The 243,793-nt window shown below is 39.6% G+C and overlaps 1 long non-coding RNA gene and 1 other non-coding gene across 4 annotated transcripts; one reads left to right on the top strand and one right to left on the bottom strand.

Moving 5' to 3' along the window:
• Positions 1–78,058: 78,058 nt before the first annotated feature.
• Positions 78,059–243,098, bottom strand: LOC129060359 (uncharacterized). Of its 3 annotated transcripts, XR_008526984.2 has the most exons (7): positions 242,940–243,098; positions 242,479–242,545; positions 214,113–214,228; positions 197,483–197,556; positions 188,451–188,513; positions 79,321–79,353; positions 78,059–78,463 (listed from the first exon to the last, which is right to left on the bottom strand). It is a non-coding gene; the product is annotated as an uncharacterized LOC129060359 (long non-coding RNA). The 3 variants fall into 3 exon arrangements; XR_008526985.1 differs by lacking the exon at positions 188,451–188,513; XR_008526986.1 differs by lacking the exons at positions 188,451–188,513; positions 197,483–197,556; positions 214,113–214,228; positions 242,479–242,545; positions 242,940–243,098 and adding an exon at positions 89,451–89,582.
• LOC112134518 (small nucleolar RNA U13) lies at positions 212,135–212,241 on the top strand. Its single transcript, XR_002915933.1, has one exon. It is a non-coding gene; the product is annotated as a small nucleolar RNA U13 (small nucleolar RNA).
• Positions 243,099–243,793: the final 695 nt, after the last annotated feature.

Raw genomic sequence — 243,793 nt, forward strand, 5'->3', positions numbered from 1 at the left:
TTTGGACAAGCTGACTCTGGTACACCCATTGAACACCCAAGGAGAGATGATGTCTAGTGGGCACACTGGCAGCTAGAGAGACACTGTCTTACTCACCTTTGAGATCTCAGCATCTAGCCTCTTAGAAGATTTTTAATAAGTGTGTGTTCAATGGTTGCAATTTGGAAGTCATCAACAGAAGCTACAAGAGTAGATGTGATCATGCAGGGAAAGAGAGTAATGTAAGAAGAGAAGTCAGTCAATGATGGAGTCTTAGAACCAACATATAAAGAGTAGGCAGAGGAAGATCAGCCACAGAGGTGCTAAGTCAACACATGTTAAGTCCTCCATGTAGGCAATACTTCTCCCTTTTTATGACATGGTTCTGAGGTGGGAAGGGTGACGGACTGCAAAATAGAAAACTATAAACATTGATCAAAGTTAGCAATACCTAGTTATAATATGTATCTAACCTGTTATGAGAAAATGCTCAGCAAGACCTCTAAATAAAAGGATAACATGGACGATAAGGAACGTGGATGAGAAAGAAGGAAACGGTCTGGCTGGCCAATGTAAGCCCCGACCAGGTACTGCTTACCAGACTAGCATAGCTTTCACCTCACTCTTGGCAATGGACAATGTTGATATTCATACCAGAACTTGTATTGTTCTAAGACATTTACAAAAATATCCATGTGTCTTTCCACCTCTCCATGAGTTCTGTCAGCAATAACTACTGATTATCTTATTTTACTAACGAGGCAAAAAGCCAACCCCTACATCATGGAAAGATACTGGTGTTGGAACCTAGTCACATAGCTCCGTTTGGTGATGAGCTGTTTTGCTGTTTATGAAACCCTCAAGGCTTTCTGTGCCAACTTGTACATCTTCACTGAACATAAAAAGATAAATTGAAAAAAGCCTGGCATTTATCCCCTTGTTGGGTGGAGGTATCAGGTGCTAATTAGTTCCTAATGCTTTGAATAGGGAAATGTTTAAAATGACTTTTCTCCTCCATTTTTTTATTTCATATGGTTTCCTCTATTGCCTGTCCTTAAAATTTTTACCAGATCTGTGAAGCCAACTCTAATTCTCAAATATTTTCCAGGATGGTCCCATTGCCTCAGTTCTTATTGGCTAATAAAACAATTCATCCTTACACCTGCTGTTGACCATTTGCCAACACTATGTGTACATTACTGTTAGAATTAAACCTAAGTATGATTGTAACTTTTCATTCATATAATATGAACATTTTGTAATGCACATAGGACAGAAAATTCAAATATGCAAGGTACAGAACAGACTCCTAACACTTTAAAGAAAAAAACAAAAATACATCATTTTATAAAAAATGTAAAAGAGAATAAATGTTTATTGACATTTAAGTTCAGTTTTCTAAGCTCAGACAACAGTTAGGTTGATAACTTTGATATAGATGAAAGAAGAGAACATGTTTTCTCTTCTCCCTGGAGAGGAAAATGCATTATCTTCTCTTCACAGCTTTCATGCACCTGACAGCTAAACTTAGCCTTGGGCCAGTGAACAACTCACTTGTTCAGTTAATGCCACAGCAATGAAGGAATCTTTTGCCATATCAGTTGCAAGTTTTTGTCAAGACATCAGACATTAGACAAGGATCCCAGTTTAGAAATGTGGACATTTCTAAACCGTGGACAATGTCCCTCTCAGGAACACAGCTCCGAGTCCTGGGGCTCTGTAGTGGCTCTCACGTGCCCTCTCAGAGAGCATGCGAAGGAGCCAGAGTGAGGCTCCAGGATCCAAAGTTCCTGGGCCAGGCTGGGAAGAGCTCCCCCTGGAAGTAGCTATGGCTCCCCAGAACATTCATGCAAGTGGGAGGGGCTGTGGCATGACCAGAACTGGGGAGACCAGGGTATAAAATCTTACTTAGGCATCAACTTTATTAATTACACAGCTTCAATCACATCACTCAGCCTTTCTGAGCCTCCCTTCTTTACCCTCAAGTGGAAATGAGGATTCTGAACCACCACCTCTCAGCTGTTTTGAGGAGTAAGTAACATCAACAAAGAATGTTCAGGAGGACATGAAATGACAGCTGAGATCACCACCCATTTGAACTTTTCAGCCCTGCTTTCCCCTGCCATCCTGGTCCTAAGGCCACTTTGCATCCAGAGCACAGCTTGCTCTAGAAGACTTTTCTCCCAGAAAAATTTCTGGGAACACACTGAGGTCAGGTAAAAGAAGAAGTGAGACATTTAGAATATATATTGATATATGCTAATGTAGATACATAGATATAGGTTTTTGTTTTGCCTTCTTTTCTTACTTCTTGCTTTTATTTTTGTTTCTTACTGATATGATCTTGAGTAGGTGATTTTTCACCCTTTTTGGTTTCTGATTCTATATTTGTAACATAAGGAATGTCCATCTGAATGCCTAATGGGATTCTCAAGCTTAATTGTCTGGAACCAAGTTCCCCAATCCAGCTTCTACCAATGTCAATAGCAATTCCATTCCCTTGTGGCTTAGCCAGTCACTTGGAGTCACCCTTGACTCGGCTCTCTTACATTTTACACCCAATCCATTAGCAAATTCTGTTGGCTGTACCTCCAAAATGCCTCCAATCCAACCATACCCTGCAGTCTCACAGCCTTCTCTAGGCTAAGCGGCTATCAGCCCTCCCTGGTGAACTGAATCAGGGCTAATTGTTCTTTCTGCTTCCTTCTTGCTCTTCGCCCCCATCCCCAGTCTATTATCTGTCCAGCAGCCAGAGAGATTCTCCTAAAGCCTGTGCATGTCTGCCTAGGGTCCCTGAGAGCAAAGTCCTCGTGTCTGCCTAGGGCCCATGAGACAAAGGCTTCTGTATGCACATTTTATTTGACATTGTGGTCGCAGGGAGCAGGAATGAGGGGCAGGCATTGAAACATGAAAGAGGTGGGGTCAATACAAGAAAGTGTAACTTAAGCAAGTGTTGCTTTGTCCCCAAGGGACCTCTTGATGAACATTATTAATATGTCTCAGAGACATGCACCTAAGGGAAGAGAAGGGGAGCATTAGCTTCTATCCCCCAGTGATCAAGGATTGCTTCAAGAGCCTGTTGTACCTGTGTGAGTCTAAGGAGATGTCTCTTACTACATACAGGTTCAGAGGAGCTTCCAGGACAAGAGACTAGGCCAGTGGCACAGGCCTACAGTGAAGCACTTGTGAAATTCAAGGTGGAAATGGTTGCAGCAATTGTGGCTGGAAAAAGAGGTAGGGCCAAGGCTAAGAGGATTATTCCATACCCCTACTCTGCTCTCAACCACCTCACAGCTTCCCATCTCCCCCATGATAAAATCCAAAGCCTTCACCACTACCCACACCAGCCTCCTCACTGTGCCTTGAAGACCCACCAAACATACCCCATCTCAAGGTTTCTGCTGTCACTCCCTTCTTGCCCCCACTTAAAATGTTCTGTTCAGATGCCACCTTATCAGTGAGGCCTTCCCTGACATAATCTTGTATAGAAAATCCTGAGGAATCTATTCAAAAACTATTAAACAAGTTCAGTTTATTCATAAATCATTTGTATTTCTATACACTAGCAATGCAACATTAAAAACTAAATTTAAAAAAATCTCATCTACAATAACATCAAAACCAGTAACATATTTAAGAATAAGTTCAACAAAAGAAATGCAAGATCTCTACACTGAAAACTACGAATCATTGAAAAAAATGACAAAATGCTGAAATAAATGGAAAGCTAGCCAATATTTATGGATTGGAAGACTTTATATGGTTAATTGATCTAAAGATTTAAGAAAATTTTATCAAAATCCCAGTTGCTTTATTGTTTTGCAAACACTGACAAGTTGATCCTAATATTCACATGGAACTGCAAGGGATGCAGAATAACCAAAATAATCTTAGAAAAAAATGAACAAAATTGGAATATCTGTAATTCCTGATTTCAAAACTTACTACAAGGCTATAGTAATCAAGACAGTGTGGTACTAGCATTAGGATAGAGATACAGCTAATTAAATAGAATTGAGAACCAAAACCAAACTCACTGTATCTATGATCAATTGATTTTTTTACAAGATTGCCAAGAAAATTCAATGAGGAAAGAACAGTCTTTGCAACAAATGGTGCTGGAACAACTAGATATCCACATTTAAAAAAAAATGAAATTGGGCCCCTACATCACACCATACCTTAAAAATTAACTCAAAATGTAACAGCAAAACTTCTGAAACCTTTATAAGAAAACATAGGAATAAATCTTTATGACGTAGGATTAAGCAACGGTTTCTTAGACAGTACCAAAAGCACTGGCAAAAGAAGAAAAAATCGGTAAATCTGAGTTTATGAAAATTAAAAACTTTAGTGCTTCCAAGTACACTATCAATAAAATGAAAAAAGAGCTGATAGAATGGGAGACGATATTTGCAAATAATATATCTGATAAGGAACTTGTATTCTGAGTATATAAATAACACTTATAAATCAACAATAGAAAGACACATAACCCAATTTTTAAATGTGCCAAAGATTTAAATTGACATTTCTCCAAGAAGATAGATAAATGAGCAAAAAGCACATGAAAAACTGTTCAACATCATTAGTCATTAGAGTAGTCAAATAAAACCACAGTGAGATATCACTTCACACCCACTAGGATAGCTATAATTTTTTAAAAACAGACAACAACAAATGTTGGCAAGGGCACAGAGAAACTGAAACCTTCATGCATTGCTGGGAGAAATGTAGAAATGATACAGGACTTTGGAAGAGTTTAAAAGTCCCTCAAAATGCTAACCATAGAGGTGCCATATGACCCATCAATTCCACTCCTAGGTATACACCAAAGAGTCATGAAAACACATCCACACAAAAATTTGTGCACACATGTTCTTAAAACTTGTACACAAATGTTTTTGGCATTATTCATAATTACCAAAAGTGGAAACAACCCAAGTATCCATCATCAGATGAACTGATAAACAAAATGTGGTATAAACACACAATAGAGTGTTATTCAGATTTAAAGAGGAATGAAGTACTGACACAGGCTATGGATGAACCTTGAAAATATCATGCTAAGTGAAAGAAGCCAGACGAAAAGGCTGTATTGTATAATTCCGTTTATAGAAAATATTCAGACTAGAAACATCCATAGGAACAGAAAGATTAGTGGTTGCCCTGGGCTGGGAGGGGGGATAAGGGATGGAAAATGACTGCTAATGGGTAAAGGTCATTTTTATTTTTTTGGAAGTGATGAAACGTCTAATATTAAATAGCAGTAATGCTTGCACGACTCTGTGAATGTACTAAAAACCACTGTACACTTTAAAAGGGTGAATTTTACACTGCATAAATTGTATTTCAATAAAGCTGTTTTTTTTTTAAATGACAATAGCAAATACTTGCAAGGATACACAGAAACTGGGTCTCTCCTATATTGCTGATGGGAATGTAAAACGCTACAGCTACCCTGAAAAAAAAAATGGGTAGTTTCTTTGAAAAATAAACATACTCTTATTATGCCATCCGACAATCACCCACCTAAGCATTTATACCACAGAATGAAAACATATGCCCATACACAGACCCATACATGATTGTTCACAGTAGCTTTATTTGTAATAACCATAAATTGGAAACAGCGAAAATGTCCTATAAGGGATGAACAGTTAAACTGTGGTATACACATACCACGAAGTACTACTGAACAATAAAAAGGAATGAATTATTGATACACACAACAATTTGCATGAATCTTAATGGCATTATACTGAGTGAAAGAAAAGAAGCAGTTTCCAAAGGTCATATACTGAATATCCCAATTACCTTGATGTGATTGTTATACATTGTATGCAAGCATCAAAACATCATATGCACCCCAAAAATGCACCACTTTTTTTTTTTTTTTCAAGACAGAGCCTTGCTCTGTCGCCCAGGCTGGAGTGCAGTGGCACGATCTCAGCTCACTGCAAGCTCCGCCTCCTGGGTTCACACCATTCTCCTGCCTCAGCCTCCCAAGTAGCTGGGACTACAGGTGCCCACCACCACGCCTGGCAAATTTTTTGTATTTTTAGTAGAGATTGGGTTTCACTGTGTTAGCCAGGATGGTCTCGATCTTCTGACCTCGTGATTCACCCACCTGGGCCTCCCAAAGTGCTGGGATTACAGGCGTGAGCCACTGCGCCCAGCCAAAAATGCACCACTATTTTATAATTTTTAAATGTAAAAAACTTTATATACTATATAATACCAATTCTAGTGCATTCCTTTAAAGAAAATTACTGTTATATGTTTAGGGAGTGCAAGTGCAGATTTCTTAAGTGCATATATTGTACAGTGGCGAAGTCTGGGTATACAGCACATTCTTGAGATGACAAAATGGTAGAGACAGAGAACAAATTAGTGGTAGCCAGTGGTTATGGATGGGGGCTGTGGGGGCATTTAAGGAGATGGGTGTGGCAATAAAGGGGTAGCAACAGGAAGAGCTTTGTGGTGATGAAATAGTTCTGTATCTTGAATAAGGTGGTTACATAAATCTACACGTGTGATAAATTGACACAGAATTTTATGCACATCATACAAACATCAATTTTCTGGTTATGATATTGTACTAAAGTTATAAAAGAAGTAACCATTGGGGGAAACCAGGTCAACCATGGGAACTCTGTACTAGCATTATAACTTCTTGTGAATCTATAATTATTTCAAAATAAAAGCTTAAAATAATAACGAAAATTTACAAAACACTGTTCTGTAGAATCTTTGTAAAGTCCTTTCAAGCTCTATAATCGTTTTGGTGAAAAGAAAACCGATGTCCCATAACATGAGAAATGGATAAATAGGACTTCAACAAAGTTAAAATCTTTGTCTCCACAAAAGATCCTGCTAAGAGATACAGACTGGGAGATAATATTTGCAAACCACGTACCCAACAAAGGATTAATATCTACCATATGTAAAAAACTATCAAAATTCAGTAAAGAAACAATCCAATTAGAAAATGGGCAAAAGATATGCAGGAAAAAATCATCAAAGAGGATATACACATGGCAAATAAGCACATGAAAAGATAGTCAACATCATTAGCCATCAGAGAAATGCAAATTAAAACTACAATGACATATCGCTACACACCTATAGGATAACTAAAATAAAAAGTAGTGATAACACCAAATACTCGCAAGATGTGGAAAAACTGTATTACTCAAACATTGCTGGTGGAAACGTAAAATAGTAAAGCCAGGCTGAAAAACAGTTTGGCAATTTCCTTTCAAAACTAAAAATAGACTTACTATGCAAATCAGAAATTATACTCTTTAGTATATCTCCCAGCAAAATCAAAACTTATTTTTTACACAGAAACTCACACATGAACCTTCACAGGAGCTTTATTCATAATATCCAAAACATGGAAACTGTTCAATGTCTTTCAATGCATGAGTGATTAAGTACACTGTGGTACATACATACCATGTAAAACAATTCAGCAATAAAAAGGAACAAACTATTGACAACATGCAGCAATTTGAAAGAAAGTCAAGAAAATTATGAGTGAAAAAAGTCCATCTCAAAAGGATACAAAGTGCATGATTACATTTATATAACACTCATGAAATAACATAATTATAGTGAAGGCGTACAGGTGAGTGGTTACCGGGATTAGCGTTTCAGGAGGGAGGGTGTGAAGGTAGCTACCCAAGGAGATCACAAGTGAGTCTTTTCTTTTTTTTTTTTGAGATAGAGTCTCGCTCTGTCACCCATGCTGGAGTGCAGTGGTGCGATCTTGGCTCACTGCAAGCTCCGCATCCTGGGTTCACGCCATTCTCCTGCCTCGGCCTACTGAGCAGCTGGGACTACAGGCGCCCACCACCATGCCCAGCTATTTGTTTTGTATTTTTAGTAAAGACGGGGTTTCACCATGTTAGCCAGGATGGTCTCCATCTCCTGACCTTGTGATCTGCCCGCCTCGGCCTCCCAAAGTGGCTGTGAGCCACTGCACCCAGCCACAAGTGATGAGACAGTCAATAATCTTGAGTGTGTGGTCAGGAAGATGGCCAACTAGATTACCTAGTGCTTGTCCCTCCCACAAAAAGGGACCTATATTTCAACTAAGAGTGACCGAAGAAGTAAAGGGCACCAGCGGAATGGCAAAAACTCTGTGGAGCACTGAAACCCAGGACAGCACCATAGAGAGGGGAGTGAGGCATCCTCCCTCTGCCACACTCTCTTTTCCTTCAGGATCAGCTTGGATCCAGGGGGAACTTCTTCCTATGAGGAAAAGGTAAGTTAGAGAACCCCAGAAGTCCCCACTGCTACCACAAATGCCAGCAATCCTTGCTATAAGAGATCACCTCAGTCTTCACAGATCCTCAATTTAGCATGGAGAGTAGCTAGGAGTCCATGCAGCTATATTGCCTCATAGTAACAGCACACCTTGGCCCACCCCCATGGCCAAAGCTGCTACTGCTCAGTGCCATCTTGAAACTGGACCTACTACTAGAATGCATCTTGCCCTGGGGGCCAGAAGCAACTGACTCTCTCCATCTCTGAACGCTTGCCATCATTCCACCACTCTCACACAAGTGCCTGTAGCACTACAACCCCAACTGCTTGGAGCCTAGACCAGACAGAATGACTGAGAACTTAATATTTGAATCCACACAGCAACCATCCCCTTGGTATGGGGAGCAGACCTGCACAGCAGGGAAGCTACCAAACATCCTGTTGGCTGCCTGAGCCTGCAAGCACTTACACTTGGCCTAACAGCTGGTCCTGCTGTGTCCCTACCCTTAGGACAGGCTGCTTCCTGCCTAGCCCTACCATGCCTACATGCACCTGTGTGTAGCCTGACACCCAGTCCTGCAGTGTCCCCAGTTGTACCTCCATGGAGTCACCCAAGGCCACTGCACCCATAAAAGCCCATGCACAGACTGACAGCAAGTCCTGTGGCAACCCTGTCTCCTTAGACTGGCCTCTACAGAGCTGCCCAGCTTCATCATACCCACTAGCAAATGTACCCAGCCTCTGAAAGCTAGCCTGGCAGAAATTTCCTGCAAAGCCTGTCAGACACCTTGTCAGCCCTCTATGGCTGCTCTTGATTAGTCCAACATCCAACCTGGCACCCCCACTCCCAGCAAAAACACACCACTGCCATTAAAAATACCCAAAGCCTAGACCACTGAGGTAATCAACACAGCATTGACAAGGATTACAGCTGAAGAAACTACATAAAGACCAGACCACTGAGTCTACCCAGGAACAAAGTCAATGTTTCACACCCAACTGACTCCCTAGGACCTACCTAAAGGGAAAAGCCTCTCCCTAGGGAAGCTACCCCATAAAATTGGAAAGAGCAACTATTACACTAGATGCACATATAGCAACATAAGGACACACACACTCTTGCACACACACACACACACACACAAAACCATAAAAAAGCAAAGAAACATGATACCCACAAAGGAACACTAAGTCTCTAGTAACAGATTTCTAAAAAAAAAAAAAAAAAAAAAATGGGAAATCCCTGTAATCTCTGAAAAGGAATTCAAAATAACAATCTTAGGGGAACTCAGTGAGATACAAAAGAACAGAAACAATTCAATAAAATCACAAAAACCATTCTGATCTCACTAAGAAACTCACTAAGAAATTCAATAAAGACATAGATACCTTTAAAAAGAACCAGACAGAAATCTTGCATCTGAAGAATTCAATGAATGAAATAAAAAATATAATTGAGAGCTTCAACAAAAGACTAGATCAAGAAGAAGAATATCTAAACTTGAAGTCTTTTGAAATATCTCAGTCAGAAGGGAAAAAAAGAAATAAAAATTTTAAAGGATGAAGAAAGCCTACAGGACTTATAGGATGTTATTAAGTGAATAAATTTCACTTATAGAAGTGTCAGAGGAAGTAGAGATGGAGCAAAGCATAGAAAACCTATTTAATAAAATTATAACAGACAACTTCCCAAGTATTAGGAGAGGTATGAACATCCAGATTCAGGGAGTCAAAGGTCTCCATTAGATTCCACCCAAAAAGATCCTCTCTGAGGCATATTATAATCAAACTGTCAAAAGTCAAAGAAAAAAAGAGAATTTTTAAAGCTGCAAGAGAAAAGTGCCCCTAATATAAAGGAATTCTCATGAGACTATTGCCAGATTTCTCAGCAGAAATGTTGCAGACCAAGAGAGAAGGGGATGATACACTTGAAGTGGTAAAAGGAAACAAAAAAAAACTGTCAACCAAGAATATTATAATCAGCAAATGTATCCTTCAGAAATGAAGCAGAAAATAAAGAACTTCTGAGATAAGCAAAAGCTGAGGGAATTTATCACCACTAAACTGGCCTTACAAGAGATGCTTAAGAGAGTGCTACAGCTGGAAATGAAAGAATAATAATTACTATCATGAAAAGATATGAAAGTATAAAACATACCAATAGAGGTAAATTTTATAAATCAAACTCAGAATGCTCCACTGATGTAATGGTGCCATGTGAATACTTCAACCCTCTAGTATACAAGCTTAAAGTCAAACTGGCAAAAAAAAAAAAAAAAAAAAAAAAAAAAAAAAAAAAAAAAAAAAACCTTAGCCATAATTAGTGGCTAAGGAACATATAACAAATAAATAAGTAACTTAAGGTGACAAAAATATAAATTGTGAGGGTAGGGGGGAAGCCTAGAGTATTTCTATATGAACAAAGTTAAGTTACTACCAGCTTAAAATATACCTATAAAACTCTGTTAGCCCAATGGTAACCACAAAGAAAAAAATTACACCAGATACACAAATGAAAAGAGAAAGGTAACAAAGCTTAGCAACACAGAAAACCATGAAAGCACAGTGGTAAACAAAAAGAGAGGAAGAAAGTAACAAAGAATAATCTATAAAACAACCAGAAAACAATAAACAAAATGGCAGGAGTAAGTCTTTATTTATCAATAATAACCTTCAGTGTCAATGGATTCCATTCTCCAATGAAAAGATATAGAGTAGCTGAATGGCTAAAAGGAAAACAAGGCCCAACTATATGCTGTCTGCTTGAGCTGCACCTCACTGTTAAAGACAAACATAGATTGAAAGTGAAGGGACAGGAAAAGATATCCCATGCAAGCAGAAACCAAAGTGACAGGAATAGCCATATTTATATCAGATAAAATAGACATTAAGTCAAATCTATAAAAAGAGACAAAGAAGGTCATTATGTAAAGATAAAGATATTAAAGATATCAACTTGACAAGAAGACATAACAATTGTACATACATATATACTCAACATTTTGAAACACCCAAATACATAAAAGAAATATTATTAGATCTAAAGAGAAAGATAGACTGCAATGGAAGAATAACAGAGAGCTTCAACACCCCACTCTCAATAGTAGACATATTATCTAGACAGAAAATCAACAAAGAAACATCAGACTTAAACTACACCATACTGCAAATGGACCTGACATTTTCAGAATATTTCATTTCATAGCTGCAGAATACACATTTTCAACTGCACATGAAACATTCTCCAGGATAGATCATATGTTAGGCCAAAAACCAAGTCTTACCAAGTGTAAAAAGCTAGAAATCATATCAAGAATCTTTTCAGATTACAATGGTGTAAAACCAGAAATCAATAACAAGAAAAACTTCAGAAAACTTACAAATACATGGAAATTAAATAATATGTTCCTAAATAACTAACAGATCATGAAGAAATGAAAAGAGAAATATAAAAATTTCTTGAGACAAACAAGGAATATATCATACCAAAATCTATGAGACACGACAACAAAAGTTCTGAGAGGGAAGTTCATAGCAACAAATGCCTACACCAAAAAAAAGAAAGATTTCTAATAAACAACTCAACCAAGAATCTAAAAGAACAAACTAAACATAAAACTGGTAGAAGGAAAGAAACAATAAAACTCAGAGCAGAAATAAATGAAATAGAGATTTTAAAAAATTCAAAAGATAACAAAATGAAGAGTTTTTAAAAACAAAAACAAACAAACAAAAATACCAAACATTTAGCTAGACAAAATCAAAATTAAAACACTCTTCAGCAAATGAAAAAGAACAGAAACGATAACAAACAATCTCTTGGACCACAGCACAATCAAATTAGAAATCAAAACTAAGAAATTCACTGAAAACTGTACGATTACATAGAAATTGAATAACCTGCTCCTGAATGACTTTTGGGTAAATAAAGAAATTAAAGCAGAAATCAAGAAGTTCTTTGAAACTAATACGAACAAAGATATAACATATCAGAATCTCTGGGACACAGCTAAGGCAGTGTTAAGAGGGAAATTTACAGCACTAAATGCCCACATCAAAAAGTTAGAAAGATCTCAAGTTAACAATCTAACTTTACAACTAAAAGAACTAAAGAACCAAGTGCAAACAAACCCCAAAGCTAGCAGAGGACACAAAATAACCAAAATCAGAGCTAACCTGAAGGAGACTGAGACATGAAAAACTATTCAAAAGATCAACAAATCCAGGAATTGGTTTTTTGAAAAAATTAATAAAATAGACCACTGGCTAGAGTAATAAAGAAGAAAAGAGGGAAGATCCAGATAACACAATAAGAAATGACACAGGGGATATTACCACCGACCCCACAGAAATACAAACAACCATCAGAGATTATGAACATCTATATGCACATAAACTAGAAAATCTAGAAGAAATGGATAAATTTCTGGACACATACACCCTCCCAAGACTGAAACTGGAAGAAATTGAATTCTTGAACAGACCAATAATGATCTCTGAAATTGAGTCAATAATAAATAGCCTACCAACCAAAAAAAAGCCCAGTACCAGATGGATTCACAGCTGAATTCTATCATATGTACAAAGAAGAGCTGGTACCATTCCTGCTGAAACTATTCCAAGAAATTGAGGAGGTGGGACTCCTCTCTAACTCATTCTATGAGGCCAGCATCATCCTGATCCCAAACCTGTCAAAGATACAACAAAAAAAGAGAAAACTTTAAGCCAATACCCTTGATAAGCATAGATCCAAAAATCCTTGACAAAATACTTGGCAAACTGAATCCAGCAGCCATCGAAAAGCATATCCACCACAATGAAGTGGGCTTTATCCCTGGAATGCAAGATTGGTTCAACATAAGCAAATCAATAAATGTGATTCATCATATAAACAGAATTAAAGACAAAAACTACATGATTATCTCAATAGATGCAGAAAAGGCCTTCATAAAATTCAACACCGCTTCATGTTAAAAAAAAAAACATCATCTAAAACACCAAAAGCAATGGCAACAAAAGCCAAAATTGACAAATGGGATCTAATTAAACTAAAGAGCTTCTGCACAGCAAAAGAAACCACCATCAGAGAGAACAGGCAACCTACAAAATGGGAGAAAGTTTTTGCAACCTACTCATCTGACAAAGGGCTAATATCCAGAATCTACAATGAACTCCAACAAATTTACAAGAAAAAAACAAACAACCCCATCAAAAAGTGGGCAAAGGACATGAACAGACACTTCTCAAAAGAAGACATTTATGCAGCCAAAAAACACATGAAAAAATGCTCACCATCACTGGCCATCAGAGAAATGCAAATCAAAACCACAATGAGATACCATCTCACACCAGTTAGAATGGCAATCATTAAAAAATCAGGAAACAACAGGTGCTGGAGAGGATGTGGAGAAATAGGAACACTTTTACACTGTTGGTGGGACTGTAAACTAGTTCAACCATTGTGGAAGTCAGTGTGGCGATTCCTCAAGGATCTAGAAGTAGAAATACCATTTGACCCAGCCATCCCATTACTGGGTATATACCCAAAGGACTGTAAATCATGCTGCTATAAAGACACATGCACACGTATGTTTATTGCGGCATTATTCACAATAGCAAAGACTTGGAACCAACCCAAATGTCCAACAATGATAGACTGGATTAAGAAAATGTGGCACATATACACCATGGAATACTATGCAGCCATAAAAAAGGATGAGTTCATGTCCTTTGTAGGGACATGGATGAAATTGGAAATCATCATTCTCAGTAAACTATCGCAAGAACAAAAAACGAAACACCGCATATTCTCACTCATGGGTGGGAATTGAACAATGAGAACACATGGACACAGGAAGGGGAACATCACACTCTGGGGACTGTTGTGGGGTGGGGGGAGGGGGGAGGGATAGCATTGGGAGATATACCTAAAGTATAATAATAATAAATAAAAATAAATAAAAAAAATTTAAAAAATTAAAAAAATCAACAAAGTAGGTATTAAAGAAACATACTTCAAAATAATAAGAGCCGTTAATACAAACACACAGCCAACATCATACTGAATGAGCAAAAGCTGGAAGCATTCCCCTTGAAAACCGGCAGAAGACAAGGATGCCTTCTCTTACCACTCCTATTCAGCATAGTGTTGGAAGTTTTGGCCAGGGCAGTCAGGCAAGAGAAAGAAATGAAGGGCATCCAAATAGGAACAGAGGAAGTCAAACTATCTCTGTTTGCAGATGACATGATCCTACATCTAGAAAACCCCATAGTCTTGGCCCAAAAGCTTCTTAAGCTGATAAACAACTTCAGCAAAGTCTCAGGATGCAAAATCAATGTACAAAAATCATTAGCATTCCTATATACCAACAACAGTCAAACCAAGAGCCAAATCAGAAAGGCAAACCCATTCACAATTGTTACGAAAACAATAAAATACCTGGGAATACAGCTAACTAGGGAGGTGAAAGGTCTCTACAAGGAGAACTACAAAATACTGCTCAAAGAAATCAGAGATGACACAAACAAATGGAAAAACATTCTATGCTCAAGGATAGGAAGAATCAATGTTGTAAAAATGGCCATACTGCCCAAAGCAAGTTATAGATTCAATGCTATTTCTACCAAACTACCATTGAGATTCTTCACAGAACCAGAAAAAAACAATTTTAAAACTCATATAGAACCAAAAAAAGGTCCTGAATAGTGAAGGTAATCCTAAGATAAAACAAAGCTGGAAGCATCGTGCTACCTGACTTCAAACTATGCTATAGGGCTACAGTAACCAAAACAGCATGGTACTGTTACAAAAACAGACACAGAGACCAATGGAACAGAAATAAGGCCACACACCTACAATCATCTGATCTTCCATAAACCTGACAAAAACAAGCAATGGGGAAAGGATTCCCTATTCAACAAATGGTGCTGGGATAACTGGCTATCCACATGCAGAAGATTAAAACTTGACCCCTTCTTTATACCATATACAAAAATTAACTCAAGATGGATTAAAGACTTAAACGTGAAACCCAAAGCTATAAAAACCCTTGGAAGACAACCTAGGCAATACCATTCAGGATCTAGGCATGGGCAAAGATTTCATGACAAAGACACCAAAAGCAATCGCAACAAAAGCAAAAATCGACAAATGGAATCTAATTAAAGAGCTTTCTGCATACAGCAAAAGAAACCATCAACAGAGTGAGAAGACAACCTAGAGAATGGGAGAAAATATTTGCAAACTATGCATCTGACAAAGGTTTAATATCCAGCATCTATAAGCAACTTAAACAAATTGATAAGCAAAAAACAACCCCATTAAAAAGTTGGCCAAGGACATAAATAGACACTTTTCAAAAGAAGACATACATATGGCCAACAATCATATGAAAAAAAGCTGAATATCACTGATCATTTGAGAAATGCAAATCAAAACCACAATGAGATGCCATTTCTCACTATTCAGAATAGGTATTATTAAAAAGTCAAAAAATAACACATGCTGGCAAAGTTGTGGAGAAAAAAGAATGCTTATACACTGTTAGTGGAAGTGTAAATTAGTTCAACCACTGTGGAAGACAGTGTGGCAATTCCTCAAAGACCTAAAAACAGAACTACCATTTGATCCAGCAATTCCATTACTGGGCATATACCCAAAGGAATATAAATCATTCTACTATAAAGACACATGCACACATATGTTCATTGCAGCACTATTCACAATAGCAAAGACACGGTGTCAGCCTAAATGCCTATCAGTGATAGACTGGATAAAGAAAATGTGGTACATATCTACCATGGAATACTATGTAGCCATAAAAAAGAATGAGATCATGTCCTTTGCAGGGACATGGATGGAAATAGAGAGCATTATCCTTAGCAAACTAATGCAGGAACAGAAAACCAAATACCACATGTTCTCACTTACAAGTGGCAGCTAAATGATGAGAACACATTGACACAAAAAGGGGAACAACACACACTGGGGCCTATCAAAGGGTGGAGAATGGGAGAAAGGAGAGAAGGATCAGGAAAAATAACTAATTGGTACTGGGCTTAATACCTGTGTGATGAAATAATCTGTACAACAAACCCCCATGACACAAGTTTACCTATGTAACAAACTCACACATGTACCCTTGAACTTAAAACAAAAAGTTAAAAAAAGAAAACCCTAAAAACGCCACCAAAAAACAGAACTACAAATGAATTCAGTAAAGCTGAAGGATACAAAATCAGCATACAAAACTCAGTAGCATTTGTGTGTACTAATAGCAAACCATTTGAAAAAGAGATCAAGTAAACAATTTCACACAAAAAAATAAGATACTTAGGTATAAACTTAACCAAGAAGGTGAAAAATCTCTACACTGAAAACTATAAAACATTAATGAAAAAAAAATTGAATAAGACACAAATAAATGAAAGGATATCATGTATTCCTGAATTAGAAGAACTTATGTTGCTAAAATGGCTATGCTACCCAAAGTAATCATCAGATTTAATGCAATCTGTATCAAAATACCAATGACGGCTGGGCGCGGTGGCTCACGCCTGTAATCCCAGCACATTCTGAGGCCAAGGCGGTGGATCACGAGGTTAGGAGATCGAGATCATCCTGGCTAATACAGTGAAACCCCGTCTCTACTAAACATACAAAAAAATTTAGCCAGGCGTGGTGGTGGGCACCTATAGACCAAACTACTTGGGAGACTGAGGCAGGAGAATGGCGTGAACCTGGGAGGTGGAACTTGCAGTGAGATGAGATCACGCTACTGCACTCCAGCCTGGGCTACAGAGACTCCATCTCAAAAAAAAAAAAAAAAAAAAAAAAAAAAAAAAAAAAAAACCAATGACATTATTCACAGAAATAGAAAGAGCAATTCCAAAAGTCACATGGAACCGCAGATAACCCCGAATAGCCAGAGCAAAACAACAAAGCTGGAGGCATCACACCTTCTGACTTCAAAATATGCTACAAAGCTATAGTAACCAAAACAGCATGATACTAGCATAAAAACAGACACATAGACCAATGGAATATTATAGAGAGCCCAGAAATAAATTCATGCACCCACAGCCAACTGATTTTCATCAAAGGTGTCAAGAACAAACATTGGAGAACAAAAATAGTCTCTTCAATAAATGGTACATGGTAAATTGGGTATCCACATGCAGAAGAATGAGACTAGACCCCTACCTCTCACCATCACAAAAAAAAACCTCAAAATTGATTAAAGGCTTCAATGTAAAACCCAAAACTATGAAATTACTAGAAGAAAACATGAGGGAAATGCTTTATAACATTGAGCTGGGCAAGGATTTTCAAAGTAAGATCTTAAAAGCACAGACAACAAAACCAAAAAATAGACAAATGGGACTACATCAAACTAAAAAGACTTTGTACAGCAAAAGAAACAACTAGCAGAGTTAAGAGACAACTTACACAATGGGATTTGCAAACCATACATCTGACAAGGGCTTAATACCAAGAACATAGAAACTGAAATAACTCAACAGCAAAAAATAAAAACAACAACAAAAAAATCAATGTAAAAATTGGCAAAATACGTTAATAGACATTTCCCAAAAGAAGAAATTCAAATGGCCAAGAGGTACATGTAAAAAATGCTCAACATCACTATTTATCAGGGTAATGCAAATAAAAACCACAATGAGATACTACCTATCTCTAGAGTGGCCATTATTAAAAAGACAAAAGAAAACAAGTGTTGGCAAAGATGTGGAGAAAGGGGAACACTTACACACAGTGGATGGGATTGCAAATTAGTACAGCCACTGTGGAAAACTCTATAGAATTTCCTCAAAAAATTAAAAACAGAACTTTCATAGTATTCAGCAATCTCACTACTGGATATGAAGGAAATGAAGTCAGTATGTCAAAGAGATATTTTCACTCCCATGTTTATTGCAACACTATTTACAATAGCCAAAATATGGAATCAACCAAAGTGTTCAAAATTGGATGAATGGAAAATAAAATGTGAGATATATATATATATATATATATATAATGGAATATTATTCAGCCGTGATTTGATCATTATACAATATATATGCATCAAAACATCAAATTGTGCCCCATAAATATGTACAATTACAATGTGTTGATTTAAAAATGTTAAATAAGCCAGATGCGGTGTCTCATGCCTGTAATCCAAGCACTTTGGGGAGGCCAAGGTGGGCAGATCACTTGAGGTCAGGAGTTTGAGACCAGCCTGGCCAACATGGTGAAACACTGTCTCTACTAAAAATGCAAAATTTAGCAGGGCATGGTGGCACACGCCTGTAATCCCTGCTCCTCAGGAGGCTGAGGCACGAGAATCACTTGAACCCAGGAGACAGAGGTTGCAGTGAGTCGAGATCACACCACTGCACCCCAGCTTGGGTGACAGAGCAAGACTCCATCTCAAAAAAAAATTGTTCTAATAATAGAGAATATAAAAGTAAAATTAACAAATAAGTGAAAATGTATCTTTCCTAGTTACATGGAACTACATGTGTAATAAAATTGCACAGATACTCACACCCACAAATGAATACTTGTATAACTAGTGAAATCAGAATAAGCTCTATAGATTCTGCCAATGTCAATTTCTTGATATTGATATTATACAATAGTTATATTAAATGTTGACACTGGAGGAGCATGGATGAGGAACCATCCATTTCTTCTAACCTTCTTGTAAATCTATAATTATTTAAAAATAAAAGTTAAGAAAAAAAAAAGAAAACCAGTCTCCCTCCTCAACCTCATGTGTCCCCCATCCTTCCCTCTCACAGAAAAGAAATTGAAGGTAACTTCTTCAGTTCAAATTTTAAATATCAAACAAAACAGGCCTTTTTTTTCTTTCTCATAGGCTTCTATTTAGATTAAATTATATATTAAGTGAAAACAGTCTATTAATATAACCATGGCGGAAATAAATTAGGTCTATAAAATCATGTGGCCCAAATTAAACTGCCTATAATTTACACACTCAAAGAAAACCAAGCACAACAAAAAACTGTTAGACAAATTAAAGTTTCTAATAGTTAAAAAAAATATTGCATGGCAATCAACTGCTTCATTAGCTCTGATAGTGCATACATTTAAATATGTGCATATCATTTCCTAGTTTAATTTAAACCAGTTGTCTACAATTCAAATATACTTTCTCTGAATTCAAAAACTCTACAAATGGAAAGACCATTTTCCCCCAATAATACACACACTGAATTAGCTAAGATGTCAGAAAAATGTTCTCCTTAGGACAAACATGCCAAGATCACAGGGAACTCTTCAAAAGTGGGTACTTAACTCTGAGAAGAGAGCTAGTGAGAAGGATAGGAAAAAAGTCTGAGCTGCAAAGTAACTAAGGATGATGCGATAGATATGAAGATGTTTAGGCTCCAAGAGTGAATTATAAGCATAAATATAGAATTCTCTAAAAGGGCTGCGAAAATGAATTATAAAAACAAGACTATTTGGAAGCATTACTATTTGTAAATAACCCCTTGGTATTTTAATTTCCTTCACATAAACATTAGCATAGATCTTCATAAATTAGGAGTCTGTGTTCTCATTATTTATTCGGCACAATTAATGTCATTCCATCTTCTCAAGCTGTCATTTCCTGATTAAGTTTTCCTATTCTTCTTTGGTTTTGATTCCTTTTCCTTCAACTAAGGGTTTTAAACCACCACCATTATATTCCCTGAGTGGAGAGGAAACCCTTTCACAGGTTTTTAAAGAAAGGCAATTTTCAACACAAACCTAATCACAGGGTCTCTGTACCCCATCTTGTTTCAGTCCAGATGACTAAAGCTCCAGAGACCATAATTTCATGTTACAGCTCCTCCCAAGACAGAGCAGGCCCCAGGAACATGGAACTGGAACTCACTTCCAAATCTTCACCGCAAAGGTGAAGGACACAGCCACCTTTCTTCCCCAGGAAATTACCTTTCTTTCCATTAAATTTCTTTCAAGAAAATTAAGGCTCCTCCCCCTGCTCCTGTCTTCTCAGGGTAGTCACTCTTGGTAAATGCTAGGTAAGTTTCTGTTCCTACCTTTACTGTAACAATGAAAGAAATAGAGATTAATTCATGACAGCCCCTCCGACCCCCAGTAAAGTTCCCTCAAAGCTTGTGTGAAGACCTTCATGTAAAAAATATTCATAGCACTATTTGCCCCCTTATACATGTCACACAACTTTAGTATCCACTGAGCATCAAAATACACAATGACCATTGGCCTACGAGGGACATACCTCAATGTAATAAATGCCATCCATGACAAACCTACAGCCAACATAATACTGGAGTGGGAAAAGTTGAAAGTATTCCCTCTGAGAACTGGAACAAGACAAGGATGCCCACTCTCACCACTCTTCTTCAACACAGTACTGGAAGTCCTATCCAGAGCAATCAGACAAGAGAAGGAAATAAAGGGCATCCAAATTGGTAAAGAGGAAGCCAAACTGTCACTGTTGGCTGACCACATAATCGTTTACCTTGAAAACCCTGAAGACTCCTCCAAAAAGCTCCTAGAACTGACAAAATAATTCAGCAAAGTTTCTGGATACAAGATTAATGTACATAAATCAGTAGCTCTTCTATACACCAACAGCAATGAAATGGAGAATCAAATCAAGAACTCAACCCCTTTTACAATAGCTGCAAAAAAAAAAAAATACTTAGGAATATACCTAATCAAGGAGTCAAAGACCTCTACAAGGAAAACTACAGAACACTGCTGAAAGAAATCATAGACGACGTAAACAAATGGAAACACATCCCATGCTCATGGATGGGTAAAATCAATATTGTGAAAATGACCATACTGCCAAAAGCAATCTACAAATTCAATGCAATCCCCATGAAAATACCACCATCATTCTTCACAAAATTAGAAAAAAAAACATTCTAAAATCCATATAGAACCAAAAAAGAGCCCACATAGCCAGAACAAGACTAAGGAAAAAAAAAATCTGGAGGCGTCACACTACGTGAATTCAAATTATACTATAAGGCCATAGTCACCAAAACACCGTGGTACTGGTATAAAAATAGGCCATAGACCAATGGAAGAGAACAGAGAACCCAGAAATAAACCCAAATACTTAAAGCCAACTGATCTTTGACAAAGCAAACAAAAATGTAAAATGGGGGAAAGGACACCCTTTTCAACAAATAGTGCTGGGATAATTGACTAGCCACATGTAGGAGAATGAAACTGGATCCTCGTCTCTCACATATACAAAAATCAACTCAAGATGGATTAAGATCTTAAATCTAAGACCTGAAACTATAAAAATTCTAGAAGATAACATTGGAAAAACCCTTCTAGACATTGGCTTAGGCAAGGATTTCATGACCAAGAACCCAAAAGCAAATGCAATAAAAACAAAGATAAATAGCCGGGACTTAATTAAACTAAAGAGTTTTTGCAAGGCAAAAGGAACAGTCAGCAGAGTAAAAAGACAACCCACAGAGTGGGAGAAAATCTTCACAGTCTATACATCTGACAAAGGACTAATATCCAGAATCTACAATAAATTCAAACAAATCAGCAAGAAAAAAAAACAAGCAATTCCATCAAAAAGTGGGCTAGGGACATGAATAGACAATTCTCAAAAGAAGATATACAAATAGCCAACAAACATATGAAAAAACGTTCAACATCACTAACGATCGGGCAAATGCAAATGAAAACCACAATGTGATACCACCTTATTCCTGCAAAAGTGGCCATAACCAAAAAATAGTAGATGTTGGCGTGGACGCAGTGAACAGGGAACACTTCTACACTGCTGGTGGGAATGTAAACTAGTACAGCCACTATGGAAAACAGTGTGGAGATTCCTTAAGGAGCTAAAAGTAGAACCACCATTTGATCCAGCAATCCCACTACTGAGTATCTACCCAGAGGAAAAGAAGTCATTATACAAAAAAGATACTTGCACACGCATGTTTATAGCAGCACAATTCACAATTACAAAAATGTGGAACCAGTACAAATGTCCATCAATCAATGAGTGGATAAAGAAATTGTGGTATATATGTATATATGCCCCACAGCCAGAAGGCATTCTATATATATACATGTATGTATACATATATATACATGTATGTATATATAATATACATACATGTATGTATATATAATATACATACATGTATGTATATATATTATATATACATAATATATAATACACATATATACGTGTATATATACATATATACATACATGTAATATACATATATACATGTATGTATATATATAATAGTATATATAATATTATATATAATGGTAGTAATAATAATAGTACATATATATATACTATTATATATATATATATGATGGAATATTATTCATCCATAAAAGGAATGAATTAATGGCATTCGCAGCTACCTGGATGAGATTGGAGACTATTAAATTCTAAGTGAAGTAACTCAGGAATGGAAAACCAAACATTGTATGTTCTCATTGATATGTGGGAGCTAAACTATGAGGATGCAAAGGCATACGAATGACACAGCAGACTTTGGAGATACAGGGGGAAAGGGGGTGAGGGATGAAAGACTACAAATAGGGTGCAGTGTATACTCCTTGGGTGATGGGTACACCAAAATCTCACAAATCATCACTAAGGAACTTACTCATATAACCAAACACCACTTGTTCCCCAATAAGCTATGGAAATAAATTTTTTAAAAAAGACTGAACTGGTTTTTGTAAGTTGATATTTGGTTTTATATAAATGCATGTGTGCACATACACACACAGCCCACCAAGATATTTTTCCAATCTATGTAGGCAGTATAATTTATGTTCATTTAATTGGATCATAATTCCAACTCACACAAAAATGTGAAAATTCAAGATTAATATTTTGAAAGTTAACATTTAAATGATGCATAAGATTTAGAAGTAAAAAATGCAGAATTCATATCCATTGATATTAGACTATTTGAATGAAAAACATCAACCCCCAAAAAGTTTATATACCTTAAAAAAGGTTTCAATTCCTGACAGCGTCATCTGGAATATAAATGAGAAAATAAGAATAGAGTTCTTAAGGGGAGGAAGTAGGGAAGGGAAGAAGTAGGGAAGAGGGGAAGGATAAGTAAAAAAAATCAGAAAATCATAAACTTAACTTTGGCTTAAGTTTAAGTTAACCATTGCTTAAGAGTAATAAAAAACAACAACATATAATGTCATTTGTGACTTTGTGTAAAAAGAAAAAGTGTCTGAATTTACTAGATTATTTTAAAAAAAACAAAACAAAACAAAATACCCATTGGATAGTCATTTAAGTTTTCTCCTGGCAGAGTATTTCACTTAACTAAGAATGAAATAAAAGGAGAAATGTAGAAAAAAAAAAAAAGACTATGTCCTGCTTTCTACTTGAATATAATTGGAAAAATCAAATTTATAACTACAGTCATGCCATAAATGTCACACGGAAAAACAAATCTCATTTAATTGGATATGATAAGCCTATGACTAAGGAACAGGGACAGCACATCATATGAGAAAATGATGCCTATAAATTTTCTACAGAAAAATCTGGCCTGGCACATGCTTTTTAGCTTATGAAATCCTAGCCTTATGGATGGTAAAAAAAAAAATAAAAATGCCATATTCTGCCTGGCCAGAAGCTGTGGGAAGCTGTAGGAAGCCTCTACAGTTACAGCTACTGGCAGTGAAACCTGGGAGAGGAGAATTGGACAGGTCTTGGTTCCTGGTCTCAGTAGACAAGTTAATAAGAGCAATAAAAATACTTCTAGCACATAAAATAAATAAAAATTCAACCCTAAAGGCTTTATAAAGCTTTCAGACAGAAGCTAGCTCCCAAGCCTTAGTATCCTTTGACTCTAGTGTTATTAACCACATCACAGTAAGGTATTTGTACATTAATCAACATCCCTTTTTATACCTAGGTTAGTAAAACCAGCCAAATAAAAGAAAGCAGCCAATTAATGATATGAATCATAAAATTGCTAAGCAAACTTATATGATCAAGTCAACACCTTTGAAGGGGATTAAGGACTAGGTGTGTCTGTGAAAGCAAAACTGAAACCTTGCTGTGCCTCCTTTATGAGCAGCTGCAAACCATACCCCACGGCCAGAAGGCACTTTGTACCTGAGATCAACAATAACAACAAAACAAGAAACAAAACCAGGATTACCCTGTCAGGATTACTCTGGTTCTCAAAATAAATGAGAACTTGAGCCATTAGGTCATGGACTCCCTAAAAAATATCAACAGAAAACTTTATTCCTGACTTCTGAAGTCTTGATGTCTCCAGATACATGATCACCCTTTTTTTTTTTTTTTTTTTTTTGAGACGGAGTCTTGCTCTGTCACCCAGGCTGGAGTGCAGTGGCGCGATCTCAGCTCACCGCAAGCTCCGCCTCCTGGGTTCATGCCATTCTCCTGCCTCAGCTTCCTGAGTAGCTGGGACTACAGGCATCCGCCACCACACCAGGCTAATTTTTTGTATTTTTAGTAGAGACAGGGTTTCACTGTGTTAGCCAGGATGGTTTCGATCTCCTGACCTCGTGATCCACCCGCCTCGGCCTCCCATGATCACCTTTGAGTATATGATAATCAAGTGAGAAAACTGCTATTTGCATACTGGGAACATACTACATACAAAGCAGTCTTGGTCATCTTGATTTCTTTTCTTTCAGTAACATATATTTTACTTGGAGATTAATCTTTAAAAGCCTGGACACCCTTGCAAAACCTCTTTGTAAGTAACTCATTTTTTTTTTCCTAAATGCTTTTTGTCTCCATGCCTTCCTACCATGTTTAAAACCCCAACGTTTCAACATGTAGTCCCTGCAAAGCTTTAACAAATTCCTTGTAAACCAGCTACCCTGACCCTGGTTCAGGCCGGGGTGCAGCTAGGAGGCAATCATTCTTTTACAGCCCCTGTGCATGTCTGTCCCAAGGTCCCAAGAGACCTGGAACAGCCCTGAGCCTCCATGGTTTGCATCTGGCAGTAACTCACAGCCATCTCTCTGGCACCACCAGGTTGTCACCCCTTTTCAGCCCCACAGGGTTCATTCCATGGAAGGGAAACACAAATGCCACCTTTTCCATGTCTAGAAATGACCCTGAGAGGGAGCAAAGAGAAGGCAGACTTGAAGGAGGTCTTTGGAAATTAAATCAGTCCAAGCGTAGAGAATCCACAGTGGATTAATCTTCTATTTCCTTTCCATGATGAGCCTGTCCCTATGAATAGAGTTGCCCTGCCTCTCAGCGGTTATCTGCCTCTTCAAAAAGTTAATGCAGCTTCCAATTAGATCTTCTTTCTCTCCTGTTAATCTTGGTTCTGAAACCAGACTACTGTTCTTCCTCTGCTGTCAGCCTTGTAAGCCAAGTCTTAATTAGCCAGCCTGGCAGTGATTATCATCTTGTCGCTTCACTGTTCAGACATTCTTTAATTTCCTGGAGTATGCCGGCCCCCTTCCTCTCCTCTTCCCTCCCTCCAAAGCACTTTTGCTAAAACTGCAGCCCATGACGTCTCAAGCTGCATTATCTCTGCAGGGGATGGGGGAGTTGACAGGTAGGGATGCCTTTTGCCATAAGTTCAAGCACACTACCCTGGTAGCAATCTTAACAGATGAGGCTTTTCTACTGGTGCTGCCATGAGTCTCTGACTGTCCTAGTGGGATTTTCTCATGAACATATGGGCTAACGAAGTTTACATGAAACTGGGAAACCCCAAAGCAGACTTTAGTTTTTAAAATAAAGTGGGCCAGGCACGGTGGCTCACGCCTGTAATCCCAGCACTTTGGGAGGCCAAGGCAGGCGGATCACCTGAGGTCAGGAGTTCAAGACCAGCCTGACCAACATGGAGAAACCCCGTCTCTACTAAAACTATAAAAATAGCCAGGCGTGGTGGCGCATGCCTGTATTTGGGAGGCTATTTGGGAGGCTGAGGTAGGAGAATCGCTGGAACCCAGGAGGTGGAGGTTGCGGTGAGCCAAGATTGCACCATTGCACTCCAGCCTGGGCAACAAGAGCGAAACTCTGCCTCAATAAATAAATAAATAAAATAAAATAAAAAGGATGAAGAGGATGATTCAGGCCCTTAATCTCAACAATGAAAGGTGCTTGGTTGAACCTACTTATAATAAATCTCATCTCAGAAGCTAACTCAAAACTTTCAGAGTTCTATTCCAGTTCTGCCAGTAACTGAGTACCCTTGAGTAGAGCCACATCACATTTTGGCCACAGTTTGTTTATAATGTTAGAAGTCTTCCATTCAACTGCAAATTAGAGGTCTTCCATTTAACTTATAGTTTAAAATACAAATTTATTCTATTTACTCTGAAACCACATTATAATAAGTATGTGAGAGAAGAGACAAGGAAATTAGGGAAGAGCAGACAGGAGATGTTCACCAAACTTAGAAGCTGGAATATGGACTGAAGAATTAGAAGAGATTTGGAAAGTAAATACCAGGTGGCATCAGAAAGAGATGAAAGTGAGAAGAGCTGTTTCATGCTGCAGAGGCTTAGAAGGACTCATGGGCTGGATACTCTAAGAGCCATAAGAGGATAAGGGGGCTGGCATATTCCAGGAAATTAAGGAATGTCTGACAGTGAAGTGGCAAGATGGTAATCACCGAGGAGGCAGAAAAGGGGTGAGGAGCATTGGAATTTGGCATAAGATTAAACCCCAGCCTCCTTCCCCCAGCCCATCTGCCAGACTACCCCCCTTCCCCTACCATGGCAGGACATTGGAGGTTTATTCTGGGGGAAAAAATTGAACCAGAGTGGCTCCAGGTCCCAGAGCACTAGGTGGGGCAAAGGCATCTACTGAAAAATGAAGATAAATGGATGACTTCTACTGAACCAAGAAACCACTGTCACCCCACTCAACTTGAAGAACACCCAGCTAAACAGAGGGCAGGAGGACATAAGTGGATTCTTCTCTGGAAAAATCCAATGGTCCCAGAAAAAAAATGACTATAAGGGGAAAAAAAATTCCTCTACCCTCTTAGGTTCAGTGACTGGGCCTATGAAGTTAAATTGACAGCAGACAGATTAACAAGAGAAAAACAGAGCTTATTAATTAACACTTGCGTCATCCATACATGTGGAAGAACTCGATGATGTGTAACTCAAACGGGTGGTGAGAACTTGAGTTTTTTGTGGCTTCTTAACAAAGCAGAGTAAATTTGAGGAGAAGTGACAAGACAAAGGAAAATGGGCTGAGGCTTTTAGGGGCAGGAAGGCAAATATATGGAAAAAGGTAAAATATATGGGAGAAGCCAATGGAAGATAAGGATTATTTAGCAAGATTTGTTATGTATATTTTTCTTAGTGCTTGACACCTCTGGGCTGATAAGAGTCTAGAGTTGTCTCCTGGTGATTAAGAATTCTGCTGTTCCTGGTAAGAGATAGGGAGAAATCTTCCCAAATTTATGTCCTGCTGTTAGGCAGCTACACAAGTCTGCTTCTTCCCAATTGCCTTCAACTCCAAATAATCCTTATTCCAAAATGGCACATCTTGGGATGCCCAACATGATGCACAAAAATTATCCATAAGTGCAGAGTAGTTGAGTCTCCCAAAGAAATAGCCAATCATTTTCCATGAGCTCTACCAAATGACAAATTCACACACTCACACACACACACTCACACACACACACACACTCACACACACACACACACTCACACACACACACACACACACACATGCACAGAGCTTTAAGTTAACTTTTTAGCACCCAGACATGAAAACATCTCAAAGCATCCTCAGATGTTTGAGGAGAGCCTAACATGAAAGACCAAGAATCAAACATACAAAGAGAAGAAACTCAAAAGAAACAGATACTATAGACATTGGCAGAAAACTAAAAATAAATTACAGAACAACACAGACTACAATTAGTATCTTTAGAAGCAGAAGATATTGAATCCCTAAGACAAGATCAGTGTATGGAAGGAAGGGAAAAAGAGAGGAGGTGAGGAAAGGGAGGAGAGGGGAGGGTAAAGAGAGGAAAGGAGAAAATCCAAGAACAAGAAAGAGCTCTGGAAAAACAAACTAATTAAAAATCCCCTGAAATTTTAAAAATTTAAACGAAGATGAAATCTCTCAGACTCAAAAGACAACAAAAGGGAAAATCAGAAAAAAGGTAAGAAAGTTAGATTATTTCATGACTAAATCTGATTAATAGCTCCTGAAAAAGGAAAATCAAGAAAACAAAGAAATGATTAGTAAATAATAAGAAAGGAACTAAAGAATGTTAATTCCCAGTGTGAAAGGGCCCATTGAATGTCCAGGGCAATTAATGAAAAAGATACCTCCTTTAGTACATATCACTATGAAATTTCAGAACACCAGCTATAAAAGAAAAATCTTCAGCTGGGCACAGTGGCTCATGCCTGTAACCCCAGCACTTTGGGAGGCCGAGGCAGGTGGATCATCTGAGGTCAGGAGTTTGAGACCAGCCTAGCCAACATGATGAAACCCCGTCTCTGCTAAAAATACAAAAAAATGAGCCGGGCATGATGATGCGTGTCTGTAATCCCAGCTACTCAGGAGGCTTAGGAAGGAGAATCACTTGAACCCGGGAGGTGGAGGTTGCAGTGAGTCGAGATTGTGCCAATGCACTCCAGCCTGAGTGACAAGAGTGAAAGTCCGTCTCAAAAAAAAAAAAAGATCTCCATGCACTCTTTCTCAAGAAGCAATTTTATCACTTAGGAATTGTATAAAGAGCCAATTGTAGTCTCTCTCTAGTAAAAGAAGTCTAGAGATAAGAATTCCAGCCAGTTTGTGACTCCAAAAAATCATCAGGGACATATTTCATTCTACCTTCTGATTTCTCCTGTAAGTACTTTCATCCTCAAAATCAATATAGCTATGAGAGGATCAGCCATCGCATCCATGTGCCAGGCAGGAGAAAGGGGAAGAAAAAAGAAAGCACACAGGGAAAAGAGTTGTCTCAGAAATCCTACGCACTTATATCTCATTGATCACATCTATCCACAAGCATGCCTAGGGAACATAGCTTTATTAGATGAATGCATTGCTGAACCCATAATGTTAAAATAAGGATTCCACTAAGCAGTAGGAATAGTATAGTGAATATTGGTTAGGCAACTAGGAGTGTAATGAAAGAGCTACCCCACCAAAGAGAGGGGGCAAGCCAAGAAAAAAAAAAAAGACAGGAGAATTGAGACACAGACGAGCTAACATAGTGGGGAGCCAGTGGGAAGTCCTACTTGGAAAGCTGTACAGGAAGTCAAGAGGGCACCAGTCTAGAGGGAGGCCTCCAGGGGAGAGGTATCTACAACTGATTGGGATGCCTGATATGTTTGACCAGGTGTATTCATTGGATAATGTGATGGAAAGCTAAGCAAAGGAAAAAATGTTGTACAAGGAAGGAAATATGATCATAACATGCGCCTTAGTTCATCAGTGAACAATACTCACATTTTCATAATAACAGATATGAGAAAGACTGAATAGATACATTCATTCCATTTATTTAACGCATAATTATGCTTCTATTTGTAGAATGTAAGGAGAAACAGTAGAAGCAATAGGGGTAGGAAGTCTCTTTTATAATAAAAGTTCATTAGATATATCAAAGAGTGGTGAATTAAATAATACAAGTATAAGCATACCACTTAAAAGTAATTACCAAAAGCAACAGCTAAATGTTTAGGAGAAAGAGATACACAGGGAGGATAGATGGTCTTCATTTTAAGCCTTATATTACTACTTTAAATCTTAATGTGTATGTCTTGCTTAGATTAAAATTCAAAAAAAAAATTTATGATCTAAGGACTAAGGAAAATGTTCATTAAGTATTTTTCAGGAAAAAATCAGGTTGTTAAACAATCTGTGCAGTAAAATCCCAATTTGGAGAGTTTGGATGGGGTAAGTACATGTGCAGAGAATAATGGCATGAGACAGAAAGTACATGCTGTTTGTTAATACCTAGGACTATAAATTTTATTTATAGAATAAAGTTTGAATAATGAATGAATAATAAATGAATAATAGAGCTTACCACTAGGCAAGAGACTAGCCTGTAGCTTATGGTAAATGGGGACTTCAAAATTTTAATGGTGTTTGAATTTTTATGAGAAGAATACACTTATAAGTGAAGAATATATTTGTGCATTTTTAAATAATAGACTTCTTAAAGGGAAGTAGGGGGGATGCCTACATCTTATCCTCAGCTCCAGACTTTCTCCATGATTCTGTGACCTTCTCCAACCCAAGTGGGACCCAAATCATGCTTTTCCTTCCTTCTTGTGTGTGTGTGTGCGTGTGTGAGACAGGGTCTCACTCTGTCACCCAGGATTCAGTGCAGTGGTGCCATCAGCCTCCTGAGTAGCTGAGACTGCAGGCACATGCCACCACACCTGGCTAATTTTTCTATTTTTTGTAGAGACGGGGATCTCACTTTATTACCCAGGCTGGCCTCAAGTGATCCTCTCACCTCAGCCTCCCAAAGTCCTGGGATTGCAGGCATGAGCTACCACGCCTGGCCCCTTTTCTTTCCCTTAACCCAATCCTGACCTTAGAGCTGAGAGCTCAGGCAGGGGTTGCCCAGTGGCCTCCCCAAAAGCTGTATGTGTGCAGGTGACAAATACTAGTTTTTAAAGGAGAAACTATTCTCCTGTTTCCCCTGTGTTTTGCTGTAGCTTATACTTGGAAAGGAAATTTCAGCAATACACACACACAGAACTGCAAGGCCCCAGGACAGCACATTCTGCTCCTCCTCGGATTCCCGTACCTGTTGGGTTCATCTACCAAAACAAGCTCCACTTCGGCTTGTTTGTCCAGCAGTGGGCCTGTCCCTTCAAACCATGTGTGAGGCAGGAGCCTTGGCCATTCCTCCACTGTACTGTTCCAGTATGAGGGCCTGAATTTTCACTTTATAAGCAAATGCACATGTATGTATGTAGACACACACATGTGTGTATATATTAAATTTCTAGAACTGAATTCAAATTCTGTGCACCCAATATACATAATGCAGTATATGGGTACACAGAATTCTGTGTCTTTTCACCTTCTGCAGCAATGATCTTTGGAGTCATTTTGCCAATTCTGTGTCTTTTCACCTTCTCTAGCAATGATCTTCGGGGTCAATTCATCCACTTGCTTCTGCCAGAGACTGGCTCTTCTCTGCCACTCCTGTCTCCGCACCTCCTGGGTTGACTCAAATGCCTTGATGAACCTATATTGCTGCAGCCCAGTGGACACCCGCTCAACCTTGGTCGGCACACATAGACGGCCTTAGCTGCTGGGCTCTTCTTGGCCTCATTGGTGAGATTCTGCTTTCACCTCAGTAATCTATTGTAGTTGATCCTCAAAGTGGCCCCTGAGTCACCCTTGGCACCACCAGAGAGCTGATTCCTGACCAATGTCCCTCCAACAAACATGTTTATTCTTTCCCTTGACTCATCTCCATGCCCATGAGGAGACAGAGCAAATGATTGGATCTGTCTTTAAGATGTGGTAGGGTCTGGGATCCCTCACATGTCTAAATGCCCTCCGTGTATTTGGCCGTCACCCATGTTTCATGGCACAAATGGAGCTGCCGGTCTTGGAGGGCCCCGTGGGAAGCAGGGCACCAGTGGTCACTCACTCTCAGATGCCCCAAATGCCGAGGAAGAGGTTCCCCTGAGCCCAAGCCCTTGCTCCCTTTCAGCCCCCAAAGGATGGGATAATCGGGGGAGAAAAATCAGAGCACCGCACCTAATTCTTCCTTCTCTTCCACTCCCAAGTCTCCTGCTGCATTCCTCTGGTCTTCAGAGCACACCTACCACCAAATCTCCTTCCCTGTCTGTCCACACTGGTGAGTGAATCCATATTCTCCCACACCAAAGAAAGGAGATTTTGTTTTAACTTAAAAGCTAAAGAATGAAGTGTCTTTGTCTCTCTTATAAACTATTCCTAATGCCAGTTGCCCTCCAACCAAAGGCCACCATGGACACACCTGTAGTTGAACAAGTTGAGTTTATTGCCTGTTCAATGAAGGAGAAGGCACACAGTGAGGCTGTGGTGCATCTCAGAGATTGGAAAGAACGTACAGGATTTTGGCCTGTGTTCAGCTATTTGGGGGAGGGTTTAAGGTAGTGGGATATTCTCTGAATTGGATGCTGCAGGAAATGAGGATGGGGTAATTCTATCCTTAGGGTTTTTTTTTGTTTTTTTGAGATGGAGTCTCGCTGTGTTGCCCAGGCTGTAGGGCAGTGGCCTGATCTCGGCTCACTGTAACCTCTGCCTCCCGGGTTCAAGCGATTCTCCTGCCTCAGCCTCCTGAGTAGCTGGGATTACAGGCATGCACCACCATGCCTGGCTAATTTTTGTATTTTTAGTAGAGACGGGGTTTCACCATGCTGGCCATTCTGGTCTCGAACTCTTGACCTCGTGATCCGCCCGCCTCAGCCTCCCAAAGTGCTAGGATTATAGGCGTGAGCCACTGCATTCGGCCTGGGTATCTTAATAAATCTTATCTAGATGGTGGAAAGACTGAACCAAGGCTAAAGCTATACTTGGTAAACAATAGCAGTCACTCACATTAGCCAAAAAAGGGATGTTTGATATTTTGTGGTTTGGACAATATTCATGTTTTATGTAGCCTCAGGCATAGTCCTGTTTTGTCTTTGTGTAGATTTTTGTGTATAAATGTATGGGGTACAAGTGTAATTTTGTTACATGCACATGCATAAATTGCACTGTTGTAAAGTCAAGGGCTTTTTATATTACCATCATCAGAATAATGTACATTGCACCAGTTAAGTAATTGCTCATCATGCACCCCCCTCACAATCTCCCACTTCCTGAATCTCCAAAGTCTATTATTTTACACTCTATGTCCATGTGTACACATTGTTTAGCTCCCACTTATAAGTGAGAATATGTTGTATCTGTCTTTCTGTGTCTCTTCACATTATCTTCCCTTAAGATAATGGCCTGCAGTTCCATTCATATTGCTGCAAAAGACATGATTTCATTTCCTATGGCTGAATAGTATTCCAGTGTGTATATATACCATGTTTTCTTTATCCAGTCATCCACTGATGGACACTTAGGTTGATTCTATATCTTGGCTATTGTGAATAGTGCTAAAAATAAACATACCAGTACAGGTATCTTTTTGATATAAATATTTTTCTTTGGGTAGATACTCAGTAGCAGAATTGCTGGGTCAAAGAGTAATTCTATTTTTAGTTCTTGATGTTCTGCAACATTGTTCATGTTCAATGGGAGAACACAGGCCTAACTAGTAGACCCAGGCCAGCTCCCAGATGCCAGGGGCTGCTTTTCTTTTTCTCACTTGTCAGCTGTGAAGCGGGAATGGTCTGCATCTGCACATTGTCAAGCAGGAAATGGCATATCAGTTATGAACTTGACGGGATCTGCCACCATAGGCCTAACGCTGGTGCTGCAGGTTGTCCCTGATTTGGCCTCTTTCGTCTGATCTCAATCGGTCAAAACTCAAAGGGGAGAAAGCCTGCAATGGGCAGCTCCAGCACCCCATGTATAAAGGAAACCTTGTAAGCAAACACAATGACCAGCATTGGAGGTACCAAACACCATGCCAGGGCCACAGCAGCCGGCTGGAGTGCATATGGGCCTTGGGCGAGTGTCAGGACAGCAGCTCAATGTGGCTCTGGGTAGTTTGAGCTTAGCCAAGCAGATATTGCATCCCTGGAGAGGGAGTCTCTTCATGCCAGAGAAGGCTCCCCCCAGAACAGGAGAAGCTTCAATATGTGGTCCTTTTAGCTACAGGTGTAGGGAATAATTTTTGCAATGAGGGCCTGTTTTATCTCTTTTAAATGTATCTTAGCCAGGACTGCTGGCAAGGATTATAAACTGCAAAGAGCATCTAAGTTCCCCACGCACCATGGAACATTAACACGTGAATCCAATCTTTCAACCCTTGGTGCTGGGCATCAATATGAGGCACTAGACCAGCGGCCCCAAATTATGTTCCTATATTTTAGATCCTCAAGACCTAGATATGAAATGCAGAGGGATGAACTTCTGAGAAACCAGAGTCACCTTCACCTGTTCCAAAAGTCACCCACATGAAGCCACCATGAGGATGGACCTTAGGGCCCTCAATGGTAGATTCCACCACAAGAAGCGGCAGCTTTTACCAGTGGGCAAGCACAGAGGAACTGAGTGGCAAGCAAAAGAAAGGTGGGGTTGCTTATCACAGAGGAAATAAGTTGTCTTCTTAGAATGAAAAGCAGGAAAAAAAAAAAAAAAACCATGGAATTTATTTCAAGCCCAGAGTCTTAGAAGGGAATTAAAAAGACTTCAGCAAGAACATGCTATATCTACAAATAAGGTTTACTTGGGGACTCAAGGGAGAATCGGATCAGCTTAAGAAATAAGTTTTAGTCTTTCAGTCAGAACACTGGCTGTGAGAAAAGAAGATGAAAAGTAAAAATAAAAGACATACGATTGAACTCCAGGGAGGAAAAACTTGCCTTAGGAGAAAAGTAGGAGATCTCAAGGCCAAGCTAAACAGATGTGAAAGGAAAAGAAGCTGTACTCCAAACTAACTGCTCACTGAGCTGCGATGAGGGATGCGCCAGACGTTTTAATTATTACCAGATCAGAGCGGGTGATGGAGCCAAAGTGATCCAACAGAGGAAGGCAGGGGAGACCACAGAGAGCTGAGGGAGCGATGGCTAGGGGACACCATCAAAAAAACATCAGGAACCATCAACAGCCAGTATCTCCAAGCAGCAGATGGCAAATAGCAATGGGGCGGGGGCGCAGTGGCTCAGGCCTGCAATCCCAGCACTTTGGGAGGCTGAGGTGGGCAGATCACCTGAGGTCAGGAGTTTGAGACCAGCCTGGCCAACATGGTGAAACCCCATGTCTACTAAAAGTACAAAAATTAGCAGGGCATGGTAGCAGGTGCCTGTAATACCAGCTACTCAGGAAGCTGAGGCAGGAGAATCTTCTGCGGGAGGTGGAGGCTGCAGTGAGCCGAGATCACGCCACTGCAATCCAGCCAGGGTGAGAAAAGTGAGACTCCATCTTAAAAATAAAAAATAAAAAAATAAGATCAATGGGGAAACCACCCCTTGAATGGCAGGGACACTTACAGGAGATACATGGGACAGTTGCACTGACTTAAAAGGGGCAGGTCCCAAAAGCTAGCATGAAACACTTCAGGAATTAGTAGGTGAATTTCAACATCTGGAGGCAGGCACAGCCTACACAGTGAGAAAATGGGCCTGAGAAAAACAAGGGTTGAGGTGTGGGGGAGGGGAAGATGACAGGACAAATGCAGGCTGGCACGAAAATGCCAGAATACATATGCAGGACGTACAGGTTTGTTCCATACGTAAATGTGTGCCGTGGTCGTTTGCTGCACCTATCAATCCATCACCTAGGTATTAAGCCCCACATGCATTAACTATTTATCCTGATGCTCTCCCTCCCCCAACTCCCACCCAACAGGCCCCAGTGTGTGTTTTTCCCCTCCCTGTGTCTATGTGTTCTCATTGTTCAGCTCCCACTTATAAGCGAGAACATGCGGTGTTCGGTTTTCTGTTCCTGTGTTAGTTTGCTGAAGATAATGGCTTTGAGCTCCATCCATGTCCCTGCAAAGGACATGATCTCATTCCTTTTTATGGCTGCATAGTGTTCCATGGTGTATATGTACCACATTTTCTTTATCCAGTCTATCATTGATGGGCATTTGAGTTGATTCCATGTCTTTGCTATTGTGAATAGTGTTGCAATGATACACGTGTCTGTATCTTTATAACAGAATGATTTATATTCCTTTGGGTATATATCCAGTAACAGGATTGCTGGATCAAATGATATTTCTGGTTCTAGGTCTTTGAGGAATCACCATACTATTTTCCACAATAGTTGAACTAATTTACATTCCACCAACAGTGTAAAAGTGTTCCTATTTCTCCACAGCCTCTCCAGCATCTGTTTCTTGACTTTTTAAACATCACCATTTTGACTGGTGTGAGATGGTATCTCAATGTAGTTTTGATTTGCATTTCTCTAATTATCAGTGATGTTCAGCTTTTTTTCATATGTTTTTGGGCACATAAATGTCCTTCTTTTGAGAACTGTCTGTTCATGTCCTTTGCCCACTTTTTAATGGGGTTTTTTGTTTTATTCTTGTAAATTTATGTTCCTTATAGATTCTGGATATTAGGCCTTTTTCAGATGGATAGATTGCAAAAATCTTCTCCTATTCTCTAAGTTATCTGTTCACTCTGATGATAGTTTCTTTTGCTGTGCAGAAGCTCTTTCGTTGAATTAGGTCCCATTTGTCAATTTTTGCTTTTGTTGCAATTCCTTTTGACATTTTCATCATGAAATCTTTGCCCATGCCTATGTCCTGAATGGTATTGCCTAGATTTTCTTCTAGGGTTTTTATAATTCTGGGTTTTACACATTTAAGTCTTTAATCCACCTGAGTTAATTTTTCTCTTTTTTTTTTTTTTTTTTTTTTGAGATGGAGTCTAGCTCTGTCGCCCAGGCTGGAGTGCAGCAGCGATGATCTCGGCTCACTGCAAGCTCCGCCTCCCAGGTTCATGCCATTCTCCTGCCTCAGCCTCCCGAGTAGCTGGGACTACAGGCGCCCTGCCACCACACCTGGCTAATTTTTCGTATTTTTAGTAGAGACAGGGTTTCACCGTGTTAGCCAGGATGGTCTCCATCTCCTGACCTCATGATCCATCCACCTCGGCCTCCCAAAGTGCTGGGATTACAGGTGTGAGCCACCACGCCCAGCTGAGTTAATTTTTCTATAAGGTATAAGGAAAAGGTCCAGTTTCAGTTTTCTGCATATGGCTAGCCAGTTCTCCCATCACCATTTATTAAGTAGGGAAACATTTCCCTATTGCTTGTTTTTGTCAGGTTTGTTGAAGATCAAATGGTTGTAGATGTGTGGTCTTATTTCTGAGATCTCTATTCTGTTCCGTTGGTCTATGTATCTGTTTTGGTACCAGTATCATGCTGTTTTGGTTACTGTAACCTTGTAGTACAGTTTGATGTCAGGTAGCATGGTGCCTCCATCTTTGTTCTTTTTACTTAGGATTGTCTTGGCTATACCAGCTCTTTTTTGGTTCCATATAAATTTTAAAGCAGTTTTCTCTAATTCTGTGAAGAATATCAATGGTAGTTTAATGGGAATAGCATTGAATCTATAAATTACTTTGGGCAGTATAGCCATTTTCACAATATTGATTCTTCTTATCCATGAACATGGAGTTTTTTCCATTTGTTTGTGTCCTCTCTGATTTCCTTGAGCAGAGCTTTGTAGTTCTCCTTGAAGAGGTCCTTCACTTCCCTTGTTAGCTGTATTCTTAGGTATTCTATTCTCTTTGTAACAATTGTCAATGGGAGCTCATTCATGATTTGGCTCTCTGCTTGTCTATTGTTGATGTATAGGAATGCCTGTGATTTTTGCACATTTATTTTGTAGGCTGAGACTCTGTTGAAGTTGCTTATCAGCTTAAGAAGCTTTTGGGCTGGCTAGGCGTGGTGGCTCATGCCTGTAATCCCAGCACTTTGGGAGTCCAAGGCAGGTGGATCACGAGGTCAGGAGATAGAGACCATCCTGGCTAACATGGTGAAAACCCCATCTCTACTAAAAATACAAAAAATTAGCTGGGCATGGTGGTGGGCGCCTGTGGTCCCAGCTACTCTGGAGGCTGAGGCAGGAGAATGGCATCAACCCAGAAGGCAGAGCTTGCAGTGAGCCAAGATCGCACCACTGCACTCTAGCCTGGGTGACAGAGCAAGACTCTGTCTCAAAAAAAAAAAAAAAAAAAGAAGCTTCTGGGCTGAGACAATGGGGTTTTACTTCTCCTTCACTTATGAAGCTTAGTTTGATTGGATATGAAATTCTGGGTTGGAAATGATTTTCTTTAAGAATGTTGAATATTGGCCCCCAATCTCTTCTGGCTTGTAGAGTTTTGGCTGAGAGGTCTGCTGTTAATCTGATGGGCTTTCCTTTTTAGGTGACCTGGCCTTTCTCTCTGGCTGCCATTAACATTTTTTCCTTCATTTTGACTTTGGAGAATCTAATTATTGTGCGTCTTGGGGTTGATCTTCTCATGGAGTATCTTACTGGGGTTCTCTGGATTTCTTGAATTTGAAAGTTGGCCTGTCTTTCTAGGTTGGGGAAGTTCTCCTGGATGATAACCTGAGGCATGTTTTCCAACTTGGTTCCATTCTCCCTGTCTCTTTCAGGTACCCCAATCAGTCATAGGTTTGCTCTTTTTACATAATCCCATAGTTCTCAGAGGTTTTATTCATTCCTTTTCATTCTTTTTTCTCTAATCTTGTCTGTCTTATTTCAGCAAGATAGTCTTCATGCTCTGAAATTCTTTCCTCAACTTGTGGTTGCATTGTGAAGTTCTCCTGCTGTGTTTTTCAGCTCCATCAGGTCATTTATATTCCTCTCTAAACTGATAATTTTGGTTAACAGCTCCTGTAATGTTTTATCATGGTTCTTAGCTTCTTTGCAGTGAGTTAGAATATGCTCCTTTAGCTCAGTGGAGTTTGTTATCACCTACCTTCTGAAGCCTACTACTGTCAATTCATCTATCTCAGCCTCCGCCAAGTTCTCAGCCCTTGCTGGAGTGGTGCTGTGATCATTTGAAGGAGAAGAGGCACTCTGACTTTTTGAGTTTTCAGCATTTTTGTGTTGATTCTTTCTCATCTTTGTGGTTTTATCTAGCTTTGATCTTTGAGGCTGCTGACCTTTGGATGGGGTTTTTGTGGGGACTTTTTTGTTGATGCTGTTGTTGTTGCTTTTTGTTTGTTTGCTTTTAACAGTCAGGCTCTCTTTCATAGGGCCGCTGCAGTTTGCTGGGGGTCTACTCCAGGCCCTATTTGCCTGGGTCCCTCCTGCACCTGGAGGTATCACCAGTGGAGGCTGCAGAACAGCAAAGATGGCTGCCTGCTCCTTCCTCTGGTAGCTCCATCCCAGAGGGGCACCAACCTGATGCCAGGGGAAATGCTCCTATATAAGATGTCTGGCAACCTCTGTTGGGGGTGTCTCACCCAGTTAGGAGGCATGAGATCAAGGACCTGCTTAACAAAGCACTCTATCCGCCCCTTGGCAGAGGGGATGTGCTGTGCTGAGGGGAATCCCACTCGGCCAGACTGCCCGGATTCCTCAGAGCCAGCAGGCGGAAAGACTTAAGTCCGCCGATCTGCGGAGGCCGCCGCCACCCCTCCCCGCAGGGGCTCAGTCTCAGGGAGATCAGAGTTCTGTCCCTAAACCTCTGGCTGGAGTTGCTGAAATTCCCACAGGGAGGCCCTGCCAGTGAGCAGGGATGGGTTAGGGTCTAGCCTAAAGAGGCAGTCTGGCCACGATCTGCCACAGCGGCTGTGCTGTGCTGTGGGGAATACCTCCCGGGTCCACACCGCCCAGCCTCCCCAACTCTGTCAGGGGAAAAATGGCAGAGCTGCGGTGATGGCAGCCGCCCCTCCCCCTGGGAACTCAGTAGTCTTAGGTTGTCTCTAGCTGAGTGGCGCAGAGAATCTGCACAGTTCTGTGCTTGGGACCCAAGACCCTGGTGGCATGGGCTCATGAGGGAGATCTCCTAATCTACCGGTTGCACAGATTGGTGGGAAAAGCATGGTTTCCTAGGCGGGGTAGCACAATCACTCACTGCCTCCCTTGGCTGGTGGTGGGAGCTCCCCTTGCCCCATGTGGCTCCCGGGTGGGCTGTTGCACCATCTTGCTTTTCCTCACTCTCCATAGGTCACATCAACCACCTAGTAAGTCCCAATGAGAGAACCTGGATACCTCAGTTGCTGGTGCAGGACTCAATCGCCATTTTCATTCTCTTGGCAGAAGCCTCCGACCACAGCTGTTTCTAGTCGACCATCTTGGCCCCTCCCCCTGGTATTTCAGTTCTTACATTTTTTAAGTGTTAGGGAAAAAACAAAGAATATGTACTAGAAACCCCATGTGACCCCCAAAGCCTAAAATATTTATCTGGCCTTTTACAGAAAAATTGCTGACCTGAGAGAACATTTTCCTTCTCTCCACACCTCTGCCTCAGCCCACCAGCATTGCCTCTCTCTTTGAGAAGTGCTTGGGAGAGGGTTTCAACCTCCTTCTCCCTCCTTTCGCTGGGAAAGGAATGGCTAAGAATTGGTAAGAAGCACCGTATGTTAGGTCCTGTCCCACATAATGAGAGTTGGCATTACTTTGCCTCAAAAGAAGGTTCAGCCACTCTCCCTCCATCTTCCTCATGCTATGCCTGGTGTGTGGGTTTACGAAGCTCCTGCTGGACTCTATTCTACAGAGTCAGCTCTCTCCATTGCTGAGGCCCCCAGTGCAGACTCCTGGGAAAGGCAGAGCATAAAGAACCACAATTTTGCCCCAGTCTGAATTCTCCATGCGAGTCTTACCCAGGACCCCCCAGGGTACCTCCTGGCCCATCAATAAAGGTGATTTCAGGACTCTAAGCTGGGGACTGATGGCTTCCTTCATGTGACAAGAACTTGGCTTGGTGGGTAGACTCCCTTCTCCAGTGGTTTTGTCTATGTTCAAGGGCCTGTGAAGCCCTTGTATAAATTAGAGGGAAAACTGAGGAAACTCCTTTCAGGAAGGCCTTATCTTTCTCTGAGATTCACACCTTGTTACAATGAACACAGTGATTAAGTAATTAGGGCTCTAGAGTCAGACACACTTGGTCTCAAGTGCCAGTTTTAGTCATTTACTATCCACGCCAACCTTCAGCAGACTCCTTTAACCCCTTCAGGATCCAGTTTCTTCTTCTGTTAAATGGTGTTAAAAAATAGTACTTTGATAGACAGTATGCTTTTGGCTGTAATTTACAAAAAAAAAAAAAAAAAAACCTCAAACATGGTGTAAACAATGAATAATGTATTGAGTCATGTATCTAGTAGTCCAGATTTTAGGCAGACTTCAGGGGCTGTTGATTCAGCAGTGCCATCAAAGACCTCTATTATTTTTATTTTTCTGCTCCACCATCAATAATGTTGACAACTTTCCAGAGCTCATTCCCTTTTGTAGTTGCAAATCAGTAGTTGGTAGCAAATATTGCTGCTACCTTCATCTTCCTTCATCATCCTATAGAGATGGAGGTCCGTTCTAGAAACTCTGATAGGGAATAGGTACATCTGGATGGACATAAATGAGAACCTTGGCCACAGATGCTCCTGAACCCTCTGGGCTGCAAAGGTGGTGCGCAATCCCTTGCTGGAGGATAGCAGCTTCCCCTTGCCAAAAGAACGTGCAGAGGCTACACCTGAGGCAGATACCTTGTAAGATACTTGCCCTCCTCAAGACTGTCTTCCCTCATGCTCCTAGGCTAGTAGCTGGGGTCAAAGATCATCGAGGCCGGAGGAGGGATGTAAAAGAGCTGTAACACCTGGCTAATTTACACCCTCAGAGGCCTGGAGGGCATGCCTGAGGATGAATCTTGGTGATGCTGGACAAGGGCTGGAGGCAGTTCCAAATATAAGGCTGGATAAAGGAAGTTTATACTTTGGGCTCACACCTTTGGCAACATGGGGATTCTCCACAACCAGCTGATGGAAGATGAAAAAAAATCTAGATGTGGTTCACAAATGGGATGGTTCCATTGTTAGTGCTGCTCTCACACTACAGCCCTGCCTTTCAGGTGACCCTGAAAGACAGATGGGGAAAATGTTAACAGTACAACTAGTCTTTAACTTAGTGTGAAGAGGTATAAGGTTAAAACAGATGTGAACTCCTAGCGGTGGCAAATGGCATTGCTGATTGGTCATGGACCTGGAGGGAAAAAGATCCGAGACAAAGAGTTCTAAGAAGAAGCATGTGGGTAGACATATGGGAGTCAGCCCAACAAAGTGTATATCTTTGTATCTCCTGTCAATGCCTACCAGTAAGCACTCACAATTAAGGAGGCTCTGAACAACGGGGTGAACAGAGTGGCTTTTCCAGTGAATGTTGGCCAGCTTCTGACTTCAGTCCCCCAGTGCTTATACAATAAGCTCATAAGTGGAATAGCCATGGAGGCAGGGACGAAGGCTATGCATGAGTCCAACAGACCAGGTACTCCTTGCCAGGGTGATCTAGCTAATGCTGCCACTGAATGTCCTACCTGTCAGCAACAAAGACCAGCTGAGCTCTCCATATGGCATCATCCCTCAAAGAGACCCACTAGCAACCTGAGGCTAGGTGATTACACCGGAGCCCTCTCATCCTGGAGGGGAAGTTATATGTCCTTCTTGGGATGATATGCCCTCATGGTATTCATTTTCTCGCCAACACCATCATCTAAGAACGTATCTAGTATCTAATTTACTGACATACGATACTACCTAACATCACATCAAACCAAGGGACTCACATTGTGGCAAAGGAGGTGTGAAAATGGGTCCATGATCATAGGATCCTACCATATATTGAATCACTCAGAAGCAGCAAGTCTAATAGTGTGTTGGAATGGTCTCTTACAGATACAGCTATGGCACCAGCTTAGAAGTGACACCTAAGGTTAGAAGTTCTATCTTTCAAAATGTGGTACATATTTTGAACTAAGAGCATATCTATGGTTCTTGGTAGCTGAGAGGTAAAATAATTGGATCTAAAAACTAAGGAGAAGAAGTAAGAGCAGCCCCTCTCACCACCATTCCAAATGACCCATTTGAGAAATTTGTGCTGCCACTTTAGATTCTGCTAGACTAGATGTTATGGTTCCAAGAAGTGGGATCCTTCCACTAGGGGACATAGGATTCTACTAAACATACGGCAGCCACTTGGTTATTTAGGACTTCCATTCCAGTAGTTCAACCAGCAAGATTAATATATCAGCTTGAGCAATTGACCCTGATTATCTGAAGAGTTGAGATTGCTGCTGCACAATAGGGGCTGGAAGTTATGGCCTCCTTTGCTACAGTGGGTTACCCCTTGAAGCTTGCTAGTGATTCCAGTAAGTAGGCAACTACAGCAACCACAGCCCAACAAGGGCAAAATGACCAGAGGTTCTGATCCCTCAGAGATGAAGGTCTGGGTTATCTCACTGGTCATATACCCTAGACAAGCTAGCCAAGGTGATAGAGAATGCAGAATGGACAATAGAGGAGTGAGATGATAAATATAGTTGCAGTCTCTGGACTTACATGGCAAAGGGGAGGGATGTAGATTGTCGTATGACTATTCATGTGGCAAGTCTATTTTTTTAAATTGTCGCTAACTGCCACCTTGAAGTGTCAATGATAGAATAAAGTAAACTTACTGTGGGGCACATACCAGGGAAAAGGGTGGGCTATAGCAGTCTTTGTCGGTGCCTTACCCACATCCCCTCTTACTATGTCAGGGGCCAGTGGCCCAACTTCCCTCTGCCAGCACATGTGCTTCTTTGCCCGGGAGCTTTCTCTGGCCTCCAGGGCCCCATATCAGGACAGAAGAGGTAGGGTTTTGCACATCCATCAGCCTAGGTCCCTCAAAAGGGACAACATGGAAGCATTCTACACTAGCCCTTAGAGTGTCCCAGGCAGCTTTAACACTATCACCCTTTGTGCTAGCTGGCTCAGTAACGTGTTCTGGTTGGGCTGCCTTCCCTTCCTGGTCTTACTTCTCCACTCCCCTTGTTGGTGTTTCCTGCACCTTCAGATCCCTGTTTCCAAGTCTGATTTTGCCAGAACCCTACCTAAGTCTGATTTTGCAGCACCTTCAGAGACTGCTAGGAAACCAACTTGTTACTTTTATAAAGCTATAAACAGGGAAAAAGAAACAAGTACTTATCCTGCCTCATCTACAATATTTGTCTTACCAAATATTTGACAAGAAAAAAAAATCCTTCATAGAAGTTCTCCACCTAACAGTAAAGGAAAAATGGTAGAATTAAAATATCATCATTCGCAACGACCAAATAATTATTGAATCTGGGCAATAATTATTGACTTCAAACCTTGAAGCAAAGGGACAACTGAACATCATGACATATTTCTTACTGGAAGCACACAGCACCACCTGTGAGGTAGTCTGGTCCCCCAGAATTCAGTGCTGAATCTGAATCAAACATCTAGACCTAACTACCAATTTACAGAAAATGTAAGAAACAATGTAAAACCCTCCTCCAGTATTATCAGCAAAATCCAAACTGTGAGAGCTGTATAGAGCAAACCAATCGATTCCTTCTACTAAAAATAATAACTGCAAGAAAGTAAAAGGAAATGGAGAGGAAAATCAATAGGCTTAAAAGATATATTAACCGATTGCAATGAAGAACCTTTTGAACCATCCATAAAGGTGAGGGGTGAGAGGAATTGGGAAGAAAAGGAGAGGTGAGCAGAACAGAGGGAGAGAGACAAGATCTGTGTCCTGTTTTCAAAAAGTTTGTCTTTTAAAGAAAAGGCTGTTTATTCAATATGGTTTACCTACTAGTTAATTAGATGCCTAGCAAGACTTTCTTCCCATTAGAGAGGGGAAAAAATAGATGAGAAGCCTCAGTGGAGTGGGAGACAGCTTGGAAAATGAGAACGTAAACTTAACGAGCATTTGGTATTCTGTTTTTAAGTATGTCAAACATGATTCTGGAACCCCTGGGGCTTATAAAAGTTGGGAGGGAAAAGGAGAAGGGGTGTCTAAACCCTTTATTATTAAAACTTTCTTGTCTTTGCCCTTTCCTCCGCTTTCCTTCTTCCTTCCTTCTTACAGAGAAAAGAGAATTTATACCATTTTCTGTGACTAAGCACTCATTCATCTCTGCAGAAACAGCACCTGTGCCCCACTGAACCTCATGGAGTTGAGACTTGAGGACCTCTTTTGACATCAGAGAGCTTGAATGGAAAGGTTTTCAGCATGCTTATTTGAGGAGCAGCTTATCTGAATTGCGGGCTTGTTTTTGAAAGCAAGAAAGGAGACTCAATTAGTTAGCATAAATACTTGCTTCAGCATTTCACCCATTTATTCTACCTGAGCAGGTGCACAGTCCTTTAATCATAACTATCAAGAAAGGAAGCTTGCAATTTCCATCATTTAAAAAGAAAGAAAGATGAAATACCGGAGAGGGGAGAATGCAACAAATGAACACATACACTGAAAGACTGGGGTCAGGGAGAGGTGGGTGGAGGGGAGAGAGAAGACGGAAAAGAATGAACTTGGGATGTTATATTTTTCTCTGGGCTTTTTGTGAATAACATATAACTCTTTGATTATAGAAAGACGGTTTTAGAAGATTTGTCTTAGAGGCAGAGTGGGAAGTTAAGGACCTTTTATAATGTTCAAAAAATGTCAAGGAAAAATGTTCAGAAGAAAAGAATTAAATAAAATCACAAATTATTTACAATGCCCCCCCTTACCTTCTGAAGAAGGTGGAAATTGTACCACCTCTCTAAGACTCTTTTGAGGGGGTGTGGAGGCTCAGCATATATAGGGATGCATATTGCAGATGCCCAGGGAGGGCTAAGCTGCTTTTACACAAGAAAAGATAGTGAGATAGAAACATCTGGAGAGGAAGACTTAGAATGAGTTACCTGGAGGAGTACAGGAAGATGTGGAGAAGGTGTGGGAGAGGAAGCAGGAAGGTAAGATGGAAAGTGACAGAAATGGAACATCTGTTGTAGGGAGAGAAACACTGAAGAAAGAGATGGGTAAAGGGAATATTTAGAGATTTTGTTGCATGATATGCCATATAAGAGTCCCTTGCACCCCCAACCCCCATCTCCTTCCTAATCTTTACTAAAATATTTATCATTCCTTGAGGTTGGCACAAATACAGAGAGAGAGAGAGAAAGAGAGAAACTAAAACCTCAAAGCAGACCTGGATAAGAGTATGGCAGGAGTGTCAGAAGCAGGTGCTTTTGGTTTACAGGAGTAAAGTACAAAAACCCAGAGAGAGAAACCATAAAAATCTATATAACTTAACCTCCAGCCAGGAAGATGTGACAAAATCATCACTTGTCTCGCCATGCAAACAACATACTTTATCAGAACAAGAGGGGAAAAAGCCATCCAGTGAGAAGTCTGATCTCTTAAAAAGTAATTGGAATTCTCTGCTATACTCACTAAAACCCTTGAGGCAGCTGACTGGTTGGTTTGTCATCTTATCTTACCAATTATCAACACCAAAATTACTAAATCGCAATGAGTCATTTAGCCAATGAGTCATCAGTGGTTTAGGCAGCTGCCGCATTCGGCTCCAGTCTTCAACTCACTTCCTGTAGTTTCACAGGAAGGGATTTCTACTTGATTCAACAACACTTGAGCTATCAGAACTGCATTCCCCATCTGACAATACAAGACACCCTCAATTTTTAAAAAAATCAATGTACGGAAAAGCAATTCTTTCTGTCATTTGTAATAGAAAGACAGTACATCATGTAACCCAAATGTTATTTACATGGCTGTCAGGACAAGTGTGCTTTATTATGGCCCAGTTGCTTCACCTGCCAAAACCCTGCATCATGCCTGGAATGCCCACTAAAATGTCCTTAATATCATTTGCTGTAATTTAAAGTACTAAGTCAAAAGGAATGAGAATATTTTTGAAGTCCTTATAACTCATCAAAATAACCTGTTTGGAAATATAGTCACAAATGTTTGTCCCACCATTCAGAAGGAATCACACTACAGATAAGAGAACTCAGAAAAAGCAAATAAAACAAACATACCAAATTGCTACTAAAGTAAAATGTATTAGAAACAAATACAAATCCAGTAGAAAAATCCTTCTAGAGGACAGGGATCTGAACACAATACACATATTTATTTACTTTACTTATTTATGATCTACTTCCAAAAACTGTGTCAAGAAGTTTATAATAGGAATCATATATACCCCCAAAAACTATTGTGTAGAAAAGGAGAAAAATTAATATACTAAATATATAAGGTATTGTTAAACAACTCTATTGAACATTACATATGGTACTGGCAGCAAAGGCAAAAGAGAATAAGATGGCTTAAAGTTACTTATCTCCTAATATTAAAAAAAGATTAAATAAATACAAATATAAATCTTTACAGAAATAATATAAGTTCCTCAGGAGGGGAGAACATTTTTTTGTATAAAATTCTAAAAGATATTGACCTCAAAGTCTTCACATAGAGGGCATAAAACAACATAATATCTTCAGCATCTTTCTTATTGGATCCATAACTAGGAAGAGATTTTGTCTATCAGAATACTTACTGCTGTCCAGGCATAAAACAAATAATTGAAATATTTATAACTCTCAAACTTCAATTTTGGCAATTATACCAAGTATTCCTTTAGCAACAATATGAATTGCTCACTGATTTCAAAAATCACTGATTTCAAAAATCACTGATTTCAGTTCTCCCGCCCAGTTTTCTGTACCTTTTCACAGAGGGATCCCAGTAAGTGGTGACGTGTCTCACAAACTTGGGGGCAAGGTGGTGAAAGCAACACCACCAAGCAACGGCAATGATGCCCGGAATCCAGGTATTGCAAAACTAAAATTCATGCCTGTAAAGTAAAGTTTAAAAAAAAATGAGCCTAACATACTTAAAGGAACTTCCTAATCCTAGAAAATCAACATTATCCAAATAATGGAATCAAAGTGTTACAACTGATTTTCTAGGTGGGGGGAGCAAGTGTTCATTATCTTTTGTCATGGAAGTTCATTTGATAGAGCATGAACCACGAACACCTTTCATCTTTACCACGTCTCTACTCAGACACTGTTTAATTAGGTTAATAGAAACATTTAAGGTTTTGATAGTCTTTTAATTCACCTGCGCAAACAGGGACAGTTGGAATTCAATTTTGGAAACAATGATACAAGCCATTCGAAAAAGCTTTTTCTTTAATCTCCCTGAACACGTTTTTGGCATCTTATTAACATTTTCCAAATTGAATGAATCTGTCTCTTTGTGTTAGCAGATAACTTAAGAATAGGGATAGGCCAGCAGTCATTAGCAATTTATCGTGCTTGCTGATAAATGGGAACCTGGGCTGCCCAGAACATTAAGTTATAAGGGCAGCAGAGACTGCAGAGTCAATGATGCAGACTGAATGGTATCACGGCACACTCGGCTTCCTCCAAGTGCATCAGCTGGCGAGGACTATCTTTCCAATCACTTAACTCCACAAAAGTTGGCAATCACGTGCATTTTTTCCCAGACAGCTCTGCTGAGCCACCATGCCTCAACATGGCTGTAGGCTTAAATCACCCAATAATAATAATAATAAGGAAGGAAAAATAGCTATGAAAAACAACAAAAGAAAGAAACAAGAGAGGAAACACTTTCTCACACACATATAAAATGCATTCAGGTGCCACAAATATGCCAGAATATACTGGACATTTGCTGGGCACAGTGGCTCACACCTGTAATCCCAGCAGTTTGGGAGGCTGAGGTGGGTGGATCACCTGAAGTCAGAAGTTCAAGACCAGCCAGACCAATATGGTGAAACCCCCTCTCTACTAAAAACACAAAAATAGCCAGGCATGGTGGCGTGCGCCTGTAGTCCCAGCTACTCAGTAGGCTGAGACAGGAGAATTGCTTGAATCCAGGAGGTGGAGGTTGCAGTGAGCCAAAATCACAGCACTGCACTCCAGCCTGAGTGACAGAGTGAGACTCCATCTCAAAAAAAAAAAAAAAGAATATATTGGATATTGGACATTTACTGATTAGAAAGAGCCTTACTATGACCGTCCTATTTCTCCAACTTCACCTTACAGCTCCCTACAGCTCCCTTCTCACTGGTCCCTGTGCTCTGGCCACACTGGGCTTCCCTCTGTTTCTCCAACATGCCAACCTCACTCTGCACAGGGCCTTTGCACCCACTGTTCCTCTGCATGGAACATTATCCCCGCAGAGCTTCAGTGTCTCCTTTTCACTACTCCAGTCTCAGGTCAAACGTCCCTTTTCAGAAAATCTAGGCCTGATCCCATCTCTCACCCTAATAACTTCATCTTAACTACCTCTGTAAAGACCTTATTTTGAAAGAAGGTCACATTCTGAGGTACTAGAAACAAAGACTACAACATATGAATTTGGGAGGACATAGTCCAACCTATAACATCAGCCCTTATGCACTTTGAAGTCAAGAATGCATCTTTTTTGTTATTGTATTTTCAACATGTAGCATAATGCAGGACTTTAAGTTTACTGATTAATAAGGCTCTGTCCTGAGGGCCAATCATCTGTTAAATAAGACCCTATGCTTTGATCTCAATTGTCAGAGCTCAGGTGCCTGGTAAAAGTTCAAACTTCTCAGAATGTGAAATTTACACATAGCCTTGTTCTAAAGGACATTGATTATTCCAGCAAAGCTGGGAAGGTTTAGTTATAACATCCGAAAGCAAAATTTAGAATTCACAGAAGTGTAACAAGGATAGTAATTAAAATATCTGACATTTCAAGGCAGTTTTCTTATATGTTATCACATCATGTTCTCAAATCTTGCCTTCATTCATCAAATAATTATCAAGCACCTATTGTTATCCAGGTGTGATATTAAGCACAGATATAACCCTGAAGAAACTTCTGTCTCCTCCCTGTAGGAGGTAATAGTCAAGGTATGTGGCAAACCAGTCAAGAAGCAATGTCAGGCCTGTGCAAAGCCAGGGCAGGTATTTTTATGCTATAAGAGAGATGAATACACTTACATCATGTGCTCCTCTGATGACAAGCATAGGGTTCCTGCATCATCCATCCTTTCTACAAATAAGGAAACCACCAAGGGGCAAAAACAGTGACTCCTTAAACATAACAAGTACATTATGTTACAAGAGTAAAACTCAGCTCTTGCCTCCCATGAGGTAATTGTGACTGTGCCAATTACAAGGAGGAAAGAAGGAACTTTCCCCCTACTAGCAACAGCAGCACAGCTCCTGTCACTCACTGACAGCAGTAGCAGTTGTTCCATACCAAAATAATACCTATCTAGAATGAAAGTTTCTTGCAGGAACAATGAAAAATTATAGTACAATAATTTTTCTGTAAGTTTTTTTTTTAAGTTCAGGGGTACAAGCACAGGTTTGTTACATAGGTAAACTTGTGTTAGGGGGGTTTGTTGTATGGGTTATTTCATCACACGGGTATTAAGCCTAGTACCCATCCGTTATTTTTCCTGATCCTCTCCCTTCTCCCATCATCTATCCTCTGAAAGGCTCCAGTAAGTGTTGTTCCCCTCTTTGTGTCCATGTGTTCTCATTGTTTAGCTCCCACTTATAAGTGAGAACATACAGTATTTGGTTTTCTGTTCTTGTGTGAGTTAGCAAAGGATAATGGCCTCCAGCTCCATCCATGACCCTGCAAAGGACATGATCTTATTCTTTTTTATGGCTGCATAGTATTCCATGGTGTATACGCACATTTTCTTTATCCAGTCTATCATTGATGGGCAATTTTTCTATATGTCTTTATGCCGTAAACTATCTAGAATACTAAGAAGTGGGAGGTAAGTTTTCTTTAACAGCTTTTATGGGTATCAAAACACCAGTGAACTGAAAATTCGTTCATAGGACAGCCCCTACAAATTCCCCTCAAAGCCAATTCAGTCATTTCACACACGACTCTAACAAAATTTGTGTAACATTTACAAACTATAACTTAACTCACCTCAGAGCAGTTAAGAGAAAAGATGCTATAAAAAAGAATAATTTCAAAATAACCTAAGCTTGTTTTTTAATTGAAGAGAATGCAAAGCCCTCAGGAATACTTTGTGAAATCCCCTTTCCTCTCCCATCAGCTTCTCTTATATACCACAGATGTCTCCAGAATTCACTATCTCTTCAAAATTTTTATTAAAAAGCAAAACAAAACAAACAAAAAAACCCACTCCTTTTATCCCAGCTCATAGTTATGAACGGAATCAAAAGATGAAAAGTTAGAAGCATGCCTTCCAAATCTACAAATATTTATACAGCACCTGCTATGATGACTGGGCTAGCTGATCCTCAAGGTTTCATCAGCTATTAGCTGATAAAAGTCATGCGTACCAACAGGCAGCATAGTTTGTGACAGAGGGGTGAAAACTCAGTGAGGCACCGTGTGTCATGCCTAAACTAAAGGAATTTTTAGCCTCTAAATAGCTGTCCCTTTCAGCTGTTTGAGAAAATTGCTTATCACCAAATGATAAAAAACAACAAATTTCCATTGGTTCCCGTCAATGTAAGGGATTTCACTCAACCAAAATACACTTCTAATACAGGAGTTATCGAGTTATCTACCAAAATTGTGAGGCATAACTGTTATTACCAATTCCTCCTGAAAATCCGCTCATTTAAATGCCTGTAGCCTAGGTGGCATGCATTCACTGGCTCTAACTACTACCGTACATAACCTGCAATCAGAGATAATGAATGGGATCCACTAAAACTTAAAACAGTGGAAGCCTGTCCTCAACTCCTGGCAACAAAAGAACGATGGATGGAAGTTTGGAAGAGGTATGGTGGGGATAAAGTGGGCAGTGACAAATTGTTGGTGGAACTGGTGGTTTCTTGAAACAAAGCTGCATTAAATGTGATCACATTATGGAAAACACTTGGTTTAAAAAATAAATGTAGCTGGTGGTCCCTTTGTGTCTGAGACGGAATACGTTGTAGATATGGGTCAGAATTCAGAGCAGATAAGTTTCAGAACTATTTTGACCAACTAACATTTTCAATGATTTAACAAAAATTATTTTTCCAAAGCATACACTCTGCTAGGCACATTTACATAAAGTGCATGTTTAAATAAAGTGACCGTGGAAGGTGCACCAGTTATTTATCGCTGCATAACAAACTCTCCCCAACTTAGTGGCTTAAAATAATTTATTATTTTATTTTCATGGCTCTGAGGATTGACTGGGCTTAGCTGGGCACTTCTTGTTTGGGATCCGTATTAATCACAGACTTGCAAAGGAACAGACCAGAGATATATCTCTGGTCTGTTCCTTTGCAAGACCATGAGTATTCTTAATAAGATTCATCTTGCAATAAGATCTTGCAATAAGACTGCAATATATAATAAGATAATATAATCTTGCAATAAGATTGCAATATATAAGATATATAGTTATATATATATTTATATATAGTACTATATATATATTTACACACACATCCTATTGGTCTTTGGTCTGTTCCTTTGCAGTTGCAGTTACAGCAACTGCAGAAAATGAATACACTTACAATTAGAAGAAATAATCCCCCAGACAAAAATATTCAGAGCTCAGAGCTAAGAGATCAGAAAATATATACATATGTAAAGAGAGAGAGATTTCTTTTTTAGGAATTGGCTCATGCAATTGTGGAGGCCTGGTAAATCCAAAATCTGAACAGCAGGTAGGCAGGCTGGAGACTCAGGGAAGAGTTGCAGTTTGCATCCAAAGGGCATCTGCTGGCAGAATTCACTCTCCCTCCTGAGGGAGGATACATCAATCATTTTCCTAAGGTTTTCAACTGATTGGATGAGGCCCACCCAGCTACATTATGAAGGGTAATCCACTTTACTCAAAATCCATTGATTTTAATGCTAATCTTACCCAAAACAAACAAACAAACAAAAAAACACCATCACAGGAACATCCAGAATAATATCTGACCAAATATCTGGGCTTTCTAGCATAATTGTGTTTCATTTGCTTTTTCCTAAATACTAATGAGTTTCTGCATCTCCTTATAAGTATTTCAGCCATTTGGGGTTCATCTAGGAATTGCGTGTTGTTCATAACCTTAGTCCATTTTTCCACTGAAAAATAATATTTTATTTTTTCTTGTTAATTTACAAAATTCTTTTATTCAGACATTAGTTTCTTGTTGGTTTTAGACATTGGAATTATCTTCTGCATATCGGTCACTTGTTATCATTGTTCATGATTTCCACCTTAGAACATAAATTTTTATTTTTTAATATAATTGAATCTACGCATTTTTCACCTTATAGATACCCTTATGGGGGTTTAAGAATTCTTTCTCCAACTGTAGGTCATAATGATATAACCTTTATTATGTTTATAGCTTTGCCCTTTACATGAAGTTAGAGAAATCCAGAGTCCAAATGTATTGTGTAAATTGGGATCACATTTTATTTTTTCTATATAATAAGTCAAGTTTCCTAACATGATTTATTAAACAATCTACACTTTTCTGTTGATTTCGCTGCGCCTAATTCTGTTACTATTTTCTATTCTGTTCTTTCTGTAGTTATTTTTCCTTATATATTCTGCATTTCAAATTTATCTGCTTTCTATTTTCTTTGATAAAATGTACCATATCCATTTACTTATTAATTCTTTCAATGCAACAATTTTTGATTTTGTTAATCTCTATTTTTATTGTTGTTGTTGTTCATTGTTATTTATTTTTATTGTTTCTTTCTTGGTTTGGGAATTTTGCTCTTTTTAAGAAAATTCTCATACCCTTTAACTACATCGTCCCTAAACCGTCGATATCTAGCATCTGCTCTTCATGTACTACCTCTAAACCTTCAAGTTTATTTCTTCCAACAATTTGTTAACCGAGTAGGGACTTCCCATTCAATTTTTCCCCTGTCTTTCCCTGTCTGTCCCTCACAAAAGGGGTGACTAAGGGTATTATAGAAAGGCATTAGAAGACACATGTTTAAAGAATCATTCCCAAGATGGCCGAATAGGAACAGCTCCGGTCTACAGCTCCCAGCGCGAGCGACGCAGAAGACGGGTGATTTCTGCATTTCCATCTGAGGTACCGTGTTCATCTCACTAGGGAGTGCCAGACAGTGGGCGCAGGTCAGTGGGTGAGCGCACCGTGCGCCAGCCGAAGCAGGGGTGAGGCATTGCCTCACTCGGGAAGCGCAAGGGGTCAGGGAGTTCCCCTTCCAGAGGTGACAGACGGCACCTGGAAAATCGGGCCACTCCCACCCGAATACTGTGCTTTTCCGACGGGCTTAGGAAACGGTGCCCCAGGAGAGTATAGCCCGCACCTGGCTCAGAGGGTCCTACGCCCACGGAGTCTCGCTGATTGCTAGCACAGCAGTCTGAGATCAAGCAGCAAGTCGGCAGCGAGGCTGGGGGAGGGGCGCCCGCCATTGCCCAGGCTCGCTTAGGTAAACAAAGCAGCCGGGAAGCTTGAACTGGGTGGAGCCCACCACAGCTCAAGGAGGCCTGCCTGCCTCTGTAGGCTCCACCTCTGGGGGCAGGGCACAGACAAACAAAAAGACAGCAGTAACCTCTGCAGACTTAAATGTCCCTGTCTGACAGCTGTGAGGAGAGCAGTGGTTCTCCCAGCACACAGCTGGAGATCTGAGAACGGGCTGACTGCCTCCTCAAGTGGGTCCCTGACCCCTGACCCCCGAGCAGCCTAACTGGGAGGCACCCCCCAGCAGGGGCAGACTGACACCTCACACGGCCCGCCAGGTACTCCAACAGACCTGCAGCTGAGGGTTCTGTCTGTTAGAAGGAAAACTAACAGAAAGGACATCCACACCAAAAACCCATCTGTACATCACCATCATCAAAGACCAAAAGTAGATAAAACCACAAAGATGGGGAAAAAACAGAGCAGAAAAACTGGAAACTCTAAAAACCAGAGTACCTCTCCTCCTCCAAAGGAACGCAGTTCCTCACCAGCAACGGAACAAAGCTGGACGGAGAATGACTTTGACGAGCTGAGAGAAGAAGGCTTCAGACGATCAAATTACTCTGAGCTACGGGAGGATATTCAATCCAAAGGCAAAGAAGTTGAAAACTTTGAAAAAAATTTAGAAGAATGTATAACTAGAATAACCAATACAGAGAAGTGCTTAAAGGAGCTGATGGAGCTGAAAACCAAGGCTCGAGAACTACGTGAAGAATGCAGAAGCCTCAGGAGCCGATGCGATCAAATGGAAGAAAGGGTATCAGCCCTGGAAGATGAAATGAATGAAATGAAGCGAGAAGGGAAGTTTAGAGAAAAAAGAATAAAAAGAAACGAGCAAAGCCTCCAAGAAATGTGGGACTATGTGAAAAGACCAAATCTACGTCTGATTGGTGTACCTGAAAGTGATGGGGAGAATGGAAACAAGTTGGAAAACACTCTGCAGGATATTATCCAGGAGAACTTCCCCAATCTAGCAAGGCAGGCCAACATTCAGATTCAGGAAATACAGAGAACGCCACAAAGATACTCTTCGAGAAGAGCAACTCCAAGACACATAATTGTCAGATTCACCAAAGTTGAAATGAAGGAAAAAATGTTAAGGGCAGCCAGAGAGAAAGGACGGGTTACCATCAAAGGGAAGCCCATCAGACTAACAGCGGATCTCTCGGCAGAAACCCTACAAGCCAGAAGAGAGTGGGGGCCAATATTCAACATTCTTAAAGAAAAGAATTTTCAACCCAGAATTTCATATCCTGCCAAACTAAGCTTCATAAGTGAAGGAGAAATAAAATACTTTACAGACAAGCAAATGCTGAGAGATTTTGTCACCACCAGGCCTGCCCTAAAAGAGCTCTTGAAGGAAGCGCTAAACATGGAAAGGCACAACCGGTACCAGCCACTGCAAAATCATACCGAAATGTAAAGACCATTGAGACTAGGAAGAGACTGCATCAACTAACGAGCAAAACATCGAGCTAACATCATAATGACAGGATCAAATTCACACATAACAATATTAACTTTAAATGTAAATGGACTAAATGGTCCAATTAAAAGACACAGACTGGCAAATTGGATAAAGACTCAAGACCCATCAGTGTGCTGTATTCAGGAAACCCATCTCACGTGCAGAGACACACATAGGCTCAAAATAAAAGGATGGCGGAAGATCTACCAAGCAAATGGAAAACAAAAAAAGGCAGGGGTTGCAATCCTAGTCTCTGATAAAACAGACTTTAAACCAACAAAGATCAAAAGAGACAAAGAAGGCCATTACATAATGGTAAAGGGATTAATTCAACAAGAAGAGCTAACTATCCTAAATATATATGCACCCAATACAGGAGCACCCAGATTCATAAAGCAAGTCCTGAGTGACCTACAAAGAGACTTAGACTCCCACACATTAATAATGGGAGATTTTAACACCCCACTGTCAACATTAGACAGATCAACGAGACAGAAAGTCAACAAGGATACCCAGGAATTGAACTCAGCTCTGCACCAAGCAGACCTAATAGACATCTACAGAACTCTCCACCCCAAATCAACAGAATATACATTTTTTTCAGCACCACACCACACCTATTCCAAAATTGACCATATCCTTGGAAGTAAAGCTCTCCTCAATAAATGTAAAAGAACAGAAATTGTAACAAACTGTCTCTCAGATCACAGTGCAATCAAGCTAGAACTCAGGATTAAGAATCTCACTCAAAACCGCTCAACTACGTGGAAACTGAACAACCTGCTCCTGAATGACTACTGGGTACATAACGAAATGAAGGCAGAAATAAAGATGTTCTTTGAAACCAACGAGAACCAAGACACAACATACCAGAATCTCTGGGATGCATTCAAAGCAGTGTGTAGAGGGAAATTTATAGCACTAAATGCCCACAAGAGAAAGCAGGAAAGATCCAAAATTGACACCCTAACATCACAATTAAAAGAACTAGAAAAGCAAGAGCAAACACATTCAAAAGCTAGCAGAAGGCAAGAAATAACTAAAATCAGAGCAGAACTGAAGGAAATAGAGACACAAAAAACCCTTCAAAAAATAAATGAATCCAGGAGCTGGTTTTTTGAAAGGATCAACAAAATTGATAGACCGCTAGCAAGATTAATAAAGAAAAAAAGAGAGAAGAATCAAATAGATGCAATAAAAAATGATAAAGGGGATATCACCACTGATCCCACAGAAATACAAACTACCATCAGAGAATATTACAAACACCTCTATGCAAATAAACTAGAAAATCTAGAAGAAATGGATAAATTCCTCAACACATACACCCTCCCAAGACTAAACCAAGAAGAAGTTCAATCTCTGAATAGACCAATAACAGGAGCTGAAATTATGGCAATAATCAATAGCTTACCAACCAAAAAAAGTCCAGGACCAGATGGGTTCACAGCCGAATTCTACCAGAGGTACAAGGAGGAGCTGGTACCATTCCTTCTGAAACTATTCCAATCAATAGAAAAAGAGGGAATCCTCCCTAACTCATTTTATGAGGCCAGCATCATCCTGATACCAAAGCCTGGCAGAGACACAACAAAAAAAGAGAATTTTAGACCAATATCCTTGATGAACATTGATGCAAAAATCCTCAATAAAATACTGGCAAACAGAATCCAGCAGCACATCAAAAAGCTTATCCACCATGATCAAGTGGGCTTCATCCCTGGGATGCAAGGCTGGTTCAATATACGCAAATCAATAAATGTAATCCAGCATATAAACAGAACGAAAGACAAAAACCACATGATTATCTCAATAGATGCAGAAAAGGCCTTTGACAAAATTCAACAACCCTTCATGCTAAAAACTCTCAATAAATTAGGAATTGATGGGACGTATCTCAAAATAATAAGAGCTATTTATGACAAACCCACAGCCAATATCATACTGAATGGGCAAAAACTGAAAGCATTCCCTTTGAAAACTGGCACAAGACAGGGATGCCCTCTCTCGCCACTTCTATTCAACATAGTGTTGGAAGTTCTGGCCAGGGCAATTAGGCAGGAGAAGGAAATCAAGGGTATTCAATTAGGAAAAGAGGAAGTCAAATTGTCCCTGTTTGCAGATGACATGATAGTATATCTAGAAAACCCCACTGTCTCAGCCCAAAATCTCCTTAAGCTGATAAGCAACTTCAGCAAAGTCTCAGGATACAAAATCAATGTGCAAAAATCACAAGCATTCTTATACATCAATAACAGACAAACAGAGAGCCAAATCATGAGTGAACTCCCATTCACAATTGCTTCAAAGAGAATAAAATACCTAGGAATCCAACTTACAAGGGATGTGAAAGACCTCTTCAAGGAGAACTACAAACCACTGCTCAAGGAAATAAAAGAGGATACAAACAAATGGAAGAACATTCCATGCTCATGGGTAGGAAGAATCAATATCATGAAAATGGCCATCCTTCCCAAGGTAATTTACAGATTCAATGCCATCCCCATCAAGCTACCAATGACTTTCTTCACAGAATTGGAAAAAACTACTTTAAAGTTCATATGGAACCAAAAAAGAGCCCGCATCGCCAAGTCAATCCTAAGCCAAAAGAACAAAGCTGGAGGCATCACGCTACCTGACTTCAAACTATACTACAAGGCTACAGTAACCAAAACAGCATGGTACTGGTACCAAAACAGAGATATAGATCAATGGAACAGAACAGAGCCGTCAGAAATAATGCCACATATCTACAACCATCTGATCTTTGACAAACCTGAGAAAAACAAGAAATGGGGAAAGGATTCCCTATTTAATAAATGGTGCTGGGAAAACTGGCTAGCCATATGTAGAAAGCTGAAACTGGATCCCTTCCTTACACCTTATACAAAAATCAATTCAAGATGGATTAAAGACTTAAATGTTAGACCTAAAACCATAAAAACCCTAGAAGAAAACCTAGGCAATACCATTCAGGACATAGGCATGGGCAAGGACTTCATGTCTAAAACACCAAAAGCAATGGCAACAAAAGCCAAAATTGACAAATGGGATCTAATTAAACTGAAGAGCTTCTGCACAGCAAAGGAAACTACCATCAGAGTGAACAGGCAACCTACAAAATGGGAGAAAATTTTCGCAACCTACTCATCTGACAAAGGGCTAATATCCAGAATCTACAATGAACTCCAACAAATTTACAAGAAAAAAACAAACAACCCCATCAAAAAGTGGGCGAAGGACATGAACAGACACTTCTCAAAAGAAGACATTTATGCAGCCAAAAGACACATGAAAAAATGCTCACCATCACTGGCCATCAGAGAAATGCAAATCAAAACCACAATGAGATACCATCTCACACCAGTTAGAATGGTGATCATTAAAAAGTCAAGAAACAACAGGTGCTGGAGAGGATGTGGAGAAATAGGAACACTTTTACACTGTTGGTGGGACTGTAAACTAATTCAACCCTTGTGGAAGTCAGTGTGGCGATTCCTCAGGGATCTAGAACTAGAAATTCCATTCGACCCAGCCATCCCATTACTGGGTATATACCCAAAGGACTATAAATCATGCTGCTATAAAGACACATGCACACGTATGTTTATTGCCGCATTATTCACAATAGCAAAGACTTGGAACCAACCCAAATGTCCAACAATGATAGACTGGATTAAGAAAATGTGGCACATCTACACCATGGAATACTATGCAGCCATAAGAAATGATGAGTTCATGTCCTTTGTAGGGACATGGATGAAATTGGAAATCATCATTCTCAGTAAACTATCGCAAGAACAAAAAACCAAACACCGCATATTCTCACTCATAGGTGGGAATTGAACAATGAGAACACATGGACACAGGAAGGGGAACATCACACTTCAGGGACTGTTGTGGGTTGGGGGGAGGGGGGAGGGATAACATTGGGAGATATACCTAATGCTAGATGACGAGTTGGTGGGTGCAGTGCACCAGCATGGCACATGTATACATATGTAACTTACTGCACATTGGGCACATGTACCATAAAACCTAAAGTATAATAATAATAATAATAATAATAATTACAATAAAAGAAAAAAAAAAAAAAAAAAAAAAAAAAAAGAAAATTCTTAGTCAGGCATGGTGGCTCACGCCTGTAATCCCAACCATTTTGGAGGCCAAGGCAGGCAGATCACGAGGTCAGAAGTTCGAGACCAGTCTGGCTAACATAGTAAAACCCCATCTCTACTAAAAATACACAAAAAATAAGCCAGGCGTGTTGGTGTGTGCCTGTAATCCCAGCTACTTGGGAGGCTGAGGCAGGAGAATTGCGTGAACCCAGGAGGCGGAGGTTGCAGTGAGCCGAGATCACGCCACTGCACTCCAGCCTGGGCAACAGAACGAGACTCTCCCAAAAAAAAAAAAAGAAAAAAAGAAAATTCTTGGATTGAATTATTACTTAATGTTTTTCTTCCTGATAAAAATATTTAGAACTATAAATTTCTCTGTAAATACCACTTCAGCCATATTCTAGAAATGTTGAAATGTAGTATTTTCGTTGTGATTCAGTTCTAACTATTCTATAATTTTTCTTATAATTTCATCTGAACCAAAGAGCTATTTGGCAGTGTGTTAGTTTCCAGTTATAGGAAATATTTGTAGTCAGATTTTTTTTACTGGTTTCTATTCTTCTTGCATTATAATCAACCTAGGCTGCATAATATTAATTCCTTGGATTTATGATTCTCTGTGGCCTAGTACATATTCAATATTTGAAAATGTTTTTTCCAAATTCAAAGAGGATGCATTTTCTCTGTTTTGTGGGTATCCAGTTCATATATATATAATCTTGGTCTCATTATTTGTATTATTCAGATGTATATTACTGCTACGTCACTCATGCAAAATGTACGATTGGATCTTCTATTTTTGTCTGGGAGATTATTTCTTCTAATTGGTAAGTGTATCCATTTTCTGCAGTTGCTGTAACAAATTACCACAAGTTTGGTGGCTTAAAACTACAAAAACTTATTATCTCACAGTTTGGAGGGCAGAAGTTCAAAATCATTTTCATGAGTCAAAATCATGGTGCCAGCAGCACCACACTCCCTCCAGTAGCTCTCGGGGAGAGCCTGTTTCTTGCGTCTTTCAGCTCCCAGTGGCTTCTAGCATTCCTTGGCTTATGGCCACAGCACTCCAGTCTTTGCCTCTGTGGTCACATCACCTTCTCTCCTTCTGTCTTATTAAATCTCCCTCTACCTCTTTCTTATGAGGACACTTAGGATTATCCTGAATGATCCAGGATAGTCTTCTCATCTCAAGATCCTTAATTTAATCACATCTGCAAAGTCTTTTTTTGTTTTGTTTTGTTTTGGTTTGTTTGTTTTGCCATATAAGTTAACATTGACAGGATCCAGGGATTAGGATGTAAAAATCTGTGGGGAGGGAGGCATTTTTCAGCTTACCACAGTAAGTATAATCCATATGAACGAATTATCATTACCATGATATTACGACTTATTTCTACCATCTCACCTCACCTCATGATTCTCATCCACTGTGCTTTCTTTACTATATTCATATTTTTCATTTACTATATTTGCTTGCTTTTTAGTGGATGGATCAAATTTTCTTTTGCCGATTTAATGATTACAAATTCTATTTATATTCTTATAATGATTGCCTTTGGGTTCTTTTACCATTTGAGTGACTAAGAATTCATAGCCTGAAGAAAAAGTTTGCCCATAAGCACCCCAGCAGCCTATACTCTCCAGAAGCAATGCCAGTCAGGAGCTTCCTCTCTCCCCCTTCCCTTCCTTTTCTAGGCACCAGGAATAAGTCCCACTTATGGAGCTTACTATGTGGCAGGCACTGTGCTAGGCCTTTAAACTTGTTACCTCATTTATCCTCATAACGACTCCCTGTAGTAGACATCTTTGTCCCACTTTTTCAAATGAGTAAACTAAGAGTTTGGAGAGGTTAAAGAACCTACCCAAAATCACAGAGCTAGTACGTGGCAGTGCTGGGGGTTTAAACCGCTAAACAGTACTGGGTCTATTTCAACTTTATGCTTTGTTGTGACAATATAAGACAAGACTGCATAGAGTCATGTTGAAGAGTTGCTTACTTCTTTCACAAATGCAGCTGATTTGCAAATGAAAACACACACTGTGTTCAAAAATGCCTGAAACAATCTTCTTGATTTTCCTATAACAATACAGTAGTACAGTGGGGATACTACGGTTTTTAGAATCAAAAGAGTTAAATTCAATTCATCTGCTTCTTGATTCTGCCTCTTGCTGGAGAACTAAATTTTAGACAAGTCATATAAACCATCTAAGCTTCATCTTCTCATCTTTAAAATGAGAATAATGACAATATCTACCTCATATAGTTTTTATGAAAGCACTTTTTATGGACATGTTTTGTAAATGTATATATCTATTTAAATCTTGACTGCTTATTAATAAGCAAAATGAAACATAAAAATATACATGGAAGTCCTTGTTATATTGAAAATATTGTTAGAGGTTTGACAATCAGGAAAATGTGGATTCCAATTTTATTTTTGCCTTGGTTTCCTCATCACTCACATGAAGAAACTCAACTAAACAATTTCTAAGGCTATTTCAGCTCTAGTCATCTTTGAGTCTATTCACACAGACTGTATAGAACTTGAGCTGGCATTGCAATTTTCGCTTTGTTTTAGTGCTACCCAGAAAGATTATTTATGGAGATGAATAACAACAGTGGTAGGTTGTGTGTTTGTCATGTTTTCCTTGCCATCAGAATAATGGCCACAGTGAGATTTTATATTCAACTTTATTGTCAGGGTGCTGCCCATTGGTCAGATAGCAACTCCTGGGAAAAGCACTGAGATTATGTGAGTTGAAATATTACCTTTTAGCTCAGCTAAACAAGCGAAATGGAAGCATCTTATTTAAGTTTTAATTGGAGCAGTCTGTCAGTGCTCCTGTTCACAGAGGCTGCAACGAAATCCAACAGTGGACAGCCCTAAATCATAATCTTTGGAACTGGCTCAAGAAGCATATGCAGTATTATAACATAATTTTAGGTCTAAAAGTTGAAAAGTATCTACTCTTTTATAAAACAAACAACAGAATCTTCTTGACTGGTGGGGAAAAGTGAAAAGGTTGAAAGTGGTCTATATCAAGTATATGTAGGAAGAAGTGAGATTTTTCGGATAATTACAGAGGAACATGCATTTAACAGGCTGAGAAACACTGCTCGAAAGAGAGAAAATAAACTAAATGTTTTCTGTTTAATTGAGTTAGGATTTTGACCAACCACAGATCTGGAACTAAAAAAGAGCACATATTTAATATGAGGATTCAAGAGAAGTGCCTCAAACTAAATAGAGATGATCCACTTTGAAAAAAACTCGTGACTCAACTCATGGCGGCCAGCACCAAGGGCTTCATTACTAACAATGCCCCCTCATATCCAGAATCCATGCATCCCTCAGCATATTTGTGATTTCCTGTGATGGAAATTTATTTTCAATGTTCCCTTTCTTTCAACGTTCAGAACAAGTCGTACTGGGTACCTGAATAAAGGCCATTTGCAAACATTAAATTTCCATTTCTCTTCTTGGATGACCATAACAGAATATTGTAAAGAGCTTGTCTCCTGATACCTGCACATTGTTTCTCAAGTTGCCACTTACCGTATTTATACTATGTAACTAGGCAGCTGACTGCTCTGTTCTTGTTGTGCCCTTTGATTACAATAATTACCCTCGAAAAGTGAGGGTAATTATTCTTAGATTAGCATTTATATCCTACTTTGGGCCATGGTAAACAGCTAGTTACTGCTCTGACAAAAGAAATAATTATGCTACTTTCGGTTTCCACTCCACGCTATGTTTTGAATCCTGAATAGAACACACTGATTTCACAGTGTTTTGGACAATACGTACAATTTTGAGGCACAGCATCTTTGTTGACCACTGTTAGCAAGCACATTTATTACGCTTCCCCAAAATGAATTTCAGATTGAGATTGAGCCGAAATTCATGAAGTGCCTTCTCTAAGCTCCCACTGCCCTAAGCACTTTCACAATCATGGATCGATATATTGACAGGATGTTTGGTGATCAACTTAGTGGAGGTAGTTAGATTTGGAAACAGTACAAGTAAGTGGACCTTGTTTTCAAGTGTTGGTTCCAGTGCCTTTAAATCAACATTATCACAGGTAAAATTTAGGAAATCTGAATAAGATCAGTGGATTGTATCAATGTCAATATCCCGGTTACCATATTGTACTACAGTTTTCACATTGTTACCACTGGGGAAAACTGGGTAAAGGGCACATGAGGTTTCTCTGTATTATTCCTTTCAACTGCACATGAATTATCTAAATAAAAATTTCAACTACAGTCCACATTGCCTACATGATTATTTGCATGGCATTCATTGTGTGGAGCTTGCTAATAGACACAGACAGAATCAACCTTCACTTTCTGAACATCTGTTTCTGAGTCTCTGGATGTTTCTGTCATTAGAGAAGATTATCTCTCATTTACTCCTACCTCCAAATACCTGGTACTTTCCCAACTACCATTCCTTAAATGGAAATATCCAGGGGATAAATATATTCTTGGACATAAACTTGGTTAGATGGATTACCCATCTAAGTTTATCATGCTGGTATTGTATCATGATTTAGTTTTCTATAAGGTCAATTTTGCTTTTTGTTATTGCTTCTACTGCCATTTTAAATTCTATTAGTGGTACTGCTTTCTTAAATTATTTCCTTAGTTCTCCATAAGCTCTCTGAATCCCATAGTTTATGGATTTTTTTTTGGAGGCTTCCTCACAAAAACATGACTGGTTATTAATTCAATCTCCAGTTCCTCTCTCCTCCCCCAAAGGATGAGTGGTAGGACTGAAAGTTCCGAGCTTCTAACCATGGTTTGGTGTTTCTGGTGACCAGCCCCATTCTGAAGCTATCCAGGAGCCTACCCAGAGTCATCTCGAGAACAAAAGATGTTCCTATCACCCAGGAAACTCCAAAACATGTAGGAGCTTTCTGTAAGATGCTCTTATCACATCCATCACTCAGTAAATTTCAAAAGTTTTAGGAGCTCTGTGTCAGGAATGAGGGACAGAGACCAAATATATATTTCTTATTATGTCATGGGCAAGGGGGTATAATGTGGTCTCGCTCAAGATGTCTTCCCTACTTTGGGGCCAACTGACTATATTGCTAAAAGGTAATACCATATCCCTGAGGACTAAGAGTGTTATGTTTTATAAAGGTATGTGTTTTCTAAACATGACCATCTTAGCTGCTATTTGCCAACATCTCTATAAATAGTCCTGAATAGATTTATTACTTTCCCCTTTTCCAAGGACTACAAAATGTAAGAGAAGATTCTTAGAGAAACAATCAAATCTCTCTTAACCAAGCTAAACTCTTTGCCAACTTGGGGTCTTCCCACATGCCATTCCCTCTTCCTAAACACTAGTCCCCAACTTTTCTCCTTGCTAATTCCTGTGGGTCCTTTGGTGATCAGCTTGCATATCTTTGCCTAAGAGATGCCTTCACCATTCAGTGAAATTTAAGCTTCTTTTTGTTATTTCCTATCAAAAGGCTCTGTTCTTTTTTGTTTAGGTTTATTTGTTTAATGCCAGTCTACCCCACTAGCTCATAAGTTCCATGAGCATATGGATCGTGTCTGTTTACTTCACTACTGTCTACCTAATGCTTGTCACGATGCTAAACACTCAGTAAATATTCGTGGAATGAATGAATAGACAAGCTAAGGAGCCAGAGACTCTGTTGTGTTGACTTCTTCTACGTTTGCCTATTCCCAAATTCCCAAGGAAAACAGATACCAAGTGCTATGCAAACATTGATTATCATCACTACTATTTTATCTGAACTTTTGGAATAAAATCTTCCCCCAAATTAGGGGCAGTCTGTATTTTATAATGTTTTGATCCAGAAGCCACACAAAGCCCTGTCTTTAGATGGGAATCTTTATAATGTAGTATAAACAGCATGGAATTTATGTCCAAAAACCTAAATGCGGATTTAGACTACTGAATGTGGTTGGGCAACCTATTTAAATAAACTTAGCTCTAATATTCATGACTGTAAGAAACAATATGGCCTGCTTGAATCTTTGTTACAAGGATAAAATGAAATAAAGAAAATACTAAATATCTACTACTACAATTAAAAAGGGATTTCATCTTAATTCAGACCAATTGATAGTGGTTTCCTGGAGTGCTGTGCTGAGAATCGTGAGGACTTATTGAGGTTCAGTGAAAAGAGTGCCCATGATTGATCAGCAATGGTGGCCAAGAGCAAATAAAAGAGAGCAGTGGAAAGTATGCCCTGCATATACCAACTGACTAGCAAAGTAGACATATAATGATTATTGGTTATTGTCCTTCTTTGCTGCTATAAATTCTAAGTAAGTCTGAAATAAAGATAACCATAAAACATCTTAAAACCTAAAGCAAAAAAGTAAGGGCAATTGAAGACTTGTTAAACTTAGGCCAGAAGCAAACATGACTTTTAAAAGATGGGTAGAGTTACGTATCAGTTCTAATAACATGTATTCATAAAAATCCAGGTACAATTCGGCCCAAGGTCTTTGTGTCCTGGCAGTCAGCCTCCCTCACCCTGTGTAATGGTACAAGTGACTCACAATCGTGAGTGTTCCCATCATAAGCAGCACAAATCTGAACAGCTGTCTTGTGACAAATGGAGCACAAAACTCTAGGCTTTTTAGAGGATTCTGCTTCTGTGAAGATAATTGATGGGCTTTTGTAAGTAGGTTAGTAAGTAGCACATTTGAATGTGGCACAGGTGTTTTCATGCAAGCGTAGCAATGATCAGCCAGATAACGTAAGAGGGTAAAATATCATTTAGCCCTTGCCGCAAATGACAGCTAAACATGAAACCAGCTTGAAGAGTAAAAGCAGATCATTTAGAATCGTGGGAAACATGAAATCATTGGTATAATTTTTAAAGGTATTCTGGTGGGTCCTCAAAGGACCCTGAACTAAACCAAATTTCAGTCTGTTAAAATGCCGATATTTATAATTATGCCCTGTCTCCAACTATTTCAAATAAACTTGCTATGAAAGAAGAAAACACTCATTTTTCTCTCCTAAATCTTTCTGAGTTTTTCCTAGGGTTAATTACGAAAAATTGAATATGACCGAATGAGAATAGTTTTTTGGCTGTTTTGTTCTGCCAGTGAGGACAGCCCACATCCACCAGAAGACTCAGTCAGCCCTACCTCCAGACAGACCCTATCACCTCATTCCTACTCCAACACCACCCTCTAGGAAGCTGCTTTGATGTGTGTATTTCAGTGGTCCTTGGCAGCAAACAGTTTGACCACCACAATTTAATGCTATTTGTAACAGTTTGTTACAATGCCAAGGATAAGAAGTGATTTGAGGGAGATTCAGAGAATGGCACCCCTGAAATAAGCTCCTTATCCTCATTTGGTGAATCCACGAGGTACCGATTGAGAAAGTCAAATAGGGCCCATCATCATATCAAAGGTCTTGCCAGTAGTGACCGAGTTAGAGAACCTAGATGCAAGTCTGCTGATTTTAATGCCATCCTTGTTCCTCTGCCTTCCTGCCATAATCAAGTTCAGAAAAGAAGGACAGCCTCAGGCTTACAAAGGAGCAACTACATTTCCAGGCCCAGCTCTGCCACTGTCTAGACTGTGTCAAGCAAGTCGCTTAATCTCTCTGGTTAATGAAAAGGTTAGGACAAGGTGATCTCTGATGTCCCTTCCAAATTGGACACTCTAGTCTGTAAAGATTGATCCAGGTCTCCCGTTTCCTCCTTAACACTTTTTTTTTTTTTTTTTTTTTTTTTGAGATGGAGTCTCACTCTGTCACCCAGGCTAGAGTGCAGTGGCGCGATCTCGGCTCACTGCAAGTTCTGCCTCCCGGGTTCACGCCATTCTCCTGCCTCAGCCTCCTAAGTAGCTGGGACTACAGGCTCCCACCACCACGCTCAGCTAATTTCTTTTGTATTTTTAGTAGAGACGAGGTTTCACTGTGTTAGCCAGGATGGTCTCCATCTCCTGACCTCGTGATCCGCCCATCTCGGCCTCCCAACCTCCTTAACATTTTAAGAGAGCTCTGTAGTTTCTAGGTGCCAGCAGTCACACACATTCTCTTCTATATATGGTCTCAAATAGGCCACCATTGAGACAGCCTTGGCTGGGTCCCTTAAAGAAACAACCCTGAATTTTGCAGCTCAGACTGACTTCCCTAGAAGAAAGTCAGCTTCATCCAGAGCCTTCAGAGAAGATCAGTAACCTCCAAGAATGCTCCACAGAATCTGATCTGCAGCACTGTTTCCTGTGTTCTCTGTCTTTTACCTGCACACTGTGGACAGCTTTTGTATTAGAAGTGTCTTTGAATTTCCACAATACATAGATATGCTGTTTTATTGAGTAGTATCATTTGGAAGGCCATCTAAAATGTCTCATTTGGTATTGCTAGAGGACTACATGAATTTTAGATAGTATCCTAAATGGCATCAATGAACTATTAATGCAGCAATTTAAATCCCAAACATTGCTTGTGATCTTGATGGCTGCATGGCACATATCCTAATTACTCATCTAAGATCTTTCTCAAATGGAGCAATAGCAATGACGGATCTTCACATGGCAAGTATCCAGGCACTGTGTATTGTCAGACTTGTAGGATGCTTGTGTCAATTCTGCTTTAAGATAACCTCAAAGCATATGAATCACAGAAAGCAGGTTTGCTGACCTCCAACTCTTAATAGACCCCAAAGCAATTATTTATTTTTTTAAAAAACACACTGAGTGCACTACAATTCCAAGATGCAGAGAGAATGAAGGTGTTTGTCACTGGTATTTAGGAGATGATTTTCACTTTCAACTGATGTCCAGCTTTGTGGGTTGCTTAAAATGTGATGCCACTGTCAATGCATGTAGAAATGCTTTAACACCCAACACCCACATATTCATGAGCACATTCACTTTGAATCTCAGCACCCCTCTGTACACATAAGAAAGACAAAACAGAAGGAGAGAAGTAGCTCTCACCAGTTGAGCTCTCCAAGGCCTAGCCACAGAAAAGAATGAAAGACCCTTGCAAAAGCAGCAATGTTTTAACAAGACAATTGTTCCACAGAGGTGGCCTTGATCAGGGCAGGTTCAGGTGTGATGTGTAATTTACAATGTCCTCAGCATAGGCCAGGAATTATGTTGGCTGAACCATTAGTTCTGTTATCATCATGGACATGTGAATAATCATACCCCCAGCTTCTGCTGTTGGTTGTTTTTGTTTGTTTCCTCTTTTTCAAGATCTCTGTGGAAAGAGGTAGCTGCTGGCAGGAGCAAAAAGATGTACCAGCACAGCCACCATCTTGGGAAGACACTCTAGTCAACAGTTTTAAACTTGCATGTTTCATCGATCTACTCTTACACTGATGACTCCTAAATCATTCTCTCTTACCCTCAACTTTCTGCTATGCTCTAAGTTATTACTTCCATCTGTTTACTGGAATTATTATTTCCATCTGTTTATTACCTAGATGTCCTATAGTCACATCAAAATCAAAATTCCCTTCCTAAATGGGCTGTACCCTCTGTGCTCATCATCTCGGAGTATGACACCGTGGCTAGAAAGCTCAACCAACTCCCCATCTCTTTTACTTTCACTTTCAGTGATCCACTCGATATGTTGAGTTTATCCCCAAAATGTCTCACCAGTCTCCTCCACCCATCCATCACTTTTGGTGCTGTGTTAATCCAAATAACATCAGCTCTTGTGTCTAACATAATCATCATGTTTCTGAGGTCACCTATATTCCAGGATGACCCTTCTGAAATGTGGATCTAATCAGGCACTCTCCTGCTGGAAACCCCTCACTGGTCATTCATTGCTAACAGGCTTACATGTTGGTTTTTCTGAGCAACATTGATCATTTTCAGTGCTGGCTCCTTGTCCCATCTCCATCTTCACAAACTGCTTTGTATCTAGAGGGCATTCAATAGATTTGATGACTTAACTTGGCCTATCTCTCACAAACAAGTGGAAAGAGCGTATCTAGAGTTATGATCCTAAGGTGAATCTAAGGGGTTGTAGGTGCTGGGTTTTAAAGCCCAGGAAGGAATGTTTTAAACCTCTTCTCCCATCACCTGTCACTGGCATGGCTCTGATTACCCTGTGAGCCAGGGGCTTTATGTTCCAATCCCAAAGGAAGTTTCCTGCTGAGGAAGAGCAGAAGTAGAGCTGGGATTGGAGGTTCCTAGACTGTGACAGTATAGAAGTCTGTTATTACTGACTGTGCTAACCAAAAATGCAAATGCTACTGCCTTGAATATTCAGCAACAAAAAAAGTATGGGGTTGCTCCTAGAAGATTATTTTCTGATGTTAACCTTACACAGCCCTCCACTCCACATGTCTTACTACGTGTTTCCTGTTTTTCTACTCCTTAATGAAAAGATATATCTGGAATATTCCAGGTTTGAAATCAACCTACATAATTACATTAAGAAATTCATTACGTAAATGTTGACATTAGAATAAGGGGTTATTGGAAAGAAGGATATACATTTCAAGACAACAGACAGACCACTCAATAGAGACATTTTTCCTCCTCTGGAAAAAGCATATCCTACAATCTGTAGCCACAGCAGTTTATCTGAATCAGAGACTCTTACCCTGCTGGTTTGGAGGTGGATCTCAGGAAAGCAGGGGTGGCCTTTCAGTCTCATCCCAGTCATAGCCATGCTTATTATTAGCTCCTTTAAAAAATAAGGAGGAGACTGAGTGCTATGGTTTGAATATGTCCCCCAAAGTTCCTGCGTTGAAAACTTAATCCCAATGCAGTAGTGTTGAGAGATGGGACCTTTAAGAGGTGATTACTGTCGAGAGATGGGACCTTTAAGAGGTGATTAAGCCACAAGAGCTCTGCCCTCATGACTGGGTTAATGCCAATATTATGGGAGTGAGTTTGTTATCTTGGGAGTGGGTTCCTTACAAAAGGACAAATTTGGTCCCCTTCCCTCTCTCGTGCGCATGTGCTCTTTTGCCCTTCTGCCAAGGGATGATGCAGCAAGAAGGCCCTCACAGGGTGCCAGCACCTTGATATTGAACTTTCCAGCCTCAGGAAATGTGATAAATAAGTTTCTGTTCTGTATAGATTACCCAGTCTCAGGTGTTCTGGTATAAAAGCACAAAATGGATTAAGACACCTGCACTCAGGTTCAACCCCTGTGGACATGCACATGGCCAGACCTGACAGGGTCCATTTGTGAATTACACATAGCTACTATTCTGTTTCATCCCAATTTGAACTAAAGGACCAAAAGCCAAGCCATTAGTCATTTGAGAATATAAATGGAATTTCATGTTCCTATGACTGATTGGTCTTGATTTATGAAAAAAAGAAGGACTCCGTGAGGAAAAACAACAAGAATCAAATATACATCCTCTCCAGGACTCATAAAATGAGATGTAATTGGTCTGGGCCTCTGCTCTTTTAGTGCTCTCTGTAATCTCAATATCTTTAAGAAACTAAAAGCTTCTTTTGTACACCTGTTTGGGCTTAATTGCTTATCTCAAGGTCAAAGTCAATGTATTTATGTTTCATTTTCCCTTTTACAGACGAAACAACAGTGCAAGCTCAAGTGCTCACACATATATCAAACACTAGATATAAAAACAGCATGTAAGTAACATGCTAGTTAACTAGCAGCTGAGGGGAGGAACAGAAGCTAGGTACTTGTATGTGCTCAGTGAAATGGGCCCAGGCTCATTTTTATATACAAAATATGTACACTTCAATTTCCTTATCCTTAAAATGGACCTTGTACAAATATACTACAGAATTACAGTGTATCTTAACTAATGTAGGGCTGGGTGGTTTTTTTTTAACATCAAGTTAACATCACTGCTAAGCAGTACCATGTGTACCAAAAAATATCAAGACAATGTATATAAAATAGAGTCATAAATCTATCTGTCTCCAAAAAAATTATAGTTCCTCTTTGTTTGGACCAAATAACCATATCACTACTTATGAAATTATTATTGAGCATCTAATATATGCTAAGCATTAGCCCAATAAATCAGTGGACAAAATAATTATGGTCTCTACTTCCATGGAACTTACATTCAAGTTAGTGCTATAATCCAAAAATTAAATAAAATAAGCAAACAAAATGATCACAAGTTATGGTAACTGCCTCAAAAGAAACAATGAAGGGGTTCAGAAATCAGAAGCAACATAAAGATCATAGAGTCCCTCTTTTGTATTCTACAGATAAGGAAAGAGATTTCCTTGTTTAAAAAAACAGGTATACTATAGTTTATTTTCAAACATAATTTTTCTCTCTCCAGTTCCCATTTTTACTAAAGACAAATTATAAGACAGACTTATTTATAAAAATAAGTGTTAGTCTTATTATACTTGGCCTGAGTATTTGCATAAAATCAACAAGAATAATTATTTGCCATATAGGCTCTTTTTTTTAGTTGGTTTTGTTGGAACTTTATTCCATAAGGAACCTTAGTTAGACTTTTCAAAGCTTTTAGCCAAGCCACAGATTTATCTGTGCCTGCAAATGCTGTTGGTGAGGTTGCAGAGAAAAGGGAACACTTACATACTGTTGGTGGGAGTGTAAATTAGTTCAACCATTGTGGAAAGCAGTGTAGCAATTCCTCAAAGACTACCATTCAACCCAGCAATCCCATTACTGGATATATACCCAAAGGAATATAAATATAAATTATAATTATTCTACATGCACACATATGCTCACTGTAGCACTATTCACAATAGCAAAGTCATGGAATCAACCTAAATGCCCATCAATGGCACAGTGGACAAAGAAAATGTGGTATATATACACTATGGAATACTATATAGCCATTAAAAATGAGATTGTGTCCTTTGTAGGAACATAGATGGAGCTGGGGAGTATTATCCTTAGCAAACTAATGCAGGAACAGAAAACCAAACAGCACATGTTCTGACTTACAAGTAGGAGCTAAAGGATTAAACATGGACACAACCAGGAGAGCAACAGACACTGGGGTCTACTTGAGGGTGGAGGTTGGGAGAAGGGAGAGGATCAGAAAAAATAACTATTGGGTACTAGGCTTAGTACCTGGGTGATGAAATAATCTGTACAAGCACCTGTGACATGAGTTTACCTAAATAACAAACATAACCCTGAACCTAACATAAAAGTTTAAAAAGATATATAAATAAAAAACATTTAATTTTTTTAATTTTAAAGAATCAAAGTTGATTTATAGAGCAAATATAAAACCCTTAGGAAAGCTACCTCATACCTTGTCTACACAGTCCCTGTGCAGCATTCCTAACCTGTAGTAAGTAAAGAATGTCACCTTCTGACAGGCTCAGGAGCCCTAAATTGTCTTGGGGCCTCAAGGTGAGGAATTCACCTAATTATACAGGAAACAGATTTCCTGGTGTGCCCAAGGTCATACAATAACCTTACAATCCCCTCATTTGACAGATGAAGTAACTATCAAAACTACATTCCATGCAAACACAGAATTTTAGCACCAACCAAATTACTCACAGTTTTGGTTCAAACACATTCACGTGGCATTCCCATGTAATTATGAGTCCAGTGCATGGAAAACAGTGTCCTGGACACTGTCACCAACCATCTGGCCATTTCTTTCAGGTCTTACATTTTGTAAGACTCTCATGCATGTCAATAAATTTGTATGCCTTTTCTCCTATTAATCTGCCTTTTGTTAGTTGATTTTTGAGTGAACCTTCAGATGCAGAAGGCAAAGTTTACCCTTGGCCTCTCTACTGCATTTTGCTTATCCATTCATGCATGAATGGACACTTGGGTTGTTTTCATATCTTGGCCACTGTGAATAATGCTGCAATGAATACGGGAGTGCAAATATCGCTTCATGATCTGATTTTAATTCTTTTGGACATATACCCAGAAGTAGAATTGCTGGATCATATTTTAGTACTATTTTAAATATTTTTAAAACCCCATACTATTTTCCATAGCTGCTGCAACAAACAGGTATATTTCATGTACTCTATCCTATACATTGTGCTTAGCACAGAGGACACAAGCAAGACCAACCCTGCCTCAGGAAATGTAAAATCTGTTTATGGAGATATATATATAAATAGGTAATAGCAATTAGAGTGGTAAGATGTTCAGTGATGTTACTTACAAGATGTTAAGGGAGCACTGAAGGAAGTTGGTAAAGGTTTCTTGTAGCTGAAGGATGCAAAGGAGCTAGCCAAGTGGAGAAGGGTATGACAGTTGTACTCGTAAGAGAAAGCAGATGAGCAGAAAGAGAGGTGTCCAGAACCATGGAGCTCCAGAGAAGACCACCCCCACAAGCACACACTGCTGATTGTCAGTTGTGCCCTTTATGCCTGATTGCATCCAGTACCACCAAGCCCAGCCAGGACACCCAACTAATCTCATGCCTTATACAGCTCTCAACAGCTCGCACTGACCTCATCTCCTGCTTCTCCCTGACTCCTGAAACACTTCACTATGGCTTCACTGACACTTTATTCATGTTCAATCATTATCAAATTCCCTTCTTGGAATATTTCCTTCACTGCTTATTTTACTAAAACATGCTCTGCCCAAGATCTGCTTCCTCCGTGGCCCTCTCAAGTGGTGGCTATTTCCTAGCTCCCCAGCTGTCCACACTGGGCATGGAGATAGGGTACAGTCCTCTTTGTTGTTTTGTTTTTTGCTGTTTCAAGACCATGCTCTTCCCTCCCTCCCCTGCTCTTAAAAAAATAATAAACAGCTTTTGCACTCACATCAACAGGTGATCCCCAACTTTCCCCTCCTTATTGCAATTAGCTACACCTTCCAGGTCATTCATTCTTAGTGTTTTAAGATTGTAGTTACCAGCTCACTGTCACTCTCACCAACACAATCTTGTTACTTTTTTTTCCATTGTTATTATCCTTGTGTGTCTTAGTTCATCCTTGCTGCTACAACAAAATACCACAGACTGGGAAATTTATAAATAATATAAATTTATTTCTTACAGTTCTGGAGGATGGAAATCCCAGATGAGGTAACAGCATGTTCAGTGTCTGGTGAGGACCTGTTCCTCATAGATGGTGCTGTCTAGGTGTCCTCATATAGGCAAGTATGGAAGAAAGTGGGAGGCAGATCTCTGAAGCCTCTTGTATAAGGTATAAACCCTATCCATGAGGGCAGAGCCCGCATGACCTACTCACCTCCTAAATGCCCACCTCTTAATCACATTGGTAATTAAGTTTCAATGCAGGAATTTTGAGGGACACATTCAGACCCTAACAATGTGAATGATGCCCTAACACCAAGTGCTTTCATGTCTAACCTCTTTAATGACCTTGTTCTCCCCCATATCAGCAACCCATTTCCATGGTCATTGCCTCAGCCTTGTCATTACCAACAATAGAAACCTCTTCATAATCTCAGTTTCAACAATCTCCCTCTCTGGCCATCACCCACTACCTTTCTTGCTCACTAGGCAACCCTCCTCTAACAATTTTTCAATCCCACTGGCCCTTCAGGCATTGATCTTATTCTCCATGTCTTCATGTTCTCACTTGCATCCTTTCCTAGCTTACCTTTCTTAGTCCATTGTTATAATCACTTCACTTTCGGCTTTCTTGAACTCACATGGAAAAACTCCTAACTTGTTTAGATCTGAATTTCTACTTATTTCATACCTGCATCCAAGCAAACTAAGCCTTGTTGGAGAAAACCACATGATCATGCTGACTCGTCTATTAAATTGGTGACTACAAACCTTAAGTAGACCCTTAGTGTTGCCTAACACTTCTATGACATTTACTGGGTCTATTCAATCTTCCAATCTGCTACTAGATGAAAATTTTATACCTTCTCTTCTCTCCTCAAATCTCTAATATATTTCTTTCCATCATCGCTCTCAGTTAACTTTGTTCCTGTTTCACTGGAGTCAGCTAAAGAGAACTTCCACATCCTCTCCCCACCACATGTACTCATCTACCTGTAGCTGTACCACATATTATATGTTTCATTGGGTTCCTAAAGGAAATGCCCCCGCTCCTATCTAAGGCCAAATCCTCCACTTATTCTCTGAATCCTACCCACTGTTGCCTACTTAAGGACATTGCCAAAGCAACTATTCCCCTCTTCTGCTGTATCACCAAATTTTCCCTCTCTACTGAGTCATTCCAAAAGGACACCTATTTTAACTTCCTCCAATCTTGATTTCATATCTACTTCAATCCACCATTCTGCTTCTCTGCTCCCATTTGCAGCCAAACAGGAAAAGTTGTCTATATGCATTGTGTCCAATTCCTCTTCTCCCATTATCTTTTTCATTGAGATAATACTATAAAATTCATAATTTCAAAGTGTACAATTATGCAGTTTTAGTATATTCACAAGATTATACAACCATCACATTAATTCCAGAACATTTTCATTGTCCCAAAAAGAAACCTCATACCCATCAGCAGTTACTTCTTATTTCCTCCTTCCTTCAGACTCTGGCAATCCCTAACCTACTTTCTGTCTGTATGGATTTGCCTAGTCTGATCATTACATATAAATGCAATCATACAGCACCTGGCCTTTTATACCTGGCTGATTTCATTTAGCATGTTTTGAGTTTTGTTCACACGGTATCACATATCACTACCTCATTTCCCCATTTTTTTTAGCTCATTCCAATCAGGCCTGCTATGATCAGTCACCTTCTTGCTGCAAAATCTAGTGACTAAGTCTCAATCCTCATCTTATTTAACCTGTCAGCAATATTTGACACAGGTGATTCTCCTCCTTGAAACACTTTCTTTGCTTTGTTTCCAGGACCCCACATTCTTTTGATTTTCCTTCTATTTCACTGGTCATTTCTCTTTATCATTCTTCATGCAGTCCCCATTAAGTCCCTGATCTCTAAATGTTCAAGTACCTGTGGGCTTTATCCTTGGATCTCTTCTCTTCTCTATCCACACTTATTCTCTTAGGGATCACATCCAGTCTTGCAATTTTAAATTACAACTGCATTCTGACAATCCCCAAACTTCTATTTCTCACAAGAATTTCTCCCTCAACTCCAGAGATGGAACTTTCTCAAGGTGTCCATTTGAATGTCTAAAGTCATCAGACTCTGCAAATCTAAAACCCACTGCTGAAGTCACCACCAAATCATGCTCCTCCTCAGTCATAGTAACTCTATCCTTCTTACTGCTCAGGCCAAAATCTCTGACTTCACCTGAGATTTCTCTTTCTTTCACATATCCATGCAAGAAAATCTTCTTGACTCAACTTCTAAAACATATACACAGTTAAAAAAATTCTCACTACCTTCACCCCAGCTGTACTAGTCAAAAACATTATCCTGGATTATTGCAATGACCCTGTAATTGGTCTCTCTGTTTCAAACCTCTGCCGCTTCCTCCCAATACTATTTTCAACATAGCAACCCAAACAATCCTTTTAAAAAATAAGTTGGATCATATCACACTTCTGCTCAAAATCCTCCAAATGACTTTGCATCTCAGAGTAGAACCACAGTTCCTTACAATGGCTGACAAGGTCCAAAACAAAATGACTTTCGTTACCTCTGTGACCTCATCTCCTGCTCTTAGCCACCTCTCACTCCATTCCAAAGTTGCTACTCTTCAAATATTTCAGGCATTCCCCTGCCTCAAGACCACTGCATTTAATGTTCCCCTTGCCTGTTCTCTTCCTCCAGATTACCTGCATAGTGTACTCCCCTTTTCAAGTCTTCACTCAACTCCTCCTCAGTGAACCAGCTTTGAAATTTCTATTTATTCTCCAGCCCTCCCTGTACCCTTTCCCACCCCACTCTTCCCATGCCATGTTCACCATCTTATATACTGTATATTTTACTTTTTTGTTTATTGTATATCTGTCCCCTCTAGAATATGAACCCACAAAGGCAGGAGTTCTTGTGTGGTTTGTTCACCAACATATCATAGTGTCTAGCTCAGTGCCTGACACAGTCAACACTCAGTATATGCTCATTAAATGAGCAAGCAAATGAGGTTCTCAGCCCCCAGCTCAAACTGGAAACCTTAAATTTACACTCTCATGCTTTCTCCTCAGTCTAGGGAGACAGTGAAGGTGGATTGTAGAATGGATCGAAGTAGTTGCTGGACAAGCATGTTAGAAAGGGGAAATATACGCGAGTTGTGGTTATTACTGATAAAGTCATTCATGGGATCACCATGGGAACCAGTCTTGGTAAGGAAAAAAAACGAACGCACAAAACGGGATGACAGACCAGGTGAAAATACTATATTTTAGGGTACAAAGAGTTCTGTGAGGTTGAAGATTAAAGACTTAGAAAGATACAAAGTCGTGGTCACAGAGTGAGATTCAGAGTTCAAATATCAGAGGTATGTCCATTATTGATGTTGACAAGGTACAATGTATCCAGACATGAGTGACTGAGGGGTGTGGGGTGGGGCATCTCTGTAGACAATGAAGTAGCTCAGGTTCCTGGAAGAAGCCTTCATCTCTTTACTTGTCTTCTTTTCCCTCTGGAAAATCAGTCATTCCTGGGCCATAACTGCTGTTTGTGGCCTGAAATTCCCAAATCTGCACCACAATGAACTCCAATTCCATATTTCCAATTGCCCCCTTATAGATGAGAAGTTTCCTTACTGGTCCATAAGCTCCCTGAGGAAATAAATGGTAACTCATTCACTAACATTTACACTCCAGCACCTAATCTACTGCCTGTTTAGTGGTAGGTAGTCAGTAATTTTTTTTTAATGAATGCCTCATATGTACATCCATTTCATGTACATGTCAAATAGTTTATAATTTTTCCAAATATGTTTATAAGCATATATAAACAAGCATGTCTGTGTATGTGAGCCAAAATGCAAACAATCATTATTGAGGTATGTTAAATCATGTCAATTTTTAATTTTTTTCTTTATAATTTTTGGCATTTCTTGAATCTTTATGATTAGTATATTTTGCTTTTAAAATCTGGTCAGGAGCTACTTTCATTTTTTTTAAGTAAAGAAATGCTAAGTTTATTATCGTCAAACCAAAATCACCTCCATTCTTCCTGTATCTGGACTGGAAACTTTGGCATTGTCTTCAAAGCCTGCTTCTCCTACATAATCATATTCCATCATTTATGAAGTTCTACATGTTCCTCCTTAGTCTTTATCTCTTGCTTCCCATTTCCTCTGCCTCCATTATTTGCCTAGGCTGTCAATACCTCACACTTGGTATCTCAGCCAGGGCAGGCTATGTTCTCCTGCGGTAAGCAATTTAGTGGCATAGAACGGCAAAGGTTCGTTTCTCCCTCATGATACATGCTCATTATGGGTTGGTTAGGAGTTCTGCTCCTTGTCTACATACTCTGGGACCTAAAGCTGATCAGGCAGACAGTATCTGGAGCCTGACAGTCACTGGGGCAGAAAGCAAGAGAGCTCAGGAGGATCTCATGCTGGCAGGCAGTCACTTTCACCTAGGGGTGACACACATCTGCTCACAACTCATTGGCCAGAAGTACTCACATGGGAGCCAAGAAGTGGAATCATGCCATGTGCCTGACAGGAAAGAGAAATGGAAATATTTAGCAAACAGAATGAATATATACACTTGTGGAGAGCCTATACTTGAAAACGCCTCTTGCCTCAAAACTATCCTGTTTACCTGGCCTCCTGGGTCACTGGTTTAGAGTCACAAGGATCAGGCTCCAGACTTAACCCCTCATTTATTAGTTGAGTGACCACAGTGATTTAATTTCCTCAGATCATTGTTTAGTAATAACTTCTCCCTACCTAGATTTCTGAGAATACATGAAATATTGAATGTGAACTCTTATACAAATTTATAGTAATAAGTTGAAATAACCTAATGCAACATTAATTCAATGGCTGGCTCAGGAAGCTGATGGCATTTTTGATGCCACTTATTATGATGCCTGGGGTGTTAGAGGTGGGAGAAGATTATCTCCAATGAGGCTCCTCAGTGCTGTAAAGCACTTTCTTTGCTGTAATCTGAAGAGGTGCTTTTGGATGGCCTAGGTCATGCCTTACTTAGAATGCTACCCCCTTCAGTCAGCTATGTGCACCCTGCCTCTTACCGTGAAACCCTCAGGTCACATGGCCCGAACTCCTTGCAATACCATCTTTTCCCCTTTGTACTGTTCTGTTCTTCTCTTCTCTCTCTTAGGACATTTCGCCTGCTACCTAAAGAAGTACCCTCTTCCCAAAGGCATCTGGCCTCCCTCTCCCTGTTATGGAATATCTCTGTGTCACCTCCCACCACAATCCATGGCAATGCTGTCTGATGTCAAACCAATGCTGACACTCCCTTGCCTCTGAACTTTGCTTATGCTAGTCTCCACTCCATAAATACCATCCCGCATCTTCTCTTGCTTTTCAAGCTCCACTTCCTCTACATTTTTCCCTGCTACCACAGTAAACGCTATGGTTGAAAGTTGATTTTTCTGCACTTAATGCTTACATTTTGGAATTCATTGCTTCCTTCCAAATCATTTCACATGTGTCTATTTTGCATCTCCAGAAATCGTGCTAGAGATTTCTAACATATTCCATTCCTGTGGGCTTCTTTAGTTCCCTCCCCCAATCCCCCCAACTCCTACCTAGGTGCAGAGGCTGGACTGGGGAGACTAAAGCACAGGCTCAAAACGAAACCATTTCCTTCAGTCTCTGAGTACAAAAGCAAAAACTATTCAGGGACCAGCATGCTCACCCCAGGGGGGAAAGCATTTTAAACATCACATGTCATTTGAAACTTAAGCCAACAACTACATCAAATGAGTCATCTTTGAAATACAAAGGAAAGTTTAGTTGCTTCATAGGGCACCAAGGCCTTTATGCTACCACCAGTGATTCTCACAGGTCAGGATTAAGAGCAGATATTCCTCAGTTTTCAAGGCTAGGTTTAGCACCTGGCTATAGAGTCCAAGCACAGAGTGAAGAAACAGATTACTGAAGAATACCCCCCTGAAAGCAGCCATTTGTCCATGACACAAGCAAAAAGAGACACACTTGTCTTTGCTGAAACTCACTCTAGAGGAACACAACATGCATAACTGGGGCACTGCAGAGACAGACAGTTCATGCCTGGGGCTCCACCCCCTAATGCAATCTGCCCAGCTGGAGGAGACACAAAGAATTGTTAAGGCCCTAAATCTGACGATACACCAGCAACAAGATGAACACCCAGAACGCAGTGACTGCTGGAGGGTTTGAAGGCACCCAGGCTGAACAGATGGAACATGGAGTCATGGAAGGGCAGAGACACACAAACATCATGGCTTCCTGAAAAAGAAGCCTTTTATGTTAGCCTCAGAGGCATTGCATTCTTGAAAAGTTGTTCGTGTCACTTTGAAGTTTGTCCCATTCAAGAGAAGAAAAGAAACATATGATGGGTGATGGCCCATTATTTTCAGGGGAAATGCATCTCAAACTATGGACCTTTTATCTCCCCTTCGTAGCTAATTTCCACTTACCATCTGCATGGATTTCTTGTGCCAAACAAAAAGAGAAGTGTGGGAATGTGTGAGTGCTTAGTAAGTTGATGGGCTCTTCAGGGAACTAGCCACACAAACACACTCTTTCTAATAGCTGCCATCTCTGTTCAAGGGGAAAATCTAAAACTGATACTACCTTGAAACTGATTCATTGTAAACATGTTCCCTTCACGTTTTCTTTATGTTTGGGGGCACATTCGCAGTTTAATTTTTATTGAATTATAATTAGTGAAAGGTGATTTATTTTAGAAACTTTCCAAATTAGGGAAATTAAAGATTTTTTTCCCCGTAATTTTTTGTGTGTAATTTTCTTTGAGTTTTCGTTTATCTTTTAATGCTTCAGCAAATAAACAAACAACCTTTAAAAATCCCTCTTGTGGAGAAGCAACTGTTGACACATTTCTACTAATGTGACAGAAATCACTCTGCAAAAAGTACTATAAATTACGGATGGCGGCTTTTGGATGCTATGTCTCACTAAAGATGAATAATCAGTTAGAGAATGGAGATAGGGAAAATGAAAAAGAAGTAAATCCCCACTTTCAGTTTTTAATTTCCAGTTAATTAACACAAGAGTTCTTTTAAAACAAAGGTTAATAAAAAGAAGCATAGGCCAGGCGTGGTGGCTCACGCCTGTAATCCCAGCACTTCGGGAAGCCGAGGCGGGCGGAACATGAGGTCAAGAGATCAAGACCACCCTGGCCAACATGGTGAAACCCCATCTCCACTAAAAATACAAAAATTAGTTGGGTGTGGTGGCACGTGCCTGTAGTCCTGGCTACTCGGGAGGCTGAGGTAGGAGAACCACTTGAACCCGGGATGCATAGGTTGCAGTGAGCAGACATCACACCACTGCACTCCAATCTGGCGACAGAGTGAGACTCCATCTCAAAAAGAAAAAAAAAAAAAAAAGGTCGGGCGCTGTGGCTCACGCCCGTAATCCCAGCACTTTAGGAGGCTGAGGAGGGCGGATCACCTGAGGTCGAGAGTTCGAGACCAGCCTGGCCAACATGGTGAAACCCTGTCTCTATTAAAAATGTGAAACTTAGTTGGGCGTGGTGGCTGGTGGTGGGTGCCTGTAATCCCAGCTACTTGGGAGGCTGAGGCAGGAGAATCACTTGAACCCGGGAGGTGAAGGTTGTGGTGAGCCGAGATTGCGCCACTACACTCCAGCCTGGGCAACAAGAGTGAAATTCCTGTCTCAAAAAAAAAAAAAAAAAAACACGTAATTTTTATTCTGTGAATCTGTGAAGCCATCTTTCAAGTTATGGTTCCCCAATTCTTTCCATTTCCATTTGTAAGTCATAAAGACCAGATATATTTGGCAGTAATAATCTTTTATTTATATAAATTGTGCAGAAAAGCTTATAGGTGATAATTGATCCTTTATCCTGTGATCCACAAAAATCGAGCCTCAAAGTTGAGCCACCGTTCTGTCTAAAAGGCAAAAACTTATTTTAGAAATGGCCCATATGGCTCCACTTTGAGCTTTTAGTACTGACAGGCAGCTATGGGGAGCCAGATGGTGACATAGGTAGCATTCCAACATCATACATCTTCTTCATTAAATGAAATTTTCAAATAAGAAACTTAAAAACTAAATATAATGGGATACAATTATCTTAGGAATCACACACATGCAATGTGCCTTGCTGTTTATTTTATTTGTGTCCTATTTTGGTACATAATTATTAACTAGAATTGTGGAATACATTAGATGCAATCATATATGTGATAATATTGGTGGAATGTTAATTACCTATTGTATGATTATTAAGTGAATTTCTCTGTGTTAGGCAAATATAAATGGAGAAAAGACAAATATAATCAAAATATTCCAATCTAGAGAAAGAGGAGGGTTAGCCCATCAGGACTAAGGTTTGCTGCATATCTTAGAAACCTTAAATAATGGTGCATAAAGAAGATATTTTTCACTGAAGAAAAAGAAATTCAGAGGTTGATGATCCAGGACTGGAAAGGAAACCCCAGGGTCTTTGGGGACCAGCCTTCTTCAACTCTCCATGCCATCATCCTTAGTGCGTGGTTTGCATCCTCAAGGATGGCATCATGGCCCAAGATGGCTGCATGTACAGTGCTGTGCTCCAAGGCTGAAGAAGAGTGGTAGGCAGGGCTGAAATGGCACCAGTCTCGTTAACAAGGCTTCCTCAGAAGTTCCAACCAATGCCTTCTGTTTATATTTCATTGGCCACTCCTTTCCCAGCAAAGAAAACTGGGAAATAGAGTTGTTTCAGCTAAGCATTTGGCTGCCTTCCAAAAACAAATGGCCTACAGGAATTCTGATAAGGAATGGAAGGAGAATGGATATTGGGGAGAGAACAAAAAGTCCCTGCCACAGGTTTAAAGAATCCCATTCAGGAAAATGAATATGGAGACAGGGGCCAGAATAGCCAGATATTCTTGATGGAGCAAACATCAAAACAAGGCAAGGGAAGTCTTTGGGCCAATATGAGGAAGGACAAAAGAATTTCAGAGTTCACGGGTCAGAGGATTTCCAATAAGATATGAAGGAGTCACTGATCAATTGCTAATGGTCACCTTGCCTTTGTGACAGCTAAGAAAAGAACTAATTGCTGATTCTTAACCAACATCCACAACATCAAGAAACAGAGGGATAAAACAATGAAGTCTCCATGCCAAGTCAGGCATTTCTCAAGCATCTGGGAGATGTCAAGCAGGCCTGACCCTGCAGTTCCATGCCTTCTCTAAGAAGGCCACTTTTAGAGACTATGTAAAGGCCAGGCATCTAGAATGGGTCTGAAACAGGCACCTGTCATTGCACCCATTGTTTTCTATACTGGGTGACCCTCAGGCCTGCAGAGCATTCACTGAGAAGTAAAAGCCCATGAGTCATGGGGTAAAGAGGGTCTTCCCTATCTCCTGGCCGCTATCACACTCCAACAGATGGACTTCTGCCTTAAGAGCTTAGATGTCAAAAATGCATACCTGAGGAGCCTGTCTGTGGTGGGAGGTGGAGCCACGTAATAGGGGGTTGGAATAAGCTCTTCCTGCTGCTCAAGCAGCTATGCCCTTTCTTGGAGTTCTCTAATGTTCTTAGAGTCTGAGTTGAAATCAAAGTCAGATGCCCCAGGTAGACCAGAGTTGCAGGGTCTCTGAGCCCAAACAAAATGCAATGATGGAGGAGAGGCCTGGAGCACCCAGAACATCTGGCATTCAAGATCAAGCAGTTTAGAATAAGATGAAAACTACATCTTGAGGGGTTTAATCACCACATGGGGCTCATTTGTACATTTTTCGAAAGTGGCTTACATCTTCTCAAACTTTGCTCAGATCTCCTTTCCTGCAAGTCAGGGCTTCCCTCCTCACTCGCCTCTCCCAGGGATTATTCCAAACATCAAGAATAGTATTTGTTTCCTAAGGCTGCCATAACAAAATACCATAAACTAGGTGGCTTAAAACAATAGAAATATATTCTGTCATAGTTCTGGAGGTCAGAAGTCCAAAATCAAGGTGCTGGCAGTTGTGGTTCCTCCTGGACGCTCTGAAGGAGAATTCTTTCACACTTCTCTCCTAGCTTTTGGTGGCTACTGGCAAATCCTAGTATACCTTGGCTTGTAAACATATCACTTCGATCTCTGCCTCTACATTCATCCAGACTTTCCCTTTCTATGTGTCTAAATAACCCTCTATCATTGAATTTAGAGCTCACCCTAAATCCAGGTTGATTTAATCCCAAGAGCCTTAACTTAATAATATCTTCAAAGACCCTGATTTCAAATAAGATCACCGTCCCAGGTACTGGAGGTTAGAACTTAGACTATTCAACCCACTATGAGAAATAAAAACAAAATAGAAACCAGAATAAGCCAAATTCTCTCATCTCTCAAAATTTTAAAGTGTGAGATGCCCAAAATTGTGATTTCAACAGTGTTAATGCTATGAGTCCCTGATACAATCTTTCCTTTCTGCTAAAATACATATGGAGACATCAGAAAAACATAAAAATTAAAAACTAAATTACATAACCACAGAGGCAGAAAACAAGTTAGCAACTTTTTGCCAGAATCTGGGAGCATGCCCACCAGCTTCAAGGCCTATGGAGCTTGCTTGAGAAAACTGGCTGGTGGTTTAAACACTGCCCTTTGAAACCAAGAGCCATGCTAGTCTGAAAGTGGCAATATGTCAGGAGGTCCTAAAACCTCTCCTAGATTTGACAATTCACTAGGAAGACTCAAAAGACTCAGCATATAGTTGTAGGCAGAGGTATGATCTATAACAACAAAATGGTACCAAGCACATTCAGCAAAGTCAAAAGGCCCCTGGGGTGAAGCAAGAGGGAAAGCAGGCACAGGCTTCCAAGATTTCTCACCCAGTGGAAATACACTGGGCATGTTTAATTTCCCCAGCAACAAGTCATCACAACATGTATGAAATGCAGCCAACCAGGGAAGCTTGTTAGACTCAATGACCAAGGCTTTTACTGGGGGATGTCCCCAGATGCAACCTCAGGCCTGGCACATACCCAAACTGTAAACTCTCAGAAGGAAAGGAGGTGTTCGGCGTAAACCACATTGTGTGTAAAAACAGTTAAATGGGCACAGTGAGCCACTCTTATCAGTTCATAGTGGGAATCTAAGCTCCCAGATGAGAGCCAAGGGCCACCCTTTGAAGCAGGCCTTTTCAAGGACAGCAGTTTAGTTCTACTCTGCTAACCCTTTTCTGCATAGGGAGGCTGAGAAAAGACTGTGCATTCCTTCCCCCTCTGTCTTCCTTGACCCAGAGAAGCAGAGTGTCAGGAAACAACAACCACCCCCAGGCTCTGCAGGATGCTTTGACGCAGGTAGGGTTTGGATCTTGCCTTTATACCCTCAATGGCACCTTTTAACCTATATCCATTTAGAAACCAAGACTGCATTACTCAGAAGTAAATAGAAGAGAAAGACGAAGGGGAACATGGAAACCCCTTGCATTCCAAGAGGTAGGGTCCCTACACATGACAGGGTCTAGGTAGAAACAGGGATGGTAGGGTGCTGGGAGCAGTGTAGACTCTTTTCCCCTGTGTCACCTGAAAAGATCATGACCAGTTTGGGGGTGGGGAGCAAGTGGTAAGAGAGAAGAACCAATTTCATCCCTGCAGAATCAGTGTTTTTCCTTTTTTTTTTTTTTTTTTTTTTTTTTTTTTTGACAGAGTCTGTCTCTGTTGCCCAGGCTGGAGTGCAGTGGTGCAATCTAGGCTCACTTGTAACATCCGCCTCCTGTACTCAAGCCATCCTACTACCTGAACCTCCCAAGTAGCTGGGACTACAGGCACACGCCAAAATGCCCAGCTGATTTTTGCATTTTTTGTAGAAACAGAATTTTGCTATATTGCCCAGGCTGGTCTTGAACTCCTGAACTCAAGTGATCCACCTGCCTTGGCCTCCCAAAGTGCTGGGATTACAGGCGTAAGCCACCCTGCTGGGCCAGAATCAGTGTTTTTTAAACATGCTGCTATGTTCCCTGAGATTCCCCAAAAATATCTCCCACTACAGGGAGAAAGAACAGGTCAAAGAATGGGCTCAGCACATCTCCGAAACTCAGTCAGGGCGAGTCCACTTTTTCCTATTTGCAATAACAAGCTTATGCATAATTTTTCATATATGAAATAGACTTCTTGACAAAAAAGAATAAGCAATTTAAAATCATTGCACTAGATGAGTGTCTGCCAGACAGTGGGAAGTGTTTTAGTTACTGAGACATCAACTAGGCTGCAGGCATAGAACTGGGAGGGAGACTGTACTAGCACCAAGCAGACAATGAAAGCAGACTGCTCTTACCTTTTCTTTGGAAAACACCAATCTGATAACCTGGTTACCCACAGAGGAAGTAAATCATCTCTTCTGCAAATACAAATGCTAGAAAATGACAGAAAAATAACTAGTGGTTTTTAAGCTCTTAGACATGAGCTCTATCAAGTAGATGATGAAAGCTATAAACTACAACAAAAATGAATACACACTTGTGCAATACTCTGGTATAACAATTACAAAAGGTTCACAGATCCTCCTGAAGCTCATATCCATGTTTAGAACCTCGTAGAGCTTCAGAGCCCATTTTAAATGGAAAGACAGACCTAGTCCAGTTGTTATTCAGTTTTGAAACCAAAAGAAAGACATTCTTATAAATGCCATTATATGAAAGTATTTATTCATTCAACAAATATTAAATATCAATAATGCTTTAGGGGCAGGGAAACTGTGAATAAGGAGACAAGCCAGTTTCTTTTGTAGAGCTTATGTCTTTTAAGAGGGAAACAGATGTAAATACGAAAATAAATAAATGCCTGATATAATTTCAAGTAACTGCTATGAAAAAGGGCCTACTTGACAAGATGATCAAGTCTGAAATAAGATCCAAATGACTACAATGAGCAAATCAAGTGAAAACCTAAATACAGAGCATTCCAGTAGTGGAAACAGCAAGTACCAATGCCCTGGGGCGGAAATGAGCCTGTTGTGTTAAAAAACAGTAAAGAAGTCCAGAGAGTGAGGGTCAGCGAGGAGCAGATAAGGTTGCAGAAGAAGCAGGGCCAGATTCTGAAGGGCTCCAGGGGTCATGGTAGCCAATTAAGCTTACATCCTAAGAACAGTGGAAAGCTGTTGAAGAGTTTCAATAAAGAGCAACATTCTCGGATTTGCAATTTTTTCACAATTTTTTCTTGTAGTAAATATACATAACATAAAATATACTGACTTGACTATTTTTACATCTATAGTTCGGTAGTATTAAATACATTCATAATGTTGCACAACCATCACCACTGTCCATCTCTAGAACTCTTTTCATTTGCAGAACTGAAACTCTGTACCCATTAAACAATAACTCCTCATTCCTCCCTCCTCCCAGTCCCTGGCAACCACCATTCTACTTTCTGTCTCTACAATTTTTTTTAAGAAGGTCTTGCTTGAAATGCAAATCAAAACCACAATGAGATACCATCTCACACCAGTTAGAATGGCAATCATTAAAAAGTCAGGAAACAACAGGTGCTGGAGAGGATGTGGAGAAATAGGAACACTTTTACACTGTTGGTGGGACTGTAAACTAGTTCAACCCTTGTGGAAGTCAGTGTGGCGATTCCTCAGGGATCTAGAACTAGAAATTCCATTCGACCCAGCCATCCCATTACTGGGTATATACCCAAAGGACTATAAATCATGCTGCTATAAAGACACATGCACACGTATGTTTATTGCGGCATTATTCACAATAGCAAAGACTTGGAACCAACCCAAATGTCCAACAATGATAGACTGGATTAAGAAAATGTGGCACATATACACCATGGAATACTATGCAGCCATAAAAAATGATGAGTTCACGTCCTTTGTAGGGACATGGATGAAACTGGAAATCATCATTCTCAGTAAACTATCGCAAGAACAAAAAACCAAACACCGCATATTCTCACTCATAGGTGGGAATTGAACAATGAGAACACATGGACACAGGAAGGGGAACATCACACTTTGGGGACTGTTGTGGGGTGAGGGGAGGGGGGAGGGATAGCATTGGGAGATATACCTAATGCTAGATGACAAGTTGGTGGGTGCAGCGCACCAGCATGGCACATGTATACATATGTAACTTACCTGCACATTGCGCACATGTACCATAAAACCTAAAGTATAATAATGATAATAATAATAATAATAATAATAATAATAAAAGAAAAAAAAATAAAATAAAAAAGAAGGTCTTGCTCTATCACCCAGGCTGGAATACAATGGCGCATTATCCTTGAACTCTTAGGTTCAAGCAATCCTCTCACCTCAGCCTCGCAAGTAGCTGGGACTACAAGCACACACTACCACACCAAGCTAATTTTTTTAAGAGATGGGTCATGCTATGTTGCCCAGGCTGGTCTCAAACTCCCAGCCTTCAAGTGATCCTCCTGCCTCAGCTCCCTGTCTCTGCAATTTTGATTGCTCTAAATATTTTATGTAAGTGGAATCATGCAGTATTTGTCTTATTGTGACTGGCTTAGTTCACTCAGCATAATGTCTTCCAGGTTCATTTATGCTGTGGTATGTCAGATTTGCCTTCCTTTCCTTTTTAAGGCAGAATAATATCCCATTGTATGTATATTTACTGCTGTCATTTTGCTATTTGTTTTCTACATACCTTATAGCTTCTTTTTGTCCTTCATTTCCTGCATTACTTTCTTCGTATGTATTTAGTTGTTTTTTTTATAGTGAAGCATTTACATTTCTTTCTCATTTCCTTTTGTGTATATTCTATAGCTACTTTCTCTGTGGTTACCATGGAGATTACATTTAACATTCTAAAGTTATAATACTCTAATTTGAATTTATACAGCTTAACTTCAATAACATACAAAAACTCTGCTCCTTTACAGCTCAGTCCCCACCTCTTTCAGTTGTTGATGTCACAGAATTACATCTTTACACATAATCTATACAAAAACATAAACTAACAATTCTTTTCAATGCATTAGTCTTTTTATTATAGTAAGAACACTTAACTTTAGATCTGCCCTGTTAATAAATGTTTAAGTGCACAATATAACATTGTTAACTATAAGCACAATGTTGTACGGCAGATCTGCAGAACTTATTTGTCTTCTGTTACTGAAACTGCATACTCCTTGAACAGCAATCCCCCATTCCTCCCTTCTCCTAGCTCCTGGCAACCCACTACTCCACTCTCTATTTCTATGGTTTTGAATATTTTAGATATTTCATATAAGTTGAATAATGCAGTATTTGTCCTTATGTTCCTGGCTTATCTCACTTAGAATAAGGTCCTCCAGGCTCATCCATTTGTCACATATTACAGGATGTTCTTTTTAAAGGCTGAATAGTATTTCATGTATGTATATACCACATTATATTTATCTGTTCATCTCTCAATGGACATTTAGGTTACTTCCATATTTTGGTTATTATGAATAATGCTTCAATGAACATGAGAGTGCAGATATCTCTTTGAGAGACTGATTTTAATTATTTTGGATAAGAATTAATTAGCTTCTCTTTTGGAAACCACCAATCTGATAATGGCTAATTCAAATTCTCATCCAAGGTGTGGAACTTTTTGGTCGTATGGTAGTCCTATTTTAATTTTTTTGTGGAACTTCCATACTACTTTCTATAGCAGCTGCACCAATTTACATTCCCACCAAAAATGTACAAGAGTTCCCTTGTCTCCACATTGTTGCCAACACTTGTTATTTTTTGTGTGTTTTTTATGTAACAGCTATCCTAACAGGTATAAAGTGATATTTGATTGTGGTTTTGATTTGTAGTCCCAGATAATCAGTAATAGTGAGCATCCTTTCACATACCTGTTAGCCATTTGTATGTCTTCTGTGGAAATATGTCTATTTAGTTCTTTTGTCCAATTTTTAATCCAGTTATTTGGTTTTGGGTTTTGGTTTGTTTGGGGTTTTTTGCCATTAAGTTATAGGAGTTCCTTATGGATTTTGAATATGAATCCTTATCAGATATGTGTTTTGCAAATATTTTCTCCCATCCATAGATTGCCTTTCCAGTCTGTTGTTTCCTTTGCTGTGCAGAAGCTTTCAGGTTTGATATAGTCCCACTTGCCTATTTTTGCTTTTGTTGTTTGTGTTTTTGGAGTCATAGCTAAGAAATCATTGCCAAGACCAATATCAGAAAACTTTTTCCCTATGTTTTCTTCTAGGAGTTTTACAGTTTCAGGTCTTACATTTAAATATTTAATTCGAGTTTATTTTTGGGTACAGTGTAAGATAAGGGTCCAAATTTATTATTTTACATGTGGATATCCATTTTCCCAGCACCATTTGTTGAAGAAACTATCCTTTCCCCCTTGCACATTCTTGGCACCCTAATCAAAGATAAGTTGATGCCATACATGTGGGTTTATTTCTGGGCTCTCTATTCTGCTCCATTGAACTTACGTCTGCTTTTATACTAGTGTTACACTGTTTTAATTACTGTAGTTTTGTAATGTATTTTAGAATCAGGAAGGATGTTGTCTCCAGCTTTGTTCTTCTTTCTCAAGATTGCTTTGGCTATTTGAGGTCTATATATGATTTGAGGTCTATATATGATGTATGATTTTGTGGTTCTATATATGATTTTTTTGGATTTTTTATTTTTAAAAAATTGTCATTGGGATTTTGATAGGGATTACATTGAATCTGTAGATGGCTTTGGGTAATATGGCCATTTTAGTAATGTTAATTCTTCCAATCCATGAACATAGGACATCTTTTCATTTATTTGTGACTTCTTTAATATTTTCATCAATATTTTATAGTTTTCAATGTACAATCTTTTACCTCCTTGGCTAAGTTTATTCTTAAGTATTTTATTCTTATTGTTAATGGGGTTGTTTTCTAAATTTTTTTAAGACAATCACTGTTAATTTATAGAAATGTAACTGATTTCATATGTTGATCTTGCATCCTGTAATTCTCCTGATTTCACTTATTAGTTCTAACAATTTTTGGTGAAGCCTTTACCATTTACTACATATAAGATTATGTCATCTGAAAAGATAATTTTACTTCTCTCTTTCTGACTTGGATGTCTTTTATTTCTTTTTCTTGACTAATTGCCCTGACTAGGACTTCTAGTACTATGTTGAATAGAAGTGGCAAGAGTAGGCATCCTTGTCTTGTTCCTAACTTCAGAGGAAAAGCTTTCAGTTTTTTTACCATTAAGTATCATGTTTGTTTTGGGCTTTTCATATATAGCACTTATTATGTTGAGATAAATTCCTTCCAACTTGATAAGACTTTTTATCACGAAAAGATATTGAATTTTGTTAAATGCTTTTTCTGCATCTATTGAGATAAAAATGTGATTTTCATCCTTCATAATATGTGATTTTATTCTTCTGTTAGTATGGTTTATCACATTTATTGATTTGCATGTGTTCGATCATGCTTGCATCCTAGGGATAAATATCACTTGGTCATAGGGTATGATTCTTTTTTTTTTCTTTGAGACGGAGTCTCGCTCTGTCGCCCAGGCTGGTGTGCAGTGGTGCGATCTTGGCTCACTGCAACCTCCGCCTCCCAGGTTCGAGCAATTCTCCTGCCTCAGCCTTCCGAGTAGCTGGGATACAGGCATGTGTCACCAGGCCCAGCTTATTTTTGTATTTTTAGTAGAGACAGGGTTTCCCCATGTTGGCCAGGCTGGTCTTCTGACCTCAGGTGATCCACCGGCCTCGGCCTCCCAAAGTGCTGGGACTACAGGCGTGAGCCACCGCCCCCAGTCGGGTATGATTCTTTTAATGAGATATTGAATTCAGTTTGCTAGTATTTTGTTGAAGATTTTGCATCTATGTTCATCAGAGATATTGGACTGTGGTTTTCTTTTCATGTAGTGTCTTTTTATGACTTTGGTCTCAAGGTAATGCTGGCCTTATAAAATAAGTTTGCAAATATTCCCTCTTCCATTTTTTTTGGAAGAGTTTAAAAATGATTTGTATTAATTCTTTTTTAAATGTTTGATGGAATTTACCAGTGAAGTCACCTGATCCTAGGTTTTTCTCGATTAGGAGGTTTTTGATTACTGATGCAATCTCCTTGTTTGTTAGTGGTCTGTTCAAGTTTTCTATTTCTTCATGATTCAGCCTTTGTAGGTTTCATGATTTTAAGAATTCATCCATTTCTTCTCAGTTATCCAATTTGTTGGCATCTAATTGTCCACAGTAATACCTTCTGATCCTTTTCAATTCTCTGGCATCAGTTGTAAGGTCTTTTTCATTTCTGATTTTATTTATTTGAGTCTTCTCCTTTTTTTCTTAGAAAAAAATTTCAAAAAAATCAAGTCATTTTCATTTCAAAATATCCACTCTTAATTTTGATTTTTTTCTCCCCTCTATTTAATTTACATCTGCTCCAAGCTTTATTATTTTCTTTCTTCTGCTAGCATTGGGCTTAATTTATTCTGTTTCTAATTTCTAGAGGTATAAAATTAGGTAGTTTATTTGATGGCCTTCTTCTTTTTTACTGTGGACATTTATTGCTATAAACTTCCCTCTTAGTACTACTTTTCCTGCATCCCATAAGTTTTGATATGTTTTCATTTTAGTTTGTCTCAAGATATGTTCTAATTTCTCTTTTGATTTCTTCTTTGATTCAGTGTCTGTTAAGAACGTGTTATTTTCACACATTTGTGAATTTTCCAGTTTTTCTTCTGTTACTGATTTCTAGTTTCATTCCACTGCATTTGGAAAAGATATTTGGTATGATGATTTCGGTCTTCTTAAATTTGTTAAAACTTTTTTGTAACTAACATATGATCTATCCTGGAGACAGTTTCATGTTACTTGAAAAGAATGTATATTCTGGTACTGTTGTGTAGAATGTTTTGTGTATGCCTGTTAAGTCTATTTGATCTATAGTGTTGTTCAATTTCTTGTTTCCTTATTGATTTTCTGCCTGAATATTCTAACCATTATTGAAAGTGGAATGTTAAAGTCTCCTAGTATCATTGTATTGCTGTCTGTTTTTCCTTTCTGATCTATCAATGTCTACATTCCGATGGTCTGGTATTGGGTGCATATATATGTTTACAATTATTATATCTTCCTGATAAATTCACTTTTTAATTATTATATAATAATCTTCTTTGCCTCTTGTCAGAGTTTTTGACTTAAGCTTTATTTTGTCTGATATAATTAAGCCACCCTGCCCTCTTTTGATTACCATTTGCATAGAATATCTTTTCCCATCCCTTCATTTTCAGGCTACGCGTGTTCTTAAAGCTTAAGTGTTTTATAGATAGCATCTAGTTGGATCTTGGTGGGTTTTTTAATCCATTCATCCACTCTATGTCTTTTTATTGGAAGTTTAATCCACTTGCATTTCAAGGAATTATTGCTGGGTAAGAACTTACTATTGCCATTAAATTAATTGTTTTCTGTCTGCTTTGTAATTCTTTTGTCTTTCTCTTCCTCACCTGTTTTCCTTTGTGACTTATTATTTTTTTAAATGAGCAGGTTTTGATTCCTTTCTCTTTTTGTGTGTATATCTACTCAAGATATTTCTTAGTGGTTTCCATAAGGCTTACATAAAACATCCTATAATTATATTAGTTTATTTTAATCTGATAACATCTTAACTTTAAGTGCACACAAAAACTCTACTTTTATTTCTCTCCTACCTCACATTTTATACTATCAATATCACAATTTACATCTTTATTGTATATTTATTAACAAACTTTATAATTATAGTTATTCTTAATACTTTTGTCCTTTAACTTTCATACAAGTGGTAAAAGTGATTTACACACTTCATTACAATATTACAATATTCTGTATTTGTCTACACATTTACCTTCACCAGTGAGTTTTATACCTTCATATGCTTTTATGTTGCTCTTTAGTATCTTTTCATTTCAACTTAAAGAACTCCCTTTAGTATTTCTTGTAAGACAGGTCTGGTGGTGATGAACAACCTCAGCTTTTGCTTTCAGGAAAATTCTCTACATCTCTCCTGTATTTTTTTTAAAGGACAGTTTTTTCAGGTATAATTTTCTTTCTCCACAATGTTTTTCTTTTAGCAATTTGAATATATCCACCCACTCTATCCTGGCCTGCAAAGTTTCTGCTGGGAAATCAGCTGTTAGTCTTATATGTGCTTTCTTGTATATAATGAGTCACTTTCTCTTGCTACTTTCAAAATTTTCTCTTTGTCTTTGACTTCGGACAATTCAATTGTAATGTGTCTTGGTGTAGACTTCTTTGGGTTTATCATATTTGGATCTTTGGGCTTTGTAAATCTAGATGTTCATTTCCCTCACAGATTTGAAATACTTTCAGCCATTTTTTCTTTAAATAAGCTTTATGCCCCTTTTTCTCTTTCATTTCCTTCTGAAACTCCTATAATATGTATATTAGTTCACCTGATAGACTCCCAGAAGTCCCTTAAGCTGTCTTCACCATTTTTTGTTCTTTCTTCTTTTTACTCCTTACAATAGCCACCTGCTATGTTTGAATGTTTGTCCCCTCCAACACTAATGTTTAAATTTAAGTGGCATTCTAACAGTTTTAAAAGGTGGGAACTTTAAGAGGTGATTAGGCACTTCCAGTTTTAAAATGACAATGTAGAAGCTGGCTTCACTCACCTCACAGAAAACCTAAAACAAATATACAGTACTGAGATTTTCACCAGCAACAACCCAGAACTCACCTATGAGGATGAGACAGATCCTGAGGCCAAAGAGAAGTGAAAAAATTCCAAGCAGACAGCAACAAGTGCATAAAAGGTCTCCCCCCAACCCACAGTTTCCACAGTGGAAAAAAATGAGATTGAGGTGATCAATTGCTTTCTCATTATTTGGGTTCCCTGGAGACCTGGTTCTTGCCTTAACCTACAGGAAGCACTGTGAGTGCCTGAAGGAAGAAATATCCCTGAGAATAGGCAAAGACGAAGAAAGGGAGGCAGTAATATCATCTCCAGCACCAGAAACTGCTCTGTAACATGGCCAGAGGAGATGCCAAATCAAAGTGGCTGTTCAGCAGCACCACACTGTAGGAGGTACATTTCACAGGTCACTTAAGTATGAACTCTTAGACAGCCTTCCCATACAAGAATAATCCCTTTGGGACCTCCTGCATTTGTGAAAGGTAGCACTTTAATCATTTACTAGCTTAACACTAAGGTAAATCTGGGCTTAAGTCAACCCTCGAGCCAAAAAGGAAGCAGCAAACTAGTGGTAAAGATTTGCTAAGCAAACATATCCAATAAAAACAAAAACAAGCCAAACAAAGAAGACTGAAATAAGTAACTAATCCTTTCATGCAAAGACATAGATGTATACCCACAAGAAACAACAGCAAACAGCAAATCATGACCTCCCCAAAAGGGCAAAGCAAAAATCCATTGAAGACTCTAATGAGACAGTGATTTGTGATCTCTCTAAAATTTCAAAATAGTAGTTTTAAGGAAACTCAGTGATCTCCAAGATAACACAGACAAGCAACTCAGAAATGTATCAGAGATATTTTCTTAAAGGACTCAAAAAATTTAAAAATCAAACAGAAATGCTGAAACCAAGAAATACATTCCTGAACTGAATAACTCCTTAGAGGTTCTCAAGAGCAGAGTGGACCAAGCAGAGAAAAAAATTAAGTGAGCTTGAAGACTGCTATTTTAAAATACACAGTCAGAGGAGGAAAAACAAGGAAAACGAACAATGACTGCTTACAAGATACAGAATTAAAGACTTAAACGTAAGACCTAAAACCATAAAAATCCTAGAAGAAAACTTAGGCAATACCATTCAGGACATTCGCATGGGCAAAGACTTCATGACTAAAACACCAAAAGCAATGGCAACAAAAGCCAAAATTGACAAATGGGATCTAATTAAACTAAAGAGCTTCTGCACAGCAAAAGAAACTATCATCAGAGTAAACAGGCAACCTACAGAATGGGAGAAAATTTTTGCAATCTGTCCATCTGAAAAGGGCTAATATCCAGAATCTACAAAGAACTTAAACAAATTTACAAGAAAAAAACAACCCCATCAAAAAGTGGGTGAAGGATATGAACAGACACTTCTCAAAAGAAGACATTTATGTGGCCAACAAACATATAAAAAAAAGCTCATCATCACTGGTCATTAGAGAAATGCAAATCAAAACCATAATGAGATACCATCTCACACCAGTTAGAATGGCGATCATTAAAAAGTCAGAAAATAACAGATGATGGAGAGGATGTGGAGAAATAGGAACACTTTTACACTGTTGTTGGGAATGTAAATTAGTTCAACCATTGTGGAAGACAGTGTGGCGATTCCTCAAGGATCTAGAACTAGAAATACCATTTCACCCAGCAATCTTATTACTGGGTATATACCCAAAGGATTATAAATCATTCTACTATAAAGACACATGCACATGTATGTTTATTGCAGCACTGTTCACAATAGCAAAGACTTGGAACCAACTCAAATGCCCATCAATGATAGACTGGATAAAGAAAATGTGGCACATATACACCATGGAATACTATGCAGCCATAAAAAAGGATGAGTTCATGTCCTTTGCAGGGACATGGATGAAGCTGGAAACCATCATTCTCAGCAAACCAACACAAGAACAGAAAACCAAACATTACATGTTCTCACTCATAAGTGGTGTTGAACAATAAGAACACACGGACACAGGGAGGGGAATATCACACACCAGAGCCTGTCAGGGGATGGGGGGTGGGGGATGGATAGCATTAGGAGAAATACCTAATGTAGGTGACAGGTTGATGGGTGCAGCAAACCACCATGGCACATATATACCTATGTAACAAAACTGCACGTTCTGCACATGTACCCTAGAACTTAAAGTATAATATAAAAAAAAGAAAATTGCCTTAAAAGACCAAACATGCTATAGGATGTTTCTTTTTATTGGATATGTTTGCTTGAATATGCTATAGGATATTTTATTAGATATATTTGTTCAAGAGAGAATTAAGCAAAAGCAAATGGTAAAAAACTTATTCAAAGAAATAATGACAGAAAACTTTCCAAAACTTGAGAAAATATAAATATTCAGGTACAAGAGGGTCTGAGAACACCAAACATATTCCATTCAAATAAAACTACCCCAAGCCGTATGATAAGCAAACTCTCAAATGTCAAGGACAAAGAGAGGGTCCTAAAAGTGGCAAAAGAAAAGAAGCAAACAACATATAAAGGAGCTCCAATTTGTCTGGCAACAGGCTTCTCAACAAACTATACAGGTTTGTTATACAAGAGAAATACAAAGAATCATTAGAGACTATTATGAACAACTACTTGCCAACAAATTGGAAAGCCTAGAAGAAATGGATAAATTCCTAGACACACACAATCTGTCAAGATCGAACCATGAAGAAACAGAAAACCTCAACAAACCAATGTGTAATAAACTCAAAGCCACAATAAAATGTCTCCTATCAAAGAAAAGCCCAAGACTGATGGCTTCACTGCTGAACTCTACCAAACATTTGAAAGAGAGTATCAGTCCTACTCAAACTCTTCAAATAAACTGAAGAAGAAGAAATACTTCCAAACTCATTCTAGGAGGCCAGCATTACCCTGATGCCAAAACCAGATGAGGTCTCGGCAAAAGAATACAACCATAGGCCAATAGCCCTGATTAAAATAGATTCAAAAATCTTCAACAAAATACTAGTAAACCAAATTCAACAACATATTAAAAAGATCATTCACCATGTTCAAGTGGGATTCATCCCAGGGATGCAAGCACAGTTCAACATACACAAATCAATAAACAATGATATATCACATTAACAGTATCAAGAACAAAAACCATAGATAATTTCAATAGATGCTGAAAAGCATTTTATAAAATTCAACATCCTTTATGATGAAAACCCTCATCAAAATGGGTATTGAAGGAATATACCTCGAAATAACAATGACCATATGTGACAAACCCACAGCTAACATACTGAATGAGGGAGAATTGAAGGCCTTTCCTCTAAGGGCTGGAACAAGACAAGGATACCCACTTTCACCACTGTTACTCAGCATAACACTGGAAGTCCTGCCCAGAACAATTAGGCAAGAGAAAGAAATAAAGGGCACCCAAATTGGAAAGGAAAAAGTCAAATTAGCCTTGTTCACAGATGACATGACCTAGACAAACTTAGACTCCACCAAAAAAAAAAAAAAAAATCTGTTAGAACTGATAAACAAATTTGGTAAAGTTGTAGGATACAAAATTAACATACAAAAATCAGTAGCATTTATACACACCAACAGCAAAAAAACTGAAAGAGAAATCATGAAAGCAATCTCACTTACAATTGATACAAAAAATATATAATACCTAGGACTCAATCTAACCAAAGTAAAATATCTATACAAGGAAAACTGTAGAACTCTGATGAAAGAAATCAAAGACCCCCCCAAAATAGAAAGATATACCACATGCATGGATTGAAAGAATTAATGTTGTTAAAATGACAATACTACCCAAAGAAATTTACAGATTTAATGCAACCCCTATTAAAATAACAATAACATTCTTCATAGAAATAGAAAAAAAATTCTAAAATTTATATGGAACCACAAAAGACTCAGAATAACCAAAGCAATTCTGAGCAAAAAGAACAAAGCAAAATATTCTACAAAGTTATCATAACCAAGATGCATGACAGTGGCATGAAAACAGACACACAGACCAATGGAATAAAACAGAAAACCCAGATAGAAATCCACACATTTACAGCCAACTCATCTTTGACAAAGGCACCAAGAACATACAATAGTTCTAACATACAAGAACATACAAAAAAATGGCCCTAGGAAAACTGGATAACTATATGTAGAAGAATGAAACTAGACCTCTGTTTCTAACCATACACAAAAATCAACTCAAAATGGATTAAAGACTTAAATCTAAGACCTAAAACTATAAAAATTACTAGAAGTAAATATTGGCGAAATACTCCATTGGTCTGGGCAAAGACCTTTTGTAAAGCCTTTAGAGGCTTTATAAAAGCCTCTAAAGCACAGGAACCAAAGCAAAAATAGACAAATGGGGTTAATTCAAGCTGAAAAGCTTCTGCACAGCAAAGGAAACAAGCAACAATGTAAAGAAACAACCTACAGAATGGGAGAAAATATTTGCAAGTGACCTACCCAGGAAGAACTTAATATCCAGAATATATATAAGGAGCTCAGATATCTCAGTAGTAAAGAAACAAATAATCCAGTTTAAAAATGGGCAAAAGATCTAAACAGACACTTCTCAAAAGAAAACATTCAAATGGCCAACAGGTATATGAAAAAATGCTCAACGTCACTAACCATCAAAGAAATGCAAATCAAAACTACAATGCAATATCATCTCACCCTAGTTAAGGTTTGAGGTTTGTATCAAAAAGGCAGGAAATAACAGATACTTCCAAGGATATGGAGAAAGGGGAATCCTCATCCACTGATGGTGGGAATGTAAATTAGTATAGCCACTGTGGAAAACAGTGTGGAGGTTCCTCAAAAAATTAAAAATAGAACTAACATATGACCCAGCAATTCTGTTACTGGGTTATATCCCAAAGAAAGGAAATCAATATATGAAAGAGATATCTGCACTCCCACATTTATTGCAGTACTATTCACAATAGCCAAAATATGGACTCGACCTCAGGGCCCATCAGTGGGTGAATGAATAAAGAAAATGTAGTACATATACACAGTGGACAATTATTCAGCCATAAAAAGAATGACATCCTGTCATTCTGGAGGCTACTATGTTAAGTGAAATAAGCCAAACACAGAAAGACAAATATTGTATGTTCTCACTTACATGTGGGAGCTAAAAAAAAAAAAAAGTGGATCTCATGAAAATTAAGACAGAGAGTAGATTAGTAGTTACCAAAGGCCAGGAAGTGTAGAGTGAGAGAGGGATGAAGTGGGGGGAAAATTATATATGTAATTATTGCCACAGAACTGTGAACTTAAAAATGGTAAATATGGTAAATTTTATATGTATATTTTACCTGAACAAAAAAATTAAATTAAGAAACTATTGCCAAACAAAGAGGTGATTAGGCCAGGAGGTCTCTGCCCTCATGGGTGAGATTAATGCCACTGTAAAAGGGCAACTTCAGCCCCCCCAGTGGACAGGCAGGGGGAACAAAACAAATATAATTGTAATGAGAAATTTTAACACACTATTCTCATCTTCCACAAACCAAATAAAAAGTTAAAAATGCGCAGGAATCTGACTAATTAGAATCACTCATTAGATATATATTAAACTTTCAGCCCAGCAGAGAATAAACCATATAGTCAAGAATAAATAAAAGATTTATTAAAATGTATCAAATATTGAGTACTATAGGAGAGCTCTATAAATGCTGAAAAGCAAAAAATACACAAGCCACCTTTTCAGGCCACAATGAAAGAATACCATAAATTTTTTTAAGAGTTTAAACAAAGAAACAAAAAGGGAGTCCTGATTTCTTGAACAAGTATTGTAAACACTGCATGTATAATCATTGGTTCAATAAGGAAAACAAAACTGTAACAGAAAACACAACTATCCTTCTGGAGCCCACTGGCATTGAACTATTCTCATGGCTAGACTGCAGAAGCTTGGAAACTGAAAAAAAAGCTATAATGACTGCGAGACTGAGTGACCCCCACCAAAGGACTGCCAACTAACACCAATTTTATCTATATTGTGCTCATCCTCCACCAGTTAATTTGACAGAGTAGGCATGCAACACACACGTAGACACACATACACACACACATACACATTGAATTAACTGGATACGAGAAAAAAGAAATACACTTAAGGTAGAGAGGTGATGGCAGAACAAAAATTGTATGTGGCCATCTTCAAACTAAACACATTAAATATTGTAAAAAATCTTTTTGTCTTAAAAAGTCATAAGGGTGATAAATCTTGGAGAGCCTGAAGTCGGCCATTAGGCTTGATGAAGTGGGCAAATTCTAGGGTATATGTAACAGGTGAGCACGAATACAATAAGTGAGGTAATCAGTTTTGGAGCCTAAATAAAACTCAGGCCATTTCTTTTTGCTAGCTTTACATACCAAAGGCCACTGCCTTGATGGTGGGTATTTTGGCACATGGGTATTCTTTATGTAATTTTCTACATTTTCCTATATGTTTGAAATATTTTTTAACTTTCAAAATAAAAACACTTATTATATTACTTACAAGAATGCTACAAAATAGACTCCTATTGTACTGATGGGAATGTATATTGGAAAACAATTTTGAAATACTTATGGAGAGCCTCCGAAGTGCTAATACCCTTTAGCTCAGTAATTATATTTGGGGGATCCTATCCTTAAGGGGAAAAATATAGTCAATATATTCATTGGAATATCATTTATAATAATAAAAAATGGGGAAATCAAAATTCACAAATAGAATAATTATTATTTAACTCAGGGGTAGGCTGTAGACAGCAGCCTATGAACCAATTCCAACCCACTGGCTATTTTATTAGCACATAGGCATGCCTATTTGTTTACATATTATCTGTGGCTGTTTTCATACTAAGCAGGCAGAGTTCAGTAGTACCAAAAGAAACCACACAGTTCAAAAGCCGAAAACATTTGCTATCAGACCCTTTGTAAAAAGTTTGCCAACACCTTGCTTAAAGTATGGTATATCTATATAATAAAATATAATGCAACAATTTAAAATTATGCTTATTAGAGAAATTTTAATGACATGACCAAATATTTAGACTATTAAGTTAAAAATGTATGTGCACCATAATTTCAACCACAGTACAGCATATAAAGGTAACTTAATTATATCTTCAAGAAATATTTACTGAATATCTGCTATGCCTCAGGGCATGTTTTAAAAATGCAATTCTTGGCCAGGGGAGAAATTCTGAATACAGACACCTAAACAGGCAATTACAGTGCAGTGACAGAAGCACTTTGAAGGGTGAGTCAGAGGATTCCTGAGAGTACATAGGAGGGGTGTCTAACCAGTGCTGGGACCAGGGAGGCATTCAAGGGAAAGCGATGTTTCATTTAAAATCTCTAGGGAAAGAGTCAGCTAAAGAAAGGTAAAGGTAAAGAAAGAAGGTGTTCTGGTAGACAACACAGCAAACCAGAGGGAAAAAACAGGCAAAATGAAGGCCTAAAGATGAGAGACGGTGTGATACTTTGGGAAATCTAAAAGCAGCCCAGTATGACCAAAATACAGACTCTAAAAGAATACCAAAGAAACCTTAATCCTGAAAGGTGTGATTATAGATCACACTCCAAGGTTATTAGGGTAAAATTTAACACTAATATTCACACCTCCCCTACCCACATCACCATCATCTTCTTCTCACCCAGTGGCCCCCTCCTCATCTCAAGAAAGAGGGCTCAAGTTCATGAGCCACTGAATCATTGTACATAATAAGAGGGTGGGAAGAGTGAGGAAAAAGGGGAGTGTTACTAATCTGTGTGTTGGCAGAAAATTGGAGGGGGTTGGGAGGCCAATAGTGATCACACACACTTTTGCTGTTCGATGAGAAATGCAAGTGAAATATTTTAGTTATTTTTTAATACCTATTGAACTGTTTCCTTAAACAAAACACAGGGGCTGAACAACCTGGACTCCTGGAATTATAAAGATCAAGTGTGCTACAAAGAGTGTATTTGTTAAGTGTGCTACAAAGATTTATTAAGATACAAAAAGGTTTTAATAGGATATATTTCTATAAATAGCAAACCCTTCATCTCGTAAATCCTTTTACAGACTTTAAAATTGATACTCTTTCAGTAATTCTTGAAGGATCATTTTCCTTAATGGAATTTGGGTGGATAATCCTTTCTACTGTTTACTTCACATCTAACTATGAATCACCTTGATGTGCGGTTAGTATCTGGACAGGTGGATCTACCTCACATCCCCATCCTCATTTGTCCTTGTTTCTATGTTGTCCCTAACTAGGGAGACTGTAATTTCCTTACACGACTTTGTTTAAGTAATTCTATCTATCTTATTCTAGTCTCATTTAATTGTTGTAGAAAGCATTCAGAAGCTGTGGCTCCATCTTTCTAAGAATAATCTATAGAGTATTGCTGTTCCCATTACTAGATTTAAACTTTGGCACTGAGTCCCCAAATCTAGCACTGATTGTAAATAACAATATTGAAAGCTCTTCCAGATCCATACTTGTAGGCTGCTAAAATCATGCCTTCTGTGCAAGTGTGTGTGTGTGTGTGTGTGTGCATGTGCCACACACACACATGCATATTTCACCCCCCTATTACATCATACCTAGATAACTGCAGTCACTTGCTAAGTTATTTACCTCCTCTAAGCTATCTTAGATATCTTTCAATAATATCCCTTTTGCAATCACTCCTCTGTTTCAAAAGCCTTCAATGACTTCCCTTTAGCCACTGGATAAATTCCAAGCTCCTTACCCTAAGTACTTCAATATTCTTCAAAATCAGATTGCGATCTATTAGCAATAAAGAAATACCTGAGACTGGGTAACTTATAAAGAACAGAGATTTAATTGGCTCAAGGTTCTGCAGGCTCTACAAGAAGCATGGGGGCATCTGCTTCCGGGGAGGCCTCAGGGAGCTTTTACTCATGGTGGAAGGCAAAGCGGGAGCAGGTGTCTTAAATGGCAGGAGCAGGAGCAAGGAGAAAGGGGGAAGGTGCTGCACACTTTTATACAACCAGATCTCATGAGAACTCACTATCACGACAACAATACCAAGGGGGATGGTGTTAAATCATTCGTGAGAAACCCACCCCCATGATCCAATCACCTCCCCCCAGGCCCCACCTCCAACATTGAGGATTACAATTCAACATGAGATTTGGTGGGGGCACAGATCCAAACCGTATCACAACCTATCTGTGAATCCGTATTTTGCACTAGCTCCTATTACTATAATTGAACCAGGTTACTCAGACTCCTTTAGGCTTTCCTATTCCCTCTCTCTGTCCCTACCTACAATGCCCCTACCTCTTTTCCTCCATCTGAATCCAGCCCTGAATCCAAGGCCCAGCCAAACCCTGAGCCACACTGAATCACGGGGTTCTCATTCTCCTTCACCCATCAGCTCTATTACTCACTTGGCACATTTTACATTCTGACATATCAAATTTCTTTTTCCTGTATGCTGGTCTTACCCCTTCCAGCTAGATCTTAAATTTCTTGAGGACCAAACAATGACTTATTCCACTTGTACCAAGTGCTCAAAAACTACACCTGGTCCTAGATCATTTATTTTATAATAAAAACATTTAGAATTTGACCCACTCTCAGCATGGAGGTTGGCCTTCTTTCTACTACTATTCCCTAAAGTTGCAGGAGCCTTATGGCTGGACTTTCTCCAGGCTGCTGTTCAGGCAAAGCTAATGTCTCTTAGTTCTGTCTGAGCTGCTCACTTAACCTCGGGGCTGAGAGGGCAGCTGGTACTAACTAGCTAAGAGCTAAGGGGCAGTGGGTGCAGTACACTCAACTCTAATTTGGGAGAAAATGTACTTAACCCTAGACGGCAAATAATATTTACTGTATAACTGGATAAAAATGCTAAATATTGAACCCTCATCATATGTCTAAATGACAGGTACTGTACTAAGTACTTTACATACATTTATATACATTTAATTCTCATAACAATCCTATGAAGCAGGCATCATGAGCCTTCATTTTACAAATACAAAAACCACATTTCAGAGAGGCTAAATAGTTGCTAAAAAGCACACAGATAGAAAATGGAAGAGCTGGGACTCAAATCCAGGTCACTTGGACTCCAAATCTTGCAGTATCACCCATTTCATGATTTGTCTCCCAATCATAGCCCAGTCTTCCCTTTTCTGGCTCTCTCTTTGATAAACATATCATTTTTTAAGAGCCACATAAGCTAATACAATCTCACTTTATATCAGATGTAGTCTGATCTGCTGAGCTGAGAATCAATAACTTCTTAGCAAGGTCATGACCTAGAATATCTATGCTATTTAAACACATATGGTACTTCATATTTGTGATCTCCTGAGCTGAAGGCAAATTAAAGGTGGCAACATGATGGAGACTCTTACCTTTCCCCCTCCTCCTGTCTTTAGTGTGAACATGAGTGATTATGATGATATGTTGGAGAAGAAGTGGAACATATAGGAAGGGGGTTGATAAGTTGTTTCATAGCTCAAAGACATGAGATTATGTAAAAAGATTCATGTCTGAGGCAGGTGTGGCCCAGGACACTGTTTGACTCCTGTGGTTTGGGGTTGACTATGTAGCCAATAAAAATAGTTTTGAGTCTGCCAAGCAACTTCAGCCTTCCATTTTCTTTTTTTTTTTTTTTTTCATCCAAGGACCTTAGAAGCCATAGGTACAAGTATACTTTGTGAGGTTGGATAGAAAGGAGTCCTTCAAGCTATAAAAATGTGTATAGAAATATAGCTGAAAAGGGTGATTTTTGTCCTGAGTTTTGTCCACGAGTCAGATTCCACAGGGCCTAATTTTTCTGCAGCTCTTCCTCTTCCCTCCTATGATACATGATAGATTTGCTGATAATGAGCCACATGACCCCTGAACACTGAGTGGTTTCTTGACTCTAGTGACTTCTTTAGTCCTCTGTGTGGTCTTTACTCTGGTAGAATTTCTTCTACCCACATTGTAAGCAGCCACCTTCTTTGGAAAACTTATGGGTACCAGTTGCTTGTCAGTATAACCAAGTCAATGAAGTTGAATTTTGCTATGTCTGAAAATTGCAAACAAATCCAGCTTAACTTCAATTTCTGGGAAGAAACAAGAACAAATCATCCCACATTCAATGGACAGACACCTAGAAGACCCATTCCCAGAGCCATTGTTCTAGCCATATTCTAGTATTTCATTATAGCTGTCCTGGTGCTGACATTTGAGGTGAAGCACGACAGGAAGGTGTCACCTCTAAACCTACTCTTCTGCAAATTGGAATTGTATGGCAAGTAGCCTATCTCTGAAGGACAGAGTGAAGATTAACAAGACACTCCTGGTAAATTGGTCTCAGAATCTAAAATGACAGCAAAGGGGAAAGAAAATAGCTCAACAGAGGCTTGGCACCTACAAAAGAAAGTCTTTTTAAAAATGCCTTTCATAAGTCTAGTTTCTGAGCTAAACACTAAAATACATTGGACTCAGGACAGTTGAATTCTTGAACAATTATCTAAATGTTGTATAGCCATTTCCATCTTGTTAAATGATAATATTGTCCTCAATGTCTATTTCATTTACTATTTTTCATTTCTTTATTTGTACTTCTTCCTAACCAGGTCTTCCTGAGACTATTTTATCACCATTTTATTTTATTGTGTGGTGTCAAACTCCACAGTTCAGCATCCTGACAACTCCCTTGCAAACACCCTCGCTGCTTTGCCCATTTTTCCCTTTATTGAACTCACCTAGGAAAAATACCAACCCTGGTTAATGCAACAACCCATTTGCTCTACCCCTGTGCCAAAGAAGCTCCTGTTGACCCAATTTATTTCCAATTTATAACCACAGATTTCAAGGAGGCACCGTGTACTGCCATAGATAACCCTATTACACTTTCCTAGTAAATTCATATTCTCTGACATGATTACTTCAGATTTAGTCTCTTTCCTCAAATCTTCAAAATCTCCACCCATCTCATCCTTAATGACATCATTTTATAAAAAAATAGATGCAACAGAACAAATCTCCCTCATCTGGCCACTCCAAACACCATCAACTAAGCTTCATTTTTTTATTTCAGTAAAATATACATAACATAAAATGTGCAATTTAACCATTTTAAGTGTGCAGTTCAGTAGCATTAAGTGCATTCATTTTTTTGGGGCAACCTCACTACCATCCTTCTCCAAAACTTTTTCATCTGCACTTATTTTTTTAAAGAAAATAATAATAGCTAGCTTTTATTGTCTACCTACTATTTGTGAAGCATTTTTTCCTAGGAATTTATATGCATGAACTCATTTAATCCTCACAGCCGTGAGGTGGGTATCATTTTCTCCGTTTTATAGAACTGAAATTTAGGGGCAAAAAAGTAGAGTAATCGCTCATGACACTGAGATATCTCACACCTGTTAGGATGACTTATAAAAAAAAAAGACAAGTTTGGCAAGAATGTAGAGAAATTCGAATCTTTGTACACTGTTGGGAAAGAAAAATGATGCAGCCCTCAAGGAAAACAGTATAGAGTTTCCTGAAAAAAATAAAAATAGAGCTATCATATAATCTAGTAATTCCATTTATGGATATTTATCCAAAAGAACTAAAATCAGGCTCTTGAAGAGATATCAGTACTCACATGTTCATTGCAGCATTGATTCACAATAGCCAACAAGTTGAAACAACTTAAATGTCCATCAGTGGACAAAGAAAGAAAATGTGGCATACAGTGGAATATTATTCAGCCTTAATAAAACAGGAAATCCTGCAGTATGCATATACAACATGGATGAACCTGGAGGACATTACGTGAAATGAAATAAATCAGTCACAGAAGGACAAAGACAGCATAATTCCACATACATGAGGTATCTAAAATAGTCAAACTCATAGAAGCAGAGAGCAGAATGGTGGTTGCCAGTAAGGGCAGGAAGGGAGAAATGGGGAGTTGCTGTTCAATGTGTAAGTTTCTGTAATGCAAGATGAATATGCTCTAGAGATATTCTGAATTACATTGTGGCTATGGTTAACAATATTGCATTGTATACTTAAAATATATTAAGAGGGAAGATCTCAAGTTAAGACTTATTACTACAATAAAATTAAAATTTTTTAAGAAGTTGACCAATAGGGCACAAAGTTAATAATTGTTATGGCCACACATTCTAGCTTTCATCCTGTAACAATGGCTAAACTGTGTATACCACCATCTAAGGGTGACCCCTCCACCCATTTTCTTTGGTCCTCCTGCTTTTCACTTGCTCAAAGACTTCACTCCAAGCCATTGTCTTATTTCTCTTTCACATCTTCAGTTTCTCCTTTCCTATTGCATCTTTTCTGATGGCATACAAATATGCTTACTGGCATCCATTTTTAACAACAAAAGGAAAACTCTCTTTTGACTCCACATCCTCCTCTAGTCCCTGCCCTGGGTTTCTGCTAATTTTCACAGTAGACATCCTTGCAAATGGTGTCATACTTGTTGTCTTTACTTCCTTTCATCCCATTCGCTTCTCAGCCCTCAAAAACTTCACGTTTGGTTTTCTGCACTGACATCAATATGTCATGATTTAAATTCTACTAGTGATTTATCTCACACTTTTCAAAAACATTCCTAAACCTTTATCTAGCTATAAAGATCATTAATCATACAACTTTCTGTTTCCTACAACGACAGCCAAGTAATTAAGTCCTTTCACTTACTCTGTGTTCTTTGCAACTTCCGGGTCTTTGTTAATTTAATTTGAGGTTTTAAATTCCATCGTTGTTCTCTGTAACATTCTCTTTATGATTTTTAAGTTGTTACATTCCACATTGCAACTACAGTCATACTATCACACTTATTTCTGTGTATTTATGTAGTGTCACAGTATGACTTCTTTTCTCTTAACACTCTTCACAATTTAATATGAGTTCAGCTCTTATTGAACAGAAGGACAGGTACAAACACATTTTTCAGGAAGAATACCTAGGTGGTACATTTTGTAAAAATTTTAAAGATATGGGAGTGTCAATTTATTGCTTTCACACACAAATTTGGGAAGGCTTAGAATTTTTATACCATAGTCTTTTTTTCTGACAAATTTTGTAGAACAGCAGATCTTAAAACTGGCAATGTGATCCTATTTCCAGGTTTGATCAGTCTAAGATGGGGCTCACTCAACTGTGACATTTGTAAAGCCCCAAAAGTAACTGTGATGAGAAGACAGTGTTCAGAAACACTGCAATTGTCATTTCTCCAGTTTCTCTGGTATTCTGGATTGCAAAAATGTTTAATATTAATGTGAATTGTTTCCTTTTTAGGTAATTTGTTCACCTTCTTGTATGCCCATGTTTAAATCCAAAGTCTATCACCTAGTACTGCTGCTGAGGTGTGGATGAGGTTATGTAACTTCTCAGAGCCCCAGCTTCCTCATCTCATTGCTGCATAAATGTATATTTATGTCTTATATCACCTTTGTGAAGGATGATAATGTTTAGTGTTCAGCATATGGTGAATGATCAATAATTTTTTTTTGCTTATCCTTAAAATTTATAAATTTCAGCAGGATACATCCAATCGTGGATTTTTGTTTTGTTTTGTTTTGAGACAGAGTCTCACTCTGTCCCAGGCTGGAGTGCAGTGGCACAATCTCAGCTCACTGCAACCTCTGCCTCACAAGTTCAAGCGATTCTCTTGCCTCAGCCTCCTGAGTAGCTAGGATTACAGGCACGTGCCACCAGGCCCAGCTAATTTTTGTATTTTTAGTCGAGATGGGGTTTCACCATGTTGGGCAGGCTGAGCTTGAACTCCTGACCTCCTGATCTGCCCACCTCGGCTTCCCAAAGTGCTAGGATTACAGGTGTGAGCCACTGTGCCCGGCCGTTTTTTTTATTTCAATAGCTTTAGGGGTACAAGTGATTTCTGGTTACAAGGATGAATTGTATAGCAGTGAAGTCTGAGATTTTAGGGCACCATCATCTGAGTAGTGTACATTGTACCCAATATGTAATTTTTTATCCCTCATTCCCCTCCTGCCCTCTCCCCTTCCAAGCCTCCCACACCTATTATACCACTCTGTCTACCTTTGCATACCCAGAGCTTAGCTCCCACTTATAAGTAAGAACACAGGTTATTTGGTTTTCCATTCCTAAGTTACTTCACTTAGAATAATGATCTCCAGCTCCATCTGAGTTGCTGCACAATACATTATTTTGTTGCTTTTTATGGCTGAGTAGTATTCCATGGTGTATATATGCCACATTTTCTTTTTCTGCTCATCAATTGGTAGGCACTTAGATTGGTTCCATGTCTTTGCAATTGTGAACTGTGCTGTGATAAACATACACAGGCAGGTGCCTTTTTGATACAATGACTTCTTTTCCCATGAATAGACACCCAGTAGTGGGATTGCTGGACCGAATGGTAGATCTACTTTTTGTTCTTTGAGACATCTCCATACTGTTTTCCGTAGAGGTTGTACTAATTTGCATTCCGACCAGCAGTGTATAGGCATTCCCTTTTCACCACATCCACATCAACATCTATTGTTTTGTGACATTTTAATAATGGCCATTCTGGATAAGGTAAGTGGTATTTCATTGTGCTTTTAATTTGCATTTCCCTGATGATTAGTGATGTTGAGCATTTTTTCATATGTTTGTTAGCCAGATGTACATAATCTTTTGAGAAATGTCTGTGCATGTCATTGCCTACTTTTTGATGAGATCATTTGTTTGTTTCTTTCTTGCTGTAGAGTCTGGATGTTAGTCCCTTGTCAGATGCATAGTTTGCAAATATTTAATACCATTCTGCAGGTTGTCTGTTCATTCTGCATGTTGTCTGATTATTATTTCTTTTGCTGTGCAAAAGCTTTTTAGTTTAATTAGGTCCCATTTATTTATTTTTGTTTTTTGTTACACTTTGCTTTTGGGTTCTTAGTCATTAATTCTTTGCCTAGGCCAATGTCCAGAAGAGTTTTTTTCCTAGGTTTTCTTCTAGAATTTTTATGGTTTCAGGTCTTAGATTTGTCATTATTCTATGTTGAATTGATGTTTGTATGTGATGAGAGATAAGGATCCAGTTTCACACTTCTACATGTGGCTATTCAGTTTTCCCAGCACCACTTTTTGAATAGGATATCCTTTCCCCAATTTATATTTTTGTATGCTTTGTCAAAGATCAGTTGGTTATAAGTATCAGGCTTTATTTCTGGGTTTGGGTTCTCTATTCCATTCCATTTGTCTATGTATCTACTTTTAAACCAGTTCCATACTGTTTTAGTTACTACAGCCTTGTAGTGTAATTTGAAGTTGGGTAATGTGATGTCTCCAGATTTGATCTTTTTGCTTAAGATTGCTTTGGCTGTTTGGGCTCTTTTTTTATTCCATATGAATTATAGGATTGTTTTTTCTAATTCTGTGAAAAATGATACTGGTATTTTGATAGGAATTGCATTGAGTCTATAGATTGCTTCAGGTAGTACAGTCATTTTCATGATATTGATACTTCCATGAGCATGGGATGTATATCCATTTGTTTGTGTCATCTATAGTTTCTTTCAGCAGTGTTTTCATAGTTTTCCTTGTAGAGATCTTTCACCTCCTTGGTTAAGTATATTCCCAAGTCTGTCTGTCTTTTTTTTTTTTTTTTTTTTTTTGCAACTGTTGTAAAAGGAGTTGAGTTCTTGATTTGATTCTCAACTTGGCTGCTGTTGGTGTATAGTAGTGCTACTGATTGGTGTACATTTACTGAATTCATTTATCAAATCTAGGAGTATCTTGGAGGAGTATTTAGGGTTTTCTAAGTATACAATTATATCATCAGCAAGCAGAGATAGTTTGATTTCATCTTCTCCAATTTGGATGCCCTTTATTTCTTTCTCTTGCCTGATTGGTCTGGCTAGGACTCCCAGTATTGAATGGAAGTGATGAAAGTGGGCGTCCTTGTCTCATTCCAGTTCTTAGGGAGAATGCTTTCAACTTTTCCCCATTCAGTATGATGTTGGTTGTGGGTTTGCTATATACGACATTTATTATTTTTTGGTATTTTCTTTCTATGCCTAGCTTGTTGAGGGTTTTTATCATAAAGTGATATTGGATTTTATTGAATGCTTTTTCTGCATCTATTGAGGTGATCATATGGTTTTTGTTTTTGGTTCTGTTTATGTGATGAATCATATTTATTGAATTGCATATGTTGAAACATCCCTGCATCCCTTGGATGAAATCCACTTGATCATGGTGAATTATCTTTTTGATGTGCTGTTGGATTCTGTTTGCTAGTATTTTGTTGAGGATTTTTGCATCTATGTTCACCAGGGATATTAGTTTGTAGTTTTTTGTTGTTGTTGTTGTTATGTTCTTTCCTGGCTTTGGTATCAGGGTGATACTGGCTTTATAGAGTAAGTTAGGAAGGATCCCTCTTTCTCAATCTTTTAGAATAATTTCAGTAGGATTGGTACCAATTATTCGAATGTCTAGTAGAATTTGGCTATGAACTCATATGGCCCTGGACTTTTTTCACTGTTGTTGGCAAATTTTTTTATTACTGATTCAATCTCACTATAGGTCTGTTCAGGATTTCTATTTCTTCCTGATTCAAGCTAGGAGGGTTGTATATTTCTAGAAATGTATCCATTTCTTCTAGATTTTCTAGTTTGTGTGCATAGAGGTATTCACAGTAGTCTCAAATGATCTTTCAGATTTCTAGGGTGTCAACTGTAATGTCTCCATTTTCATTTCTAATTGAGCTTACTTGAATCTTCTCTCTTCTTAGTTAATCTAGCTATTGGTCTAATGATTTTATCTTTTCAAAGAAACAACTTTTCATTTCTTTGATCTTTTGTATTTTTTGTTTCATTTTATTTCATTCTACTCTGATCTTTGTTATTTCTTTTCTTCTGCTAGCTTTGGGTTTCATTTGTTCTTCTTTCTCTTGTGCTTTGAGGTAGGACATCAGGATGTCAGTTTGTGATCTTTCAGACTTCTTGATGTAGGCATTTAGCACTCTTTGTTATTACTTTTCTTCTGCTAGCTTTGGATTTCATTTGTTCTTGTTTCTCTTGTGCCTTGAGGTATGACATTAGGATGTCAATTTGTGATCTTTCAGACTTTTCGATGTAGGCATTTAGCACTATAAACTTTCCCTTTAGCACTGCTTTTGCTGTATTCCAGAGGTTTTGATAACTTGTGTCACAGTTATCATTAATTTTGAAGAATTTTTTAAATTTCCATCCTCATTTCATTGTAAACCCCAAAATCATTCAGGAGCAGATTAATTTTAATGTATTTATATAGTTTTGAGGGTTCCTTTTAGAATTGTTTTCTAGTTTTATTCCACTGTAGTCTGAGAAGACACTTGACATGATTTCAAATTTTTTAAATTTATTGAGACTTGTTTTGTGGTATATCATACGGTCTTGAAGAATGTTCCATGTGCTGATGAGAAGAAGTATATTCGGCCATTGTTGGGTAGAATGTTTTGTAAATATCTGTTAGGTTCATTTGTTCTAGAATGCAGTTTAAGTCCAGTGTTTCTTTGTTGACTTTCTGCCTTGATGATCTGTCTAGTGCTATCAGTAGTGTTGAAGTCCCCCACTATTATTGTGTTACTGTTTATCTCTTCTTTGGTCTGGTATTGTTTTATGAATCTGAGAGCTCCGGTTACCAATATATATGTAGGAATGCAATATCTTCTTATTGGGGTGATCCTTTTATCATTATATAATAACCTTCTTTGTCTTTTTTCTTTTTTTACTGTTGTTGCATTAAAGACTGTTTTATCTGATATAACAATAGCCACTCCTGCCTGCTTTTGGTTTTCATTTGCATGGAATATCTTTTCCCACTCCTTTACCTTGAATCTACAAGAATCCTTGTGTATTAGATATGTCCATTTGGTTTGTGATTTTTTTTATCCATTCTGCCAATCTGCACCTTTTAGGTGGAACATTTAGACCACTGACATTCAACTTTTAATACTGAGATGTGATATACTGTTCCACTCCTCATGTTGATTATTACCTAGTTACTTTGTTTTCTTTATGGTATTATTGTTTTATAGGTGCTGTGAGTTTTATGCTGTCAAGAGGCTCTACACTCGGGGATACTGACATTTTGTTTTAAGATTTAGAACTCTTTGTATTTCTTGTAGGGCTGGTCTTATAGGGACAAATTCTCTCAGCATTTGCTTGTCAAAAAGGAATATGTTACTCCTTCATTTATGAAATTTAGTTTTTTTTTTTTTTGGATACAAAATTCTTGGCTGAGAGTTTCTCTGTTTAAGGAGACTAAAGATAGGAACTCAATCCCTTCTGGCATGTAAGGTTTCTGCTGAGAAGTATGCTGTTAGTCTGATAGGTTTTCCTTTATAGATTGCCTGATGCTTCTGCCTCACTGCTCTTAGAATTCTTTCCTTCATGTTAACTTTATATAACAGAACCTTGGTTATGTCCTTTTTGCAGCAAATCTCCCAGGAGTTCTTTGAGCTTCCTGTATTTGCATGTCTAAAGTTCTAACAAAGTCAGGGAAGTGTTCCTCAATTATTCCCTCAAATAAGTTTTCCAATTTTTTTGCTTTTTTTCTCCCTCAGGAACACCAATGATTCTTAGGTTTGGCCATTTTACCTAATTCCATATGTCTTGAAGACTTTGTTCATTTCTTTTAATTATTTTTTCTTTATTTTTGTCTGACTGGGTTAATTCAAAAGCCTTGTCTTTGTGCTCTAAAATTATTTATTCTACTTGGTCTAGTCTACTGTTAAAACTTTCCACTGCATTTTGTAATTCCTTAAATGTGTCTTTCTTTCTTCTTCTTGGTTAGTCTATTGTTACAGCTTTCCACTGCATTTTGTAATTCCTTAAATGTGTCTTTCATTTCCAGAAGTTCTGATTGGTTTTTCTTTAAAATGTCTATCTCTTTAGAAAATTTTTCATTCATATCCTAAATTTGTTTTTAAATTCTTTATGTTGGTCTTCACCTTTCTCTTGTATATCCTTGAGTAACTTCATAATCAACTTTTTGAATTATTTATCAGGTATTTCAAATATTTTATCTTGGTTTGGATCCATTGCCAGTGAGCTACTATGATCTTTTGGGGGTGTTACAGAGCCCTGTTTTGTCGTATTGCTGGAATTATTTCTCTGGTTCCTTCTCATTTGGGTAGACTAATTATTCTAAGTATTTTTGAATTTATTTTTATTTTGACTGATTTTTTTTTTTTTTTTTTTTTTTTTGAGATGGAGTCTCGCTCTGTCGCCCAGGCTGGAGTGCAGTGGCACGATCTCACTGCAAGCTCCACCTCCCGGGTTCAAGCAATTCTTCTGCCTCAGCCTCCCAAGTAGCTGGGACTACAGGCACCCGCCACCACGGCTGGCTAATTTTTTGTATTTTTAGTAGAGATGGGGTTTCACCATGTTAGCCAGGATGGTCTTGATCTCCTGACCTTGTGATCTGCCCGCCTCAGCCTTCTAAAGTGCTGGGATTACAGGCGTGAGCCATCGTGCTCGGCCTATTTTGACTGATTTTTAAATTTTTTTTATTTTCCCCTTGAGGATGTGACTTCAATGTTCATAGTTTATTATAACCTAATTGGATTCTGGGTGCTTTCAGGGGTGAAGACTCAGTACGAATTCTTTCATTATAAAGAGTCTTTGTATGATGGCTTTCTCAGATGCTGGTTGTAGTAGCAATGTGCTTGGTATGTATGTAGGTTCACTGTCTCCCGTGGGGTTGGAATGGAAGCGGTCTCTTGAAGCTTATCTCATTCTCCAGTGGTGTGCACTTATTTATTTATTTACTCTTTTCCCCAGTATTTTATTCACTGGGTTGAACAGTTCAGGCTTTAGGCCAGTAGGAGGTGTCCATGGGTTAAAAACTGGCTGTGGCTAAAGCAGATGAGTAAATGCAATACCCATTGGTGGGCAGAGGTCCCTGCCTTGACAGAGGTGGCTGAGGGAGCTCTCAGGGAAATGCACTGAGGTCTTTTCAGGGAGAAGGGTGGGAGCCATCTCTGCTCCCCTGCCTGGCCAGTAGGAAGGTGATCCACCTCCAAGTCACACTCCCGACCCACTGTTGCAGCTATTCAGATCAGACACGCACCTCTTTTTATCCGTAGGAATGCTGATGTTCCATATAGAGAGGGATTATGATTCTACCTATCATACAAGCCTGAACCTGGAGGGCACTCCTCTTGTGGGGATGCAGCCACACTAAAGTGTTCCAGAAAGGCTGTCTACAGGTGCACCCACGCTGAGCTCCCATGGGAGAAGCCCCATCTGTGTCTGCAATGGTAGATGAGTGGGAGAAGACCTCTTCTCCAAGACCCTTCACTAGCACCAGGGCTACCTGACTGCTGCAGTAGAGCTACAGATGTTCCCCACTGAGCCCAGCACTGCACCAGTGCCTCTGCTAGAAGAAACTTCCCACAAATGGAGAGTTCTGAGACTGAAAGCCTGTCATTAGGATTCTTTCAACCCACGGGGTGCTCCCTTGATGAGGTATGCTCATCATGCTTGATGAGCATCCCACGGGGTGCTCCCTCTTCTCCTGGGGGTAGCAGTCCCTAAGAGCTAGACTACTGGGAAGCCTGCTGCTCCTCTGGGTCTAGCTGCCAGTGGGGCTGCCACACTCCAAGCTGGTGCTGAAGAATGTCTACAAAGAATCCAGTGATGTAAGCTGTCGAGTCTCCCAGCAGCATGTACTCACACCATCTCTGATGGGGATGGCAGGGGAGTGATGTAGGTTCTGTGGGACTTTCTTGGTTATAAATAGCCTTAGTATGTTGGCTTTCTCAACTGCTAGTTGTAATAGTAATGAACTGGTCATGTGGACACAATCAGGACCTCCTAGTTAGCCAGGGTGATGCAGGAAACAGTGATAGTTGAGATCACGCACAAGTTTTCTCCTTCCTGAGTGCTGTGTCATTTTGCCGGCAGATGTTGTAATGGACTGTGTCAGTTGACTTCCAACCAGGAGGTAGCACTTGCAAAACAACACCAGCTGTATTTGTAGTGGTGGGACTTGTGCCTGCCTTATGTTACCCAGGGGAGGTACTCTAGTGTCTCAGGTAATAGGTGGAGCCATAGAGCTCCCAAAAGTTTCTGCCCTTTGTGTTAGGCTACTAGGGCAGAGAGAGAGGCAAAGGCAGGTGGTGGCTATTTCAGGCAAGTCTGTGCTCTGGCTCCCCATGTGTGGGCACAAGCAGCAGCCCCAGTGGGGATAGAAGGCAGTTCTTTGGGAACTGGGGTAATGTTTCAGGGAGGAGTGCAGCCATCTCTGTTACACAAAAGAGTCTGCATGGGGAGTGGGGAGTAGCAGGTGGCAGTAAACCCCACCAAGCTCCCACGCACTTGGCAAGGTAGTTCTCACACCCACAATGTTCTGCTAGCAGCAGCTAGCTGGGTTCCAGACAGTCTGTGCTCAGAACTCAAAACTGCCCCAGGCCATAAACCTTCCCCATAACACAGAAACCATGGCTTCCATGCCATGCCTCTCTCTGTCCACCCACAAAGCAGGGACATCTAGCTCCCTGCCCATGGCTATAGCACACTTCCCACTTGCCTCTTGGTTCTGGCCAAAGGGCTTTGTCCCCACTCAAGATTATATTGTGAATCTTTGTTTTTATTATTATGCTTTAAGTTCTGGGGTACATGTGCAGAACGTGCAGGTTTGTTATATAGGTATACACGTGTCATGATGGTTTGCTGCACCCATCAACCCGTCATCTACATTAGGTATTTCTCCTAATGCTCTCCCTTCCCCACCACCCCCACCCCCCCACCCCCCATGTCCATGTGTTCTCATTGTTCAACTCCCACTTATGAGTGAGAACATGCGATGTTTAGTTTTCTGTTCTTGTGTTAGCTTGCTGAGAATGATGGTTTCCAGCTTCATCCATGTTCCTGCAAAGGACATGAACTCATCCCTTTTTATGGCTGCATAGTATTCCATGATGTATATGTGCCACATTTTCTTTATCCAGTCTATCATTGATGGGCATTTGGATTGGTTCCAAGTCTTTGCTATTGTGAACAGTGCCGCAATAAACATACACGTGCATATGTCTTTATAATAAAATGATTTATAATCCTTTGGGTATCTACCCAGTAATGGGATTGCTGGGTCAAATGGTATTTCTACTTCTAGATCCTTGAGGAATCACCACACCATCTTCCACAATGGTTGAACTAATTTACACTTCCACCAGCAGTGTAAAAGCGTTCCTATTTCTCTACATCCTCTCCAGCATCTGTTGTTTCCTGGAGCTTCTCTCAACCTGTGACCACTGCCTGAGTTATCTGGCTGACTTCCATGAGGTCCTGTGAGGCAGGATCAGGAGTGGCTTCCCTCTATTCCTGCTGGAGTCTGAGAGGGCACAGAAAGTGCATCCTGATGCCACTCCTTCTCATTTACTCCCCACTGATCATTAAATCAGCTCCAGCACTGGGTAGAGTTAAAAATCTTCCCCTGTGGCCTGGATTGCCAGTTTCCCTAGTGGGAGTATATATCCCAGAGACAGTTTCTCCCCCTCTCATACTCTGAGGACTTACAGTTTTCTACCTGGCTCAAGTAGGCTGCAGTCCATCACTTCTTTCAATGGGCCTGTGATTTCTTTCAGTTTTCCTGCTCAGCTCCATGTTGCTTCTCAGAAAACGTTCACAGTGTGACTCTCTACACACTATTTTGTCTTTGTAAGTGCAAGAGGTATGCTAATAATGCCTCCAATCTACCATCTTGGAGATAAAAATCATGGATCTCTTAATCCTGCCTGGAATACAAGTCCTTTCTCAATCTTTAGATTCAGATTTGCTTGGTTGTTTTGATAAGGAGTTTCCTTCTAATATAACTTGCATTATAAATTAATTCAACCTTAATTAATCATGTGTCCTCCTCCAGCAATATTATTCCTGGGCTAGATCTTTGTGATCACTCTTTCATATCTCTTATCTTCTCTCATCATTTTCAACTTTCTATTGTTTATTCTGGGAGTGCCCTCTCAATTTTAGCCTCTACCTCAGTGGTTCTCAGTGTTCTAAAGAAACTTCAGTGGAAGTTCCAGAGAACCCCTTTGGGACCCACTGTTTGGGTGAAGGAAGAAAGTGTAGTCAATGGGGGCACTGGGGCCCCATCTGCACTTCAACCACAATCTCATTCATCACTTTTACATGGTAGGGGTCTATGTGTGCTTTCTTTAAAGAAGGGGATCCATAGCTTTTTGGAACATTTCAAAACTGCTGTCATATATTACTTATTCCATTTTCTCTGTGGAATAATTTGTTCTTTTCTGACTTCAATATGAATTTGAATTTGCCTACTATGGTTTTCAGTAACTCCCTTTCTAAAGTTTCTTCCTGTTCATAGAGGCGATTTCCTTTTGTATATTAATAAAAATCATCAAGCAAATATCTTCTAAAATTTTTTTCTGGTTCTTATAGCAAATCTAATTTATATTTTATAGTTTTATTCTGTGTCTTGTCTCCCTACTTTGGTGCTGTACAGGCTGTTCTTTCAATGGTTTATTTACTTATCATTAAACAGAAGGACCCATCCAGGCCCTATATTGGAGAACAGACTGTACAAGTGTGTTTTCCATAATTTCCCCTCTAGAACTGGAAGAATCATCCATCAGATACGAAGCCAAGAGCAAGTTGATGTGCACAGCTTTGAGCTCCATTCTTAGGTCAACTAAGTAATTTCACCCAACACTGGACCACCTCCATCATTCCCTAGTCATAAAGAAGAAAATTCATTTCCCAGGGAAACTGAGTCCATCTTTGAACCAGTTCTCTTTAATGAGGAAAGTGATGTAAGGAGAGTTACATCTTTTTAACATCTTTACTCCTGAGGGTTCTCAATAGGTGCTTTTCATTCTCTCCATCTCCAGCCACATTACATCTGAAAACTGCAGCCTTAAAAGAAGAGTTGATGCTTATCATCTAGACATCATATCTTTCTGTTTTATAACTGTACGTTTTTGCACATACTTAAAATGCCAGCTGCACCACCCTATCCTATATGACTCATCTATAAAACTCTAGATTTTTTTCAAACTTCTGTTTAGTGATTCCTTCCTCTATTAAGACTTTTCTGGCTAATCTCTCACGCACACAGGATTAATCTCTACTACTTTTCTCTGTGCACATACTTCTATTCTATTTACTTGTTTAAATATCTGTCTTCTCTACTAGACTATCTCTTGAGGCTATCAAAAAAAAAAAATGCCTAGCAGGGTGCCTAATCAGTAGTGTTAAACTGAAAGGACTGGTTCTGAGACATTTTCCAGCCATCTCCAGAAGCAATTTTTGTTCAGAGAGAGGTGACTGCCTGACACTCTGGTTTCTAGAACTTTCACTGGGAAGATGCAGTGGTAGTGAACTAAAGGGTCACCTTCAAATTATACCTGGAGATGTTGCATTGTATAGGAGCAGCCATACCAGAAACAGTATGGCTAGAGTTTCTTAATCCAGCCCACCAAAGGAAACAGCAGAAATTCCTTCTGGGTAATGGAATGTACTCAATTCTCATCCTTAATTTTGAGAGCAATTGCAGATTAAATCATGAGCCACTTAAGGGAAGGGACTGTGTTCGACATCTGCACCTCTAAAAACTGACATGGGGCTTTGCACTTCATAGGAGTACAGATGTTCATTGAATTAAATAATTATATTAACCGTGTGTTTTCATAGGTTTTTAATGGGTGATTGGGGAAAGTCCAGTCAGGATGAGTCACATAGCAACAATATTTTTTAAAGCTACATTTTAAGTAGAAGTGTAGTATAAGGACAGGCAAAGAGACATAGAGAAACTGCTTTCAAATACGAGGCCATTTAAAACCCACCACATTTAAAACTGTGGTGGGCTGTGAGCCCACCACAGCAAAATCTATTTCTGGACAGACCTCCATGGCCCCATAATCCAGTCTGCCCCAGGACCAGGCAGGATTTCACAGTTTCAGACTTCAGACTTGTGTGACAAACTTGATCTTTGGCCTGCACCATTACTGGGCTGATATCAACAGCCCATGCTCCAAATAGCCCTCAGCAGCAGACAGCCCTCAGCCACTCCAAGTTTTTGGCCTACACCAGTACTGTGCCTGCGGCAGTTAGCCCCAGTCTTCTGGCAGCACTGTATCAGCTACAACTGCAACAGGCTTCCGGTGCACCATAGCACCATGCCTGCATGGTAAGCCCCCAGCTTCTGACAGTGCCATGCTAGCTGCAGCTGCCCCAGATTTCTGGCATACCCCAGTGACACACTGGCCACAACCGCCCCCAGCTTCTGGCACATCCCAGTGTTGCACCTGCTGGAGGGCTTTCCTAGACAAAGTTAATCTGTGAAGACTGGAATAAGTATCCACTTCTTCAAATGCACAGACATTAATGTACAATCACAAGGATACAGAACAATCAAGGAAACATGACAATACCCATGGACAAAATAAAGTACTAGTGACCAACCCTAAAAAGATGAAGATGTATGAACTGCATGATAAAGATTTTAAAATAACTATTTTAAGAAAGCTCAGCAAACTTCAGGAAAATACAGAGGAAAAAAATCAATGAAATAAGGAAAATAAGGGACCAGAATGAAAAATGTATTAGAGTAGTTGAAAGTAACTTTTAAAAAATCAAACAGAAACCCTAGAGCTAAAGATACAATAAACAAAATGAAAAATGCAATAGAAAGCATCAACAGCAGAATTGATCAGGCAGAAGAAGGAATCTGTGTCTCAATGATAACTTATTTGAAAATATATAGTCAGAGGAGAAAAAAGAAAACTGAATAAAAAAGAATAAAGAAAGCTTACAGGATTTATAGGACAGCATCAAAAGAGCAAACTTCAAATCACTGGAGTTTAAGAGAGAAAAGAGAAACATAAAGAAGTAAAAAGCTATTTTAAAGAAAAAGTAGCAGAACATTTTTAAACCTGGAGAAAGATTTAAATATCCAGGTACAGGAAAGTCAAAGTTCTCTAGCCAGATTTAATCCAAATATGACTACATATTGTAATCAAGACATATTATAATCAAACTGTCAAAGATCAAATGCAGAAAGAAGATTCTAAAAGCAGCAAGAGAAAATAAGATAACATATAAAGAAGTTCTAATACAGCTAGCAGCAAACTTCTCAACGAAACCTTACAAGAGGGGAACAGCACACAACAGGGCCAGTGGTGGGGTGGGGATCAAGGAGAGGGAGAGCATTAGGACAAATGGCTAATGCATGCAGGGCTTAAAACCTAGATGATGGACCAGGCGCGGTGGCTCATGCCTATAATCCCAGCACTTTGGGAGGCCGAGGCGAGTGGATCACCTAAGGTCAGGAGTTCAAGACCAGCCTGACCAATATGGTGAAACTTCATCCCTACTAAAAATACGAAAATTAGCTGGATGTGGTGGCATGAGCCTGTAGTCCCAGCTACAGGAGAATTGCTTGAACCCGGGAGGTGGAGGCTGTAGTGAGCTGAGATTTCACCAATGTACTCCAGCCTTGGCGACAGTGCGAGCCTCAATCTCCAAAAATAAATAAATAAATAAATAACGACCAAAAAAAAAACCCTAGATGATGGGTTCACAGATGCAGCAAACCACCATGGCACATGTATACCTATGTAACAAACTAACACATTCTGCACTTGTATCCTGGAACTTAAAGAAAAAAAGAAAAAGAAAAAATAAACCTTACAGGCCAGGACAGAGTGGATATTATATTCAAAGGGCAATTTTAAAAGGCTACTGTATTCAACCAAGAATACAGTAACCAGGAAATACGTCTCTCAGAAATAAGAGAGATAAAGACTTCTCCAGACAAATAAAATCTGAGGAAATTCATCACCACCAGACCTATGTTACAAGAAATGTTAAAGGAAGTCCTTTAAACTGAAAGAAAAGGATCCAGATGAACAGCACAAAAAATTACCAAAAAAGTATAAAATTCACTTTTAAAAGTAGTGCACAGTCAAATTCAGAATTATCTAATACTATAATGGTGGTGTGTAAATTATTCATATCTTGATTACAAAGGTTGAAAGATAAAACTATTAAAAATAGTAATAGCTGCAGTAATTTGTTAAGGAATATGTAATATAAAATGATGTGAATTGTGACATCAAAAATTCAAAAACAGGATGGGGCACAGTGGCTCATGCTTCCCAGCACTTTGAGAGGCCAAGACAGGTGGATCACTTGAGTCCAGGAGTTCGAGACCAGCCTGGGCAATATGGCAAAACCCTGTCTCTACAAAAGCTACAAAAATTAGCCAGGCATGGTGGTGCATGCCTGTTGTCCAAGATACTTGGCAGGCTGAGGCAGGAGAATCACCTGAGCCTAGGAAGCAGAGGTTGCAGTGAGCCAAAATCAGACCACTGCACTCCCACCAGGTGACAGAGTGAGACCTTGTCTCAAAAAATAAATAAATAAATAAAAATAAAAATAAAAAATGGTGATGAAGCAAAAGTGTAGAGTTGGGTTTTTATTTTCTTTTGTTTTTACAGTCAAAGTTAAGTTGTAATCAGCTTAAAATTGCCTGTTATAACTATATAATTTTTTGTAAATATCCCGATAGTTGCAAAGCAAAAACCTATAGTAGTGTTAAAAGGAACTAAACATGGCCTGAGAAGGATTCTGTACCTTTTTTTTTTTTTCAGACGGAGTCTTGCCCTGTCGCCCAGGCTGGAGTGCAATGGCTCGATCTTGGCTCACTGCAACCTCTGCCTTCCAGGTTCAAACCATTCTCCTGCCTCAGCCTCCCAAGTAGCTGGGATTACAGGCACCCGCCACCACGCCCAGCTAATTTTTGTACTTTTAGTAGAGACAGGGTTTCACCATGTTGGCCAGGCTGGTCTCAAACTCCTGACCTCGTGATCTACCCACCTCGGCCTCCCAAAGTGCTAGGATTACAGGCATGAGCCACCGTGCCTGGCCAGGACTCGGTGCTTCTATATTTGAGTCCTTGTGGACGAACTGCAGCCTAACTTAATAGGTAGACAAGATTGAGAACCTGACTTGGGAGTATGTGCCTGTAACAGTGGCTGGGTCTTGGCCAATCCCAGCAGCCATATGCCAACTACTCATATACTATCGAGTGTTCAAACTGTGTTCAAATAAGGCAAACGCTTAGCTGTAACCAATCTAGTTGTTTCTGTACCTCACTTCTGATTTCTGTACATCACTTCCCTTTTCTTGTCTATAATTCTTCTTCCACCACGTGGCTGCACTGGGTCTCTCTGAATCTGCTGTGATTCTGGGGGATGCTTTATTTGCAAATCATTCACTGCCCAATTAAACTCCTTTAAATTTAATTTGGCTCAAGTTTTTCTTTTAACAATAGACATACAAAAAATAAAAAGCAGGGAATCAAAACACCACTAGAAAATCACTTAGCTACAAAGGAAGACAGCCAGAAAGAAAGAAAAGAACAGAAAGGATCTATAAACAACTAAATAGAAAACAATTGGCAAAATGGCAGTAATAAGTCCTTACCTATGAATAATTACCTTGAATATAAATAGATTAAATTATCCAATCAAAGCCATAGAGAGGCTGAATGGATTTAAAAAAAAAAGACCCAACTATATGCTCCCTACAACAGACTCACTTCACCTGTAAAGATACATATAGACTGAAGGTGAAGGGGCAGAAAAAGATATTCTGTACAAATGGAAGCAAAAGAAGTAAGAGTAGCTATATTTATATCAGACAAAATAGACTTTAAGTCGCAAACTATAAAGAGATAAAGAAGGTTATTATATAATGATAAAGTGTAATTCGGCAAGAGGATATAACAACTGTAAATTTATATGCACTCAACATCAGAGCACACAAATGCATAAAGCAAATATTAATAGATCTGAAGGGAGAGACTGACTGCACTATAATAATAGCCGGGGACTTCAATAGCCCACATTCAGTAATGGAAAGATTATCTAGATGTAAAATCAGTAACAAAAACATTAGACATAAACTACACTCTGGATCAAATGGACCTAACAGACATATGCAGAACATTCCATCCAACAGCTGAAGAATTCACATCCTCAAATACAAATAAAATATTCTCCAGAAGAGATCTGATGTTAGGCCACAAAACAAGTCTGAACCAATTTTAAAAGATGAAAATCATACCAAGTGTATTTTCTGACCACGATGGTTAAAAAACTAGAAATCAGTAACAGGAACAACTTTGGAAAATCCATAAACATATGAAAATTAAGCAACATGTTTCTGAACAATCAAAGGGTCAATCAAGAAATTGAAAGAGAAATTTAAAATTTTCTTCGAACAAATGAAAATGGAAACACAGCATAGCAAAACTTATGGGATATATCAAAAGCAGTTGTCAGAAGGAAGTTTATAGCACACACCTACATCTAAAAAAGTGACAGACACATGTCAAATTAACTACCTAACGTTTCACCTCAAGAAACTAGAAAAACAAGAACAAAGCCCAAAGTTAGTAGAAGAAAGGAAATAATAAAGATAACAACAGAAAATAATAGAGAAAAACAATAGAAAAAAACTAAAAGTCAGTTTTCTAAAAGATAAACAAAATTAATAAACCTTTAGCTAAACTAAGAAAAAAGAGAGAGAAGACTAAAATGAATAAAATCAGAAAAAGGAGATATTACAACTGATACAACAGAAACATAAAGGATTATGAAATTTTTTTTTTTTTTTTTTTTTTTGAGTTGGGGTCTTGCTCTGTCACCAGGATGGAGTGCAGCAGTGCGATTTTGGCTCACTGCAACCTCCAACTCCCTGGTTCAAGTGATTCTCCTGCCTCAGCCTCCCGAGTAGCTGGGACTTCAGGCATGTGCCACCATACCCAGTTAATTGTTGTATTTTTAGTAGAGACAGGGTTTCACCATGTTGGCCAGGATGGTCTTGATCTCCTGACCTCATGATCCACCCACCTCGGCCTCCCAAAATGCTGGGATTACAGGCCTAAGCCACCACACCTGGCCAAGAAATTATTATGAGTAATTATACAGCAACAAATTGGATAACTAGAAGTGGATAAATTCCTTGATACATACAACCTACCAAGACTGAATTATGAAGAGGTAGAAAATCTGAACAGACCGAGTCAGTAATACAAAGTTTTCCATCAAAGAAGAGACCAGGACCTGAAAGCTTCACTGCTGAATTCTATCAAACATTTAAAGAACTAATAACAATTTTTCTGAAACTCTTCTAGAATATTAAACTGGAAGTAATACTTCCAAACTCATTTTTCAAGGGCAGCTTCACTCTGATATGAAAACCAGACAAAGATATTACAAAAAAAAAAAAAAAGAAGAAAGAAAGGAAACTACAGGCCTATATTTCTGATGAACATAGATGCAAAAAAATCCTCAACAAAATATTAAAAAATAGAATTCAACAGTACATTAAAAAGATCATTCACCATGATCAACTGGGATTCATTTCAAAGATGCAAAGATAGCTCAATATATATAAATCAATAAATGTGACACATCATATTAACATAATAAAGGACAAAAATGCTATGATAATTTCAGTTATTCCAGAAAAAGCATTTGACAAAATTCAACATCATTTCATGATAAAAATGCTCAACAAATTATATATCATATGTCTATAAAATCATAAAGACTGCACCAAAAAACTGTTAGATCTGATAGACAAATTCAGTAAAGTTGCAGGACACAAAATCAAAACACAAAAATCAGTAGTGTTTCTATATACTAACAGTGAATGATCTGGAAAGGAAATCAAGAAAACAATCCCATTTACAATAGCTACCAAAATAAGTAAATTAATTACTTAGGAATAAATTTAGCCCAAAATGGAAAGATCTCTACACTGGAAACTATAAAATCCTGATGAAAGAAATTGAGGAAGACATAAATAAATGGAAAGATACCCCAGGTTCATGAATTGAAAGAATTAATATTGTTGAAATGTCTTTACTAATTAAAGTTATCTACAGATTCAAAGCAATTCCTATTACAATAACAATGACATTCATCACAGAAATAAAAAAAAAACCCTAAAATGTACTTGAAACCACAGAAGACCCCAAATAGCCAAAGCAATTTAGAATAAAAAGAACAAAGTTGCTGGCATCACACTACCTGACTTCAAAATATACTATAAAGATATAGTAAACAAAACAGCATTGTACTGGCATAAAAACAGATGCATAAGCCAATGGAACAAAATAGAGAGCCTAGAAATAAATCCACATGTTTACAACCAACTGATTTTCTATAAAGGAGCCAAGAACACACAACAAAGAAAGGACTGTCTCTTCAATAAACAGTGTTGAGAAAACTGGATATCTACATAAGGAAGAAATGAAATTAGACTCGTCTCACACCATATACAAAAATCAACTCAAAATGGATTAAAGACTCAAAAGTAAGATGCAAAATTGTAAAATTACTATAAGAAAACATAAGGGAAAAGATCCACAGCATTGGTCTGGGCAATGGCTTTTTGAATATGACCCCAAAACTACAAGCAACAAAAGCAAAAATTAAATTAAAAAGCTTCTGCAGACAAAAAAGGAAAGAATGAACAAATTGAAGAGACAACCTACAGAATGGGAGAAAGTATTGCAAACTATACATCTGATAAGGAGTTAATATACACAATTTATAAGGAACTCAAAAAACTCAATAGCAAGAAAACAAATAATCCTGTTTAAAAATCGGTAAAGAATCTAAACAGGGATTTTTCAAAAGAAGACATACAAATGACCAGGAGGTATGTTTAAAAATGTTCAGCCTCACTAATCAACAGGAAAATGCAAATAAAACCACAATGAGATATCACTTCAAACCTGTTAGAATGGCTACTATCAAAAAGAGAAAAAAATAACAAGCATTTAGTAGGATGTGGAGAAAAGCGAACTCTCACACACTGTTTGTGGGAATGTAAATTAGTACAACCATTATGGAAAACAGTATGAAGGTTCCTCAAAAATAGAATTATCATATGATTCAGCAATTTTACAACTGGGTATATATCCGAAGAAAATGAAATCAGAATGTTAAAGAGATATCTGCACTTTCATATTTATTGCAGCATTGTTCACAATAACCAAGATATGGAATCAACCTAAGTGGCCATCGGTAGATGAATGGATAAAGAAAATGTGGCATATGTACACAATGGAACACTATTCAGCTTTTTAAAAATGAGGAAATCCTGTCATTTTTGACAACATGGATAAACTTGGAGGATATTATGTTAAGTGAAATAAGCCAGACAGAGAAAGACAAATATCACATAATCTCACTTATCATGTGTGGAATCTAAAAAAGTTGATCTCATAAAATATAGAATAGAATGATAATTACCAGGGTTGGGGTGGTTAGTTGGGGGAGAATTGGGGAGATGTTAGTCAAAGGATACAAAATTTCAGTTGGGCAGGAGGAATAAGTTCAAGAAATCTATTGAACAATATGGTGACTATAGTTAATAATATTAATAATACGGTATTCTTAATAAATGCTGAGAGTGATATAAAATGTCCTCATCATAAAAATGATAATATGTGAGATAATGCATATATGTTAATTTGCTAGATACAGCCATTCCACAATCTATACATACTTCAAAACATTATGTTATGCATGGTAAAGATGTAGAATTTTATCTATCAATGTACAAAATCAAATTTTTAAAAACTTAGCAATAATCCAAAATTTTCTAATAGATTCAATCTGTCCAACAAGAAAGGCTTTTGCCATGTATATAGAATCAACTTTATTGAAATCAAAAGCTATTTTCTTTGTTGCTAATGTTTCTGTAATGTTTAAGAGCTTATTCATTTGTACTACAGAGTTGGACATGTGTTCTTCATTGGTCCATGCAGGACAAACAGCTGAAAATAATTTTTGGTGTTTATTAGTATATTTTAAGTTGTACCTTTCTTGGTCTAGGCTGAACCTATCTCCAATTAGCTTTTCTTATTAAAGTTAGCTCAGGTCAGTTTCTCTTTTCAGGTAATATTTAAGATATCATACTATGTGTGTTCTGATTCTCAGTACACCCAATTGATACATGCAGTTCCTTTCTTTAGGTTCCCTCTGAGCCCTTATGCTGGTTGGTATGCTCAATTTTTCCAGATGCTGGTGAGAGAACTTTTACCATTGTCTGTGGTTGCCTCTCACTCACTGATCCCTACAGGTCAAGGATGACTTATCTGATATGTGGAAGAGGAACAAATGTCACTATTCATGTTGCAGTTTTTTTCTACTATGCAGAAGTAGACCGGGCAAAACCCTTCAGCTGCCCCAGGTAGGGGGCTGTATTAGGAAGGGTTCTTCAGAGAAAGAGAATGAACAGGGTTCCTAATACAGGAGCTATGTATTAGAGTTCTCCAATAGAAAGAGAAAGGGTGGAGGGAGTTATTATAAGGAATTGGCTCATATGATTATGAAGGCTGAGATGTGCAGGAGGCAAGATGCAACCCAGGAGAGCCAATGGTGTAGTTTCAGTCTGAAAGCCAGCAGACTTGAGACTCAAGAAGAGCTGATGTTCCAGGTTGAGTCTGAAGGCAGGAAAAGTCCATTGCCCTGGCTCAAAAGAGTCAGATAGCAGGAATCTCCTCTAACTCATGGGAATGTCAGCCTTTTTGTTCCATTTCAGCTTTCAACTGATTGTGAGGGCACTCACATTAGAAATCTGTTTCACTCAGTCTACCAAATCAAATTGCACCCTCACAGACATTCCAAAAACACCCTCACAGACATTCACAAAATAATGCTTGACCAAATAGCTGGGCATCCCATGGCCCAGTTAAGTTGACAAATAAAATTAGCAATCATAGAAGTTAAGTCATTTCAGTTCGGGGTGGTGGTTATTGTGTAGACAGTCCCATTCCCGCCTCCAGTACAAACCACCTTCTCTAATCCAGCTTTCTTAGAGAACCCCAAACTGGGTAATGTGGCTGGCACTTCACTTTTATCTTCTTGTGACAACTATGTCTTTCAAGTGGATCAAAACCCATAATAGAAGAGGGTTTGCTTAATTATCAAATCCCCACAAGCAGTCTTCTTTAACAGCTAAGGAAAATTACTTTTCTTAATTTCTTCTGGTCCTTTCTTCCCACTCCCTGACTAGAGGGCTCAAGGAGAGCTTCCTTATTCACTTTTATGTTCTGTTGATTTCCAGGCCACTTTGAAATGTCTCCATCCTTCTGTGGCCTGGTTCCAGTTACATTTTCCACAATTAGCCTGGGGATAAATAGACACACAAATAATAAAATGCTCAATCTAGTGGTGCTTCATCAACCACCATCGTGCTTTCTAAACCTGAAAGAATGTAATGAGACACTGGCCTTCCACTTGGTAATTTTCTACTAAAATTAGCCTGATACCACAAAATATTTCTTTGGCTCAGGCACTGAATACATTCCCACTTTCCCTCAAAACTTAAAAAAAAAACTTAGAAAAACTGATGTGATACAATAAAAAATATACATCATCTATTAAATATTCTTACCAAAAATTTTTAATCTGAATCTATCAGTCAAACTCTAGAGTTAACTTTCAGTCTGCAGGAAATAGCAGGGACAAGAGGTTACATGTTCCATGAGGAAATAGGCAAATCTAGAATCTGTAAGACAACCAGGCTGGGCTCTTCAAAGAATCAAGATTTTGAAAAACTATGGAGACATAACAACCAATTGCCATATGTAAAATTAACATGCAGCCCTGTTCGAAAAGGGGTGGGGGAGCTGTAGCCTCCTTTATAGATTTCATTTGAGGACAATAGTGGAAATTTTATTATGAACCATACTAAATATCCACAAACCAGCCCCAAAGCAGTGTTTCCCAAAGTGTAGTCTCTATTAGAAACTCCAGGCCGGATGCAATGGCTCATACCTGTATTCCTAGCACTTTGGGAGCCCGAGCCAAGCGGACTGCATGAGGCCAGGAGTTCAAGACCAGCCTGGGCAACAAAGCAAGGCCTTGTTTCTACAAAAAAATTTTTTTAAATTAGCCAGGCATGGTAGCACACACTTGTAGTCCTAGCTACTCATGAGGCTGAGGCAGAGGGTTACAAGCCCAGGAGCTCAAGTTTACAGTGAGCTATGATTGCACCACTTCATTCCAGCCTGGGTGACAGAGCAAGACCCTATCTAAAAAAAAAAAAAGAAAAGAAAGAAAGAAAGAAAAAGAAAAAGACAAAGAAGAAGGAGGAAAGAAAATTAAAGGTTTCTCAGTGCTTTACTTACTGATTCTGACTCAGTCAGTCTGAAGTGGGGCCTGGAAATCTATTTCTCTTCATTTTCTCCCAGGTAATTCAGATGTGCAGCCACATTTGAGAACCATTGCCCCAGATAGCAAACATTTGTTGTAAGTAACCAGTCACGCACCACCACCCCTACCACACACACACACACATACACACATACACACATACACACATACACACATACACACATACAGTCTCCTTCTTTTGATTCTGCTTATTTTCTGCTTTCTGGCCCCATATTCCCTTCCTACCTCAATTTTGATATCCACTCCTGACCCAGTTGGTTTGGGTTATCCTCCTGTCTGCCCTCTGGCTTGTTGGGCCTTGGACACATGTATTTGGTGCTTTTCTCACTCCCTTCTTCTTCCTCTAGGGCCTTGAAAACTCTTCCCTTCAGCCTGTCTAGCTCTCTAATGCAGCACAGGTCCCAAACACCCCTCCCTCAACCCAAAGAGAGGAAGGCATTCATGTAGAGCTCACTGATTGCCTTATCAAAACTCCCATGCCAAAGCACAGGACCGTAAGCAATGTGAGGAAGCAGGGGCTGGACAGCTATCTCCTGTTACTTTTCTGAGGTCCAAGGGCCCCCTGCCCCTCCCCCACACTCTTTTAGTAGTTTAAACACAATCCCAGTTTCTTTTTGTTTTTTCATTACACAGATAACGTATGAACACAGTCTCACTGTAAAATAATTCAAACAACACAGATAGCTAAAGCTGCGGTGCCCCATTTCCGGGCACCTCCCCAAAAGTGACTGATAATAAATCAGCATGGTGTATACATTTCTTCACATCTTTTTGCATTTACATATACCAAGTTAAAGAAGTTCTCAAAGGTGGGTGGAGAATTTTGCCCCTCAGGGGGACATTTGGCAAAATCTGGAGACATTCTTGGTTGTCACAACCCAAGTTGTGACACTTGCAGTTAGTGCTCACACAGGACTGCCTCCACAACAGAGCTATCCAGCCCAAATGCCACAGTGCCATAGCTGAGAACCCCTGAGTTGAACTACATGAAACTGCCAATGACTGACCAATTTTGACCTTTAAAAAGGCCGTTTGGTGTGGTACAACCTTATATATTTGTATACATATGGAAACGTACAGTTTTGTTTGTGGCTGTCTTATGTAAATACATCATACCATATGGTATGGTTCTACAGCTTTCTTTCTGATTCTACATCTTCCTTTTCTGATTCTATAGCTTTGTTTCTGATTCTACAGCTTTCTTTTTCCTTTAACAGTATGCCTGGAGGATTCTCTGTGTCAGGAGCCAGAGCTCTATCCAATTCTTTACAGCTACTATGTGATGTTCTGGCTGAGAAGGCTCTCTGTGGTCCCTTAGCCACTCCCCTGTGGAGGGATGTTGGATGTTTATTAGTGTAAACCAAAAGGCATATGAGCATCTGTCTCTAGGTCAGATAGACAGGTCTCAATCAGTTTAGACATTTATTTTGTCAAAGTTAAGGATCCACCTGGGAGACAGGTCTGTGCCTTTTCCCAAAGAAGATTTTGAGGGCTTCAATATGTAAAGGGGAAAAGCAGGCTGGAGGGGAAAGGAAAGATATGGTCACATTACTGAATCCACATGTTGCAAGAGAAAAGGAGTAGGTAGGGGTTAGTTAATTATGTATTATCTCACATTCAGCAAATCAGCACTTTCCATAAGAGAAGGTGAATACAGAGTGGCTACCTGTGGAGATATTTAAATTTTACCTGTAGCTATCTGCTCAGGAACAAAAGGAAATGCAGCTTCTTGCATGACTCAGCTTTCAGCTTCATTTTTTCCTTTGGTGGAGTGAATTGGGGCCCCAAGTTTTATTTTCCTTTCACACTAGTAAAAACCACACTCCAATGAGCTCCTGACCCACTCCCTTACCCACACACTGGTCAGGTCTAGAGGGCTGGGATGTTGAGGATGGGGGACATTGAGGACCAGAAAGGAAGGGACTGGGGATGAAGAAAGAACAGCCTGGGCTTCCAGGGAGGGCAGGGACTTCCTTGAGCTCCTCCAGCCCTGGCTGCCACCAGCTCACATAACTGCCTGTTATCCTGCACAGCAGAGGCCATTTCAAGCCAACAGGGCTGTGTGAGTTCTGAAACCCACTTGTTAGGCTTTCCACCCTGCTACTCTCTCGCGGTGAGTAAAGGGCTCAGGGAGTGACGTACATCACTTGCCTGCCACCGAGGCCTCCCCCGGTGCTGCTGGGAGTTTCTGTCACACCTCTGAAACCTACCCAACTGTCAACACATCACTCAGCAAAACAGCCCCCCACATTTTCTAGGCATGCAGCATTGTTCTATCCAAAGAACCAGAGCCAGAAGAAACCTTTGCTTTAAGGGCTTTAATTATCATGGAAAACGGCATGCAGACTATTCCAAGATAAAAAGACAGCCTTCTCCACATGTTCTGAGAGAAAAGCATATTGTCATCTGAAAGAGTAATTTATTTCCACATAATTGGCTGTATAAAGGGCATCTTTGGTATCTAATTCCTTAAATAACTGATGGCCTACTGGTGCCAGTGCTGACCCCACAGGGGAAGGAATGCGTAATTAATTTACTCATTTATGATTAATGCATTTCCAGCTTTCCTTTGCTGCCACTCTTCAAGGAGAAAATTGCCCAGCCCTGGGACTCTATTTCTGAACACCTAATTCATTTAAAATAAAGAAAGAAATCTGGATGACAAGAAGTCGGTTGTTAATGGAAGACCCCTGAGGCCACACCTTTCCTGTGTGCCCCTGTCCGTCTCAGAAGTCTGTTTGAAAAAGGGTCTTTGCTCAGCTGTCACCAGTAAAATCCTTACTACACATTACTACATGTCTGCTTTTTAATTTTTGTTTGCTCATTTCCTGTTTTGTTTTGTTTTGTTTTTAACCACTATGGTACCGTAGGTAGGTAAGTAGGTAGGTAGTTAGGTATAGAGAAGTGAAGAAGGGAGGGAGGAAAAGAAAGAAAAAAAAAAGCATTTCAAGTGGCCCTTACATCTTCACATAGCATAAAGGCTAACTATTTTGAATCACACCCAAACAATCTGTTTTCAGTGAGGAAAGATGATATAACACAAGCTGCCAACATTTTTTCCTGGTTTTTCATGGTGTTTTGTGAACATCCTATTGTGTCTTTTTAATTGCTCTTTCTTGAGCTCAAATTTATGGAAAAGAGTAACTTAGTAATATGGGAACCCAAATATAGCTCTTCATTCATCCAGCACCATTTTTAAAGCAAGGCTACATACCAGGCACTCCCTTATTTCCTTTTTTTTTTTCTGTTTCTCCATCAAAACCAAGTTACCCTGTGTGCCATATTCTCTGTCTTATGAGATAATCAAGTTCATATTTAGAAAATTGTGCTCCCCACACCTCCCAAGTGTGGTTTATATTCACCACTTGTGAGGTGTTATTATTCCAAGGAGGTAATATGCTGGTGTCTTTAATAGGGCACCCTCACAAATCTTCTAAATACTCTGTTATACTATTTCCAAAGCCATCATTTTAGTCCCTTCCCAACCCTGACTTTCTCAGGTCTCTGATGGCTGGGTTGGACTTTTAGCTTTTAATGGCATCATTACACATCCCGGACAATCCCCCTGTGACCACAGGATCCCCAGCAGCAGCAGATGGGATCTTCCATGTAAAGCTCATAGTTAGAACCCTTTAGGATCTCCTAAAATAATGCCCAACTTTCAAATGAATGTAGTCCATGTCTTTGTTTATGCTCAGGGTAACCAGTGAGGAAAATGTCAATGGGAAGGTTAATCACAACCTGCTTCAAGAAGTACATTTAGATTAGTATTACTATTATTATTATTTATATTTTACAGATGAGAAAATTAGGGGTCAGGAATAAGTGTCAACCTTCATACAGCCCCATCAATGACACAAATTCATAGCTCATTGGCCACCAAATTTGTAATTCTTTTTTGCTAATATTGATTCAGTAAAAAAGAAAATCAAATGTGCAGTTTGAGGAATCAAGGAGGTAAGGGGGTAAAGCATGAGCTGCACCTCACTGCACAGAGTTCCAACACAGTTGGGTGAGAGCCCATACAATGGGGTTCTAAGGGTTCTTGAATGCACACCTTGGCAAGATCCCCTACAATCATAGTTCCAAGACCTGTACCCTTAGTAGATATCCTAAACCCTTGGGCATGACCATTGTCATCCCTCTGTAGCAAAAGTTCACAAACCCAGGCTGCACTTGAGAATAACCTGGGAGCTTTTAACATATGCAAATATCCAGTTACCAAGAGATTCTGATTTGGTAGGTCTGGGGTGGGGCCTAGGCATCAGAGTCAGTTAAAGCCTCCCAGTGGTTCTCATGGTTAGCCAGGGTTCAGAACCACTGGTCTGCAAGCAATCTTGGCCCATTGCTACGATGAATGGTCAGGATTGCTGCTTACTCTCTCTTCTGTGTCTCTCCTGGGGCCTGCCCTCTCAAGTTCTTTTTAGCAATTCCTTCTATGAAGGCCTTCCAAAATCACCTTCTCAAATTTCATTCCAATTAATAAATTTGAGCTTTTTCACAGGGAGGGGGGAGCAGTGAAAGGACTGTGGACAAAGGGAAATTTTGCAATATTACTTATCACTGAAAATTTATGTAGTACTCACAGTGTGCTGGAATAAAGGATTTCAAGATTCCCTTATCTGGTTTTCAGCGGCTATGAGCACAGTTAGTCATGCGGTGTTATGCTCCTCTGTTTAACTGCCTGTGAAGTTAATAGGTAGATGCAATGCTGGAATTGAGCTAGTTCAACTCTGAACTCAATGTATGGCTTCTAAAGAAAAGAGCAATTGCCGCCTTTAAGATTGCAAAAATCCAATTAAGTATCACTCTCCCCTGCCACTCAATAGACTTAGACCCTGGAAGTAATGTTAATGACACCACACTAACATCCAGGACAATCACCATGCCCCTTTTACTGAAATCACACCAGAGCCAGCGATTATATGGAAAGTGCAAGAATTTTAATGCAACCCCCTGGTTTTCAGTTGTCAAACAAAATGCTATGAGAGGCAGGGGCTGATGAGGGCCAGACAATAAATCAAAAAAGAAAAACACGCCATTATTCTGTTTTCTTTTTCAAAGAAGAAGTATTCAAGGTCAGCAAAACAGACACAGACATTTTCCCCCAAAGATGTGTCCTTTGGGATCCACTGCCCTAGCGTCCATGCCCCTCCGTTCATTCTCCACTGTAATTAAGATATATGTACTTTTCTGGGCTTTGGGAGTTGCTGACAGACAGCTCAGCTGCCAACAAAGAATAAATTGCCAGAGGTGGATGCTCAATGTTAGATGGCGCCCCAGGCAATGCAAGGCTGTGCAGCTACACCTGAGACCTAGGCAGACTACAAAGCAGGGTGTGAAATGGTTTCAAGACACACAAAAACTGGCATTTGGTTTATATTGCAGTCTCCCCTTTAAAAGACAGGGATAAAAGGATCTTCCCAACACTGAGCAACTTCAGCTAATCCATGCCACTTGCCCCACTAGGTCCCAACAGTCAAACCCCAGGCCTCTTCAGGGACCTCTTTCCTCCTCAGACTGGCTGAAAATGGGCCTGGTTTCTTTTCGACTCCAAAACATGGGTCTGATTGCTCACACTGAGTGAAAGCAAAACCAGGTGACTGCGATGGCCTGAACTGTGTGCCCCTAAAATTCACGTGTGGAAGCTCTAGCCACCAGTACCTCAGAATGTGGCAGTATATGGAGATGGGACCTTTAAAGAGATTAATTTAAATGAGGCCATTAGAGTGAGCCCTAATCCAATCTGATCGGTGTCCTTATAAGAGGAGGAAATTTAGACACACAAAAGAGACACTAAGGATATGCACACAGGAGAAAAGACCATGTGAGGACCCAGCAGGAAGCTGACCATCTGCAAGCCAAGGAGAGACACCTCAGGAGAAACTCAACTTGCTGACCCCTTGATCTTGGGCTTTCAGCCTCTATAATTATGAGAAAATACATTTCTGTTGTCTAAGCCCCCGGTTTGAGATATTTTATTGTGGCAGCTCTAGCAAACTAATCTAGGGGCCCCTATATTGATGTAATTGAATATTATATTGAAATGGAAATCTGAAAATACTGATGTTTTTGTTGTTGAGGAAGGCAGAGTGAGTGCTCTCCACCAGGCCATTGTGTACTTTGCAAACAGCTGCCAGCTTTCACATCTACACTAAGAAGCTTCAAGAGACAGCTGGCTATGAGAAGAGCCGGTGCTCCCTCAGTGACCTCTTGAGACACAGCTGTTCGTAAAGACAGGAGGGAAACTCCGCCAGCCTTGGAAAGTGTTCTTGGGTGTTTGCCAGACCTTGAAAAATCCAAATTCAATCACAAAAGTGACAGCTATTCCACAGACAGGGACAATGCTCCATTTGGGCTAGTGGGGGCCTAAGAAGGTGTCCCACAGTCTTCACTTCAGTAGTGGGTAAAAGTAAGATATAGCTAACCATTTCAGAGAACTCTGAGACAAAGTACCTTCCAAATAGTCTGTTGTCATCCCTCGGACTCAAGAACAGCTTGAGATGAGAGCGAGCAGCTGCCGCCCAGCATTGCCAAGGACTGACCCTAGCACACACACAAGATGACCAGGGCCCAAGGGAGGAATCTCTCAGGGACCGGCTGCACACAAGCCCATCCAGATCCTGCCTCCAGAGGCATCCCTCACCTTGGACCCTAAGTCATGTCTGCAACACTAAAAGTTTCTCACAAAACTTTATTTTCTTGTAAGGCAAAGCCATGAGTGATAAGAAGTGCCATCTGACTCAAATTTACCTGTATTTACCAACAAGAAAATATTTTCCAATGTAAGTAACCTTTGCCCCAGTGTCCAAGTGGAAATGAGGAGAGGTTGACAGAGGGTAGGTAAAAGGAGAATTTTATATCAGTTCACCAGAGAGTCATTACCATGTTTAATTTCCCAATGTATTGCCTCATCAGATTTGCACAAAATCTCCCTGGCTTTCCAGAGTGATGTTCATTGGTGCCGCCAGTCACAAGACCTAGAATTCACCAGGTTCACAGCTGGGCCAGAGTCCTGCCTGGCTTAGCCTGTTCAGGATGCTATAACAAAATATCATAAACTGGGAGCTTATAAACCACAGAAATTTATTTCTCACAGTTCTGGAGTCTGAGAAGTTCAAGATCAAGGCACTGGAAGATTCAGTATCTGGTGAGGACCGGCTTTCTGGTTCATAGATGGTGCTTTCTCGCTCTGTCTTCACATGGCAGAGATGCTAACAAGCTCCCTTGGGCCTCTTGTATAAGGGCACTAATCCCATTCACGAGGGCTTTGCCCTCATAACTGAATCACCTCCCATATGTCCCTGTCTTCTAATATCATCCCCTTGGGAGGTTAGAATCTCAACACATTAATTCTGAGGGGACACAATATTCAGATCAAAGCACTGCCATTAATGGTCCCATGTAGATCTCTCATATAGTCTACTTACCCTACCTGTCAATTCTTTTCAATGTAAACAATTTCATAAACAACTCCAATTTAACAACTTCTACTTTAGAGTATTTCATATTAAATTACATTAAAATATAAGCTGGCCTCACTTTGTTCTATAATTCCTCTCTTCATTTTTCATTGGACTCCCATTCTAGCTTTAAATAGCAAATTCTTTTGTCAATATTCAATTTGTCATCACTTCTAAACTGTAGTTTTCAGTTTCTGGACTCCACATTATTGTCTGCCCCATAGATGAGGGGACAAGGAATCTTTGAATACATCAAAGAGTTCCTGTTTAAAGGTTCCTTGTAGATCCCCTTGCAAGGTCATTTTGTGCTCTACCTATTCACACATACATAGAAGTATATTTGCCCCATTTTGCAGGCTTTGAAAGATGGCTTTTCTGTATACAAGATTTCCTTAAAGTGGAAACTTCTTTACATACATAGAAATATATTTGCCCCATTTTGCAGGCTTTGAAAGATGGCTTTTCTGTATACATGATTTCCTTAAAGTAGGAACTTCTTTGTATTCTTTTCTAGGAGGAAAAGTGCTTCCTTCTTTAGCCTTCTCAGAAATCGGCTTTTCTGAGAACACTTAATTTGGGAGGGGGCACCTAAATTCTTTGAAAAACATTTTTACTGGTTTATACTTTCTTTTTGATTCATGTTCCTTTTGTTTGCTTGTTTGATGCCATGGGATATGATATGGTTTGGATGTGTGTACCCACTCAAATCTCATGTTGAAATGTAATCTCCAGTACTGGAGGTGGGGCCTGGTGGGAGATGATTGGGTCATGAGGGTGGATTTCTCGTGAATGGTTTAGCACCATCCCCTTGGTGTTGCTCTCATGATAGTGAGTGAATTCTCACAAGATATGCTTATTCAAAAGTGTGTGGCATCTTCCCCACCCCACTATTCTCTCTCCTGCTTCTGCTCTGGCCATGTGGTGCCTATGACCCCTTCATCTCCTGCCATGATTGTAAGTTTCCTGAGACCTCCCCAGAAACCGAGGAGATGCCAGCATCATGCTTCCTGCACTGCCTGCAGAATCATGAGCCAATTAAACCTCCTTGCTTTATAAATTACCCAGTCTCAGGTATTTCTTTATGGCAATGTGAGAATGGTCTAATACAGAGTAATACCTTGATTTCCTACTACTTTACAGTTTTATCATCACTCAGATGGGGTCTGGAAGGGAAAAGAAAAATATCTCTGCAAACTGTCATATAGCCGTATCTCACCATGCACTTGATCTGATGATTTACTCTTATCTTCCTTTGCAAGGATCCTGACAAATCCTTCTCAGATTTGGATGGCTTTTCTTAATTGATTTGTCCTGAGTTTCTAAAACTATCTGTCCCTTGATCTTCTCAATGATCCATCTTCCTACTCCAGCCAAAGCTGCATTGTCCATTATATATCCAGTCAGTTTAACTAAACATATACATAATTTTTAAAAATTTCTTACACTTTACCACGTTAGTAAGATCAGCTACCTTATTGAATATATAAAATCTTTACTTTGCTTTTCCTAAACATTTGCCAGTTGTGACAACTTAAGTAAATGGTAAGATTTATCTCACTTGAGCTCTGCCATAAAATGCCAGTGGAAGAAGCACTATTCTGATTATTTTGTATGAAGTAACTGAGGGCTCAAAAAACAGAATTCACTTTTCTGAGGCAGTGAAGCCAGAATTCAAGTCCAGGCAGTGGTACCAAAGCTGCATTCTTAATCTCTAGCTTAAATACCATGACTGGGGAGAACAGGGATATTTAAGTGATTAGATCAACAAACTACTGATACAAGTTTAGAGACTGTTCAAACACCCAACACAACATCCACTCAAGGTGACCCAAGGGAGGCATGACTGAATGGTAACTGGACAATGAAGCTGACACTCAGTAATTGCATTGTGTTCTGGAAAAAAGAATATGCTGATGAAAAGTGGGTTGTTACCTCTGCTTGTTACCCACAGCAAGAAGCCCAAAAGAAAAATATCATCAGGATGCAGCAGCATTATCCAGGGGAGAGATGCCCAGGCCGAGCTTCACGAGTGTTTATGAACATGAGTGTGGTGGACAGATGCCACAGTGAAAACGGATGCAGGCAGACACCTCCACACTGGCCTGGGAGCCCCCACAGCACCCCAGAGAAAGGCAGGCGGCTTCTGGAGGAGTGGGAGGCCTCAGGCAACCATAGCTTGGAGTAGGTGGGTGATTATACCAGGTTCTGTGATAAGCACTTGACATATATCACCTTAATCATTTCAACAACCCTATGATGTATTGTTATCCCTAAATTGGGGTGTAATTGCATAAGTTCTCACAGATAAGAAATAGCTGAAACTCTATACATGAAGTAAGTGTGCTTTTCTTAATAGCTTGTATATCCGCAGGCAGATAAATGGGTTCTCTGCATTCTCTGTCTGCAGATATACAGGCTATTTTTTTAAAGTGCATTCTTGCACCCTCTAATCTGCTGGTTTGAGAGAATCCTGTAGTATCTGAGAAACAGCTCAGGGATCCATGCTCAGTTCTATGGGGTGTGGGAAGGGGTCAATGCAGAGACCTTGTTTCCAGTGGAAGCCAGAAAAGTTCATATCCTGCAAAAAGGAGTCTTAACAGAAAGTCCAGGCTGACTTGAATCACCCTGTGCTGATCCAGAGCTTTCCTCGGATCAGCTGGAGAGCTTTAGAAAATACTGAGAAATACTGAGAAAATCTCCTCCACCAGAGATTCTAATTTAATTGGTCCAGGATGCAGCCAGAGCCTGGAGGATGTCTTAAAGCTCCCCAGTGGTTCTAATGTGCAGCCATGGATGAGAAACACAAGGCCTTTCAAATTCCTTGATTAAGTTTAAGATTGGCCTCCATAAACTGAAAGAGAATGTCCTCAGTCAAGGGGCTCCCAGGTGGAAGGGGAAAATAAGGAGTGGAGCGGGAGCTAAGCTGGTCAAGAAGAAAAAGTTCATATCCGAGAGCTTTTATTTTTCTTCCTTCTAAAAATGTTAAGAGGTGTGGCAAAAAATATTGATTAAAGAGATATTATGTTTGCTTACCAAACTGACAACATTGTATGATACTACCCATTGACATTGGTGAGAAAAAAGTGCTAAGGGTTCTCTCATTTACCGAAGACTGAAATGCAAACTCTACAGTCTTTAGGGAAAGAGACTTGGCAACATGTATGAAGGACCTTAACAGCACCTGAAGCTTTATATATGCATAGAAGACAGGTAAGGAAAGATATGCACCAAATCATCAGTGATTTCCTCTGGGTGGTAGGATTTCAGGTGAATTTTGTTTCTCTGCTTTTACATACCTATGTTTTCTATATTTTACACAGTGAGTATGTCTTGCTTTGGAGAGGGGAATGAAATGTAAAAATAATGTTTTGTTAAAAGTTTTGTACCTATGGCATGACTTTTACACTCATGTATTTCCCATCAGTTCTTCTCCACCACTCTAATTTTGCTTTTTGGGGCTCATAAGTTATTTGCAACCAAATCTGACTGCACGCTGATTCCCTGTAGAATGGAGCACACAGCCCTGGGTTGTGTTTCTCAGATTCCTCAAGATTCTCTCAAATAAGATTTGGGATCTGTAGATATAGCATTCTCCATTTATCTGCCTATATAGATACACATGCAAAAAAAAAAAATCCAGCACATGTCATAATGCCTTGTTCAGCAGGATTGCTTCATTCTGAAGCCCAAACATTCATTAAGAGCATGGACTCAATATAAATGAGGTTAGTCCAGCCACTGTGGAAAGCAGTCTGGAGATGTCTCAAAGAACTTAAAATAGTGCTACCATTCAACCCAGCAATCCCATTAATGGACATATACCCAAAAGAAAATAAATCATTCCACCAAAAAGACACATGCACTCTTATGCTCATTGTTGCACTGTTCATAACAGCAAAGACAAGGAATCAACCCAGATGCCCATCAATGGTACACTGGATAAAGAAAACATGGTATATGGACACCAGAGAATACTACTACACAGCCATAAAAAAGAATGAAATCATGTCATTTGAAGCAACATGGATGGAGCTAGAGGCCATAATCCTAAGCAAATTAATGCAGGAAAGGGCCAAATAATCCATGTTCTCACTTATAAATTGGAGCTAAACATTGAGCACACATGGACATAAATATGGGAACAATAGATACTTGGACTTCTGAAGGGTGGAGGGAGGGGTGTAGGTTTAAAAATTACCTATCAGGTAGTATGCTCACTACCTGGGTGACTCACTTCATACTCCACACTTCAGCATCACTAATATTCCCATGTAACAAATCTGCATAGGTACCCCCATACCTAAAATAAAATTGAAAGTTTAAAAAAATGATATTATGCCCCATAAATATACAAAATTATTACTTGTCAATTAACATTAAAAACAAATATTTTAAAATGATGTTAAAAAATTAAAAATAAGTTTTAACAAAAGAACATGGACTCTGAAGTCAGAGATCTGGTTGGAATCTGAGTGGTGTGAACTTGGGCAAATTAGTTAACCTTTCTAGGCCTCAGTTCACTAAAATATAAAGCAGAGTCGAGAAGAAAAGCCACACCAGGGAACAGAGATGAGTTGCATTGAGTTTAGCAGGTGTCAGCCTTTGTTCTGCCACAAGGCAGAACTTCATTGCTGTACGATCTGGAACACATCTCAACTTCCCTGGGCTTCATCTGCCTCACCAATAAAAGTTGGATGATAATAATAAACCTTCCCCTCTCACTTCGTAGTGTGAGGACCAGCTGAAACAGTGTATGAAGAATCTAAAGGGATGTGCAAATGCCAGTTATTATTATTCGTAGTAGTAGTAGTATTTTGAGATGGAGTCTCACTCTGTTGAGAGGCTGGAGTGCAGCGGCGTAATCTCAGCTCACTGCAACCACTGCCTCCTGGGTTCAAGCAATTCTCCTGCCTCAGCCTCCTGAGTAGCTGGGATTGCAGGTGCCCGCCACCACACCCAGCTAATTTTTTTGTATTTTTAGTAGAGATGGGAGTTTCACCATGTTGGCCAGGCTGGTTTCGAACTCCTGACCTCATGTGATCTGCCTGCCCTCAGCCTCCCAAAGTGTTGGGATTACAGGCGTGAGCCACTGCACCCAGCAGTTATTATTTTTATCAGTTTGTATTACATTCTTTCATCCTTGATCCTCTCATCCCCAATGGCTATACAGAAGCCAAGAGGAGGGTTGTGCAGCTTATATTTTTAGGGAAGCAAAGAGGCCCAGAGCCTTCCACTACCCTCATCACTGTCAAAACAAATGAGTGACTTTGGCAGTATTTCAACTCTATGATGTGTGCTGAGCCTCAGAAACCTGGCAGGGCACAGCAATCGGTCACACACCTGAGGTGACTGCTGAACTCTGTGGCTTTTAACTAGAAACCCACACAGCTCTGCCCAGATGACCGTGCTGGCACGGTCATAACACACGTAACTCCACAACACTTAAGAGTTTTAAAATGTCACATTTCTACAGCTTTCTAAATCAAATAAAAAACTGCTCTGAACATTCACCCACCAGGAACTGCAAGGAAATTCCATCTCTGTCACTATAGCAACGCTCTAGTCCCCTCCATGGGGTCTTAGAAGATTCCCTGATTAACAGGACACACAATGCAAAGGTCGTGAGCTTCAGTCCAAAGTAACGTCTGCCCCCTGAAGCTGCAATCAAGCCTAGCCAGCTTTGAGCTGGATTCTGTTCTGGGTGGACTCAGAGAAACCCCTGGCCTGGGTGCTGTGGAATGTAAGACAATGGACTCAGCATTGTAAACAAACTTTGTCCTTTTTCTAAAAACAGCTGGCAAGAAGGCAGAAAGATTAGGAACCCACAGCCAGAGGCTGGACAACCACTACACCCAGTTTATTTATGCAGCAAAAGTTTTGTTTGTTTGTTTGTTTGTTTGCATGCTGCGCAAAGTTCCTCTTGCCTATTAGCACCAACCTAATATCTACTGAAGAATTACTTTGTGTTCAGCAGGGAAAGAGGCTTAGCCATTCCAGCAAGTGGAGGGCGACTTGTAAAACTCAGGGAGGAAAGGGGGTGCCTTATGGTTATACCTCAGCAACCTGTAAAAGGGTCGTTTGTCAAGGATTCTAATGACATGTATTTGAAAGGGAACACAGTATTTGTCCAGTAAGATGTTCAGAATCCATCATTTTATTGAGACGATTTTTCTCTGTCAATTTACGTAACATGAGATTTTGTCTATTAAGGGTTGGGGAGAGAAGGCCATCAACACAAGGCAAATGAAATTCCCCTAAGGGCCAGTTCCAGACAGGAAGCTTTGTAATTTTTCCAGATTCAAATGATCAATTAAATTGTTCCGACCAGGCACAGTGGCTCATGCTGTAATCCCAGCACTTTGGGAGACAGAAGAGAGCAGATCACCTGAGGTCGAGAGTTCAAGATCAGCCTGGCTAACATGGTGAAACCCTGCCTCTACTAAATATACCAAATTAGCTGGGTATGGTGGCACATGCCTGTAATCCCAGCTACTCAAGAGGCTAAGGCAGGAGAATCGCTTGAACCCAGGAGGTGGAGGTTGCAGTTAGCCGGGATCGTGCCACTGCACTCTAGCCTGGGTGACAGAGTGAGACTCCATCTCCAAAAAAAAAAAAAAAAGGTTCCAAAATGGAGATTTATGTTTCAGCTTTCTAACTGTCTCTCTGAATTGCTTCCTCATCAGCTACCTTCCCCAAATGACTATAAATCAGACCTTGTCAATCAGTGCTTAAAACCCTCCAGCAGCCCTCCATACAGTCAGGAGACAATCCAAATTCTTTCCATAAGGTGGCCCTGTTACCTCTCTGAGTTTATCTCCTACTGTTTCTTTCCCCCAATGCCATTCACTTTGCTCCAGACGTTCCACCATCCTTGCTGTTCCACTGACATTCAGGCACACTCCTGCCTCAGGGCCTTTGCACATGCCATTCCCTTTGTATGAAATGCTCTTTCCACAGATAGCCACATGGTTTCTGCTTCACTTTAGTCAGGTCTTTACTGAGATGTCACCTCAGTGAGGCTTTCCACCACCACCATGTACATAGAGGCTGCACTAGTCTACATTCCCACCAATGGGTATAACAGTTCCTCTATCTCCACATCCTCATCAACATCTGTAATTTTTTGTCTTTTTAATACTAGTCAATTCCAACTGGGGTAAGATGATATCTCATTGTGGTTTAAATTTTCATTTCTCTGGTGATTAGTGGTGTTCAGCATTTTTTCATGTACCTGTTGGCCATTTGTATGTCTTCCTTTGAGAAATGACTATTCATGTCCTTTGCTCACTTTTCAATGGGATTATTTGAGGTTTTTTTTCCTGTTAAGTTATTTGAGTTCCTTGTATAGTTTCTGTATTAGTCATGTGCCCAGATTCATCCTGTCAGATGAATAGTTTGCAAATATTTTCTCTCATTCAACAGGTTGTCACTTCACTTTGTTGATTGTTTCCTTTGCTGTGCAGAAGCTTTTTAATATAATATAGTCCCATTTATCTATTTTTGTTTTGGTTGCCTTTACTTTTGAGGTCTCAGTCATAAATTATTTGCCTAGACCAAGGTCTAGGAGAGTTTTCCCTAGGTTTTGTTTCAGTATTTTTATAGTTTGGGGTCTTATGTTTAAGTCTTTAATCCATTTAGAGTTTATATTTAAATATGATGAGAGACAAGGATCCAGATTCATTCTCCTGCATGTGGCTATCCATTTTTCCCAGCACCATTAGTTGAAGAGGGTATCCTTTTCCCAATGTGAGTTCTTGTTGGCTTTGTTGAAAATCAACTGGCTGTAAATAAGTGGCATTATTAGTAGTTTCTCTTATTCTGTTCCACTGGTCTACATGTCTATTTTTATACCAATATCATGCTGTTTGGGTTACTATAGCCTTGTAATACATTTTGAAGTCAGGTAATGTAATGCCTCCAGCTTTGTTGTTCTTCCTCAGGACTGCTTTTGCTATTTGGGCTTTCTTTTGGCTCCATATGAATTTTAGGATTGTTTTTTCTAATTCTGCCAAGAATTACATTGTATTTTCATAGCAATTCCATTGAATCTATAGACTGGGGCATTTTAATTATATCAATTCTTCAAAACCATGAACGCTGATGTGTTTCCATTTATTTGTGTCATCATCAATTTCTTTTATCACTGTTTTATAGTTTTCCTTGTAGATATCTCTCACTTCCTAGGATAATTTCCTAGGTGTGTTTTGTTTTGTTTTTTTGTAGGTATAGTAAGTGGTGTTGCCTTCTTGATTTCTTTCTCAGCTAGATCATTATTGGTGTATAGAAATGCAATGGATTTTTGTACATAGATTTTGTATCCTGCAACTTGACCAAATTAATTTATCAAATATAAGAGTTTATTCGTGGATTCTTTAGGTTTTTGTAGATATAAGATCATGTCATCAGCAAAGAGGGACAATTTAACTTCTTCTTTTCCAATTTGGATGCTTCTTTCCCTTTCTCTTGCCTAATTGCCCTGGCAAGGACTTCTAGTACTATGTTGAATGGAAGTGGTGAAAGTTGGCATCTTTGTCTTTTTCCAGTTCTTAGAGAAAAGGCTTTCAACTTTTCCCCATTCAGTATTATGTTACCTGTAGGTTTGTCCCATACGGCCTTTGTTGTTTTGAGATATGTTCCTTCTATTCCCAGTTACAGAATTTTTATCATGAAGAGATGTTGAATTTTATCAAATGTTTTATCTGTGTCTACTAAGATAATCATGTGGTTTTTGTTCTTCATCCTGATGATGTGATGATGTATCACCTTTATTGATTTGCATATATTGAACCATCTCTTGCATTCCTGGGGAAAGTCTCACTTGATCATTGTATACTGTCTTTTCAATGTATTGTTGGATTTGGTTTGCTAGTATTTTTTTGATAATTTTTGTGTTAACGTTCATCAGAGATACTGGCCTGAAGTGTTTTTGTTGTTGTGTTTTGTCTTTATCTGGCTTTAGTATCAGGGAGATACTGGCCTCATAGGATGAGTTGGAGAGAATTCCCTCCTCTTAGACTTTTTTGGAATACTTTTAAGAGAATGGTATTTTTCTTCTTTGTGTGTTTAGTAGAATTCAACTGTGAATCCATCCAGTCCTGAGCTTTCCTTTGTTTGGAGACTTTTTGTTACTGATTGAATCTTGCTACTCAACATTGGTTTGTTCAAGTATCTATTTGTTCCTGATTACACCTTTGTAGGTTGTATGCTTCTAGGAATTCATCTATTTCCTCTAAGTTTTCCAGTTTCTCGGCATATAATTGTTCATAATAGTCTCTGATGATCTTCTGTATTTTTCAGGTATGAGAAAAAGGGTATGTTTCCTTTTTCATTTTGTTTATTTGGGTCTTCTCTTTTATTTGTTACTTTAGCTAGTGGCTTATCAATTTTGTTTATCTTTTCAAAGAACTAACTTTTGTTTTGTTGATGCTTTGTGCGTTTTTAGTCTCATTTCATTTAGTTCTGCTCTGATCTCTATTACTTCTTTTCTTCTGCTAATTTTGGATTTGATTTGTTCTTGCTTTTCTACTTCCTTAATATGTACTGTTATATTGTTAGTTTGTAATCTTTCTACCTTTTCAATGTAGGCATTTATTGCTATAAACATCCCTCTTAGCACTGCTCTTGCTATGTCCCACAGGTTTTGGTATGTTTTGTTTTCATTTTCATTTGTTTCAAGAAAATTTTTAATGTCCATACTAATATCTTCATTGAACCAGTGATCATTCGGGGGCAAGTTGTTTAATTTCCACTTATTTGGACAGTTTCCAAAGTTCCTTTTTGTGTTAATTTCTAGTTTTATTCCATTGTGGTCCAAGAAAATAACTGATATGATTTTGATATTTTCAAATTTGTTGACACATGTTTTGTGGTCTATGTATCACATGATCTGTCCTACAGATCCATGTGCTGATGAAAAGAATGTATATTCTGCAGTTGTTGAATAAAATATTCTGTAAGTGTCTATTAGGACCATTTTGTCTAAAGTTCAGTTCGAACCCAATATTTCTTTGTTGATTTTCTGTGTTGATGATCTATCTAATGCTGAGAATGGGGTATTGGAGGCTCCCATTATTATTGTATTGCAGTCTGTCTCTTTAGATTTAGTAATATTTGCTTTATGATAATGGGTACTCTAGTTATGTATGCATATATTTAGAATTGTTATGGCCTCCTGCTGGATTGATCCCTTTGTCATTATATAATGACCTTATTGGTCCTTTTTTCACTGTTCTTGATTTAAAGACCTTTTTATCTGATATAACTATAGCTACTCCTGCCTGGTTTTGCTTTCCATTTGTGTGGAATATATTTTTCTATCCCTTTACTTTTAGTCTATATGTGTCTTTACTATTAAGGTTAGTTTCTTGTAAACAGCATATAGTCAGATGATGAGGTTTTCTTTTTTAATTTTATCCATTCAGCCATTCTATGTCTTTTAAGTGGAGAATTTATTTACATTAGAGGTTATTATTGATATGTGAGGCTTTTTTTCCTGTCTTATTATTGCTTTCTGGTTGTTTCATATATTATTTATTCCTTTCCTTTTTCTTACTATTATCATGGTGATTTAGTCGATTTCTATAGAGGTTATCATTTGAGTCCTTTCTTGTCCTCCTTTGTGTAATTGCTTTACTAGTGAGTTTTATACTTTCATGTGTTTTCATGATGGTAAATGTACTTCACTTCCGGGTTTAGGAATCCTTTGTGCATTTCTTGTAGGACTGCTCTAGTGGTAACAAATTCATTCCATACTTGTCGTCTAGGAAGGATTTTATTTCTCCTTCATTTGAGAAGGATAATTTTGCTTGGTTGGCAGTTTCTTTCTTTTAGTACTTTGAATATACCATGCCATTCTCTTCTGTCCTGTAAGGTTTATACTGAGAAATCCAGTGTTAGTCAAATTGATTTTCCTTTATAGGTAAGTAGACACTTTTCTCTTGCTGTTTTGTAGAATTTGGTCTTTGTCTTTGACTTTGAACAGTGACTAAGATGTGCCATGGAGAAGACCTTTTTGTATTATATCTGCCTGGAATACTTAGCCTTCTGTATCTTTATGTCTAAATCTCTTGTTAGACTTGAGAAGTTTTCTTCTGTTATTTCATTAAATGGGTCTTCTACTCCTTTGTCTCTTCAATCTCAGTAATACCAATCATTCAAATATGCAATCAGTTTATTTTGTTCCAAATGTGATTAGTGTTTTGCTCATGTTTTTTTCTTTTTAAAAAAAGTTGTCTTTTTAAAAAAAGTTTTGAAAAAAATTTTCAAAAGGTGTGGGACCTAAGACTTATATTCAAGTTCTGTGATTCTTTCTTCTGCCTGATCTACTTTATTGCTGAAGATTTCAAATGTATTTTGTATTTTTTTCAATGAATTCTTCCGTTCCAGAATTTTTATTTTGGTTCTTTTTAAAAATATCTATCTCTTTTGTAAATTTTTCATTCATATCCTGAATTGTTTTCCTAATTTATTTGTATTGTTTTTCAGAATTCCCTTATATCTCACTGAGCTTCTTTAAAATCAATATTTTGAATTCTTTATCAGGGACTTTGAAAACTTATTTTGATTCAAAATCAAATTACTGGAGAATTATTGTGTTCCTTTGGAAGTGTCATATGTCTTTGCTTCTTCATATGTCTTGTGCCCTTATGTTAATATCTGTGCATATGGTGTAATAGTTGTTTTTTCCTATTTTTGAATTTACTTGGCAGGCGATAAGTTTTTCCTGAAGATATATCTATGGCATCGGTTATACAGGGCACACTGACTTTGATTCTTCATGCATGCAGTAGTGTAGTCTCTGTATGATTTCTTTGGCTCTAAACATTGTCAGTGGTGTCTGTGATATCCTCAGTAGGTTAGGGCATGGTTATTAGTGGAGGCTGTAGTGAAGTTTTGCTGATGATGAAATGCCAGGTGAGCCAATCTTCAATCTCTGGTGGTGGTAGTGGTGGGATGAGCATGCCTATCTGTGTGCCCCAGGGTGGTATACACTGGCACCTGTGTTTACAGTTGCTGGCAGGCCAGGTCTGGAGCCTTCAGGTGGCATGCTTGGATGTCAGCAGTGGCAGTGGTGGACTGGGTAGGTGGGCAGGTGCTTAGGCCTCTGTGCAGCCAGTGTGGGATGAGGAATGGCCACAGCAGTGGCGGGACAATTCTCTGGGTCCTGAATGGTGTCTATTGATGTTGGCAGAGGCTGCGATGAGCTGAGTAGACCAGTCCCCAGGTCCTCAGGTGGTGCTTGCAAGTAGGTGCAAGCTGAGGTGATAGCAGCCAAGAGTTTAGTCCCAACCTTAGGCCCCTAGGAGAAGTGCCCAGGTGCCCAAAGTTGTGGATGGGGTTGGCAATCCCCAGGACCCGGGGCTATATGTTCTGTCTGAGAGGGGATAAAACTGGGCTGGACAGGCTTGTGCTCAGGCCCCCCAATGGTGGCAGCAGGCACCAGTCATCGTTGGCAGGGGTGGAGCAATCCTCAGGCCCTAGGCAGAGTGTTCACGTGAGGGGTGATAGCAGCTGCACTGAAGTCCTGCCACTGGGAGGATGGGGCTGCCCTTGGTGGCCACAGCTTGGGCCAGTGGGTAGGGAATGTGTGTCTCTTTCACACACTATTCCCAGCAGGGCTTGCCCCCACCCTGGTGGTGGTACTTCATGCCTAGCTCATACATCAACCCCAGCTGCAGGAGCTTCCACCGAGCTGACAACCAAATTCCAGGGGCAACTCACACTCTGCTCGCTTCCTGGCACCAGCAGCTGCAGCCCACACCTCACTCATTTCTTAGCCCTGCCTATGGTAGCACTCCCAGCATGCTCCCCAGCCTTAGGAACAATAGCTCATTTTTCTGTAATGCCTCAGTTCTGGCACCATTGGGCCCCAGAACAGTGTGCAGTCTGCCAAAGACTAGGTTTGAAAACGGCATCTTGCTGTATTATCTGTTTAGGTCTCAGAAAAGGTGTGGGACCCAGCAGTGGGAACTGGAGAAGTTACATCCCATGGTCTTCCAGCAGGTCACCGAGTTCGTTTCAGGGGTTGGAAGGGTCACGTGGTTCTCCTATGGCCAGAATTGTACAGTTCAATGGTGGGACTGTGTGCTACTGGAAGAGTCTCTCACTCACCCTTTCCCCACATTGGGAAATTGCTCTAAACCAACAAATGTCTAGGGGGATTAAATTGCCCATTCGCATTTCAGTTACAGTCATGGAAAATGTACAAATTAGGGAACTGAAGACTCTACTCCATGGGCTCCATTTTCTTAATAAGTAAATTAAGGTAACTGGATTAGATACAGGATGACAAGCCCTTCTGGTTTAAACAAAATTTTAAAACCTTCACGGACCTTATAGTCTAGCAAAGAACATAGATAGTAAGCAAATAATCACAAATGTGGCGAATATTTACACAAGACTTATAAGTATATAACACAGGGGCTCAACTTGGCGGGTGGGGGTATGTAGTTATAGTTGAACAATACTTGCCTTTGAAAGAGATATTTTAAATATTCGTGCCAAGACCTGAAGTAGCTGGGAAAGGCGGGGGGTCAGGGAAAAGGAGTTGGAAGAGTCCATTCCCAGCAGAAGGGGCAGTGTGTGTGAAGCCCCAGGGTGGGAGAGAGTCTATGTTAGATCCAGAGGGCAGCAGGTAGAGCAAGAGGGCTAGGCAGGGCTGGATTATATAAAGTCTTGCTGCTTATCGCAAAAATATAGGGTATTACCCTATAGGCAGTTGGAAGCGTCTGCCGGGATTAAACAGGGGAATGTCGTTAAAAGATCATCTGCCTGCAGAAGAGAGAGAGAGGATGGATGGGAAGAGGGTGACACTGAGGTCAGCAGACCAGTTGGGTGGTTAAGGTGATAATCCAGGAGTAAGACCAGGATCACAGCAACGGGATGCAGAGAAGCAGGGAGATTCAAGAAAGATATATGTAAAGAAGAATGAACAAGACTTGGTGAGATTGACAGGCTATAGCAGGTAAAGGGAAGAGAGGGGCCAAGGAAGACTTGATCTTTCTTCTTTGCGTAACACAGTAGATGTTGATATTTACTGAGATCAGATACTAGGAGAAGAAAACAGACTGGAAGGAACATATGGTGAACTCTGTTTGGGCCAGATTTTGGCCAGATTTGTAAGGCATCCACACAGAGAAGCCAAATAGATAGCTGGATAGATAGGCCTAGATCTCAGAATAAAGGTCTCGGCTCTGTTGTTTACTAGATAGCAAGATTAATAGATTATAGAAGTGCATAAGAGCCAATATTATTCCAACAGTCAGCAAATTCACCTTTAGTTCAAGGTGGGAGACGCCATAAGCTCTCCCAGAAGCAAAGAGACTTAAGGGCAGCGACAGGTAATTCCATGTGCCTAATGCCAACTAGACAATGATCTAACCTCGGTTCTCTAACAGTAGAACATGCTCATCTAAACCAAAGACTCAAGAGTCATTGGAGAATTGAATTATGGCAGCTTACATTTATTAAACCAATACTACATAACAAGCCCTACATATTACCTTATTTATTAATGTGGGGATAATCATTGTAAATAGTTGTTGATATAGCCCTGAGTTCATATTATCTATCTTTTTGTTGGGTTGTTATATGTTATCTCACTCAATCCTCAAAACAATTCTATGAGGTAGGCATTATCATCATCCCCATTTTATACATGAAGAAACTAAGTTTCAAAATTATGAATGACTAACCCAAGACACTTGACAAGGGAGTGCAAATGCCATGATGCAAACCCAGACCTGTCTGATTCCATAGCTCTCCTCCTAATCTCTAGGCAACAAGCTTCCAGAAAGCTAACCTAACAGATGGACTTTTTCTTTCCCTGAGGTTTAAGAAACAAGCTCCAAAGCAAAACAACTAGTCATTCTGCTAAGCCTCCAATTGTCCTGTCCATACTGTCATCTCATATTAAGAAATAAAGTCAGAAAAGATGCTACTAGCAGGAAAAGGTCTACTTTACAGTTACAGAATGAAAGTGCCAAAAATCCAATTTTTCCAGCCCACTACAGCATATGGTCCTAGGGAGCCCAGGGCCAAAAACAAGTCAGTATTGCTTATTTTTCAAACACCTAGAAGTATTGCAGGCCATCAGACAACAGTCACGGTATCTCAACGTAGCAGTGGGAGAAGTCACTTCCTTGGTATGTGACCTTGGACAGGAGATTTAATTTGAACTTTAGCTTTCTCATGTGTTCAATGGGGCTAATGGTGGTGTTACTTTATTTCAATAATGGCTAGCCATACCATAGGGCTTAATACAGATGAGGCATTGCTCTAAACACATTGCATATATTAATTATTTCATTTTTCCCTAACCCCATAGGATACAATGAGTATTATTATTATTATGAATCTATTATTATCCCCACTTTACAGATGAGTGAATGAGGGAAGGAAGTTGAGTAATTTGCCTAAGTTTGCTAGCAGTCAACTTGCTTAACAGAAGTAAGACTCGACCCCAAGCAATCTGAGAATGACTCACCACCAAACTATACAGCTTCTTCATGCTGTCAGGATTAAATGAGATGGTGTATGTAAAATATTCTAGCACATACTACATGCTTCATTAACACTATCCCATTATTTTTATTATAATTATTATGATTTAAAAACTGAAGCATAGGATGGTATTTAAGACTGAGGCATAACAGCACAATTTCAGAGTAGACTTCCAACCTTTCTTAAGTTGTGTGAAAAAAAGAAACATTATTTACAAGCAAGACTCTTAAAACCCATCCTGGAGGAATGGCACATTTTTAAGCATCCCTTTTAGAAAAGCAGTTCAATAAATGCCAAGGGAGCTGAATGGCACTGTGGACCAACTGCTGAGGGAATTCCCCAAAAGACTATCTGGAACACTGTCTTCAGGAGATCATTAACGCACTCATCCTTGCAGTCTCTGCCTCCCCATCTGACAAACTTGAGAAATTGTCACACTCTTTTTTTGAAGGAGAAGAAAATAAAACTAATTAGAAAAGCCTTCTATTGCAATGTGAAGCCTACTTTTAATCCTAAACTTAGAAGAGGTAAGGCAGGACTGTGACTGTGTGTAGAGGCTTTTATGTTCTTCCCACAGCAGGCTCCTTCTAAAAATGTAATGATATCCCCTGAGAGTAGTGTCCTCTGACAACCACATTTAAAGCAGACCCCTCAACTTATCCTCCTTTATTCCATCATATAACAGAATCCCTAATTATATCATTTAACTTATTTGTTTCTCATCTATTTATCCCAACACACACATCTATAGAAAAGCAAGTCCTCTAGTCTGTTCAGTCTGCAAGGGTTCTGTCTTGTTCACCAACATATCCCCAGTACCTAATATATTCCAGTAAAGGAATAGAAATTCCAATCTCTATGAACATCTTTGAAAAACATTTAAAGATGTCCAAATGTACAACCCACAGCAACCACTACAAAAATACCCTTTCTTTTCCTACTCTCAAGCATAGTGTTGTCCAATAGAAATACACTACTAGGTACCTATGTAATTTTAAATTTTTTGGTGGCCACATTTTATTATTTATTAATTAATTAATTTATTTATTTTGAGACAGGTTCTCACTCTGTTACCCAGGCTAGAGTGCAGTGGTGTGGTCACAGCTTACTGCAGCCTTGACCTTGACCTGCCAGGTTCAAGTGATCCTCTTACCTCAGCCTCCCAAGCAGCTGGGACTACAGGAACACACCACCACGCCCAGCTAATTTTTGTAATTTTTGTAGAGATGGGGTTTTGCCATGTTGCCCAGGCTGGTTTTGAACTCCTGGACTCAAGCAATCCACCCACCTCAGCCTCCCAAAATGCTGGGATTATAGGTGTGAGCCACCATGCCTGGCTATAGCCGCATTTTAAAAAATAAACGTAGAGTGACATCAGCAAGATGCCTGGCATCTCTACTCCCTCCCACAAGAAAGGACCAAGGCAATGAAAACACAGCTAAGATTTGACTGGCATGTCTAAGGGAGAGTGCTGGAGTGCAGCAGTAGAGTAGAGGCACATTTGTAGTGACTGGAAGTCCAGGAGAGCAACATGGAGGCACCCAGCCTCTGTATCCCCATCTCCTCCACTCAGATCAGATCAGCCCGGAGATAGGAGTGACATTTGTGGGGAAAAGGTAGGTAGAAGATCCCTACCAGCTCTCATTGTCACTGCAAACACCTATAGTCCTTACTACAGGAGAATCCCACAGTCCTCACAAGCCCTGAGTCCAGTTTGGAGAACTTTCAGGAATTCACATGGCTGCATTGTCCTGGATTAGGAGCACAGGGTGTGTACTCCCTATCCACCCCTGACTGTGAACCAAGCTGCATATGCCCTCAACCTGAGAAATAGCTCAGTGAGCCCTCTCCTGGCAAAGCTGCAACACTGTCACCACAAACTCTGTCAGCCTAGTCCTCTGAGAAACTCACAAATGCCACTAGCATGAATTATAGCTGAGGAAACTATATGGAGACTACACCACTGCATCCATCTAGAACCAAGGCCAACACAACCCAATGAAATGACAGGCCAACACCCATTCCAATGAATAAGTCATTCCCCACAAAACCTACTCCAGAAATTTGGAAGAAGCAAATATCCAGCTACATAAAAATCAATGTAGGAACACAATCATGAAAAAGCAAAGAAACATGTCACTTCCAAAGGAAAAAATTATTCTCAAGTAACAGACCCCAATCATAAGGAAATATATAAAATGCCAGAAAAATAATTCCAAATAATAATCTTAAGGGAACTCAGTAATAAGAATAATAAAAATAATTCCAAATAATAATCTTAAGGGAACTTTCTTACAAGGAAAAACAGACAATTCAATGATATTGGGAGGAAATTATTATTTGAATCAGAAATTCAACAAAGAGATAGATATCATTTTTAAAAAGGAGAAATTCTAGAGCTGACAAATTCAAGGAATGAAATTTAAAAACACAATCAAGAGCTTCAAGAAATGAAAAAACACAATCTAGTCTAGAACAGAATACACCAAGCAGAAGAATGTCTGAACTTGAAGACAGGGGTTTTGAAATAACACAGTCAGACCAAAAAAAGAAAAAAGAATGAAGAAAGCCTATAGGATATATGAGACACCATTAAACAAACAAATATTTGTATTATAACATTCCACAAAGAGAACAGACATGAAAAAGTAAGGAAAACTCAAAATAGATTCAACTCAAGCAGGTCCCCTCCAAGGCACATTATAGTCAAATCGTCAAAAGACACAGATTTTTAGAAGCAGAAGAAAAAAGTATTAAATCACATATAAGGGATCCCCACTAGACTGGCAGGAGATTTCTCAGCAAAAATCTTATAGGCCAGGATAGAATGGGATGATATATTTAAAGTACTAAAAGAAAAAAAAAAACTGTCACCCAAGAATATTGTACCCAGGAAAGCTATCCTTCAGAAATGAAGAAGAAATAAAATCTTTCACAAAAAAATAAGTAAATACTAAGGGAATTCATCACCATTAGACTGGCCTTAGAAGAAATGGGAGTCTTACATATAGAAGTGAAAAGAGGGTAACTAGCATCATGAAAACATGGGAAACTACAAAACTCATTGGTAGAGCCAATACACAAAGGAGAAAGAGAAAGAAATCAAACCTTAACATTACAGAAAATCACAGGCAGACAAAAAAAGAAACAATGAGAGAGGAAGTAAGAAAGAAAGATACACAAAACAATCAGAAAACAATCATTAAAATAACAGGTGTAAGTCCTCACATTTCAATAAAAAATTTGAGTGAAAATGAATTAAATTCATCATTTAGAAGAGATATACTGACTGAATGGATAAAAAACAAGGCAAAGCTATTAGGTTGGTGCAAAAGTAATCAGAGTCTTGTCATTTTTAAAAAAGTAATTTAAAAAACTGCAATTTCTTTTGCACCAACCTAATATATGCTGCCTACAAGAAATTCATGCCTCCTGTAAAGACACACATGCACTGATAATGAAGGGGTGAAAAAGATATTCCATGCAAGTGGAAATCAAAACTGAGCAATAGTAGCTATACTTACATCAGACAAAACAGACTTCAAATTAAAAACTGTAAAAACAAAGAAGGACATTATATAATAATAAAAATATCAATTAAGCAAGAGAATATAGAATTGTAAATATATATGCACCCAACACCAGAACACCCAGATATCTAAAGCAAATATTATTTGATTAAAGGGAGAGATAGACTCCAATACAATAATATAATAGTTGAGAACTTCAACACCCTACTCTCAGCATTAGACAGATCATCTCAACTTAAAAGCAACAAAGAAACATAAATTTAAACTTCACCATAGTCCAAATGACCTAACAGATATTTATACAACATTTCAACCAACTGCTGAAGAATTCACTTTTTTTCATAAGCACATAGAACATTCTCCAGAATTGACCATATGATAGGACACAAAACAAGTCTCAAAAAAATTTAGAAATACTGAAATCATATTATGTATCTTATCTGACTACAACAAAATACTACACATCAACAACAAGAGGAACACTTGAAACTATATAAATACATGGAAATTAAACATGCTTTCAAACGATCCAAGGGTGGAGGAAGGCACTAAGAGTAAAATTTTAAAATTCTTGAAACAAATGAAAATGGAAACACAACCTACCAAAATTTATGGGACACAGAAAAAAACAGAATTAAGAGGCAAATTTATGGCAATAAATGCCTATATCAAAAAACTAGAAGGACTTCAAATAAACAACCTAATGATGCACCTGAAGCAACAAGGAAAGCAAGAACAAACCAAACTCAAAATTAGTAGAACAAAAGAAATAGTAAAGATGAGAACAGAAATAAATAAAATGAGATTAAAAAAAATATTGGCTGGGTGCAGTGGCTCATGCCTTTAATCCTAGCACTTTGGGAGGCCAAGGCAGGCATATGGCTTGAGTTTGAGACCAGCCTGGGCAACATGGTAAAACCCTGTCTCTACAGAAAAGTACAAAAATTAGCCAGGTGTGGTGGCATGCACACGTGGTCCCAACTACTTGGGGGATTGAGGCAGGAAGATCACTTGAGCCCAGGAGATGGAGGCTGAAGTGAGCCATGATCACACCACTGCACTCCATCCTGGGTGAGAGCAAGACCCTGTCTCAAAAAAAAAAAAAAAAAAAAAAATCAACAAAACAAAAAACTGGGTTTTTTTTTTAAAAGATGAACAAAATCAACAAAACATTAGCTAAATCAACTTTTTAAAAAAGAGAGAGAAGACCCAGATAAATAAAATCAGAAATAAAAAAGAAGACATCACAATGGATACCACAGAAATACAAAGGATCATTAGAGACTACTATGAACAGCTATGTGCCAATAAATTTGAAAAGACAGAAGAAATGGACAAATTTCTGGATGCCAACAACCTACCAAGATTGAACCAAGAAGAAAGAAAAAACCTGAACATAACAACAACCAGTAAAAAGTTTTCGACAAAGAAAAGTCTAGGACTGGATGGCTTTACCACTGAATTCTACCAAATCTTTAAAGAAGAATTAATACCAATTCTTCTCAAACTATTCCAAAAAATTGAAGCAGAAGGAATTCTCCTTAATTCATTCTATGAGGCCAGCATAACCCATTACCAAAACCAGACAAGGATATAACAAAAAAGAAAACTACAGGCCAATATCCCTGATGAACATAGACACAAAACTCTCAACAAAATACAAATTTGGTTTAGCAAACCAAATCCACCAACATGCTAAAAAGATAATACACCATGATCAAGTGGATTTAACCCAAGAATGGTTCAACATATACGAATCAACAGATGCCGTATATAACATCAATAGAATGAAGGACAAAAACCATATGATTATGTCACTAGATGCAGAAAAAGCTTTTGATAAAATCCAGTGTCCCTTCATGATTTAGAAACATCTTAATAAATTAGGTAGACAATGAAAGTACCTCAACATAATAAAGGCCATATATTGATAAACCACAGCTAACATCTTACTGTACAGGGAAAAGCTGAAAGCTTACATTCTAAGAACTGGAACAAGATAAGGATGCCCACTCTCACTGCTTTTATTTGACATAGTATTGGAAGTCCTAGCCAGAACAATTAGGAAAGAGAAAAAAAATAAAAATCATCCAAATTGGAAAGAAGGAACTCAAATTGTCCCTGTTTACACATGACATGATCTTATATGTACATAATCTGAAAGACTCTATCAAAAAAAACTCTTAGAACTGATAGACAAATTCAGTAAAGTTGCCAAATACAAAATTAATATACAAAGATTAGTAGCATTTCTATACACAAACAATAAACTAGCTGAGAAAAATTAAAGACAATAAAAAAACTACAAAATACTGATGAAAGAAATTGAAGAAGATACAAACAAATGGAAAGACATCCCATGCTCAATCAGCAGAATTAATATTGCTAAAATGACAATACTATCTAATCTACAGATTCAATGCAATCCTTATCAAAATATCAATGACATTCTTCACAGAAAGAGAAAAATATCCTAAAATTTGCAAGGAACCCCACAAAAGAGCCAAATAACCAAAGCAATCCTGAGCAAAAAGAACAAAGTTGGAGGTATCATGCTATTAGACCCCAAAATATACTACAAAGCTATAGTAACTCAAACAGCATGGTGCTGGCATAAAAAGAGACACATAGACCAATGGAACAGAATAGAGAACCCAGAAATTAATCCACATGTCTACAGGCAACTGATTTTTGACTAAGGTGCCAAGAACACTCATTGGAGAAAGAACAGTCTCTTCAATAAATGATTCCAGAAAAACTGGATATCCATATGCAGAAGAATAAAACTAGACTACTCACCTCTTACCCTATACAAAAATAAATTCAAAATGGATCAAAGACCTAAATGTAATGCCTGAAACAATAAAGCTACCAGAAGAAAACACAAGGAAAACACTTCAGGACATTAGTCTGGGAAAAGATTTTATAAATAATTCAAAATCACAGTTAACCAAAGCAAAAATAAACAAATGGAATTCTATCAAACTGAAAAGCTTCTGCACAGCAAAAGAAACAACAAAGTAAAAAGATAACCTACAGAGAGGAAGAAAATATTTGCAAACCACACATCCAATGGGATTAATATCTAGAATATAAAAGGAACTCAGTCATCTCAACAGCAAAAAAAAAAAAAAAAAATCCAATTTTAAAATGGGCAAATAATCTGAACAGATATTTCTCAAAATAAGACATACAAATGGCCAACAAATATATGTAAAATGCTCAACATCATCAGGGAAATGCAAATAAAAACTACAGTGAGGTATCATCTCACTCCAGTTGGGATGACTTTTTTTTTTTTTTTTTCCAGACAGTCTCACTCTGTCTCCCAGGCTGGAGTACGGTGGCGCAATCTCAGCTCACTGCAACCTCCGCCTCCTGAGTTCAAGTGATTCTCCTGCCTCAGCCTCCTGAGTAGCTGGGATTACAGGCGCCCGCCACCATGCCCGGCTAATTTTTGTATTTTTAGTAGAGACGGGGTTTCACCATGTTGGCCAGGATGGTCTCGAACTCCTGACCCAGGTGATCCCACCTCAGTCTCCCAAAGTGCTGGGATTACAGGCGTGAGCCACCACAGCCTGCCAGGATGACTATTATTAAAAAGAAAAAATAACAAATGCAGGTGAGAATATGAAGAAAAGGAACTCTTACACGCTGTTGGTGGGAACAGTACAACCACTATGGAGAATAGCATGGAGGTTCTTTAAAAACAAAATACTAAAAACAGAACTACCATATGTTCCTGCAATCCAACTACTGAGAATTTATCTAAAAGAAAGGAAATCATTATATCAAAGAGACATGTGCACTACCATGTTTATTACAATGCTATTCACAATAGCCAAGATACAGAATCAAACTAGGTGTCCAGCAACAGATGAAGGATAAAGAAAATGTGGTATATATACACAATGGAATACTAGTCAGCCAGAAAAAAGAATGAAATCCTGTCATTCATGGCAATATGGATGGAACTGGAGGACATGATGTTCAGTGAAATAAGCCAGAAACAGAAAGTTAAACACTGCTGTTCTCACTCACACGTGGAGGATGATAAAAGTTGATCTCATAGAAGTAAAAACTAGAACAGAGGATACCAGAAGCTGGGAAGGGTAGCAGGAAGGAAGGGATAAGAAGAGATGTGTTAAAGTATACAGTCCAGATAGATAGGAGGATAAGTTCCAGTGTTCTATACCACTGTAGCATGACTACAGTTAACAATAATATATAAATAGCTAGAAGGAGGATACTGAATGCTTCCAATACAAAGAAATGATAAATGTGAGACGATGGATATGTTAATTACCCTAATCTGATCTCCATACATTACATGTATCAAAATATCAAAATGTATCCCATGAATATGTACAATTATTTTTGTCAATAATACAATTTCTTATAAAGTAAATAAACAAAATTAACTTTAATAATGCATTTAATTTAATCTAATATATCCAAATTATTGTCAACATAAAATCAATTTTTTAAAGTTATTAATGAGATCATCTCATTGGGCCAGCCACATTTCTGGTGTTCAGTAGGCACATGTAGCTAGTGATTCCATATTGGACAGCACAGGTCTAGCATCTTAAAACTTCAAGAACCTCTATCTCTTTCATATCTTAGGAAAGCTCTCTGTGTACTTGCTGTTTCTTCTGCCTAAAATTTCCACTCCCTTCTCAAGAGGCATCTCCTCATTGCTTACGTACCCAAACTGCATTATTTATTGCATATCTGCTGTTTAAGAGCTGTCACTCTCCATTAGAACATAACCCCCCTGAGGCAGAGACCCCAGGGTCTAGCACAGTGCCTGGCATACAGTGGCCCTTAATAATTATTTTTGAATGAATGGATAAAATGAATCCATTAGATACCATCCCTTTCCTCCCTTGCACCTGCCTTCCTAAAGGGCACAGACACACTCCACTTTACTGCTACCCTGGGGAGTGTGAATCATCTTAGGCTGGCACTGGCTGCTTTTGTGCAGGGTTTTGATCATTCGTGGTCACCGAACTCTTTGACAGTCTGTGTTATCTATGGACTCCTTCTCAAAATAATGTTTTTTAATGCATAAAATAAAATTCACAGGATTACAAAGAAAACTGATTAATTATATGTAATTACAGTTGGTAATTTTTCTTAAAAATTGTGGTATAGTAATATCACCTTTTATTAATGCATTAAATAATGACCCTGCAATGAGTCTAACAGCTTCCCTAATTTTGCAGTAGTGGTGAGGGTACATGATATCTTGAGATATCTGTCAAACTATTATATAACATGATATGAAAACATTTATAACTCTTATGGGTGACAAAATCTTAAGTGCTGCTAATATTACTCTACTCATAGTTGAAGGAAATGCTACAATTCAGTAAGGAAAAATAAAGAGGATTTTTTTCCCATCCAAGTTCACAGATTTTCTTGGATTCTATCCCCTTCTTGGCATCCATGGACCCCAGGTTAAGAATCCCTACTTTGTTGTGAGAATACAACCCCTCAACTTTGTCTTTTTCTGCTCAAAGACTGGGAAATTAAATAGAAAATGCCTCAGTGCTCCTTTCCACTGCAGTCTGGGGGTGGGGGTTAGCTGATGCATGAAAAGTAAAAACATTCTGTCCAGGTAGCATATGTACTTGTCAAAAGCATGAACTTTAGACTCACACTAGCCTGGCTCTGTCACACCCTAGCTCTTTGCCCTGGGGCAAATATCGGCCTCTCTGAACCTCAGCTGCTTTACCTGTAAGATGAGACAAGACTTTCTACTCACAGGATGGGCAGCAGGATGAAATACAACAATGAATGTACTAACAGTTAGGGACTACACACGCACTCAGCGGATGTTCCCTGGTAGTGTTGTTGCTGTTTCTATCAGCCCATCCCTGCTTCACCCCCTTTCTCTGATAACAGCTCCAGTATCTAGCAGGTTCTCCACACTAAATTCCTGAAATTTTCTAACTGGCATCACTTGCCATCTTTGGTCTGCACTTAGGTAGGCTCCTTCATTGGCTCCCATCAGACCTCATGCCATGGTGGAAAGCAATTGGAGTTATCCAGGCCGGAGCTGGCATCCAGGAAGTCTATAGGTAGGTGAGGTCGGTCAAGTTATTTTACCCCTCAGGGCCTCCTATTAACACTATTAAAAACAGGCCTCCCTCCAGTGCTACCATGAGGATTAAGTGAACATACCATTTTGTACAATAAATGTTAATTATGTCTTTTAGATATTTCTTCAAATAGAAATAAATTACTAAAAGAGGCACTCAGGTATAGCAAAAGTTGTTGAGAGAAGGGAACAACAAGAAAACAGGCTTTGTCACAAAAACTTCATTTCATTTTCATTAACTTAATGTTTTTCTGACTCCAATTTTCCTAGCCACAACCTCCAACCAAACACCTACAGAAATATAAGACTCCCCAATAAGAAGATGAAAAGCCCCCTATCCCTACCCCAATTATGATGAGGGCTAGACTGTGCTGCTGGCAAGTGAAATGTTAGTTTTGCTTTGGGGGCAAAGGGAAAAGTCAAATTTCTCTAAGGTGTGGCCAGAACACCCCCATGAGCAATGTGATTCACCCTGAGCTGTCCTGTAACTCACGGTGGTTTGTTTTGTTGTTGTTGTTGTTTTTAATGGTTTCTAGGTAGATGGGAAAATATTAATGAAGGCTAGCTCTCAGGGGCTAGTCTCAATACTGTGAACACAAAACCATCACCTCCCTAACCCACCTCCTCTGTCCCCAAACTACAGGGAAAGACCATGCATTTTGGGAACAAATGTGGGCTTAGAGTCAGACAGATTTGGATTTATGTCCCAGCTCAGTCACTTACCACCTGGATAGATTTCAACAAGTTCATTTTTTCTGAGCCTCAATTTTCCACATCTCCAAAAGAGAAAATACTGTTGTCATGGAGATATTCTGGGGACTAAAGTTTCCATAGATAAAGCACCTGGCACACAGGAGGTATTCGGTAAACAGCAAATAATACTACATCACATGAACCTCAAGAGTTGAAAAGCAGGGCACAGTGAAACAAAAGAAAGAAGGTGACAAATCATGGTACAAGGAAGGATGGCAAGAAATCAAAATGAGAGACTGGATTGCCAAAGGAATTTCAGCTTATTCAGTGCTGCTGTGAAATAGATGAGAATGTAGAGATGATTAGAAGGTAATTTTATGTAACACAAAAACAACTTATTCATTAGCACAGGACAGAGCAAGAGACGAGAAGTGACCTGCACAGGAGGACGATTACAGATCTCACCCACAGCATCTGAACAGGCATCTCATCACACATCACATCTCACAACAGCCCTGTCCAGCCCTCCCTGTGCATGTCCTTGCTCACCAAGAGGTTTGGAAAGGAAAGGCAAAGTAATGACAACAATTAAAATGCTAGAAAAGAGTAACTGAAGTGTCACTATTTTTTTAGTAATCAGGTTATTTTTAATTGTTCAATTTCCCTTCCCTGACCTTTGGGACCCTAATAAACAGTGACAGTCTAAAGCCCTAAGCATACATGAAATCTATTAATTTTTCATTATTTAATTCTATTTCCAGTCCTCTTTTCCCTTGCAGATATAAATAGGAAGATATTAGTGACCAACAGCAAATAAGAGGTTTCTTTTTGCTCATATTCTAACCGGAGTCCCAGGAAGCTCTATTCTTGATGAATACTTCTTTTTTCTTCCCTTTTTTGCCTACTCCTGCACCCTCTTCCTGTCTGCAGTCACACTCCCTACTCTCTTCCCTAGACAGCAGCTATGTTGCCTAAAGGACTGTGAGGATAGCCAGGCCTGAGACCCACAATGACAAAAGAAGGAAGATGAAGAGGTGACATTGGCTCTTGCCATGTGCAAGGCATTATTCTAGATCCTGCAGGGGAAGACAGGGATGGCCCACACTTACAGTCTCCTTATCCTACACAACGAAGTTAAACGTCCTTGCTTCACCAATACACAGGGGCTCCACGATGTGCCCTCAACCATCAATTCCAGCCCCATCTCTCCCCTCTTTTGCTACCAACACACAGACTAGAATCCAGAACTAACTCTGGGTCCTGGTTCTTTACATGGAGCTGTGCTACATCTGAAAATGTGGGACAAAGTGAAGCTTGACTCCAACACTACCTCTTACAGGCTGTGTGCTTGGGCCAATTTATTGACCTCCCTGGGCCTCAGTTTCCTCATTTGCAAAATGTGGCTAATACTTTCACAGGACCACAGGAAGATGACATGAGATGACACATGTCAAGTGCCTCATATGTGAATGAGGAAAAACTCCCACTAGATGCTCACAGCTCCCTGCTAGGTTAGATGCGAGTAGGACAAAGGGAGGGGGAAAGAAGCTCCCTATTAAAAAATGTTTTTCTCCCATATTAGTATGCCAATAAGAGATTCAATTGTGTCAACAATCTCTTATTACAAATGCAAATCACCCATGTGTTAAGCTTATCAATTCCCACCTTTGTATAAATTATTTAAATCAAATCAGTAGCTTCCAGAGTTTGAGATTTCAGTGTTGTGATTATGATGCAGAAGAGCAAGGTTATTCTTAAAACCTTTTTAGGAGGTTGCCTCAGTGCTCCTTTCCACTGCAGTCTGGGGGTGGGGGTTAGCCAATGCATGAAAAGTAAAGACATCCTGTCCAGGTAGCATACATACTGGTCAAAAGCATGAACTTTGGACATTCAGAGCATAGCAACTAGGTGGCTGGAAGTCAGGGCTGGGTTGGGGAAAAGAAAATAGAAGAGGGTAGAGGAAGGACGAGAATCCTGAAAGTGAAGCAGAAGGCCATGACATACCAACTTGTCCCACTTTGTCACTGTGCCTTGGGCTCAGATGGCAGCTGGAATGCTACTGACAATCTCCAGGCCTGCTGCCTTTGGCTCACCAACAGTGGATTGAGACATCCGGATGCATTTGTCAGGCTGTCCTGTCAGCTTGCCCTCATGCAGCCAGACTTCTTAGTATAGGCTCTTTCAACTCCCACCAGCCCAGGTGCCTCCCACATAAAACCCTTCCCTGTCCCTTACAGAGATGACATTAAAAGTATGGAAAGAGAAGTGAGGGAAAGGATGGAGAGCAATGAGCACACATAAAAGTAGGTCAGAATCCCCCTCCCCATTCGTCCTTCACAATCCGTGCAATATTTCCAAACCAAAGGACTGTAGGAATGTATCCCCCACATTGCACACATGCTCCTCAGCATCTTGCATGTATATGGCATTTCATATGTTTTCAAACCATTTGATTTGAAATAACAGACGTGTGAGCAGATTGTGAGCAGAGCAGGTAGGACTATCCCCATTTAAAATAATGAGGAGATTATGGTTCAAAAATGTTGGCCCTTCCCCAAATTCCAATTGCTAATTAGAAAGTAGGCCATTTTGGGACCCAAGTCTCTTGATGCTTCACTGCAAGATAGCGGGGTTCAAATTTTATATGAGGCCTTTAAATGACTACATCTCAGGGACCTGGATGGGAAGTCTCTACCTGCATGAGGCTATGTGCAGGAACTACAGGTTTCAAACCCTGCCTCTGCCAGTGACTACTCATGGAATTTTTAAGAACTTTCTCTGTGATCATTGACTTTCTCATCTGTCAAATGAAGTGGGTGTGGACAATCTGACTTTAAAGCACACATGTGTGTATGTTTGCATAATGTGGGGGCAGCAAGAAGTGCTGGGAAGGGAAAAAACAGAAAGGGTATAGAATAGATACTTGACACTTGTGACTCTGCATAATCTCATTCACCCACTATATTCAATATTCTGTCAAATGTTCTGAGTCTCTGCAAGACCTGAAATAGACTCAAATACTGGCAGCATTGCCAGCAACCTACGGTGAGGCTCATCCCCCTTCTCTTCCCATTCAGAACTCTGTCTCACAGACACCACTGACCCCCATCCCTAAAGAGCAAACAAGGTAGGACTTGGCCACCCTCAGTCCTAGTGCCTTGGCCATCAGATACCAGCAGATATTCTTGGCCGCCCTCAGTCCTAGTGCTAAGCATGCAGATACCAGCAGCATTGGTTAACCAGAGGGAAGAGACCCTAGAAGTGAGCTCAGGACTTACAGGCAGAAAACCCGGGGCCTCAGATATCACAACAAGGTCTAGAAGAGAGGCAGGTTCTAGGCGGGTGCATCCATTTGGCCCTGTGGGGAGAAGTGTTGCAGGGGGGCCAGAATGGGGCCTCTAAAGCATAGGCTCAGGACAGCAGCCCCATGGCTATGGTCTAAGGGTAGTGTTGCCCATTGCTATTTGCTCTTCTCCATCTCCAAATATCTCCCAGTTCCTGTTGCTGGCAAAGTTCATTCACTAAGACTTCTTCAAGCATAATGTAGATAAAGAAATTGCTTTGTCCTATCCAATCACCCAATGATTCCCAGTCTTGCTTTCATGCAAATATCTTCCATTATCTTGAAAAGGAAGACAAGGAATTCTCAAAAATCATTTTTACCATAATTTAAATTAATCTTAATTTAAAAGGTAAAGTGCAAATTTATAATAGGCAAAAGGTGGAAACAATCCAAATGTCCCTCAACAGATGAATTGATAAACAAAATGTAGTATTATATATACACACAACAAAATATTGATGCATAGAATGAAATTGTGATACATGCTACAACATGGAGGACATTATGCTAAGTGAAATACGTCAGACACAAAACACAAGTATTGTATGATTCTACTTATATGAGGTACCTACAACGGGCAAATTCATAGAGAAAGAAAGTAGAAGAGTGGTTACAAGGGACTGGAGAGAGAGGGGGATGTAGAAACATTGTGTAATGGGTGCAGAGTTTCTGCTTGGGATGATGAAAAAGCTCCAGAAAAGCGTAGTGTCGAGGGTTGCATAATAGTGTTGATGGTTGTTAATGCTACTGAATTGGACACTTAAAAATGGTTCAAATGATAAATACTGTGTTATACATATTTTGCCACAGTAAAAAAAAAAAAAAAAAAAAAAAAAAGATAAAATGCTACACAGTACCCTCAAGGTTTTCTGGAGAAGAAGGACGAAGAGAAGACTCACGCCTGTAATCCCAGCACTTTGGGAGGCCAAGGCAGGCAGATCACAAGGTCAGGAGATCAAGACCATCCTGGCTAACACGGTGAAACCCCGTCTCTACTAAAAATACGAAAACAAAAAATTAGCCAGGCATGGTGGCGGGCGCCTGTAGTCCCAGCTACTGGGGAGGCTGAGGCAGGAGAATGGCATGAACCCGGGAGGCGGAGCTTGCAGTGACTGACTGAGATTGCACCACTGCACTCCAGCCTGGGTGACAGAGTGAGACTCCATCTCAAAAAAAAAAAAAAAGAAGAGAAGAGACAGCCCAAAATCAATTTTCCAAAAACAGTGTCACCTCCAAAAAGACTGGGGGTGCTTCTTGCTATGGTCTGAATTTGTTTCCCCAAAACTCGTAAGTTGAAAAATCACCAATGTGATAGTATTAAGAGGTGGGGCCTGAAGGGGGTGATTAAGTTACAGAGAAGAACGCTGATGAATGTGGTAGTGCCCTCATAAAAGAGGTTGAAGGGAGCCGCTTTGCTCTTTCCTCACGTGAGGACACAGCAGCAAGGCGCCATTTTGAAGCTGGAAGCAAGCCCTCACCAGACACTGACCCTGCTGGCACCTTGATCTTGGACCCCCCGGCCTCGAGAAGGGTAAGCAATAAATGTATAGTATTTATAAATTATTCAGTCTAAGATATTTTGTTATAGCAGCCCTAACAGACTGAGACACCTTGGGAAGTCGTATACTATTTCAGCATCACTCAAGTGTCACATCATTCTTTTGCTCTCTTTATTTGTACCTTGTCCATTATCCCAAAAGTCTGCATTTAAATAAGTTGGTTATTCCTCTTTTGCTGTTCTGCACCACAATATCTTCAGTAGAAAGCAAACACCAAATTAAAAACCACACTCAGACCAATGCTAAACTCAACTTTGTTGCTAAATCAGTCCTAGGTTACAGACCTAAAACCTTCACCAACACCTAGCATTAGAATTAGCCATGGTTTGGGGTTTCTTTTTAATTTTCAGCTTTTATGGCTTTTAAAATTAAATGAACCCTCTGCACCCACACTCATTCTCAATAGGTACAGAAATTTCCACTGGCACTCAGAAAATGATGACACATTACAGATGTAACTGCTGAAGCAATTATCTCTTTGTTATTTTAAAATGGCCACACACCATTTTTAGCCAGGTCTTAACTGCCACAGCGGGAAATGAGGCCATAGTCTAATTAATTTTTATCTCAATTATCTGGGCAGCTGCCTGAATCCTAATCTTCCGTTTGTCAGTGGAAATATGACATGATTGGAAGACGTATATACATGAAAGAATATGGGCTCAAAAAAACTTTAATAAAACTGCCTAACTTCTCCCTTCAGTAAGCACTTCTAAGCTCATCTCTACTCCATATTTACCTTCTTAAACTTGTTCCTCAAAGTGTGGTCCATGGACCTCCAACATCAGCCCAGGAGCATTGCTGGAAATGCAGCAGCATCTAGGCTACCACCCCAGACCCACTGAATAAGAATCCCAGTTGCATCCTGTTCCCTAGGGGATTCCTGTGTACAGTACAGTTTGAAGAGCCCTGTATTAGCTTCCTGTGGCTGCTGTAACAGATTACCAAAACTTGATGGCTTAAAACAACAGAAATTTAATCCCTAACAGTTCTTTCTGGAAGCCAGATGTTCAAAATTTGTTTTTTTGTTTTGTTTTGACCAAAATAAAACAAGATGTTGGCAGGCACACATTCCCTCTGCTGGCTTGAGGAGAGAATTCGCTCCTTGCCTCTTTCCGCTTGTGATGGCTGCTGGTATTCCTGGGTTTCCAGCCCAATCTCTGTCCCCATCTTCACATCACCTTCTCCTCTATATGCATCTCAGCTCTTTCTCTGCTCTGTCTCTTATAAGGATGTTTGTGATGGAATTTAGGGCCCACTTGGTTAATCCAAAATAATCTCATCTCAAGATCTTTAATTTAAATCATATCTGCAAAGACTCTTTTTGTAAATAAAGTAACATTTACAGTTTCTAGGAATTAGAATGTGGATATCTTCTGGGGAGCCATTTTTCTGCCTATCACAGCCATGCATCTGGAAAGTTTTACTTTCACATGCCAGTCAGAATATAATGACACTACATAAATGATCTGTATAAATCACTTGTATAAATATCATCTCCAAATATAAATTTAGTAAATTTAACAAAAGGCCATCCTTCAAAACCTATTGTCAGCAAAGAAGCACTGAAGTTTCAAAGACTGCTCTGTGAACCAAATACAAGGCCTCTGAAGTTTCATTCTATTTGCAGCTCATAAACATATCCCTTACTTGCCTGGAATGCCTGTCAAACATTCAGATTTCTATGCCCCAACCCAGGCCTCCCAAATCCAAGTCACCAAGAAAGGGCCTGGGAATTTGTATTTTAAAAAGGCACTCTAAGGTGATTCTACCCAACAGTTTGAGAAACCCTGCTTAAACCAACACTTCTCATCCTGCACTGCACATTTAGGAAATTTCTTAAAAATACTGAGGCCCAGATCCATCTGACCAATTCAAGCTGATTCTCTTGAGGTGAGTATTTTCCAAAGCTCTCCAGGGGTTTTAACTTGCAGCCTGGCTTGAGACCCACTGATTTTACCTCTCCGTGCCCAGTTAAGAGTTAGAGGTGATTTAACAGAAACAGGCAAACCACTCATTAAACTATCTGGGCTGCTGCCCTTTTCAGAATACATGTTGAAGGGCCCTTCTTCACAGGATGGGTCACGCCTATGACAAGGCAATTATGAAAGTACGTAGCAAAATCAGCCCTGCAGGAGTTCTCACCCCAGCCATGAGAAGCCATGGACAAATAACATTCACCACCCACTCATGAGCATCCTGCACCAGAGAATAAAGCCGTGCCCAAGCAATCCTTTCACCCAACCCAAATTCCATCCTACTTTATGAAGAGGAACTTTCTCTTCTTCTCCACCTCCCTCCCCAATCTCCACCATGCCACATACACTTTCTTCTAGCCCCACAATACCAAAGTAATCAAGGTTTTAAAATTTTTAATGTTTTATTTAATACATTGAAATGTTCCCTACTTTCGTGTAAAGATGAAAAGTTTACATCTTTGGTCTTTCCCACGGAGTGTTATTGTCTAGCTGAGGAGCACATTGGCCAAATGGTAACAATTGGAGTCAAAAGTTCTGCAAGAAACTAGCAGAAATCAGCAGAACAAGGAAAAGGGTATGAGAAGGAGAGAGTAGTAGCTTCTCTTGCTATAGGGAAGAATTTGTGTTCAGTGGAAAATCATGCATTATCTACAACTCACTCTTCCGTTTTATCTGATTCTGAGACTACAGAGGCTATTCATCAACTCTAAATTATGGATAACTGATAGTAATACAAAATAATCTTTGTCTATAAACAGGAAAATTCTGTCCTATACAGTAAAGAAAAAAGAATTTCAGTTGAATTGAACTTTTGAAGTGAGGACTTCCCTCCCCACTCAACGGGGGAAAAATTGCCTTGATTTGCACATTCACATCAATTTTTCTTTACTCCATATAAATTTGTTCTTTTTATAATTTTTCCTTTGAACCAGTTATAATATCATGATAAATACATCCTTAATGAATGTTTATTTTTATAGTTGCATAAAAGTTATGATTTTACCCTTTTTTGAAAATTCTTTTTTAACATTGCTCATGACCACTTTAGATGCCAAAGAGGACAAGACCCACGATGACTGCTCAAGCTTATAGATAAACCCTAAAACAATCAGATGAAGGTAAAGAGATCTTGCCTCTGGGAATGAGTCTTTTAGAGTATCCCAGGCATCTAGGCCCGAACTTGTTTTCTCCTGGCTCCTTCATTTCTAGCCAAGGGAGCAATCACCACCTAGGACCACAAACTGTTCTCCACCTATGAAGCTGAATGCAGGTACAGAATGTATCAGAGCAAGGGATTCTTCTCCCTGGGACCTTATTTGAGAAGAAGTCTTGACTGCTTAAATCAGCTCTCTCCCACAAGGGGCTGGTGCTGTTTATAGGTGCCCACAACAACCTGGAGGTTTAGAAACAATATCAGGAACAATGCCAGTGGTGTTTTCTCCAAGCCCACAAGGATAGTAAAGGTAATGTGAGACGGTGGGAAGTTTCACAAAATGAAAAGAAAAAACTAGCTGTGGGGAAAATTACAGAATTAACCTAAGTGCATGACATCACCTAGATTAGTTATAATATTTAAAGCATGATTCTATTTATCTCATGATGATCAAAATTACAAATATTTCATCAAGGTAGAAAATTTTAAACCACTATTACCTCGTTCAAATAATCTGTCCCACACATACACAATATTTTAGTTATGATATATGTATAGTTGCTTTGATCTAAATTTTCCCAAGGTCTCTGAAATTAGTCTTACTCTTCGATCATATGATTCTCTACCCAAGGCCTGGTCATCACCCCAAATTTCTTTATCTCCAAAGTCCGTATTTCAACCATGTAGCTCTTCAATCACAATCTTTTTGTTTTCCAGCTGGTTAAGATGATCCCACAACTTTTTGTTCAACTTCGTTGGTATACCTACCATCGAGCCCTCCACTTTCTCCCTATCCACTGGGATATCTCTCTACCTTCTCCTTATCAATTACCTCCTTCCTGTCTTCTCTTCCATTCCTCTCTAGCTTTGATTTCATTATTAAGTAATATTTTACAAATATCCTATATTCCCTTGCCCCCAACTCTGCCTCTATATCCCACTTCTCTGGCAAAATCTGTAACTCAGATGAATCCAACTACCATTTTCTTCAAAACTGTACCTGGGCATCTAAGGGATGCTGGGAAAATCTCATAGCTGGGTTAATTGGTGGCACTGTAAATTATATTGAAGGCCAATCTCAACCAGATCCTCAACTTGACTTCATAACCTCATCACATGGCTACAGACAATTCCCTGCCCACTCGCATACCTATCTCAAATGTTCTCTCTTCTCCTATCACCTGTGACTCCATCAAATCCCTCCCTTGCTCTCAGCAAACAATGCAAGGTCACAGGGGAAGCAGGAGTCTTCAGATGCAGAGGCCATCGATATGCTGATGACTCCCTAATTCAAGCCTCCAGCCCTGGCCTTCGTATAAGCTCCAATCCCAAAATCAAACTCTTGATCATCCCCCTTAAAAAACTGTGGTCCTCTTTCAGTTCCCCATCTCAATTACTGGCACCACAATCAATTTCATTGGACAAAGCAGACATTTTCAAGCCATCCCTTTTACATCCTTCCCCCTCAACCTGAAAAGTCATTTCCTCACCGAGTCCTGCATTTTGCTTCCTCTTTACATGTCAAATGAATCCACATCTTTCCATGTGTATTGCCATCCCTAAGCTGTTATCTTGCCTTGCCTAGGCTCTTGTTTGATGACCAACCACTACCTACAATGCAAGTGGCTCGTGGACAGGCACTTTCACAGTAAATCACTCAAATATACAAGGCCTAGAAGAAACAAGAGTTGCTGGATTGGCCACTGCAAAAGAGCTTATTTATTCAACAAATACTTTTTGCATTTCTACTCTGGTCTAGACATTATATTAGGAAATGCACAAAAGATGATCTAAGAGTTCCTCCTCAAAAAAACTCACCATCTAGAAGGTAGTGGGAGCACTCAGTCAACAATAATAATATAAGGCAGAATACAAACATTCTGTAAGCAAAATACTGGGGCAGGGAGGATGGCAGGTACAATTTAAAGAAAGAACAAATCCCAGACAAATGGATATTTAAGAAAAACTTCATGAAGAAGATGGTGTCAACACACGAAGACAGGGTAGATGGACAATAAACACATTATAGGAGAAGGTGAGTTTCTAAGCAAAGAAATAAAAGCCAGAAAGTACAGGAGAAAAAAATTCAACCCAGTGATCATGGACTAATGAGAGATGGAGTTAGAATGGAAGAGTTATTGGAAATCCACCGGGAGAAATTCAATGGGGCATGGGAAAAACTTCAAACAGAGGGTTTCTCTCTTTAAGTGGCTTTGCTTTAGGTATAATTTACATTTTGAGTGACTTAGCTAAAACGAGGGAATGCTTTAAGTCTATGCCACTCCATGCAGACTTGGGAATGAATTAAGAAGAGCCCTGTTGATGACATCTATGCACTTGGTAATTGTATTGGTCTGTTCTCGTATGGCTATAAAGAAATACCTGAGACTGGGCAATTTATAAAGAAAAGAGGTTTAATCGGCTCACGATTCCACAGGCTGTATAGGAGGCATGATGCTGGCATCTGCTCAGCTTCTGGGAGGCCCCAGGAAATTTACAATCATGGCAGAAGGTAAACGGGAAGCACACATATTACATGGCTGGAGCAGGAGCGAGAGAGGGGAAAGGGGAGGTACTCACACTTTTAAATGACCAGATCTCACAAGAGCTCACTCGCTATTGTGAGGATAGCACCAAGGGGGAAATCTGCCTCCGCAATCCAATCACCTCCCACCACGCCCCACCTCCAACACTGGGGGTTACACTTTGACATGAGATATGGGCGATGACAAAGATCCAAACCATATCAGTACTCCATAGTTTCTCACAGTGGATGTAAAGAGGAGATGTGCCTGCAATTTCTACATTCTTAGATCTTCACAGTATTTAGATTGGCACCTAAGAATCCAACTGTAGTGCCTAACAGATCAACGTTGCCCATTCCTTCACATAACAACTGTGACTGGCCTGTTCTATTGCTCTTTCTCAGAGGGAAGAAAACACATTAAACTTCTCTGTCAAAGAAGCCACAGGCACATGGACTTGTTTAGTTGCCTGAGTTATCCACAATCAGAGCCGAAGAGATACCCACAGCAAGATCAGGACAGAAGAGAGTAGCACTTAAGCTTCACAGGTGGTATTTCTTATTCTTTTTATCCCTGGTGCAAAAAAGCAGAATGCAAAGAAGCAAATTATGGCACAGTGTTGGGGAAAGGGTGGGACATGGGAAGTAACTAGACAGCAATATGCCACCACATCTTCTCCCTCACTGCTAGCAGACGTCACCACTCAATCAAAACGTCTTTTCCCACAGAGTCTAGCAATGGCCTCGAACCATTTCTGAACTTACCACTCCAGAAAACCACTGCCAATCAGTCAAAGTTGGCCCACAAGAACTAATGTTTTTTCCATTCTTAGAATAACAGAAAGAAAATCACAATCTATAGATCTGTCTTCAAACCCATTCAGACTGTTCCTAGCTATGTGGCCATGGGCAAATTCCCAATTCTCTAAGCCACAACTTTCCCACAGCTTTGAATGGAGATAACAACTTTGCCCTTACCACCTGCCAGAGTTGTGGCAAAACTCAAATGTGACAGTGCATGGAAGAATGCTTTGAAAACAGCAGGGCTCTATAGAGGTCAGATGTTCTCCAGATCGGTGGCATTACTACTTGTCACTTCCAGAACATTCCATGTGCCCTGCCCAGAGCACATTCCTTAGCCTTGGTTAGCTGCCTGCAGGGTCACATGTGAAAAGAAGCCAGTAGGAGGAATTCAGCAACTCTCTGCTGTCCTTTGCATCTTTTCATCTGTTCTTCCTCATCCAAAGCAGATGGGCATGTGGACCAGCCAGACTGCCATCTTTACTACAATTCTCCTGGCAGCCCAGAATGGCCCATGTCCAAGGAGCTGAACTTGAACTCGGCTAACTGGCTGAAGCCAGTCAGTGCTTAAGGGTTTGTAACAAATGCAAAATGCAACCACAGCTGTAGCTAAAGAAAACAATTTATAGCAGATTAAACAATTAACTTTTGAATAATAATTTCATATGAATTTATTTTGCATTTTGTGATGGTGCAAGGTGCTCTGTGCAGATGAGACCTTTCTAAATTAATAAGGCACGGGGATTATCTAAAAAGAACCATTTGGCTGGAGGTTCTGGAGTTTTCCTCAGCAGACTAAAGTTGGATGCCAGTGAAACTAAAAGTTGGAATGATTATGTCCTTGCAGAGAAAGTAACACCAGGAAGAATGCTTCCAAGAGCATCCAAGGAGCAGCACCAAGACTGCAGGAGCCCTGTTCATGTTCCCAGCAAGCGCAGTGCACAGCTTCCTGCCATTTTTATTCTGAGATGTGGAGAATGAATTATAGGGGCAAGTGCAGAGGCAGATAGATAGACTTAGGAGACTACTGGAACAATGCAGATAAAGATGATGGCAGTGCAGGGGGAAAGGAGACTGAATCAGGGAGTAGAATTGACCAGACGTATTAATGGATCAGATGGAGGAGATGAATGAAAGGGATGAATTGAGAATGGCTCTAATGTTTTTGACTTGAATAACTGGATGGATGGAGGTGGCATTTACTGAAACAGGGAAAAAACAGAGGAGGTGTGGCTGAGAATCCAGTTTTATCTTGAGCATTGAGAGGGTTTTTCCTCCTGACATCGAATACACGGTCTTTTCCAACACCACTTCTCCAATTCTCCAACACCAACGAGGTGTCCCATAGTTCAATTCAATTCAGATGCTAACTACCCAGAGTTTAGCTTCAGACTCCCCAGTTTAAGGGCTCAATCCCAAGAGATTGCCCTCACTTCAGATGCCAGGCACAAGTATCAGGTCACCTGTACTTGACCTGATACTTACTAAATCGGAGGTTCCCATGACCCCCTCCTAGTTTTAATAATTTGCTAGAATGGTTCAAAGAACTCAGGAAGCCACTTTACTTATGTTTATGAGTTTATCATAAAGATACAAACAGCAAGGTACACAGGGCAAGGTCTAAAAGGGTCCTAAGAACAGTGTCTTTTGTCCCTTGTGGAACTGGGGTATATCACTCTCCTGGCACGTGGATGTGTTCACCCACTCAGAAGCTCTCTGAACTCTGTTGTTTAGGGGATTTTATCGAATTTTAATTATGTAGTCATGATTCATCAATGGCCATGACATTGTCCATGGGTGATTGACTCAATCTCTAGCCCCTCTCACTTCCCTAGAGGTTACGTGCATACATAAAAGTTCCAAGGTTTTAATCAAGGTTGGTCTTTCTGGTGACCAGCCCCATCCTGAAACTATCCAGGGGCTTGCCAAGGGTCAGCTCATTAGTATACAAGATGCTCTGTAACCCTTATCATGCAGGAGCTCTGGGTTCTAGGAGCTCTGTGCCAGGAACCAAAGACAAAGACCAAATATCTTTCTATGATACCACAGGGATGTAAGTTTCAGATGCTGTCTCTACTATCCTATATAACAGATAGTCATATATGAAGCTGGGGCTCAGGGAGAAATCAGAGGCCAGATTCAAATTTTATCTCTGCTGCTTATTAGCATCTGTGACTATTAACAGGTACTTAACCTCTCCACATCTTAGCTGCTTAATTTCTAAAATGTAAATAATAACCAGCTTGCAGGAGTCTATAAAAATAAGAAAGAGCATGTAAAGCTACCGTTCATTCAAAAAATATGTGTTGAGCCCCTGCTATGTTCCAGGAACTATTCTAGGTGCTGGAAATAGAACATGGGACAAAACAAACCAAAGCCCAACCCTCATAAATTTACATGCCACTGGAGAAGATCGACAATACATAAATAAATAAGAAAGTATGCACCATGAAGTTGGTGGTAAGTGCTATAAAGAAAAATGGGGGGAAGAGGAATGTCATCATCTTAAATAGAATGGCCTGAGAAGAGGACAGGTGAGCGGACGCCTGAGCAGGTGAGGGAGAGAGCAATGAAAATATCTGTAGAAGAGCATCCAGGCAATGAGAAAAGCAAGACAAAGAGACCTGAGGTGGAAGCCAGTGAGGCCAGAGGTGGCCCATTCAGAAGGGATGGCCACTGTTCAGAATTCCAACAGTGTTCATTGTCAGGATGGCCCATGTGACATGCATCCTAGGCTACTGCTTTCCAGAGGTACATTGTTGTAACTCCTCAACTTCATTGTAATCATTTACCTGCTCTTTAACTCATTAAAGAAGAGCCCAGAATATTTTTATACTGCCATTCCTGTCCCCCAGCCAAGTGCCTCAGACATGGAAGAGCAATTGTCATCTGGAACCTGACCAAACACATAAACATACACATACAAACAAGCAAATTGCCGACTCATCCTACTTACTGCAATATTAGTCTCTTCACTTAAGTTTCCTCATCTCCACCAGAAACTAAGTTATTTTGAATTTATTTGCATTAAGGAGTATTCACTCTTGGGGAACACACTTTTAACATGGCATTCTCCAGCAAGCCTGGCTTTCCTGAAACTCCTTCGACAAGGACAATTGCCTATATTAGCTGCATCAGCAGCTAACCTAACCCTGGAAAGAATGACTCTAAGTCCCACACACCTGAATGCTTTAGTGTGCAGGATGCTTTATTAGCAACACGTTTTCTCTGCTGATCATAAACACCTGCTGTTCCAAGGACCATAATTTGAGGAGCAAGCTTCTAGAGAACTAGAAATGCATGTGGAGAAAGTTAAAATAATAACCAGTCTTCGAAATGCTCTGTGAGCAAAGAATATGCTTTTGCTATCAGCCAGGCACTGTGCTTAATGCTTTACTTACTCCAGCTAATTAAGTTAAATCTTCATCATACCCTTGGCAAGGTAGACATTTGCCCCATGCTACAGAGGAATAAGTGACATCTCAGAGAGAGGTTAAGAAATGCCAACCTCAGAGAGATGTAGTCACTGGCCCAAGGTCAGGCTACTGAAGGGTAGAAGTAGGATTTTAACCCAGATCAACTAGTATTGAAAACAGCATATCAAATGTATATGCAACAAAGATCCAACAAGGGATCTCATTCTAAAAGTCAAGCGAAGTTCTTTTTGCAGAAATTAAAGGCTTGTCCTTACTGGTAACCATGAAAAGCTAGAGCTGAGTACCTGCTCTGATTGAGACCAATGCCCAGGATGGGAGGTAGAGGCATGCTGAGAGCCTGGCCCCCTTCCACAGGAGTGAACTGACAGACAAGTTGGACTTTAGTGCAAAGCACTGGAGTTTTTCCCCATGAATTAGCCATGGGTGCTCAATGCTGATGACTGAGAACAATTATACTGCTCACAGCAGATGGGAGCATATGGTGCCAACCACAATGAATCAATGTGTCACAGCAGCCAGGTTCTCAGATACGATTTAGAAAATGTTGCCAAACAATGATTACGATATCAGCAGGGGGATGGGGCCAGCAATTAACATCTTTCAGTCAATCACTTATAGCATTTTTTAAAAACCTTTATCCAATAGCTATTGCCGCGGCTTCAGTTTATAGATAGAGGTACAAAGCAGTTTATAAACAGAGGTACAAAGCAGTTTGCCTCAATTTACAGAGTAAGTCATTGACAGAATTTGTGGGGTTTTGTGGGAGCCTAATACGTAGATTCCCTCTTCTGCCCGGGTCTTGAACTAATCAAGAAATAAAATGGCAGAGGCAGAGATGGGGCACAAAATACCATCTTTATTACAGATAAAGCTAGGCTGGAAGACAAATGGCCTGGCTGACTCTCTTATAACCAACTTGGAGGGGCCACCTGAGGGGAAGGTAAAGCTCCCAGGGTCATTGGCCCCATGGTCTGGATGGATAAGAAAGGAGAATCCCCTATTCTCAAGACCTTGATCAGATAGATTAATTCCCCAGGTAAAAAACATGGTTCAAACAAAGGCTGTTGCCAGTCAAACAGGTAACTCACTTTATCTGCTTAAGCAATTTATCTATTTAGGGGTGTCACTCTTTTTGTGATTTTTCTAATCAGGGTCTTTGAGCTGATTATATTGCTATAATTGGGAGATGGGCTTCCACTAAAGGGAATGAATATTATAATACCACTGCCAATCATCCCAAGAACAGTTTGACCCTGGCAGGAAATTAGGATTCAGGGAGACAAGCCCAAGATTGAGATGAGGATAAAATCTCTTCTCTCAGGCAACAGATAATATCCAAGCAGAAGATCCTGTCCCAGTGTATTAGTCCGTTCTCATGATGCTATAAGGACATACTCACGACTTGGTAATTTATAAAGGAAAGAGATTTAATTGACTCACAGTTCTGCAGGGCAGGGGAGGCTTCAGGTAACTTATAATTGTGACAGAAAGGGAAGCAAAAATGTCCTTCTTCACGAGGCAGCAGGAGAGAGAAGAAGCTGAGTGAAGGGGGAAGCCCCTTATAAAACCATCAGTTCTCATGAGAACTTACTGTGATGAGAATAGCAGCATGGGAGTAAGTGTCCCCATGATTCAATTACCTCCCACCGGCTCCCTCCCACCACACGTGGGGATTATGGGAACTATAATTCAAGATGAGATTCAGGTGGGGACACAGCAAACCACATCATTCTGCCCCTGGCTCCTCCAAAATCTCATGTCCTCACATTTCAAAACCAATCATTCCAGCATTAACCCAAAAGTTCAAGTCCAAAGTCTTATCTGAGACAAAGCAGGTCCCTTGTGCCTATGAGCCTGAAAAATGAAAAGCAAGTTAGTTGCTTCCTAGATACAATGGGAGTACAGGCATTGGGTAAATACTCCTGCTCCAAATAGGGGAATTGGCCAAAACAAAGGGGCCACAGGCCCCATACAAGTCCAAAATCCAATAGGGCAGTCATTAAACCCTAAAGTTCCAAAATGATCTCCTTTGACTCCATGTCTCACATCCAGGCCACGTGGATTCAAGAGGTGGGTTCCCATGGCCTTGGGCAGCTCCACCACCCCTGTGGCTTTGCAGGGTACAGACCCCCTCCATGCTGCTTTCACAGGCTGGCACTGAGTGTCTGTGGCTTTTCTAGGCACATGTTGCAAGCCATCAGGGTACCTACCATTCTAGGGTCTGGAGGACGGTGGCCCTCTTCTCACAGCTCCACTAGGCAGTGCCTCAGCAGGGACTCTGTGTGGAGGCTCCAACCCCACATTTCCCTTCTGCATTGCCCTGGCAGAGGTTTTCTATGACAGCTGTGCTCCTGTAGCAAACTTCTGCCTAAACATCCAGGCATTTCCATACATCCTCTGAAATCTAGGCAGAGGTTCCCAAACCTAGATTCTTGTCTTCTGTGCACCCCCAGGACCAACACCACATGGAAGCTGCCAAGGCTTGGGGCTTGACCCTCTGAAGCAATGGCCAGAGCTGTACCTTGGCCCCTTTTAGCCATGGCTGGAGCTCAAACAGCTGGGACATGAATATCATCCCTTGGCACCATGTCCCAAGGCCACATAGAGAAGGGAGACTCTGGGCCCGGCCCATGAAACCATTTTTCCCTCCTTGGCCTCTCAGCCTGTGATGGGAACGGCTGCTGTGAAGGTCTCTGACATGCCCTGCAGACATTTTCTCCATTGTCTTGGTGATTAACATTCAGCTTCTCGTTACTTATGCAGATTTCTGCAGAGGGGCTTGAATTTTCCCCAGAAAATGGGTTTTTATTTTCTACAGCATCATCAGGCTACAAATACTCCAAATTTTTATGCTCTGCTTCCTCTTGAACGTTTTGCCACTTAGAAATTTCTTCCAACAGATGCCTTAAATCATCTCTCTCAAGTTCAAAGTCCCACAGATTTCTAGGGCAGGGGCAAAATGCCACAAGTCTCTTTGCATAGTAGAGTGACCTTTACTCCAATTCCCAACAAGTTCCCCATCTCCATCCAAGACCACCTCAGCCTGGACTTCATTGTCCATATCACTATTGGCATTTTGGTCAAAGCCATTCAACAAGTCTCTAGGAAGTTCCAAACTTTCCCACATTTTCCTGTCTTCTTCCGTGCCCTCCAAACTGTTCCAACCTCTCCCTGTTACCCAGTTCCAAAGTCATTTCCACATTTTCAGGTATATTTATGGCAGCACCCCACTCTCTGTGGTACCAATTTACTGTATTAGTCCATTTTCACACTGCTATGAAGAAATACCTGAGACTGGGTAATTTGTACAGGAAGGAGTTTTAATTGACTCACAGTTCTGCATGGCTGGGGAGGTCTCAAGAAACTTAAAATCATGGTGGAAGGGGAAGCAAACACATCCTTCTTCACAAGGCAGCAGGAGACAGAAGAATGCATCAGATCTTATGAGAACTTACTATCACAAGAATAGCAGCAAGGGGGTAACCACCCCCATGATTCAATTACCTCCCACCGGGTCCCTCCTAACACACGTGGGGATTATGGGAACTACGATTCAAGATGAGATTTTGGTGGGGACACAGCCAAACCATATCACCCAGGAATGACAAAAAAGGAAGTATACATGTTTCTGCCTGCTCACTCTTTAGATTTCTGTTTCCAGGGCACTATCAATGCTGTCTGGTCCGACTCTTTGTCAATGCTGTCTCAGCAACCAAGCAAGAAGAGTAAATAAAATCTCACTGAGAGCTGGACACCACAAAAGCCATTACAGCACTGAGCAGATACCATCAGCCTGAATGTCAAATATAGCTGCACCAAGTCCATAGACCAAGCCTCACTAACTCTGAGCATCATCTTCTCTCTTTAGCCCCTGACCTGCAGCCTGTTACCAAGTCCCCTACTAAGAGAATTCTAGAATTCTTTAAGGGAAAAAAAAATCTTATGCCCCACTTCCAACTGAAATATTCCTCTATTCCACCCAACTGAAGATAACTTTCACAGTTTACTGCAGACATGTACTTTAAACAGAAGCAGTTTAGCTTCTGGTTGCATTAAACCTTTGTTCTCCAGAATAGTTTCTTGCCTTTATCTTTACATAACCAGAAGGCCTACTAAAGGGTTGCTGTTGTTGTTATAGGAGTAATCTGCCCCCAAAAGTCAAGTCAGACTTCCATCTCTAGGAAAACAAAAAGGGTACGGGCAATCTTTAAATAGCTATTGCTGACCTGCATCCAAGCCTTTGCTTCTATCCCACAAGATTTCAAAGAATATTAACGATTCCAGCTAATTCCATTACAGAAGTCCTAGTCCTATCTCAAAGTCGTGTACAGACACAGACATTTTTCTGTTTCCCTCTGACCTTAATAGAATGTTTATATTTTTGGAGCACTCTCTGTCAACATATTTTTATGCCTCAATATCTCCAGGAAAATAATAAACTCTGTTAGTAACAGCACCACACAGACTCCAACAGAGAGTTTCATTTTGGAGAATATATAAGGTCTGCAATACACAGACCTTACAAAGACAAAGCAGAATTTTGAGAGGTGAGTATTTTCATAGCTGAATTGTGTCTTAGTCTGTTCAGGCTGCTATAACAGAATACCTCAGACTGGGTAATTTATAAACAGTATTAGTTCATTCCTCACAGTTCTAGAGGCTTGGAAGTTTAAAATCAAGATGCCAGCAGATTCAGTATCTGGAGAGGACATATTCCTCATACATGGCAGCTTCTATCTGCCTTCATATGGCAGAAGGGGTAAACAAGTTCCCATGAGCCTCTCGTCTTCTCCAAGGCCTCACTTCTTACTAATGTTGCATTGGAGATTAGGTTTCAACAAATGAACATGGGAGGAACACAAACATTCAGAACATTCCACCTTGGCCCCCAAAATCCATATCCTTCCCACATGCAAAGTACATTTATTCCATCCCAATGGCCCCCAAAGTCTTAACTGGTTCCAGCATTAACTAAAATCTAAGTCCAAAGTCTCATCTAAATATCATCTAAATTAGATTTGGGTGAGACTCAAGGTATGATTCATCCTGAGGCAAATTTCTCTCCAGTTGTGAATCTGTGAAATCAAAAGTTATACACTTACAAAACACAATGGTGGGACAGGCAGAGGATAGGCATTCCCATTCCAAAAGATAGAAATAGGAAGGAAGAAAGGGGTGACTCATCCCAAGTAAGTTCAAAACCCAACAGGATGGACAATCTTAAACCTTAAAGATGCCCCACTTCCGGACACACTGGGGAAAAGGTTGGGTCTCCAAGGCTCTGGGCAGCCCCATCCCTCATGGCTTTGCTGGGCACAGCACACACAACTTTCCCAGGTTGGAGTCCCCTGCCTGCGGTTCTCCCAGCCTGGAGTAGCACCCCGGTGGTTCTACCATTCTGGGGTCTCAGGGATGGCCCCACTCCCATGGCTTTATGAGCTATTGCCATAGTAGGGTCTCTGCAATATCTTCTCCCCTGTACCATTTCTCTGCCTGGGCCTTGAGGCTGTCCAGAGCATCCTCTGAAATCTAGGTGGGGGTAGCCATGACCCCACAGCTCATGCACTCTGAGCATCCATGGCGATGACACCTCACAAACACTGCCAAGGTTTACTGCCTGTGTCCTCGAAGGGGCAGCCACTGTGGGCTGTGCCACACTTGGGCCCACTGGAGCCACACCTGGGCTAGCTGAGAAGCACTGCACCAGAATGCAGGGAACAAAGACTTGAGGCAATACTGTGCTGTGAGGTCCCACAGACTCTAGAGGCCCCTCTTTTGACATGTCATGCACCACAAGACATTTCAGTCAATGACAAACTATACACAATGGTGGTCCCATAAGATTATAACACTATATTTTTACTGTACCCTTTTTTAATTTTTAATTTTTATGGATACATAGTATGTATACATATTTATGGAGTACATATGATGTTTTGATACAGCCATATATTGTGTAATAAACACATCAGAGTAACTAGGGTATCCATCAACTCAAGCATTTATCACTTCTCTGTGTTAGGAACATTGGACTTTTTCTATATTTAGATCTGTTTAGAAATGCAAACACTTACTGTTGTGGTACAGCTCCCTACATATTCAGTACAGTAATATGCTGTACAGGTTTGTAGCCTAAGAGCAATAGGCTATACCATATAGTCAAGGTGTAGCAGGCTGTACCATCAAGGTTTGTGTAAATACATTCTATGATGTCCATACAATGATAAAATCACCTAATGACCCATTTCTCAGAATATATCCGTGTCATTAAGTGACGCATCACTGTAGTTGATCTAGTCTGTCCCCCAGTCCCTTGGCCCTCTGGGCTTTTGAGTAGAGTGGCAGCCCAGATGATCTCTCTGAAATGCCCCAGGGGCCATTCTTCCATTGCCTTGATGAATAACACCTGGCTTCTAGTCTTACTATGTCTTACTAGTCTCTTTATGAAATAGTCACTTGGCCACGCTGTTTCATTTTTTCAAAAGAATGAAAAGCATTCTTTTTCATTTTTTAAAACATGACCAGGTTGACAATTTTCCAAATATTTAAGTTCTTCTTTCCTTTTGGTTATAAATTTCATTTTTAATTTGTTTCTCCCTTCTCACATTTTACTTTATTTACATACAGAAGCCACGCCACACCCTCAACACTTTGCTTAGGTACTTCTCCTACCAAATATCCTTTCTTCTCACTCAGAAGTTCCACCTTCCACAAAATACTAGAATACAAATTCAATTCAGCCAAGTTCTCAGCCACTTTATAAAAAAGATTGCCTTTCTTCCAATTTCCAATAAGATATTCTTCATTTCCATCTGAGACCTCATCAGAATGGCCTTTGCCATCCATATTTCTACCAGCATTCTGTGCATGATCTCTTAGGTAATCTCTAAGAAGACGGAGGCTTTCTCTACATATCTCTTCTGAGCCCTCATAAGAATCACCCATAATGCCCTCTTCATTTCAATGTAGGTTTTTTCTAGCATTCAAACTCCAAACTCTTCCAGCCCCTCCCCACTACCCAGTTCCAAAGCTGCTTCCACACATGTAGGTATTTGTTATAGCAACACCCCACTTCTTGGTACAAATTTCTGTCTTAGTCTGTTCAGGCTGCTATAACAAAATACATTAGAGTGGATAATTTATAAACAACAGAAATGTATTGCTCACAGTTCTGGAGGCTGTGAAGTTCAAAATCAAGATGCAACCAGATTCAGTGTCAGCTAAGGACCCATTCCTCATACATGGCAGCTTCTTAGTGTCCTCACATAGCAGAAGGGGTGAATAAGCCCCCTTGGGCTCTTTTATAAGGGAACTAATCTCACTCATGAGGGTTCTGCCCTCATGACATAATCACCTCCTAAACGTCCCACCTCTTAATACTATTGAATTGGAGATTACATTTCAACATGAATTTTGGGGAGACACAACATCCAGACTATAGCATCCCTCTACTTTCAACCCTCACCTTCCCCCAAAATAAGAATAAGTTCTTGGGAGGATCTAACCTCCCGATTTTCCCCCTCTCATTATTCAATCAGCTTCATGTGTTTATTTCAAACTTTACCACTTCAAAAGTTCAAGCCCTTCTGTTACATTAATGTCTGCTTTCATTTTTCTTTATTCTCTGTTCAAACAAGTTGTTAAAGTCTATGGTTAAAGAGGAGCCATACAGAGAAGGCTAATGCTCATTTCATTAGAAAGAACTGAATTTTACATTTGTAGGGTAGAAACACTGCCTCAAAACATAGTGATCTCTGATTCCTTCTACATTCTCCTTAGCTTACAGATATCCTAAAAATGATACGCATTTGGTGAGTGAGGAAGAGTGCTATCCTACCAAATTTACTACAAATTTGAAGCCTTCTTCTGGTTTTTCACCTTTAATTTTCTGGGGTTTTTTTTGTTTTTTTTTTTTTGAGATGGAGTTTCACTCTTGTTGCCCAGGCTGGAGTGCAATGGTGCAATCTTGGCTCACCGCAACCTCCACCTCCCAGGTTCAAGCAATTCTCCTGCCTCAGCCTCCCAAGTAGCTGGGATTACAGGCATGAGCCACCATGCCCAGCTAATTTTGTAATTTTAGTAGAGACAGGGTTTCTCTATGTTGGTCAGGCTGGTCTCGAACTCCCAACCTCAGGTGATCCACCCTCCTCGGCCTCCCAAAGTGCTGGGATTACAGGCATGAGCCACCACACCCAGCCTTCACTTTTAACTTTCAAAATGAAAGAGTTGTATCAGGAATACTCCTCCTATAAACAAGACCAATATATGGAAATTGTATTATATAAAAGAAAAATAAATGCATATTCACTTTGTAAAATAACTTATCCAGTGAATTTCTTTACTAGCAAGTTTCCCCAGTACTTCAAAAAAATGACACAATTTATTTTAAATTTTGATTTTTACACATGGGAAGACAGACTTATGTAAAATGAGGTACAACTACAGCCATAAAGAAAATTCTTCCCCACCAATTCACCAACCCTTCTCTATACATTAATATATTTATGTATATACTCGTTCTAATCATATAGAATATGAGTAACTGCACAAGTATACAGTTGCTATCTGCTATTTGGATAATTGCTACAACACAACTTGTTTTCCATATCACACTAGAAGAGACTGAGCTGAAATGTCAGTTTTCAGAATAAACACTTTTAAGCACTTACTTGGTGAGTTAGGAGTTCAGTATCTCAGGTGCCAAAGGGCTCTGACCTAACATTCGCTCATTCCTAGAGAAAACAGTTATGTTGAGTCACAGGCAGAAAGATAAGGGAAACACTTTTAGTTCTCAAATTAAGTTAGTCACTCATTTTGCAACTGCATTCACATCTGACAGCCTTGATAGACAAATATTTCAGGAGAAACTTATATAAAGAAAATAAATTGCCATTTGGCACTTTTCATGCCTGGCACCCTCAAGGAGAAGAAGACCCCATCTTTATTCCACAGGCAGCACTTCCTGCTGCTTTGTTCTTTATTTAGTTCTCTTTAAAGTTCAGCAGCATTTTAATTCTTTTTCAAATTCTCCAAAATTCTAAACCACTCCATACGTGACAGAATTTTAAATAAATCCTCATAGTTTCAAAAGTATAAATAAAGTCCTGAGCCACCACAGAAAGCAGCAACCAGTGTCTTTGTCAGGTACCCTCGCCTTCAGGCCTATCTTGATGCCCTTGGCTAGCACCATCTCTCCCTTCCCTCTGGCCACAGCCACCTACTGCCTTCCACCCACTTGGGGCTCCTAGTTTCATCCTCTATGTCTGCCTGCTACAGACTGCATCACTCAGCACTGCATGCATTGCACTGCATACTCTCATCCACCTTTCCTTTTTCCTAGCAGGATCCTTACCTTTTTTTTCCCCAAAAATTCACTCCTGCTCCACACAGTCATGCTCTTCAGGAAAGCTAACTCCATTCCCAGCTTTCAAGCGGTGGGTCTGATTAGTGTGAGTAAATCAGTACATAGCACTCTCCCAGTGACTATCATGGCTTAAGTTGGCCCAATCAAACTGAAGGGAAAGACAGTTGGAAAAGAAGTTTTTTTCTCACTCTCCCTTCCCTCTTCCGGACATGAATAAGGAAGCATGAGGCCCTACTTGTCAGTGGCAGCCCTCTTGTGACCATAAAAAGAACCATCTTCAGTTTGAAATTGATGTGGAAATATCTGGGATGAATTCTTGATGTCATCGTTGAACCACTAACCATATTCCTCTGAAGCTCACCTGACTTCTGAACTTCTTTCTTGTAGCACTTCTCAGAGGCTTTACTATTCCAAAATACACTGTGACCCTTCAAGAGGGAAGTGTGGTAAGTCTGTCCTTCCCAACCAGATTTGATCACACAGCCCTGTCTCTCTCAAGGACTAGCGTTCCACGGAACTCAGCTTGGGGAACACCACACTGTGGTCATTTTAGGATTATCTGGGGCCAAAATTTCTCCTGACATGCTGTCAATCACTAGCTACTAAAGAGCTAGGGATAAAGAACACACAACATAAATCCTTAAACCCAAGATGTCCTGCTTGAGATATACACTATGTGTTAATAGTTTGGACACAATCCAAATTCCACAATCACCTAATAATTTCTCTCTTTTTCTAAACCAAGTCAATACTAATTTATTAAATTACATATTTATTTTATTCACAAACATTTGGCATGATTCCTCTGCCCCAAATATTAAAATACCAACAAAAACAAGGCTTACTTCTGCCTAATATTCAAAGCCATCCTGATCTGACCCTTCCCTTATTAGCTGTTTGTCACAACTCCCCAGCCCAGTCTTCACCTTAGACTCATTACTCTCTCCCATCTCTTCAGTCCTCAGCTCAGATCCCAACCGCAGCAGCCTCATCCTTTCCAATTTTTTTTTTCAGGTCTAGAATTGCAAATTAATTTTAATTATACATTTAGTTATATAAGCAATACATTAATACATGCTCCTTATAAAAATCTAAATGCTAGGCTAACATCCCCTTTGATAGCCCCAATTGTGGTTCTTTCCTGCCTCTACAAAAGTAACCACTGTTATCAGCTTTATGTGTAACCTTCCAGACCTTTTTCTGGGCATTTATACACACATATATGGACCCACAGAACACATGCAGGCATCTTCCATTCTATTGCTGCTCACTGTCCTCACCTTGGTTATGGACAGCTTTAAGGTCCTGGAAGCCAGGAGAGGTATTGAGAGGTGACAGCGTGCTGGCAGCCCTCGCAGCCCTCGCTCACTCTCGGTGCCTCCTTGGCCTCGACGCCCATTCTGGCCGTGCTTGAGGAACCCTTCAGCCCACCACTGCACCATGGGAGCCCTTCTCTGGGCTGTCCAAGGCCGGAGCTGCCTCCCTGGGCTTGCGGGGAGGTGTGGAGGGAGAGGCACCGGCAGGAACTGGGGCTGTGCTCGGTGCTTGCGGGCCAGCTAGAGTTCCGGGTGGGCGTGGGCTTGGCAGGCCCCGCACTCGGAGCGGCCAGTCGGCCCCTCCGGCCCCGGGCAGTGAGGGGCTTAGCACCCAGGCCAGCAGCTGTGGAGGGTGCGCCAGGTCCCCCAGCAATGCTGGCCCACTGGCTGTGTGCTCGATTTCTCACCGGGCCTTAGCTGCCTCCCGAGGGGCAGGGCTCAGGACCTACAGCCCGCCATGCCTGGGTCTCCCCCACCCAACACCCCCCATCCCCCCCAACGCCCCCACACTGTGGAAGCTTTGTTCTTTCACTCTTTGCAATAAACCTTGCTGCTGCTCACTCTATGGGTCCACACTGCCTTTATGAGCTGTAACACTCACCGCCGAGGTCTGCAGCTTCACTCCTGAAGCCAGTGAGACTAGAACCCACCCGGAGGAACAAACAACTCCAGACACACCGCCTTAAGAGCTGTAACACTCACCGCGAAGGTCTGCAGCTTTACTCCTGAGCCAGTGAGACCACGAACCCACCAGAAGGAAGAAACTCCAAACACATCTGAACATCAGAAGGAACAAACTCTGGACACGCCGCCTTTAAGAACTGTAAAACTCAGGGTGGAGCCAAGATGGCCGAATAGGAACAGCTCCGGTCTACAGCTCCCAGCGTGAGCGACGCAGAAGATGGGTGATTTCTGCATTTCCATCTGAGGTACCGGGTTCATCTCACCAGGGAGTGCCAGACAGTGGGCGCAGGACAGTGGGTGCAGCGCACTGTGCGTGAGCCGAAGCAGGGCGAGGCATTGCCTCACTCGGGAAGCACAAGGGGTCAGGAAGTTCCCTTTCCTAGTCAAAGAAAGGGGTGACAGATGGCACCTAGAAAATCAGGTCACTCCCACCCCAATACTGCGCTTTTCCAACGGGCTTAAAAAACGGCGCACCAGGAGATTATATCCTGCACCTGGCTCGGAGGGTCCTATGCCCACGGAGTCTCGCTGATTGCTAGCACGGCAGTCTGAGATCAAACTGCAAAGCGGCAGCGAGGCTGGGGGAGGGGCGCCCGCCATTGCCCAGGCTTGCTTAGGTAAAGAAAGCAGCCCGGAAGCTCAAACTGGATGGAGCCCACCACAGCTCAAGGAGGTCTGCCTGCCTCTGTAGGCTCCACCTCTGGGGGCAGGGCACAGACAAACAAAAAGACAGCAGTAACCTCTGCAGACTTAAATGTCCCTGTCTGACAGCTTTGAGGAGAGCAGTGGTTCTCCCAGCACGCAGCTGGAGATCTGAGAATGGGCAGACTGCCTCCTCAAGTGGGTCCCTGACCCCTGACCCCTGAGCAGCCTAACTGGGAGGCACCCCCCAGTAGGGACAGACTGACACCTCACACGGCTGGGTACTCCTCTGAGACAAAACTTCCAGAGGAACGATCAGACAGCAGCATTCGCGATTCATGAAAATCCACTGTTGTGCAGCCACCGCTGCTGGTACCCAGTCAAACAGAGTCTGGAGTGGACCTCTAGCAAACTCCAACAGACCTGCAGCTGAGGGTCCTGTCTGATAGAAGGAAAACTAACAAACAGAAAGGACATCCACACCAAAAACCCATCTGTACACCACCATCATCAAAGACCAAAAGTAGATAAAACCACAAAGATGGGGAAAAAACAGAGCAGAAAAACGGGAAACTCTAAAGAGCAGAGCGCCTCTCCTCCTCCAAAGAGACGCAGTTCCTCACCAGCAACGGAACAAAGCTGGACAAAGAATGACTTTGACGAGTTGACAGAAGAAGGCTTCAGACGATCAAACTACTCCGAGCTACAGGAGGAAATTCAAACCAAAGGCAAAGAAGTTGAAAATTTTGAAAAAACTTTGGACAAATGTATAACTAAAATAACCAATAGAGAGAAGTGCTTAAAGGAGCTGATGGAGCTGAAAGCCAAGGCTTGAGAACTACGTGAAGAATGCAGAAGCCTCAGGAGCCAACACGACCAACTGGAAGAAAGGGTATCAGTGATGCAAGATGAAATGAATGAAATGAAGCCAGAAGGGAAGTTTAGAGAAAAAAGAATAAAAAGAAATGAACAAAGCCTCCAAGAAACATGGGACTATGCGAAAAGACCAAATCTACATCTGATTGGTGTACCTGAAAGTGACGGGGAGAATGGAACCAAGTTGGAAAACACTCTGCAGGATATTATCCAGGAGAACTTCCCCAATCTAGCAAGGCAGGCCAACATTCAGATTCAGGAAATACAGAGAACACCACAAACATACTCCTTGAGAAGAGCAACTCCAAGACACATAATTGTCAGATTCAACAAAGTTGAAATGAAGGAAAAATGTTGATGGCAGCCAGACAGAAAGGTCGGGTTACCCACAAAGGGAAGCCCATCAGACTAACAGTGGATCTCTTGGCAGAAACTCTACAAGCCAGAAGAGAGTGGGGGCCAATATTCAACATTCTTAAAGAAAAGAATTTTCAACCCAAAATTTCATATCCAGCCAAACTAAGCTTCATAAGTGAAGGAGAAATAAAATACTTTACAGACAAGCAAAGGCTGAGAGATTTTGTCACCACCAGGCCTGCCCTAAAAGAGCTCCTGAAGGAAGCACTAAACATGGAAAGGAACAACCGGTACCAGCCACTGCAAAATCATGCCAAATTGTAAAGACCATCGAGGGTAGGAAGAAACTGCATCAACTAATGAGCAAAATAACCAGCTAACATCATAATGACAGGATCAAATTCACACATAACAATATTAACTTTAAATGTAAATGGACTAAATGCTCCAATTAAAAGACACAGACTGGCAAATTGGATAAAGAGTCAAGACCCATCAGTGTGCTGTATTCAGGAAACCCATCTCACGTGCAGAGACACACATAGGCTCAAAATAAAAGGATGGAGGAAGATCTACCAAGCAAATGGAAAACAAAAAAAGGCAGGGGTTGCAATCCTAGTCTCGGATAAAACAGACTTTAAACCAACAAAGATCCAAAGAGACAAAGAAGGCCATTACATAATGGTAAAGGGATCAATTCAACAAGAAGAGCTAACTATCCTAAATATATATGCACCCAATACAGGAGCACCCAGATTCATAAAGCAAGTCCTGAGTGACCTCCAAAGAGACTTAGACTCCCACACAATAACAATGGGAGACTTTAACACCCCACTGTCAACATTAGACAGATCAACGAGACAGAAAGTTAACAAGGATACCCAGGAATTGAACTCAGCTCTGCACCAAGCGGACCTAATAGACATCTACAGAACTCTCCACCCCAAATCAACAGAATATACATTTTTTTCAGCACCACAGCACACCTATTCCAAAATTGACCACATAGTTGGAAGTAAAGCTCTCCTCAGCAAATGTAAAAGAACAGAAATTATAACAAACTGTCTCTCAGACCACAGTGCAATCAAACTAAAACTCAGGATTAAGAAACTCACTCAAAACCGCTCAACTACATGGAAACTGAACAACCTGCTCCTGAATGACTACTGGGTACATAACGAAATGAAGGCAGAAATAAAGATGTTCTTTGAAACCAACGAGAACAAAGACACAACGTACCAGAATCTCTGGGACACATTCAAAGCAGTGTGTAGAGGGAAATTTATAGCACTAAATGCCCACAAGAGAAAGCAGGAAAGATCCAAAATTGACACCCTAACATCACAATTAAAAGAACTAGAAAAGCAAGAGCAAACACATTCAAAAGCTAGCAGAAGTTAAGAAACAACTAAAATCAGAGCAGAACTGAGGGAAATAGAGACAAAAAAAACCCTTCAAAAAATTAATGAATCCAGGAGCTGGTTTTTTGAAAGGATCAACAAAATTGATAGACCGCTAGCAAGACTAATAAAGAAAAAGAGAAGAATCAAATAGACGCAATAAAAAATGATAAAGGGGATATCACCACCGATCCCACAGAAATACAAACTACCATCAGAGAATACTACAAACATCTCTATGCAAATAAACTAGAAAATCTAGAAGAAATGGATAAATTCCTCGACACATACACCCTCCCAAGACTAAACCAGGAAGAAGTTGAATCTCTGAATAGACTAATAACAGGATCTGAAATTGTGGCAATAATCAATAGCTTACCAACCAAAAAGAGTCCAGGACCAGATGGATTCACAGCTGAATTCTACCAGAGGTACAAGGAGGAACTGGTACCATTCCTTCTGAAACTATTCCAATCAACAGAAAAAGAGGGAATCCTCCCTGACTCATTTTATGAGGCCAGCATCATCCTGATACCAAAGCCGGGCAGAGACACAACCAAAAAAGAGAATTTTAGACCAATATCCTTGATGAACATTGATGCAAAAATCCTCAGTAAAATACTGGCAAACCAAATCCAGCAGCACATCAAAAAGCTTATCCACCATGATCAAGTGGGCTTCATCCCTGGGATGCAAGGCTGGTTCAATATACGCAAATCAATAAATGTAATCCAGCATATAAACAGAACCAAAGACAAAAACCACATGATTATCTTAATAGATGCAGAAAAGGCCTTTGACAAAATTCAACAATGCTTCATGCTAAAAACTCTCAATAAATTAGCTATTGATGGGATGTATCTCAAAATAATAAGAGCTATCTATGACAAACCCACAGCCAATATCATACTGAATGGGCAAAAACTGGAAGCATTCCCTTTGAAAACTGGCACAAGACAGGGATGCCCTCTCTCACCACTCCTATTCAACATAGTGTTGGAAGTTCTGGCCAGGGCAATTAGGCAGGAGAAGGAAATAAAGGGCATTCAACTAGGAAAAGAGGAAGTCAAATGGTCCCTGTTTGCAGATGACATGATTGTATATCTAGAAAACCCCATCATCTCAGCCCAAAATCTCCTTAAGCTGATAAGCAACTTCAGCAAAGTCTCAGGATACAAAATCAATGTACAAAAAGCACAAGCATTCTTATACACCAATAACAGACAAATAGAGAGCCAAATCATGAGTGAACTCCCATTCACAATTGCTTCAAAGAGAATAAAATACCTAGGAATCCAACTTACAAGGGATGTAAAGGACCTCTTCAAGGAGAACTACAAACCACTGCTCAAGGAAATAAAAGAGGATACAAACAAATGGAAGAACATTCCATGCTCATGGATAGGAAGAATCAATATCGTGAAAATGGCCATACTGCCCAAGGAAATTTATAGATTGAATCTATAAATTGATGCCATCCCCATCAAGCTACCAATGACTTTCTTCACAGAATTGGAAAAAACTACTTTAAAGTTCTTATGGAACCAAAAAAGAGCCCGCATCGCCAAGTCAATCCTAAGCCAAAAGAACTAAGCTGGAGGCATCACGCTACCTGACTTCAAACTATACTACAAGGCTACAGTAACCAAAACAGCATGGTACTGATACCAAAACAGAGATATAGATCAATGGAACAGAACAGAGCTCTGAGAAATAACGCCACATATCTACAGCTATCTGATCTTTGACAAACCTGAGAAAAACAAGCAATGGGGAAAGGATTCCCTACTTAATAAATGGTGCTGGGAAAACTGGCTAGCCATATGGAGAAAGCTGAAACTGGATCCCTTCCTTACACCTTATACAAAAATCAATTCAAGATGGATTAAAGACTTAAACGTTAGACCTAAAACCATAAAAACCCTAGAAGAAAACCTAGGCATTACCTTTCAGGACATAGGCATGGGCAAGGACTTCATGTCTAAAACACCAAAAGCAATGGCAACAAAAGCCAAAAGTGACAAATGGGATCTAATTAAACTAAAGAGCTTCTGCACAGCAAAAGAAACTACCATCAGAGTGAACGGGCAACCTACAAAATGGGAGAAAATTTTTGCAACCTACTCATCTGACAAAGGGCTAATATCCAGAATCTACAATGAACTCCAACAAATTTACAAGAAAAAAACAACTCCATCAAAAAGTGGGTGAAGGATATGAACAGACACTTCTCAAAAGAAGACATTTATGCAGCCAAAAGACACATGAAAAAATGCTCACCATCACTGGCCATCAGAGAAATGCAAATCAAAACCACAATGAGATACCATCTCATACCAGTTAGAATGGCAATCATTCAAAAGTCAGGAAACAACAGGTGCTGGAGAGGATGTGGAGAAATAGGAACACTTTTACACTGTTGGTGGGACTGTAAACTAGTTCAACCATTGTGGAAGTCAGTGTGGCGATTCCTCAGCGATCTAGAACTAGAAATACCATTTGACCCAGCCATCCCATTACTGGGTATATACCCAAAGGACTATAAATCATGCTGCTATTAAGACACACGCACACGTATGTTTATTGCGGCACTATTCACAATAGCAAAGACTTTGAACCAACCCAAATGTCCAACAATGATAGACTGGATTAAGAAAATGTGGCACATATACACCATGGAATACTATGCAGCCATAAAAAATGATGAGTTCATGTCCTTTGTAGAGACATGGATGAAACTGGAAATCATCATTCTCAGTAAACTATCGCAAGAACAAAAAACCAAACACCGCATATTCTCACTTATAGGTGGGAATTGAACAATGAGAACACGTGGATACAGGAAGGGGAACATCACACTCTGGGGACTGTTGTGGGGTGGGGGGAGGGGGGAGGGATAGCTTTAGGAGATATACCTAATGCTAAATGGTGAGTTAATGGGTGCAGCACACCAGCATGGCACATGTATACATATGTAACTAACCTGCACATTGTGCACATGTACCCTAAAACTTAAAGTATAATAATAATAAAATAAAATAAAAAAGAACTGTAACACTCACCATGAGGGTCCACGGCTTCATTCTTGAACTCAGTGAGACCAAGAACCCACCAATTCTGGACGCAGTATTAGCTCCTAGAAACCGCGATCAAGGAAAAGAGAAGTACAACTTAGTCCCTCTGGAAAAATGGATAATACACAGCATCCGCTGTTACACCGAAAATGTCATATTCTCAGAGGGCAAGAACTGGACAGCAAAGCCCTCTCACAGTAATGCATGGAGGAGAAAAAAGGAGCCATGGGGTGCTAGGAGCAAGGCTGTCAGGCTCCCTGAAGAAGCATTATGATATGGTTTGGATTTGTGTCCCCATATCTCGTGTTTAATTGTAATCTCCCATGTTGGAGGAGGGGCCTGGTGGGAGGCGACTGGATCATGGGGGTGCATATCCCCTTTGCTGTTCTTGTGATAGTGAGTTCTCACCAGATCTGGTTGTTTAAAAGTGTGTGGCACCTCCCCCTCCGCCCTCTCTCTTCTGCTCTGGTCACATAAGATATGTCTGCTTCCCCTTCACCTTCCATCAAGATTGAAAGCTTCCTGAGACCTCCCCAGCCATGCTACCTGTGCAGCCTGTGGAACCATGAGCCAATTACACCTCTTTTCTTTATAAATTACCCAGTCTCAGCTATTTCTTTATAGCAGTGGGAGAGTGAACAAACATACCTTACAATCTCCATCGGATGTCACAGGGCTGCAATGGTTTGAAGTAGGCAACACTCCAACCCTCATCAACATTGTGCAGTCCAGCTCTTCCCTGGGATCCTCTTCACAAGCTACACTCCACTCCCCCAGCCCCTCTCTACTTCTCACCCCTTCTGTCTGGAAAGCTGGGAGAGCTGCCATTTTGGATTTGGACAGCTACTTCCCAAATGTCCAACCAAGGGAAAGTAGGGAAACAAAAGAAGGCCCACCCATGTTTACAGTGGGTTTGCTGTTCCTTGCCCACTCTTCATCGTTACAGCCAAAACCGTTCTCTCCTGAGTTTGACAGAAACACTCTTAGGACAAATGTGCTAGTAGTGGCATGTTTTTCCCCAGGATCAGAGAGAGAGCACAACTGGGGGTGAGGTGGAAGGGACCCCCTGATGAAGTGGCAGTACAAGGGGAAAAGGGTGCTGAGCAAGAGTCAGACACACATCTGCACCAGCTCCCGTCACCTCCCCCCGCCCCAAGCACTCCACCTTCCCCCTCATTTCCTGCACTGAGCCTTTGGTTATGAAACCTCTTTTGTTAATATCCACTAGATGTATTTGAATAAAATACCAAAATAGCCAAGTATAAATGTAAAGTTTCCATTAAAGATGACCTCACTAGATTCACAACTCCTTCAGAACAGCACAGCCCTGTGTGAAGCCAGCAGAGTGGGTGAGTGGGAGCTTCACCTGGGTTCAGGCAACGCTTTTAATTGACTACAATCCTCAATTCTGGCTCATGTCCCAGAATACAAGGCAAGGCTCCTCTCTTCTGGTCATCTAAGACTTCTGCCTTTTCTTTTTTTTCTTTTGAGACGGAGTCTCACTCTGTCGCCCAGGCTGGAGTGCAGTGGTGCAATCTCTGCTCATTGCCACCTCCACCTCCCGGGTTCAAGTGATTCTCCTGTCTCAGCCTCCGGAGTAGCTGGGCTTACAGGTGCCTGACACCACGCCTGGCTAATTTTTGTATTTTTAGTAGAGATGGGGTGTAACTGTGTTGGCCAGGCTGGTCTTGAACTCCTGACCTCAGGTGATCCGCCTGCCTTGGCCTCCCAAAGTGCTGGGATTACAGGCGTGAGCCACTGTGCCCGGCCTGACCACTGCCTTTTCATAAAGAAAATCCAACAGCAAAAAAGAATACATATATATTTGGAATTTTCCCCAGCATAATAATCTCTGCCTTCCTCCCTGACTTCATGTCCTCCCACTATCTCCTCCCCCACTCTGTCTCTCGCTGTCCCACTCAGAGATGATGCTCCTTCCTGGTTTAGGCCTTTGCACACACTGCTCCTCCTGCCTAGAGCGCTGCTCCTCCTGGTCTCTGCATGACTATTTCTTACTTGCCATTCACACTAAATGTCTTGTCTTGCTCTAAATGTCATCTCTCAGGCCTTTTCTGGATTTCTGCTCCAATATAGTCACTTTTTTAGATCTCTCTATTTTAGCTTTCTGCATAGAACCTAGCAATATCTGATGTTTTTCTTTTTTCCTTTTGCTGTTGCTGATGTTGTTTTTTAATTGTTTGACTTCTAGACTAGAATGGGAACGGGAATTTGCCTTGTTCATCCCAGCATCCCAGACATCTGAAAACAGAGCCTAGCATAAATAAGTATTGAATGAGTGCATCTTTGGACCTGCAACTTCACATGTAAGCCCTTGCCTAATCCTCCTTCTATCTCAAAGCTTGTTTCTCATCCTTCCCTCCAACTCATGCTTTCCTCCAACCAGACTCATTTATTTAAAGTTCTCCTTTCATGCATGCTGTGTTGTCTTCCATTCTTTTCCACATACAGTCATGGGCCACATAACAATGTTTCACCCAATCATGGACCACATATATGACAGTGGTCCCATAAGATTATAGTACTGCATTTTGACTGTACCTTGTTAATGTTGATGTATTTAAATCCATTGTGTTACAATTGTATTGCAATTGCATTACAATTGTATTGCCATTGCGTTACAATTGCATTGCCATTGTGTTACAATTGCCTACAATATTCAGTACAGTAGTATGCTATACAGAGTTGTAGCCTAGACACAATAGGCTATACCATATAGCCTAGGTGTGTAGTAGGCCATGTCATCTAGGTTTGTGTCAGTACACTCCGTGATGTTTACACATTGAAGAAATTGCCTAACAACACATCCCTCAGCATATATGCCCTTCGTTAATCGACATGTGACTGTACTGTTCTCTCCCTTTTCTGTTCCCCGACTTGCCTGAAACCCTAGCTTCTCCACCTAGCTGAATCCTTCCTGTCTTTTAGCTGTTAGATCAAACATCACCTTCTTCAAAAACAGTCCCCACCTACCTCCTTCCATCCTCAGCCAGGCTACAAGTTTCTCCTCTGTGTTGGGAATTCTCTGCTTGCATGTACCAAATTATTTATGTCATTGTTCTGGTTATGTATCTATTTACTCCTATTTACTCCCCTAGAGATTGAGATCATGAATGGGGGTCATGTTAGTTTCCATACATCTGCAGCCCACTGACAGGTGAGTACTCAATAAATGGCTGCTGAATGAATAAATAGGAAACATGTAAATATTCTGAAAGAAAAGAAAGAAGAGCAATAGAAAGAGGCTCGGCACGGTGGCTCACACCTGTAATCCCAGCACTTTGGGAGGCCAAGGCAGGTGGATCACTTGAGGTTAGGAGTTCGAGACCAGCCTGGCCAACACGGTGAAACCCCATCTCTACCAAAAATACAAAAAATTAGCTGGGTGTGGTGGTACCCGCCCATAGTCCCGGCTACTTGGGAGACTAAGGCAGGAGAATCGTTTGAACCTAGGAGGCAGAGAGTGCAGTGAGCCAAGATCATACCACTGCACTCCAGCCTGGGTGACAGAGTGAGACTCTGTCTCAAAATAAATAAATAAAGGGAGGGAGGGAGGGAGGGAGGATGGAAGGAAGGAAGGAAGGAAGGAAAGAAGGAAAGAAGAAAGAAAGGAAGGGAATTACTGAAATGCAAGAGAAAAGACTTCATCTAAATCTTTTAGATTTGGAAAAAAAATCCTGAATGAGACCAGAGAAACATCATATCAAAGTTAGGGGGATCTAAGACCTGCAGTGACCCTCCTTCATCTATTCCACTAGTTTTGATGCAATGATGTAGAAACCTACTAGATGTGGCCTTTTCAAATTATTTCTATTTATTATAAAATTATTGAACACAACAAAAGATAATCCAATATAAAATTACCTGACATCTAAACTAGGCCTTCCTGTTGATATACATACACCATGTCTTTGGGGTAGAAGAAGGCCACAGTAGTAACCTATAGGTGGGATCCACGATTGTGCACTATCACCCTGCAGGTATGGATATGTGCCCTCACCAATCCACAGGTGCCTAGGCTCTCACTGGGGGTTGGATTCAGTAGGAGGGCTCTCATTAGAGCAATATCAAAAACCTTTCTCCAGAGGCTTGCCCTTCCAGCTCAGGCAAGGGGATGGAAAGAATGTATCCCTGCAGCAGGAGCAAGTATCATGAAGGTATGAACGTTTGAGATCTTATAATTAATGGACACCTCTTGGCTGTCCTGGTTCTGTATATATATACTGTTTCTGTTACCCCAACCATATCGTTGTAAATCTTACGTATATGTAAACTAAGCAACCCCAAAGGATTGGTTTTAGCTGTAGTTTTTATGTATATACAAATTAGACAAACCAATGTCAATTCTAGATATGGTTAAGCAGACTTCCAGAGTAGGCTGATTCGATACCCCCACGCATGTGGCTAGAGTTTTACACATACACGAGTTAGGCAACCCTAGTATGTAGCTCCTAATAAGATGTGGTGCTTCCTTTCACTGGACACAAGCAGCTCTTATACGTTAGTATGATAAGATAATGAGACCAGAACTAGGACTATGTAATCACAAACATACTCTATGCAGTGGAGGCTGTAACATACACCATATAGTCTTCCTTCTCTTATAGAGAGAAGTACACATATGATCTGTTTCATTCTGCTCATAAAAGTGATAAAGGGAGCCAAAGGACTCGAGGCTCCTTCCCAGGTATATGATACCTTGCATCGATCCTCAACAAAGTAGTTTCTTTTCTATCCTCCTTTATTTCCTGGTGGTACCAAGGCTATGAACTGGGATAGACAGAAAGGGTTTCTCAATGACAAATTCTGCTCCCATGACATAAGTTCTCTGCCCTTGACCACCTAAAACTTCTAATTGGACCAATTTCTCTCCTTGATGTCTTAAGAGAAAAAAAGAAAATAAAAATTACAAATCAGAAGGTTTATGGCCCATGTCAAGCAACATCTTTCTAAGAAGATGGAATCAATACTGATGCAACCCATAGCCTTACAATAGGAATATAAAGCAAAGAGATAGATTTCCCCAAGATTCATCTAGGCCTACTAGTTTCATTTCTGTAGTTGGGCCTCATATGTGAAAAGTCTCCAACAGGGAGAACTAGTCATCTAGAGACAGAATATCCTAACTTTTCAAATACAGTCATGCATCATTTAATGATGGGGATATGTTCTATAAAATGTATCACTAGACGATTTCATCATGGTGCAAACATTATAGAGTGCTCATACACAAACAGATGGGAGAGCCTACCACACACTGAGGCTATATGGTATAGCCTAGTGCTCCTAGGCTACAACCCTGTTGAGCATGTTACTGTACTGAATATTGTAGGCAACTGTAACACAATGGTAAGGATTTGTGTATCTAAACATAGCTAAACATAGAAAAGGTACAGGGAAAATATGGTATAAAAGATTTAAAAATGATACATTTGTATAAGGTACTCACTGTGAATGAAGCTTGTAGGACTGGAAGTTGCTCTAGATAAGTCAGTGAGTTAGTGGAGAGTGAATACGAAGGCATAGGGCATTACTGTAGCACTGTACTACAGTAGAACACTACTCCAGACTTTATAAACAATGTACACTCAGGCTACATTAAATTTATAAAAATATTTTTTCTTCAATAATAAATTAACTTTAGCTAACTGTAATTTTTTTAAGCTAGAATTGTCATTTATTTATTTATTTTTTCTTTTTTTTATTATTATTATACTTTAAGTTTTAGGGTACATGTACACAATGTGCAGGTTAGTTACATATGTATACATGGCCATGCTGGTGTGCTGCACCCATTAACTTGCCATTTAGCATTAGGTATATCTCCTAATGCTATCCCTCCCCCCACCCCACAACAGTCCCCAGAGTGTGATGTTCCCCTTCCTGTGTCCATGTGTTCTCATTGTTCAAATCCCATCTATGAGTGAGAACATGCGGTGTTTGGTTTTTTCTCCTTGCGACAGTTTACTGACAATGATGATTTCCAATTTCATCCATGTCCCTACAAAGGACATGAACTCATCATTTTTTATGGCTGCATAGTATTCCATGGTGTATATGTGCCACATTTTCTTAACCCAGTCTATCATTGTTGGACATTTGGGTTGGTTCCAAGTCTTTGCTATTGTGAATAGTGCCGCAATAAACATACATGTGCATGTGTCTTTATAGCAGCATGATTTATAATCCTATGGGTATATACCCAGTAATAGGATGGCTGGGTCAAATGGTATTTCTAGTTCTAGATCCCTGAGGAAGCGCCACACTGACTTCCACAATGGTTGAACTAGTTTACAGTCCCACCAACAGTGTAAAAGTGTTCCTATTTCTCCACATCCTCTCCAGCACCTGTTGTTTCCTGACTTTTGAATGATTGCCATTCTAACTGGTATGAGATGGTATCTCATTATGGTTTTGATTTGCATTTCTCTGATGGCCAGTGATGATGAGCATTTTTTCATGTGTCTTTTGGCTGCATAAATGTCTTCTTTTGAGAAGTGTCTGTTCATATCCTTTGCCCACTTTTTGATGGGGTTGTTTTTTTCTTGTAAATTTGTTGGAGTTCATTGTAGATTCTGGATATTAACCCTTTGTCAGATGAGTAGGTTGCAAAAATTTTCTCCCATTTTGTAGGTTGCCCGTTCACTCTGATGGTAGTTTCTTTTGCTGTGCAGAAGCTCTTTGGTTTAATTAGATCCCATTTGTCACTTTTGGCTTTTGTTGCCATTGCTTTTGGTGTTTTAGACATGAAGTCCTTGCCCATGCCTATGTCCTGAAAGGTAATGCCTAGGTTTTCTTCTAGGGTTTTTATGGTTTTAGGTCTAACGTTTAAGTCTTTAATCCATCCTGAATTAATTTTTGTATAAGGTGTAAGAAGGGATCCAGTTTCAGCTTTCTACATATGGCTAGCCAGTTTTCCCAGCACCATTTATTAAATAGGGAATCCTTCCCCATTGCTTGTTTTTCTCAGGTTTGTCAAAGATCAGATAGTTGTAGATATGCGGCATTATTTCTCAGGGCTCTGTTCTGTTCCATTGATCTATATCTCTGTTTTGGTATCAGTACCATGCTGTTTTGGTTACTGTAGCCTTGTAGTATAGTTTGAAGTCAGGTAGTGTGATGCCTCCAGCTTTGTTCTTTTGGCTTAGGATTGACTTGGCGATGCGGGCTCTTTTTTGGTTCCATAGGAACTTTAAAGTAGTTTTTTCCAATTCTGTGAAGAAAGTCATTGGTAGCTTGATGGGGATGGCATCAATTTACAGATTCAATCTATAAATTACCTTGGGCAGTATGGCCATTTTCACGATATTGATTCTTCCTATCCATGAGCATGGAATGTTCTTCCATTTGTTTGTATCCTCTTTTATTTCATTGAGCAGTGGTTTATAGTTCTCCTTGAAGAGGTCCTTCACGTCCCTTGTAAGTTGGATTCCTAAGCATTTTATTCTCTTTGAAGCAATTGTGAATGGGAGTTCACTCATGATTTGGCTCTCTGTTTGTCTGTTATTGGTGTATAAGAATGCTTGTGCTTTTTGTACATTGATTTTGTATCCTGAGACTTTGCTGAAGTTACTTATCAGCTTAAGGAGATTTTGGGCTGAGACGATAGGGTTTTCTAGATATACAATCATGTCATCTGCAAACAGGGACAATTTGACTTCCTCTTTTCCTAATTGAATATCCTTTATTTCCTTCTCCTGCCTAACTGCCCTGGCCAGAACTTCCAACACTATGTTGAATAGGAGTGGTGAGAGAGGGCATCCCTGTCTTGTGCCAGTTTTCAAAGGGAATGCTTCCAGTTTTTGCCCATTCAGTATGATATTGGCTGTGGGTTTGTCATAGATCGCTCTTATTATTTTGAGATACATCCCATCAATACCTAATTTATTGAGAGTTTTTAGCATGAAGGGTTGTTGAATTTTCTCAAAGGCCTTTTCCGCATCTATTGAGATAATCATGTGGTTTTTGTCTTTGGTTCTGTTTATATGCTGGATTACATTTATTGATTTGCATATATTGAACCAGCCTTGCATCCCAGGGATGAAGCCCACTTGATCATGGTGGATAAGCTTTTTGATGTGCTGCTGGACTTGGTTTGCCAGTATTTTATTGAGGATTTTTGCATCAATGTTCATCAAGGAGATTGGTCTAAAATTCTCTTTTTTGGTTGTGTCTCTGCCCGGCTTTGGTATCAGGATGATGCTGGCCTCATAAAATGAGTCAGGGAGGATTCCCTCTTTTTCTGTTGATTGGAATAGTTTCAGAAGGAATGGTACCAGTTCCTCCTTGTACCTCTGGTAGAATTCAGCTGTGAATCCATCTGGTCCTGGACTCTTTTTGGTTGGTAAGCTATTGATTATTGCCACAATTTCAGATCCTGTTATTAGTCTATTCAGAGATTCAACTTCTTCCTGGTTTAGTCTTGGGAGGGTGTATGTGTCGAGGAATTTATCCATTTCTTCTAGATTTTCTAGTTTATTTGCATAGAGGTGTTTGTAGTATTCTCTGATGGTAGTTTGTATTTCTGTGGGATCGGTGGTGATATCTCCTTTATCATTTTTTATTGCGTCTATTTGATTCTTCTCTTTTTCTTTATTAGTCTTGCTAGCGGTCTATCAATTTTGTTGATCCTTTCAAAAAACCAGCTCCTGGACTCATTAATTTTTTGAAGGGTTTTTTTGTCTCTATTTCCTTCAGTTCTGCTCTGATTTTAGTTATTTCTTGCCTTCTCCTAGCTTTTGAATGTGTTTGCTCTTGCTTTTCTAGTTCTTTTAATTGTGATGTTAGGGTGTCAATTTTGGATTTTTCCTGCTTTCTCTTGTGGGCATTTAGTGCTATAAATTTCCCTCTACACACTGCTTTGAATGTGTCCCAGAGATTCTGGTACATTGTGTCTTTGTTCTCGTTGGTTTCAAAGAACATCTTTATTTCTGCCTTCATTTCGTTATGTACCCAGTAGTCATTCAGGAGCAGGTTGTTCAGTTTCCATGTAGTTGAGTGGTTTTGAGTGAGTTTCTTAGTCCTGAGTTTTAGTTTGATTGCACTGTGGTCTGAGAGACAGTTTGTTATAATTTCTGTTCTTTTACATTTGCTGAGGAGAGCTTTACTTCCAACTATGTGGTCAATTTTGGAATAGGTGTGCTGTGGTGCTGAAAAAAATGTATATTCTGTTGATTTGGGGTGGAGAGTTCTGTAGATGTCTATTAGGTCTGCTTCGTGCAGAGCTGAGTTCAATTCCTGTATATCCTTGTTAACTTTCTGTCTCGTTGATCTGTCTAATGTTGACAGTGGGGTGTTAAAGTCTCCCATTATTATTGTGTGGGAGTCTAAGTCTCTTTGGAGGTCACTCAGGACTTGCTTTATGAATCTGGATGCTCCTGTATTGGGTGCATATATATTTAGGATAGTTAGCTCTTCTTGTTGAATTGATCCCTTTACCATTATGTAATGGCCTTCTTTGTCTCTTTGGATCTTTGTTGGTTTAAAGTCTGTTTTATCCGAGACTAGGATTGCAACCCCTGCCTTTTTTTGTTTTCCATTTGCTTGGTAGATCTTCCTCCATCCCTTTATTTTGAGCCTATGTGTGTCTCTGCACATGAGATGGGTTTCCTGAATACAGCACACTGATGGGTCTTGACTCTTTATCCAATTTGCCAGTCTGTGTCTTTTAATTGGAGCATTTAGTCCATTTACATTTAAAGTTAATATTGTTATGTGTGAATTTGATCCTGTCATTATGATGTTAGCTGGTTATTTTGCTCATTAGTTGATGCAGTTTCTTCCTAGTCTCCATGGTCTTTACATTTTGGCATGATTTTGCAGCAGCTGGTACCGGTTGTTCCTTTCCATGTTTAGTGCTTCCTTCAGGAGCTCTTTTAGGGCAGTCCTGGTGGTGACAAAATCTCTCAGCCTTTGCTTGTCTGTAAAGTATTTTATTTCTCCTTCACTTATGAAGCTTAGTTTGGCTGGATATGAAATTCTGGGTTGAAAATTCTTTTCTTTAAGAATGTTGAATATTGGCCCCCACTCTCTTCTGGCTTGTAGAGTTTCTGCCGAGAGAGCCGCTGTTAGTCTGATGGGCTTCCCTTTGTGGGTAACCCGACCTTTCTCTCTGGCTGCCCTTAACATTTTTTCCTTCATTTCAACTTTGGTGAATCTGACAATTATGTGTCTTGGATTTGCTCTTCTCAAGGAGTATGTTTGTGGTGTTCTCTGTATTTCCTGAATCTGAATGTTGGCCTGCCTTTCTAGATTGGGGAAGTTCTCCTGGATAATATCCTGCAGAGTGTTTTCCAACTTGGTTCCATTCTCCCCATCACTTTCAGGTATACCAATCAGATGCAGATTTGGTCTTTTCACATAGTCCCATATTTCTTGGAGGCTTTGTTCGTTTCTTTTTATTCTTTTTTCTCTAAACTTCCCTTCTCACTTCATTTCATTCATTTCATTTTCCATCACTGATACCCTTTCTTCCAGTTGGTCGCATCAGCTCCTGAGGCTTCTGCATTCTTCACGTAGTTCTCGAGCCTTGGCTTTCAGCTCCATCAGCTCCTTTAAGCACTTCTCTGTATTGGTTATTCTAGTTATACATTCGTCTAAAGTTTTTTCAAAGTTTTCAGCCCACTTGAGGAGGCAGTCTGCCTGTTCTCAGATCTCCAGCTGTGTGCTGGGAGAACCACTGCTCTCCTCAAAGCTGTCAGACAGGGACATTTAAGTCTGCAGAGGTTACTGCTGTCTTTTTCTTTGTCTGTGCCTTGCCCCCAGAGCTGGAGCCTATAGAGGCAGGCAGGCCTCCTTGAGCTGTGGTGGGCTCCACCCAGTTTGAGCTTCCAGGCTGCTTTGTTTACCTAAGTGAGCCTGGGCAATGGCGGGCGCCCCTACCCCAGCCTCGCTGCCACCTTGCAGTTTGATCTCAGACTGCCATGCTAGCAATCAGAGAGACTCCGTGGGTGTAGGACCCTCCGAGCCAGGTGCGGGATATAATCTCCTGGTGCGCCGTTTCCTAAGCCCGTCGGAAAAGCGCAGTATTCGGGTAGGAGTGGCCTGATTTTCCAGGTGCCATCTGTCACCCCTTTCCTTGACCAGGAAAGGGAATTCCCTGACCCCTTGGGCTTCTCAAGTGAGGCAATGCCTCGCCCTGCTTCGGCTCATGCACGGTGCGCTGCACCCACTGTCCTGCGCCCACTGTCTGGCACTCCCTAGTGAGATGAACCCGGTACCTCAGATGGAAACGCAGAAATCACCCGTCTTCTGCGTCGCTCATGCTGGGAGCTGTAGACCGGAGCTGTTCCTATTCGGCCATCTTGGTTCCTCCCCTCAGATTTGCCAGCTAACTGTAATTTTTTGACTTCATAAACTTTTTAATTTTTTAACTTTTCGATTCATTTGTAATAACATTTAGCTTAAAACACAAGCACATTGTACAGTTATACAAAAATATTTTCTTTTATTTTTGGTTTTTTTTTTTTTTTTTTTGGAGACAGGGTCTTACTCTGTCACTCAGGCTGAGTGCAGTAGTGCAATCACAGCTCACTGCAGCCTCAGCCTCCTGGGCTCAGCTGATCCTCCCACTCAGCCTCCCAAGTAGCTGAGACCACAAGTGTGCACCACCATGCCTGGCTAACTTTTGTATTTTCTGTAGATATGGGGTTTTGTCATGTTGCCCAGACTGGTCTTGAACCCCTGAGCTCAAGCAATCTGCCCACCTCAGCCTCCCAAAGTGCTGGGATTATAGGTATGAACCACTGCACCAGGCCTATTTTCTTTTTTATATCCTTATTCTATAAGCTTTTATCTATTTTTAATTTTGTTTTTAACTTTTTAAACTTATTTGTTAAAAAATAAGATACAAACACACACATTCACCTAGGCCTCCACTGGGTCAAGATCATCAATACCAGTGTCTTTCACCTCCACATCCTGTCCCACTGGAAACCCTTCAGGGGCAATAACACTCATGGCACTATCATCTCCTATGAGAACAATGCCTTCTTCAAGATTACCTCCTAAAGGACCTGCCCGAGGGTGTTTTCATAAGTAAAAGGTGTGCACAGTAAAATAATAAGAGGTATAGTAAATACATAAATCCATAACATAGTCATTTATTATCATCAAGTATCATGTACTGTACATAATTGTATGTGGTAGACTTTCACATATCTGGTAGCACAATAGGTTTGTTAATACCAAGGGTCACCACAAACACAGGAGTGATGCATTGTGCTTTGAGGATACAATGGCTATGACATCACTAGACGATAGGAATTTTTCAGCCTGATTATAATCTTCTGGAACTACCTTTGTACGTGAGGCCATTATTGACTGAAACAGCCTTTTGCAGTGTATGACTGTACCTGCATTTACTACAGTAGGAAAATACATCATGCCCTGGGAATCCTGAGCCCACATTCCCCAAGAGCTACATGGTTGTGGGGGCGTGTGGAGTAAAGAGGTCAGGAGGAGAACCAAGTCAAGGTATAAACATGGCACATCTTCCTAAAGCTCAATTTTCTTCAGAGATTTAGAGAGGAAAATTATGTATATGTACGGTATAAAAACAAAGTTGAACATAAAGCTGCCCTTGCCTGAAGGTATTTGACATGTCTTTTTTTTTTTTTTTTTTTTGAGACGGAGTCTTGCTCTGTTGCCCAGGCTGGAGTGCAGTGGCGCCATCTCGGCTCACTGTAAGCTCCGCCTCCTGGGTTCATGCCATTCTCCTGTCTCAGCCTCCAGAGTAGCTAGGACTACAGGCGTGCGCCACCATGCCCGGCTAATTTTTTTTTGTATTTTTAGTAGAGACGGGGTTTCACCGTGTTAGCCAGGATGGTCTGGATCTCCTGACCTCATGATCCGCCCACCTGGGCCTCCCAAAGTGCTGGGATTACAGGCATGAGCCACCGCGCCCGGCCAACATGCTTATTTTTTATGAATGAAACGTCAACATCTAGTCTGGCTAGTAAAAAGATTCAGGAAGGAGAGGGTCATTATTGATGATGGAATGAATTATTAAGGGATGTAGTTCATCATAATGTTTAATGCAACATGTTCATGAATGTTAAAGATTAAATGAAGCATTTTTATTTATTTATTTATTTTAGAGACAGGGTCTTGCTCTCTTGAGCTCAGGCTGGAGTGCAGTGGCGCAATCAGTTCTCTGCATCCGCAAGTTCCTGGGCTCAAGGAATCCTCCGGCCTCAGCATCCCGAGTATCTGGGACTACATGTGCAGGCCGACACAGCTGGCTAATTTTTTTGTAAAGACTAGGTTTTGCCATGTTGCCTAGACTGGTCTCAAACTTCTGGGCTCAAGCAATCCTACCGCCTCTACCTCCCAAAGTGCTAAAATTAAAACCGCATGCATCTAGCCCATGAAATACTTTTTAAAATTGTGGGTGTGCTGCAGACAATTTCAGGGTTTGACCCCAGCCCCTACTTTTCCCAACCCCAGTCAGGCTGGTGGTCACTCCCCTCTGCCTTGGGGTATTTTGCAGTGGAAAAGTTTAACAAGTATTGAATGCCTGTGGATTTTCATAAACATTGAATGAGGGCTGAAACTAAAAAGGATATTTGTGTATACTTTAAATGTAGAGAAAATTTAACTAATCAGAACATAGCATCTCTCCATTCTAGAGTCTGTCCTTCCTTCTTTCTGCTACACCACGGTCTCTCCCCAGCAACTCCTGCAAAAAGAAACCCACATACAAATCCTCATACCTCCAAGCATTCTGAGTCAGCAAAGCTTTATTTGCACTGATGATAATGTGCACCATACATGGACATATCCATCTACCCCGACATCTAACAAACCAGGCTGTGCACCTCTGAGGATACAAAGATGAGTGTGGTGTTATCTCTACCCTGGAGAAATTCACAGGCATGTGAGGAATCCAGCTATCAATTTTTAAAAGATTTTATAATGTGATAAATTCATTAAAAAGCCACAAAGTGCTGCAGGAGCAGAGGGGGAAAAAAAATTCCCTGCTCTACAAGGGCAGGATAGTCAGGGACGATTTCTCAGATGAATCAGCATTGGGGGCTCCACACTTTCGGGGTTTTTGCAGCAGCAAAGTGAGCCTCCTGGGTGCAATCAGATGTGCCCTAGAAATTCGTCTGCCAAGGTGATTCTTCCTCACACCCCTCCCTCACTCCAGTCCTAAGTGCTCCCATTGCCTACACTTCCCTCACAGCCTATTTTTCTAACTTTTAAATTATATTATCAATGCACAAATATTTGTTGAACATCTTCCCTGTGAAAGGCTGACCTTGCATAGCTTTTAGTCTAACATTTAATACTCCCAAAGAAACATATTTTGTACTCCTACTTTACTCATTGAGGCCAGTAGAGGATAAATTACTTGCCCAAAGTCATGGCCAGGATGTGGCTGTGCTGGGTTTCAGACCCAGATCAGTCTACACTCTTTCCATTGCACCCACTGTTTCCCTTGGTTATAAAGCTGCCCTTGCCTGTAGGCATTTGACATGCTTACTTTTATAAATGACATGCCAGCATCTAGTCAACATCTAATAAAAAGATTCAGGAAGGAGAGGGTCATTTTTTATATTAGAATGGACTTTTTAAATTTTTTCTTTCGACTTTTACATGTTTCAAAAAAATTTCCTCTCCATCCTTTTGAGGTTCAAGAGCGTGATGATTGGGTTTTCACGCTAATGTGTGAGAAGTGCCTCCCTCAAATCTTGTTATGACTCGATGTTGGCAAATTATGTCTGAAGTGAAAAAAATTTATCTTAGTTTGAGAATGTATTATTTATAAATTGGAAATTATGCATTATTTATTTATTTCTACTGAAAGAAGCAGTGCCATGCATAAGGAGATAACAGAGAAACCCAAATTAGGAGATGGGTAGGGAGGAAGCAGTGCAGAGTGTGAGAAAAAAAAAAAGCCAGAGATATAAAGTGAGTATAAAGTAAGGCAGCTTAGTGGAAAAGGTCACACAGCCCAATCTTGATGTCCTTTGAAATTTAAAAGACTCAGAAACAGTGTCTAGAAAATGCTGATCTAAAGCCATGGGGGCACCGGACCACAAACCACATCTGGGAAATGTCAGAGAAGCAAGGTCCTCAAATCCTGAGTGTAAATGGCTCAACCAAGCAACCCCTGGGCGAGTGAAACTCTGAGTTCACAATACACAGTCATGCTCAAAAGTGTGCCCAGCAGCAGGGTTCTGCCCTTCCATGAGGTGGAGAAAGAGCTTTCACTTGTGTCTGTGGCCCTGTCAGCTCCTCCAAGCTTGGATGCAAAGCCGAAGCTGGTAACACACTGCCCCACCCCACTATACCCAGCAGGCCCAGGGTGAGACTAGCGCTGCCTCAGAGCGAGGGTGTGTGACCGGCCAAAAGGAGATGACAAAAGTCAACAAGCCAGGGGTCCAAACATGAAAACAACCTCCCCTTGTGAAATCTCTGCCTTCTATTATGTGCCTGAGGATGATCAGAGGCAGCACTTCCACTGCCACTTTGTCAGAGAACATTTCTCAGGGCAGGTCTGCCAGGGCTTTCTGCCAGACGCCTCCTGCTCTGACTCAGATGGCTCAAGAAGCCATCTCAAGCTAAAGACCTGCCCACAGGGAAGTTAATTCGACGTTTTCAACTCCTATTTGATTCCTACTCTATTTCTGTGAGGTCCTTTTCAAATCTATGTGGGTTCATTAAATGCTCCCATAGACCTACGTGAGGAGGAAAAAATTAATAAGCCAAACAGGCCACGTCATTCTTTCTTCCATAGCTGCCATATCAAAGGGCTGGTGGATGTGGTCATAGTTGCCATTTCCCAGGAGCTGATTATCACAGAGGAAAAGAATTTTATTTAAGGCAAAAAAAAAAAAAAAGCCAGCAAATTTACAATTTTATGTTTCCAGGAAGCAGCAAATGCCAGGGGCTGGATGCAGATAAGATGATCTGAAACTAAAAGTGCAGCAGGGATAGCCTATCTCCCAGTCCATTTCTAAAATTCCATCTACTGATAAAGAATTGTCAGGTGAAGAAAACCTCAGACTTGCACCTGTGCAAAAGGGAAAGGGAGCCAGTAGTCAGACTGAAAATCAGATCAGAAAGTATCAGCAACATTCCAGGAAAAAAGTTGAGAGAAAAAGAAAATGTTACACACACACATACCCACACATGCACACTGCATCAGGGAGTAGTCCTGCTGGTCAAAACAGATGCATAGCTCTGAGGTATGATTAAGCCTTGCTTCTGTAACCTCAGCAACGCAAAGGCTGTTTTCCACCCAAATCCTGGAGAGCCTGTCAAAATGAGTTAGGCTGGATCTCCTGATCCAGTTCTCCTGTTATACAGTTGAGAAAAGTGACATGCCACAAATGCAGAGTGTTCAGGACACTGACAAGAGACCTCCACATGTGGCAGCTTCTGTCCCTGCTCAGTGGCAGTTACAAGCAAACATTTGCATATTTCTAGGAATGCTTCTTACACAGAAGGTGAAATCCATCCCTCTCAACAGTCATGACCCTGAGAAAATGAGCCTAAGCTGTCAGATCCGCCCGTGACCTGAAGTCCAAAGGGACTATCTTCGCGCTCTCACTCTGCCGAGGGTCTCACATGCAGCCTGTGTCTCTCTTCTTACCCTCTAAGTGATGTTCCTCATAGTAATGACTGTTTCTCAGGAAGAGTCCATTGTCTTCTCTTCTTATTTTCTGTGTGCTTCTCTTCCATCTAGCTCACTTTCCCATAGTAGACGCACTGCAGGAAAGCAGTAGTATGAAAAAACACCTCACCACAACACAGCATTTCCCCAAGATGGGGTTATCCCAGAGCACAGGGAGGGCCCACAGCAGAGGAGATATCGTTTTAAAATTCTACCTGTGTTAATTCAAACAGGCCTATCACGGGGTCTGAAATTCTCCCATTAATGATGATTTCTAGAATACAACAGAGTCAAATGTGCCCTTATAAAATAAAATACGACAGATAGAAAACACTGAAAATAGTTATTAGTGCAAAGCAATTGATTTTCTCAGCTATTGGATGACTGTGTGGGAATCTGATAGAGGAAAGAACAGGCTAGACATTGGAGACTCGGAAGGGTGGGAGGTGGGGAGGAGGTGAGGGATGAGAAAGTACTTCATAGGTAAAATGTACATTTGATTCAGGTGATGGATACACTGAATGCCCAGACCTTACGACTGTGCAATATATTCATGTAATAAAACTGCATTTGTATCCCTTAACTTAATACAAATAATTTTTTTTAAAGAACAAAAAAACACTCTTAGAACTTCTACAGCAACCCAGGAAATCCCTGCTCCAGCCCAGCTCCTCCCAACTGTTCTGCCCTGGTGCTCGGGGGTTCATGAGATGAGGCTGAAAGTATCCTGATAGGCAGCATCAGCTTTGCATAGGTTTTATGCTTAAATACAACACTAAACTCTCCTCAGCCTGGCAGGCCTATTGTTGCTCATCACTGGCCTTTAGCTCCTGGACATTTCCCAGTTAAAATCAGTAGTGCCCTTCCTGGAAAACTTCATTATCCTTCCAGCCACTCCCTGACAAATATTTTTTATCTCCTTTCTCTCTCTCCTGCCTTCCTCCCTCCTCTCCCCTCCTTCCTTCTACTAACCATTCTTCAAACTTCCTCTCCTTTATTAGGCAGAACTGGGATGAGTTACACCATCAAACATACCACATGAAGCATCATCTCAAATGGATTTCCAGTGAATTAAGAAAAACTTGGATATAATATTTCTTGTATTTCCACTGAGCTCATAAAAGCCCAGGTTTTAGTCTGAAAACATTGCAGATAGTAAGACAGTCGGAACTGAACTGACCGCCTAAGGATTGCACTGAACTCTGCCAGTACGGGCACAGGGTGGAAAATGCATGCACTTCAGAGGCTGCTGGCCTAGGGAGTCAGAAACAACTGGACTTAAATCTCAGCTCCACCTTAATAGCTATACAACTTTGGAGAAGTTGTTCAGTCTTTCTGAACCTCAGTTTTCTCATCTCTCAAATGGAATAACAATTCTTCAGAGTTGTACTAAATGAGTCAATAAACGTAAAAGAATATATTAAATGAATGTAAATAGAGTCTTTTTTTAAAAAAAATTGCTTTCCTCTCTTCTTCCTGGTCAGGGTATCATTGGTTTCTTTTGATTTTGAGAGCAGAGAGCTGGTCCCAGTTCCATTTTTATAATCCTGGGACTTCAATCAAAAGTGTGTAGCTTCTTATACTGGCACTGGATACCTTGGGCTGTAGTAAGATGAAACTAATGTCAAATAAAGGACATGGTTTCACCAGATGAAAACTCCTGCTCAAGCTCCATATCACACCTCTCCCTATCTTTACTTCTTTAAAAAAAAAAAATCTATTTCAATGAATAAAACCAGCCTAAAATCACCTCCTCTCTAAAGCTATGTTTGATCCATTCTTCCCACTGATGGATTCATTCAAAACTAGCATCCCTCTGTATATACAAAAGATTGGTTCCAGCCCCTCTACCCCTGCCAACCCCATATATACCAAAATTCTCACATACTCAAGTCCCACCACTGGCCCTGTGGAGCCCGAGTACAGAAAAAAAACAGCCTGCAGCCATAAAAAAGAATGAGATCTGCCGGGTGCAGTGGCTCACATCAGTAATCCCAGCTCTTTGGGAGGCTGAGGTGGGCAGATTACCTGAGGTCGGGAGTTCGAGACCAGTCTAGCCAACATGGTGAAACTCCATCTCTACTAAAAATCCAAAAATTTAGCCAGGCTTGGTGGCATGCGCCTGTAATCCAGCTACTTGGGAGGCTGAGGCAGGGGAATTGCTTGAGGCAGGGAGGTGGAGGTTGCAGTGAGCTGAGATCGTGCCACTGCACTCCAGCTTGGGCAACAGAGTAAGACTCCATCACAAAAAAAAAAAAAGAAAGAATGAGATTGTGTCCTTTGCAGGGACATGGATAAAGCTGGAGGCCATTATGTTTAGCAAATTAACACAGGAACAGAAAACCAAATACCGCATGTTCTCACGAGTGGGAGCTAAATGATAAGAACACATGGACACATAGAGGGGAACAACACACACTGGGGTCTTTCAGAGAGTGGAGGTTGGGAGAAAGGAGAGGATCAGGAAAAATAACTAATAGATATTAGGCTTAATACCTGGGTGTTGAAATAATCCATACCTCCAAAAAAAACCCATGACACAAGTTTACCTATATAGTAACAGATCTGCACTTGTACTCCTGAACTTAAAAGTTAAATAAAATAAATAAAAAGAAAAAAGAAGCCATCCATATTCTTGGATTTTGAGATGAAGAGTTTATGGATGCTTATATTCAAGCATAGTATCTATTTTTTTTTAACTCCATGAATACTGTCTTCCATCTGCATGTGGCTGAAAAAAATCCATGTAGAAGCGGACCCACACTGTTGAAATCCACGTTGTTCAAGGGTCAACTGTAATTGAATGCCCTCTGTCCCTATTAGACAATGTGGATTAAATGGTGAGAAAAAAAGAGAGACATGAGCCCTGCCTTCCAGGAGTAATTACATATTTACAGATAGATCTCTTCCACTAGACTCCAGAGTCAGGGCCCAGCATTCTACATTCCAAGCTTGGCATACAGTGTTCAAAGAAAAATTTTGAATGAATGAATGACTGGTTGATTTCAACATTTCATGAAAGTCGTGCTTTTCTAAAGAGGAGAAATCAGATCTGGTTTAACTATGTTTTCACCTTTAAAAATCAGTATCTTTATTTCTGGTTCATCTTTAGTTGATTGGCTTCCATCTTAGTCTACTTAGGCTGCAATAACTAAATACCACAGGGATTTATTTCTCACAGCTCTGGAGGCTGAGAAATACAAAATCAAAGTCCCAGCCAATTCAGACTCTTCCTGTTTTACAGATAGATGCATTCTTTCTTGCTGTATCCTTGCATATGGACAGACAGAGCTCTGGCTTCTCCTTTTCTTCTTATCAGGACACTAATTCCATCATAGGGGCCCCACCCTCATGATCTCATCTAAACTTAATTACCTTCCAAAGGCCCCATGGCCAAATGCCATCACATTGCAGCTCCAACATATGAATTTGAGGAAACCCAGACATTCAGTACATAACAGCTACAATCTTTACACAACACAGGGAAACTAGAAGTTTCCAGGGGAGATTTTTAAACAATAATTAGTTTGTTTAAAATAAATTTAAAAAGAAAAGAGAGGTTTCCAGGGACAAAAATTATGTTTCATGGAAAAATCAGAGCCAGGAGAGGTGGATTCTAACACTAGCTCTGCAACAAGCTGTTAGACTTTGGTCAAGTTACTTTACTTCCTTATTCCTGAAAGAGGAGCTGGACTGATGACCCTTGGGCTCCTCTCCAGTTCTGCCATGCTAGGGTTCTCATGGGTATCTACCCTTAAAGATTATTTTTTAATTTGAGGGTCCCTATTGTTACCTTTCCTCACTAATCTCTGATACAAATTGAAAAGAATTCCACAAACAATAATGATGGCTGTTTTCATTCAAGATGGCCCCATTCATCAGGGAAACAATAGCCCTCCACTCCCCCCACCCCACCCACATGTGTTACCACTGACATGTGTTGCCACTCCACCAACATGTGTTTAGTTGGAAAGAAACAAACAGAAACCAAATCGAAGCTCTTTCAGAGGGTACTTTGAACTAGAAAAAATACCTAATTCCACTTATATAGGAGATACTTCTTAAGAGTTTACAGATGCTTATATTCAAGCATAGTATCTATTATATTCAAGCATAGTATCTATTTTTTTAACTCAACACCAAAACCATACAACTCAATTTTTAAAAAGACTAAGACTGAGGTAGTGCTGCAATTGACATACACTATTTTTTATTTTGAATTCTGCAAATGTGTGATTGCAGAAAGATACACCCACAGAATCTTCAAAGAACAGAAAGCCCCTGGTTGAAGATCTACTACATAAAATATTCATGTTACTAGTTCAGGTTTCCTCTCTGTGGTTCTCCAAGATAGCCTTAATCTCAACTGGAGATTTTAATAGAGGTAGATTGGCAATAAAAATTAAAAGGACTCCTCTCTGTCCCCCTGCTGTTTTCTATTAGCAAAGTGCATTACATTGTATTATTTTCCAATGTTTACTTAAAAGAGCTAATAAATATTAGATGGATACCTCAGCTAACAAGAATGGTGACCACAAAATATTGAACAGCTGAAGATTAGAATTTGAACAAAAAAAGTTTACATAAGCCATACCTCTGTGCATGTAGGCATCCCAGCCCCCATTGATTACAGCATATACTGTGAAATCTCATAGGAAAGCAAAACAGATTTATTCTCTTTTGCATTGAACCCTACAGTTATTTCCTTTTTTCTGGTAGATTGTGACTCTGCAGTTATAAGTGTGAACTATGAAATCAATAATAAAATTACACATCAGCAGGCAAAGTGCATATCAATAAAATTGTCCCTTCTTGAGCATTTACCACCTGGCAGACCCAGGACCAGAAGCCTCCACATGCACTGCCTCATACAAGTCTCACAGCACTGTAAAAAGGCAGCATTATCTCCATTTTACAGGTGAGAGATCTAAGAGAGGTCAGGCAACTTCTCCAAGGTCACACAGTTGGTAAATAATAGACACCCAGTTCTGGTGGATTCCTAAACCCATATTTGCTCTTGTACACTACGAACAGGGAACACAGGTGCCATCGAAGGCACTGAGGGATAGAAAGACACCCTCTCCTATGGATTGAATTGTGCCCCTTCAAAATTCATATAGTGAAGGCCCAACATGATTGTATTTGGAGATAGGGCCTCTTTGGAGGTAATTAAGATTAAATGAGGTCGCAGGGTCGGGCTCTAACCCCATAGGATCAGCGTCCTAATAAAGAAAAGCAGAGTTTCCTCTCTTATCTCTTCAGGGAATGCACAAAGAAGAGGTCATGTGGGCACACAGTGAGATGGCAGAAGATTACACACTTGAATTGTGGCTAGTGAAACTGAGATTGCTGTAAGTGTAAACACTAGAGTTCAGTCTTAGTATTAAAAAAAGAATATAAAATACTTTATTAATAATATTTATATTGATTACATGTTAAAATAATTTTTTTTTTTTTGAGAAGGAGTCTCGCTCTGTCGCCCAGGCTGGAGTGCAGTGGTGCGATTTCGGCTCACTGCAAGCCCCGCCTCCCAGGTTCACGCCATTCTCCTGCCTCAGCCTCCCGAGTAACTGGGACTACAGGCGCCCGCCACCATGCCCGGCTAATTTTTTTGTATTTTTTAGTGGAGACGGAGTTTCACTGTATTAGCCAGGATGGTCCCGATCTCCTGACCTCGTGATCTGCCCGCCTCGGCCTCCCAAAGTGCTGGGATTACAGGCATGAGTCACCGTGCCCGGCCTAAAATATATTTTTAATATATGAGGTTAAATAAAATATTATTATATTTAGTTTCACCTATTTCTTTTTATTTTTTTAATGTAGCTACTAGAAAATTTAGAATTACACATGTGGCTCCCATTGTATGCAGATTGGACAGCACTAATCGAGAATACATAGTTAACAGGAAGAAAAATAGATTTCAGAATGACCTAAGTACAGAAGCTCCTCTATTTATAAGCAGATCAGATTCTGAAAGGCTGGTTCTAAGTCCATGTGTTGTGACTTCTAAGTGAGGTTGTCAATTGGTCCTCTTGGAAACAGATGCCAAGAAGGTGTTAGAAATGAAAAAGATGTATTGGAGATAATGCCAGCGAAAGATAAAAGAAAACCTTCAGTCTATGATGTAGGGCTGAGTCCTATACAAGGAGAAGGGAGAGAAAGGAGAAGAGGGTAGCAGGAGGCTCAGACTACAGTGCAGCTCTTAGGAAATCCTGGCCAGCCCAGCAGGGAGCTCTGGCAAGCCCTTGCATCACTCCTGATGCTGCCTGGAAATCAGATGGACTCAACTGTAAATCTGAATCAGATATTGAAGGCATCTGCAACTACAGGCTATCAACTTACTGCACTCCTTGTGGCCAGTTCTCTTAAAGAGAGATCTGACAGGCACACCTCCACAGTCACCACAATCAGCAAGTGGGCTTTCACTTTGCACTCCTCGGATATTTTCCAATAAATAGGAAATATTTGCCCCATCCCCAAAATTTCCTGTCTCAATATACCTCCATTCATCCAGTGGGTTGTTACTCTGACTAAAAACTAGGAGTCATCTCTGATTCCTTTCCTTTGCCCACACTAATCATCTTCAGTAAGTCCTGTCCCCACCGCATTCAAAATGTATCCTGAATCTTACCAATACCACCTTCATCACAATAACTCTAGTTCAAGTCATTTTCTCCCTCACTTGAGTTACTCAGTAAACTCCTAATTGGTTACTTATTTTAATGCTTGAAATCAACAGTCTGTTCTCCACAGAATAGCCAGAGCAATATTTTTAAACCATAGATAAGATTATGTCACTTCTCTACTTAAAATCCCCCAGTGTCCTCCTGAATGACATAAAATTCAGACTCTGTGCCATCTAATACCTTGCCACATTACCAGGGAGCTCGTTAGAAAGACATCATCTTGGACCCCACCCCAGACCTAAAGAATCAGAGGAGAGCCCCAGATGACTGATGTGCACATACAAGTTTGAGAAGCATCCTCTCCTACCAACCCCGTCCTCAGTCATTACACATTAGCTACATGATCCCCCAGCTGTTCCTTGAACACACTACGTATGTCCTATCTTTGGGCCTTTCCACTTGCTGTTCCTCATGCTTGGAATACTCTTCCCCAAGATCTTCACAGTCCTATTTACTGTTATCATTCAGTTCTTTTCTCAAATGTTACCTGCTCAAAGAAAATGTCTCTAATTACCCAAAATAATCCTCCCTCCATCTCAACATACTGTATCCCCTTTATCTGCTTTTTTTCATGATATCTATAAGCACCTGAAATTTTTGTCTACTTATGTATTGCCTGTCTCTTACATTAGGATGTAAGCTCCATATGAGTAACAACTTATTTTGTTCACTATTATAATCCTGGTGCTTTAAAAGGTGATTGGGATGTAGTAGGTGCTTAATTAATATTCTTTGAATGAATTAATTAGTAAAAAACTGAGTGCAGTCCAGGCTTGGTGGCTCATACCTGGAACTCCAGCACTTTGGGAGGCCAAGGCGGGAGGATTGCTTGAGCCCAGTAGTTCAAGGCCAGCCTGGGCAGCATGGAAAGATCCCATCTCTACAAAAAAGTACAAAAATTAGGGGGGCAAGGTGGTACACATCTGTAGCCCCAGCTAATCAGGAGGCTGAGATGGGAGGATCACTTGAGCCCAGGAGGTCAAGGCTGCAGTGAGCTTTGTTTGTGCCCCTGCACTCCAGCCTGGGCAACAGAGCAAGACCCTGTCTCAAAAGAAAATAAGAAAGGAAGGAAGAAAGGAGAAAAGAAGGGAAGAAAGAAGGAAAATGAGTGCATATGTGAATGTGCCTCTCTTTATTACGGATATGTGCTTTGTCAAAAATGTGGGAAACTGTTGAAACAAGTTTCTGCCTACTCTTTTTTTTGAGACTCACTCATGGAGTCTTACTCTGTCACCCATGCTGGAGTGCAGTGGCGCAATCTCAGCTCACTGCAACCTCTGCCTCCCAGGTTCAAGTGATTTTCCTGCTTCAGGTCTCCCGATTAGCTGGGATTACAGGCATGCATTACCACACCTGGCTAATTTTTGTATTTTCAGTAGAGATGGGGTTTCACCATGTTGGCCAGGCTGGTCTCAAACTCCTGACCTCAAGTGATCGCCCGCCTCGGCCTCCCAAAGTGCTATCTGCCTACTCTTTAACTATCTCTGCAAATGTAGTATACGATGCCTTAGCCACTATAGAACCCAAATTTTTCATTTCACTACTCACTTTAATAGACAGTGTATCCAAAAAGGCTTTAAATCTATGGAATAATTCATGATTTATGAGGATAAAGTCTCAGAAGAACTATGCTGAGCCTCTAAATTCCTCAACAAAATCCCAGCCTTCACCTGATTTAACATTATGCTAATATGCATCCAACATGGATGTTGGCCTCTGGTCACAGGTAAGTTTTTCCATTTTTCCAGCCCTTAATGATTATTTTATTATTGAACAGTATTATAGCTGAAAATCTTAAAGACACAAAAGGCCTTACAATGAAAAGTCCTTCTCCTTCCCAATTTTGTCCTCCCTATTGCCCTCCCCAACTGCACCTAATGCTATTTCTTATAGAGATATTCTACACATATAAAAGAGAATCTTTTTGTATATATTTTTATTCTTTTTCTTACAGAAATGATAATATATTATTAATGTTCTGCATCTTGATCTTGCTTAGCTTAACAAATTAACATGAAGGCTATTCAATATCAATACATAAAGAGCATCCTTGTTTTTTCAGATGCTCGTAGTTTTCATTGTATGGATCTATCATCATTATTTATCTGGTCCCCTTTTGTTGGGCAATTAGTTTGTTTGTAGGCTTTTTATCTATTACAGAGAAAGCCACAGTGAATAGCTTTGTGCATGAGTCATTTCATACAGGCCTACTTACCTACTTTTGTCCATCGCACAGGCATGACATTTGTATGTTGTGGAATTTGTTCTTGGACCTTCAAAATCAATCCTACCATTAAACAGTACTCTTATATACCTCTTTTCTTACCATTTCATTATTTTTCTTTTGCATTCCTCTGTTAACTAGCACTGTCAACATTCTTTCTGTTTTGCACTTAAGAAACATGACAGCCAGGTGTGATGGCTCATGCCTGTAATCCCAGCACTTTGAGAAGCCAAGGCAGGTGGATCACCAGAGGTCAGAAGTTCGAGACCAGGCTGGGCAACATGGTGAAACCCCATCTCTACTAAAAATACAAAAATTAGCCAGGCATGGTGGCGTGCACCTGTAATTCCAGCTACTGGGGAGGCTGAGGTAGGAGAATCGCTTGAACCTGGGAGACAGAGATTGCAGTGAGCTGAATCATGCCATTGCACTCCATCCTGGGCAACAAGAGTGAAAGGAAGGAAGGAAGGAAGGAAGGGAGGGAGGGAGGGAGGGAGGGAGGGAGGCAGGGAGGGAGGAAGGAAGGAAGGAGCTAATAATATGCATGTTCAACTTCAAAACCAGGTAAAAAGACCAGCAGACATGCTGAACACTGATAAGTAATGTAGTGACTACACACAACAACTGCTTCATCATCTATCTGTTAAAGTAGGTCATGGATTATATACTTTGGCCCTGGAGTGCAGCTATGTTCCTAATCTGTGATATTCAAGTAAAACTATGGGTAAAGGAGCTTCTACAGCAATAATAAGGACCACATCTTCTTCACAGTAAAGCCCCTAAATTCTCAGAGCCTGTCTATGATTAGTTTATAGGCAACTCTAATGAGTAACATTCTCTGAGTTTTCTCACCAGAAAATTAAGAGTAGCATGTAATAAAGCTAGAATCATACACTGATAACAGCCAGAAGTGATGCTTTACAGCAAAGGTGAAGCATCTAAACCATGAAAACATAAAATAACTCTAAGACCATTTACTGTAGAAGAAATAGCCCTATGCAAGTAAAATGCTCCTGAGGGTGCTACTTACCGTATTATAGCACAGTAGCTGATGCACCAGAGACACTAAGACACTAAATTACGCTTACTCTTTTCAAGAAGGCAGAAAAAAACAACATGAACAATGAAACACAAAACACGAAACAAGAAACACGGAAGTATTTTGTCTACTTCCAAAAAATAGAAAATACCTTGAGAAGGCTTTTCATATTATATTATTTCATTCCATCACCAATCACTTTGGATAGACGACATAGTTCTCATGTTATAGACATGATTCAGAGAACTTAAGTAATCACCCAACTACTAAAATTTAGGCCTAAATGATTCCAACGTCCTCAATTTCTACCACAATAGCACACTGATATGGTTTGGATCTGTGTCCCCGCCCAAATCTCATGACCAATTGTAATCCCCAGTGTTGGAGGTGGGACCTGGTGAGAGGTGATTGGATCAGGGGAGCAGTTTCTTATGGTTTAACACTGCCCCCCTTGGTGCTGTCATCACGATAGTGAGTTCTCACAAAATCTGGCTGTTTAAAAGTGTCTGGCACTTCCCTCCACCTTCCTCCTGCTCTGGGCATGCGGGGTGCTTGCTCCCTGATTCCCTTTCTCCATGATTATAAGTTTCCTGAGGTCTCCTCAGAAGCTGAATAGATGCCAGCATCATGCTTCCTATACAGCCTGCAGAACCATGAGCTAATTAAATCTTTTTTAAATAAATCACCTAGTCTCAGGTATTTCTTCACAGCAGCATGAGAATAAATACAAAAAATTGACACTGAACAGTGGAGCACTGCTGTAAAGATACCTGAAAATGTGGACGTGGTTTTGCAACTGGACAACAGGCAGAAGTTGGAAGAGTGTGGAGGTCTTAGAAGACAGCAAGATGAGGGGAAATTTGGAACTTACTACAGACTTGTTATAATAAATTGTTGTGACCAAGATGCCGATAGTGATATGGACAATGAAGTCCAGGCTGAGGAGGTCACAGATGAAAAAACAAGAGATTTGGGAGGGGACAGAGCACAATAATATGGTTTGGATCTGTGTCCTCACTCAAATCTCATGTTAAACTGTAGTCCCCAGTGCTGGAGGTGGGCCTGGTGGAAGGTGACTGTATCATGGGGGTGGATCCTTCATGAATAGTTTAGCACCATCTTCTTGGTGCTGTTCTTGTGACAGTGAGTGAGTTTTCCAAGATCTGGTTGTTTAAAAGTGTGTGGCACTTCCAACCCTGCCCTCCTTCCTCCTGCTCTGGCCATGTGAGATGCTCACTCCTCCTTTGCTTTCTGCCATGAATGTAAGTTTTCTGAAGCCTCTCCAGACTCTGAGCAGATGCCACATCATGCTTCCTGTACAGCCTGCAGAACCATGAGACTATTAAACCTCTTTTCTTTATAAATCACCCAGTCTCAGGTATTTCTTTAGAGCAATGCAAGAACAGACTAATACACATACATTGTCTCTCTTGCCATGCTCACTGCTACATTGTGGATGAAACTGCTATGAACTGACCCAGGAACTTAAATCCCTGTTTATAACACCATTTCTGTGGGGAAAATGGTGACCCTCGTCAAATAACCTACACACGAACTTTAAAAGCCCAGCTTATTCACCCCTTGTGTTCTTCCTGTGGTACATTTGTTACCCCTTAAAGATCTACCTAGCACAATGCAGGTAAAAGAAAAGGCTCCACAAATAAGGGTTTATAGCTACTTTCCCATGTCTTATTACCTTCCATTTACTGCCATGTTACTATCCATTTAAACTCCTGTTTTGGGTAGATCCTTATAATTTTCTAATATTTGGTGTAAATTTCTTTTTATGGACATAAGATATCTTCATCAACTATGTGTTATATATAAAATGGATAAAAGCATTTTCTTTCTTAGATTTACTGGCAGAAGTTTTTCACCTAAAATAGTGTCAGACACACAGTAAGTGCTTTAACAACTGCCAATCAGTGAATGCATAAATTAATGTGTATAGAGTGTGGCTTACAAAAGCCAACTCAACTTTGGCAAACTGGTTAGCATGGGAGATCAGAATCTGGACATAGACCAATTCACTGAAAATCAATTCACTGAATGGGCAATTTGTCAATGTTATGCCAAAACTGAAACAAATTGTTGAATTAACCATCTGACAAATTACTCATTTTGGTAAACTGATGTTGACAAACTAGTTAATAGGTAAATTGGCCACTTGAAAAATCAGCCACTGTTTTTAAAGCACTTCTTGAGCAACAACTGAGGCTTGCCTTTTAAAAGCAGGGATTTAGCCTGGACTGCCTCTGTGGAAATGTCCATCTGATCAAGGATATATCAAAGTCCATCTATTTAAGTTCTCCTCTCCTCCACCTAGATGACCCTTCTCTTCCCTATTTTGTGTTCTTCCACTCCTCTAGCTACTGCCTCCTGTCATAATTAATCTCCCTTTCTCTTATCTCTAGTATATGCCTCCATCATTCCTGTCAGGTCTACACCTCTGGGCACAAATGTTGAATGTTTATGTCCTTTCTGCTTTCACTTCTACTTACCCTAGTTCTGCCAAAACCCGCCTTCTACATTGTGAATTTTTTGAGGCAAACATTTGTAGAGAGGAAAAAAAAGTATGTCTCAATAGAATACTATGCATTGTCGAGAGGATACACCTCCAGGTCATCTGATTCTAGCCTTTCATTCCTGAGTACTGTCTACATACATCACACTGTGCCAGATTATCTGATTCTAGCCTTGTTCATTATCTTTGAGTTGTTTTACAACTATGTATAAGTATGTCTACTCTTTGAATTCTCTTCCAACTAGTTATAACATCTGCCTAGTCCCTTCATTGAATGAGCTAAGTAAAGTCTTCAACACATGTTCATTTTCGTATCTGTATAAGAATCATTTTTATCCTTTTTTGAAGATTATCTTTTAACACATTCCTTTTTCCTACAGCCTAATTATATTTGCATAGTATTAAGAGCATTATCACAGTCTATAGTCTTGAATTACAAGCCAGGGTACCTTGGTTCACTGGTGACCTTTGACCAATTACTCCCAGTGCTTATGGTTTCTTCTTTGCCTTCATTTTTATTTTAATTTATTATAATGAAAATATTTACAAATAGTTGACTCTCTTAGCTATTTTTAAAAGCTTTATTGACATATAATTTATATACCATAGAGTGTACCATCTAATGGTTTTTAGCATAGAGCTGTATAACCATAGATACAAATCAATTTTAGTACATTCTCATCACTCTAAAAAGAAACCCCATATGGATTAGCAGTAATTCTTCATTTACCCCTGTCCCCCAGTTCCCTGGCAACCACTAATATACTTTCCATTTCTATGAATTTACCTATTCTGGATATTTCATATGAATGAAATTATACTATCTGTGGTCTTTGTAACTGGCTTCTTTCACTTAGCATGTTTTCAAGGTTATTCCATGTTGTAGCATGTATTAGTACCTGATTTATTTTTATAACCCAATTATATTCCCTTATATGGATAGACCACATTTTATTCATTTGTCAGTTGATGGACATGTAGATTGGTCTACTTTTTAGCTATTATGAATAATTCTGATATGAATGAGCATTCACAGACAAGTTTGTGTGCGTGTGTATGTGTGTGCCTGTGTGTGTGTGTGAGTGTGTGTGCTTTTATTTATCTTGGGTGTATACCATGAGCTGGGTCACATGGTACATTTCACCTTTTTAGGAACTGTCAGACTGTTTTCCAAGACAACTGCACCATTTTACATTCCCTCCAGAAATGTGTGAGGGTTCTCATTTCTCCACGTCTTTGCCAACACTTGTCTATCTTTTTTATTGTAGCTATTTTGGTAGGTGTGTCATAATTTAGGCTTTAAAGTTTACATGATTGACTTAATTTTCTTTAATTTTCACGATTTTTTCATTGTTAATTATTTTCATTGCAACCACAACTTTCTAAATACCCTGTAGAAAGTTTTTTGAGGGGAAGGTAGAATGTACATCCTATGGAAATCATTAGTGACTACTCATCCTATCTTTCTTACTCCTTTCCTGACTATCCATGAAGATACTATCATTCTCTAGTACCATTATCTATAGAGGCTCCATGTCATCTAACTTAATTTAAGAGGGTGACAGAAGCTGGTCTTATGCTCATTCCTAACACCATTTTTGAACCATGTAATTGACATATATCTCATTTCTTGACACAGAAACCATTCTTGTATATGATTCTCCTCAAATGACTGTTGCTACTGCTTATCACCATGTGGAAAATACTATTAGTTATCCTCCAGGACTCATTCTCTCCTATTTCCCTTATTAATTGAATACTCAGTTTCATCTGGCCACACAGTTACCCAGGTAAAAAACACAATCTCAGTCTCTCTTGCACATGACCACTCACCTGTTCTCCTATGGCCACATGACTGGGGATTATGTGTACAACTTCTGAAACATTGTCTTACAAGGAAAAAATATACCTTTCCTTTTTTTTTTTCTTCTTTAACAAATGTAGACACAAAGATGGTGAGCTATCTTTGACCATGCAGATGAGGGCACAAGCTACAGATGGCTGGGCAGCAAGAGAGGAGTTTCAGTCCCTGACACCATGAAACTTCCTTGCATCTTTATTTATTTATGTTCAGATTGCTATGTGAAAGAGGATAAACCTCTGTCCAATTTAAGTCACTGTTATTTTGGGTCTATGTTATGGCAGCCAAATCTGGGCCCGAGTAATACATCCTGTCACCATAACTCCCCCCCCACACACACTTCCTAGCTACTTTCAAACTTCCCAGATAATGGTTTTGCTCACCACTCCATCTTTTACAGACCGCTTTAGTGATCACATACCCACCTCTGTTGGTGAGGTCCTTTACTCTTGATATTTCTCGCCTCTCTTATTCAACAGACTCTGCACTTCCATTTCATATCAGTACAGTATCAGCATATGCCAACCTTAATCAGCTCCTTATCACTTCTTGTAGTGTTTATATTTACCTTTTATGTAGCACATTCCTGAAAATACCATTTCCCCTTTTGAGTTAGGGCTGTTTTCTTTCATTTCCCTCTTAAACTTTTCAAAAGAGCAACCTACAAATGATATCCCTCACTTTTCTCCATATACTTCCTATATTAATCACTATTCTTCAGAGAAATAACCCAAAAATATAAATATAGAAATAGATACAGATATATATCTATCTAGATCTACAGAGAGAAAGATTCATTTTAAGGAATTAGCTCACATGATTGTGAAGGCTACAAAGTCCAAAACTGAAGGACAGGCTGGCAGGCTAGAGACAGACTGCAGTTAAAGTCTGAAGGCAATTCAGCGGGCAAAATCCCCTCTTCTCGTCTTTTTTTTTTTTTAATAAGGTCAGTCTTCAACTGATCAGATGAGGCCTACTCACCTTATGGATGGTAATCTGCATTACTTAAAGTCTTCTAATTTAAGGGTTAAACTTATCTAAAGAATACTTTCAAAGAAACATCTAAAATAATGTTTGATCAAATATCTGGAGACCATGGCCTGAGTTGACCATCATACTCTCCCCCTTTAATTCCATTAAATCTCATTTCTGTTCCTTCGGTGCTACAGAAATTATATGCAACCCCAGAATTACCAGAATTAAGGTGGAGATTGTAAAACCCTAAATGAATCCAAAATTTTAAATGTTTGGTATATAACCTTTTTTCTGGTGAAAGAGTCCATCAAGTTCTCCACAGATTAAAAACCACCATCCTAGTAACTGAACCCAGTAGTCTTTCCCATCATCCTCCTCCTTAACCCATCCGTGACCTCTTGTACTCCCTCTGGTTGTTTAAGAAGCCAATAAGAAGAGCTTTTGCACAGCAAAAGAAGCTATCATCAGAGTGAACAGGCAACCTACAGAATGGGAGAAAATTTTTGCAATCTATCCCTCTGACAAAGGGCTAATATTCAGAATCTACAAAGAACTTAAACAAATTTACAAGAAAAAAACAAACAACCCCATCAAAAAGTGGGCGAAGGATATAAATAGACACTTCTCAAAAGAAGACATTTATGCAGCCAACAAACATGAAAAAAAAAGCTTATCACTGGTCATTAGAGAAATGAAAATCAAAACCACAATGAGATACTATCTCATGCCAGTTAGAATGGCAATCATTAAAAAGTCAGGAAACAACAGATGGTGGAGAGGATGTGGAGAAATAGGAACACTTTTACACTGTTGGTGGGAGTGAAAACTAGTTCAACCATTGTGGAAGACAGTGTGGCAATTCCTCAAGGATCTAGAACCGGAAATACCATTTGACCCAGCAATCTCATTACTGGGTATATACCCAAAGGGTTATAAATCATTCTACTATAAAGACACATGCACACGTATGTTTACTGCGGCACTGTTCACAACGGCAAAGACTTGGAACCAATCCAACTGTCCATCAGTGATAAACTGGATTAAAAAATGTGGCACATATACACCATGGAATACTATGCAGCCATAAAAAAGGATAAGTTCATGTCCTTTGCAGGGACAAGGATGAAGCTAGAAACCATCATTCTGAGCAAACTAACACAAGAACAGAAAACCAAACACCACATATTCTCACTTATAAGTGGGAGTTAAACAACGAGAACACATGGACACAGGGAGGGGAACATCACACACTGGGGCCTGTTGGGGAGTGGGGGTCTAGGGGAGGGATAGCATTAGGAGAAATACCTAATGAAGATGATGGGTTGATGGATGCAGCAAACCACCATGGCACGTGTACACCTATGTAACAAACCTGCATGTTCAGTACATGTATCCTGGAACTTAAAGTATAATTAAAAAGGTGTTTTTTTTAAAAAAGTCAATAAGGTCCAATTAATTGTTCATATCACTTCAATTTGATTTCTGTCACTGGCAACCAAAGGACTCCTGACTAACCATCCTAGGGTTAGTTTCTTAGTCCACTGATCCTCTTGCTATACATTTTCTCTGGGAGGTTTTTTTCCTGCTCTCATAGCTTTAATTCTACCTCTGAGACAATAGTTTAGAAAGATCTTGGGTGTTGGAGCATTTTGACCTCAGTTTATGTTCCAGCTCTGCCACTTTGCACCTGAGCAAGTTTACTTAATCTCTGAGTCCCTAGTCTTCATCTATAAAGTGGAGTCAATGAAATCTACTTTATAGAACGAATCATGTTTCTCTCTCTACCTTCCTTTTCTAAGCAGACGACTCCCAGGACAAGGCCTTCAGCTTTCACTTATTTATCCACACTCAAGTTCAGCCTTTCTCTCTGCCTGCCAAGTATTTCCATTCAGACCTTATGCCATTACATGTTTAGTCTGCCTAAAGGTAAGGCTATGACCTCCTCAAAATCACTTCCTCCTCCTCCTACTGTTTCTCTCCATGGTATCACTGTCCTCCAAAGCAAATCTTCTTTGACTCCTGTCTCTCCCTCAACTTCCTTACTCAACCAGGCACCATGACCTCTCATTCCATCCTTTGGGATGTGTCCCTTTCTTTTCATTTCCATGACACCATTATAATCTATATCCTAATTACTTCAAGCCTAAACTGTTGTCTCTTGAGTCCTTTCCATGCCTCTACAATCTATCCAATACCAGGTTAAGGATCAGAAAACACTTTCTTTGACCATGTTGTTTCTCTTTTAAAGTGGACCTCAAAGACTGCAGGATAAAAAACAGACTCTCTAGCCTGGTATTCAAGGCTGTGCATGATCTGATTCCAACTCATGATCTTCCTTCACAAACCTCCTACTTTAATCAAATTAGTTTTTAACTTATCCAAAACACACCTGGTGCCCACCCTTCACATTATAATATGGTTCGTCATCCCACCCTCTATGAACACTTGCCACTCCTCTCTAACTACTCTACCCCTTTCTATCTTTTGAGATCCATCCAAATTACCATCTGCTCTGTAAAGCCATCCTTGATGATCCAGCCTAAAGCAAACTCTTAATCCTCTGAAGGCAATTTAGCCTCAAAATAATTGTATTAGTCAGGGTCCCAGCAGGAAACAGATGATATACTATAATTAGGATAATTAGAGGAGAGTTTAATAAAGGACATTTTATAAAGGTGTGAGCAAGAAAACCAATCAACCGTCAAGAGTCAAGGCCTTCTGTGTGAGGGATATAGGCAGTCACCAGAAACCACACAGAGAGGAAAACTGGTAGTTAAGTAACCCAACTTTGCTTGCCTTCCTCCCTCTAATTTCTTACCAGTATTCTCTATTAAATCCAACCAGGCACCAGAAGTTAGAGAAACCCACTGATGTAATCAACTTCCACAGCACAGAGCAAAGAGTGGAGGAGTAGAACATGGATCTAAAGGAATAAAGATACTTAGCATAGTAGACTACAGTACAAGTTCTCTAGTCCCTCCTACGAAATTATATCAAAAGTATTTTTAAACAATTTATTCTTAAATCCATCAAAAACAAAATGAATTAGAGTGGATAGATAAAGCAAATATGATAAAGCAAGTACGGTAACATGTCAGTCATAGAATTTAGAGTTGGGTATATTGGTGTTTACTACAAAATTCAACTTTATAATATAATTAAAATTTTTCATAATTTAACACTTGGGAAAATGTGTTTTTAAAAAGCAGTGAATACTTTGCTGTGAAGCATGTTTCAAAAAGTATAAAAATTTTTTAAAAGAAGCAGTGAAACTTTCCTACCATACAGTATCTTTTCCTCTATACTCTTTATATCTTATATGTAGCTTCATATCTGTTTGTCATAACCAGGCTACTGAAACCTCACAAGTAAAGTTATTTGGAAAGGACCAGGAAACGAAATATTTAACATGTAGTAGTTGTCGTTTAACATCTTTTAAATATGTAAATGCTTCTTCCACAATAGATATCCTAGTTCCATTATATCAGCTTTCCTCTAGTCCTAAAACCTCAGGAAAGATAGAGATAATAGAGACAGAGAGATAGAGATAGAGATAGACATAGAGATAGAGATAGAGATAGACATAGAGATAGAGATAGAGATGGACATAGAGATAGAGATAGAGATAAGAGACAGAGATAGAGGTAGAGATGACAGAGATAGAAAAAGAGACGGTGAGATCATTTTTAAAAGAGTGGCCTGAGGGTGAACAAGAATTCAGAAGATAGACTACCCATAAGATGGAACTTGGCAGTATAAGTGGGCTTTCACCCTCAGTGTTTCCAAAGCTATTACCATCAAAAATCAATTATGAAATACTTGTATGCCTCCTAAAAGCCAGACTGTAGAAAAGACTGATGGTCTATAAAAGTCCAATGGCTACCTCCTACTGGATAGATATCCATTTTGCAATTCCAAGTACTACCATAGGAAGGATTCTGAGGGAAAATGTGACAAACTTTAATTAGATTTAAAAAGAGATCACTCCCTGCCTTCTTCTCTCATCTCAGTGGCAGTGCAAACAGGTCATTGATTTTTCATAATATTGTGGTCACAACACATTTACATCCCTAATAAGGAACTAATCTTACCTGTTATGACATGTCTGTCCTCTCCTATGAGGGCAGTAATAGAACACAATTGTGTTCTATCCTGTGTTCCCAGTATCTGGCATACTGCTAGGCATATGGTTTAGAAATGACTTACAAATCTTTGGGGATGTATTTTGAATTTACAATACCACAAAGATGTGGGGAGGCAGTATGGTGCAATAGAGGAGGGAGAAATTAAGGAGAAAAGCTCACTAGGCATGTGCAGGGAGTAGTGTGCCTCCTGTGAGGCCAGCTGTCTTCCAAGCCAGCTGCCCAGGCAGCATTCTCTCCATAGCTGGCTAACTTCCTTTCAGTTTGACACATCTGGTTTTAAGACAGAATAAAACAGTCAATCAAATTATAGTTATGTGACCATAGGAAAGGACATTTCTGAGTTTTCTTTCTTCATTGGTAAGGTGAGGAGTTCATGGTTTGTATGGTAAGTGTATGTGTAACATTATAAGAAACTGCCACTCCATTTTTTAAAGTGGCTACAGTATTGTACATTCCCAGAAGCTCCAATTTCTTGCCAACATGTGGCATTGTGAGCCTTTTGGGTTCAATTAGAATCCTTTCTAATTGATGTATAATTTGTCTATCCTCTTTGTGAAATATCTTTTAAAATATTTTGCCCCTTTAAAAAATATTTTGGGTTGTTTATCTTGAGTTGTAAATGTTCTTTATATATTTTGAGTATGAGTTGTTTGTCAAGTAGATGTACTGTGAATATTTTCTGCTAGTCTATGGTGTGTATGCCCTTTCATTTTCGTAATACTGTCTTTTGAAGGACAGATGTTTTTAATGTAATAAAGTTTATTTTATCAATTTTTTAATGGTTCATGCTTTTTGTGTTCTAAGAAATATTTGCCTATCCCAAGGTCACAAAACAAAGACTTTTTTTAATCTTGTCCACCAGAAGTTTTAGAATTTTTATGTTCACATTTAAGTCTATCATTCCTTTAAAGTTAATTTTGGTGTATGGTAAGAGATAATTGCTAAGGTTCATTTTTTTTCCCAAATGACATTCAAGTGTTCAACACCATTTTTTGAAAAGACTGCCTTTCCTGATAGGGCTATATGAGCATTTTTATCAAAAGACAATTGACTAAGCTGGGTGTGGTGGCCAGCACCTACAGTCCCAACTACTTGGGAGGCAGAAGCTGAAGTGGGAGGATTGCCTAAGCCCAGGAGTTCAAGGCCAGTCTCAGCAATATAGCAAGACCCTTTCTCTTAACAAACAAGAAAAAAAGGCAACTGACCAAAATGTGTGAATCTACTCTTTATTCTCTTCTGCTCATCTACATGTTTCTATCCTAAAGCTAATACCACACTCTTGATTACTATAAATTTACAGTAAGTCTTGAAATCAGGTAAGTCCTCCAACTTTTATCTTTTCTTTCAAAATTATTTTGGCTGTTGTTAATCCTTTGCTTTTCCATGTAAATTTTAGACTCAGATTATCAATTTCCGCAAAAATATATCTTGCAATTTTAATATAATTAAAATCAATTTGAAGACAATGGACATCTTAAGAATACTGAGTCTTTAAATACATGACTTATTATTTAGGTCTTTTAAAAAAATTATCTACTCGATGTTGTGTAGTTTTCAGCATACAGGTTATACACGTATTTTGTTAAGTTTATTCTAAGTATTGTGTATTTTTGGATGCTATTATTAGTATTGTTTGCTTAATTTGAATTTCCTATTGTTGATAGTATATAGAAATACCATTGATTTTTATGTGCTGACCTTGGATCCTGTAACCTTAATAAACTCACTTATTATTCTAATAGCCTTTTTTGTAGATGCCATCAGATTTTCTACACAGACAATTATGTCGTCTCTAATTAAAGACTACATTATTTCTTCTTTTCCAATATTTATACCTTCTATATCTCCTTCTTATTTCACTGGCTAGAACCTCCAGTGTAAAGTAAAATAGAAGTGGTGAGAGTAGGCCAGGCACAGTGGCTCATGCTTGTAATCCCAGCACTTTGGGAGGCTGAAGCAGGCAGATCATTTGAGGTCAGGAGTGCGAGACCAGCCTGGCCAACATGGCCATAACCCCATCTCTACTAAAAATAAAAAAATTAATTGGGTGTGGTAGCACATGCCTGTAATCCCAGCTACTTGGGAGACTGAGGCACGAGAATTGCTTGAATGTAGGAGACAGAGGTTGGAGTGAACCAAGATTGCACCACTGCACTCCAGCCTGGGCAACAGAGCGAGACTCCGTCTCAAAAAAAAGGAAGTGGTGAGAGTAGTCATATTCCCAGTTTTAGAGGCAAAGTATTCATTCTTTCACCATGAGAAATGACGTTTTTCATAAATGTCCTTAATCTGATTGAAGAAGTTCCTTCCTATTCCTAGCATACTGAGAATTGAAATCATGAATGGACGTTGAATTTGGTCAAAGATTTTTTTTTCTGCATCTACTGAGATGATCATATAGTTTTCCCCTTTTAGTCTGTTAATATGGTAAATTTTATTGATAGATTTTCAAGCATTGAGCCAACCTAGATTTCCTGTGATAATCTCCATTAGATTGTCACATATTATCCTTTTTATGTATTGCTGGAATTGATTTGCTAATATCTTTGTTAGAGATTTTTGAATCTATGCTCCTGAGAGTTCTTGATCTGTAGTTTTCTTGTCTTGTAATGTCTTTTTCTGGTTCAGGCATTAACATAATTGTGCCCAACCTCATTAAATTAGTTGGGAAGAGTTACTTTTTCTTCTATTTTCTGAAAGATATTTGTGTGGGATTGACATTATATCAACATTAGATGTTTGACAGAATTCCTCTGTGAAGTTATTTGTGTTGAGTTTTCTTTGGTGAAATGCTTTGAATTATGAGCTCAATTTGTTTAATTGATATAGAGCTATTCTAGTTTTCTGTTTCTTCCTGAGGGAGTTTTGGCAATTTGTGTCTATGAAGGAATTTGTCCATGTTAGCTTTTCATGTATTCAATGGTTAGGTTTAAATTTACTAGCACAAAGTTGTTCATAATATAATCCTGTAAACCTTTTAATTTTCATAGTATTTTAGTGATGTTTCTATTTTCATTTCTAATATTGGTAACTTGTAACTTCTCTTTTTCTCTTTATCAGTCTAGCTAAAAATTTATTAATTGTATTGATCTTGTCAAAGAACCAGTCTTGGGCTTCACTCACATTTTTATATTGTGCTTTCTTTTTCATTTTATTGATTTCCACTCCTTATTATATCCTTCCTTCTACTTCCTTTGGGGTTAATTTGCTCTTCTTTTCCTAGTTTCTTAAAGTGGAAAATTAGATCACTGATTTTAGACCTTCCTTCTTTTCTACTATAGGTATTTAAAGCTGTAGATTTCCCTGTGGGCATTGCTTTAGCTTTTTTCTGAAAATTTAGATCTTATGTCTTCATTTCCATTCAATTCAAAATACTTCCTAATTTCTCTTGTTGTTTCTTCTTTGCCTTGTGGTTTGTTTGAAAGTATATTGATTTCTCAATGTTGAGTGTTATTTCCGCAGATCCCTGTCAATGTCCCTGAAGCATGGAGCATTACAGTTTTTGTTAATCTTGTCCTGAACCTGTTTATCAGCTTAAGGAGTTCTGGGGCTGAGACGATGGGGTTTTCTAAATATACAATCATGTCATCTGCAAACAGAGACAACTTGACTTCCTCTCTTTCTATTTGAATACTCTTTATTTCTTTCTCTTGCCTGATTGCTCTGGCCAGAACTTCCACTATGTTGAACAGGAGTGGTGAGAGAGGGCATTCTTGTCTGGTGCCAGTTTTCAAAGGGAATGCTTCCAGCCTTTGCCCATTCAGCATGATATTGGCTGTGAGTTTGTCATAAATAGCTCTTATTATTTTGGGATATGTTCCAAAGAATTCCTATACACCAATAATAGACAAGTAGAGAGACAAATCATGGGTGAACTCCCATTCACAACTGCTACAAAGAACATAAAATACCTAGGAATACAATTTACAGGAGATATGAAGGGCCTCTTCAAGGAGAACTACAAACCACTGCTCAAGGAAATAAGAGAGGACATAAACAAATGGAAAATAATTCCATGCTCACGGATAGGAAGAATCAATATCATGAAAATGGTTATACTGCCCAAAGCAGTTTGTAGATTCAATGCTATTCCCATCAAACTACCATTGACTTTCTTCACAGAACTATTAAAAAAAAACTACTTTAAATTTCATATGGAACCAAAAAAGAGCCTGTATAGCCAAGACAATCCTAAGCAAAAAGAACAAAGCTGAAGGCATCATGTTACCTGACTTAGCTGACTTCAAACTATACAGTAACCAAAACAATATGGTACTGGTGCCAAAACAGATATATAGACCAATGGAACAGAACAGAGGCCTCAGAAATAATACCACACATCTACAATCATCTGATCTTCGACAAACCTGATAAAAACAAGCAATGCGGAAAGGATTCACTATTTAATAAATGGTGCTGGAAAAACTGTCTAGCCATAGGCAGAAAACAGAAACTGGACCCCTTCCTTACACCTTATACAAAAATTAACTCAAGATGGATTAAAGAGTTACACATAAAACCTAAAACCAAATAGAAAACCTAGGCAATACTATTCAGGACATAAGCGTGGGCAAAGACTTCATGAGTAAAAGACCAAAAGCAATGGCAACAAAAGCCGTAATTGACAAATGGGATCTAATTAAATGAAAGAGCTTCTTCTCATCAAAAGAAACTATCATCAGAATGAACCGGCAACCTACAGAATGGAAAAAAATTTTTGCAATCTATCCCTCTGACAAAGGGCTAATATCCAGAATCTACAAGGAACTTAAGCAAATTTATAAGAAAAAAAACAACCCCATCAAAAAGTGGACAAAGGATATGAACAGACACTTCTCAAAAGAAGACATTTATGCAGCCAACAGACATATGAAAAAAAGTTCATCATCACTGGTCATTAGACAAATGCAAACCAAAACCACAATGAGATGTGGTTAGAATGGTGATAGAATAACCACCAGTTAGAATGGTGATCATTAAAAAGTCCGGAAATAACAGATGCTGGCAAGGATGCAGAGAAATAAGAATGCTTTTACACTGTTGGTGGGAGTGTAAATTAGTTCAACCATTGTGGAAGACAGTGTGGCAATTTCTCAAGGATCTAGAGCCAGAAATACCATTAGACCCAGCAATTCCATTACTGGGTATATACCCAAAGGATTATAAATCATTCTACTATAAAAACACATGCACATGTATGTTTATTGCAGCTCTATTTACAATAGCAAAGACTTGGAACCCATCAATGATAGACTGAATAAAGAAAATGTGGCACATATACATTATAGAATACTATGCAGCCACAAAAAAGGATGAGTTCACGTCCTTTGCAGGGACATGGATGAAGGTGGAAACCATCATTCTGAGCAAACTAACATAAGAACAGAAAACCAAACACCGCATATTCTCACTCATGAGTGGGAGTTAAACAATGAGAACACATGGACACAGGGAGGGGAATATCACACACCAGGCCATGTTGGGGGGTTGGGGGAAAGGGGAGAGAGAGCATTAGGACAAATACCTAATGCATGCGGGGCTTAAAACCGAGATGACGGGTTGATAGGTGCAGCAAACCAACATGGCATATATATATCTATGTAACAAACCTGCACATTCAGCACATGTATCCCAGAACTTAAAGTAAAATGAAATTAAATTAAAAATCCAAAAAAAGGAAAAAATCTTGTCCTTAACCTTGATCTTTAGGTTGCTTCTAAATTCTGTTAATTTGGGGAACTTTAATTATTAACTTAAGTTTGGAATCCAGACTCCTGTTCCACCCTCTCCTACATCCAGGTCACCCAACTAACCTAACCCTGCTATTGCCTCCTAGCTTCCAGAGTAACTAAACAAACAATATTCATGAAATTAAGTGACCTATGGCATATTTACTTAAAATAATACCTTTAAACCCATTTTTAAAAGACTTATGCAGACTTTATAATATGAAAAAATAGCTATAGTATAGGCTCAACCAAAAAGAATTACATATACAATATCATAACAACAGGGTATTTAAAAAAAAAAGAAAAGAAAAGCTATGCATAGAGAAACAATGGAAAGGAAAACACCAAAATGTGAAAAAATAATTTTTAGGTGATTGAAATGTGGTATTTTATTTTCTCTTATTCCCACTCTTTTAAGTTTTTCAATATATATATATACTTTTAGTAATTAAAAAAGCATCCAAAATATAACTTTAAGAAACAAAAAAGTCTAAGGAATAACTTAATACCATTTGTGTATTAATTTTTTAAAAGCAATACAGACATAATCAAATATTCCTTTGTCACCTCAGTCAGAATCCTTACATTGTCAAAAGTTCTAGCCAGAAGTTGATTTTCAACTTCCAGGGCGCTATGGTCTTCAAAGGCCTCAGTTTCTTTATTACTAGAGGCCAGCTGTCCCTTTGTCTTAGCACCCATTGCTCTCTTCACTCCTTGCTGCATAGGATTATATTAACATAGGCAACAACTCATCAGTGTACCATCAACCCTTCACAGGAGAGCCATCACACATGCAAAATTCATTTTTGCTACAAGTAAGGATATAAGGATACATACTGCTACAACAAGGTATATTAGACTTACAGGTTATGCAAGAGATTAATTCAGAGAAGATACAACTTGCTTCAAGTTAGCTATAAGAAACATGATGCAGCATCTGGCCAGTAATCAAAAAAGTTCATGATTTACTAGAAAATGTGATAAATGAATGCCTCTGAGAATGCAGGAAAATGTAGACAAACGGTCAACAGCCTTAAACAGTAATCATGAAATACACAGTAACTGTAATATGTATTTTCTATTTCCCAAAACTTTAAGATAAAAATTATATCCATCCTCTAAGTCCCTCAAATGATCTGCAAAAATTCTACTCTGCAAAAGTGCATAACAAATACAAAGTTTGGGAACGCTGAGGGTAACCCTTCTTTTGAATCCCACCACATGTTATAGTGCCTCTGTCAATTACAATATCTCCCTTTCTCCCAAACTCTGATAATAAAGAACAAAAGCAAAAACCATCGAGCATATCTACTGTATCTGTTTTCCTCCAAATTGGTGTAATTAGCTCACTTGAATATCTTACTCAAGCTAGAACTGACAATTTCATATTCTATATTGAAGTTACTAGCTCTACAGAGATGGTCCCTAGCAATGACTTTAGCCTGAAAAGTTAGCTTCAATTACAGACCGTTTCTATTAAAGAGACAATATTCCTACAATAGAACATTTTGATAAAAAATTAAACATGCACAGAGGTAAAAATGTATTTCTTTACAAGTGTATAATCTACCAGTCATTCAAGAAAATGATCTGTAAACTTGAAAATAATAAGCTTCTAAGTTACCAAATTAGTTAAGTAATAAATGGCTTGATATCTAGGGTAAGAACATTTTCTGTACAGAAGCTATCCTATGCCACATCAGGAAAACAATAAGGGAGAATAATCTACATTTTAACTCTCTCAAAAATGTAAAGGCAGTGAACAGATTCACAAAAATAATAGAGCTATACTTCATTTTATACTCCTCTTCTAAGATAGAGAGCCTTCGATAGGTTTGCTGACCCTATGATTGATTCGCTTTTGCTGGAAGATACCATTTTAGGATTAGTGGCACTTAGAAAGTGATTCTTGTCTCTTTTTTTTTTTTTCCCCACAGATATGCCTTGCCTCAACAACCATACTGAAGACTCTCTAGGACAAAGACTTATAACTCTTAGTGCCTTCAGCATCTATCCAGTGTTCTACACATAATTTCAATTATGATCAATGTGATTCTTGCCAAGAACCTAGTCTCTTGTGCCTCACTTTCCTTCCTCCTATGTAAAAGAGGAATAACAGTTACACTTTAAAGGGTTGTTGTGAAGATTAAATTAGATAATGCAGGTAAAATGCCTGGCACCCAGCCCACCTCATGCACTGTGCTAACTGATTCTACATGGCCTTTAATTATGAAACAAAATAACATTTCCAGACTCTATAAATTTTTAAAGAAGGTGAGAATTGAAAGTAATAGATTCAACTGACAGCCAAAGTGTGCTTTTAAATCAACTGTTGTATCAGGGTCTGAGAGTTTACTTGGTAACATCAAAATTATCTATGGCTACTTGGGCTCAGATTTTCACTCTAAATGTGCTTATGTTATAATAAACCACATCCCTTCCCAATGTGCAAAAATACAATGAAACAATTTTGTCAAGCACATTACTTAGTAATTTATTTTAAAATAACCTTTAAGCACGACTTTAAACACACTATGAAATGGGGGGAAGGTGATCATTTAGTAGGGAATAAAGTTTGTTTGTTTTAAAGAAAAAGAAAAAAAGCTTGAAAATTTTTATAGCAGCCCAAAAGAAATTATCTAGGTTTTGCTCTGAAACAAATTTTCATCACATATTTATCTGCTATGTCTGACGCTTATGTGGGGGGTTAAAAAGGATGTAGTGAAATAAAATTTTGTGAATCATAGATCGGATGGCAGAAGATGATGCAAGCCATGACTCAGGCAAGTACAATAATCATGATCAAAATTATACTTGCAATTTGTCATAGCAATTGTAATTTGCAAATACCAGTTGTTTGCCATAAATGGAGCTGATATCAGATAAAAATGAATCATGACGTTCAAGGAAAAGCAAATAAATGTCAAAACATTAATCTGCATAATATTTTGGGGCAGTTATGAAAACATGATGGTAAGAGCTTGGTACCTTAACTTTCTCAAGAAATATTTCATGTTTCCAGAATATCAGCAATTTAAACTAACTTTTAACTAGTAATGGAAAAATGGGGGGCAAGGAGAAAAAAGAGGGGAAAGAGGAGGGAGGAAAGAAAGGAAGAAAGAGAAGGTACACAAAACAGTATGTAATATAGACATTACTTACCTTTCAAGGAAATGAAGTGGAGAAAAGAGCATCAAAGTCCCAGCCCTTAAATATATAATGATTCTTCCTTGTAAATAAGTATAATTTGAAAGATGACATGTAAAAGCAGAACACAATTATAAAAATAGTAAGTCAATAATTTAATTCTTGAGCTAGGTAAATTTGTGATCTTGTTTCTCTGGAATCTTCCCTTTCCTGTAAATAGGAGTCCTTCTAAAAACAACAGCTCTAATATTGTTCATCTTCTCCTTTGATGAATCTTTCCACCATCCTATCAGATATTCAAAAGCATGACACTAAATTCTTTGAGAGAGACACCTCCTTTATTTACACTAAAATTCTCCCAAGACCTTTTAATCTAAATAGCGTCATTTTATTTAAAAAACCTACTGTTTCAAATATAGCTTATTAAATATCTCCTTTAAAAAAAAAAGACTATAAATTGGAGAAAATTCTTTCACCTGGTTATTGCAGTAGTTTACTTGGCCATATTACTGGATTTTTGCCTCTATGATTTTATTTTCTGGTAGGTAGAAAAAAATTGGCAGTTGATGACATCCTGCATAGAAAGAAACCCAGGATTCCTTAAAGGGGAAGAAAAAGAAAAGTTCTTGTTGGTTAAAATTGATTAAAAAACTCTATTTTAAGTAGTTTAAGGCTCTACTTACCTTTAAAAATAGCTATTTTTCACAAATAAAACCAGAAAAATATTTTCATGTCGGAGCAATTTTAAAACTGTAAAGATTATTTAAAATTGATCTTGTTATTAAAAGAAAATTTAAAAATGGAACAAGCACTTTCTTAAGGAGTAGACTTACCAATTGTTACAAAATAGCCTTCAGTCAATTTCAAATCATTCTTTCCATTTATTCATTCACAAATATTTACTGAATGCCTGGAATTGTTCTACATGCATCTTCAAACCTTATGGAGTTTATGTTTAAAAAGATATAGACATTAATCAAACAATCACACTAAAGAAAAATTTGAGTTGTGATGAGTTTTTGTTATACAAAAGAAGTCTGAATATTTGCATGTCCATGACTAACTTAAATATTTCTAAAATTAACCTTTCAAACAGCTGCTAACATAAACATGTTTGCTGCATAAGCCAAAACTTATTACCTTAAGGCTGTGGAGTAAGAAAGTCACACTCCAGGTAAGAGAAAACGTGGTGGAAGCTTTTGAACAATAAAGAAAATATATAACCTAAATCAAATCCTTGAAATCCTTCAAGGTAGCAGGTTTTGATTCTATATCAAGGTTTATTTCATTACTTTACATCTTAATGAAGGTTAAATTTATTGTACTCTCC

The sequence above is a fragment of the Pongo abelii genome, chromosome 6 (genome assembly GCF_028885655.2).
Source record: "Pongo abelii isolate AG06213 chromosome 6, NHGRI_mPonAbe1-v2.0_pri, whole genome shotgun sequence".
Taxonomy (NCBI): domain Eukaryota; kingdom Metazoa; phylum Chordata; class Mammalia; order Primates; family Hominidae; genus Pongo; species Pongo abelii.